This window comes from Saccoglossus kowalevskii, chromosome 4 (assembly GCF_978046115.1).
Source record: "Saccoglossus kowalevskii chromosome 4, keSacKowa6.1, whole genome shotgun sequence".
NCBI classification, from domain to species: Eukaryota; Metazoa; Hemichordata; class Enteropneusta; family Harrimaniidae; genus Saccoglossus; species Saccoglossus kowalevskii.
The window spans coordinates 39204019-39492376 of NC_140644.1; the positions used below are offsets into that span (position 1 = coordinate 39204019).

A 288358-nucleotide genomic window follows, 5' to 3' on the forward strand; every position below is an offset into this window, starting at 1 on the left:
GTTAAACATTCTTTGGTACATGTATGGGAATGGATACAATGCACGTTAAATTTAAATTCATCGAAATGAAAAATGTTATTCGAATTTGTGGATGTATTCTTTGTATCCATGTCACACGCAACGTAATATTACCGTAATTGGTATAGTACAGGTGTGATGGTTCAAATACCAAAATGGCAACAGTAACAGAAAGACTTCCCTGGCAGCGATGATAAAATACGAACACGGAGCCAACAGATGAGGTTTCAACTGGTACTGGTATTATTATACTCTGCAAACATCAAGTACAATAACGCGGTAAAACTCCACTACTCCAATAACTAGATACTTAAACTCCAATACAATTCAACGAGATCTCCGATCTGAACTCAGTGCTGAACAACTCCCCTATATATATATCCCCACTGTCTATAAATAGACCATTACATCAGCATACATAATGAGTCTGGAACTTACTACAAATTTCTAGAATGTTCCATTACCTTCTATTGCCTCCTACAGTGTTCTATTACCTATTCAACCACTTTCTAAAAAAACTAGAATATTCCACCCAGACACAGTACGGTTCTAGTGACACGGAAGTGGTAAATAAGTCTTATGCGACAATCCATAAATAGAATGTTTCCGTGTTGGGGCAGGGCAATTATCACAAAATGTTTGTCACAAACAAGACATTGCTGGCAACATGTTGCAGTCCCTGGCGAATAGTTACAGAGATGAAACTTAAAAAGTAATTTCCGAAGCTCAATATTTTTAATGTCTGTGAAATATTTCTCTAAACTAAATTTATTTTTACCTTTGCCTTTTCTCCTATTGTCATCGTGTATTTCATACTGAAAATACATTTATTCTTTCATTAATATTTTTGGACCATCAGATCAATCGTTAAAATAGATTTCATTTTCTTGTACCATTTGCTTATGTGGCTGTTCATATATTTAAGTAATTACTTTTTATTGAATCACTGAATTGAATATTTACCCAATTCACTGTGAATGGCTATTTCAGAAGAAAGCAGAATTCGAATCACACCATGCGGTTGAGGGAGTTTGTTTGAGCAGTATGAAGAGGCAACGTATTAATGGACGTATTAATAGTTTATGACAGTCTACGACAATTTTTGAAGGTTGTTAGTTCAGTTTGTAAATATAATAAATAATAAGTCTCTCGAGATGGGACTGCGGCTTGCATGGTCTGTTGAGTTGCGGCTGCAGTTTGCTGGGTATTTTGGGCTGGGTTGTGGCTTGCGGCTTCAAGGGGATGTCAGTTAGGGCTGTGTCTTGCAGGGTTTGTCTGGTTTTGAAGTTGCTGGCAGGGTATAATAAGTCAGGATGTGGCTTGCAGATTTTCCGATTAGATATTTCTAAAATTGCTTCTATATGCCCTTGCCTTACTTTGCGGTTATCCCCCTCGACAATAGTGTGACGTCGCAAGTGTCGTTAAAGTGTTTTGACTTTACTGTGACCAATAAGTCGGTGTTTGCTAAGAGCAAGTTACCCTTTGCTCCCTCACTGCCCTTGTTCAAATATTGCAAATTTCAACTGGCACCACATTGGATCAATCTTGATAATTGTCAAAACAGTCACACAATGGCGCAGAGTGTTTGGGGTACATGCTCTCTGTTTTTCTTAATACAATCTGTGTTAGGGACATCATTGTACTTAGCGAAGCGCGATGAAATCCTGACACAGGAAGCTTCTCACTACTCTGGAATTGACGTGCCATTGAAGGGAAAAGAGTGGGCTGTCAACGATGTAATCATGACCTTAAAAAATTCTGAGATATCAGAAGGACGTCGGACCAGTGACTTCCCTCCCGCTGTGCACTTCTTTCACGCATTGCCTTATATAGATAAAAGTAAAGTATTTGAAATTATAAAGTTGATGCCCAAAGGTACGTCATATCACTTGCCTTGGCTGAGTTGTGTAGTATAATATAAAAAATTCCATGCGATCATACAATACTTATATCATACTTGTACATATCTGTACCGACAATCTCTATTGACAGGTAACCTGGTTATATCTCGAATTGATTTGTTCTAATGAATACATGTATATGTGTAAAAAGGAGTTGTCCGTGAAAGGTCTGCACCTATGCTGTAAATTTGAAAGGCAGTTATATGTTTTGTTTTTTTAATAAAACAAACTTTATGAACACATATGTTCTATTTAAAACTAGTAGCTTTGCGATAAGTGGCTTTCGTGGTAGGTGGATTTCGTAGCAGATAGCTTTTGCGGGCAGTAGGGTTTTGTCTCAGTGATTCGTCCTTTCATCGTTGTGAAGAATTAAAGTTTCATGTGTCTTAAACAACTGGTGCTATTCTGGGAATAGGAGCTGTTAATTTGCCCTTATGATTTGTGCAGTTGCTCTGGCAGTAGTTACTCAATTAAACTCATGCTCTGATAATCCCCTTAGATTTTTAGACCAAGAAACATTTGACCATTTATAGAATGGGCTTTGCAGCATGCATTTTTTTATAATGCTCAGTGATATAGTGTAAGTAATGTTCTTATTGATGTTGCAGAATGATATATTGTTTATTGAAATCAATAATCCCCAGAACAATTTAGATAAGAAAATATAGCGTGAAATAAATGTATAACTCAGTCTCAACAATGAAATAAAGACATGTACATATATTTCAATTATTACTAATGTATTGTAATATAACTAATTAAAATTGAGGGCGTATTTTGCAGTCAGTGTTATTTACAAAAATATTTGTTCACAATTTTATAAACTGGCTCGGCAATTCCCACCTCCAATTAAATAAAATGTGTACATATTTTAATACATCAGGTACAAAAACAATATTGTATTCACTGACATTTATTTCGCAGTTTGACTACATTGTGTGCTTGACAGTTGCCAGCACTGTATTCTCCAGCATAAATATTGAATTATTTGTAAAGCATAAGATTGTAATGTGCATTTCGTTCTTTAATGTGAGACTGTATGGGGACGCTATCATCAAGGCCTACCTGTCAGTGTCTGACTGGTATATACAAAATGCGACCAAGAACATGTCAGAATAGTAACAAAAAAAAGCTAAAAGTCAGTTGCCTGTGCCAAGAGAGCCACAGAATCAGAACAATCTGTCAGCCGTCGCCGTCACACTTTCGATAAGAGTTTACATTGCATAGAAATGAACACTAAATACAGCTATCCTGGCCAGCAATCGAATCACCAATCTTCATGAGTGATGTAACTGCTATTTCCATCTATTTGCTCAGTGGTCTGAAAGTGAATGTTGTCAAGTTCGAGAGTGTGTTTTTACGTACAGTCACATGAACATTATTGCTGCTATGAGGGGAAATTCTTCTCCTCTGGGGATCTCCAACACATGTCAGGGGGAAATCTCATCTGGTCTCTATATCTCGTCTGCTCGAGGTACCGGAACGGGAAAGTCACTTAAGCCTTACAGTCAAATAGACGCACGCACACAGCAAAATACGTTTTTCAACTCTCGTCTTTAGTCGGTCAGTCAAGTACCCTATAAGACACAGCACCTTGGGGAAAAGTCCCCAAGACTATCGCAAGGCTGACCCAAGACTTGTGGTGTTCTCGCCAAGACAAACTAAAACTCCAGTATTCACTTTCAAAACCTTAACCAATTACAAAGAAGTTAAAAGACTCTAAGGCGTGGCCTTCACACATTCAAATTGCACATAGCCAATCAAACTAAGTACTGGACACGTCCTATCTTTTTATTAATCGTTCACTATATTACTAACTGTGAATACCCAACTTTCAGAAACGGTTATATCGTAATTAGTTCCAAATCACTGAGTCAAGTTCCGTCCAGGACCTAACACAGCCATTCACTCGCAACCAGCTAACCAAGTCTGTCAACAGATACACGAAAAGTAATTCATGACACTACAATCAAAAATGCGTTGAACAGGTTCACTTTGGACTAATGCCATTATCAAATTTTAGAGGCACCCGGGTAACCAAAATTTGGGACATGAATCACTCCGGCGATGAAAAAAATCAGTGATAATAACCAAGAGGAGCAAGACTATTTACCTCGATGATGGTTATATTAATTTGACCTTATCGATATTGGCAAGACTCCGGGAAACTGTGGTGACCAGTGAGGACTAAAAAACGACACAAACGTTGTAAATTGTTAAGTCAAGGATAATAAAAAATGGTGACAAAGGTCAAAAACATTGCTATGCTAATTACTTTTGTTGATATAAACAACGACGACATTTTTTGAATTTCCTCTGCATAGCTGCATAAATTGGAACCACAATGTTATCGGTAAGATTCCAGGAACAGCAGTGACAACCACCAAAACGTAATTAAAGGAAAATAAATACGTAAAGCATAAACAACTGTCTCAAATCGTAGCATAAAGTACAGGACTGACTCATTGTTCATCTCTGAGGAGAATGGGAATTACTCGCTTTTGAGTGTGTCATAATAAACGAGGGTGAAAACCGTGTTTATGCTATGAACAAGTGAAGACCTTGAACGTACATTATGTACTTTAGTAAAAAAAGTCATTTTTTATTTGATTGCACATATAGTCCAGTCAATTTATGGTTTGACCCATCACAAATTGCAACAGAAATAATTTCTTCACAATACATTGTGAAAAGGAAAATTTAGGCTTCCGAAATATACCTAATTTGCATATATTCAAAATGGCAGTTTGGTGCATTTGTACAACATGGAAAATATAATTATTAGGACATATCTTTAATTCTAGATGACATTTTTTAGATATTCAAGTTGCTGCAATATGGTTTGGTGTGTGTGAATGTATGTGATTGTGAAACATTTGATTGAATAACAATCCGTTTGCATAAATCCAATATGGCCGTCAAAATAGTATCATTTAAATGTGCAACCTCGGGCGACCCACCTCGAAGTATGTTCTTCATAATGACTCCATGAGCCGATGTTCAACCCTCACCCACCCGGAGTCTGGAGTCAAATATCACGCCCCGATCGAATCCTTTGGTTCCCCCTGACCCCGGTACCACAATTTTTAGTCCCCGCTCGGACGCAGTCCGAAAACGGAGACTTATGTTTTGACCTCTGTGTGTCCGTGTGTGCGTGCGTGTGTCTGTGCGTGCGTCCGGACCTGTATCTTCGTAATGCCTGGACCAATCACAATCAAACTTCACACTTACATCATACATGATATTATACATATGCACGTCAATTTGTTTCACGATCTGATTCAAGATGGCAGAATGGCGGCCATTTTGTATTAATGAATATGGTTCTTGTGCCATATCTCTGACTTGCTTTCACTGATTATGTTCAAACTTTAAATATTCATTATACATCATGTCATTGATAGACAGATATACTGGTTTGACGATCCTATTCAAAATTGCCAAATGGTGGCCTTTTTTGTGCTAAACAATCATCAAATATCAAGCATTTCTGGCATTTATGGATGGATTTCGTTCAAACTTGGTACATATATTAGACATTACAGGTTCCTGATGCACATCATTTATTTTTCAGATCGGATTCAAAATGGCTGTCTGGCGGCCATTTTGTTTTAATGAATGGGCTTCTAGACCCATATATCCAACTTGTTTTGACTGATAATATTTTCAAATTTTAAATATTCATTATACATCATGTCATAGATAAACAGATATATTGGTTTGACTATCCTATTCAATGGCCGAATGGTGGTCATTTTTGTGTTAAAAAATCATCAAATATCAAGCATTTATGGGTGGATGTCGTTCAAACTTGTTACATACATTAGACATTACGGGTTCCTGATGCTCGTCATTTTATTTTTCAGATTGGATTCAAAATGGCTGACTGGCGGCCATTTTGTTTTAATGATTGGGCTTCTAGAGCCATATCTCTTAAATGCTCTGACTTATTATATTTAAATTTTATATATTCGCTATACATCATGTTATATATATACATGTATTCAAAATGGCTGATTTTGAATGCTGTTCCAGAGCAATATCTCTCAATATGGACATGTACTTGTTTGACGATCAGATACAACTGTCAATCATTTTAATGTTAAAAAAATCATATTCCTGTCATGGTTATATTCCCCAGCTATATTACTATAAACAAAACTATATATCTTAAATGTGATAACTAACGGGGACTGTGCCATGCATGGCTTGGTTTTTTTGGTTTGGTGGGAAGGGGACGTGTTCATGGAATATTTTGACTGGTTATTCGGAAACAATCCACGCACTGAGAGCAGAGTGGCGACCCTTAACCTTTGAGTTGTGGCCAGCCCACTGGAACGAATTGTTTTGCGTTTCCAGCACTCAGCCATTGGTGGGACACCACACGGCTAAGCGGGATATCTTGCAGTGTCATCTGGCTCTCGTGGCAGGGGCTGCCGCTGTACAGCGGAATGCAGTTTTCACTGGGCGCACCATCGCCTCAGTTACGCAGGCTGGACCTCCCCCACCCTCTTCATTTTTGAGGATGGAAGGAGCAGTCTCGGTGCTTTGGGATTCGACTGACCAGTTGGTACAGGTGAGACCTGCGAGCCAGTTTGGCTTCTGCCAAAGGCAAGCGGTAAGGACACCAAGCTGAGAAAACGTAACGACCAAAGTCGGCATCTACTGGCCAGAAGTAGCAGAAAGGCAAGCATCCTGCCTCTTCCGGGGGAGGGAAGAGTGGCGACACGCCCCCCAGGAAGAAGGGGGATGGGCATATGTTCGGCGGGAGGTATCAAACCTATCGACTTCTACAGGCCACGCGGGGCCTCCCCTCGATGGAGGAGAGATCACCTCGATGTGGAACTGCCAAACCCACACATCACTGATTGTGCCGGTATATTCCAGTTCAGAGGCAGCACGTAACAGATCCTTGTTCGAGGCACTGCCAAGGGACCCCCGCAAAGCGGGAGCAATCCAATAGGATGTGGATAGTTTGCCTTTAAAGGGTGCTATACACAGTATAGGGGACCCGGCGTTAAGTCCGGGCTTCTACTCGAAAGTATTGGTGGTTCCAAAGACTACAACTGTGACTACAGGTGGCTGTGCCCGTTCTGGACTTAAGCAGACTAAATCAGTATGAGCTTTCTGGAAACGCCAAGCACCATATTATTCTCCGTGCTCTGTTTCTACTGGTTAGCCTCATACAGATACACCCAGTGAGTCAGCGACTCCCTCGATTCGCCCAGTTGGACCAAGTAGTCGAGTGCATGGTGCTCCCCTTCAGGTTTTGCATGACTCCATACGTATTCACCAGAGTGTGGAAACAGGTGGTGCTACTGCTGCGCCGGTACACATTACATCGGTACACATCAACATGTACCTGGCTGGTAGATTGTAGATGACTAGCTGCTACACAACCCAACAAGGGATGGTTAGTCAAACAGTAAGGCTAATTTCTCTAGACCAGTTGTGCTTCCTTGTAAATCGAGCAAGTCCCACCCTCAGCCAACACAACAGTTGGTGTTCCTGGCCAGGGAGTTTGACATGGAGGTGGGCTTGGTATGGTCGCCAAAGGCCCGCTGCCTAAACGATCTAGCCAAATGCCTATTCAGCATTTTCTCTGTGTCCCTCCAAGAACTAATGCGGATCATCAGAATGTTAGCGGGTAGTTCCCCCATGCCACGTTACGCAGCTGCCAGTTACAGCGCACTTTTGTTGCAACACCGGGCTCTCTTACGGGAACTACAGAGGTGAGTAACACTCTTGGACCAAGTGCTGGTGGTCGGCAATTGCCAACAGGCAGGGGCTTCTTTTGGACCCACTTGCCACAGTTATTACTCTGGAAACGGATGCCTCCCTCACATGTTGGGGAGTGCACCTATTGGACGAACAAGCCCAATGGCAAATATGGCCCCTGTGAGATTCACGACTGCCATATCAACTGGCTCGAACTGAAAGAAGTGCACTTAGCACTACTTCACTTTCTACCCATAGCTGCTTCGCATGGACAACATAACGGTGGTCTCCTATAGCTACAAGGAGGGGGGACAAGATCCCCCATCATTGTCAGTCGTAGCAGAGCAAATTCTCCTTTGGTACCTGTAATACAATGTGAAGCTAGCCGCACACAACCTTCCAGGAGAAAGAACCATATTGTGGTGGCGCCGTCTCCAGAATGCGGAGTGGTGGATACCCCAATGGGTAACCTCCAGACTGTTTTGGCGGTGGGACGGTCCAAGGTTAGACCTATTCACCACACCCCAAAACGCCAAGTGGGCCAAGCAAGGTCTGGTTTCCACTACTGTTGGGAATGTTAGTCGAAACACCAGGGGTACTTTCAGATCTGCTGTCTCAACCGGACGACGCACTGCCTTTGAGGCCAATGGTGTACCACTTACACGCATCAAGGCTCTCAGTTGACTCACTCAGTGGGCTGCTAACGCCCAGGGCGAACATGGATCCCACCAACACAGCCTACGCCTCGAAATTACGTGCGTACACTGATTGGTGAAGTGGAAGGGAGATCCATGTCATCCTTTGTTGGCCAGACAACTGACTTTTTGTCCATTGTCCTTTCAGCGATTGTTGGCTATAGGTCAGCCTTATAACCCATCATTGGCATGGGATTCTCTGGAGACGAGACTAGCCGGTTGTCCTATTATTAGGAGACAACCGATCGTAATTCCTGTAATGACTGACAAGAAGGCAGCACCAGAATTTCTCTTGAGGATACTGAGATGCAACTGCTCCACAGACTGTTGCAGTCAGATGTACCTGCAGAAAGCACAACCTTGAATGTTCTGCAGTTTGTGGTCAATGTTGAGGATCTGGATGCACAAATGTAGTTCAGATATCTGATGAAGATAGTGCTTCGTCAAGTGCTAGAAACTTAGGTGTCTTGTTTGATTCGCAGCTATCTATGGAAACACACATTTCTACTATTTGTAGATCTGGATATTCCCATCTAAGAAATATTAATCGTATTCGTAAATCATTATCCCAATCTGATACTGAAAAGTTGGTACATGCTTTCATATCTTCTCGCTTAGACAGCTGTAATTCATTATTGTCTGGTCTCCCTGTAACTAAGATAAAACCTCTTATTCGTGTACAAAATGCAGCAGCCCGCCTTGTCACTCGTGCTCGAAAATATGACCACATTACAGACATTTTTATTAAACTTCATTGGTTACCAGTTGTACAAAGAATCAATTTCAAATTACTTTTACTAGTGTATAAATCTTTGTATGGTTTTGCCCCAAATTATCTATGTGAATTAATCGAATTTTATGTACCGAGTCGTAGTTTAAGATCTGAATCGAAGTTTCTTATTAAAACTCGTCAGATGTGTAGTAAAAAGTCCAAGGTGTTATACAAAGACCGTGCTTTTGAAAATTTAGGTCCTAAACTTTTTAATGAATTACCTCTGTCTGTTCGTTCTAGTCCTTCAGTAGACATTTTTAAATCCAGATTGAAAACGCACTTATTTAAATGTGCTTTTAATATTTGACTGATTGTTTATTGTATCAGCACCTTTGATCTTCATATGTTGGAATTGTTGCGCTTAATTAAATAGAGTTATTATTATTATTATTATGACGATTAGCAATTACATCAATCAAACAATAAACTTTTGGACAGAAATATAACTATATAATACAGTTTGTTAAATAAAAACTATAGTTTATAGAGTTGAAAATTTACGTTTAAATGGTCTATTATGTATATAGTAAAGCAGATTTGTAAATCCAACCAAGGTGTTTCATTTTTAGATATGACGGCCATGTTGGATGTATGCAGATGAAGCATCCGTCTACCCAGGAAACCATTTATTTACATCTTTTTTGTACTGCACGATTCTGTTTAAAATTGTATTCTACATCTTAAACTTATTACTTACGTCACATAGAAGAGAAGCCGGAAGAGAAGTTAATTAAATAATTATATTATCACGGCCATATTGGATTTATGCAAATTCTCATCTACCCAACCAACACATTTGGCACTCTTGTACCTTCTCCGACTCAAAACAGTACCATGGCATCATGAATTTCCATAATACCTCATCTAAATTAAAGATATGTCCAAATAGTTTTTGTAAAAATGTGCAAAACGGCCATTTTGAATATATGCAAATTAGGTATATTTCGGAAGCCTAGATTTCCCTAGACTTTTAGTATGACAATCTAGATACCTTTCCGAAAAGCACTGAAAAGAAATTATTTCTGTTGAAATTTGTGACGGGTTGGCCCCCTTTTTTTGCTAGAATGACTGGATTAATAGTTAGAAGTTAGAATGCACATACCTAAGCGGCAATCCTTCAACAATTGATTTAACTCAGGCATTTTCTGTGTCAAAACCATGAAACTATCCTTTTCTACGCAATCTGGGAAGTCAGAATTACTAAACGAAATACAAGATGACGAGGCTGAAATATAAAAGAACCAACACACCCAAATATATCTCAAAAGTAAATATTTCAGGTATATTTTCAGTCCAAGCGGACCTGAAGTAAGAATTGGTTACTACTTCAAATATCCCAACATATTTTAGTATGAGTAAACAAGTATTTTAGGGAGAATTTTCACTAACAATTGTACTGGGATATAAATACTTCATTCGAGTGTTTATGGCTGGGATATTTATGGATTTATGCTACCAGCAGATTTAACACATCGAGTAAATCAAACTCAGTTTGTATTATCCTTTGAAACAGTTTTTTGTAAATTGAAAAAGGACTGAAAATGTGTCTATTGTTCTTGAGACATTTGTGGTGAATCTGTTTGTGGTGAATCTGCGCTTTATGTGTTGACATGAAAACTAGTGTACTCATTAACACGTCTACCAACCAAACCCAGCTGTTTACTCATTGTTAGGGAAGTCGTGGTATACATATAAATGGTTACGTCCAGCGAAACCCGCTCGCATAATTTAACATATACGAGGTGTTTTTTTTTATTAACAGGAGCTGCACTTCACATTCACGATAATGCCATAACCGATATCAATTGGCTGATAAAGAACGCCACCTACCGGCCTCACTGTTACGTCTGTTTTACTCATGCCCGTGGTAATATTTTATTTCATTACTATGACAACCAGCCAACTGATAATAATACGTGTGAGTGGAAGCTTGTGGAAACTGAGCGAGCTAATTCTGGCGATGCCGAAGCCTATGATCAAATGTAGGTATACTTATACATATTACACAAATAATGTTTGGAGCAGGAATTTATAGATATTAGGTCTACTTTATCATGTTATCATTTTGCAGTTTAATTCGGATAAAAAATGTTTAATCCATGGCAAAAAATAAATCAAAAAATGTATGTATTCGAGACAGTACGTTAGAGGATCACGTAGTTTGGTAATAGTAGAGTCTGTATTCGACTCAGTACATTAGTAAATCACGAAGTATGGTAATAGTAGAGTGTGTATTCGACACAGTGCGTTAGAAGATTACGTAGTTTGTTAGTAGTATAGTGTGTATTCGACTCAGTACATTAGAAAATCACGAAGTATGGTAATAGTAGAGTGTGTATTCGACACAGTGCGTTAGAAAATCACGTAGTATGGTAATAGTAGAGTGTGTATTCGACTCAGTACATTATAAAATCACGAAGTATGGTAATAGTAGAGTGTGTATTCAACACAGTGCGTTAGAAGATCACGTAGTTTGATAGTAGTATAGTGTGTATTCGACTCAGTACATTATAAAATCACGAAGTATGGTAATAGTAGAGTGTGTATTCAACACAGTGCGTTACAAAATCACGCAGTTAGGTAGTAGTATAGTGTGTATTCGACTCAGTACATTAGAAAATCACGAAGTATGGTAATAGTAGAGAGTGTATTCGACTCAGTGCGTTAGAAAATCACGTAGTATGGCAATAGTAGAGTGTGTATTCGACTCGGTACATCAGACAATCACGAAGTATGGTAATAGTAGAGTGTGTATTCAACACAGTGCGTTAGAATATCACGTAGTTAGGTAGTAGTATAGTGTGTATTCGACTCAGTACATTAGAAAATCACGAAGTATGGTAATAGTAGAGTGTGTATTCAACACAGTGCGTTAGAAGATCACGTAGTTTGGTAGTAGTATAGTGTGTATTTGTCACACGCAACGTAATATTACCGTAATTGGTATAGTACAGGTGTGATGGTTCAAATACCAAAATGGCAACAGTAACAGAAAGACTTCCCTGGTGGCGATGATAACATACGAACACGGAGCCAAAAGATGAGGTTTCAACTGGTACTGGTACTGGTATTATTATACTCTGCAAACATCAAGTACAATAACGCGGTTAAACTCCACTACTCCAATAACTAGATACTTAAACTCCAATACAATTCAACGAGATCTCCGATCTGATCTCAGTGCTGAACAACTCCCCTATATATACCCCCCCACTGTCTATAAATAGACCATTACATCAGCATACATAATGAGTCTGGAACTTACTACAAATTTCTAGAATGTTCCATTACCTTCTATTGCCTCCTACAGTGTTATATTACCTATTCAACCAGTTTCCAAAAGAAATCTAGAATATTCCACCCAGACACAGTACGGTTCTAGAACATTCTCAGTGACACGGAAGTGGTAAATAAGTCGTATGCGACAGTATTCGACTCAGTACATTAGAAAATCACGAAGTATGGTAATAGTAGAGTGTGTATTCGACTCAGTGCGTTAGAAAATCACGTAGAATGGAAACAGTAGAGTGTGTATTCGAGACAGTGCGTTAGAAAATCACGTAGAATGGTAATAGTACAGTGTATATTGGACACAGTGCGTTAGAAAATCACGTAGTTTGATAGTAGTATAGTGTGTATTCGACTCAGTACATTATAAAATCACGAAGTATGGTAATAGTAGAGTGTGAATTCGACTCAGTGCGTTAGAAAATCATGTAGAATGGTAAGAGTGTGTATTCGACTCAGTACATTAGAAAATCACGAAGTATGGTAATAGTAGAGTGTGTATTCGACTCAGTGCGTTAGAAAATCACGTAGAATGGTAAGAGTGTGTATTCGACTCAGTACATTGGAAAATCACGAAGTATGGTAATAGTAGAGTGTGTATTCGACTCAGTGCGTTAGAACATCACGTAGTTTGGTAGTAGTATAGTGTGTATTTGACTCAGTGCGTTAGAAAATCACGAAGTATGGTAATAGTATAGTGTGTATTCGACTCAGTACATTAGAAAATCACGAAGTATGGTAATAGTAGAGAGTGTATTCGACTCAGTGCATTAGAAAATCACGTAGTATGGCAATAGTAGAGTGTGTATTCGACTCAGTACATTATAAAATCACGAAGTATGGTAATAGTAGAGTGTGTATTCAACACAGTGCGTTAGAAGATCACGTAGTTAGGTAGTAGTATAGTGTGTATTCGACTCAGTACATTATAAAATCACGAAGTATGGTAATAGTAGAGTGTGTATTCAACACAGTGCGTTAGAAAATCACGTAGTTTGGTAGTAGTATAGTGTGTATTCGACTCAGTACATTATAAAATCACGAAGTATGGTAATAGTAGAGTGTGTATTCAACACAGTGCGTTAGAAGATCACGTAGTTTGGTAGTAGTATAGTGTGTATTTGTCACACGCAACGTAATATTACCGTAATTGGTATAGTACAGGTGTGATGGTTCAAATACCAAAATGGCAACAGTAACAGAAAGACTTCCCTGGTGGCGATGATAACATACGAACACGGAGCCAAAAGATGAGGTTTCAACTGGTACTGGTACTGGTATTATTATACTCTGCAAACATCAAGTACAATAACGCGGTTAAACTCCACTACTCCAATAACTAGATACTTAAACTCCAATACAATTCAACGAGATCTCCGATCTGATCTCAGTGCTGAACAACTCCCCTATATATACCCCCCCCCCACTGTCTATAAATAGACCATTACATCAGCATACATAATGAGTCTGGAACTTACTACAAATTTCTAGAATGTTCCATTACCTTCTATTGCCTCCTACAGTGTTATATTACCTATTCAACCAGTTTCCAAAAAAAATCTAGAATATTCCACCCAGACACAGTACGGTTCTAGAACATTCTCAGTGACACGGAAGTGGTAAATAAGTCGTATGCGACAGTATTCGACTCAGTACATTAGAAAATCACGAAGTATGGTAATAGTAGAGTGTGTATTCGACTCAGTGCGTTAGAAAATCACGTAGAATGGAAACAGTAGAGTGTGTATTCGAGACAGTACGTTAGAAGATCACGTAGTTTGGTAGTAGTATAGTGTGTATTCGACACAGTGCGTTAGAAAATCACGTAGAATGGTAATAGTACAGTGTATATTGGACAGATTGCGTTAGAAAATCACGTAGTTTGATAGTAGTATAGTGTGTATTCGACTCAGTACATTATAAAATCACGAAGTATAGTAATAGTAGAGTGTGAATTCGACTCAGTGCGTTAGAAAATCATGTAGAATGGTAAGAGTGTGTATTCGACTCAGTACATTAGAAAATCACGAAGTATGGTAATAGTAGAGTGTGTATTCGACTCAGTGCGTTAGAAAATCACGTAGTATGGTAAGAGTGTGTATTTGACTCAGCGCGTTAGAAAATCACGTAGTATGGTAATAGTACAGTGTATATTGGACACAGTGCGTTAGAAAATCACGTAGTTTGATAGTAGTATAGTGTGTATTCGACTCAGTACATTATAAAATCACGAAGTATGGTAATAGTAGAGTGTGTATTCAACACAGTGCGTTAGAAGATCACGTAGTTTGGTAGTAGTATAGTGTGTATTCGATTCAGTACATCAGAAAATCACGAAGTATGGTAATAGTAGAGTGTGTATTCAACACAGTGAGTTAGAAGATCACGTAGTTAGGTAGTAGTATAGTGTGTATTCGACTCAGTACATTAGAAAATCACTAAGTATGGTAATAGTAGAGAGTGTATTCGACTCAGTGCGTTAGAAAATCACGTAGTATGGCAATAGTAGAGTGTGTATTCGACTCAGTACATCAGACAATCACGAAGTATGGTAATAGTAGAGTGTGTATTCAACACAGTGCGTTAGAATATCACGTAGTTAGGTAGTAGTATAGTGTGTATTCGACTCAGTACATTAGAAAATCACGAAGTATGGTAATAGTAGAGTGTGTATTCAACACAGTGCGTTAGAAGATCACGTAGTTTGGTAGTAGTATAGTGTGTATTTGTCACACGCAACGTAATATTACCGTAATTGGTATAGTACAGGTGTGATGGTTCAAATACCAAAATAGCAACAGTAACAGAAAGACTTCCCTGACGGCGATGATAACATACGAACACGGAGCCAAAAGATGAGGTTTCAACTGGTACTGGTATTATTATACTCTGCAAACATCAAGTACAATAACGCGGTTAAACTCCACTACTCCAATAACTAGATACTTAAACTCCAATACAATTCAACGAGATCTCCGATCTGATCTCAGTGCTGAACAACTCCCCTATATATACCCCCCCCCCACTGTCTATAAATAGACCATTACATCAGCATACATAATGAGTCTGGAACTTTCTACAAATTTCTAGAATGTTCCATTACCTTCTATTGCCTCCTACAGTGTTATATTACCTATTCAACCAGTTTCCAAAAAAAATCTAGAATATTCCACCCAGACACAGTACGGTTCTAGAACATTCTCAGTGACACGGAAGTGGTAAATAAGTCGTATGCGACAGTATTCGACTCAGTACATTAGAAAATCACGAAGTATGGTAATAGTAGAGTGTTTATTCGACTCAGTGCGTAAGAAAATCACGAACTATGGTAATAGTAGATTGTGAATTCGACTCAGTGCGTTAGAAAATCACGAACTATGGTAATAGTTGAGTGTGTATTGGACTCAGTACATAAGAAAATCACGAAGTATGGTAATAGTAGAGTGTGAATTCGACTCAGTGCGTTAGAAAATCACGTAGAATGGTAAGAGTGTGTATTCGACCATGGAGCTAAAAAAAGAAGGAGATCGAACTGCCTTTGAAGCTATTGTTTAAATGACCGTTGCCGCTGTTTACTCAGCAAACACGGCGTTCCGATAATTTTAAGCCAATAAACAACCATGAATATTTAATGAGGGGCGTTCGGGTTCCATTCGGACAGTTTCGGCAATTTCCGAGCATGCAACAAATAAACACAATTTCAAAATGGCGGCGATGTCAACACGTTATACCGAGTGCGGCGAATAGGAAACCCCGGGGATGTTAGCACTCGACATAAACAAACACGATGGCGAATTCGTGTACAAATACATCGAAGTAAAAAGAGAATTGCAGACTTGGCCATATAATAGTAATCGTGTAACCTACCTAGAAATGATGTACAGCAGAAATCCTTTCGTTTGAACTGTTTTTTACCGACCGGAGTTAAGATTATCACGAGAAATTACAGATTGACAAGAGCTCAAGTTTAACGTGTTGCTCAGCTGAGTGCAGCAATAACTATGAGGACCCACGGGAGACATAAACAGGAAACGAACCAACAAGCGGAAATGGAAAGTGTGACGCTGCGTTTGGCCACTCGAAGTAACAAGTCATCTACACATTGTCAACAAGTATGCGAAATCTACTCTCTTTTTATCCAAGAATTATTTTCCGGGACCTAATATCACGCTAGAAAATCGATTTTTTTCGAACGATGTTTTCGCAGTAAGAAAATAACGAAAATTATTGTAACTGACGCATTAATCGTGCGATTTCCATGATTCGAACGTCACCATCCAACATGGTTGCTGAAAAACTTAAAATTGGAAATCGCGCATGTTTGGTGAACTTCGGCACCAACTGCGCAGCTCTCAAAGTTCAGGTCACTGATGCGAGGAGGACGCTCATTAATTATTCATTGTTTAACGCCGGCCGCGATCACGGAGATGAAAGGCAAACGCGAACAATAAACTAATCAGCTTAAAACAAAGGACTCAAGTAGGATTACAATCTGTTCGATCTCCTTCTTTTTTTAGCTCCATGATTCGACTCAGTACATTAGAAAATCACGAAGTATGGTAATAGTAGAGTGTGTATTCGACTCAGTACATCAGAAAATCACGAAGTATCACTATGGTAATAGTAGAGTGTGTATTCAACACAGTGCGTTAGAAGATCACGTAGTTAGGTAGTAGTATAGTGTGTATTCGACTCAGTACATTAGAAAATCACGAAGTATGGTAATAGTAGAGAGTGTATTCGACTCAGTGCGTTAGAAAATCACGTAGTATGGCAATAGTAGAGTGTGTACTCGACTCAGTACATCAGACAATCACGAAGTATGGTAATAGTAGAGTGTGTATTCAACACAGTGCGTTAGAAGATCACGTAGTTAGGTAGTAGTATAGTGTGTATTCGACTCAGTACATTATAAAATCACGAAGTATGGTAATAGTAGAGTGTGTATTCAACATAGTGCGTTAGAAGATCACGTAGTTAGGTAGTAGTATAGTGTGTATTCGACTCAGTACATCAGAAAATCACGAAGTATGGTAATAGTAGAGTGTGTATTCAACACAGTGCGTTAGAAGATCACGTAGTTAGGTAGTAGTATAGTGTGTATTCGACTCAGTACATTAGAAAATCACGAAGTATGGTAATAGTAGAGTGTGTATTCGACTCAGTGCGTTAGAAAATCACGTAGAATGGAAACAGTAGAGTGTGTATTCGAGACAGTACGTTAGAAGATCACGTAGTTTGGTAGTAGTATAGTGTGTATTCGACACAGTACATTAGAAAATCACAGAGTATGGTAATAGTAGAGTGTGTATTCGACACAGTGCGTTAGAAGATTACGTAGTTTGTTAGTATTATAGTGTGTATTCGACTCAGTACATTAGAACATCACGAAGTATAATAGTAGAGTGTGTATTCGACACAGTGCGTTAGAAGATCACGTAGTTTGGTAGTAGTGTAGTGTGTATTCGACACAGTACATTAGAAAATCACGGAGTATGGTAATAGTAGAGTGTGTATTCAACACAGTGCGTTAGAAGATCACGTAGATTGGTAGTAGTATAGTGTGCATTCGACACAGTACATTAGAAAATCACGGAGTATGGTAATAGTAGTGTGTATTCGACACAGTGCGTTAGAAGATTACGTAGTTTGTTAGTAGTATAGTGTGTATTCGACTCAGTACATTAGAACATCACGAAGTATGGTAATAGTAGAGTGTGTATCCGATTCAGTGCGTTAGAAAATCATGTAGAATGGTAATAGTAGAGTGTGTATTCGACTCAGTACGTTAGTAAATCACGTAGAATGGTAATAGTAGAGTGTATTCGACAGAGTGCGTTAGAAAATCGCGTAGTATGGTAATAGTAGAGTGTGTATTCGACACAGTGCGTTAGAAAATCACGTAGAATGGTAATAGTAGAGTGTATATTCGACTCGGTACATTAGAAAATCACGAAGTATGGTAATAGTAGAGTGTGTATTCGACTCAGTACATTAGAAAATCACGTAGTATGGTAATAGTAGAGTGTGTATTCGACTCAGTACATTAGAAAATCGCGTAGTATGGTAATAGTAGAGTGTGTATTCGACACAGTGCGTTAGAAAATCACGAAGTATGGTAATAGTAGAGTGTTTATTCGACACATTGCGTTAGAAAATCACGTAGAATGGTAATAGTAGAGTGTGTATTCGACTCAGTACATTAGAAAATCACGTAGTATGGTAATAGTAGAGTGTGTATCGACTCAGTGCGTTAGAAAATCACGTAGAATGGAAACAGTAGAGTGTGTATTCGAGACAGTACGTTAGAAGATCACGTAGTTTGGTAGTAGTATAGTGTGTATTCGACACAGTACATTAGAAAATCACGGAGTATGGTAATAGTAGAGTGTGTATTCGACACAGTGCGTTAGAAGATTACGTAGTTTGTTAGTAGTATAGTGTGTATTCGACTCAGTACATTAGAAAATCACGTAGTATGGTAATAGTAGAGTGTGTATCGACTCAGTGCGTTAGAAAATCACGTAGAATGGAAACAGTAGAGTGTGTATTCGAGACAGTACGTTAGAAGATCACGTAGTTTGGTAGTAGTATAGTGTGTATTCGACACAGTACATTAGAAAATCACGGAGTATGGTAATAGTAGAGTGTGTATTCGACACAGTGCGTTAGAAGATTACGTAGTTTGTTAGTAGTATAGTGTGTATTCGACTCAGTACATTAGAACATCACGAAGTATAATAGTAGAGTGTGTATTCGACACAGTGCGTTAGAAGATCACGTAGTTTGGTAGTAGTTGTCGTGGCCTGTGGTAAGGCAGAGATGAAACAAACCAAAGTTTGCAGGAACAATCGATAGACTTAACTTTATTCAAAACATGGCTTCACCAACCGACAGGTACAATGCGCATGTGTGAACTACAAGCGCGGGAAATATGCTAATAAGACCAATATACTACATTCCTCTACCCTTAGCTAAAAATTACATTTTGTTTCACAAAACTAATTTTTATAACACCATACAGAAGTAAATGCTTAACGCTAAATTTTAACAAGACTGTATGTATAACAAGCACATACAAAACAAGTACATCAACATTTGTTTAAATGCAACTACTTTTAGTATCTGTCAATACAAAATCTTTAAATTACAAAAAAAAAATTATTGACCAAATGTTTTGACATGAAATTGCAGGAAAGACTGTAGTATTTCATACACAGGTGTGAGATAATAGAATGCAGGCATGTATAGAGTAATAGCTTTCAAGCTCTTCACAAGATTGTAGCTGATTGGCTACCCAACCCTAACACTCACACCAATCAGAGTACAGCTGGTTTGTTGACAGTATCAAATTCTGCCAAGTATACATGCTTCCACTCAGGCAGCTCTCAGGATTTGTCATCACAAGTTGTGATTGGCTGTGATTGGCTGCTGATCCCTTGAGACTTTACTTGGGTGTATAATGGCCTATTATAGGTACAGGAGACGTGCATCTAGTGACAAGAACCAATCAATGCCTCAGCATCAGATTGTACAATTACCTACACAGCCCAGACAATATCAAAACACATTGTGCTTTTCTACAATATATTCACTTAACTGGTGCACTCAATTATATATACTGTGAACTTGTACAACAAATATTGGCATGACAAATGTTACAATCTGTATAGTCCCAAATCTGTTTGTATTATTATATTCGGTGGGGGGCGGAAACTATTGAAATAAAAAAGCAGCTCACAACACATTGAAAAAACAAAAAAAATTGAATCCGTATTTGGCATCTGTGAAGAAAAATATTAATACTTGATGCTTAATTTGCATATCATTAACATATAGCATATGAAACTGATGCATGAAGAATTACACCACTATTCTAAGGTAAGTCAGTTCATAAACATGTGCATATGAAAAGAGACGTTAGCTTCTTGAAAGACAATGTATACAGTAAGACTCGTCTTTTTCGCTCACGTTACAATTTTAGCTAATTTGTAATTTCGCTAATTCAAAATATATTCAAAGTATATTCTCACAATAAAGATTGTTTTTTAGGTAAAATAAGATTCTGTTCATTCATGCATTGAGTCAAATTTTTTAAAATAGTGCTTCACAAACAAGTACTTCCAGATCTTCCTGAACTTAAAACTGTCAGTTTCAACAAAATTGTCATGAAATTAAATACTGTGGAATACCGGTACTTTATTTTCGCTGGAATTAATTTTTGCTGAAAAGGCTTTTGGGGCGTTTTGCATGGAACTTATTTTCACCGATTTTTGATGAGTTTAATGTGAAATATAGAAAAAAAAGTATATTCGCTGGATTTTATTTTCACGAAATCATCCCTTCAGCGAAAATAAATTCCAAGCTAAAATAAAGTATTCTACAGTAATTGTAGTTTAGCCATGTAAGCTTAGATGACCTCTGGAGCCTGAATCTTTTTGTTATTATGGTAATATTATTATTCTTAAATGTTAAGCTTTCCTTTATAGTCTATGAGAATATACAGCCACAGGTTTTTTTCAAAGAATAGGTATGTACCCATGTGCTTATCACTTATAGTAGTGAGTATAGTTGTAGTAGTGATTATAGCAGAAATCTTTTTGTTTTTGTACAAAGGCTACGGATCTGGGTTTACAGAATTTAGGTTGGACAGTTTTGTCAACATGAATTTTGGCTCCAAAACCACGCAACTTTCCCAGAGAATCATCAAACAAATTTTCATGCTTATCTAGAACTACTCGCAAATAATTACATGTGGTAGTATCACTATCATTAGAACTTAAGCTTGAAGTACACACCTTTGTTAAATTAATTGGCACTTGTTCAATCCAATTTCTGCCAACAAGGTTGGGACCCTTTCCCTCAACTACATCAAGAGGTAAATTCTTAACACTCTTATTGTCAAACTGAACAGTCACATATTTACGACCTATAATGTTCACACGTTCACCAGTGTAGGTTTTCAGACGAATAGGACTGTCCTGCAACTGTGAATCTTGTAACTTGTGAAACGATGACTGATTCAGCAAGGTAAATGGACATCCAGTATCCACTTCAAAATTAGTGTTCACTCCATCAATCCCTAAATTAACTGTATACTGTAAAGGGGTTAATTATTCACTGGGTTTTAATTTAGCTTATTTCGCTGAGTGGAAAATGCGCTAAATTAAAACTCAGTGAATATGTAAAATTGGGCATAGAACACATTATCTAAATGACAAAACCGTGAATTTAAAACCCACTGAATATGCCTGAAATGGTAAATCAGTGAAATTTAAACCCAGTGAAAATTAGTCATTTTACAGTATCCACCAGACTTGGAATTGCTACACTTCCCAAGTAGTTCATCGGACTGACAGTGACCAAAAACATTGTCATATGGGTATGTTTGGGTATCACTGCTTTCCCCATCTGATTCAGTCATGTGATTAGCAGCCTTAACTCGCTTTAGCTTTTTACATGCGACTTTAATGTGTCCACCTTTTTTACAATAGTGACAAATTTCTTTTCGAAATTTGCAAACACGTGGTAGGTGATTGATTTCCTAGACAACGATAACATTGTTCTGCTACTTGCCCTTGATTAGTGCATTTTCCAAAGACAAAGTTGTTTCCATCAGTAATTTACGTTGTGTAGTCTGATCATTAATACCACAAACTAAGCGATCACGTAACATAGTTTCAAGGGTCGTACCAAAATTGCAGTGTTCTGAAAGTCTACGTAATTCAGCCATGTATGATTGTACACTTTCACCGGGTTTACGGACACGCGAGTTAAACTTATAACGTTCAACAATTTCACTTGGTTTCGGCGTGTAGTGAGCTTTCACAAGCTTTACTAAATCTGCATAGCTGCTTTTGGTTGGTCCGTCTGGCTGGCACAAATTTTTAATCAACGCGTACGTTTTGGGACCCACGGAAGACAATAACACGGCACGTTTTCGATCATTGTCATCAATAGAATTTGCGTGAAAGAACTGGTCCATCACTTCACAGTAGTCTTCCCAAGTCTGTTCCTGTGGGTTAAATTGACTCACCGTTCCCATCAGTGAACTCGCCATTTCAAATACTAGTAATTAACGTACGGACGTGTAAAATAGACGTACAGCGCCAACAGTTCAGTTCTGGATGAGTTTTCTATCGACAAGTTTTACCACTTTACGGACTTGCAGAATGTCAAAAACAGTCGTGCCGGTTCTCCAAATACACAATCCCATCCTCGTCGCCAAATATGTCGTGGCCTGTGGTAAGGCAGAGATGAAACAAACCAAAGTTTGCAGGAACAATCGATAGACTTTACTTTATTCAAAACATGGCTTCACCAACCGACAGGTACAATGCGCATGTGTGAACTACAAGCGCGGGAAATATGCTAATAAGACCAATATACTACAGTAGTATAGTGTGTATTCGACACAGTACATTAGAAAATCACGGAGTATGGTAATAGTAGAGTGTGTATTCAACACAGTGCGTTAGAAGATCACGTAGTTTGTTAGTAGTATAGTGTGCATTCGACTCAGTACATTTCAACATCGCGAAGTATGGTAATAGTAGAGTGTGTATCCGATTCATTGCGTTAGAAAATCACGTACAATGGTAATAGTAGATTGTGTATTCGACTCAGTACGTTAGTAAATCACGTAGAATGGTAATAGTAGAGTGTGTATTCGACACAGTGCGTTAGAAAATCGCGTAGTATGGTAATAGTAGAGTGTGTATTCGACACAGTGAGTTAGAAAATCACGTAGAATGGTAATAGTAGAGTGTGTATTCGACTCAGTACATCAGAAAATCACGTAGTATGGTAATAGTAGAGTGTGTATTCGACTCAGTGCATTAGAAAATCACGCAGTATTGTAATAGTAGAGTGTGTATTCGACTCAGTACATCAGAAAATCACGTAGTATGGTAATAGTAGAGTGTGTATTCGACTCAGTGCATTAGAAAATCACGCAGTATGGTAATAGTAGAGTGTGTATTCGACTCAGTACATTAGAAAATCACGAAGTATGGTAATAGTAGAGTGTGTATTCGACTCAGTACATCAGAAAATCACGTAGTATGGTAATAGTAGAGTGTGTATTCGACTCAGTGCATTAGAAAATCACGCAGTATGGTAATAGTAGAGTGTGTATTCGACTCAGTACATTAGAAAATCACGAAGTATGGTAATAGTAGTGTGTATTCGACTCAGTACATTAGAAAATCACGTAGTATGGTAATAGTAGAGGGTGTATTCGACTCAGTACATTAGAAAATCACGCAGTATGGTAATAGTAGATTCTGTATTCGACACAGTACGTTAGTAAATCACGTAGAATGGTAATAGTAGAGTGTGTATTCGACACAGTGCGTTAGAAAATCGCGTATATGGTAATAGTAGAGTGTGTATTCGACACAGTGCGTTAGAAAATCACAAAATATGGTAATAGTAGAGTGTGTATTCGACACAGTGGGTTAGAAAATCACGTAGAATGGTAATAGTAGAGTGTGTATTCGACTCAGTACATTAGAAAATCACGTAGTGTGGTAATAGTAGAGTGTGTATCGACTCAGTGCGTTAGAAGATCACGTAGTTTGGTAGTAGTATAGTGTGTATTCGACACAGTACATTAGAAAATCACGGAGTATGGTAATAGTAGAGTGTGTATTCAACACAGTGCGTTAGAAGATCACGTAGTTTGGTAGTAGTATAGTGTGTATTCGACACAGTACATTAGAAAATCACGTAGTATGGTAATAGTAGAGTGTGTATTCGACACAATGCGTTAGAAGATTACGTAGTTTGTTAGTAGTATAGTGTGTATTCGACTCAGTACATTAGAACATCACGAAGTATAATAGTAGAGTGTGTATTCGACACAGTGCGTTAGAAGATCACGTAGTTTGTTAGTACAATGTAGTATAGTGTGTATTCGACTCAGTACATTTGAACATCACGAAGTATGGTAATAGTAGAGTGTGTATCCGATTCAGTGCGTTAGAAAATCACGTAGAATGGTAATAGTAGAGTGTGTACTCGACACAGTGCGTTAGAAAATCACGTACAATGGTAATAGTAGAGTGTGTATTCGACTCAGTACGTTAGTAAATCACGAAGTATGGTAATAGTAGAGTGTGTATTCGACTCAGTACATTAGTAAATCACGTAGAATGGTAATAGTAGAGTGTGTACTCGACACAGTGCGTTAGAAAATCACGTACAATGGTAATAGTAGAGTGTGTATTCGACTCAGTACGTTAGTAAATCACGAAGTATGGTAATAGTAGAGTGTGTATTCGACACAGTGCGTTAGAAGATTACGTAGTTTGTTAGTAGTATAGTGTGTATTCGACTCAGTACATTAGAACATCACGAAGTATGGTAATAGTAGAGTGTGTATCCGATTCAGTGCGTTAGAAAATCACGTAGAATGGTAATAGTAGAATGTGTATTCGACACAGTGCGTTAGAAAATCGCGTAGTATGGTAATAGTAGAGTGTGTATTCGACACAGTACATTAGAAAATCACGTAGTATGGTAATAGTAGAGTGTGTATTTGACACAGTGCGTTAGAAAATCGCGTAGTATGGTAATAGTAGAGTGTGTATTCGACACAGTGCGTTAGAAAATCACGAAGTATGGTAATAGTAGAGTGTTTATTCGACACAGTGCGTTAGAAAATCACGTAGAATGGTAATAGTAGAGTGTGTATTCGACTCAGTACGTTAGAAAATCACGTAGAATGGTAATAGTAGAGTGTGTATTGACTCAGTACGTTAGAAAATCACGCAGTATGGTAATAGTAGAGTCTGTATTCGACTCAGTACGTTAGTAAATCGCGTAGAATGGTAATAGTAGAGTGTGTATTCGACACAGTGCGTTAGAAAATCGCGTAGTATGGTGATAATAATAATTTTATTAACACTTACACATTCCCCGGAGGGATTGGCAATGGTATACTTAGCAAACAAAATGAAAAACCTAAAGAGTGAAAGGAGATTGTCACGGGGGTTGCTGTTAGTTCAAAACACTTCTTTAGGTACCTTGCTACAGAGAGTGTTAAGCCACTGTTGTTTAGCAAGGCTATGAATTGTGTCTTTGGTGAAAAATATTTTGGATTTTGGCTTTTGCCATTTCGAATAGGACATTTCTTTCGGGGTATATCTTTTACATGACATCATGAGGTGATATTCATCTTCTATTTCATTTTGATCACAAAGGTTGCATAATCTATTAGCAAGGTGTATTCCTTTGTGTCTGCCAGTCTCAATTATGGTCACTCAGGCGAAGTTTAGTTAAATTTTCGCGCATCTCAATGTTTTTCAGGGTAACAAGGTAGGTTTCAAAAGCAAAATTGTTTTTTAATTTTTCATTTTGTTTTGATCGATTATCATTATGTCATTCACTTTTCTAAGTTGATATGATTGATGTTTGTATATTTTTGTTAATTTGTCCTAATTGCCTTGCTGTTAGAATTTCATCGCTGTCGACCAGGTTAGACTGGTTGATATTATTCTAAAGGGAATCTATATTGGTGTACCATTTACTATTAAATTCTTTATTTTCTTGGAAAGCTAGTTTTAGTAATGGATTTGACGAGTTCTTTACACAATTAAACTATTTTATCATTTGTTTTTCGATAAAAGTCTCCAATGGGTAACGTCCAAGTTCACCGTATAACCCCATTGCTGTGGTGTTTTGGGATGTCCCCAAGAAAAAAACGAAGATAATTTATATGTACATCTTGAATTGGTGATTTTTTTGCTTTTTAGGCCTTCCATGAATTTACCATTAGCGCTTACTATTAATCCTTGGTAATTAGTGCATAAGCCAAGACTACAAAATAGAGGTCATCGGTACTGCACAGGGGCATCATATTTATATGATAGCCCCCTGGAATGAGTAGCTTTTTTCGTGTTACCATGCCAAATATATACCCAGCCCATAGATGCTCGAATCTGCTGTAATCGTTTATTTTCAAACAGATACAGAATATATTTAATTATATAGCAATATATTTTGGATAAATTATGTCACATTTTGTGAATGCTAATATGCGGACACACATTTGTGCATATATATTCCGTATTTGTATGTCAATACTGTTACCATGGCAACTTTATACCCAAATTACAATAAACATCTTTTTCATTTCATTGCATTAATTGCGTTTTGGGGAAAATTGATTATTGACTACATATTTAGTTTTTGTTACTGTTTCATAACGAACAGCATTCGCTGTTTTCTTGTGCATTAAAAAAAAATATTTACATACGCGCACAGTGTAATATAACAATCACTCTTTGGCAGAGCTCGGCACTTTTTATTTTTAAGATTTCGTATTAAATATCCTTATTTGAAACTAATTGGGTGAGTTAAGATTTTTTCAATATAACCATAACTGTAATTTTATACGTACTGTTGATATTAATATTTGACGATTTCAAATGTACATGACTTGAAACGTATAGTGGAACGCTTTTCTCATGTAGTGCTTCGAACACTCAATTTGACTGCATTTTCTATATAATATTTTTACAGTACTAAGCCAATAACTCTAAAGACGTGGAGAATTTATATGTTATTGTTTTCATTATGAGCACATATCAGCCAGATTATCAAATAATATCATGTGATATTACATACAAATAGATGTAGTTTGGTGACAGAAACACAATGTCATTAGATAATCAAAATACATGATTATTGTGTAATGCTAGGGAACTTTCATAGAAACTTATGATATCATAATAATATATTACGTGGAATGTTTTGTACATTTTCAGGCCGATACTGGTTTTTGAGAAAGAAATCGATTAAGACTGATAAAAATGGAAGAAGGTCAAAAATATGCCCCTCAAAGGTGCATCATCCACACTAAGTCATCACGTTTTAACCCACAGGAACAATTGACTAGTCCCCAGAACTTGCATTCCTGGTTGACATTACTTGCCGCTGCCACAGTAAGGAATTACACTGCTATTTGACAGTTGGCAGATCCACTTCAAGATGAAGAAGAGGTTCCACATATATTCTACCACAGTCACTGTCGAAGTATTTTCACTATGAAGAAGGATCTAGAGTCACGGAAGCGAAAAGCCCTAAATAGTGTGTCAAGTGATGATGGTAGTATCATCCATATGAGGAGACCAACCAGGGGACCATCTTCAGAGTCGAGAGTTTATACAAAAGAGTGTGTCTTTTGTAAAAAGCAAAAGTACCAACAAGGAAAACGAACAAGGGAGCCACTGGTAAAAGCTGACCATATACTTCGTAAAACAGCAATTAAAAAGAATGACAAAAATATATATTACTCGTAGAGATATAGTTGCCGCAGAAGTACATTACCACCATACATGTAGTTGCTACGGAGATTACACAAGAGATCCAAGTCGCCCACATTCATCACATAGTCAATTATCGGATGAAGTAGCAGATGAAGATATACATTACTTAACTGTAGAACGAGAATCATATGTTGAACTGTTCAGTCATGTGAGGGAAGAACTAATGGTAGAACTGAATTGACAACCTTGAACAGTTTGACAACAATGCTCATAAATATTTTGAAGTCCAAGAGAATCTCTAACATAAAAGAGTCAACAACAAAAATGTCCATCGTAAACTGGAGCTGAATTTAAAAACACACTACACATTTTTTCTGATGAGAAAGGTAAATTACTGATGTTTCCTGATAACCTTAGCATCTATAACCTTGCACAGCAATGCCACTCAGTTAAGCAAGAGATGTTGTTATGGGAATCCAAATCATCAGAAATTAGAAAATACATTGACATCTTCACATATAAGAACACCCATTAGAAGTATGAAGAGGACAGAGCCATGGCCTTGCCACCCATCTGATGTTATAGAAGAGTCACTGGTTATACTTACAGAGCTTGGGCGTTTATATCTTGGTCTCCTTACTGGTACCCAGAACAGAAATGTCCATCACAAAGGGTTGAAATGTTGATAAATTCATTTAGCCAAGATATTATATATGCTGTAACTTGTGGTCAAGTGAACCTATCTAAACATGTTATGCTGTCTTATGGAGTGAAAACCCTCACTGGGAATCTCGAACTTGTACAAACTCTTAACAGGTACGCAGGTTGAAGAAAATGACACAGGTATCTGTCTGCAGAAACTAGCCGCTGCTTCAAACCAAACAGTTGTGCTTCCACATAGCATTCGGTAATATATATACACAACACTTGCCTGTGATAACATAGACCGACTCGAAGAAACTCTGACAGGGGCTGATACAACACACCGTGTGAATGGCATTGCTGTACAGCCTAGAGTATATGGTCCTCATCTACCTATGGTCTCTCTACCAGATGTTGGGAAATTTAAGCAACGTACAATTTGTGCTGAGAAGCCAATATATGTAGCTGGGGAGCGTTTTGGATCTCATCCATTGCACACTAGAGAGGACGACAGAGAGGTACAAAAACAGGCAGCACATTTATCCAAATGCAAGAATTTTATCTGGCAACTTGCAAGACAGAAAAACAGTACTGATCAAACAGTTCCAAGCTGAACAGGTTTTTTCAACATCACTACACGCAACATGGCCATTGTATCTCAAGATGTTATAGATTATCTGCCAACGATTAATGCAGCTGCAACTGAAATGTCTACAGTATTGGAAATACTGAACCAATCTGACCTCATGAGAAATGAACTACACCTGGAAAACATGGTTATAGTATTTGATCAGGCATTGTATGCTGAAGCTTCAGAAATTGTATGGAAACTTAGTGAGAGATATGCAAAAAATATACTCCGGCTAGGTACATTTCATGCCAGCCTGGCCCTACTAGCTATACTAGGCAAACGATTCCAGGATGCTGGATTACGTGATCTTTGTATAGAGTGTATTCAGTGACCGGTGTGCTTGATGGAAAGATGTACATACAATAGAGCAGTCAGAATGCACAAATATATATATGAAGCATTACTCCGTATTGTATTGTATGGAAAGGTTTCATTCCTTGGATTGAAATAACCAACCCAGACACGATACATCATGTCCATTTGCTACTTCAGCAAGTTGATGTTCTACATAATGATGTCTGTCAAAATAATTTTGAAGCACTGCTAGAGCAAGAAGATCTGAAACAGACCATGCTACTCTGGAATCAACACGGCCAATATCTGCGATGTCATAATGGAAGCATGTCAGCTTTTTTGGCTCTCATACATTGACATAGTTGGTGATATCTTACTAGGATTGCTGAGAGCATCAAGAGAAGGCAATTGGAAATTACACCTCTACTCCATTTGAGAAATGATTCCATGGTGTTTTGCTTATCATCGACACAATTATGCCAGGTATATATCAGTATACTATGCACAAATAACAAACCTTCCTGTAACGCATCCAGATGTTTACCAGCATTTTATAGATGGTGGTTTTTCTGTACAACTTGCTGCTGAAAATCCTTTTGGTCGAATCCCTGTCGATCAGACAACTGAAGTCATAGTTAACAAAGACACAGAAACGACAGGTGGCACAACTAAGTTCAGCCAAAAAGCAGGAGCTGTAAATAGGTTTTACCTAACAGCTGAATATCGTGTTTTTTTTTCATTTTTGAGTCAACTGAGGGAGATGACCCAGGTGAACAGATCTGATTTCCATCACGGTGAACTACATAAACCCCGAATAGATAAAGATGAGAAAGCTGTTTCTGCAGTTGTTGAAGTACTGGAGAATTGGATAAACCCCTTTGATGAAAATCAAGATCTTGTCAGCATCTCGACAGCAAAGAAGTCTCCAGAAGATTTGGAATATGACATAAATCATGTTCATGCCATAGGAGGGCTTCAAACAGAAAGGCTTGATTCAGACAAAAAAGTCCCATGATCCAATGAAAAGAAACAAGTTGAGCAAAAAGAGTAGAGTACAAAGCTTGGAAAATCCATAATGCTCAAAACAGATAGATCACTATTTGACCGAATGATCGTCATTGCTTAAAGTCGAAGTTTACATATGAGAGAGGCATTTTCACATGAACTTGGACCCCTACCATGGGCACTGGCTACAACAGAATGTTTATTGAGAAAGACCTCTAAATTCACCTTAGCCTTACATCTGCAAAAAACAGTAGCACCTGCAGAAAATATGCCAGAGAATTCAGCTACAGTGATTGATGGAATGAGCTTGGTACAGAAGGTTAGGAATGATCTAGGCACATTTGGAGATATCGCAGCCTCTATTCATTCCATGGTTCTGAAAGAAGGATCTTATAGCACAAGAATCGATGTTCTTTTTGATACTGATCGTTAAATTTCAATAAAAAAACATCGAAAGGAGTTATAGAGGAGAAGAACAATGATTATTTTTGCAACACATCAGCGAAAATCAAATGGTAAAGCAGTGGAGACGATTCCTAAAACAAGTAAACAATAAGACTAGCCTCATAGAATTCCCCGTAAATGAGTGGAAAAAGGCAAAGTACACTTATAAGTTGAAGGAAAAGACACTTTACATCACACATTTGGAAAAGTGTTGGAAGATATCTAGCTAGAAGTGGGTGTTTAGAGGTTCCAACCCTCTTTAGTCAACACGAAGAAGCAGATAGGCGTTTATTACTGCATGCTGCCCATGCTTCCGAAGAAGGATTTTCAGCAGTGACAATCTGCTCTGAAGACACTGATGTCTTTATATTATGTCTAGCATTTAAAAAACGAATTCGTGCTCCCCTGTTTAATAATTGTGGCACTGCAATTCGTACACGTTTAAATGATATTGATAAAGTAGCTACATCAATTGGATTGGATATGTGCAAGACACTTATTGGCCTGCATTCATACACTGGGTGTGAAACAGTCAGCGCATTTGCTGGAAAGGGCAAGCTAAGAGCAATTCAAATTATAAAAACAAATACCGAAGCGAGAAAAGCTTTAGAGAAACTTGGTGATAGCTAGGAATTAATCCACAGCTCCATGATGGCTTGGACAAATTTGTTTGCCTATTGTATGCTGCTAAACCCTCAATTGATGACATTAATAAGCTAAGGTATAATAAGTTTTGCTCCAGAAATGGGGAAATTGAATCCCAACAGTTACCACCAAGCAAAGACTGTCTTCAAAAACATTCTCTTCGAGCAAATTACCAAGTAACCATTTGGAAGAGAAGACTCCTGACCCAGTGCAAAATGGATGGAAAATGGAAAGCCATGAAGATCGACGTGATCTTACCATTGATTGGATGAGCCAGGCCCCAGCTCCGGATGCAGTGTTTAGTCTGAAAGGCACAGATATGTGCAGACTGAGAGACTGTGCCAATCAAATATCTGATGAGGCCAATGATTTAGACATTGATATACACGCAGAAGAAGATACATATGATGGGGATGATGACATTTATTAATGTGACTAACTGGATCATAATTAGATATTTACTGAATTTTAGAAGTTTTATTTGTGTTAAAAACCATGTATCTTATGTACACTATTTTAACATGAATGTCTTAAGCTAAGCCACATTTGTTACATTTATTCACATTGCATGAGCTGAAGTTGAGAAATAATATGCAAGCAAATAAATAAATATACAAATGTTATTTAATCTGATTTTTGTTCAGTCATTCATTTACTTAGTATACAATATGTTTGGTGTCATTATATAGACACACTGGTCTATAACACCTCAATGACAATATTTATGGAACAAACAACCTACCAGAATACACACCAAATGTTACATCATCACTTATGCTATTAATATTGGTTGTCATGGCAACATAACACTGTCTGTAATCATGCTAATTTTTTTAAACAAATATGAAAACTTAATTATATTGTAACTTGGCACATAATTGAATGCAAGTGATTAAGACAATTGTCATATAGAGCATTGTATATACTGCATTGCTTTCATATCAATTATTACAGCTGATTTGAGCATCTATTTTTCCGTGTCAACAGTTAGATGCCATTTTTTAGTGTATATCGATAAATTATCAAGGCAAGTTTGTAATCCTGTTTTTGATTCAGAAAGTATTACAAGATGTGATGTTTCAAAATTCTGTTTTGCCTGGTTATCCCATATATATTTAGATGGCAGGGGGTCTAATATATTTTTTTTGGAAGTTTTATTTATTTTGAGAAGATTATCTGTTATTACTTGTATGGACAATGTTATTAAACAATGGTCTGAGATTAATGAGAAACCATGTACTTTAAATTAATTAATTTTATCAAATAATATATTAGAAGTAATAGCAAAGTCAATGGTACTGCTACCTCTTGGTGTGTGGCATGTGTATTTACCCATTGAATCACCCATACTTCAAATTATCAAGGCAAGTTTGTAATCCTGTTTTTGATTCAGAAAGTATTACAAGATGTGATGTTTCAAAATTCTGTTTTGCCTGGTTATCCCATATATATTTAGATGGCAGGGGGTCTAATATATATTTTTTTGGAAGTTTTATTTATTTTGAGAAGATTATCTGTTATTACTTGTATGGACAATGTTATTAAACAATGGTCTGAGATTAATGAGAAACCATGTACTTTAAATTAATTAATTTTATCAAATAATATATTAGAAGTAATAGCAAAGTCAATGGTACTGCTACCTCTTGGTGTGTGGCATGTGTATTTACCCATTGAATCACCCATACTTCTACCGTTTAAAATAATTAGGTTGCAGTCAATGCATAATTGAATCAGTTTCCTGCCGAATTTGTTTACACTGTATAATGAGTGGACATCCATGTTATTACGTTTCCGAAAATTGTCATTTATATAATGAGTTGGTAAGGGGAGATGCTGGTTTTTACTGTCATCCACTACATCATCCAAGTTGCCAATTCTACTATTAAAATCTCCTAATAGGATGATGTCACCTTCAGATGAGAATTTTATGATGTCTTTTTCTAAGAGACTAAATAGGTCAAGATCGTTGTTTTATAAATAAAAGAATTTTCAGGGGGAATGTAAATACAACCAACAAATAGATGTTTGTCAGAATTGGGTATTGCTTTGTTGATTTTGCACCAAATAAAGTTATTTATACAGCCTTTAATTTCAGTCAGGTGTTTTTTTATATCTATTTCTAAATAAAACAGCAGCCCCTCCCCTATGTTTTTTAGGGTTTTTAATACAATTATTTCTGTCATGGCGAATCATGTCAAAATCATACCTGGTATACTAAAACTACCATGGTAAAACTGAGCCATGGTAATGGTATAATGTGTATTCGACACAGTGCTTTAGAAAATCACGTAGTATGGTAATAGTAGAATGTGTATTCGACTCAGTGCGTTCGAAAATCACGTAGTATGGTAATAGTAGAGTGTGTATTGGACACAGTACGTTAGAAAATCAAGTAGTATGGTAATAGTAGAGTGTGTATTCGACACAGTGCGTTAGAAAATCACGTAGTATGGTAATAGTAGAATGTGTATTCGACTCAGTGCGTTCGAAAATCACTTCGTATGGTAATAGTAGAGTGTGTATTGGACACAGTACGTTAGAAAATCACGTAATATGGTAATAGTAGAGTGTGTATTCGACACAGTGCGTTAGAAAATCACGTAGTATGGTAAGAGTGTGTATTGGACACAGTGCGTTAGAAAATCACGTAGTATGGTAAGAGTGTGTATTCGACACAGCGCGTTAAAATATCACATAGTATGGTAAGAGTGTGTATTCGACGCAGCGCGTTAAAATATCACGTTATCACGTAGTATGGTAATAGTAGAGTGTGTATTCGACACACTGCGTTAGAAAATTACGTAGTATGGTAAGAGTGTGTATTCGACACAGTACGTTAAAATATCACGTAGAATGGTAATAGAGTGTGTATGCGACACAGTGCGTCAGAAAATCCCGTAGTAAGGTAATAGTAGAGTGTGTATTCAACACAGTGCGTTAGAAGATCACGTAGTTAGGTAGTAGTATAGTGTGTATTCGACTCAGTACACTAGAAAATCACGAAGTATGGTAATAGTAGAGAATGTATTCGACTCAGTGCGTTAGAAAATCACGTAGTATGGCAATATTAGAGTGTGTATTCGACTCAATACATCAGAAAATCACGAAGTATGGTAATAGTAGAGTGTGTATTCAACACAGTGCGTTAGAATATCACGTAGTTAGGTAGTAGTAAGTATAGTGTGTATTCGACTCAGTACATTAGAAAATCACGAAGTATGGTAATAGTAGAGTGTGTATTCAACACAGTGCGTTAGAAGATCACGTAGTTTGGTAGTAGTATAGTGTGTATTCGACTCAGTACATTAGAAAATCACGAAGTATGGTAATAGTAGAGTGTGTATTCAACACAGTGCGTTAGAAGATCACGTAGTTAGGTAGTAGTATAGTGTGTATTCGACTCAGTACACTAGAAAATCACGAAGTATGGTAATAGTAGAGAATGTATTCGACTCAGTGCGTTAGAAAATCACGTAGTATGGCAATATTAGAGTGTGTATTCGACTCAATACATCAGAAAATCACGAAGTATGGTAATAGTAGAGTGTGTATTCAACACAGTGCGTTAGAAGATCACGTAGTTAGGTAGTAGTAAGTATAGTGTGTATTCGACTCAGTACATTAGAAAATCACGAAGTATGGTAATAGTAGAGTGTGTATTCAACACAGTGCGTTAGAAGATCACGTAGTTTGGTAGTAGTATAGTGTGTATTCGACTCAGTACATTAGAAAATCACGAAGTATGGTAATAGTAGAGTGTGTATTCAACACAGTGCGTTAGAAGATCACGTAGTTAGGTAGTAGTATAGTGTGTATTCGACTCAGTACATTAGAAAATCACGAAGTATGGTAATAGTAGAGTGTGTATTCGACACAGTGCGTTAGAAAATCACGTAGTGTGGTAAGTATGTGTATTCGACACAGTGCGTTAAAATATCACGTAGTATGGTAATAGTAGAGTGTGTATGCGACACAGTGCGTTAGAAAATCCCGTAGTAAGGTAATATTAGAATGTATATTCAACTCAGTACGTTAGTAAATCACGTAGAATGGTAATAGTAGAGTGTGTATCGACACACTGCGTTAGAAAATCACGTAGTATGGTAAGAGTTTGTATTCGACACAGTACGTTAAAATATCACGTAGTATGGTAATAGTAGAGTGTGTATTCGACACAGTGCGTCAAAATATTACGTAGTATGATAATAGTTGAGTGTGTATTCGACACAGTATGTTAGAAATCACGTAGTATGGTAACAGTAGAATGTGTATTCAACACAGTACGTTAGAAAATCACGTAGTATGGTAATTGTAGAGTGTGTATTCGACACAGTGCGTTAAAATATTACGTAGTGTGATAATAGTAGAGTGTGTATTCGACACAGTACGTTCGAAAATAACATAGTATGGTAATAGTAGAGTATGTATTCGACACAGTACGTTAGTAAATCACGTAGAATGGTAATAGTAGAGTGTGTATCGACACAGTGAGTTAGAAAATCACGTAGTATGGTAAGAGTGTGTGTTCGACACAGTACGTTAAAATATCACGTAGAATGGTAATAGAGTGTGTATCGACACAGTGTGTTAGAAAATCATGTAGTACGGTAAGAGTGTGTATTCGACACAGTACGTTAGGAAATCACGTGGTATGGTAATAGTAGAGTGTGCATTCAACACAGTACGTTAGAAGATCACGTAGTTAGGTAGTAGTAAGTATAGTGTGTATTCGACTCAGTACATTAGAAAATCACGAAGTATGGTAATAGTAGAGTGTGTATTCAACACAGTGCGTTAGAAGATCACGTAGTTTGGTAGTAGTATAGTGTGTATTCGACTCAGTACATTAGAAAATCACGAAGTATGGTAATAGTAGAGTGTGTATTCAACACAGTGCGTTAGAAGATCACGTAGTTAGGTAGTAGTATAGTGTGTATTCGACTCAGTACATTAGAAAATCACGAAGTATGGTAATAGTAGAGTGTGTATTCGACACAGTGCGTTAGAAAATCACGTAGTGTGGTAAGTATGTGTATTCGACACAGTGCGTTAAAATATCACGTAGTATGGTAATAGTAGAGTGTGTATGCGACACAGTGCGTTAGAAAATCCCGTAGTAAGGTAATATTAGAATGTATATTCAACTCAGTACGTTAGTAAATCACGTAGAATGGTAATAGTAGAGTGTGTATCGACACACTGCGTTAGAAAATCACGTAGTATGGTAAGAGTTTGTATTCGACACAGTACGTTAAAATATCACGTAGTATGGTAATAGTAGAGTGTGTATTCGACACAGTGCGTCAAAATATTACGTAGTATGATAATAGTTGAGTGTGTATTCGACACAGTATGTTAGAAATCACGTAGTATGGTAACAGTAGAATGTGTATTCAACACAGTACGTTAGAAAATCACGTAGTATGGTAATTGTAGAGTGTGTATTCGACACAGTGCGTTAAAATATTACGTAGTGTGATAATAGTAGAGTGTGTATTCGACACAGTACGTTCGAAAATAACATAGTATGGTAATAGTAGAGTATGTATTCGACACAGTACGTTAGTAAATCACGTAGAATGGTAATAGTAGAGTGTGTATCGACACAGTGAGTTAGAAAATCACGTAGTATGGTAAGAGTGTGTGTTCGACACAGTACGTTAAAATATCACGTAGAATGTTAATAGAGTGTGTGTCGACACAGTGCGTTAGAAAATCATGTATTACGGTAAGAGTGTGTATTCGACACAGTACGTTAGGAAATCACGTGGTATGGTAATAGTAGAGTGTGCATTCAACACAGTACGTTAGAAAATCACGTAGTATGGTAATAGTGTGTATTCGACACAGTACGTTAAAATATCACGTAGAATGGTAATAGAGTTTGTATGCGACACAGTGCGTTAGAAAATCCCGTAGTAAGGTAATATTAGAGTGTATATTCAACTCAGTACGTTAGTAAATCACGTAGAATGGTAATAGTAGAGTGTGTATCGACACAGTGCGTTAGAAAATCACGTAGTATGGTAAGAGTGTGTATTCGACACAGTACGTTAAAATATCACGTAGAATGGTAATAGAGTGTGTATGTGACACAGTGCGTCAGAAAATCCCGTAGTAAGGTAATAGTAGAGTGTGTATTCAACACAGTGCGTTAGAAGATCACGTAGTTAGGTAGTAGTATAGTGTGTATTCGACTCAGTACACTAGAAAATCACGAAGTATGGTAATAGTAGAGAATGTATTCGACTCAGTGCGTTAGAAAATCACGTAGTATGGCAATATTAGAGTGTGTATTCGACTCAATACATCAGAAAATCACGAAGTATGGTAATAGTAGAGTGTGTATTCAACACAGTGCGTTAGAAGATCACGTAGTTAGGTAGTAGTAAGTATAGTGTGTATTCGACTCAGTACATTAGAAAATCACGAAGTATGGTAATAGTAGAGTGTGTATTCAACACAGTGCGTTAGAAGATCACGTAGTTTGGTAGTAGTATAGTGTGTATTCGACTCAGTACATTAGAAAATCACGAAGTATGGTAATAGTAGAGTGTGTATTCAACACAGTGCGTTAGAAGATCACGTAGTTAGGTAGTAGTATAGTGTGTATTCGACTCAGTACACTAGAAAATCACGAAGTATGGTAATAGTAGAGAATGTATTCGACTCAGTGCGTTAGAAAATCACGTAGTATGGCAATATTAGAGTGTGTATTCGACTCAGTACATTAGAAAATCACGAAGTATGGTAATAGTAGAGTGTGTATTCAACACAGTGCGTTAGAAGATCACGTAGTTTGGTAGTAGTATAGTGTGTATTCGACTCAGTACATTAGAAAATCACGAAGTATGGTAATAGTAGAGTGTGTATTCAACACAGTGCGTGAGAAGATCACGTAGTTAGGTAGTAGTATAGTGTGTATTCGACTCAGTACATTAGAAAATCACGAAGTATGGTAATAGTAGAGTGTGTATTCGACACAGTGCGTTAGAAAATCACGTAGTGTGGTAAGTATGTGTATTCGACACAGTGCGTTAAAATATCACGTAGTATGGTAATAGTAGAGTGTGTATGCGACACAGTGCGTTAGAAAATCCCGTAGTAAGGTAATATTAGAATGTATATTCAACTCAGTACGTTAGTAAATCACGTAGAATGGTAATAGTAGAGTGTGTATCGACACACTGCGTTAGAAAATCACGTAGTATGGTAAGAGTTTGTATTCGACACAGTACGTTAAAATATCACGTAGTATGGTAATAGTAGAGTGTGTATTCGACACAGTGCGTCAAAATATTACGTAGTATGATAATAGTTGAGTGTGTATTCGACACAGTATGTTAGAAATCACGTAGTATGGTAACAGTAGAATGTGTATTCAACACAGTACGTTAGAAAATCATGTAGTATGGTAATTGTAGAGTGTGTATTCGACACAGTGCGTTAAAATATTACGTAGTGTGATAATAGTAGAGTGTGTATTCGACACAGTACGTTCGAAAATAACATAGTATGGTAATAGTAGAGTATGTATTCGACACAGTACGTTAGTAAATCACGTAGAATGGTAATAGTAGAGTGTGTATCGACACAGTGAGTTAGAAAATCACGTAGTATGGTAAGAGTGTGTGTTCGACACAGTACGTTAAAATATCACGTAGAATGGTAATAGAGTGTGTATCGATACAGTGTGTTAGAAAATTATGTAGTACGGTAAGAGTGTGTATTCGACACAGTACGTTAGGAAATCACGTGGTATGGTAATAGTAGAGTGTGCATTCAACACAGTACGTTAGAAGATCACGTAGTTAGGTAGTAGTAAGTATAGTGTGTATTCGACTCAGTACATTAGAAAATCACGAAGTATGGTAATAGTAGAGTGTGTATTCAACACAGTGCGTTAGAAGATCACGTAGTTTGGTAGTAGTATAGTGTGTATTCGACTCAGTACATTAGAAAATCACGAAGTATGGTAATAGTAGAGTGTGTATTCAACACAGTGCGTTAGAAGATCACGTAGTTAGGTAGTAGTATAGTGTGTATTCGACTCAGTACATTAGAAAATCACGAAGTATGGTAATAGTAGAGTGTGTATTCGACACAGTGCGTTAGAAAATCACGTAGTGTGGTAAGTATGTGTATTCGACACAGTGCGTTAAAATATCACGTAGTATGGTAATAGTAGAGTGTGTATGCGACACAGTGCGTTAGAAAATCCCGTAGTAAGGTAATATTAGAATGTATATTCAACTCAGTACGTTAGTAAATCACGTAGAATGGTAATAGTAGAGTGTGTATCGACACACTGCGTTAGAAAATCACGTAGTATGGTAAGAGTTTGTATTCGACACAGTACGTTAAAATATCACGTAGTATGGTAATAGTAGAGTGTGTATTCGACACAGTGCGTCAAAATATTACGTAGTATGATAATAGTTGAGTGTGTATTCGACACAGTATGTTAGAAATCACGTAGTATGGTAACAGTAGAATGTGTATTCAACACAGTACGTTAGAAAATCACGTAGTATGGTAATTGTAGAGTGTGTATTCGACACAGTGCGTTAAAATATTACGTAGTGTGATAATAGTAGAGTGTGTATTCGACACAGTACGTTCGAAAATAACATAGTATGGTAATAGTAGAGTATGTATTCGACACAGTACGTTAGTAAATCACGTAGAATGGTAATAGTAGAGTGTGTATCGACACAGTGAGTTAGAAAATCACGTAGTATGGTAAGAGTGTGTGTTCGACACAGTACGTTAAAATATCACGTAGAATGTTAATAGAGTGTGTATCAACACAGTGCGTTAGAAAATCATGTAGTACGGTAAGAGTGTGTATTCGACACAGTACGTTAGGAAATCACGTGGTATGGTAATAGTAGAGTGTGCATTCAACACAGTACGTTAGAAAATCACGTAGTATGGTAATAGTAGAGTGTGTATCGACACAGTGCGTTAGAAAATCACGTAGTATGGTAAGAGTGTGTATTCGACACAGTACGTTAAAATATCACGTAGAATGGTAATAGAGTTTGTATGCGACACAGTGCGTTAGAAAATCCCGTAGTAAGGTAATATTAGAGTGTATATTCAACTCAGTACGTTAGTAAATCACGTAGAATGGTAATAGTAGAGTGTGTATCGACACACTGCGTTAGAAAATCACGTAGTATGGTAAGAGTTTGTATTCGACTCAGTACATTAGAAAATCACGAAGTATGGTAATAGTAGAGTGTGTATTCAACACAGTGCGTTAGAAGATCACGTAGTTAGGTAGTAGTATAGTGTGTATTCGACACAGTACGTTCGAAAATAACGTGGTATGGTAATAGTAGAGTATGTATTCGACACAATACGTTAGTAAATCACGTAGAATGGTAAAAGTAGAGTGTGTATCGACACAGTGAGTTAGAAAATCACGTAGTATGGTAAGAGTGTGTATTCGACACAGTACGTTAAAATATCACGTAGAATGGTAATAGAGTGTGTATCGACACAGTGCGTTAGAAAATCACGTAGTACGGTAAGAGTGTGTATTCGACACAGTACGTTAGGAAATCACGTGGTATGGTAATAGTAGAATGTGTATTCGACACAGTTCGTTAGACATTCACGTAGTATGGTAATAGTAGAGTGTGTATCGACACAGTGTGTTAGAAAATCACGTAGTATGGTAAGAGTGTGTATTCGACACAGTACGTTAAAATATCACGTAGAATGGTAATAGTAGAGTGTGTATTCGACACAGTGCGTCAAAATATTACGTAGTATGATAATAGTCGAGTGTGTATTCGACACAGTATTTTAGAAATCACGTAGTATGGTAATAGAGTGTGTATCGACACAGTGCGTTAGAAAATCACGTAGTACGGTAAGAGTGTGTATTCGACACAGTACGTTAAAATATCACGTAGTATGGTAATAGTAGAGTGTGTATTCGACACAGTGCGTTAAAATATTACGTAGTATGATAATAGTAGAGTGTGTCTTCGACACAGTACGTTAGAAAATCACGTAGTATGGTAATAGTAGAGTGTGTATTCGACGCAGTACGTTAGAAAATCACATAGTATGGTAATAGTAGAGTGTGTATTCGACACAGTACGTTAGAAAATCACGTAGTATGGTAATATTAGAGTGTGTATTCGACACAGTACGTTAGAAATTACGTAGTATGGTAATAGTAGAGTGTGTATTCGACACAGTACGTTAGAAATCACGTAGTATGGTAATAGTAGAGTGTGTATTCGACGCAGTACGTTAGAAAATCACATAGTATGGTAATAGTAGAGTGTGTATTCGACACAGTACGTTAGAAATCACGTTGTATGGTAATAGTAGAGTGTGTATTCGACGTAGTACGTTAGAAAATCACATAGTATGGTAATAGTAGAGTGTGTATTCGACACAGTACGTTAGAAAATCACGTAGTATGGTAATATTAGAGTGTGTATTCGACACAGTACGTTAGGAAATCACGTGGTATGGTAATAGTAGAGTGTGCATTCGACACAGTACGTTAGAAAATCACGTAGTATGGTAATAGTAGAGTGTGTATCGACACAGTGCGTTAGAAAATCACGTAGTGTGGTAAGAGTGTGTATTCGACACAGTACGTTAAAATATCACGTAGTATGGTAATAGTAGAGTGTGTATTCGACACAGTGCGTTAAAATATTACGTATTATGATAATAGTAGAGTGTGTCTTCTACACAGTACGTTAGAAAACCACGTAGTATGATAATAGTAGATTGTGTATTCGACACAGTACGTTAGAAAATCGCGTAGTATGGTAATAGTAGAGTGTGTATTCGACGCAGTACGTTAGCAAACCACGTAGTATGGTAATAGTAGAGTGAGTAGAGTGTGTATTCCACACAGTACATTAGAAAATCACGTAGTATGGTAATAGTAGAGTGTGTATTCAACACAGTACGTTAGAAAATCACGAAGTATGGTAATAGTAGAGTGCGTATTCGACACAGTGCGTTAAAATATTACGTAGTATGATAATAGTAGAGTGTGTTATCGACACATTACGTTGGAAAATCACGTAGTATGGTAATAGTAGAGTATGTATTCGACACAGTACGTTAGAAATCACGTTGTATGGTAATAGTAGAGTGTGCATTCGACACAGTACGTTAGAAATCACGTAGTATGGTAATAGTAGAGTGTGTATTCGACACAGTCCGTTAGAAAATCGCGTAGTATGGTAATAGTAGAGTGTGTATTCGACACAGTACGTTAGAAAATCGCGTAGTATGGTAATAGTAGAGTGTGTATTCGACACAGTACGTTAGAAATCACGTAGTATGGTAATAGTAGAGTGTGTATTCGACACAGTCCGTTAGAAAATCGCGTAGTATGGTAATAGTAGAGTGTGTATTCGACACAGTACGTTAGAAAATCACGTAGTATGGCAATAGTAGAGTGTGTATTCGACACTGCGTTAGAATATCACACAGACTATTATGTAATGATTGCTATAAACTAAGAAATGACGGCTGTTAAAATTCAATGCAAATATTGCAAAATGATAAATACGCGCATGTGTGTTCGTTTTACAAATACCGAATTCAACAGCATATGTTCATGAGAATAGTGGACCGGGAACATCTTATCAAAGTTTAAATATATATACAATAACTCATTCAAGTAGTATAGATATTAATCTTATTAATAACAACAATAGTCAGTACAGTTCCTGCTATTCACAGCAAATAAAGGAAAGCCAAATGTTTTCACAGGTTATACGATAAAATTAGTATGATAACGGACGACCCCCATACTGCATACCCCAACCAGCAAATCGTGTGGGATTATTTCAATGCTTACTTTGCTGCTGTAGATGGACTTGTGTTCTACGCAGATGTATTTAAGGATTACTTCCGTCAAGGTCTGCAACAATTTTATGACGATGGAATACAGTTTATGGAAGTGAGGGCGCTATTGCAACCTGTGAGTTTATATTCCACTCGCTATTAAACTTTCCCACTTTACATATACCAGTATGCGAACAAGCCAAAACATTAAATGTGTTCAAATTACGTTATTATAGCTAAAGCATATGACATATTAATAGCAGAATAAACACACCTATAGTGTATGTGATCTTTAATAACAGTGACAGTATCCTATCGTTTGCAGAACTAGCCTGGCTTAAGAGACAAGCTTAAATTATTTGTTTCCATTACCTAACCACAATCTTAACATTTGATGGTGTATATATTGGTCAGTAGATAGTAGGTATGCAAAGTTAAGAGTCTGTCACAGGTCCACCCAATCTGATTAAAATATATGTATATTTATTTTATTTTTGAAGTTTTGGTAATTGCGAAAGCCAACAAGGATCTGACCCAATGCCTAAATGCTATGTAAATCCCATTCAAATCTCGCGTAAGTAAATAACAGCCCCCTTTTATACAGGCTGTCGGTTGCTTAGTTTTCAGTGTATTCATTAATAGAAAATTACCAGTATAGTTTTATTTACAAAAGAGATTCCACAGCATTTTACATGCATCTTCGCCAGCCAAGGTTCGTTTATTCAGTCATCGCTTTAATCAAACAGTATTTTTACACTGAGCATAATTATCTAGAATGAAAGCAAAAATAAGTAAATCGTAATTATTAGAACACTGTTAACAGCTATAGTAAACAATGCAAACTGATTTTAAATTGTATAACGGTCACCGGCCCACGGCTTCTACACAGAAAATTGGAGCAACAAAATATTTCCTGATCAATTGCGTGTTTCAAATAAAAAAATATTTTATTCCAGTCTAAAACAGCTCAATTACTTTAATACAGAGTTATTGTATAATGTACAAAATGTTGACACATTTTGATGAATATTTACAGTTACGGTTTCAATACCGTAGACAATTTTGGGCCGATTGTCAACAAAACATCACCCGTCTCCAGGGCAAGGAAAAAGATTCTTGTGTTCGGTCGAACCGGTGGAAAAAATCGTCACTCCCGGAATAACTACGCAAAATAACGAGCTAAACCGGAACCATTCAAGCCACAATATAAACATAAAAAATAAAAGATGCTTTCGTGGCATTTGACAATGATCAACTTACCAAAACGCCGTGTTTTCTCGATCGTTCCGTCGCTACCGTCGGTATAATCCGACATTTTATTTGAGTGTGTTGGCGACTGACTCTGCCTGGTGACGTCATCAGGTGCGCTATAGACCTCCTGTCTGTGATTCGTTGACTAAATTCGTCGATAGTGGGTCTCGTTGAAATCTCGTTAGATAGGCAGGTGCTCAGACGTATGTAGGGCGGAATTAAAAAAATCACAAAATCAAAATCAAAGTAAAATAATGAAATAAAAAGGCATTAATAACAAAAGTAATAACAAATAAAATAAAAATAAGTTTATAGCCCAAATAATTAAAACCTGTACACTACATTTTAATCAGATTGAGGTCCACCATTAAAAAGACATTTTAGAAGTGCACGCACACAAAAACAAAACAAAACATTGGGCCACTCAGACTAAAAGAAAATGCAATAAAACAACATGTTTCCAATGAAGTTGTGTAGAATTTTATAGAAGAGATTCGGGTGTATAGAGATAACGGAGGCGAGATAACATTGGCTTGAGGAAGTAACGAGGTTTATTATACTAACATAACACAGCATCTGACAAGTACAAGGACAATTTTTCAATTTATAAGGGAATGGTGCATTCTTGAATTTAGGCGGGAAGAGGATATATTACATGTGTGTAATAGGCCAATAAGGAGGGGATTTGATTGGCTAAAATATATACGTTGTGATAGGCTGAATCTTTGAATTTCGTAGGTAGAATCCAAAAGCTGCATTAAGCTAGAGTGCTTATAATGATTCCCGATAGAAGTCAACAATTGACCATAGCTCCAATAAATGTGTTTTACACAACGTCAGCATATTCCGTGCAAAATTCAAGCATCCGTGTTACCCAAGTACGTAGTGTGATGGAATACGGTTCTGTTATTCGGCGTAAATCTGATTGTCTGCTATGATGTAAAATAGTATGAATTTATTGACCTATAACGCATACTGTCGATAAAAAGCATAATAAAACACCAAACAATATTTGTCTTATCTCTCTAAACTGAGCTGTACCGCCAACCGGATAACATCCAAGATACCATTCAATATCTTTACAATTATTGTTTTTTCCAGACATATGAATTGGATGGTACAACATATAACAGTGAACATACGTTATTAGAATATGAGGCTGTCAACACTGAGTGGTTAAACGATCATCAACACGACTCAATGGGATCTAGAATTATATTCACTTCTATTAGGTACATACAATGTGTTTATCTCAAACAATAATACGTACGATTGTATGTGTTTTAGTATGAGTCTAGTATTATTGCTTGTGTGTAGTTCTATATGTAAAATACAATTTGGTGGGTGACACATTCATTCCACACACTGACTCGGAGAATGCAATAATGCCAATGACATCTTGAGTATTACCAAGCTTGTTTTAGCAATGTGTATAGTTAAACCATTGCTCAGTTCGTTCAATGTTCGCGTCCTATGACTGGTGTTCCCTATGTATCCCAGTTTGCACCATTACATACTGAAGGTTGGAATCACACACTAGGCAAATTATTTCACTAACCATTTATATATGTTCTAGCAAGTTTATAGATATGAATATCTCACGAAACACAATACTCTATGGGTACTAGTGCAATATTAACTATTTTTCACAAACACCGCCACCTAGATATGGTTCCATAGCTCTTCTTGTGTACATCTTTAGTGATTGTGATGATATTTTAGTCATGTCTATTGTATTTTGTGTCATTATATTTATTATTTCAGATATTAGGATTTTTATCGACACAGAACAGCTATGGTTTCTCTCATAGATCTGCGTAACACAAACGTGAGACGCCAAATATATTTTGTTCGGTCACGGGGTTTGAATGACAACTTTGATCATATAGTTAGACGATATTGAGCAGCATATGTTTCTGCTTTAAAAATAAATGAATTTCTGCGCAGAAGGAAAATCAAACAAAACTCATGGGGAGTTGCGAAATTCGATGTCAGAAAGGCATGCTATGGACTGCTTTCAAATTCCAATCTCTAGTCGAAATTTTATATATAAATTTGTAAATATATTTTGTCATTAAAAAAAAACATTTTTATGAGGAGCATCCTAAAATGTTTTTATATTTTCACTCAGGGTATCTGGCAATAAAGAAACATAGAGATTCACATTGCAAGCACAATCAAAATCAAACAAGCAACAATTACTTATTTCCTGCCACTTTACATTCCATACAAAATTAGCAGCACTGTGCCATCTACAGAATCACTTTCTTGTCACTGTACATGCCATCTACAGAATCACTTTCTTGTCACAGTACATGCCATCTACAGAATAACTTTTTTGTCACTGTATATATGCCATCTACAGAATCAATTTCTTGTCACTGTACATGCCAATACAGAATAACTTTCTTGTCACTGTACATGCCATCTACAGAATCACTTTCTTGTCACTACATGCCATCAACAGAATAACTTTCTTGTTACTACATGCCATCTATAGAATCACCCTTTTGTCACTGCATATGCCATCTACAGAATAACTTTCTTGTCACAGTACATGCCATCTACAGAATCACTTTCTTGTCACTGCACATGCCATCTACAGAAACACTTTTTGGTCACAGTAAATGCCATCTACAGAATCACTTTCTTGTCACTGCACATGCCATCTACAGAAACACTTTTTGGTCACAGTAAATGCCATCTACAGAATCACTTTCTTGTCACTGTATATGTCATATATAGAATCAGGTTCTTGTCACTGTACATGCCATCTACAGAATCATTTTCTTGTCACTGTATATGTCATATATAGAATCAGGTTCTTGTCACTGTACATGCCATCTACAGAATCACTTTCTTGTCACTGTATATGCCATCCACAGAATCACTTTCTTGTCACTGTACATGTCATCTACAGAATGACTTTCTTGTCACTGTTTATGTCTTCTATAGAATCACTTTCTTGTCACTGTACATGCCATCTACTGAATCACTTTCTTGTCACTGTATATGCCATCCACAGAATCACTTTCTTGTCTCTGTACATGTCATCTATAGAATCACTTTCTTGTCACAGTAAATGCCATCTACAGAATCACTTTCGTGTCACTGTATATGTCTTCTATAGAATCACTTTATTGTCACTGTACATGCCATCTATAGAATCACTTTCTTGTCACTGTACATGCCATCTATAGAATCAGGTTCTTGTCACTGTATATGCCATCTACAGAATCACTTTCTTGTCACTGTACATGCCATTTACAGACTCACATTCTTGTCACTGTATCTGCCATCTACAGAATCATTTTTTGTCACTGCACATGCCATCTACTGAATCACCTTCTTCACATTGTGTATGCCGTCTATAGAATCGCCTTCGCCTCGCTGTACATGTCATCTATAGAATCACTTTCTTGTCACTGTACATGCCATTTATGGAATCACTTTCTTGTCACTGTATATGCCATCTATGGATTTACTTTCTTGTCCCTGTATACGTCATCAATAGAATCACTTTCTTGTTACTGTAAATACCATCTTCAGAATCACTTTCTTGTCACTGTATATGCCATCTACAGAATCACTTTCTTGTCACTGTACATGCCATCTACAGAATCACTTTCTTGTCACAGTACATGCCATCTACAGAATAACTTTCTTGTCACTGTATATGCCATCTACAGAATCAATTTCTTGTCACTGTACATGCCAATACAGAATAACTTTCTTGTCACTGTACATGCCATCTACAGAATCACTTTCTTGTCACTACATGCCATCAACAGAATAACTTTCTTGTTACTATATGCCATCTATAGAATCACCCTTTTGTCACTGCATATGCCATCTACAGAATAACTTTCTTGTCACAGTACATGCCATCTACAGAATCACTTTCTTGTCACTGCACATGCCATCTACAGAAACACTTTTTGGTCACAGTAAATGCCATCTACAGAATCACTTTCTTGTCACTGTATATGTCATATATAGAATCAGGTTCTTGTCACTGTACATGCCATCTACAGAATCATTTTCTTGTCACTGTATATGTCATATATAGAATCAGGTTCTTGTCACTGTACATGCCATCTACAGAATCACTTTCTTGTCACTGTATATGCCATCCACAGAATCACTTTCTTGTCACTGTACATGTCATCTACAGAAACACTTTCTTGTCACTGTTTATGTCTTCTATAGAATCACTTTCTTGTCACTGTACATGCCATCTACTGAATCACTTTCTTGTCACTGTATATGCCATCCACAGAATCACTTTCTTGTCTCTGTACATGTCATCTATAGAATCACTTTCTTGTCACAGTAAATGCCATCTACAGAATCACTTTCGTGTCACTGTATATGTCTTCTATAGAATCACTTTATTGTCACTGTACATGCCATCTATAGAATCACTTTCTTGTCACTGTACATGCCATCTATAGAATCAGGTTCTTGTCACTGTATATGCCATCCACAGAATCACTTTCTTGTCAGTGTACATGTCATCTACAGAATCATTTTCTTGTCACTATACGTCTTCTATAGAATCACTTTCTTGTCACTGTACATGCCATCTACAGAATCACTTTCTTGTCACTGTATATGCCATCCACAGAATCACTTTCTTGTCTCTGTACATGTCATCTATAGAATCACTTTCTTGTCACAGTAAATGCCATCTACAGAATCACTTTCTTGTCACTGTATATGTCTTCTATAGAATCACTTTCTTGTCACTGTACATGCCATCTACAGAATCACTTTCTTGTCACTGTATATGCCATCCACAGAATCACTTTCTTGTCTCTGTACATGTCATCTATAGAATCACTTTCTTGTCACAGTAAATGCCATCTACAGAATCACTTTCTTGTCACTGTATATGTCTTCTATAGAATCACTTTCTTGTCACCGTACATGCCATCTACAGAATCACTTTCTTGTCACTGTATATGCCATCCTCAGAATCACTTTCTTGTCTCTGTACATGTCATCTATAGAATCACTTTCTTGTCACTGTAAACTCCATCTATAGAATCACGTTCTTGTCACTGCACATGCCATCTATAGAATCACTTTCTTGTTACTGTAAATGCCATCTACAGAATCACTTTCTTGTCACTGTATATGCCATCCACAGAATCACTTTCTTGTCTCTGTACATGTCATCTATAGAATCACTTTCTTGTCACAGTAAATGCCATCTACAGAATCACTTTCTTGTCACTGTATATGTCTTCTATAGAATCACTTTCTTGTCACTGTACATGCCATCTACAGAATCACTTTCTTGTCACTGTATATGCCATCCACAGAATCACTTTCTTGTCTCTGTACATGTCATCTATAGAATCACTTTCTTGTCACAGTAAATGCCATCTACAGAATCACTTTCTTGTCACTGTATATGTCTTCTATAGAATCACTTTCTTGTCACCGTACATGCCATCTACAGAATCACTTTCTTGTCACTGTATATGCCATCCTCAGAATCACTTTCTTGTCTCTGTACATGTCATCTATAGAATCACTTTCTTGTCACTGTAAACTCCATCTATAGAATCACGTTCTTGTCACTGCACATGCCATCTATAGAATCACTTTCTTGTTACTGTAAATGCCATCTACAGAATCACTTTCTTGTCACTGTATATGCCATCTACAGAATCACTTTCTTGTCACTGTACATGCCATCTACAGACTCACATTCTTGTCACTGTATCTGCCATCTACAGAATCATTTTTTGTCACTGCACATGTCATCTACTGAATCACCTTCTTCACATTGTGTATGCCGTCTATGGAATCGCCTTCGCCTCGCTGTACATGTCATCTATAGAATCACTTTCTTGTCACTGTACATGCCATTTATGGAATCACTTTCTTGTCACTGTATATGCCATTTATGGAATGGCTTTCTTGTCACTGTATATGCCATCTATGGATTTACTTTCTTGTCCCTGTATACGTCATCAATAGAATCACTTTCTTGTTACTGTAAATACCATCTTCAGAATCACTTTCTTGTCACTGTACATGCCATCTACAGAATCACTTTCTTGTCACTGTACATGCCATCTACAGAATCACTTTCTTGTCACAGTACATGCCATCTACAGAATAACTTTCTTGTCACTGTATATGCCATCTACAGAATCAATTTCTTGTCACTGTACATGCCAATACAGAATAACTTTCTTGTCACTGTACATGCCATCTACAGAATCACTTTCTTGTCACTACATGCCATCTACAGAATCACTTTCTTGTCACTATACATGCAATCTGTATAATCACTTTCTTGTCACAGTAAATGCCATCTACATAATCACTTTCTGGTCACTGTACATGCCATCTACAGAATCACTTTCTTGTCCCAGTACACGTCATCAATAGAATCACTTTCTTGTTACTGTCAATACCATCTTCAGAATCACTTTCTTGTTACGGTACATGTCATCTACAGAATCACTTTCTTGTCACTGTATATGCCATCTACAGAATCACTTTCTTGTCACTGTACATGTCATCTATATAATCACTTTCTTGTCACAGTAAACTCCATCTATAGAATCACGTTCTTTTCACGGCACATGCCATCTATAGAATCACTTTCTTGTCACTGTATATGCCATCTACAGAATCACTTTCTTGTCACTGTACGTGCCATCCACAGAATCACTTTCTTGTCACAGTAAATGCCATCTACAGAATCACTTTCTTGTCACTGCATATGTCATCTATAGAATCAATTTCTTGTCACTGTACATGCCATCTGCAGAATTACTTTCTTGTCACTGTACAGGCCATATACAGAATCACTTTCTTGTCACTGTACATGTAATCTGTATAATCACTTTTTTGTTACTGTACATGCCATCTACAGAATCACTTTCTTGTTACCGTACACGCCATCTACAAAATCACTTTCTTGTTACCGTACATTCCATCTATAGAATCACCTTTTTGTCACTGTATGTGCCGTCTACAGAATCTCTTTCTTGTCACTGTACATGTCATCTATATAATCACTTTCTTGTTATTGTACATGCCATCTACAGAATCACTTTCTTGTTACTGTACATGGCATTTATTCAATCACTTTCTTGTCGCTGTGTATGTCATCTACAGAATCACTTTTTGTCGCTGTATATGCCATCTACAGAATCACTTTCTTGTCACAGTAAATGCCATCTACAGAATCACTTTCTTGTCACTGTATATGTCTTCTATAGAATCACGTTTTTGTCACTGTACATGCCATCTACAGAATCACTTTCTTGTCACTGTATATGCCATCCACAGAATCACTTTCTTGTCCCAGTACACGTCATCAATAGAATCACTTTCTTGTTACTGTCAATACCATCTTCAGAATCACTTTCTTTTTACGGTACATGTCATCTACAGAATCACTTTCTTGTCACTGTATATGCCTTCTACAGAATCACTTTCTTGTCACTGTACATGTCATCTATATAATCACTTTCTTGTCACAGTAAACTCCATCTATTGAATCACGTTCTTTTCACGGCACATGCCATCTATAGAATCACTTTCTTGTCACTGTATATGCCATCTACAGAATCACTTTCTTGTCACTGTACGTGCCATCCACAGAATCACTTTCTTGTCACAGTAAATGCCATCTACAGAATCACTTTCTTGTCACTGCATATGTCATCTATAGAATCAATTTCTTGTCACTGTACATGCCATCTGCAGAATTACTTTCTTGTCACTGTACAGGCCATATACAGAATCACTTTCTTGTCACTGTACATGTAATCTGTATAATCACTTTTTTGTTACTGTACATGCCATCTACAGAATCACTTTCTTGTTACCGTACACGCCATCTACAAAATCACTTTCTTGTTACCGTACATTCCATCTATAGAATCACCTTTTTGTCACTGTATGTGCCGTCTACAGAATCTCTTTCTTGTCACTGTACATGTCATCTATATAATCACTTTCTTGTTATTGTACATGCCATCTACAGAATCACTTTCTTGTTACTGTACATGGCATTTATTCAATCACTTTCTTGTCGCTGTGTATGTCATCTACAGAATCACTTTTTGTCGCTGTATATGCCATCTACAGAATCACTTTCTTGTCACAGTAAATGCCATCTACAGAATCACTTTCTTGTCACTGTATATGTCTTCTATAGAATCACGTTTTTGTCACTGTACATGCCATCTACAGAATCACTTTCTTGTCACTGTATATGCCATCCACAGAATCACTTTCTTGTCTCTGTGCATGTCATCTATAGAATCACTTTCTTGTCACTGTAAACTCCATCTATAGAATCACTTTTTTGTCACTGTGTATGCCATCTACAGAATCACTTTCTTGTCACAGTACATGCCATCTACAGACTCACATTCTTGTCACTGTACCTGCCATCTACAGAATCATTTTTTGTCACTGCACATGCCATCTACTGAATCACCTTCTTCACATTGTGTATGCCGTCTATAGAATCGCCTTCGACTCACTGTACATGTCATCTATAGAATCACTTTCTTGTCACTGTACATGCCATTTATGGAATCACTTTCTTGTCACTGTATATGCCATTTATGGAATGGCTTTCTTGTCACTGTATATGCCATCTATGGATTTACTTTCTTGTCCCTGTATACGTCATCAATAGAATCACTTTCTTGTTACTGTAAATACCATCTTCATAATCACTTTCTTGTTACGGTACATGTCATCTACAGAATCACTTTCTTGTCACTATACATGTAATCTATATAATCACTTTCTTGTCACAGTATATGCCATCTACATAATCACTTTCTGGTCACTGTACATGCAATCTATAATCACTTTCTTGTCACTGTATATGCCATCTATGGATTTACTTTCTTGTCCCTGTACACGTCAATAGAATCACTTTCTTGTTACTGTAAATGCCATCTTCAGAATCACTTTCTTGTTACGGTACATGTCATCTACAGAATCACTTTCTTGTCACTATACATGCAATCTATATAATCACGTTCTTGTCACTGTATATGCCATCTATGGATTTACTTTCTTGTCCCTGTACACGTGAATAGAATCACTTTCTTGTTACTGTAAATGCCATCTTCAGAAACACTTCCTTGTTAATGTACATGTCATCTACAGAATCACTTTCTTGTCACTGTATATGCCATCTACGGAATCACTTTCTTGTCACTGTATATGCCATTTATGGAATCGCTTTCTTGTCACTGTATATGCCATTTATGGAATGGCTTTCTTGTCACTGTATATGCCATCTATGGGTTTACTTCCTCGTCACTGTACATGCAATCTCTATAATCACTTTTTTGTCACTGTATATGCCATCTATATAGTCACTTTCTTGTTACTGTACATGCCATCTACAGAATCACTTTCTTGTCACCGTACATGCCATCTACAGAATCACTTTCTTGTTACTGTACATGCCATCTATAGAAACAGCTTTTTGTCACTGTACATATCATCTATAGAATCACTTTCTTGTCACTGTACATGGCATTTATTCAATCACTTTCTTGTCACTGTATATGTCATCTACAGAATCACTTTTTGTCGCTGTATATGCCATCTACAGAATCACTTTCTTGTCACTGTACATGTCATGCATATAATCACTTTCTTGATACTGTACATGCCATCTACAGAATCTCTTTCTTGTCACTGTACATGTCATCTATATAATCACTTACTTGTTACTGTACATGCCATCTACAGAATCACTTTCTTGTTACTGTACATGCCATCTATAGAAACACCTTTTTGTCACTGCATATGTCATCTACAGAATAACTTTTTTGACATAGTACATGTCATCTACAGAATCAGCTTCTTCTCACTGTATATGCCATCTATAGAATCACATTTTTGTCACTGTACATGTCATCTATAGAATCAATTTCTTGTCACTGTACATGGAATTTATTCAATCACTTTCTTGTCACTGTATATGCCATCAATAGAATCACCTTTTTGTTACTGTATATGTCATCTACAGAATTACTTTCTTGTCTCTGTACATGCCATCAATAGAATCATTTTCTTGTCGCTGTATATGCCATAAACAGAATCACTTTCATGTCACTGTACATGTCATCTATGCAACCACTTTCTTGTCACTGCACATGCCATCTACAGAATCACTTTCTAGTCACTGTACGTGCCATCCACAGAATCACTTTCTTGTCACTGTATATGTCATCTATAGAATGAGATTCTTGTCGCTGTATATGCCATCTACAGAATCACTTTTTGTCACTGTATATGTCATCTACAGAATCACTTTCTTGTCACTGTATGTGCCTTCCACAGAATCACTTTCTTGTCACAGTAAATGCCATCCACAGAATCACTTTCTTGTCACTGTATATGTCATCTATAGAATCAATTTCTTGTCACTGTACATGCCATCTACAGAATCACTTTCTTGTCACTGTAAATGCCATTTGCGGAATCGCTTTCTTGTCACTGTATATGCCATTTATGGAATGGCTTTCTTGTCACTGTATATGCCATCTATGGATTTACTTTCTTGTCCCTGTACACATCAATAAAATCCCTTTCTTGTTACTGTAAACTCCATCTTCAGAAATACTTTCTTGTTGCTGTACATGTCATCTACAGAATCACTTTCTTGTCACTGTACATGTCATCTACAGAATCTCTTTCTTGTCACTGTATAAGCCATCTACATAATCACTTTCTTGTCACTGTACATGCCATCTACAGAATGTCTTTCTTGTCACTGTACATGCCATTTATGGAATCGCTTTCTTGTCACTGTATATGCCATTTATGGAATGGCTTTCTTGTCACTGTATATGCCATCTATGGGTTTACTTACTCGTCACTGTACATGCAATCTATATAATCACTTTTTTGTCACTGTACATGTCATCTATAGAATCACTTTCTTGTCACTGTACATGGCATTTAATCAATCTCTTTCATGTCACTGTATATGCCATCTATAGAAACACCTTATTGTCACTGTATATGTCATCTACAGAATCACTTTTTTGACATTGTACATGTCATCTACAGAATCAGCTTCTTCTCACTGTATATGCCATCTATAGAATCACATTTTTGTCACTGTACATGTCATCTATAGAATCAATTTCTTGTCACTGTACATGGCATTTATTCAATCACTTTCTTGTCACTGCATATGCCATCTACAGAATTACTTTCTTGTCACTGCATATGCCATCTGTCGAATCACTTTCTTGTCTCTGTACATGCCATCTATAGAATCATTTTCTTGTCACTGTACATGCCATCTACAGAATGTCTTTCTTGTCACTGTACATGCCATTTATGGAATCGCTTTCTTGTCACTGTATATGCCATTTATGGAATGGCTTTCTTGTCACTGTACATGCCATCTACAGAATCACTTTCTTGTCACTGTACATGCCATTTACGGAATCGCTTTCTTGTCACTGTATATGCCATTTATGGAATGGCTTTCTTGTCACTGTATATGCCATCTATGGATTTACTTTCTTGTTTCTGTACACGTCAATAGAATCACTTTCTTGTTACTGTACATGCCATCTTCAGAAACACTTTCTTGTTAATATACATGTCATCTACAGAATCACTTTCTTGTCACTATACATGCAATCTACAGAATCACTTTCTTGTCACTGTATATGCCATCTACGGAATCACTTTCTTGTTACTGTATATGCCATCTACAGAATCACTTTCTTGTCTCTGTACGTGCCATCCACAGAATCACTTTCTTGTCACAGTAAATGACATCTACAGAATCACTTTCTTGTCACTGTATATGTCATCTATAGAATCACTTTCTTGTCACTGTAAATGTCATCTGCTGAATCATTTTCTTGTCACTGTATATGTCATCTATAGAATCACTTTCTTGTCTCCGTAAATGCCATCTACAGAATCACTTTCTTGTCACTGTATATGTCATCTATAGAACGAATTTCTTGTCGCTGTATATGCCATCTACAGAATCACTTTCTTGTCACTGTATATGTCATCTACAGAATCACTTTCTTGTCACTGTACATGCCATTTATGGAATGGCTTTCTTGTCACTGTATATGTCATCTATGGATTTACTTTCTTGTCCCTGTACACGTCAAATTAATCACTTTCTTATTACTGTAAATGCCATCTACAGAATCACTTTCTTGTCACTATACATGCAATCTACAGAATCACTTTCTTGTCACTGTATATGCCATCTACGGAATCACTTTCTTGTTACTGTATATGCCATCTACACAATCACTTTCTTGCCACTGTATATGTCATCTATAGAATCACTTTCTTGTCACTGTAAATGCCATCTGCAGAATCACTTTCTTGTCACTGTATATGTCATCTATAGAACGAAGTTCTTGTCGCTGTATATGCCATCTACAGAATCACTTTCTTGTCACTGTATATGTCATCTACAGAATCACTTTCTTGTCACTGTACATGCCATCTACAGAATCACTTTATTGTCACTGTATATGCCATCTACAGAATCACTTTCTTGTCACTGTATGTGCCATCCACACAATCACTTTCTTGTCCCAGTAAATGTCATCTACAGAATCGCTTTCTTGTCACTGTATATGCCATTTATGGAATGGCTTTCTTGTCACTGTATATGCCATCTATGGATTTACTTTCTTGTTTCTGTACACGTCAATAGAATCACTTTCTTGTTACTGTAAATGCCATCTTCAGAAACACTTTCTTGTTAATGTACATGTCATCTACAGAATCACTTTCTTGTCACTATACATGCAATCTACAGAATCACTTTCTTGTCACTGTATATGCCATCTACGGAATCACTTTCTTGTTACTGTATATGCCATCTACAGAATCACTTTCTTGTCACTGTACGTGCCATCCACAGAATCACTTTTTTGTCACAGTAAATGTCATCTATATAATCACTTTCTTGTCACTGTATATGTCATCTATAGAATCAATTTCTTGTCGCTGTATATGCCATCTACAGAATCACTTTCTTGTCACTGTACTTGTCATCTATATAATCACTTTCTTGTACTTGCCATCTACAGAATCACTTTCTTGTCACTGTACATGCCATTTACGGAATCGCTTTCTTGTCACTGTATATGCCATTTATGGAATGGCTTTCTTGTCACTGTATATGCCATCTATGGATTTACTTTCTTGTCACTGTACACGTCAATAAAATCACTTTCTTGTTACTGTAAATGCCATCTACAGAATCACTTTCTTGTCACTATACATGTCATCTACAGAATCACTTTCTTGTCACTGTATATGCCATCTACGGAATCACTTTCTTGTTACTGTATATGCCATCTACAGAATCACTTTCTTGTCACTGTACGTGCCATCCACAGAATCACTTTCTTGTCACAGTAAATGTCATCTATATAATCACTTTCTTGTCACTGTATATGTCATCTATAGAATCAATTTCTTGTCGCTGTATATGCCATCTACAGAATCACTTTCTTGTCACTGTACTTGTCATCTATATAATCACTTTCTTGTACTTGCCATCTACAGAATCACTTTCTTGTCACTGTACATGCCATTTACGGAATCGCTTTCTTGTCACTGTATATGCCATTTATGGAATGGCTTTCTTGTCACTGTATATGCCATCTATGGATTTACTTTCTTGTCACTGTACACGTCAATAAAATCACTTTCTTGTTACTGTAAATGCCATCTTCAGAAACACTTTCTTGTTGCTGTACATGTCATCTACAGAATCACTTTCTTGTCACTGTATATGTCATCTACAAAATCACTTTCTTGTCACTGTATAAGCCATCTACATAATCACTTTCTTGTCACTGTACATGCCATCTACAGAATCTCTTTCTTGTCACTGTATATGCCATTTATGGAATGGCTTTCTTGTCACTGTATATGCCATCTACAGAATCTCTTTCTTGTCACTGTACTTGTCATCTATATAATCACTCTCTTGTATATGCCATCTACAGAGTCACTTTCTTGTCACTGTACTTGTCATCTATATAATCACTCTCTTGTACATGCCATCTACAGAATCACTTTCTTGTCACTGTACTTGTCATCTATATAATCACTCTCTTGTATATGCCATCTACAGAGTCACTTTCTTGTCACTGTACTTGTCATCTATATAATCACTCTCTTGTACATGCCATCTACAGAATCACTTTCTTGTCACCGTACATGCCATCTACAGAATCACTTTCTTGTCACTGTATATGTCATCTATAGAATCACTTTCTTGTCACTGTAAATGCCATCTACAGAATCAATTTCTTGTCACTGTATATGTCATCTATAGAATCAATTTCTTGTCGCTGTATATGCCATCTACAGAATCACTTTCTTGTCACTGTATATGTCATCTACAGAATCACTTTCTTGTCACTGTACATGCCATCTACAGAATCACTTTCTTGTCACTGTATATGCCATCTACAGAATCACTTTCTTGTCACTGTATGTCCCATCCACAGAATCACTTTATTGTCACTGTACATGCCATTTACGGAATCGATTTCTTGTCACTGTATATGCCATTTATGGAATGGCTTTCTTGTCGCTGTATATGCCATCTATGGATTTACTTTCTTGTCCCTGTACACGTCAATACAATCACTTTCTTGTTACTGTAAATGCCATCTTCAGAAACACTTTCTTGTTACTGTGCATGTCATCTACAGAATCATTTTCTTGTCACTATACATGTAATCTACAGAATCACTTTCTTGTCACTGTATATGCCATCTACGGAATCACTTTCTTGTTACTGTAAATGCCATCTACATAATCACTTTCTTCTCACTGTACGTGCCATCCACAGAATCACTTTCTTGTCACAATAAATGCCATCTACAGAATCACGTTCTTGTCACTGTATATGTCATCTATAGAGTAAATTTCTTGTCGCTGTATATGCCATCGACAGAATCACTTTCTTATCACTGTATATGTCATATATAGAATCACTTTCTTGTCACTGTAAATGCCATCTACAGAATCACTTTCTTGTCACTGTATATGTCATCTATAGAACGAATTTCTTGTCGCTGTATATGTCATCTACAGAATGACTTTCTTGTCACTGTATATGTCATCTACAAAATCACTTTCTTGTCACTGTATGTGCCATCTATAGAATCACTTTCTTGTCACTGTACATGCCATTTACGGTATCGCTTTCTTGCCACTGTATATGCCATTTACGGAATGGCTTTCTTGTCACTGTATATGCCATCTATGGATTTACTTTCTTTTCCCTGTACACGTCAATAGAATCACTTTCTTGTCACTGTACATGTCATCTATATAATCACTTTCTTGTCACAGTAAATGTCATCTTCAGAAACACTTTCTTGTTACTGTACACGTCATCTACAGAATCTCTTTCTTGTCACTATACATGTTATCTACAGAATCACTTTCTTGTCACTATATAAGCCATCTATATAATCACTCTCTTGTCACTGTACATGCCATCTACAGAATCTCTTTCTTGTCACTGTATATGCCATTTATGGAATGGCTTTCTTGTCACTGTATATGCCATATATGGATTTACTTCCTTGTCACTGTACATGCAATCTGTATAATCACTTTTTTGTTACTGTACATACCATCTACAGAATCACTTTCTTGCCACAGTAAATGCCATCTTCAGAAACACTTTCTTGTTACTGTACATGTCATCTACAGAATCACTTTCTTGTCACTGTACATGCCATCTGCAGAATCACTTTCTTGTTACTGTATATGCCATCGATAGAATCATCTTTTTGCCACTGCACATGCCATCTGCAGAATTACCTTCTTCTCACTGTATATGCCATCTATAAAATAACCTTTTTGTCACTGTATATGTCATCTACAGAATCATTTGTTTGACATTGTACATGGCATTTATTCAATCACTTTCTTGTCACTGTATATGCCATCTTTAGAATCACCCTTTTGTCACTGTATATGCCATCTACAGAATAACTTTCTTGTCACTGTATATGCAATCTATAGAAATACCTTTTTGTCACTGTATAAGTCATCTTCAGAATCACTTTTTGTCAATGTATATGCCATCTACAGAATCACTTTCTTGTCACTGTACATGCCACCTACATAATTACTTTCTTGTCACTGTACATGCCATATATAGAATCACATTATTGTCATTGTACATTCCATCTACAGAATCACTTTCTTGTCACTGTACATGCCACCTACATAATTACTTTCTTGTCACTGTACATGCCATATATAGAATCACATTATTGTCATTGTACATTCCATCTACAGAATCACTTTCTTGTCACTGTACATGCCACCTACATAATTACTTTCATGTCACTGTATATGCCATCTATAGAAACACCTTTTTGTCACTGTATATGTCATCTACAGAATCACGTTTTTGACAATGTACATGACATCTACAGAATCACCTTCTTCTCACTGTATATGCCATCTAAAGAATAACTTTCTTGTCACTGTATATGCGATCCATAGAAATACCTTTTTGTCACTGTATAAGTCATCATCAGAATCACTTTTTGTCAATGTACATGCCACCTACATAATTACTTTCTTGTCACTGTACATGCCATATATAGAATCACATTATTGTCATTGTACATTCCATCTGCAGAATCACTTTCTTGTCACTGTACATGCCACCTACATAATTACTTTCTTGTCACTGTACATGCCATATATAGAATCACATTATTGTCATTGTATATGCCATCTATGGAATCACTTTCTTGTCACAGTACATGGCATTTATTCAATCTCTTTCATGTCACTGTATATGCCATCTATAGAAATACCTTTTTGTCACTGTATAAGTCATCTTCAGAATCACTTTTTGTCAATGTATATGTCATCTACAGAATCACTTTCTTGTCACTGTACATGTCATGTATATGATCACTTTCTTGTTTCTGTACATGCCATCTACAGAATCACTTTCTTGTCACTGTACATGCCACCTACATAATTACTTTCTTGTCACTGTACATGCCATATATAGAATCACATTATTGTCATTGTATATGCCATCTACAGAATCACTTTCTTGTCACTGTACATGCCATCTACAGAATCACTTTCTTGTCACTGTACATGCCACCTACATAATTACTTTCTTGTCACTGTACATGCCATATATAGAATCACATTATTGTCATTGTATATGCCATCTACAGAATCACTTTCTTGTCACTGTACATGTCACCTACATAATTACTTTCTTGTCACTGTACATGCCATATATAGAATCACATTATTGTCATTGTACATTCCATCTACAGAATCACTTTCTTGTCACTGTACATGCCACCTGCATAATTACTTTCTTGTCACTGTACATACCATATATAGAATCACATTATTGTCATTGTATATGCCATCTATGGAATCACTTTCTTGTCACAGTACATGGCATTTATTCAATCTCTTTCATGTCACTGTATATGCCATCTATAGAAACACCTTTTTGTCACTGTATATGTCATCTACAGAATCACTTTTTTGACAATGTACATGACATCTACAGAATCACCTTCTTCTCACTGTATATGCCATCTAAAGAATAACTTTCTTGTCACTGTATATGCGATCCATAGAAATACCTTTTTGTCACTGTATAAGTCATCATCAGAATCACTTTTTGTCAATGTACATGCCACCTACATAATTAGGGGCCCAAGCCCGAAGGGCGAGGCCCCTATTCTTATTGTCCGGTTTTTTCTTCTTCTTCATCATCTTCTTTCTTCCGTAACTTTTTTCGTCAAGCCGTTTGAGAAAACCGCTGAACAGAATGGTCTGATAATGCTCTATACTGATAGTCCATAATGTGAACTGGTGCAACACGCTTTCAGAATTTCGATTGGACAATTAGTTTGGCAGCCATATTGGATTGAAATAAAACCGGAAGTGGCTGTTTGACCACTTTCTGAGGGTCTAGGCGTCTAGATTTTTTTATGGTATATAGTACAACTCATGTGTAATAAATATCAGCAATAAAAACTTTAGCGGTCATGTGACTTTTCCCGCCATTTTGTTTTTCCTAAAAACGGCAAAAAACACTTGAAAATCTTCTTCTTCAGAACCACCAAGCAGAATGCTCTCATATGTAGTATTTAGCTTCTATATATGAATGCAATTTATGTTTGAAAAAATGTTTACGATTGGTCACGTGGTTTGGCCACCATTTTGGATTTCTTCTAAACAGGAAGTAGTTTTTTACTCTGGCAACACTTGAGGGAATATTTTCAATTTTGCTTCATGGCATCTGTGTATCAAGCCCTTTCAGAAACCTAAAAAAAATTTCAGATCAGTCACATGGTTTGGCTGCCATTTTGGATTTTAAGCAAAATTGACCAAAAGTTTGGGTATTTGTTTCTCAGAGACGATTCAACCAATCTACTAGATGTTTTTATATTTACCATGCCTGGCCTTAGCTGCATACGAGAAAAATAATATTATTTTAGTCAGTCACGTGGTTTGGCCGCCATCTTGGATTTTGTGAAAATAGAAATTATGCAACTACATGTTTTGTATTAGTCTGATTTCTTTCAAATTTTGTATGTGCATTTGTGTCATCAGATGCATCATTTTGCCCCAATAGCACACTGTTAGGCCACGTGGCTGGGCACCCATGGGGTGGGGGGCTTCTAACCTCATTAATATGCATAACTGTTATAACTCAAGCACTGTTGTAGTTAGGATGATGAATCCTGTGTTATTATGACAACGTTAAACAAGAGATACGATTAAAATAACAAATGACCATATATGGTCATGTGAGCTCATTAATATGCATAACTGTCATATCTCAAACACTGTTGCAGTTAGGAAGTGGAATCCTGTGTTATTATGACAACATTGAACAAAAGATTTGATTAAAATAACAGATGACCATATATAGTCACGTGAGCTCATTAATATGCGTAATCGTTATATCTCAAACACTGTTGCAGTTAGGAAGATGAATCCTGTGTCATTATGACAACAGTTAACAAGAGATTTGATTAAAATAACAGATAACCATATATGGTCATGTGAACTCATTAATATGCATAACCATTATATCTTAAACACTGTCGCAGTTAAGAAGATAAATCCTGTGTCATTATAACAACAGTGAACAAGAGATTTGATTAAAATAACAGATAACCATATATGGTCATGTGAACTCATTAATATGCATAGCAGTCATATCTAAAACACTGTCGCAGTTAGGAAGATGAATCCTGTGTTATTATGACAACAGTGAACAAGAGATTTGATTAAAATAACAGATGACCATATATGGTCATGTGAACTCATTAATATGCATAACCATTATATCTTAAACACTGTTGCAGTTAGGAAGATGAATTCTGTGTTATGACAACAGTGAACAAGAGATTTGATTAAAATAACAGATAACCATATATGGTCATGTGAACTCATTAATATGCATAACCATTATATCTTAAACACTGTTGCAGTTAGGAAGATGAATCCTGTGTTATTATGACAACAGTGAACAAGAGATTTGATTAAAAATAACAGATGACCATATATGGTAATGTGAACTCATTAATATGCAAAGCAGTCATATCTAAAACACTGTCGCAGAGCAGGACGTGTAACAAGTGTCATTATGAAGACATTGAATGAAAGATGTAACGGACATTAGAAATGGCTATATATGATTATGTAATCTCATTATTAAGAACATGGCTCATTATATATCCTGAAAACCATATTTCGATAACCAAACCAGGTAAATACATGGTACCAACTTCATTTTGACCTCATGTTACTGATAATTCAAGCTACCCGATTGTCTAACATGTGACCACATTAATTATGAAACAGAATCTTGTCAGCTTGGGCCCCGGTGATGCCGCTTGCGGCTTTAATTACTTTCTTGTCACTGTACATGCCATATATAGAATCACATTATTGTCATTGTACATTCCATCTACAGAATCACTTTCCTGTCACTGTACATGCCACCTACATAATTACTTTCTTGTCACTGTACATGCCATATATAGAATCACATTATTGTCATTGTATATGCCATCTATGGAATCACTTTCTTGTCACAGTACATGGCATTTATTAAATCTCTTTCATGTCACTGTATATGCCATCTATAGAAATACCTTTTTGTCACTGTATAAGTCATCTTCAGAATCACTTTTTGTCAATGTATATGTCATCTACAGAATCACTTTCTTGTCACTGTACATGTCATGTATATGATCACTTTCTTGTTTCTGTACATGCCATCTGCAGAATCACTTTCTTGTCACTGTACATGCCACCTACATAATTACTTTCTTGTCACTGTACATGCCATATATAGAATCACATTATTGTCATTGTATATGCCATCTACAGAATCACTTTCTTGTCACTGTACATGCCACCTACATAATTACTTTCTTGTCACTTTACATGCCATATATAGAATCACATTATTGTCATTGTACATTCCATCTACAGAATCACTTTCTTGTCACTGTACATGCCACCTACATAATTACTTTCTTGTCACTGTACATGCCATATATAGAATCACATTATTGTCATTGTATATGCCATCTATGGAATCACTTTCTTGTCACAGTACATGGCATTTATTCAATCTCTTTCATGTCACTGTATATGCCATCTATAGAAACACCTTTTTGTCACTGTACATGCCATCTACAGAAACACTTTCTTGTCACTGTACATGCCATATATAGAATCACATTATTGTCATTGTATATGCCATCTATAGAATCACTTTCTTGTTACTGCACATGCCATCTATGGAATCACTTTCTTGTCACTGTACATGGCATTTATTGTCATTGTATATGCCATCTATAGATTCACTTTCTTGTTACTGCACATGCCATCTATATAATCACTTTCTTGTCACTGTATATGCCATCTACAGAATCACTTTCCTGTCACTGTACATGCCATCTATAGAATCACTTTCTTGTCACAGTAAACTCCATCTATAGAATGACGTTCTTTTCACTGCATATGCCATCTATAGAATCACTTTCTTGTCACTGTATATGCCATCTACAGAATCACTTTCTTGTCGCTGTATATGTCATCTATAGGATCATCTTTTTGTCACTGTACATGCCATCTACAGAATCACCTTCTTCTCACTGTATATGCCATCTATAAAATCACCTTTTTGTCACTGTATGTGCCATCCACAGAATCACTTTCTTGTCGCAGTAAATGCCATCTACAGAATCACTTTCTTTTCACTGTACATGTCATCTATAGAATCACCTTCTTATCACTATACATGCAATCTACAGAATCACTTTCTTGTCACTGTATATGCCATCTACGGAATCACTTTCTTGTTACTGTATATGCCATCTACAGAATCACTTTCTTGTCACTGTACGTGCCATCCACGGAATCACTTTCTTGTCACTGTATATGCCATCTACAGAATCAATTTCTTGTCGCAGTATATGCCATCTACAGAATCACTTTCTGGTCACTGTATATGTCATCTATAGAATCAATTTCTTGTCGCAGTATATGCCATCTACAGAATCAATTTCTGGTCACTGTATATGTCATCTGTAGAACGAATTTCTTGTCGCTGTATATGCCATCTACAGAATCACTTTCTTGTCACTGTACATGCCATCTACAGAATCACTTTCTTGTCACTGTATATGCCATCTACAGAATCACTTTCTTGTCACTGTATATGCCATCTACAGAATCACTTTCTTGTCTCTGTACATGTCATCTATAGAATCACTTTCTTGTCACTGTACATGCCATTTACGGAATCGCTTTCTTGTCACTGTATATGCCATTTATGGAATGGCTTTCTTGTCACTGTATATGCCATCTATGGATTTACTTTCTTGTCCCTATACACGTCAATAGAATCACTTTCTTGTCACTGTACATGTCATCTATATAATCACTTTCTTGTCACAGTAAATGCCATCTTCAGAAACACCTTCTTGATACTGTACATGTCATCTACAGAATCACTTTCTTGTCACTGTATAAGCCATCTACAGAATCTCATTCTTGTCACTGTACATGCCATTTATGGAATCGCTTTCTTGTCACAGTATATGCTATTTATGGAATGGCTTTCTTGTCACTGTAAATGCCATCTACAGAATCACTTTCTTGTCACTGTATATGTCATCTACATAATCACTTTCTTGTCACTGTATATGTCATCTACATAATCACTTTCTTGTACATGCCATCTACAGAATCACTTTCTTGTCACTGTACATGCCATCTACAGAATCACTTTCTTGTTACTGTACATGCCATCTATAGAATCATCTTTTTGTCACTGTACATGCCATCTACAGAATCACCTTCTTCTCACTCTATATGCCATCTATAAAATCACCGTTTTGTCACTGTATATGTCATATACAGAATCACTTTTTTGACATTGTACATGGCATTTATTCAATCAATTTCTTGTTACTGTATATGCCATCTTTAGAATCACCTTTTTGTCACTGTATATGCCATCTACAGAATCACTTTCTTGTCACTGTACATGTCATGTATATAATAACTTTCTTGTCACTGTACATGCCATATATAGAATCACATTATTGTCATTGTATATGCCATCTATAGAATCACCCTTTTGTCATTGCATATGCCATCTACAGAATCACTTTCTTGTTACTGCACATGCCATCTATGGAATCGCCTTTTTGTCACTGTACATGTCATCTATAGAATCACTTTCTTGTCACTGTACATGGCATTTATTCAATCACTTTCTTGTCACTACATATGCCATCTGTAGAATCACTTTCTTGTCTCTGTACATGCCATCTATAGAAACATTTTCTTGTCTCTGTATATGCCATCTACAGAATCACTTTCTTGTCACTGTACATGTCATCTATATAATCACTTTTTTGTTACTGTACATGCCATCTACAGAATCACTTTCTTGTCACTGTACTTGTCATCTATATAATCACTTTCTTGTACATGCCATCTGCAGAATCACTTTCTTGTTACTGTACATGCCATCGATAGAATCATCTTTTTGCCACTGCACATGCCATCTACAGAATTACCTTCTTCTCACTGTATATGCCATCTATAAAATCACCTTTTTGTCACTGTATATGTCATCTACAGAATCATTTGTTTGACATTGTACATGGCATTTATTCAATCACTTTCTTGTCACTGTACATGCCATCTATAGAATCATCTTTTTGTCACTGTACATGCCATCTACAGAATCACCTTCTTCTCACTGTATATGCCATCTATAAAATCACCTTTTTGTCACTGTATATGTCATCTACAGAATCACTTTTTTGACATTGTACATGGCATTTATTCAATCAATTTCTTGTTACTGTATATGCCATCTTTAGAATCACCTTGTTGTCACTGTATATGCCATCTACAGAATCACTTTCTTGTCACTGTACATGTCATGTATATAATAACTTTCTTGTCACTGTACATGCCATATATAGAATCACATTATTGTCATTGTATATGCCATCTATAGAATGACCCTTTTGTCATTGCATATGCCATCTACAGAATCACTTTCTTGTTACTGCACATGCCATCTATGGAATCGCCTTTTTGTCACTGTACATGTCATCTATAGAATCACTTTCTTGTCACTGTACATGGCATTTATTCAATCACTTTCTTGTCACTACATATGCCATCTGTAGAATCACTTTCTTGTCTCTGTACATGCCATCTATAGAAACATTTTCTTGTCTCTGTATATGCCATCTACAGAATCACTTTCTTGTCACTGTACATGTCATCTATATAATCACTTTTTTGTTACTGTACATGCCATCTACAGAATCACTTTCTTGTCACTGTACTTGTCATCTATATAATCACTTTCTTGTACATGCCATCTACAGAATCACTTTCTTGTCACCGTACATGCCATCTGCAGAATCACTTTCTTGTTACTGTACATGCCATCGATAGAATCATCTTTTTGCCACTACACATGCCATCTACAGAATTACCTTCTTCTCACTGTATATGCCATCTATAAAATCACCTTTATGTCACTGTATATGTCATCTACAGAATCATTTGTTTGACATTGTACATGGCATTTATTCAATCACTTTCTTGTCACTGTACATGCCATCTATAGAATCATCTTTTTGTCACTGTATATGTCATCTACGGAATCACTTTTTTGACATTGTACATGGCATTTATTCAATCAATTTCTTGTTACTGTATATGCCATCTTTAGAATAACCTTGTTGTCACTGTATATGCCATCTACAGAATCACTTTCTTGTCACTGTACATGTCATGTATATAATAACTTTCTTGTCACTGTACATGCCATATATAGAATCACATTATTGTCATTGTATATGCCATCTATAGAATGACCCCTTTGTCATTGCATATGCCATCTACAGAATCACTTTCTCGTTACTGAACATGCCATCTATGGAATCGCCTTTTTGTCACTGTACATGTCATCTATAGAATCACTTTCTTGTCACTGTACATGGCATTTATTCAATCACTTTCTTGTCACTACATATGCCATCTGTAGAATCACTTTCTTGTCTCTGTACATGCCATCTATAGAAACATTTTCTTGTCTCTGTATATGCCATCTACAGAATCACTTTCTTGTCACTGTACATGTCATCTATATAATCACTTTTTTGTTACTGTACAAGCCATCTACAGAATCACTTTCTTGCCACCGTACGTGCCATTTATATAATCTCTTTCTTGTTACTGTACATGTCATCTACAGAATTACTTGATTGTCACTGTACATGCCATCTGCAGAATTACTTTCTTGTCACTGTACATGCCATCTACAGAATCACTTTCTTGTCACTGTATATGTCATCTATAGAATGAGATTCTTGTCGCTGTATATGCCATCTACAGAATCACTTTTTGTCACTGTATATGTCATCTACAGAATCACTTTCTTGTCACTGTATGTGCCTTCCACAGAATCACTTTCTTGTCACAGTAAATGCCATCCACAGAATCACTTTCTTGTCACTGTATATGTCATCTTTAGAATCACCTTTTTGTCACTGTATATGCCATCTACAGAATCACTTTCTTGTCACTGTACATGTCATGTATATAATAACTTTCTTGTCACTGTACATGCCATATATAGAATCACATTATTGTCATTGTATATGCCATCTATAGAATCACCCTTTTGTCATTGCATATGCCATCTACAGAATCACTTTCTTGTTACTGCACATGCCATCTATGGAATCGCCTTTTTGTCACTGTACATGTCATCTATAGAATCACTTTCTTGTCACTGTACATGGCATTTATTCAATCACTTTCTTGTCACTACATATGCCATCTGTAGAATCACTTTCTTGTCTCTGTACATGCCATCTATAGAAACATTTTCTTGTCTCTGTATATGCCATCTACAGAATCACTTTCTTGTCACTGTACATGTCATCTATATAATCACTTTTTTGTTACTGTACATGCCATCTACAGAATCACTTTCTTGTCACTGTACTTGTCATCTATATAATCACTTTCTTGTACATGCCATCTGCAGAATCACTTTCTTGTTACTGTACATGCCATCGATAGAATCATCTTTTTGCCACTGCACATGCCATCTACAGAATTACCTTCTTCTCACTGTATATGCCATCTATAAAATCACCTTTTTGTCACTGTATATGTCATCTACAGAATCATTTGTTTGACATTGTACATGGCATTTATTCAATCACTTTCTTGTCACTGTACATGCCATCTATAGAATCATCTTTTTGTCACTGTACATGCCATCTACAGAATCACCTTCTTCTCACTGTATATGCCATCTATAAAATCACCTTTTTGTCACTGTATATGTCATCTACAGAATCACTTTTTTGACATTGTACATGGCATTTATTCAATCAATTTCTTGTTACTGTATATGCCATCTTTAGAATCACCTTGTTGTCACTGTATATGCCATCTACAGAATCACTTTCTTGTCACTGTACATGTCATGTATATAATAACTTTCTTGTCACTGTACATGCCATATATAGAATCACATTATTGTCATTGTATATGCCATCTATAGAATGACCCTTTTGTCATTGCATATGCCATCTACAGAATCACTTTCTTGTTACTGCACATGCCATCTATGGAATCGCCTTTTTGTCACTGTACATGTCATCTATAGAATCACTTTCTTGTCACTGTACATGGCATTTATTCAATCACTTTCTTGTCACTACATATGCCATCTGTAGAATCACTTTCTTGTCTCTGTACATGCCATCTATAGAAACATTTTCTTGTCTCTGTATATGCCATCTACAGAATCACTTTCTTGTCACTGTACATGTCATCTATATAATCACTTTTTTGTTACTGTACATGCCATCTACAGAATCACTTTCTTGTCACTGTACTTGTCATCTATATAATCACTTTCTTGTACATGCCATCTACAGAATCACTTTCTTGTCACCGTACATGCCATCTGCAGAATCACTTTCTTGTTACTGTACATGCCATCGATAGAATCATCTTTTTGCCACTACACATGCCATCTACAGAATTACCTTCTTCTCACTGTATATGCCATCTATAAAATCACCTTTATGTCACTGTATATGTCATCTACAGAATCATTTGTTTGACATTGTACATGGCATTTATTCAATCACTTTCTTGTCACTGTACATGCCATCTATAGAATCATCTTTTTGTCACTGTATATGTCATCTACGGAATCACTTTTTTGACATTGTACATGGCATTTATTCAATCAATTTCTTGTTACTGTATATGCCATCTTTAGAATAACCTTGTTGTCACTGTATATGCCATCTACAGAATCACTTTCTTGTCACTGTACATGTCATGTATATAATAACTTTCTTGTCACTGTACATGCCATATATAGAATCACATTATTGTCATTGTATATGCCATCTATAGAATGACCCCTTTGTCATTGCATATGCCATCTACAGAATCACTTTCTCGTTACTGAACATGCCATCTATGGAATCGCCTTTTTGTCACTGTACATGTCATCTATAGAATCACTTTCTTGTCACTGTACATGGCATTTATTCAATCACTTTCTTGTCACTACATATGCCATCTGTAGAATCACTTTCTTGTCTCTGTACATGCCATCTATAGAAACATTTTCTTGTCTCTGTATATGCCATCTACAGAATCACTTTCTTGTCACTGTACATGTCATCTATATAATCACTTTTTTGTTACTGTACAAGCCATCTACAGAATCACTTTCTTGCCACCGTACGTGCCATTTATATAATCTCTTTCTTGTTACTGTACATGTCATCTACAGAATTACTTGATTGTCACTGTACATGCCATCTGCAGAATTACTTTCTTGTCACTGTACATGCCATCTACAGAATCACTTTCTTGTCACTGTATATGTCATCTATAGAATGAGATTCTTGTCGCTGTATATGCCATCTACAGAATCACTTTTTGTCACTGTATATGTCATCTACAGAATCACTTTCTTGTCACTGTATGTGCCTTCCACAGAATCACTTTCTTGTCACAGTAAATGCCATCCACAGAATCACTTTCTTGTCACTGTATATGTCATCTATAGAATCAATTTCTTGTCACTGTACATGCCATCTACAGAATCACTTACTTGTCTCTGTACATGTCGTCTATAGAATCACTTTCTTGTCACTGAAAATGCCATTTACTGAATCGCTTTCTTGTCACTGTATATGCCATTTATGGAATGGCTTTCTTGTCACTGTATATGCCATTTATGGAATCGCTTTCTTGTCACTGTATATGCCATTTATGGAATGGCTTTCTTGTCACTGTATATGCCATCTATGGGTTTACTTACTCGTCACTGTACATGCAATCTATATAATCACTTTCTTGTTACTGTACATGCCATCTACAGAATTACTTTCTTGTTGCTGCACATGCCATCTATGGAATCACCTTTTTGTCACTGTACATGTCATCTATAGAATCACTTTCTTGTCACTGTACATGGCATTTATTCAATCTCTTTCATGTCACTGTATATGCCATCTATAGAAACACCTTATTGTCACTGTATATGTCATCTACAGAATCACTTTTTTGACATTGTACATGTCATCTACAGAATCAGCTTCTTCTCACTGTATATGCCATCTATAGAATCACATTTTTGTCACTGTACATGTCATCTATAGAATCAATTTCTTGTCACTGTACATGGCATTTATTCAATCACTTTCTTGTCACTGCATATGCCATCTACAGAATTACTTTCTTGTCACTGCATATGCCATCTGTAGAATCACTTTCTTGTCTCTGTACATGCCATCTATAGAATCATTTTCTTGTCGCTGTACATGTCATTTATATAATCTCTTTCTTGTTACTGTACATGCCATCTACATAATTACTTTCTTGTCACTGTATATGTCATCTATAGAACTACTTTTTTGTCGCTGTACATGCTATCTTAAGAATCACTTTCTTGTCACGGTATATGCCATCTACAGAATCACTTTCTTGTCCCAGTACACGTCATCAATATAATCACTTTCTTGTTACTGTAAATACCATCTTCATATTCAATTTCTTGTTACGGTACATGTCATCTACAGAATCACTTTTTTGTCACTGTATATGCCATCTACATAATCACTCTCTTGTCACTGTGCATGCCATTTATGGAATGGCTTTCTTGTCACTGTATATGCCATTTATGGAATGGCTTTCTTGTCACTGTATATGCTATCTACAGAATCTCTTTCTTGTCACTGTATATGCCATTTATGGAATCGCTTTCCTGTCACTGTATATGCCATTTATGGAATGGCTTTCTTGTCACTGTATATGCCATCTATGGATTTACTTCCTTGTCACTGTACATGCAATCTGTATAATCACTTTCTTGTCACTGTATACGTCATCTATAGAATCACTTTCTTGTCACTGTAAATGCCATCTACAGAATCACTTTCTTGTCACTGTATATGTCATCTACAGAATCACTTTCTTGTCACTGTACATGCCATCTACAGAATCACTTTCTTGTCACTGTATATGCCATCTACAGAATCACTTTCTTGTCACTGTATGTGCCATCCACAGAATCACTTTCTTGTCACTGTACATGCCATTTACGGAATCGATTTCTTGTCACTGTATATGCCATTTATGGAATGGCTTTCTTGTCGCTGTATATGCCATCTATGGATTTACTTTCTTGTCCCTGTACACGTCAATACAATCACTTTCTTGTTACTGTAAATGCCATCTTCAGAAACACTTTCTTGTTACTGTACATGTCATCTACAGAATCACTTTCTTGTCACTATACATGTAATCTACATAATCACTTTCTTGTCACTGTATATGCCATCTACGGAATCACTTTCTTGTTACTGTAAATGCCATCTACAGAATCACTTTCTTCTCACTGTACGTGCCATCCACAGAATCACTTTCTTGTCACAATAAATGCCATCTACAGAATCACGTTCTTGTCACTGTATATGTCATCTATAGAATCAATTTCTTGTCGCTGTATATGCCATCTACAGAATCACTTTCTTATCACTGTATATGTCATATATAGAATCACTTTCTTGTCACTGAAAATTCCATCTACAGAATCACTTTCTTGTCACTGTATATGTCATCTATAGAACGAATTTCTTGTCGCTGTATATGCCATCTACAGAATCACTTTCTTGTCACTGTATATGTCATCTACAGAATCACTTTCTTGTCACTGTACATGCCATCTACAGTATCACTTTCTTGTCACTGTATATGCCATCTACAGAATCACTTTCTTGTCACTGTATATGCCATCTACAGAATCACTTTCTTGTCTCTGTACATGCCATATATAGAATCACATTATTGTCATTGTACATTCCATCTACAGAATCACTTTCTTGTCACTGTACATGCCACCTACATAATTACTTTCTTGTCACTGTACATGCCATATATAGAATCACATTATTGTCATTGTATATGCCATCTATGGAATCACTTTCTTGTCACAGTACATGGCATTTATTCAATCTCTTTCATGTCACTGTATATGCCATCTATAGAAACACCTTTTTGTCACTGTATATGTCATCTACAGAATCACTTTTTTGACAATGTACATGTCATGTATATGATCAATTTCTTGTTACTGTACATGCCATCTACAGAATCACTTTCTTGTCACTGTACATGCCATATATAGAATCACATTATTGTCATTGTATATGCCATCTATAGAATCACTTTCTTGTTACTGCACATGCCATCTATGGAATCACTTTCTTGTCACTGTACATGGCATTTATTGTCATTGTATATGCCATCTATAGATTCACTTTCTTGTTACTGCACATGCCATCTATATAATCACTTTCTTGTCACTGCATATGCCATCTACAGAAACACTTTCCTGTCACTGTACATGTCATCTATAGAATCACTTTCTTGTCACAGTAAACTCCATCTATAGAATGACGTTCTTTTCACTGCACATGCCATCTATAGAATCACTTTCTTGTCACTGTATATGCCATCTACAGAATCACTTTCTTGTCGCTGTATATGTCATCTATAGAATCATCTTTTTGTCACTGTACATGCCATCTACAGAATCACCTTCTTCTCACTGTATATGCCATCTATAAAATCACCTTTTTGTCACTGTATGTGCCATCCACAGATTCACTTTCTTGTCACAGTAAATGCCATCTACAGAATCACTTTCTTTTCACTGTACATGTCATCTATAGAATCACCTTCTTATCACTATACATGCAATCTACAGAATAACTTTCTTGTCACTGTATATGCCATCTACGGAATCACTTTCTTGTTACTGTATATGCCATCCACGGAATCACTTTCTTGTCACAGTAAATGCCATCTACAAATCACTTTCTTGTCACTGTATATGTCATCTATAGAATCAATTTCTTGTCGCAGTATATGCCATCTACAGAATCACTTTCTTGTCACTGTGTATGTCATCTACAGAATCACTTTCTTGTCACTGTACATGCCATCTACAGTATCACTTTCTTGTCACTGTATATGCCATCTACAGAATCACTTTCTTGTCACTGTATATGCCATCTACAGAATCACTTTCTTGTCTCTGTACATGTCATCTATAGAATCACTTTCTTGTCACTGTACATGCCATTTACGGAATCGCTTTCTTGTCACTGTATATGCCATTTATGGAATGGCTTTCTTGTCACTGTATATGCCATCTATGGATTTACTTTCCTGTCCCTATACACGTCAATAGAATCTCATTCTTGTCACTGTACATGCCATTTATGGAATCGCTTTCTTGTCACAGTATATGCTATTTATGGAATGGCTTTCTTGTCACTGTAAATGCCATCTACAGAATCACTTTCTTGTCACTGTATATGTCATCTACATAATCACTTTCTTGTCACTGTATATGTCATCTATATAATCACGTTCATGTACATGCCATCTACAGAATTACTTTCTTGTCACTGTACATGCCATCCACAGAATCACTTTCTTGTCACCGTACATGCCATCTACAGAATCACTTTCTTGTTACTGTACATGCCATCTATAGAATCATCTTTTTGTCACTGTACATGCCATCTACAGAATCACCTTCTTCTCACTGTATATGCCATCTATAAAATCACCTTTTTGTCACTGTATATGTCATCTACAGAATCACTTTTTTGAATTGTACATGGCATTTATTCAATCAATTTCTTGTTACTGTATATGCCATCTTTAGAATCACCTTTTTGTCACTGTATATGCCATCTACAGAATCACTTTCTTGTCACTGTACATGTCATGTATATAATAACTTTCTTGTCACTGTACATGCCATATATAGAATCACATTATTGTCATTGTATATGCCATCTATAGAATGACCCTTTTGTCATTGCATATGCCATCTACAGAATCACTTTCTTGTTACTGCACATGCCATCTATGGAATCGCCTTTTTGTTACTGTACATGTCATCTATAGAATCACTTTCTTGTCACTGTACATGGCATTTATTCAATCACTTTCTTGTCACTACATATGCCATCTGTAGAATCACTTTCTTGTCTCTGTACATGCCATCTATAGAATCATTTTCTTGTCTCTGTATATGCCATCTACAGAATCACTTTCTTGTCACTGTACATGTCATCTATATAATCACTTTTTTGTTACTGTACAAGCCATCTACAGAATCACTTTCTTGCCGCTGTACGTGCCATTTATATAATCTCTTTCTTGTTACTGTACATGTCATCTACAGAATTACTTGATTGTCACTGTACAAGCCATCTACAGAATCACTTTCTTGCCGCTGTACGTGCCATTTATATAATCACTTTCTTGTCACTGTACATGTCATCTATATAATCACTTTCTTGTTACTGTAAATACCATCTTCAGAATCACTTTCTTGTCACTGTATATGTCATCTACAGAATCACTTTCTTGTCACTGTACATGTCATCTACAGAATCACTTTCTTGTCACTGTACATGCCATCTACAGAATCACTTTCTTGTTACTGAACATGCCATCTACAGAATCACTTTCTTGACACTGTACATGCCATCTACAGAATTACTTTCTTGTCACTGTTCATGCCATTTACATAATCATTTTCTTGTCGCTGTGTATGCCATCTACAAAATCATTTTCTTGTCACTGTACATGCCATCTACAGAACCACTTTCTTGTCATTGTACATGCCATCTACAGAATCACTTTCTTGTCACTATAAATGTCATCATTGTTGCAATGTGTTTTTTTGCGTTCAGAAAATAAAAAAGGGCATTTCCAAATAATAGGTCGGCAGTGAATTTTATAATGGTTAATTGCAGGTCATCCACTAATGAAGTAATAAACAACGTTATTAATTTAGCAATGGAACTTCATAGTAAGTACCCTAATTTTATGAAAGGATTTGACCTTGTATCTCAAGAAGATGACGGCCATCCCCTGATATATTTTTTGGAAGAGCTATTGATACCGACGCAAGCAGGAAAAGATTTGCCTTATTACTTCCACGCAGGAGAGACAAGTAAGCTGATTATATTTAAAATAATTTTTAAAATCTCGAATGCACGTTTAGCGCAGTACGCATCGATTTTACTATCCCATAGACACATGGATCTCCCACTTCTAAGGAATAAACTGCAAAATACTTTATTTTCTCTGAAGGGATGTTCACAAGTTAACTAGGGGTCACAGGTTATAACCTAGGACACAGGTTATGAACTAGGGCACAGGTTATAAACTTGGGCACAGGCTGTAAACTAGGGAACAGGTCATGAACTAGGGCGCGAGTTATAAACTACTTATGGCACAGGTTGTAAACTAGGGCTGAGGTTATAAACTAGGGAACAAGTACTAAACTAGGGCACATGTTATTAAACATGGCACAGGTTATAAACTAGAACACAGGTTATAATCTAGGGCACAGGTTATAAACTATGGCACAGGTTATAATCTTGGGCACAGGTTATAAACTAGGGCGCAAGTTATAAACTATGGCACACGTTATAGACCACGGCACAGGTTATAAATTAGGGCGTAGGTTATAAACTAGGGCACAGGTTATGAACTAGGGCGCAGGTTATAAACTAGGGCACAGGTTATAAACTATGGCACAGGTTATAAACTAGCGCACAGGTTATAAACTAGGGCACAGGTTATGACCTAGGGGACAGGTTATATACTAGGGCACGGGTTATAAAAAATGGCACAGGTTATGAACTATGGCACAGGTGATAAACTAAGGCACAGCTTATAAACTATGGCACAGGTTATAGTCTAGGGCACAGATTATAAACTAGGGCACAAGTTATAGACCAGGGCACAGTTTATAAACTAGGGCATAGGTTATGAACTGGGACATATGTTATAAACTAGGGCACAGGTTATAACTGGGGCACAGGTTCTAAACTAGGGCACATGTTATTAACCAGCGCACAGGTTATGACCTATGTAACAGGTTATGAACTAGGGCACAAGCTCTGAATTAGGGCGCAGGTTATGAACTGGGGCACAGGTTATTAACTAGGGCACAGGTTATAAATTATGACACAGGTTCTAAACTAGGGCGCAGTTTATAAACTGGGGCACAGGCTCTAAACTATGGCACAGGTTATTAACCAGGGCACAGGTTATAAACTAGGGCACATGTTTTAAACTAGGGCACAGGTTATAACTGGGGCATATGTTCTAAACTAGGGCACATGTTATTAACCAGGGCACAGGTTATGACCTATGTAACAGGTTATGAACTAGGGCACAAGCTCTGAATTAGGACGCAGGTTATAAACTGGGGCACAGGTTATTAACTAGGGCACACGTTATAAACTATGACACAGGTTCTAAACTACGGCGCAGGTTATAAACTGGGGCACAGGCTCTAAACTATGGCACAGGTTATTAACCAAGGCACAGGTTATGACCTAGGTCACAGGTTATGAACTAGGGCACAAGCTCTGAATTAGGGCGCAGGTTAAAAACTAGGGCACAGGTTGTAGACTAGGGCACAGGTTATAAACTAGGGCACAGGTTATAAACTAGGCCACATGTTATGAACTAGGACACAGGTTATAAACTAGAGCACGGGTTATGAACTAGGGCACAGGTTATAAACTAGGGCACATGTTATGAACTAGGGCACAGGTTATAAACTAGGGCACAGGTTGTAGACTGGGGTACAGGTTATAAACTAGGGCACATGTTATAATCTAGGGCACAGGTTATAAACTAAGGCACATCTTATAAACAAGGGCACAGATTATAAACTAGGGCACAGGTTATAGACTAGGGCATAGGTTATGAACTGGGACACGTGTTATAAACTAGGGCACAGGTTATGACCTATGCCACAGGTTATGAACTAGGGCACAAGCTCTGAATTAGGGGGCAGGTTATGAACTAGGGCACATGTTATTAACTAGGGCACAGGTTATAAACAAGGGGACAGGTTATAAACTGGGGCACAGGTTATAAAATATGGCACTTGTTATGAACTATGGCGCAGGTTATAAACTATGGCACACGTTATAGACCACGGCACAGTTTATAAACTAGGACACATGTTATAGACTAGGGCACAGGTTATAAATTGGGGTACAGGTAATAAATTGGGGCACAGGTTATGAACTAAGGCGCAGGTTATAAACTAGGGCACAGGTTATAAACTAGGGCATAGGTTATAAACTAGCGCACAGGTTGTAAACTAGGGCACATGTTATACACTAGGGCACAGGTTATAGACTAGGGCACAGGTTATAAACTAGGGCACAGGCTATAAACTAGGGCACAGGTTATAAACTGGGGCACAGGTTATAAACCAGGTCACAGGTTATAATCTAGGGCACATGTTATAAGCTAGGGCACATGTTATAAACTAGGACACAGGTTATAAACTAGGGAACAGGTTATAAACTTTGGCCCAGGATATAAACTAGGGCACAGGTTATGAACTAGGGCGCAGGTTATAAACTAAGGCATAGGTTATAAACTAGGGCACAGGTTATAAACTCGGGCACAAGTTATAGACTAGGGCATTGTTTATAAACTAGGGCATAGGTTATGAACTGGGACACATGTTATAAACTAGGGCATAGGTTATTAACTAGGGCACAGGTTATAAACTAGGGCACAGGTTTTAAACTAGGGCACATGTTATTTCTGGGGCACAGGTTCGTTGAGTGGAAACCCCGGAAAACACTAAACCAGTTGAAAAACACTAAACCTATTGAAAAAGACTAAACCTGTTGAAAAAGACTAAACCGTCGTGGGTTCTGTTTCATGTTTTCGCATTCTTTTAATCAAATATTCACTGGACGATTATGGTACACCCATAATACACCCTTTACCTCGGGTTTAGTGTTTTTATTGTCAGGTTTAGTGTTTTTCAACAGGTTTAGTGTTTTTCGACAGGTTTAGTGTTTTGCGGGGTTTCCACTCAACGGCACAGGTTCTAAACTAGGGCACAGGTTATTAACCAGGGCACAGGTTATGACCTATGCCACAGGTTATGAACTAGGGTCCAAGCTCTGAATTAGGGGGCAGGTTATGAACTAGGGCACATGTTATTAACTAGGGCACAGGTTATAAAATATGGCACAGGTTATGAACTATGGCGCAGGTTATAAACTATGGCACACGTCATAGACCACGGCACAGTTTATAAACTAGGACACATTTTATAGACTAGGGCACAGGTTATAAACTTGGACACAGGTTATATATTGGGGCACAGGTTATGAAGTAGGGCGCAGGTTATAAACTGGGGCACAGGTTATAAACGAGGGCATATGTTATAAACTAGCGCACAGGTTATAAACTAGGGCACATGTTATACACTAGGGCACAGGTTATAGACTAGGGCACAGGTTATAAACTAATGCACAGGTTATAAACTGGGGCACAGGTTATAAACTAGTTCGTAGGTTATAAACTAGGGCACACGTTATGAACTAGGGCGCAGGTTATGAACTAGAGCACAGATTATAAACTAGGGCACAGATTATAAACTAGGGCACATTTTATAGACTAGGGCACAGGTTATAAACTAGGGAACAGGTTATAAACTGGGGCATAGGTTATAAACTAGGGCACAGGTTATCAACTAGTGCACAGGTTATAAACTAAGGCACAGCTTATAAACTATGGCACAGGTTATAGACTAGGGCACAGATTATAAACTAGGGCACAAGTTATAGACTAGAGCATTGTTTATAGACTATGGCATAGGTTATGAACTGGGACACATGTTATAAACTAGGGCATAGGTTATAAACTAGGGCACAGGTTATAAACTAGGGCACACGTTATAAACTCGGGCACCGGTTATGAACTAGGGCACAAGCTCTGAATTTGGGCGCAGGTTATGAAGTAGCGCACAGGTTATTAACTAGGGCACAGGTTATAAACTAGGGCACAGGTTCTAAACTAGGGAGCAGGTTATAAACTGGGGCACAGGCTCTAAACTATGGAACAGGTTATTAACCATGCCACAGGTTATTACCTAGGTCACAGGTTATGAACTTGGGCACAGGTTATAAACTAGAACACAGGTTATAAACTAGAGCACAGTTTATAAACTAGGGCACAGGTTATAAACTAGGGCACAGGTTATGAACTAGGGCACAGGTTTTAAACTAGGGCACACGTTGTAGACTAGGACACAGGTTATAAACTAGGGCACAGGTTATAAACTAGGGCACAGGTTATAGTCTAGGGCACAGGTTATAAACTAGGGCACAGATTATAAACTAGGGCACATTTTATAGACTAGGGCACAGGTTATAAACTTGGACACAGGTTATAAACCTGTTCATAGGTTATAAACTAGGGCACACGTTATGAACTAGGGCGCAGGTTATAACTAGAGCACAGGTTATAAACTAGGACACAGGTTATAAACTAGGGAACAGGTTATAAACTGGGGCATAGGTTATAAACTAGGGCACAGGTTATAAACTAGGGCACAGCTTATAAACTATGGCACAGGTTATAGACTAGGGCACAGATTATAAACTAGGGCACAAGTTATAGACTAGAGCATTGTTTATAAACTAGGGCACAGGTTATAAACTAGGGCACACGTTATGAACTAGGGCACAAGCTCTGAATTTGGGCGCAGGTTTTGAACTAGCGCACAGGTTATTAACTAGGGCACAGGTTATAAACTAGGGCACAGGTTCTAAACTAGGGCGCAGGTTATAAACTGGGGCACAGGCTCTAAACTATGGAACAGGTTATTAACCATGGCACAGGTTATGACCTAGGTCACAGGTTATGAACTTGGGCACAAGCTCTGAATTAGGGCGCAGGTTATGATCTAGGGCACAGGTTATTAACTAGGTCACAGATTATAAACTATGGCACATGTTGTGAACTAGGGCACAGGTCATAAACTAGGGCACAGATTATAATCTGGGGCACAGGTTATAAAATATGGCACAGGTTATAAAATATGGCACAGGTTATGAACTATGGCACAGGTTATAAACTAGAACACAGGTTATAAACTAGAGCACATGTTATAAACTAGGGCACAGGTTATGAACTAGGGCACAGGTTATAAACTAGGGCACACGTTGTAGACTAGGACACAGGTTATTAACTAGGGCACAGGTTATAAACTAGGGCACAGGTTATAAACTAAGGCACAGCTTATAAACTATGGCACAGGTTATAGACTAGGGCACAGATTATAAACTAGGGCACAAGTTATACACTAGGGCACAGGATATAGACTAGGGCACAGGTTATAAACTAGGGCACATGTTATAAACTGGGTCACAGGTTATAAACCAGGTCACAGGTTATAAACTAGGGCACACGTTATGAACTAGGGCGCAGGTTATGAACTAGAGCATAGGTTATAAACTAGGACACAGGTTATAAACTAGGGAACAGGTTATAAACTATGGCACAGGTTATAAACTAGGGCACAGGTTATGAACTAGGGCGCAGGTTATAAACTAGGGCATAGGTTATAAACTAGGGCACAGGTTATAAACTAGGGCACAGGTTATAAACTAAGGCACAGCTTATAAACTTTGGCATAGGTTATGAACTGGGACACATGCTATAAAATAGGGCACAGGTTATTAAATAGGGCACAGGTTATAAACTAGGGCACATGTTTTAAACTAGGGCACAGGTTATAACTGGGGCACAGGTTCTAAACTAGGGCACAGGTTATGAACTAGGGCACAAGCTCTGAATTAGGGCGCATGTTATGAACTAGGGCACATGTTATTAACCAGAGCACAGATTATAAACTATAAACTGGGGCACAGGTTATAAAATATGGCACAGGTTATGAACTATGGCACAGGTTATAAACTAGTGCACAGGTTATAAACTAGGGCGCAGGTTATAAACTAGAGCGCAGGTTATGAACTATGGCGCAGGTTATAAACTATGGCACACGTTATAGACCACGGCACAGTTTATAAACTAGGACACATGTTATAGACTTGGGCACAGGTTAAAAACTGGGACACAGGTTATAAATTGGGGCACAGATTATAAACTAGGGCGCAGGTTATAAACTAGGGCACAGGTTATAAACTAGCGCACAGGTTATAAACTAGGGCACAGGTTATAGACTAGGGCACAGGTTATAAACTAGGGCACAGGTTATAAACTGGGGCACAGGATATAAACCAGGTCACAGGTTATATACTAGGGCACACGTTATGAACTAGGGCGCAGGTTATGAACTAGAGCACAGGTTATAAACTAGGACACAGGTTATAAACTAGGGCACATGTTGTGAACTAGGGCACAGGTCATAAATTAGGGCACAGGTTATAAAATATGGCACAGAAAATGAACTATGGCACAGGTTATAAACTACTGCACAGGTTATAAACTAGGGCGCAGGTTATAAACTAGAGCGCAGGTTATGAACTATGGCGCAGGTTATAAACTATGGCACACGTTATAGACCACGGCACAGTTTATAAACTAGGACACATGTTATAGACTTGGGCACAGGTTAAAAACTGGGACACAGGTTATCAATTGGGGCACAGGTTATAAACTAGGGCGCAGGTTATAAACTAGGGCACAGGTTATAAACTAGCGCACAGGTTATAAACTAGGGCACATGTTATACACTAGGGCACAGGTTATAGACTAGGGCACAGGTTATAAACTAGGGCACAGGTTATAAACTAAGGCACAGCTTATAAACTATGGCACAGGTTATAGACTAGGGCACAGATTATAAACTAGGGCACAAGTTATACACTAGGGCACAGGATATAGACTAGGGCACAGGTTATAAACTAGGGCACATGTTATAAACTGGGTCACAGGTTATAAACCAGGTCACAGGTTATAAACTAGGGCACACGTTATGAACTAGGGCGCAGGTTATGAACTAGAGCATAGGTTATAAACTAGGACACAGGTTATAAACTAGGGAACAGGTTATAAACTATGGCACAGGTTATAAACTAGGGCACAGGTTATGAACTAGGGCGCAGGTTATAAACTAGGGCATAGGTTATAAACTAGGGCACAGGTTATAAACTAGGGCACAGGTTATAAACTAAGGCACAGCTTATAAACTTTGGCATAGGTTATGAACTGGGACACATGCTATAAAATAGGGCACAGGTTATTAAATAGGGCACAGGTTATAAACTAGGGCACATGTTTTAAACTAGGGCACAGGTTATAACTGGGGCACAGGTTCTAAACTAGGGCACAGGTTATGAACTAGGGCACAAGCTCTGAATTAGGGCGCATTTTATGAACTAGGGCACATGTTATTAACCAGAGCACAGATTATAAACTATAAACTGGGGCACAGGTTATAAAATATGGCACAGGTTATGAACTATGGCACAGGTTATAAACTAGTGCACAGGTTATAAACTAGGGCGCAGGTTATAAACTAGAGCGCAGGTTATGAACTATGGCGCAGGTTATAAACTATGGCACACGTTATAGACCACGGCACAGTTTATAAACTAGGACACATGTTATAGACTTGGGCACAGGTTAAAAACTGGGACACAGGTTATAAATTGGGGCACAGATTATAAACTAGGGCGCAGGTTATAAACTAGGGCACAGGTTATAAACTAGCGCACAGGTTATAAACTAGGGCACAGGTTATAGACTAGGGCACAGGTTATAAACTAGGGCACAGGTTATAAACTGGGGCACAGGATATAAACCAGGTCACAGGTTATAAACTAGGGCACACGTTATGAACTAGGGCGCAGGTTATGAACTAGAGCACAGGTTATAAACTAGGACACAGGTTATAAACTAGGGCACATGTTGTGAACTAGGGCACAGGTCATAAATTAGGGCACAGGTTATAAAATATGGCACAGAATATGAACTATGGCACAGGTTATAAACTACTGCACAGGTTATAAACTAGGGCGCAGGTTATAAACTAGAGCGCAGGTTATGAACTATGGCGCAGGTTATAAACTATGGCACACGTTATAGACCACGGCACAGTTTATAAACTAGGACACATGTTATAGACTTGGGCACAGGTTAAAAACTGGGACACAGGTTATCAATTGGGGCACAGGTTATAAACTAGGGCGCAGGTTATAAACTAGGGCACAGGTTATAAACTAGCGCACAGGTTATAAACTAGGGCACATGTTATACACTAGGGCACAGGTTATAGACTAGGGCACAGGTTATAAACTAGGGCACAGGTTATAAACTGGGGCACAGGTTATAAACCAGGTCACAGGTTATAAACTAGGGCACACGTTATGAACTAGGGCGCAGGTTATGAACTAGAGCACAGGTTATAAACTAGGACACAGGTTATAAACTAGGGAACAGGTTATAAACTATGCCACAGGTTATAAACTAGGGCACAGGTTATGAACTAGGGCACAGGTTATAAACTAGGGCATAGGTTATAAACTAGGGCATAGGTTACAAACTAGCGCACAGGTTATAATCTAGGGCACATGTTACACACTAGGGCACAGGTTATAGACTATGGCACAGGTTATAAACTAGGGCACAGGATATAAACCAGGTCACAGGTTATAAACTAGGGCACACGTTATGAACTAGGGCGCAGGTTATGAACTAGAGCACAGGTTATAAACTAGGACACAGGTTATAAACTAGGGCACATGTTGTGAACTAGGGCACAGGTCATAAATTAGGGCACAGGTTATAAAATATGGCACAGGTTATGAACTATGGCACATGTTATAAACTAGTGCACAGGTTATAAACTAGGGCGCAGGTTATAAACTAGAGCGCAGGTTATGAACTAGAGCACAGGTTATAAACTAGGACACAGGTTATAAACTAGGGAACAGGTTATAAACTATGCCACAGGTTATAAACTAGGGCACAGGTTATGAACTAGGGCACAGGTTATAAACTAGGGCATAGGTTATAAACTAGGGCATAGGTTACAAACTAGCGCACAGGTTATAAAGTAGGGCACATGTTACACACTAGGGCACAGGTTATAGACTAGGGCACAGGTTATAAACCAGGTCACAGGTTATAAACTAGGGCACACGTTATGAACTAGGGCGCAGGTTATGAACTAGAGCACAGATTATAAACTATGGCACAGGTTATCAACTAGGGCGCAGGTTATAAACTATGACATAGGTTATAAACTAGGGCACAGGTTATAAACTAGGGCACATGTTATGCACTAGGGCACAGGTTATGACCTAGGGCACAGGTTATGACCTAGGGCACAAGCTCTGAATTAGGGCGCAGGTTATGAACTAGAGTACAGGTTATTAACTAGGGCACAGGTTATCAACTAGGGCACAAGTTATGAACTAGGGCACAGGTTATAAACTGGGGCACAGGTTATAAAATATGGCACAGTTTATGAACTATGGCACAGGTTATAAACTAGGGCACAGGTTATAATCTAGGGCACAGGTTATAAACTATGGCACAGTTTATAAACTAGGGCACGGGTTATGAACTAGGGTACAGGTTATAAACTAGGGCACAGGTTATAAACTAAGGCGCAGATTATAGAACTATGGCACAGGTTATAAACTATGGCACAGGTTATGGACTAGGGCACAGGTTGTAGACTAGGGCACAGGTTATAAACTAGGGCACAGGTTATAAACAATGACACAGCTTATAAACTATGGCACAGGTTATAGACTAGGACACATTTTATAAACTAGGGCACAGTTACAGACTAGGCCACAGGTTATAAACTATGGCACAGCTTATAAACTATGACACATGTTATGATCTAGGTAACAGGTTATGAACTAGGGCACAAGTTAAAAACTATGGCACAGGTTATAAACTAGGGCACAGGTTATGAACTTGGGGCAGGTTATAAACTAGGGCACATGTTCTAAACTATGGCACAGGTTATAACTGGGGCACAGGTTTTGAACTATGGCACAGGTTATTAACCAGAACACAGGTTATGACCTAGGTCACAGGTTATGAACTAGGGCACAAGCTCTGAATTAGGGCGCAGGTTATGAACTAGGGTACAGGTTATTAACTAGGGCACAGGTTATAAACTAGGGCACAAGTTATGAACTAGGGCACAGGTTATAAACTGGGGCACAGGTTATAAAATATGGCACAGGTTATGAACTATGGCACAGGTTATAAACTAGGGCACAGGTTATAATCTAGGGCACAGGTTATAAACTATGGCACAGTTTATAAACTAGGGCACGGGTTATGAACTAGGGTACAGGTTATAAACTAGGGCACAGGTTATAAACTATGGCACAGGTTATGGACTAGGGCACAGGTTGTAGACTAGGGCACAGGTTATAAACTAGGGCACAGGTTATAAACAATGACACAGCTTATAAACTATGGCACAGGTTATAGACTAGGACACAGTTTATAAACTAGGGCACAGTTACAGACTAGGCCACAGGTTATAAACTATGTTACAGCTTATAAACTATGACACATGTTATGATCTAGGTAACAGGTTATGAACTAGGGCACAAGCTCTGAATTAGGGCACAGGTTATAAAGTAGGGCACATGTTATGAACTGGGACACAGGTTATAAACTAGGGCTCAGGTTATGAACTCGGGCACAGTTTATAAACTATGGCACATGTTATAAACTATGGCACAGGTTATAAACTATGGCACATGTTATGATGTAGGACGCAGGTTATAAACTAGGGCACAGTTTATAAACTAGCGCACAGGTTATAGACTATGGCACAGGTTATAAAATATGGCACAGGTTATGAACTATGGCACAGGTTATAAACTAGAACACAGGTTATAAACTAGAGCACAGGTTATAAACTAGGGCACAGGTTATGAACTAGGGCACAGGTTATAAACTAGGGCACACGTTGTAGACTAGGACACAGGTTATAAACTAGGGCACAGGTTATAAACTAGGGCACACGTTATGAACTAGGGCGCAGGTTATGAACTAGAGCATAGGTTATAAACTAGGACACAGGTTATAAACTAGGGAACAGGTTATAAACTATGGCACAGGTTATAAACTAGGGCACAGGTTATGAACTAGGGCGCAGGTTATAAACTAGGGCATAGGTTATAAACTAGGGCACAGGTTATAAACTAGGGCACAGGTTATAAACTAAGGCACAGCTTATAAACTTTGGCATAGGTTATGAACTGGGACACATGCTATAAAATAGGGCACAGGTTATTAAATAGGGCACAGGTTATAAACTAGGGCACATGTTTTAAACTAGGGCACAGGTTATAACTGGGGCACAGGTTCTAAACTAGGGCACAGGTTATGAACTAGGGCACAAGCTCTGAATTAGGGCGCATGTTATGAACTAGGGCACATGTTATTAACCAGAGCACAGATTATAAACTATAAACTGGGGCACAGGTTATAAAATATGGCACAGGTTATGAACTATGGCACATGTTTTAATCTAGGGCACAGGTTATAACTGGGGCACAGGTTCTAAACTAGGGCACAGGTTATGAACTAGGGCACAAGCTCTGAATTAGGGCGCATGTTATGAACTAGGGCACATGTTATTAACCAGAGCACAGATTATAAACTATAAACTGGGGCACAGGTTATAAAATATGGCACAGGTTATGAACTATGGCACAGGTTATAAACTAGTGCACAGGTTATAAACTAGGGCGCAGGTTATAAACTAGAGCGCAGGTTATGAACTATGGCGCAGGTTATAAACTATGGCACACGTTATAGACCACGGCACAGTTTATAAACTAGGACACATGTTATAGACTTGGGCACAGGTTAAAAACTGGGACACAGGTTATAAATTGGGGCACAGGTTATAAACAAGGGCGCAGGTTATAAACTAGGGCACAGGTTATAAACTAGCGCACAGGTTATAAACTAGGGCACAGGTTATAGACTAGGGCACAGGTTATAAACTAGGGCACAGGTTATAAACTGGGGCACAGGATATAAACCAGGTCACAGGTTATAAACTAGGGCACACGTTATGAACTAGGGCGCAGGTTATGAACTAGAGCACAGGTTATAAACTAGGACACAGGTTATAAACTAGGGCACATGTTGTGAACTAGGGCACAGGTCATAAATTAGGGCACAGGTTATAAAATATGGCACAGGTTATGAACTATGGCACAGGTTATAAACTAGTGCACAGGTTATAAACTAGGGCGCAGGTTATAAACTAGAGCGCAGGTTATAAACTATGGCACACGTTATAGACCACGGCACAGTTTATAAACTAGGACACATGTTATAGACTTGGGCACAGGTTAAAAACTGGGACACAGGTTATCAATTGGGGCACAGGTTATAAACTAGGGCGCAGGTTATAAACTAGGGCACAGGTTATAAACTAGCGCACAGGTTATAAACTAGGGCACATGTTATACACTAGGGCACAGGTTATAGACTAGGGCACAGGTTATAAACTAGGGCACAGGTTATAAACTGGGGCACAGGTTATAAACCAGGTCACAGGTTATAAACTAGGGCACACGTTATGAACTAGGGCGCAGGTTATGAACTAGAGCACAGGTTATAAACTAGGACACAGGTTATAAACTAGGGAACAGGTTATAAACTATGGCACAGGTTATAAACTAGGGCACAGGTTATGAACTAGGGCACAGGTTATAAACTAGGGCATAGGTTATAAAGTAGGGCATAGGTTACAAACTAGCGCACAGGTTATAAACTAGGGCACATGTTACACACTAGGGCACAGGTTATAGACTAGGGCACAGGTTATAAACTAGGGCACAGGTTATAAACTGGGGCACAGGATATAAACCAGGTCTCAGGTTATAAACTAGGGCACACGTTATAAACTGGGGCACAGGTTATAAACCAGGTCACAGGTTATAAACTAGGGCACACGTTATGAACTAGGGCGCAGGTTATGAACTAGAGCACAGGTTATAAACTATGGCACAGGTTATTAACTAGGGCGCAGGTTATAAACTATGACATAGGTTATAAACTAGGGCACAGGTTATAAACTAGGGCACATGTTATGAACTAGGGCGCATGTTATAAACTCGGGCACAGGTTATGAACTATGGCACAAGTTATAAACTAGGGCATAGTTTATAAACTAGGGCATAGGTTATGAACAGGGACACATGCTATAAAATAGGGCACAGGTTATTAACTAGGGCACATGTTTTAAACTAGGGCACAGTTTATAACTGGGGCACAGGTTCAAAACTAGGGCACAGGTTATTAACAAGGGCACAGGTTATGACCTATGTCACAGGTTATGAACTAGGGCAAAAACTCTGAATTGGGGCGCATGTTATGAACTAGGGCACATGTTATTAACTAGGGCACAGATTATAAACTAGGGGACAGGTTATAAACTGGGGCACAGGTTATAAACTAGGGCGCAGGTTATGAAATATGGCACAGGTTACGAACTATGGCACAGGTTATAAACTAGGGCACAGGTTATAAACTAGCGCACAGGTTATAAACTAGGGCACATGTTATGCACTAGGGCACAGGTTATGACCTAGGGCACAGGTTATGACCTAGGGCACAGGTTATAGACTAGGGCACGGGTTATAAACTAGGGCACAGGTTATAAACTGGGGCACAGGTTATACACCATGTCACACGTTATAAACTAAGGCACAGGTTATGAACTAGGGCGCAGTTCATGTACTAGGGCACAGGTTATAAACTAGGGCACAAGTTAAAAACTATGGCACAGGTTATAAACTATGGCACAGGTTATAAACTATGGCACAGGTTATAAACTAGGGCACAGGTTATGAACTTGGGGCAGGTTATAAACTAGGGCACATGTTCTAAACTATGGCACAGGTTATAACTGGGGCACAGGTTTTGAACTATGGCACAGGTTATTAACCAGAACACAGGTTATGACCTAGGTCACAGGTTATGAACTAGGGCACAAGCTCTGAATTAGGGCGCAGGTTATAAACTGGGGCACAGGTTATAAAATATGGCACAGGTTATGAACTATGGCACAGGTTATAAACTAGGGCACAGGTTATAATCTAGGGCACAGGTTATAAACTATGGCACAATTTATATACTAGGGCACGGGTTATGAACTAGGGTACAGGTTATAAACTAGGGCACAGGTTATAAACTAAGGCGCAGATTATAGAACTATGGCACAGGTTATAAACTATGGCACAGGTTATGGACTAGGGCACAGGTTGTAGACTAGGGCACAGGTTATAAACTAGGGCACAGGTTATAAACTATGACACAGCTTATAAACTATGGCACAGGTTATAGACTAGGGCACAGTTACAGACTAGGCCACAGGTTATAAACTATGGCACAGCTTATAAACTATGACACATGTTATGATCTAGGTAACAGGTTATGAACTAGGGCACAAGCTCTGAATTAGGGCACAGGTTATAAAGTAGGGCACATGTTATGAACTGGGACACAGGTTATAAACTAGAGCTCAGGTTATGAACTCGGGCACAGTTTATAAACTATGGCACATGTTATCAACTATGGCACAGGTTATAAACTATGGCACATGTTATGATGTAGGACGCAGGTTATAAACTAGGGCACAGTTTATAAACTAGCGCACAGGTTATAGACTATGGCACAGGTTATAAACACGGGCACAGGTTTTATACCAGGGCACAGGTTTTGAACTATGGTCCAGGTTATAATCTAGAGCACAGGTTATAAACTAGAGCACGGGTTATGAACTATGGCACAGGTTATATAAACTAGAGCACAGGTTATAAACTATGGCACTGGTTAGAAACTACGGCACAGGTTATAAACTAGGGCGCAGGTTATAAACTAGATCGCAGGTTATGAACTATGGCACACGTTATAAACTAGGGCACATGTTATAAACTAGGGCACATGTTATGAACTAGGGCACAGGTTATGAACTATGGCACAGGTTACAAACTAGGGCGCAGGTTATAAACTATGGCACAGGTTATAAACTATGGCACAGGTTATAAACTATGGCAAAGGTTTTGAACTATGGCACAGGTTATAAACTAGGGCACAGGTTATAAACTAGGGCACATGTTATGAACTAGGGCACAGGTTATGAACTAGGGCGCAGGTTATAATCTAGGGCACAGGTTATAAAATATGGCACAGGTTATGAACTATAGCACTAGTTATAAACTAAGGCACTGGTTATAAACTATGGCACATTTTATAGACCAGGGCACAAGTTATAAAATAGGGCATAGGTTATGAACTAGGGCACAGGTTATAATCTAGGGCACAGGTTGTAAACTTAGGCACTGGTTATGAACTAGGGCGCAGGTTATGAACTATGGCACAGGTTATAAACTATGGCACAGGTTTTGAACTAAGGCACAGGTTATAAACTAGAACACAGATTATAAACTAGAGCACAGGTTATAAACTATGGCACAGGTTATAATCTATGACACAGGTTATATAGTCTAGGGCACAGGTTACAAACTAGGGCACGGGTTATAAACTACGGCACAGGTTATAAACTCGGGCACAGGTTATGAACTATGGCACACTTTATAAACAAGGGCACAGGTTATAAACTAGGGCACATGTTATGAACTAGGGCACATGTTATAAACTATGACACAGGTTATAAACTAGGGCGCAGGTTATAAACTAAGGCACATGTTATAGACAAGGGCACAGGTTATAAACAAGGGCACAGGTTATAAACTGGGGCACAGATTATAAACCAGGGCATAGGTTATGACCTAGGTCACAAGTTATGAACAAGGGCACAAGCTCTGAACTAGGGCGCAGGTTATGAACTAGGGCACAGGTTATAAAATATGGCACAGGTTATGAACTATGGCACAGGTTATAAACCAGGGCACAGGTTATAACTGGGGCACAGGTTCTAAACTAGGGCACAGGTTATGAATTAGGGCACAAGCTCTGAATTGGGGCGCATGTTATGAACTAGGGCACATGCTATTAACTAGGGCACAGATTATAAACTAGGGGACAGGTTATAAACTGGGGCACAGGTTATAAACTAGGGCGCAGGTTATAAACTAGAGCGCAGGTTATGAAATATGGCACAGGTTACGAACTATGGCACAGGTTATAAACTAGGGCACAGGTTATAAACTAGCGCACAGGTTATAAACTAGGGCACATGTAATACACTAGGGCACAGGTTATGACCTAGGGCACAGGTTATATACTAGGGCACGGGTTATAAACTAGGGCACAGGTTATAAACTGGGGCACAGGTTATACACCATGTCACACGTTATAAACTAAGGCACAGGTTATGAACTAGGGCGCAGTTCATGTACTAGGGCACAGGTTATAAACTAGGGCACAAGTTAAAAACTATGGCACAGGTTATAAACTATGGCACCGGTTATAAACTAGGGCACAGGTTATGAACTTGGGGCAGGTTATAAACTAGGGCACATGTTCTAAACTATGGCACAGGTTATAACTGGGGCCCAGGTTTTGAACTATGGCACAGGTTATTAACCAGAACACAGGTTATGACCTAGGTCACAGGTTATGAACTAGGGCACATGCTCTGAATAAGGGCGCAGGTTATGAACTAGGGTACAGGTTATTAACTAGGGCACAGGTTATAAACTAGGGCACAAGTTATGAACTAGGGCACAGGTTATAAACTGGGGCACAGGTTATAAAATATGGCACAGGTTATGAACTATGGCACAGGTTATAAACTAGGGCACAGGTTATAATCTAGGGCACAGGTTATAAACTATGGCACAGTTTATAAACTAGGGCACGGGTTATGAACTAGGGTACAGGTTATAAACTAGGGCACAGGTTATAAACTAAGGCGCAGATTATAGAACTATGGCACAGGTTATAAACTATGGCACAGGTTATGGACTAGGGCACAGGTTGTAGACTAGGGCACAGGTTATAAACTAGGGCACAGGTTATAAACTATGACACAGCTTATAAACTATGGCACATGTTATAGACTAGGGCACAGATTATAAACTAGGGCACAGTTACAGACTAGGCCACAGGTTATAAACTATGGCACAGCTTATAAACTATGACACATGTTATGATCTAGGTAACAGGTTATGAACTAGGGCACAAGCTCTGAATTAGGGCACAGGTTATAAAGTAGGGCACATGTTATGAACTGGGACACAGGTTATAAACTAGGGCTCAGGTTATGAACTCGGGCACAGTTTATAAACTATGGCACAGGTTATAAACTATGGCACATGTTATGATGTAGGACGCAGGTTATAAACTAGGGCACAGTTTATAAACTAGCGCACAGGTTATAGACTATGGCACAGGTTATAAACACGGGCACAGGTTTTATACCAGGGCACAGGTTATGAACTATGGTCCAGTTTATAATCTAGAGCACAGGTTATAAACTAGAGCACGGGTTATGAACTATGGCACAGGTTATATAAACTAGAGCACAGGTTATAAAATATGGCACTGGTTAGAAACTACGGCACAGGTTATAAACTAGGGCGCAGGTTATAAACTAGATCGCAGGTTATGAACTATGGCACACGTTATAAACTAGGGCACATGTTATAAACTAGGGCACATGTTATGAACTAGGGCACAGGTTATGAACTATGGCACAGGTTACAAACTAGGGCGCAGGTTATAAACTATGGCACAGGTTATAAACTATGGCACAGGTTATAAACTATGGCAAAGGTTTTGAACTATGGCACAGGTTATAAACTAGGGCACAGGTTATAAACTAGGGCACATGTTATGAACTAGGGCACAGGTTATGAACTAGGGCGCAGGTTATAAACTAGGGCACAGGTTATAAAATATGGCACAGGTTATGAACTATAGCACTAGTTATAAACTAAGGCACAGGTTATAAACTATGGCACATTTTATAGACCAGGGCACAGGTTATAAACTATGGCAAAGGTTTTGAACTATGGCACAGGTTATAATCTAGGGCACAGGTTGTAAACTTAGGCACTGGTTATGAACTAGGGCGCAGGTTATGAACTATGGCACAGGTTATAAACTATGGCACAGGTTTTGAACTAAGGCACAGGTTATAAACTAGAACACAGATTATAAACTAGAGCACAGGTTATAAACTATGGCACAGGTTATAATCTATGACACAGGTTATAGTCTAGGGCACAGGTTACAAACTAGGGCACGGGTTATAAACTACGGCACAGGTTATAAACTCGGGCACAGGTTATGAACTATGGCACACTTTATAAACAAGGGCACAGGTTATAAACTAGGGCACATGTTATGAACTAGGGCACATGTTATAAACTATGACACAGGTTATAAACTAGGGCGCAGGTTATAAACTAAGGCACAGGTTATAGACAAGGGCACAGGTTATAAACAAGGGCACAGGTTATAAACTGGGGCACAGATTATAAACCAGGGCATAGGTTTTGACCTAGGTCACAAGTTATGAACAAGGGCACAAGCTCTGAACTAGGGCGCAGGTTATGAACTAGGGCACAGGTTATAAAATATGGCACAGGTTATGAACTATGGCACAGGTTATAAACCAGGGCACAGGTTATAACTGGGGCACAGGTTCTAAACTAGGGCACAGGTAATAAATTAGGGCACAAGCTCTGAATTAGGGCGCATGTTATGAACTAGGGCACATGTTATTAACCAGAGCACAGATTATCAACTAGGGGACAGGTTATAAACTGGGGCACAGGTTATAAAATATGGCTCAGGTTATGAACTATGGCACAGGTTATAAACTATGGCACAGGTTATAAACTAGGGCGCAGGTTATAAACTAGGGCGCAGGTTATGAACTAGGGCGCAGGTTATAAACTAGGGCACAGGTTAGGAACTATGGCACATGTTATAAACTAGGGCACAGGTTATAAATTAGGGCACATGTTATGAAGTAGGGCACAGGTTATGAACTATGGCACAGGTTATAATCTAGGGCGCAGGTTATAAACTAGGGCACAGATTATAAAATATGGCACAGGTTATGAACTATAGCACAAGTTATAAACTAGGGCACATGTTATAAACTAGGGCACAGGTTATAAACTATGGCACATGTTATAGACCAGGGCACAAGTTATAAAATAGGGCATAGGTTATGAACTAGGGCACAGGTTATAAACTAGGGCACAGGTTATAAACTAAGGCACTGGTTATGAACTAGGGCGCAGGTTATGAACTATGGCACAGGTTGTAAACTATGGCACAGGTTTTGAACTATGGCACAGGTTATAAACTAGAACACAGATTATAAACTAGAGCACAGGTTATAAACTATGGCACAGGTTATATTCTATTGCACAGGTTATAATCTAGGGCACAGGTTATAAACTAGGGCACGGGTTATATACTAGGGCACAGGTTATAAACTAGGGCACTGGTTATAAACAATAGCACAGGTTATAAACTACGGCACAGGTTATAAACTATGGCACTGGTTATAGACCAAGGCACAGGTTATAAAATAGGGCACAGGTTATAGAGCAAGGGACAGGTTATGAACTAGAGCACAGGTTATAAACTAGGGCACAGGTTACGAACTAGGGTGCAGGTTATGAACTATGGCACAGGTTATAAACTATGGCACAGGTTCTAGACTAGGGCACAGGTTTTAAAGTAGGGCACATTTTTTGAACTAGGGCACATGATATCAACTAGGGCACAGGTTATCAACTAGGGCACAGGTTATGAACTACGGCATAGGTTATAAACTAGGGTACAGGTTATAAACTATGGCACAGGTTATAAACTAGTGAACAGGTTCTAAACTGGGGAACAAGTCATGATCTAGGGCACAGGTTATCAACTAGGGCACAGGTTATCAACTAGTGCACAGGTTATGAACTAGGGCGCAGGTTGAGAACTATGGCACCAGTTATAAACTAGAGCGCTGGTTATAAACTTGGGCGCAGGTTTTAAACTAGGGCACCGGTTATGAACTAGTGCACAGGTTGTAAACTAGGGCACAGGGTATAAACTATGGCACGGGTTATGAACTAGGGCACATGTTATGATCGAGGGCGCAGGTTATAAACTAGGGCACAGGTTATGAACTAGGTCACAGGTTATAAACTAGGGCACAGGTTATAAACTAGGGCACAGGTTATGAACTAGGGCGCAGGTTGAGAACTATGGCACCAGTAATAAACTAGAGCGCAGGTTATAAACTTGGGCGCAGGTTTTAAACTAGGGCACCGGTTATGAACTAGCGCACTGGTTGTAAACTAGGGCACAGGGTATAAACTATGGCACGGGTTATGAACTAGGGCACATGTTATGATCGAGGGCGCAGGTTATATACTAGGGCACAGGTTATGAACTAGGGGGCAGGGTGTGAACTATGGCACAGGTTATAAACTAGAGCGCAGGTTATAAACTAGGACACAGGTTATGAACTATTGCGCAGGTTGTGAACTATGGCACAGGTTATAAACTATGGCACAGGTTATAAACTAGAGCGCAGGTTATAAACTAGGGCACAGGTTATGAACTAGGGCGCAGGTTGTGAACTTATGGCACAGGTTATAAACTAGGGCGCAAGTTGTGAACTATGGCACAGGTTATAAACTATGGCACAGATTACAAACTATGGCACAGGTTATAAACTGTGGCACAGGTTAAAATCTAGACCACAGGTTATAAACTAGGGCACGCTTTATAAATTATGGTACAGGTTATAGAACAGGGCACAGGTTATAAACTAGGGCACAGGTTATGAACTAGGGCAAAGGTTATAATCTAGGGCACAGGTTTTGAACTAGGGCGCAGGTTGTGAACTATGGCACAGGTTATAAACTAGGGCACAGGTTATAAACTAGGGCACAGGTTATGAACTAGGGCAAAGGTTATAATCTAGGGCACAGGTTTTGAACTAGGGCGCAGGTTGTGAACTAGGGCACAGGTTATAAACTAGGGCACAGGTTATAAACTAGGGCACTGGTTATAAACTAGGGCACAGGTTATAAACTAGGGCACTGGTTAGAAACTAGGGCGCAGGTTATAAACTAGAGCACAGGTTATAGACTAAGGCACAGATTATAAACTATTGCGCAGGTTATAAACTATGGCACAAGTTATAAACTATGGCACAGGTTATAGACTAGGGCACAGGTTATAAACTAGGGCACAGGTTATAGACTAGGGCACTGGTTAGAAACTAGGGCGCAGGTTATAAACTAGAGCACAGGTTGTGAACTATGGCACAGGTTATAAACTAGAACACAGATTATAAACTAGAGCACAGGTTATAAACTATGGCACAGGTTATATTCTATTGCACAGGTTATAATCTAGGGCACATGTTATAAACTAGGGCACGGGTTATAAACTAGGGCACAGGTTATAAACTAGGGCACTGGTTATAAACAATGGCACAGGTTATAAACTACGGCACAGGTTATAAACTAGGGCGCAGGTTATGAACTAGGGCGCATGTTATAAACTCGGGCACAGGTTATGAACTATGGCACACTTTATAAACTAGGGCACAGGTTATAAACTAGGGCACATGATATGAACTAGGGCACAGGTTATGAACTATGGCACAGGCTATAAACTAGGTCACAGGTTATAAACTAGGGCACAGGTTATAAACTTTGGCATGGGTTATGAACTAGGGCACAGGTTATGAAATAGAGCACAGGTTATAATCTAGGGCACCGGTTACGAACTAGGGCGCAGGTTGTGAACTATGGCACAGGTTATAAACTAGGGCACAGGTTATCAACTAGGCCACAGGTTATGAAATAGGGCACTGGTTAGAAACTAGGGCGCAGGTTATAAACTAGAGCACAGGTTGTGAACTAGGGCACAGGTTATAAACTAGGGCACAGGTTATAGACTAGGGCACTGGTTAGAAACTAGGGCGCAGGTTATAAACTAGGGCACAGGTTGTGAACTAGGGCACAGGTTATATACTAGGGCACAGGTTATAGACTAGGGCACTGGTTAGAAACTAGGGCGCAGGTTATAAACTAGAGCACATGTTATAGACTAAGGCACAGATTATAAACTATGGCGCAGGTTATAAACTGTGGCACAGGTTAAAAACTAGACCACAGGTTATAAACTAGGACACGGTTTATAAATTATGGTACAGGTTATAGAACAGGGCACAGGTTATAAACTAGGGCACAGGTAATGAACTAGGGCACAGGTTATGAACTAAGGCACAGGTTATACACTAGGGCACAGGTTATGATCTAGGGCTCAGGTTATAAACTAGGGCACAGGTTGTAGACAAGGGCACAGGTTATAAACTAGGGCACAGGTTATAAACTTCGGTACAGATTCTAGGGCACAGATTCTAAACTAGGCAAAGGTAATAGACTAGGTCACAGTTTATAAACTAGGGCACATGTTATAATCTGGGGCACAGACTATAAACTAGGTCGCAGGTTATAAACCAGGGCACGGGTTATGAACTATGGCACAGGTTACAGCCTATGGCACAGGTTATGAACTATGGCACAGTTTATAAACTACGGCACTTGTTATAATCTAGCGCACAGGTAATAAACTGTGGCACAGGTAATGAACAAGGGCACAGATTATATACTAGGGCACAGGTTGTGAACTAGGGCACAGGTTGTGAACTAGGGCATAGGTTAGAAACTAGGGCGCAGGTTATAAACTAGGGCACAGTTTATAGACTAGGGCACAGATTATAAACTATGGCGCAGGTTATAAACTATGGCACTGGTTATAAACTATGGCACAGGTTGTAAACTTGGCCACAGGTTATAAACTGTGGCACAGGTAATGAACTAGGGCACAGGTTATAAACTAGGGCACAGGTTGTGAACTAGGGCACAGTTTATAAACTAGGGCACATGTTATAAACTAGGGCACAGGTTAAAATCTAGGGCACAGGTTAGAATCTAGGGCACAGGTTATAGATTAGGGCACAGATTATCAACTATGGCGCAGGTTATAAACTATGGCACAGGTTATAAACTATGGCACAGGTTATAAACTAGGGCGTAGGTTATAAACTAGGGCACGGGTTATAAAATATGGCACAGGTTATAAACTGTGGCACAGGATAAAAACTAGGGCACGGGTTATAATTTATGGTACAGGTTATAGACCGGGACACAGATTATAAACTAGGGCACAGGTTATGAACTAGGGCACAGGTTATGAACTAAGGAACAGGTTATACACTGGGGCACAGGTTATAAACTGGGGCACAGGTTATGATCTAGGGCACAGGTTATAAGCTAGGGCACAGGTTATAGACCAGGGCACAGGTTTTAAAATAGGGCGCAGGTTATGAACTATGGCACAGGTTATAAACTAGGGCACAGGTTATCAACTAGGCCACAGGTTATGAATTAGGGCACAGGTTATAAACTAGGGCACAGGTTATAAACTATGGCACTGGTTATAGACCAAGGCACAGGTTATAAAATAGGGCACAGGTTATAGAGCAAGGCACAGGTTATGAACTAGAGCACAGGTTATAAACTAGGGCACAGGTTACGAACTAGGGTGCAGGTTATGAACTATGGCACAGGTTATAAACTATGGCACAGGTTATAGACTAGGGCACAGGTTTTAAAGTAGGGCACATTTTTTGAACTAGGGCACAGGATATCAACTAGGGCACAGGTTATCAACTAGGGCACAGGTTATGAACTAGGGCGTAGGTTATAAACTAGGGTACAGGTTATAATCTATGGCACAGGTTATAAACTAGTGAACAGGTTCTAAACTGGGGAACAAGTCATGATCTAGGGCACAGGTTATCAACTAGGGCACAGGTTATCAACTAGTGCACAGGTTATGAACTAGGGTGCAGGTTGAGAACTATGGCACCAGTTATAAACTAGAGCGCTGGTTATAAACTTGGGCGCAGGTTTTAAACTAGGGCACCGGTTATGAACTAGCGCACAGGTTGTAAACTAGGGCACAGGGTATAAACTATGGCACAGGTTATGAACTAGGGCACATGTTATGATCGAGGGCGCAGGTTATAAACTAGGGCACAGGTTATGAACTAGGTCACAGGTTATAAAGTAGGGCACAGGTTATAAACTAGGGCACAGGTTATGAACTAGGGCGCAGGTTGAGAACTATGGCACCAGTTATAAACTAGAGCGCTGGTTATAAACTTGGGCGCAGGTTTTAAACTAGGGCACCGGTTATGAACTAGTGCACAGGTTGTAAACTAGGGCACAGGGTATAAACTATGGCACGGGTTATGAACTAGGGCACATGTTATGATCGAGGGCGCAGGTTATAAACTAGGGCACAGGTTATGAACTAGGGCGCAGGTTGTGAACTATGGCACAGGTTATAAACTAGGGCGCAGGATATAAACTAGGGCGCACGTTATAAAGTAGGGCACCGGCTATGAACTAGGGCACAGATTGTAAACTAGGGCACAGGTTATATACTATGGCACGGGTTATGAACTAGGGCACAGGTTGTGAACTAGGGCACAGGTTATAAACTATGGCACAGGTTATAAACTAGAGCGCAGGTTATAAACTAGGGCACAGGTTATGAACTAGGGTGCAGGTTGTGAACTATGGCACAGGTTATAAACTAGGGCGCAAGTTGTGAACTATGGCACAGGTTATAAACCAGGGCACAGGTTATCAACTAGGGCACGGGTTATAAAATTGGGCACAGGTTATGAACTGGGGCACAGGTTATTAACGAGGGCGCAGGTTATAATCTAGGGCACAGGTTATAATCTAGGGCACAGGTTAGGATCTAGGGCACAGATTATGAACTAGGCACAGGTTATGAACTAGGGCACAGGTTATAATCTAGGGCACAGGTTATAAACTAGGGCACGGGTTATGATCTAGGGCACAGGTTATAAACTAGGGCACAGGTTTTGAACTTGGGCGCAGGTTGTGAACTATGGCACAGGTTATAAACTAGGGCGCAGGTTAATATCCATGGCACAGGTTATTAATTAACTATGGCACAGGTTGCAAACTAGGGCACAGGTTATAAACTGTGGCACAGGTAATGAACTAGGGCACATGTTATCAACTAGGACACAGGTTATAATCTATGGCACTGGTTATAAACTAGGGCACAGGTTATAGACTAAGGCACAGATTATAAACTATGGCGCAGGTTATAAACTATGGCACAGATTATAAACTATGGCACAGGTTATAAACTGTGGCACAGGTTAAAATCTAGACCACAGGTTATAAACTAGGGCACGCTTTATAAATTATGGTACAGGTTATAGAACAGGGCACAGGTTATAAACTAGGGCGCAGGTTATGAACTAGGGCACAGGTTATAATCTATGGCACAGGTTTTGAACTAGGGCGCAGGTTGTGAACTATGGCACAGGTTATAAACTAGGGCGCAGGTTATTATCCATGGCACAGGTTATTAATTAACTATGGCACAGGTTGTAAACTAGGGCACAGGTAATAAACTGTGGCACAGGTAATGAACTAGGGCACAGGTTATAAACTAGGGCACAGTTTGTGAACTAGGGCACAGGTTATAAACTAGGGCACAGGTTATAAACTAGGGCACTGGTTAGAAACTAGGGCGCAGGTTATAAACTAGAGCACAGGTTATAGACTAAGGCACAGATTACAAACTATTGCGCAGGTTATAAACTATGGCACAAGTTATAAACTATGGCACAGGTTATAGACTAGGGCACAGGTTATAAACTAGGGCACAGGTCATAGACTAGGGCACTGGTTAGAAACTAGGGCGCAGGTTATAAACTAGAGCACAGGTTGTGAACTAGGGCACAGGTTATAAACTAGGGCACAGGTTATAGACTAGGGCACTGGTTAGAAACTAGGGCGCAGGTTATAAACTAGGGCACAGGTTGTGAACTAGGGCACAGGTTATATACAAGGGCACAGGTTTTAGACTAGGGCACTGGTTAGAAACTAGGGCGCAGGTTATAAACTAGAGCACATGTTATAGACTAAGGCACAGATTATAAACTATGGCGCAGGTTATAAACTGTGGCACAGGTTAAAAACTAGACCACAGGTTATAAACTAGGACACGGTTTATAAATTATGGTACAGGTTATAGAACAGGGCACAGGTTATAAACTAGGGCACAGGTTATGAACTAGGGCACAGGTTATGAACTAAGGCACAGGTTATACACTAGGGCACAGGTTATAAACTGGGGCAAAGGTTATGATCTAGGGCGCAGGTTGTAGACAAGGGCACAGGTTATAAACTAGGGCACAGGTTATAAACTTCGGTACAGGTTATAGACTAGGGCACAGATTCTAAACTAGGCAAAGGTAATAGACTAGGACACAGTTTATAAACTAGGGCACATGTTATAATCTGGGGCACAGACTATAAACTAGGTCGCAGGTTATAAACCAGGGCACGGGTTATGAACTATGGCACAGGTTACAGCCTATGGCACAGGTTATGAACTATATGGCACAGTTTATAAACTACGGCACTTGTTATAATCTAGGGCACAGGTAATAAACTGTGGCACAGGTAATGAACAAGGGCACAGATTATATACTAGGGCACAGGTTATAAACTAGGGCACAGGTTATAAACTAGGGCATAGGTTAGAAACTAGGGCGCAGGTTCTAAACTAGGGCACAGTTTATAGACTAGGGCACAGATTATAAACTATGGCGCAGGTTATAAACTATGGCACTGGTTATAAACTATGGCACAGGTAATGAACTAGGGCACAGGTTATAAACTAGGGCACAGGTTGTGAACTAGGGCACAGTTTATAAACTAGGGCACATGTTATAAACTAGGGCACAGGTTAAAATCTAAGGCACAGGTTAGAATCTAGGGCACAGGTTATAGACTAGGGCACAGATTATAAACTATGGCGCAGGTTATAAACTATGGCACAGGTTATAAACTATGGCACAGGTTATAAACTAGGGCGTAGGTTATAAACTAGGGCACGGGTTATGAACTAGGGCACAGGTTATGAACTAAGGAACAGGTTATACACTGGGGCACAGGTTATAAACTGGGGCACAGGTTATGATCTAGGGCACAGGTTATAAGCTAGGGCACAGGTTATAGACCAGGGCACAGGTTTTAAAATAGGGCGCAGGTTATGAACTATGGCACAGGTTATGAAGTAGGGCACAGGTCATAAACTATGGCACAGGTTATGAACTAGGGCACAAGCTATAAACTAGAGAACAGGTTATGAACTAGGGCACAGATTATAAACTAGGACACAGGTTATAAACTATGACACAGATTATAAACTAGGGCACAGGTTATAAGCTGGGTCACAGACTATAAACTAGGGCGCAGGTTATAAACTAGGGCGCAGGTTATAAACCAGGGCGCAGGTTATGAACTATGGCACAGGTTATAGACTAGGGCACAGGTCATGAACTATGGCACAGTTTATAAACTACGGCACATGATATAATCTAGGGCACAGCTTATAAACTGTGGCACAGATAATGAACTAGGGCACAGGTTATAAACTAGGGGACAGGTTAGAATCTAGGGCGCAGGTTATAAACTAGGGCACTGGTTAGAAACTAGGGCGCAGGTTATAAACTGTGGCACAGGTTAAAAACTAGACCACAGGTTATAAACTAGGACACGGTTTATAAATTATGGTACAGGTTATAGAACAGGGCACAGGTTATAAACTAGGGCACAGGTTATGAACTAGGGCACAGGTTATGAACTAAGGCACAGGTTATACACTAGGGCACAGGTTATAAACTGGGGCAAAGGTTATGATCTAGGGCTCAGGTTATAAACTAGGGCACAGGTTGTAGACAAGGGCACAGGTTATAAACTAGGGCACAGGTTATAAACTTCGGTACAGGTTATAGACTAGGGCACAGATTCTAAACTAGGCAAAGGTAATAGACTAGGACACAGTTTATAAACTAGGGCACATGTTATAATCTGGGGCACAGACTATAAACTAGGTCGCAGGTTATAAACCAGGGCACGGGTTATGAACTATGGCACAGGTTACAGCCTATGGCACAGGTTATGAACTATGGCACAGTTTATAAACTACGGCACTTGTTATAATCTAGGGCACAGGTAATAAACTGTGGCACAGGTAATGAACAAGGGCACAGATTATATACTAGGGCACAGGTTATAAACTAGGGCACAGGTTATAAACAAGGGCATAGGTTAGAAACTAGGGCGCAGGTTATAAACTAGGGCTCAGTTTATAGACTAGGGCACAGATTATAAACTATGGCGCAGGTTATAAACTATGGCACTGGTTATAAACTATGGCACAGGTTGTAAACTTGGGCACAGGTTATAAACTGTGGCACAGGTAATGAACTAGGGCACAGGTTATAAACTAGGGCACAGGTTGTGAACTAGGGCACAGTTTATAAACTAGGGCACATGTTATAAACTAGGGCACAGGTTAAAATCTAGGGCACAGGTTAGAATCTAGGGCACAGGTTATAGACTAGGGCACAGATTATAAACTATGGCGCAGGTTATAAACTATGGCACAGGTTATAAACTATGGCACAGGTTATAAACTAGGGCGTAGGTTATAAACTAGGGCACGGGTTATAAAATATGGCACAGGTTATAAACTGTGGCACAGGATAAAAACTAGGGCACGGGTTATAATTTATGGTACAGGTTATAGACCGGGACACAGATTATAAACTAGGGCACAGGTTATGAACTAGGGCACAGGTTATGAACTAAGGAACAGGTTATACACTGGGGCACAGGCTATAAACTGGGGCACAGGTTATGATCTAGGCACAGGTTATAAGCTAGGGCACAGGTTATAGACCAGGGCACAGGTTTTAAAATAGGGCGCAGGTTATGAACTATGGCACAGGTTATGAAGTAGGGCACAGGTCATAAACTATGGCACAGGTTATGAACTAGGGCACAAGCTATAAACTAGAGAACAGGTTATGAACTAGGGCACAGATTATAAACTAGGACACAGGTTATAAACTATGACACAGTTTATAAACTAGGGCACAGGTTATAAGCTGGGTCACAGGCTATAAACTAGGGCGCAGGTTATAAACTAGGGCGCAGGTTATAAACCAGGGCGCAGGTTATGAACTATGGCACAGGTTATAGACTAGGGCACAGGTCATGAACTATGGCACAGTTTATAAACTACGGCACATGATATAATCTAGGGCACAGCTTATAAACTGTGGCACAGATAATGAACTAGGGCACAGGTTATAAACTAGGGGACAGGTTAGAATCTAGGGCGCAGGTTATAAACTAAGGCACGGGTTATAAACTAGGGCGTAGGTTATAAACTAGGGCACGGGTTATAAACTATGGCACAGGTTATAAACTAGGGCGTAGATTATAAACTAGGGCATGGGTTATAAAATATGGCACAGGTTATAAACTGTGGCACAGTTTGAAAACTAGACCACAGGTTATAAACTAGGGCACGGCTTATAAATTATGGTACATGTTATAGACCAGGGCACAGGTTATAAACTAGGGCACAGGTTATGAACTAAGGCACAGTTTATACACTAGGGCACAGGTTGTAGACTAGGGCACATATTATAAACTATGGCGCAGGTTATAAACTATGGCACATTTTATAAACTATGGCACAGGTTATAAACTAGGGTGTAGGTTATAAACTAGGGCACGGGTTATAAAATATGGCACAGGTTATAAACTGTGGCACAGGTTAAAAACTAGACCACAGGTTATAAACTAGGGCACGGGTTATAAATTATGGTACATGTTATAGACCAGGGCACAGGTTATAAACTAGGGCACAGGTTATGAACTAGGGCACAGGTTATGAACTAAGGCACAGGTTATACACTAGGGCACAGGTTATAAACTGGGGCACAGGTTATGATCTAGGGCTTAGGTTATGAACTAGGGCACAGGTTGTGATCTAGGGCTCAGGTTATAAACTAGGACACAGGTTGTAGACAAGTGCACAGGTTATAACCTGTGCCCTAGTTTACAACCTGTGCCATATTTAATAACCTGTGCCCTCGTTTATAACCTGCGCCCTAGTTTATAACCTGTGCCATAGTTTATAACCTGTGCCCTAGTTTATAACCTGTGCACTAGTTTATAACCTGTACTCTAGTCTACAACCTGTTCCCAAGTTTATAACCTGTGCCCTAGTTCATAAACTGTGCTCTAGTTTATAACCTGTGCCCTAGTCTATAACCTTTGTCATAGTTTATAACATGAGTCATTGGTCACAACCTGTGCCCTAGTTCATTACCTGTGCCCTAGATTATGACATGTGACCTACTTCATAACCTGAGCCCTAGTTCATAACCTGTGCCCAATGTTATAACCTGTGCCCTGGTCTATAACCCGTGCCCTAGTTTATAACCTGTGCCCTTGTCTACAGCCTGTGCCCTAGTTTATAACCTGAGCCCTAGATCATAACCTGTGCCCTAGTTTATAACCCGTGCCCTAGTGTGTAACATGTGCCTTAGTTCATAACCTGTGCCCTAGTTCATAACCTGTGCCCTAGTTTATAACATGTGCCCTGGTCTATAACCTGTACCATAAAGTATAACCTGTGCCCTAGTTTATAACCTGTGGTCTAGTTTTTAACCTGTGCCACAGTTTATAACCTGCGCCATATTCTATAACCCGTGCCCTAGATCATAACCTGTGCCCTAGTTGATAATCTCCGCCCAAGTTTCTAACCTGTTCTCGAGTTTATAACCTGTGCCCTAGTTCACAACCTGTGCCCTAGTTTATAACCTGTGCACTAGTTCATAACCTGTGCCATAGTTTATAACCTGTGCCCTAGTTTACAACCTGTGCCATAGTTAATAACCTGCGCCCTTGTTTATAACCTGCGCCCTAGTTTATAACCTGTGCCATAGTTTATAACCTGTGCCCTAGTTTATAACCTGTGCCCTATTTCATAACCTGTGCCCTAGTTCCTAACCTGTGCCCTAGATTATAACCTGTGCCCTCGTTCATAACCCGTGCCCCAATTTATAACCTGTGCCCTAGTTTATAATCTGTGCCCTAGTTTATAACCTACGTTCTAGATCATGACTTGTTCCCCAGTTTACAACCTGTGCCCTAGTTTATAACCTGTGCCCTAGTTTATAACCTGTGCCCTAATTGATAACCTTTGCACTAGTTTATTACCTGTGCCCTAGTTCAAAACCTGTGCCCTAGTTTAAAACCTGTGCCCTAGTCTATAACCTGTGCCATAGTTTATAACCTGCACCATAGTTCATAGCCTGCGCCCTAGTTTGTAACATGTGCCCTAATTTATAACCTGTGCCCTTGTTTACAACCTGTGCCCTAGTTCATAACATATGCCCTATTTTATAACCTGTGCCTTGGTCTATAACCTGTGCCATAGTTTATAACCTGGGCCCAGTCTATAACCTGTGCCATAGTTTATAACCTGCGCCCTAGTTTCTAACCTGTGCCCTAGTTTATAACCTGTGCTCTAGTTAACCTGTGCCCTAGTTAACAACCTGTGCCCTAGTTCATAACATGTGACATAGTTTATAACCTGTGCCCTAGTTTTCAACCTGTGCCATAGTTAATAAACTGTGCCCTGGTTTATAACCTGCGCCCTAGTTTATAACCTGTGCCCTAGTCTATAACCTGTGCCCTAGTTTATAACCTGTGCCCTAGTTCACAACCTGTGTCCTAGTTTATAATCTGTGCCCTAGTTCATTACCTGTGCCACAGTTTAAAACCTGTACCCCAAATTATAACATGTGCCATAGTTTATAACCTGTGCCATAGTTTATAACCTGTGCCCAGTCTATAACCTGTGCCCTAGTTTATAACATGCGCCCTAGTTTCTAACCTGTGCCCTAGTTCACAACCTGTGCCGTAGTTTATAACCTGTGCCCGAGTTCATAACCTATGCCAGAGTTTATAACCTGTGCCCTAGTTTACAACCTGTGCGATAGTTAATAACCTGTGCCCTACTTCATAACCTGTGCCATAGTTCATAACTTGTGCCCTATTTTATAACCTGTGCCATGGTCTTTAACCTGTACCCTAGTTTATAACCTGTGCCCTTGTCTACAACATATAGACTAGGGCACAGGTTATAAACTAGAGCACAGGTTATGAACTATGGCACAGGTTATAGACAAGGGCTCAGATTTTAAACTGGGACAAAGGTTATAGACTAGGGCACAGTTTATAAGCTGGGGCATAGGTTTTAGACTAGGGCTCAGGTTATAAACTTGGACGCAGGTTATAAACCAGGGCACAGGTTATGAACTATGGCGCAGGTTATAGGCTAGGGCACAGGTTGTGAACTAGGGCACAGTTTATAAACTACAGCACATGTTATAATCTAGGGCACATGTTATAAACTAGGGCACAGGTTTTGAACTTGGGCGCAGTTGTAAACTATGGCACAGGTTATAAACTATGGCACAGGTTATAAACTAGGGCACAGGTTTTGAACTAGGGCACAGGTTATAAACTAGGACACAGGTTAGAAACTAGGGCGCGGGTTATTAACTATGTCGCAGGTTATATACTATGGCACAGGTTATAAACTAGTGCGTAGGTTATGAACTAGGGCACGGGTTATAGAATATGGCGCAGGTTATAAACTGTGGCACAGGTTAAAAACTAGACCACAGGTTATAAACTAGGGCACAGGTTATACATTATTGTACAGGTTATAGACCAGGGCACAGGTTATAAACTAGGGCACAGGTTATGAACTGGGGCACAGGTTATGAACTAAGGCACAGGTTACACACTATTGCACAGGTTATAAACTAGAGCGCAGTTTATAACCTGTGCCCTAGTTTACAACCTGTGCCATATTTAATAACCTGTGCCCTCGTTTATAACCTGGGCCCTAGTTTATAACCTGCGCCATAGTTTATAACCTGTGCCCTAGTTTATAACCTGTGCCCTAGTTTATAACCTGTACCCTAGTCTACAACCTGTTCCCAAGTTTATAACCTGTGCCCTAGTACATAAACTGTGCTCTAGTTTATAACCTGTGCCCTAGTCTATAATCTTTGTCGTAGTTTATAACATGAGTCATAGGTCACAACCTGTGCCCTAGTTCATTACCTGTGCCCTAGATTATGACATGTGCCCTACTTCATAACCTGAGCCCTAGTTCGTAACCTGTGCCCTATGTTATAACCTGTGCCCTGGTCTATAACCTGTGCCCTAGTTTATAACCTGTGCCCTAGTCTACAGCCTGTTCCCTAGTTTATAACCTGAGCCCTAGATCATAACCTATGCCCTAGTTTATAACCCGTGCCCTAGTGCGTAACCTGTGCCTTAGTTCATAACCTGTGCCCTTGTTCATAACCTGTGCCCTAGTTTATAACCTGTGGTCTAGTTTTTAACCTGTGCCACAGTTTATAACCTGCGCCATATTCTATAACCCGTGCCCTAGTTCATAACCTACGCCCTAGTTTATAATCTGTGCCCTAGTCTATAACCTGTGCCATAGTCAATAACCTGCGCCCTGATTTATAACCTGCACCCTAGTTTATAACCTGTGCCATAGTTTATAACCTGTGCCCTAGTTTATAACCTGTGCCCTAGTTTATAACCTGTGCCCTAGTTCATAACCTGTGCCCTAGTTCCTAACCTGTGCCCTAGATTATAACCTGTGCCCTAGATTATAACCTGTGCCCTAGTTCATAACCCGTGCCCCAATTTATAACCTGTGCCCTAGTTTATAATCTGTGCCCTAGTTTATAACCTGCGTTCTAGATCATGACTTGTTCCCCAGTTTAGAACCTGTTCCCTAGTTTATAACCTGGGCCCAGTCTATAACCTGTGCCATAGTTTATAACCTGCGCCCTAGTTTCTAACCTGTGCCCTAGTTTATAACCTGTGCTCTAGTTAACATGTGCCCTAGTTAACAACCTGTGCCCTAGTTTATAACCTGTGCCCTAGTTCATAACCTGTGCCATAGTTTATAACCTGTGCCCTAGTTTACAACCAGTGCCATAGTTAATAAACTGTGCCCTGGTTTATAACCTGCGCCCTAGTTTATAACATGTGCCCTAGTCTATAACCTGTGCCCTAGTTTATAACCTGCGCCCTAGTTTATAACCTGTGCACGAGTTTATAATCTGTGCCCTAGTTCATTACCCATGCCACAGTTTATAACCTGTACCCCAGATTATAACATGTGCCATAGTTTATAACAAGTGCCCAAGTTTCTAACCTGTGCCCTAGTTTATAACCTGTGCCCTTGTTTATAACCTGTGTTCTAGTTCACAACATGTGCCGTAGTTTATAATCTGTGCCCTAGATCATTACCTGTGCCACAGTTTAAAACCTGTACCCCAGATTATAACATGTGCCATAGTTTATAACCTGTGCCATAGTTTATAACCTGTGCCCAGTCTATAACCTGTGCCCTAGTTTATAACATGCGCCCTAGTTTCTAATCTATGCCCTAGTTTATAACCTGTGCCCTAGTTTATAACCTGTGCCCTAGTACACAACCTGTGCCCTAGTTTATAACCTGTGCCCGAGTTCATAACCTATGCCATAGTTTATAACCTGTGCCCTAGTTTACAACCTGTGCCATAGTTAATAACCTGTGCCCTACTTCATAACATGTGCCATAGTTCATAACCTGTGCCCTATTTTATAACCTGTGCCATGGTCTTTAACCTGTGCCCTAGTTTATAACCTGTGCCCTTGTCTACAACCTATAGACTAGGGCACAGGTTATAAACTAGAGTACAGGTTATGAACTATGGCACAGGTTATAGACTAGGGCACAGATTCTAAACCTGGGCAAAGATTATATAGACTAGGGCACAGTTTATAAGCTGGGGCACATGCTATAAACTAGGGCTCAGGTTATAAACTTGGGCGCAGGTTATAAACCAGGGCACAGGTTATGAACTATGGCACAGGTTATAGACTACAGCACATGTTATAATCTAGGGTACATGTTATAAACTAGGGCACAGGTTATAAACTAGGGCACAGGTTATGATCTAGGGCGCAGGTTATAAACTAGGGCACAGGTTTTGAACTTGGGCGCAGTTGTGAACTATGGCACAGGTTATAAACTAGGGCGCAGGTTATAAACCAGGGCACAGGTTATTAACTAAGGCACAGGTTGTAAACTAGGGCACAGGTTATAAACTATGGCACAGGTTATGGACTAGGGCACAGGTTATAAACTATGGTACAGGTTTTGAACTAGGGCACAGGTTATAAACTAGGACACAGGTTATAAACTAGGGCGCGGGTTATAAACTAGAGCACATGTTATAGATAGGGCACAGGATATAAACTATGGCACAGGTTATATACTATGGCACAGGTTATAAACTAGTGCGTAGGTTATAAACTAGGGCACGGTTATAAATTATGGTACAGGTTATAGGCCAGGGCACAGGTTTTAAACTAGGGCACATGTTATTAACTATTGCACAGGTTGTAAACTAGGGCACAGGTTATAAACTATGGCACAGGTTATGAACTAGGGCACAGGTTATAAACTAGGGCACAGGTTGTGAACTAGAGCACAGGTTATAAACTAGGGCACAGATTAGAAACTAGGGCGCAGGTTATCAACTAGGGCACAGGTTATAGACTAGGGCACAGGTTATAAACTATGGCACAGGTTATATACTATGGCACAGGTTATAATCCATGGCACAGGTTATAAACTAGGGCGTAGGTTATGAACTAGGGCACAGGTTATAAACTATGGCACAGGTTATGAACTAGATCACAGGTTATGAACTAAGGCACAGGTTACACACTAGGGCACGGGTTATAAACTAGGGCACAGGTTATCATCTAGGGCTCAGGTTATAAACTAGGGCACTGGCTGTAGACAAGGGCACTGGTTATAAACTAGGGCACAGGTTATAGACTAGAGCACAGTTTATAAACTAGAGCACAGGTTATGAACTAGGGCAGAGGTTGTAGATTAGGGTACAGGTTATAAACTAGAGCACAGTTTATGAACTAGGGCACAGGTTATAAACTTGGGCACAGGTTATAAACTAAGGCACTGGTAATGAACTAGGGCACAGGTTATAAACTAGGGCACAGGTTGTGAACTAGGGAACAGATTATAAATTAGGGCACAGGTTATAAAATAGGGCACAGGTTGTACACAAGGGCACAGGTTATAGACCAGGGCACAGGTTATAAAATAGGGCACAGGTTATAAAATAGGGCACAGGTCATAAACTAGGTCACAGGTTATGAACTAGGGCACAGGTTATAGACTAGAGCACAGTTTATAAACTAGAGCACAGGTTATGAACTAGGGGAGAGGTTGTAGATTAGGGTACAGGTTATAAACTATGACACAGGTTATAAACTATGGCACAGGTTATAAACTATGGCACAGGTTATAAACTAGGGCGCAGGTTGTAAACCAGGGCACAGGTTATTAACTATGGCACAGGTTGTAAACTAGAGCACTGGTTATAAACAATGGCACAGGTTATGATCTAGGGCACAGGTTATAAACTAGGTCACAGGTTGTCAACTAGGGCAGAGGTTATAAACTATGGCACAGGTTAGAAACTAGGGCGCAGGTTATAAACTAGGGCACAGGTTATAAACTAGGGCACAGGTTATAGACCAGGGCACAGGTTATAAAATAGGGCACAGGTTATGAACTAAGGCTTAGGTTATGAAGTAGGGCACAGGTCATAATGTAGGGCACAGGTTGTGACCTATGGCTCATGTTATAAACTATGACAAATGTTATAGACTAGGGCACAGGTTATAAACTAGAGCACAGTTTATGAACTAGGGCACAGGTTATAAACTTGGGCACAGGTTGTAGACTAGGGTACAGGTTAGAAACTAGGGCACAGGTTATAAACCAGGGCACAGGTTGTAAACTATGGCACAGGTTATAGACTAGGGCACAGATTCTAAACTGGGGCAAAGGTTATAGACTAGGGCACAGTTTATAAACTAGGGCACAGGTTATAAGCTGGGGCACTGGCTATAAACTAGGGCGCAGGTTATAAACTAGGGCGCAGGTTATAAACCAGGGCACAGGTTATGAACTATGGCACAGGTTATAGACTAGGGCACAGGTTATGAACTAGGGCACAGTTTATAAACTACGGCACATGTTATAATCTAGGGCACAGGTTATAAACTAGGCACAGGTTATGATCTAGGGCGCAGGTTATAAACTAGAGCACAGGTTTTCAACTAGGGCGCAGTTTGTGAACTATGGCACAGGTTATAAACTAGGGCGCAAGTTATAAACCAGGGCACAGGTTATTAACTATGGCACAGGTTATAAACTATGGCACAGGATATAAACTAGGGCACAGGTTATAAACTATAGCACAGGTTGTGAACTAGGGCACAGGTTAGAAACTAGGGCACAGGTTATAAACTAGGGCACAGGTTAGAAACTAGTGCGCAGGTTATAAACTAGGGCACAGGTCATATACTATGGCACAGGTTATAAACTAGTGCGTAGGTTATAAACTAGGGCACGGGTTATAAAATATGGCACATGTTATAAACTGTGGCACAGGTTAAAAACTAGACCACAGGTTATAAACTAGGGCACAGGTTATAAATTATGGTACAGTTTATAGACCAGGGCACAGGTTATAAACTAGGACACAGGTTATGAACTAGGGCACAGGTTATGATCTAGGGCTCGGGTTATAACTCGGGCACAGATTGTAGACAAGGGCACAGGTTATAAACTAGGGCACAAGTTATAGACCAGGGCACAGGTTATAAAATAGGGCACAGGTTATGAACTAGGGCTCAGGTTATGCACTAGGGCACACGTTATAATCTAGAACACAGGTTATAAACTTTGGCACAGGTTATGATCTAGGGCGCAGGTTATAAACTAGGGCACAGGTTTTTAACTAGGGCGCAGGTTGTGAACTATGGCACAGGTTAAAAACTAGGGCGCAGGTTATAAACCAGGGCACAGGTTATTAACTATGGCACAGGTTGTAAACTAGGGCACAGGTTATAATCTATGGCACAGGTTATGAACTAGGGCACAGGTTATAAACTATGGCACAGGTTGTGAACTAGGGCACAGTTTAGAAACTAGGGCACAGGTTATAAACTAGGGCACAGGTTAGAAACAAGGGTGCAGGTTATAAACTAGGGCATAGGTTATATACTATGGCACAGGTTATAAACTAGTGCGTAGGTTATAAACTAGGGCACTGGTTATAAAATATGACACATGTTATAAACTGTGGCACAGGTTAAAAATAGACCACAGGTTATCAACTAGGGCACAGGTTATAAATTATGGTACAGATTATAGACCAGGGCACAGGTTATAAACTAGGGCACAAGTTATAGACCAGTGCACAGGTTATAAAATAGGGCACAGGTTATGAACTAGGGCTCAGGTTATAAAGTAGGGCACAGGTCATAAACTAGGGCACAGTTTATGAACTTCCTAGTTGTAGACTATGGTACAGTTTATAAACTGGTGCACAGGCTATAAACTAGGGCACAGCTTATAAACTATGGCACAGGTTATAAACTAGGGCGCAGGTCATAAACCAGGGCACAGGTTATTAACTATGGCACAGGTTGTAAACTAGGGCAAAGGTTATAAACTATGGCACAGGTTATGAACTAGGGCAAAGGTTATAATCTAGGGTACAGGTTGTCAACTAGGGCACAGGTTAAAAACTATGACACAGGTTGTAGACTAGGGCACAGGTTATTAACTGTGGCACAGGTTGTAAACTAGGGCACAGGTTATAAACTATGGCACAGGTTATAAACTAGGGCACAGGTTATAATCTAGGGTACAGGTTGTCAACTAGGGCACAGGTTATAAACTAGGGCACAGGTTTCAAACTAGGGCGCAGATTATAAACTTGGGCACAGGTTGTAGACAAGGGCACGGGTTATAAACTAGAGCACAGGTTATAGACCATGGCACAGGTTATAAAATAGGGCACAGGTTATGAACTATGGCACAGGTCATGAAGTAGGCCACAGGTCATAAACTATGGCACAGGTTATGAACTAGGGCACATGTTATAAACTAGGGCACAGGCTGTGAACTAGGGAACAGATTATAAATTAGGGCACAGGTTATAAAATAGGGCACAGGTTGTACACAAGGGCACAGGTTATAGACCAGGGCACATGTTATAAAATAGGGCACAGGTTATGAACTAGGGCACAGGTTATAAACTAGGGCAAAGGTTGTAGACTAGGGTACAGGTTATAAACTAGGGCACAGGTTATAAACTAGGGCACATGTTATAAACTATGACACAGCTCATAAAGTATGGCACAGGTTATAGATTAGGGCACAGATTCTAAACTGGGGCAAAGGTTATAGACTATGGCACAGGGTATAAACTATGGCACAGGTTATTAACTAGGGCACGGGTTATAAAATAGGGCACATGTTGTACACAAGGGCACAGGTTATAGACCAGGGCATATGTTATAAAATAGGGCACAGGTTATGAACTAGGGCCCAGGTTATGAACAAGGGCATAGGTTATAGACTAGGGCACAGGTTATAAATTAGGGCATAGGTTCAAAACCCATTGAATATGCCTGAAATGGGAAATCAGCGAAATTTAAACCCAGTGAAAATTAGTCATTTTACAGTATAAACTAGGGCGCAGGTTATAAAATAGGGCACAGGTTATGAACTGGGGCACAGGTTATGATCTAGGGCTCAGGTTATAAACTATGGCACAGGTTATAGACTAGGGCACAGATTCTAAACTGGGTCAAAGGTTATAGAATAGGGCACAGGCTATAAACTAGGGCGCAGATTACTGTAAAGGGGTTAATTATTCACTGGGTTTTAATTTTGCTTATTTCGGTGACTGGAAAATGCGCTAAATTAAAACCCAGCGAATATGTAAAATTTAGCATAGAACACATTATCTAAATGATAAAACTGTGAATTCAAAACCCATTGAATATGCCTGAAATGGGAAATCAGCGAAATTTAAACCCAGTGAAAATTAGTCATTTTACAGTATAAACTAGGGCGCAGGTTATAAAATAGGGCACAGGTTATGAACTGGGGCACAGGTTATGATCTAGGGCTCAGGTTATAAACTATGGCACAGGTTATAGACTAGGGCACAGATTCTAAACTGGGTCAAAGGTTATAGACTAGGGCACAGGCTATAAACTAGGGCGCAGATTACTGTAAAGGGGTTAATTATTCACTGGGTTTTAATTTTGCTTATTTCGCTGACTGGAAAATGCGCTAAATTAAAACCCAGCGAATATGTAAAATTTAGCATAGAACACATTATCTAAATGATAAAACTGTGAATTCAAAACCCATTGAATATGCCTAAAATGGGAAATCAGCGAAATTTAAAGCCACTGAAAATTAGTCATTATCAGTATAAACTAGGGCGCAGGTTATAAACCAGCAGGGCACAGGTTATGAACTATGGCGCATGTTATAATCTAGGGCACAGGTTATAAACTAGGGCACAGGTTATGATCTAGGGCACAGGTTAGAAACTAGGGCACTGGTTGTGAACTAGGGCACAGGTTATAAACTAGGGCACAGGTTATAAACTAGGGCACAGGTTAGAAACTAGGACACAGGTTATAAACTAGGGCACAGGTTGTAGACAAGGGCACAGGTTATAAAATAGGTCACAGGTTATGAACTAGGGCACAGGTCATGAAGTAGGCCACAGGTCATAAACTATGGCACAGGTTATGAACTAGGGCACAGGTTATAAACTAGGGCACAGGTTGTGAACTAGAGAACAGGTTATAAACTAGGGCACAGGTTATAAAATAGGGCACAGGTCATAAACTGGGGCACAGTTTATGACCTAGGGCTAAGGTTATAAACTGGGGCACATGTTGTAGACAAGTGCACAGGTTATAGACCAGGGCACAGGTTATAAAATAGGGCACGGGTTAAAAAAAGAGGGCACATGTTATGAACTAGGGCACAGGTTATGAACTAGGGCACAGGTTACAGACTAGGGCACAGATTATAAACTAGAGCACAGGTTATGAACTAGGGCACAGGTTATAAACTAGAGCACAGGTTATAAACTATGGCACAGCTTATAAACTATGGCACAGGTTATAGACTAGGGCACAGGTTATAAGCTGGGGCACAGGCTATAAACTAGGGCGAAGGTTATAAACTAGGGCGCAGGTTATAAACCAGGGCACAGGTTATGAACTATGGCACAGGTTATAGACTAGGGCACAGGTTGTGAACTAGGGAACAGGTTATAAACTAGGGCACAGGTTATAAACTGGGATACAGGTTATGATCTAGGGCTCAGGTTATAAACTGGGGCACAGGTTGTAGACAAGGGCACAGGTTATAGACCAGGGCACAGGTTATAAAATAGGGCACAGGTTATAAAATATGGCACAGGTTATGAACTAGGACACAGGTTGTACTACTAAAAGAGAAGTAAATCAAGCATTGAATCGTTTCAGAAATTGTAGAAGTCAGGCTACCTTAGACTATTATTTGCAGTCTAAATACTCATACAGGCAACTAGTTCGTGATAAGAAAAATAATTATCAAAGAAAAAAACGTGATGAATTTTTAAAAATGGCGATACAACCTAATTCAAAACAATTTTGGAAGAGTTTGAAATCTAATAGGCCCAATGTGCCAGACAGTATATCAGAGGTTGAATGGTTTAACTATTTTAATGATTTATTTAACCCTCTAACCTTGATGGAGGACGAAAATCAAAAAGAGTTTTTCGCATCAATCAAAAACTTACATGGATGATTTAGAAGATAATGCGGTGTTAAATAACGAATTAAATGTTTCTGAATTTGATAGGCCTATTTCTTTGGATGAAATTAGGGAAAATTTAAGTAAATTAAAGACAAATAAAGCCCCAGGACCAGATGGTATACCCACAGAATTTTGGAAAAATGCTCCCATATTTGTTTTATACAACAAGGTATTTGACCAGGGAATCTTTCCTGGTGAATGGGGTAGGGGATTAATATCGCCTGTATACAAGAAGGGAAATAAGGATGACCCCGGTAATTATAGGAGTATTATGTTATTAAACGTCATAAGTAAAATTTATACAAGTATATTAAGTAATAGGTTAAATACCTGGTTAAAACATTATAATGAAATTGTAGAAGAACAAAGTGGTCTCCAGAAACATAGAAGCACATTAGATAATGTTTTCATTTTACGTACTCTTGTGGAAAAATATGTCTTTCAGTTAAAAGGTCGTTTCTATTGTGCATTTGTGGACTATGAGAAGGCCTTCGATAGGGTACATCATTGCTCATTGTTTTACAAATTATCGAAGACCGGTCTCAAAGGCAAATTATTTAATTCCTTATATTCAATGTACCAGCATGTAATGGCAGCAGTGAAAACTCCCTGGGGGGTAACTAACTACTTTAATATTAGTATGGGTTTGCAACAGGGCTCTGTGATTTCACCTCTTTTATTTTGTTTCTACATTAATGATCTTCATGGGGCTTTTCAACGAGGTCATGAAACTGTAGTTTACCTGTGTGCTTTGAAATTGTGTTACCTATTGTATGCAGATGACCTGGCTCTGTTTAGTAGTACACCCATTCGTTTACAACGATTATTGAATAATTTGGCAGACTATTGTTCAAAGTGGAGACTTACAGTGAACCTTAAGAAAACTAAAATTATTGTTTTTCGGAAAGGGGGTCGTTTAAAAAACAGTGAAAAATGGTTTTGGAAGGGTAAAAGCATTGAAACTGTTTCAAAATATAATTATTTGGGGGTTATACTTTCCAGTTCTGGAAAGTGGTACCAGGCACAAAAATATGTTTCTCAACAGGCCAGTAAAGCACTTTTTTGTTTGGAAAAAAAGATACAGAATCTGGGTGGTGTGCCGCCTGATGTTGCTTTTCGTATATTTGATTGTAAAATCTTCCCAATTCTCCTCTACGGTAGTGCTATTTGGGGCACACATTCTGATATTAATGATGTGGAGAGAGTACACAATAAATTTTGCAAATTTTTACTAAGTGTTAGTTTGGTTGCCACTAATTCCGCTGTTAGGGGAGAGTTGGGTCGGCATTATCTTAGAGTGTATGTAAATGTTGAAATTATTCGTTTTTGGTTAAAACTATTACGTGATGTTTCTCCACATATTTTAAAAGAATCGTATAAATTTCAACTTAATATGGCAGGAGCAGGTGCTATTTGCTGGGCTTTGACAGTTAAAAATCTTCTCTATAAATATGGTTTTGGACATATTTGGATTGACCAATATGTAAGTAACTCTATTGCATTCCTGGAACTATTTAAACAGAGGTGCTTTGATATTTCCAGACAAGATTGGAGCTCTGAAATTAATAGAAGTCTCAAACTAGTAACTTATTGTAAGGTGAAACATGAATTAACATGTGAGAAATATCTTACAAATATTGGTCAGTCTTATGCAATATACAGAAATGCTTTATGTAGATTAAGGATCTCGTCCCATGTACTACAAATTGAAAAGGGTAGGGCCAGTGGTACTCCACGTAACCAGAGGTTGTGTCCTTTTGGCTGTAATGTAATTGAGGACGAATACCACTTTACATTAGTTTGTCCCAAATATAGCTCCCTAAGGTTGAAGTTTATTGCACAGTATTACTACTCCCCACCTACAGAGATAAAGTTTATTTCATTATTTCAGAATCAAACCCCATATATACAATTAAACCTTGGTAAATTTATATTTTATAGTTTTCAAGTACGTCAGCTTATGCTTGAAGAGAACACTTAATTATGCAAATGTTATGTATTATGATTTTATATTTGTTTTTCTTTACTTGTTTCTGCGACCATTCCAATCTAATTTATTATGTATTTATTTGTATCTGTACATAAGGCCAATGGCCACAGTACGAAATAAAGATATATATATATATAGGACACAGGTTATGAACTAGGGCACAGGTTACAGACTAGGGCACAGGTTGTGAACTAGGGAACAGATTATAAATTAGGGCACAGGTTATAAAATAGGGCACAGGTTGTACACAAGGGCACAGGTTATAGACCAGGGCACATGTTATAAAATAGGGCACAGGTTATGAACTAGGGCACAGGTTATAAACTAGGGCAAAGGTTGTAGACTAGGGTACAGGTTATAAACTAGGGCACAGGTTATAAACTAGGGCACAGGTTAGAAACAAGGGCGCAGGTTATAAACTAGGGCACAGGTTATATACTATGGCAAAGGTTATAAACTAGAGCACAGGTTATAAACTAGGGGACGGGTTATACAATATGGCACATGTTATAAACTGTGGCACAGGTTAAAAACTAGACCACAGGTTATAAACTAGGGCACAGGTTATAAACTAGGACACAGGTTATGAACTAGGGCACGGGTTATGAAGTAGGGCACAGGTCATAAACTAGGTCACAGGTTATGAACTAGGGCACATGCTGTAGACTAGGGTACAGTTTATAAACTAGGGCACAGGTTATAAACTAGGGCACAGGTTATAAACTATGGCACAGGTTATAACCTAGGGCACAGGTTATAAACCAGGGCACAGGTTATTAACTATGGCACAGGTTGTAAACTAGGGCAAAGGTTATAAATTATGGCACATGTTATGCACTAGGGCCCAGGTTATGAACTAGGGCACAGGTTATAGACTAGGGCACAGGTTATAAACTAAGGCGTAGGTTATAAACTAGGGCACGGGTTTTATTATATTGCACAGGTTATAAACGGTGGCACAGGTTAAAAACTAGACCACTGGTTATAAACTAGGGCATGGGTTATAAAATATGGTACAGGTTATAGACCAGGGCACAGGATATAACCTAGGGCACAGGTTATGAACTAGGGCACAGTTTATGAACTATGGCACAGGTTATAGACTAGAGCACAAATTCTAAACTGGGTCAAAGGTTATAGAATAGGGCACAGGCTATAAACTAGGGCGCAGATTACTGTAAAGGGGTTAATTATTCACTGGGTTTTAATTTTGCTTATTTCGGTGACTGGAAAATGCGCTAAATTAAAACCCAGCGAATATGTAAAATTTAGCATAGAACACATTATCTAAATGATAAAACTGTGAATTCAAAACCCATTGAATATGCCTGAAATGGGAAATCAGCGAAATTTAAACCCAGTGAAAATTAGTCATTTTACAGTATAAACTAGGGCGCAGGTTATAAAATAGGGCACAGGTTATGAACTGGGGCACAGGTTATGATCTAGGGCTCAGGTTATAAACTATGGCACAGGTTATAGACTAGGGCACAGATTCTAAACTGGGTCAAAGGTTATAGACTAGGGCACAGGCTATAAACTAGGGCGCAGATTACTGTAAAGGGGTTAATTATTCACTGGGTTTTAATTTTGCTTATTTCGCTGACTGGAAAATGCGCTAAATTAAAACCCAGCGAATATGTAAAATTTAGCATAGAACACATTATCTAAATGATAAAACTGTGAATTCAAAACCCATTGAATATGCCTAAAATGGGAAATCAGCGAAATTTAAAGCCAGTGAAAATTAGTCATTATCAGTATAAACTAGGGCGCAGGTTATAAACCAGCAGGGCACAGGTTATGAACTATGGCGCATGTTATAATCTAGGGCACAGGTTATAAACTAGGGCACAGGTTATGATCTAGGGCACAGGTTAGAAACTAGGGCACTGGTTGTGAACTAGGGCACAGGTTATAAACTAGGGCACAGGTTATAAACTAGGGCACAGGTTAGAAACTAGGACACAGGTTATAAACTAGGGCACAGGTTGTAGACAAGGGCACAGGTTATAAAATAGGTCACAGGTTATGAACTAGGGCACAGGTCATGAAGTAGGCCACAGGTCATAAACTATGGCACAGGTTATGAACTAGGGCACAGGTTATAAACTAGGGCACAGGTTGTGAACTAGGGAACAGGTTATAAACTAGGGCACAGGTTATAAAATAGGGCACAGGTCATAAACTGGGGCACAGTTTATGACCTAGGGCTAAGGTTATAAACTGGGGCACATGTTGTAGACAAGTGCACAGGTTATAGACCAGGGCACAGGTTATAAAATAGGGCACGGGTTAAAAAAAGAGGGCACATGTTATGAACTAGGGCACAGGTTATGAACTAGGGCACAGGTTACAGACTAGGGCACAGATTATAAACTAGAGCACAGGTTATGAACTAGGGCACAGGTTATAAACTAGAGCACAGGTTATAAACTATGGCACAGCTTATAAACTATGGCACAGGTTATAGACTAGGGCACAGGTTATAAGCTGGGGCACAGGCTATAAACTAGGGCGAAGGTTATAAACTAGGGCGCAGGTTATAAACCAGGGCACAGGTTATGAACTATGGCACAAGTTATAGACTAGGGCACAGGTTGTGAACTAGGGAACAGGTTATAAACTAGGGCACAGGTTATAAACTGGGATACAGGTTATGATCTAGGGCTCAGGTTATAAACTGGGGCACAGGTTGTAGACAAGGGCACAGGTTATAGACCAGGGCACAGGTTATAAAATAGGGCACAGGTTATAAAATATGGCACAGGTTATGAACTAGGACACAGGTTGTACTACTAAAAGAGAAGTAAATCAAGCATTGAATCGTTTCAGAAATTGTAGAAGTCAGGCTACCTTAGACTATTATTTGCAGTCTAAATACTCATACAGGCAACTAGTTCGTGATAAGAAAAATAATTATCAAAGAAAAAAACGTGATGAATTTTTAAAAATGGCGATACAACCTAATTCAAAACAATTTTGGAAGAGTTTGAAATCTAATAGGCCCAATGTGCCAGACAGTATATCAGAGGTTGAATGGTTTAACTATTTTAATGATTTATTTAACCCTCTAACCTTGATGGAGGACGAAAATCAAAAAGAGTTTTTCGCATCAATCAAAAACTACATGGATGATTTAGAAGATATGCGGTGTTAAATAACGAATTAAATGTTTCTGAATTTGATAGGCCTATTTCTTTGGATGAAATTAGGGAAAATTTAAGTAAATTAAAGACAAATAAAGCCCCAGGACCAGATGGTATACCCACAGAATTTTGGAAAAATGCTCCCATATTTGTTTTATACAACAAGGTATTTGACCAGGGAATCTTTCCTGGTGAATGGGGTAGGGGATTAATATCGCCTGTATACAAGAAGGGAAATAAGGATGACCCCGGTAATTATAGGAGTATTATGTTATTAAACGTCATAAGTAAAATTTATACAAGTATATTAAGTAATAGGTTAAATACCTGGTTAAAACATTATAATGAAATTGTAGAAGAACAAAGTGGTCTCCAGAAACATAGAAGCACATTAGATAATGTTTTCATTTTACGTACTCTTGTGGAAAAATATGTCTTTCAGTTAAAAGGTCGTTTCTATTGTGCATTTGTGGACTATGAGAAGGCCTTCGATAGGGTACATCATTGCTCATTGTTTTACAAATTATCGAAGACCGGTCTCAAAGGCAAATTATTTAATTCCTTATATTCAATGTACCAGCATGTAATGGCAGCAGTGAAAACTCCCTGGGGGGTAACTAACTACTTTAATATTAGTATGGGTTTGCAACAGGGCTCTGTGATTTCACCTCTTTTATTTTGTTTCTACATTAATGATCTTCATGGGGCTTTTCAACGAGGTCATGAAACTGTAGTTTACCTGTGTGCTTTGAAATTGTGTTACCTATTGTATGCAGATGACCTGGCTCTGTTTAGTAGTACACCCATTCGTTTACAACGATTATTGAATAATTTGGCAGACTATTGTTCAAAGTGGAGACTTACAGTGAACCTTAAGAAAACTAAAATTATTGTTTTTCGGAAAGGGGGTCGTTTAAAAAACAGTGAAAAATGGTTTTGGAAGGGTAAAAGCATTGAAACTGTTTCAAAATATAATTATTTGGGGGTTATACTTTCCAGTTCTGGAAAGTGGTACCAGGCACAAAAATATGTTTCTCAACAGGCCAGTAAAGCACTTTTTTGTTTGGAAAAAAAGATACAGAATCTGGGTGGTGTGCCGCCTGATGTTGCTTTTCGTATATTTGATTGTAAAATCTTCCCAATTCTCCTCTACAGTAGTGCTATTTGGGGCACACATTCTGATATTAATGATGTGGAGAGAGTACACAATAAATTTTGCAAATTTTTACTAAGTGTTAGTTTGGTTGCCACTAATTCCGCTGTTAGGGGAGAGTTGGGTCGACATTATCTTAGAGTGTATGTAAATGTTGAAATTATTCGTTTTTGGTTAAAACTAATACGTGATATTTCTCCACATATTTTAAAAGAATCGTATAAATTTCAACTTAATATGGCAGGAGCAGGTGCTATTTGCTGGGCTTTGACAGTTAAAAATCTTCTCTATAAATATGGTTTTGGACATATTTGGATTGACCAATATGTAAGTAACTCTATTGCATTCCTGGAACTATTTAAACAGAGGTGCTTTGATATTTCCAGACAAGATTGGAGCTCTGAAATTAATAGAAGTCTCAAACTAGTAACTTATTGTAAGGTGAAACATGAATTAACATGTGAGAAATATCTTACAAATATTGGTCAGTCTTATGCAATATACAGAAATGCTTTATGTAGATTAAGGATCTCGTCCCATGTACTACAAATTGAAAAGGGTAGGGCCAGTGGTACTCCACGTAACCAGAGGTTGTGTCCTTTTGGCTGTAATGTAATTGAGGACGAATACCACTTTACATTAGTTTGTCCCAAATATAGCTCCCTAAGGTTGAAGTTTATTGCACAGTATTACTACTCCCCACCTACAGAGATAAAGTTTATTTCATTATTTCAGAATCAAACCCCATATATACAATTAAACCTTGGTAAATTTATATTTTATAGTTTTCAAGTACGTCAGCTTATGCTTGAAGAGAACACTTAATTATGCAAATGTTATGTATTATGATTTTATATTTGTTTTTCTTTACTTGTTTCTGCGACCATTCCAATCTAATTTATTATGTATTTAATTGTATCTGTACATAAGGCCAATGGCCACAGTACGAAATAAAGATATATATATATATAGGACACAGGTTATGAACTAGGGCACAGGTTACAGACTAGGGCACAGGTTGTGAACTAGGGAACAGATTATAAATTAGGGCACAGGTTATAAAATAGGGCACAGGTTGTACACAAGGGCACAGGTTATAGACCAGGGCACATGTTATAAAATAGGGCACAGGTTATGAACTAGGGCACAGGTTATAAACTAGGGCAAAGGTTGTAGACTAGGGTACAGGTTATAAACTAGGGCACAGGTTATAAACTAGGGCACATGTTATAAACTATGACACAGCTCATAAATTATGGCACAGGTTATAGATTAGGGCACAGATTCTAAACTGGGGCAAAGGTTATAGACGATGGCACAGGGTATAAACTATGGCACAGGTTATTAACTAGGGCACGGGTTATAAAATAGGGCACAGGTTGTACACAAGGGCACAGGTTATAGACCAGGGCATATGTTATAAAATAGGGCACAGGTTATGAACTAGGGCCCAGGTTATGAACAAGGGCATAGGTTATAGACTAGGGCACAGGTTATAAACTAGGGCAAAGGTTATAGACTATGGCACAGGGTATAAACTATGGCACAGGTTATTAACTAGGGCACGGTTTATAAACTATGACGAAGGTTATAAACTATGGCACAGGTTATAAATTATCACACATGTTGTGATCTAGGGCGCAGGTTGTGAACTATGGTACAGATTATAAACTAGGGCGCAGGTTATAAACCAGGGCACAGGTTATTAACTATGGCACAGGTTGTAAACTAGGGCACAGGTTATAAACTAGGGCACAGGTTATGAACTAGGGCACAGGTTGTGAACTAGGGCACAGGTTATAAACTAGGGCACAGGTTATAAACTAGGGCACAGGATAGAAACAAGGGCGCAGGTTATAAACTAGGGCACAGGTTATATACTATGGCAAAGGTTATAAACTAGTGCGTAGGTTATAAACTAGGGGACGGGTTATAAAATATGGCACATGTTATAAACTGTGGCACAGTTTATAAACTAGGACACAGGTTATGAACTAGGGCACGGGTTATGAACTAAGGAACAGGTTATACTCTAGTGCACAGGTTATAAACTACGGCACAGGTTGTAGACAAGGGCACAGGTTATAAACTAGGGCACAAGTTATAGACCAGGGCACAGGTTATAAAATAGGGCACAGGTTATGAACTAGGGCTCAGGTTATGAAGTAGGGCACAGGTCATAAACTAGGTCACAGGTTATGAACTAGGGCACATGCTGTAGACTAGGGTACAGTTTATAAACTAGGGCACAGGTTATAAACTAGGGCACAGGTTATAAACTATGGCACAGGTTATAACCTAGGGCACAGGTTATAAACCAGGGCACAGGTTATTAACTATGGCACAGGTTGTAAACTAGGGCAAAGGTTATAAATTATGGCACATTTTATGAACTAGGGCACAGGTTATAGACCAGGGCACATGTTATGAACTAGGGCCCAGGTTATGAACTAGGGCACAGGTTATAGACTAGGGCACAGGTTATAAACTAGAGCACAGGTTATGAACTAGGGCACAGGTTATAAACTAGGGCAAAGGTTGTAGACTAGGGTACAGGTTATAAACTAGGGCACAGGTTATAAACTAGGGCACAGGTTATAAACTATGACACAGCTTACAAAGTATGGCACAGGTTTTAGATTAGGGCACAGATTCTAAACTGGGGCAAAGGTTATAGACGATGGCACAGGGTATAAACTATGGCACAGGTTGTAGACTAGGGTACAGTTTATAAACTAGGGCACAACTTATAAACTATGACACAGGTTGTATACAGGGGCACAGCTTATACACTATGGCACAGGTTATAGACTAAGGCACAGATTCTAAACTGGGGCACAGGTTATAGACTAGGGCACAGTTTATAAACTAGGGCGCAGATTATAAACCAGGGCACAGGTTATGATATATGGCACATGTTATAGACTAGGGCACAGGTTATAATCTAGGGCACAGGTTATAAACTAGGGCACATGTTATAAACTAGGGCACAGGTTGTGGTCCAGGGCGCAGGTTATAAACTAGGGCACATGTTTTGAACTAGGGCGCAGGTTGTGAACTATGGCACAGGTTGTAAACTATGGCACAGGTTATAAACTAGGGCGCATGTTATGAACTAGTGCACAGGTTATAATCTATGGCACAGGTTATATACTATGGCACAGGTTATAAACTAAGGCACAGGTTATAAACTAGGGCGTAGGTTATAAACTAGGGCACGGCTTATAATATATGGCTCAGGTTATAATCTATGACACAGGTTGTAGACTAGGGTACAGTTTATAAACTAGGGCACAGGTTATAAACTAGGACACAGGTTATAATCTAGGGCGCAGGTTATAAACCAGGGCACAGGTTATTAACTATGGCACAGGTTGTAAACTAGAGCACAGGTTATAAACTATAGCACAGGTTATGAACTAGGGCACAGGTTATAAACTAGGGCACAGGTTGTCAACTAGGGCACAGGTTATAAACTTGGGCACAGGTTAGAAACTAGGGCGCCGATTAGAAACTAGGACACAGGTTATAGACTAGGGCACAGGTTATAAACTATTGCACAGGTTATAAACTAGTGCGTAGGTTGTAAACTATGGCGTAGGTTATAAACTAGGGCACAGGTTATGAAGTAGGGCACAGGTCATAAACTATGGCACAGGTTATGAACTAGGGCACAGGTTATAGACTAGGGCACAGGTTATAAACTAGAGCACAGGTTATGAACTGGGGCACAGGTTATAAACTAGGGCACAGGTTGTACACTAGGGTACAGGTTATAAACTAGGGCACAGGTTATAAACTAGGGCACAGGTTATAAACCATGGCACAGCTTATAAACTATGGCACAGGTTATAGACTAGGGCACATATTCTAAACTGGGGCAAAGGTTATAGACTAGGGCACCGTTTATAAACTAGGGCACAGGTTATAAGCTGGGGCACAGGCTATAAACTAGAGCGCAGGTTATAAACTAGGGCGCAGGTTATAAACCAGGGCACAGGTTATGAACTAGGGCACAGGTTATAGACTAGGGCACAGGCTATGAACTGGGGCACAGTTTATAAACTATGGCACATGTTATAATGTAGGGCACAGATTATAAACTAGGGCACAGGTTATGTTCTAGGGAGCAGGTTTTAAACTAGGGCACATGTGTTGAACTAGAGCGCAGGTTGTGAACTATGAAACAGGTTATAAACTAGGGCGTAGATTATAAACTAGGTCACGGCTTATAAAATATGGCTCAGGTTATAAACAATGACACAGGTTGTAGACTAGGGTACAGTTTATAAACTAGGGCACAGGTTAAAAACTTGGGCACAGGTTATAAACTATTGCACAGGTTATAAAGTAGGGCACAGGTTATAAACCAGGGCACAAGTTATTAACTATGGCACAGGTTGTAAACTAGGGCACAGGTTATAAACTAGGGCACAGGTTGTCAACTAGGGCACAGGTTAGAAACTAGGGCGCAGATTAGAAACTAGGACACAGGTTATAGACTAGGGCACAGGTTATAAACTATTGCACAGGTTATAAACTAGTGCGTAGGTTATAAACTATGGCGTAGGTTATAAACTAGGGCACAGGTTATGAAGTAGGGCACAGGTCATAAACTATGGCACAGGTTATGAACTAGGGCACAGGTTATAGACTAGGGCACAGGTTATAAACTAGAGCACAGCTTATGAACTGGGGCACAGATTATAAACTAGGGCACAGGTTGTACACTAGGGTACAGGTTATAAACTAGGGCACAGGTTATAAACTAGGGCACAGGTTATAAACCATGGCACAGCTTATAAACTATGGCACAGGTTATAGACTAGGGCACATATTCTAAACTGGGGCAAAGGTTATAGACTAGGGCACTGTTTATAAACTAGGGCACAGGTTATAAGCTGGGGCACAGGCTATAAACTAGAGCGCAGGTTATAAACTAGGGCGCAGGTTATAAACCAGGGCACAGGTTATGAACTATGGCACAGGTTATAGACTAGGGCACATGCTATGAACTAGGGCACAGTTTATAAACTATGGCACATGTTATAATCTAGGGCACAGGTTATAAACTAGGGCACAGGTTATGTTCTAGGGAGCAGGTTTTAAACTAGGGCTTATGTGTTGAACTAGAGCGCAGGTTGTGAACTATGAAACAGGTTATAAACTAGGGCGTAGATTATAAACTAGGTCACGGCTTATAAAATATGGCTCAGGTTATAAACAATGACACAGGTTGTAGACTAGGGTACAGTTTATAAACTAGGGCACAGGTTAAAAACTTGGGCACAGGTTATAAAGTAGGGCACAGGTTATAAACTAGGGCACAAGTTATTAACTATGGCACAGGTTGTAAACTAGGGCACAGGTTATAAACTATGGCACAGGCGATGAACTAGGGCACAGGTTATAAACTAGGGCACAGGTTGTCAACTAGGGCACAGGTTATAAACTTGGGCACAAGTTATAGACTAGGGCACAGGTTATAAACTATGGCACGGGTTATAAACTATGGCACATGTTATAAACTAAGGCGTAGGTTATAAACTAGGGCACGGGTTTTATTATATTGCACAGGTTATAAACTGTGGCACAGGTTAAAAACTAGACCACTGGTTATAAACTAGGGCATGGGTTATAAAATATGGTACAGGTTATAGACCAGGGCACAGGATATAAACTAGGGCACGGGTTATGAACTAGAGCAAAGGTTATGAACTAAGGCACAGTTTATACACTAGGGCACAGGTAATAGACTAGGGCACAAGTTGTAGACAAGGGCACAGGTTATAAACTAGGGCACAGGTTATGAACTAGGGCACAGGTTATAGACTAGGGCACAGGTTATAAACTAGAGCACAGCTTATGAACTAGGGCACAGGTTGTCAACTAATGCACATGTTGTCAACTAGGGCACAGGTTATAAACTAGGGCATAGGTTAGAAACTCGGGCGTAGGTTATAAACTACGTCACGGGTTATAATGTATGGCACAGGTTATAAACAGTGGCACAGGTTAAAAACTAGACCACAGGTTATAAACTAGGGCACGGGTTATGAAATATGGTACAGGTTCTAGACCAGGGCACAGGATATAACCTAGGGCACAGGTTATGAACTAGGGCACAGTTTATGAACTATGGCACAGGTTATTCACTAGGGCACAGGTTATAAACTGGGGCACAGGTTATGATCTAGGACTCAGGTTATAAACTATGGCACAGGTTGTAGACAAGGGCACATGTTATAAACTAGGGCACAGGTTATGAACTAGGGCACAGGTTATAGACTAGGGCACAGGCTATAAACTAGAGCACAGCTTATGAACTAGGGCACAGGTTGTCAACTAGGGCACATGTTGTCAACTAGGGCACAGGTTATAAACTAGGGCACAGGTTAGAAACTATGGCACAGGTTATTCACTAGGGCACAGGTTATAAACTAAGGCACAGTTTATACACTAGGGCACAGGTAATAGATTAGGGCACAAGTTGTAGACAAGGGCACAGGTTATAAACTAGGGCACAGGTTATGAACTAGGGCACAGGTTATAGACTAGGGCACAGGTTATAAACTAGAGCACAGCTTATGAACTAGGGCACAGGTTGTCAACTAGGGCACATGTTGTCAACTAGGGCACAGGTTATAAACTAGGGCACAGGTTAGAAACTCGGGCGTAGGTTATAAACTAGGGCACGGGTTATAATGTATGGCACAGGTTATAAACTGTGGCACAGGTTAAAAACTAGACAACAGGTTATAAACTAGGGCACGGGTTATAAAATATGGTACAGGTTCTAGACCAGGGCACAGGATATAACCTAGGGCACAGGTTATGAACTAGGGCACAGTTTATGAACTATGGCACAGGTTATTCACTAGGGCACAGGTTATAAACTGGGGCACAGGTTATGATCTAGGACTCAGGTTATAAACTATGGCACAGGTTGTAGACAAGGGCACATGTTATAAACTAGGGCGCAGGTTATAGACCAGGGCACAGGTTATAAAATAGGGCACAGGTTTTGAACTAGGGCACAGGTTATGAAGTAGGGCACAGGTCATAGACTATGGCACAGGTTATGAACTAGGGCACAGGTTATACACTAGGGCACAGGTTATAAACTAGGGCACAGGTTATGATCTAGGGCTCAGGTTATAAACTTGGGCACAGGTTGTAGACAAGGGCACAGGTTATAAACTAGGGCACAGGTTATAGACCAGGGTACAGGTTATACAATAGGGCACAGGTTTTGAACTAGGGCACAGGTTATGAACTAGGGCACAGGTTATAAACTAGGGCTCAGGTCATAAACTAGAGCACAGGGTATGAACTAGGGCACAGGTTGTAGACTTGGGTACAGTTTATAAACTAGGGCACAAGTTACAATCTATGACACAGGTTGTAGACAAGGGCACAGGTTATAAACTAGGGCACAGGTTGTAGACAAGGGCACAGGTTTTAAACTAGGGCACAGGGTATAGACCAGGGCACAGGTTGTACAATAGGGCACAGGTTTTGAACTAGGGCACAGATTATGAAGTAGGGCACAGGTCATAAACTATGGCACAGGTTATGAACTAGGTCACAGGTTATAGACTAGGGCACAGGTTATATACTAGAGCACAGCATATGAACTAGGGCGCAGGTTATAAACTAGTGCACAGGTTGTAGTCTAGGGTACAGGTTATAAACTAGGGCACAGGTTATAAACTATGGCACAGCTTATAAACTATGGCACAGGTTATAGACTAGGGCACAGATTCTAAACTGGGGCACAGGATATAGACTAGGGCACAGGTTATGAACTAGGGCACAGTTTATAAACTACGGCACATGTTATAATCTAGGGCACAGGTTATAAACTAGGGCACATGTTATAAACTAGGGCACAGGTTATGATCTAGGGCGCAGGTTATAAACTAGGGCACAGGTTTTGAACTAGGGCGCAGGTTGTGAACTAGGGCACAGGTTATAAACTATGGCACAGGTTATAAACTAGGGCGCAGGTTATGAACTAGGGCACAGGTTATAAACTATGGCACAGGTTATAAACTATGGCACAGCTTATATACTATGGCATAGGTTATAAACTAAGGCACATGTTATTAACTAGGGCGTAGGTTATAAACTAGGGCACGGTTTATGAAATATGGATCAGGTTATAAACTATGACACAGGTTGTAGACTAGGGTACAGTTTATGAACTAGGGCACAGGTTATAAACTATGGCACAGGTTATAAACTAGGGCGCAGGTTATAAACCAGGGCACAGGTTATATACTAGAGCACAGCATATGAACTAGGGCACAGGTTATAAACTATGGCACAGTTTGTAAACTATGGCACAGGTTATAGACTAGGGCACAGATTCTAAACTGGGGCAAAGGTTATAGACTAGGGCACAGTTTATAAACTAGGGCACAGGTTATAAGCTGGGTCACAGGCTATAAACTAGGGCGCAGGTTATAAACTAGGACGCAGGTTATAAACCAGGGCACAGGTTATGAACTATGGCACAGGTTATAAACTAGGGCACAGGTTTTGAACTAGGGCACAGGTTATAAACTATGGCACAGGTTATAAACTATGACACAGGTTGTAGACTAGGGTACAGTTTATGAACTAGGGCACAGGTTATAAACTAGGGCACAGGTTATAAACTATGGCACAGGTTATAAACTAGGGCGCAGGTTATAGACTAGGGCACAGATTCTAAACTGGGGCAAAGGTTATAGACAAGGGCACAGTTTATAAACCAGGGCACAGGTTATATACTAGAGCACAGCATATGAACTAGGGCACAGATTATAAACTAGGGCACAGGTTGTAGACTAGGGTACAGGTTATAAACAAGGGCACAGGTTATAAACTATGGCACTGTTTATAAACTATGGCACAGGTTATAGACTAGGGCACAGATTCTAAACTGGGGCAAAGGTTATAGACTAGGGCACAGTTTATAAGCTAGGGCTCAGGTTATAAGCTGGGGCACAGGCGATAAACTAGGGAGCAGGTTATAAACTAGGGCGCAGGTTATGAACTATGGCACAGGTTATAGACTAGGGAACAGGTTATGAACTAGGGCACAGTTTATAAACTAGGGCACGGGTTATATTATATTGCACAGGTTAAAAACTAGACCACTGGTTATAAACTAGGGCGCGGGTTATAAAATATGGTACAGGTTATAGACCAGGGCACAGGATATAAACTAGGGCACGGGTTATGAACTAGAGCAAAGGTTATGAACTAAGGCACAGGTTATACACTAGGGCACAGGTTATAGACTGGGGCACAGATTATAGACTAGGGCACAGGTTGTAGAAAAGGGCACAGATTATAAACTAGGGCACAGGTTGTAGACAAGGGCACAGGTTATAAACTAGGGCACAGGTTATAGACCAGGGCACAGGTAATAAATTAGGGCACTGGTTTTGAACTAGGGCACAGGTTATGAAGTAGGGCACAGGTCATAAATTATGGCACAGGTTATGAACTAGGTCACAGGTTATAGACTAGGGCACAGGTTATAAACTAGAGCATAGCTTATGAACTAGGGCACAGGTTGTCAACTAGGGCACAGGTTATAAACTAGGGCAAAGGTTGTAGACTAGAGTACAGGTTATAAACTAGGGCACAGGTTATAAACTAGGGCACAGGTTATAAACTATGACACAGCTTACAAAGTATGGCGCAGGTTTTAGATTAGGGCACAGATTCTAAACTGGGGCAAAGGTTATAGACGATGGCACAGGGTATAAACTATGGCACAGGTTGTAGACTAGGGTACAGTTTATAAACTAGGGCACAACTTATAAACTATGACACAGGTTGTATACAGGGGCACAGCTTATACACTATGGCACAGGTTATAGACTAAGGCACAGATTCTAAACTGGGGCACAGGTTATAGACTAGGGCACAGTTTATAAACTAGGGCGCAGATTATAAACCAGGGCACAGGTTATGATATATGGCACAGGTTATAGACTAGGGCACAGGTTATAATCTAGGGCACAGGTTATAAACTAGGGCACATGTTATAAACTAGGGCACAGGTTGTGGTCCAGGGCGCAGGTTATAAACTAGGGCACATGTTTTGAACTAGGGCGCAGGTTGTGAACTATGGCACAGGTTGTAAACTATGGCACAGGTTATAAACTAGGGCGCATGTTATGAACTAGTGCACAGGTTATAATCTATGGCACAGGTTATATACTATGGCACAGGTTATAAACTAAGGCACAGGTTATAAACTAGGGCGTAGGTTATAAACTAGGGCACGGCTTATAATATATGGCTCAGGTTATAATCTATGACACAGGTTGTAGACTAGGGTACAGTTTATAAACTAGGGCACAGGTTATAAACTAGGACACAGGTTATAATCTAGGGCGCAGGTTATAAACCAGGGCACAGGTTATTAACTATGGCACAGGTTGTAAACTAGAGCACAGGTTATAAACTATAGCACAGGTTATGAACTAGGGCGCAGGTTATAAACTAGGGCACAGGTTGTCAACTAGGGCACAGGTTATAAACTTGGGCACAGGTTAGAAACTAGGGCGCAGATTAGAAACTAGGACACAGGTTATAGACTAGGGCACAGGTTATAAACTATTGCACAGGTTATAAACTAGTGCGTAGGTTATAAACTATGGCGTAGGTTATAAACTAGGGCACAGGTTATGAAGTAGGGCACAGGTCATAAACTATGGCACAGGTTATGAACTAGGGCACAGGTTATAGACTAGGGCACAGGTTATAAACTAGAGCACAGCTTATGAACTGGGGCACAGGTTATAAACTAGGGCACAGGTTGTACACTAGGGTACAGGTTATAAACTAGGGCACAGGTTATAAACTAGGGCACAGGTTATAAACCATGGCACAGCTTATAAACTATGGCACAGGTTATAGACTAGGGCACATATTCTAAACTGGGGCAAAGGTTATAGACTAGGGCACCGTTTATAAACTAGGGCACAGGTTATAAGCTGGGGCACAGGCTATAAACTAGAGCGCAGGTTATAAACTAGGGCGCAGGTTATAAACCAGGGCACAGGTTATGAACTATGGCACAGGTTATAGACTAGGGCACAGGCTATGAACTAGGGCACAGTTTATAAACTATGGCACATGTTATAATCTAGGGCACAGGTTATAAACTAGGGCACAGGTTATGTTCTAGGGAGCAGGTTTTAAACTAGGGCACATGTGTTGAACTAGAGCGCAGGTTGTGAACTATGAAACAGGTTATAAACTAGGGCGTAGATTATAAACTAGGTCACGGCTTATAAAATATGGCTCAGGTTATAAACAATGACACAGGTTGTAGACTAGGGTACAGTTTATAAACTAGGGCACAGGTTAAAAACTTGGGCACAGGTTATAAACTATGGCACAGGTTATAAAGTAGGGCACAGGTTATAAACCAGGGCACAAGTTATTAACTATGGCACAGGTTGTAAACTAGGGCACAGGTTATAAACTATGGCACAGGCGATGAACTAGGGCACAGGTTATAAACTAGGGCACAGGTTGTCAACTAGGGCACAGGTTGTCAACTAGGGCACAGGTTAGAAACTAGGGCGCAGATTAGAAACTAGGACACAGGTTATAGACTAGGGCACAGGTTATAAACTATTGCACAGGTTATAAACTAGTGCGTAGGTTATAAACTATGGCGTAGGTTATAAACTAGGGCACAGGTTATGAAGTAGGGCACAGGTCATAAACTATGGCACAGGTTATGAACTAGGGCACAGGTTATAGACTAGGGCACAGGTTATAAACTAGAGCACAGCTTATGAACTGGGGCACAGGTTATAAACTAGGGCACAGGTTGTACACTAGGGTACAGGTTATAAACTAGGGCACAGGTTATAAACTAGGGCACAGGTTATAAACCATGGCACAGCTTATAAACTATGGCACAGGTTATAGACTAGGGCACATATTCTAAACTGGGGCAAAGGTTATAGACTAGGGCACCGTTTATAAACTAGGGCACAGGTTATAAGCTGGGGCACAGGCTATAAACTAGAGCGTAGGTTATAAACTAGGGCGCAGGTTATAAACCAGGGCACAGGTTATGAACTATGGCACAGGTTATAGACTAGGGCACAGGCTATGAACTAGGGCACAGTTTATAAACTATGGCACATGTTATAATCTAGGGCACAGGTTATAAACTAGGGCACAGGTTATGTTCTAGGGAGCAGGTTTTAAACTAGGGCACATGTGTTGAACTAGAGCGCAGGTTGTGAACTATGAAACAGGTTATAAACTAGGGCGTAGATTATAAACTAGGTCACGGCTTATAAAATATGGCTCAGGTTATAAACAATGACACAGGTTGTAGACTAGGGTACAGTTTATAAACTAGGGCACAGGTTAAAAACTTGGGCACAGGTTATAAAGTAGGGCACAGGTTATAAACCAGGGCACAAGTTATTAACTATGGCACAGGTTGTAAACTAGGGCACAGGTTATAAACTATGGCACAGGCGATGAACTAGTTCACAGGTTATAAACTAGGGCACAGGTTGTCAACTAGGGCACAGGTTATAAACTTGGGCACAAGTTATAGACTAGGGCACAGGTTATAAACTATGGCACGGGTTATAAACTATGGCACATGTTATAAACTAAGGCGTAGGTTATAAACTAGGGCACGGGTTTTATTATATTGCACAGGTTATAAACTGTGGCACAGGTTAAAAACTAGACCACTGGTTATAAACTAGGGCATGGGTTATAAAATATGGTACAGGTTATAGACCAGGGCACAGGATATAAACTAGGGCACGGGTTATGAACTAGAGCAAAGGTTATGAACTAAGGCACAGTTTATACACTAGGGCACAGGTAATAGACTAGGGCACAAGTTGTAGACAAGGGCACAGGTTATAAACTAGGGCACAGGTTATGAACTAGGGCACAGGTTATAGACTAGGGCACAGGTTATAAACTAGAGCACAGCTTATGAACTAGGGCACAGGTTGTCAACTAATGCACATGTTGTCAACGAGGGCACAGGTTATAAACTAGGGCACAGGTTAGAAACTCGGGCGTAGGTTATAAACTACGGCACGGGTTATAATGTATGGCACAGGTTATAAACAGTGGCACAGGTTAAAAACTAGACCACAGGTTATAAACTAGGGCACGGGTTATGAAATATGGTACAGGTTCTAGACCAGGGCACAGGATATAACCTAGGGCACAGGTTATGAACTAGGGCACAGTTTATGAACTATGGCACAGGTTATTCACTAGGGCACAGGTTATAAACTGGGGCACAGGTTATGATCTAGGACTCAGGTTATAAACTATGGCACAGGTTGTAGACAAGGGCACATGTTATAAACTAGGGCGCAGGTTATGAACTAGGGCACAGGTTATAGACTATGGCACAGGCTATAAACTAGAGCACAGCTTATGAACTAGGGCACAGGTTGTCAACTAGGGCACATGTTGTCAACTAGGGCACAGGTTATAAACTAGGGCACAGGTTAGAAACTATGGCGCAGGTTATTCACTAGGGCACAGGTTATAAACTAAGGCACAGTTTATACACTAGGGCACAGGTAATAGATTAGGGCACAAGTTGTAGACAAGGGCACAGGTTATAAACTAGGGCACAGGTTATGAACTAGGGCACAGGTTATAGACTAGGGCACAGGTTATAAACTAGAGCACAGCTTATGAACTAGGGCACAGGTTGTCAACTAGGGCACATGTTGTCAACTAGGGCACAGGTTATAAACTAGGGCACAGGTTAGAAACTCGGGCGTAGGTTATAAACTAGGGCACGGGTTATAATGTATGGCACAGGTTATAAACTGTGGCACAGGTTAAAAACTAGACAACAGGTTATAAACTAGGGCACGGGTTATATAATATGGTACAGGTTCTAGACCAGGGCACAGGATATAACCTAGGGCACAGGTTATGAACTAGGGCACAGTTTATGAACTATGGCACAGGTTATTCACTAGGGCACAGGTTATAAACTGGGGCACAGGTTATGATCTAGGACTCAGGTTATAAACTATGGCACAGGTTGTAGACAAGGGCACATGTTATAAACTAGGGCGCAGGTTATAGACCAGGGCACAGGTTATAAAATAGGGCACAGGTTTTGAACTAGGGCACAGGTTATGAAGTAGGGCACAGGTCATAGACTATGGCACAGGTTATGAACTAGGGCACAGGTTATACACTAGGGCACAGGTTATAAACTAGGGCACAGGTTATGATCTAGGGCTCAGGTTATAAACTTGGGCACAGGTTGTAGACAAGGGCACAGGTTATAAACTAGGGCACAGGTTATAGACCAGGGTACAGGTTATACAATAGGGCACAGGTTTTGAACTAGGGCACAGGTTATGAACTAGGGCACAGGTTATAAACTAGGGCTCAGGTCATAAACTAGAGCACATGGTATGAACTAGGGCACAGGTTGTAGACTTGGGTACAGTTTATAAACTAGGGCACAAGTTACAATCTATGACACAGGTTGTAGACAAGGGCACAGGTTATAAACTAGGGCACAGGTTGTAGACAAGGGCACAGGTTTTAAACTAGGGCACAGGGAATAGACCAGGGCACAGGTTGTACAATAGGGCACAGGTTTTGAACTAGGGCACAGATTATGAAGTAGGGCACAGGTCATAAACTATGGCACAGGTTATGAACTAGGTCACAGGTTATAGACTAGGGCACAGGTTATATACTAGAGCACAGCATATGAACTAGGGCGCAGGTTATAAACTAGTGCACAGGTTGTAGTCTAGCGTACAGGTTATAAACTAGGGCACAGGTTATAAACTATGGCACAGCTTATAAACTATGGCACAGGTTATAGACTAGGGCACAGATTCTAAACTGGGGCACAGGATATAGACTAGGGCACAGGTTATGAACTAGGGCACAGTTTATAAACTACGGCACATGTTATAATCTAGGGCACAGGTTATAAACTAGGGCACATGTTATAAACTAGGGCACAGGTTATGATCTAGGGCGCAGGTTATAAACTAGGGCACAGGTTTTGAACTAGGGCGCAGGTTGTGAACTAGGGCACAGGTTATAAACTATGGCACAGGTTATAAACTATGGCACAGCTTATATACTATGGCATAGGTTATAAACTAAGGCACATGTTATTAACTAGGGCGTAGGTTATAAACTAGGGCACGGTTTATGAAATATGGATCAGGTTATAAACTATGACACAGGTTGTAGACTAGGGTACAGTTTATGAACTAGGGCACAGGTTATAAACTATGGCACAGGTTATAAACTAGGGCGCAGGTTATAAACCAGGGCACAGGTTATATACTAGAGCACAGCTTATGAACTAGGGCACAGGTTATAAACTATGGCACAGTTTGTAAACTATGGCACAGGTTATAGACTAGGGCACAGATTCTAAACTGGGGCAAAGGTTATAGACTAGGGCACAGTTTATAAACTAGGGCACAGGCTATAAGCTGGGTCACAGGCTATAAACTAGGGCGCAGGTTATAAACTAGGACGCAGGTTATAAACCAGGGCACAGGTTATGAACTATGGCACAGGTTATAAACTAGGGCACAGGTTTTGAACTAGGGCACAGGTTATAAACTATGGCACAGGTTATAAACTATGACACAGGTTGTAGACTAGGGTACAGTTTATGAACTAGGGCACAGGTTATAAACTAGGGCACAGGTTATAAACTATGGCACAGGTTATAAACTAGGGCGCAGGTTATAGACTAGGGCACAGATTCTAAACTGGGGCAAAGGTTATAGACAAGGGCACAGTTTATAAACCAGGGCACAGGTTATATACTAGAGCACAGCATATGAACTAGGGCACAGATTATAAACTAGGGCACAGGTTGTAGACTAGGGTACAGGTTATAAACAAGGGCACAGGTTATAAACTATGGCACTGTTTATAAACTATGGCACAGGTTATAGACTAGGGCACAGATTCTAAACTGGGGCAAAGGTTATAGACTAGGGCACAGTTTATAAGCTAGGGCTCAGGTTATAAGCTGGGGCACAGGCGATAAACTAGGGAGCAGGTTATAAACTAGGGCGCAGGTTATGAACTATGGCACAGGTTATAGACTAGGGAACAGGTTATGAACTAGGGCACAGTTTATAAACTAGGGCACGGGTTATATTATATTGCACAGGTTAAAAACTAGACCACTGGTTATAAACTAGGGCACGGGTTATAAAATATGGTACAGGTTATAGACCAGGGCACAGGATATAAACTAGGGCACGGGTTATGAACTAGAGCAAAGGTTATGAACTAAGGCACAGGTTATACACTAGGGCACAGGTTATAGACTGGGGCACAGATTATAGACTAGGGCACAGGTTGTAGAAAAGGGCACAGATTATAAACTAGGGCACAGGTTGTAGACAAGGGCACAGGTTATAAACTAGGGCACAGGTTATAGACCAGGGCACAGGTAATAAATTAGGGCACTGGTTTTGAACTAGGGCACAGGTTATGAAGTAGGGCACAGGTCATAAATTATGGCACAGGTTATGAACTAGGTCACAGGTTATAGACTAGGGCACAGGTTATAAACTAGAGCATAGCTTATGAACTAGGGCACAGGTTGTCAACTAGGGCACAGGTTATAAACTAGAGGACAGGTTAGAAACTCGGGCGTAGGTTATAAACTAGGGCACGGGTTATAATATATGGCACAGGTTGTAAAATGTGGCACAGGTTAAAAACTAGACCACAGGTTATAAACGAGGGCACGGCTTATAAAATATGGCTCAGGTTATAAACTATGACACAGGTTGTAGACTAGGTTACAGTTTAAGAACTAGGGCACAGGTTATAAACTAGGGAACAGGTTATAAACTATGGCACAGGTTATAAACTAGGGCGCAGGTTATAGACTAGGGCACAGATTCTAAACTGGCGCAAAGGTTATAGACTAGGGCACAGTTTATAAACCAGGGCACAGGTTATATACTAGAGCACAGCATATGAACTAGGGCACAGGTTATAAACTAGGGCACAGGTTGTAGACTAGGGTACAGGTTATAAACTTGGGCACAGGTTATAAACTATGGCACAGTTTATAAACTATGGCACAGGTTATAGACTAGGGCACAGATTCTAAACTGGGGCAAAGGTTATAGACTAGGGCACAGTTTATAAACTAGGGCACAGTTTATAAACTAGGGCACAGGTTATAAGCTGGGGCACAGGCTATAAACTAGGGCGCAGGTTATAAACTAGGGCGCAGGTTATAAACCAGGGCACAGGTTATGAACTATGGCACAGGTTATCAACTAGGGCACAGGTTATGAACTAGGGCACAGTTTATAAACTACAGCACATGTTATAATCTAGGGCACAGGTTATAAACTAGGGCACATGTTATAAACTAGGGCACAGGTTATGATCTAGGGCGCAGGTTATAAACTAGGGCACAGGTTTTGAACTAGGGCGCAGGTTGTGAACTATGGCACAGGTTATAAACTATGGCACAGGTTATAAACTAGGGTGCAGGTTGAACTAGGGCACAGGTTATAAACTATGGCACAGGTTGTATACTATGGCACAGGTTATAAAATAAGGCACATGTTATAAACTAGGGCGCAGGTTATAAACCAGGGCACAGGTTGTGAACTATGGCACAGGTTGTGAACTAGGGCACAGGTTGTAAACTAGGGCACAGGTTATAAACTATGGCACAGGTTATGAACTAGGGCACAGGTTATAAACTATGGCACGGGTTATATTATATGGCAAAGCTTATAAACTGTGGCACAGGTTAAAAACTAGACCACAGGTTTTAAACTAGGGCACGGGTTATAAAATATGGTACAGGTTATAGACCAGGGCACAGGTTATAAACTGGGGCACAGGCTATAGACTAGGGCACAGGTTGTAGACAAGGGCACAGGTTATAGACCAGGGCACAGGTTATAAAATAGGATACTGGTTTTGAACTAGGGCACAGGTTATGAAGTAGGGCACAGGTCATAAACCATGGCACAGGTTATGAACTAGGGCACAGGTTATAGACTACGGCACAGGTTATAAACTAGAGCACAGCTTATGAACTAGGGCACAGGTTATAAATTAGGGCACAGGTTGTAGACTAGGGCACAGGTCATAAACTATGGCACAGGTTATAAACTATGGCACAGGTTATAGACTAGGGCACAGATTCTAAACTGGGGCAAAGGTTATAGACTAGGGCACAGTTTATAAACTAGGGCACAGGTTATAAGCTGGGGCACAGGCTATAAACTAGGGCGCAGGTTATAAACTAGGGCGCAGGTTATAAACCAGGGCACAGGTTATGAACTATGGCACAGGTTATAGACTAGGGCACAGGTTATGAACTAGGTCACAGTTTAGAAACTATGGCACGTGTTATAATCTAGGGCACAGTTTATAATCTAGGGCACATGTTATAAACTAGGGCACAGGTTATAAACTATGGCACAAGTTATGATCTAGGGCGCAGGATATAAACTAGGGCGCAGGTTATAAACTATGGCACAGGTTATATACTATGGCACAGATTATAAACTAGGGCGTAGGTTATAAACTAGGGCACGGCTTATAAAATATGGCTCAGGTTATAAACTGTGGCACAGGTTAAAAACTAGACCATAGGTTATAAACTACGGCACAGGTTATATATTATGGTACCGGTTATAGACCAATGAACAGGTTATACACTAGGGCACAGGTTATACACTAGGGCACAGGTTATAAAATAGGGCACAGGTTATGAACTAGCGCTCAGGTTATGAAGTAGGGCACAGGTCATGTACTAGGGCACAGGTTATGAACTAGGGCAGAGGTTATGACCTATTGCACATGTTATAAACTATGACATAGGTTATAGACTAGGGCACAGGTTATAAACTAGAGCACAGGTTATGAACTAGGGCACAGGTTATAAACTAGGGCACAGGTTGTAGACTAGGGTACAGGTTATAAACTAGGGCACATGTTATAAACTATGGCACAGCTTTTAAACTATGGCACAGGTTATAGACTAGGGCACAGTTTATAAACTAGGCCACAAATTATAAGCTGAGGCACAGGATATAAACTCTGGCGCAGGTTATAAACTAGGGCGCAGTTTATAAACCAGGGCACAGGTTATAATCTATGGCACAGGTTATAGACTAGGGCACATGTTATAAACTATGGCACAGGTTATGAACTAGGGCAAAGGTTGTAGACTAGGGCACAGGTAATAAACTAGGGCACAGGTTATAAACTAGGGCACAGGTTATAAACTATTTCACAGCTTATAAACCATGGCACAGGTTATAGACTAGGGTACAGATTCTAAACTAGAGCATAGGTTATAAACTAGGGCACAGGTTTTAAACTAGGGCACAGGTTATAAACCATGGCACAGGTTATGAACTAGTGCACAGGTTATAAACAAGGACTCAGGTTATAAACAAGGGTTCAGGTTATGGACTAGGGCACATGTTATAAACTAGGGCACATGTTTTAAACTAGGGTACATGTTATGAACAAGCGTACAGGTTATAAACTAGGGCACGGGTTATGAACTAGGGCGCAGGTTATAAGCTAGGGCACAGGTTATAAACTAGGGCGAAGGTTATGATCTAGGGCAAATGTTATAATCTAGGGCACAGGTTACAAACTAGGGCACAGTTCATGGACTAGGGAACCGGATATGAACTAGGGCACAGGTTATAAACTGGGGCACACGTTATGAACAATGGCACAGGTTATAAACTAGGGTACAGGTTATAAACTAGGGCACAGGCTATAAACTGGGGCACATGTTATAAACTAGGGCGCAAGTTATAAACTAGATCACATGTTATGAACTAGGGCACAGGTTACCGGGACAGGTGATAAACTAGGGCACAGGTTATGAACTAGGTCACATGTTATGAACTAGGGCACAGGTTACCGGGACAGGTGATAAACTAGGGTACAGGCTATAAACTAGGTCACATGTTATAATCTAGGGCGCAAGTTATAAACTAGGGCACAGCTTACCGGGACAGGTGATAAACTAGGGCACAGGTTATGAACTAGGGCACATGTTATAAACTAGGGCACTGGTTATGAACTAGGGCACAGATTATAAACTAGGGCATAGCTTATATACTAGGGCACAGGTTTTGGCAATTCTTCTAAAGTATGGTAAAGCGTCGTGTTAGTGATAATTCTTGTTGCATGGTACCTCAGTGTTTGTTTTCATTTGATACATCTATCGTGGCTTTCCTGGGTAGGTGTGATTTCGTGTAGCCTGTTTGAGAAATCGGAACTTTATTTTGAACTTTGACCTGTATTCTAGATTGGCAAGGCACTGAGACAGACGAGAATCTGATTGACGCCCTCATGTTAAACTCATCCAGGATTGGTCATGGTTACGCAGCAACGAAACATCCCGAAGTGTTATTGGAATTAAAACAACGCGATATACCATTGGAAGTTAACCCCATATCCAACCAAGTAAGTTAAACATGTGGCGGTATTTTATCTTGACAATAAATCCAACCTGTTCTCGGGCCTATACAGTGTTAGGATAAGCTGAGTAGACGAGTCATCAAATTTGGCGCTTTTCCCGACTGAAACGTCAGACATTGTAATAGTTAACTTTGTTATTTTAGGTACTGAAACTCGTTGACGACTTACGAAACCATCCAGCAAGTACTCTGCTAGCAGATGGTTATCCAATCGTCGTTAGTTCCGATGACCCTGCCACTTGGGGTTCCACTCCCTTGTCACATGACTTCTATGAGATGTTCATGGGAATTGCCAGTGCTAAGGCTGATCTGCGATTATTGAAACAACTTACAACAGACTCTATCAAGTAAGTACTACATCATAATAGACATTAGTGACAGCATAGTTATGAAAACATTACAGCTAACATCCAAGTCCTTTATTGTCTAAATGTTTTAATCCATAAATTTATCTAATTTTTCGCAATTTCACTCAGAATTGAACGTTTAGTTCTTTATTTTCTTTTAATAGAAATAATATTATGATACAACAAAAATAAATAAGTGGAGGTCATGAGGAATATGCAATTTCATTTAATCTTTACAATTATATTGGTTTCTAGAGTGAAAGTAATGATCCCATATTCAAAAATGCTGCTCGGTGACTAAAGCTGCTGTGCATTGCTATGAATAGTGACAAGCTGATATTCATTATCTTAGGAATGTGACTTTGGAGAAACCTTAGTTGAAGTCCACAAGTGATAGTACTGAGATAGAGCATTGAATTGTCATTTGATAGACAGGTTATAAACTAGAACACAGGTTATAAACTAAGGCGCAGGTTATGAACTAGGGTACAGGTTATAAACTAGGGCGCAGGTTATGAACTAGGGTACAGGTTATAAACTAGGGCGCAGGTTATGAAGTAGGGCACATGTTATGAACTAGGGCACAGGTTATAAACTAGGGCACAGGTTATAAACTTGGGCACATGTCATGGACTAGGGCACAGGTTATATAGTGGGGCACAGGTTATAAACTAGGGCGCAGGTTATGAACTAGGGCACAGGTTATGAACTAGGGCGCAGGTTATAAACTAGGGCACAGGTTATGAACTAGTTTATGTATCAGAGCCCAGCCCAGCCTTATTAAAATAAGATATAATAAGGCGTTTTTTGAAAAAAATATTTCATCGGTATTGCAGTGTTCATATAAAATATATTACACTATTTCAGATATAGTACTCTGTTAGAAGAGGAGAAAGCTTCGTGCATGGATATGTGGTCGACTGAATGGGACATATTTTTAGACAAAGTGTTAGAAATGTACAACATAACTGACTGGGAGAATTATGTTCCTGCACCAACTGAGACGACAATTACAGATGGTGCAGCAAAGCTGTTGTGTCTCAACATAACACCTATTATTCTGGCAATAATAATGGTTAACACATAATGACGTCACTAATATTAGCCGCGTTGTTTATGGTGACGTCACTAAAATTCTGTCCATATAAGCCGCGTTGTTTCAATAATAATGTAATTTTAGAAAAAATATAATCCTAAGGATCGCATCATGGTTTCATACGATTCTGGTCTCTAACAGCACTGTAGATTTGAAAACAGTGTCCGGATTGCGAACATGTTCGAAGTAACTTAAGTTTTTAATAATATAATAAGAAATCACGTGAATCTAAGTTGACTTTGCATTTGGACATTCAAGCATCCCGTTCAATGAGTGGACACAAATCTTATGAAAATTATTTTGTATGAATAATTTTTAAGAGAGATTTATAAGATATGAATTTGCAACTTCCATAACTGTACACTGATAAAGATATCACGACAAGCGAACTCTCGCGCTTTTCGGACGTATTTGTATTTGTAACCATATCTCAATTCGTGTGTAATCTTCATCGCATATCAAATCATACTTGCATGCCCTCAACTTATACATCCTTAATAACACATATTTATGTTGTGCACTCTTAACTTTGTTTCTTTGCGTCAGTCGTCCCTGTAGATAAAGAGATGTGGTTTTATTTAATTGTGTTGTTTAATATTAATTTATTGTATTACATTGTATGTAGTAAATTATGTGAATATTCATGCTATATAGCAGCAATACCACTGTGTCAAGTATTTTTAATTAAAACAATGCAATCTTCGTAAAATCCTTAAAATGTATATTTGAATAGAAAGCAATCCGAACACTGTTATTAAAAACACTTTCAACACATACCTCAATTAGTATTTGTGCACTTTCTATTATTGAGGTATATTGAGAGCATGATTGATTAAGTGACAATAATATGAGAAAGGTATCTGTAAAATACATTTGCGCGTTACCATTATTGATCTTCTGGACCTTGTAATTTGATTATTGCTGGCAACGTATCACTTTAATTTGCCGCAACCCCAATGCCTGAATAAAATGATTTGTCAATAGGATTGGTCTCGTTGTCGTTTTATAAAATGGTATGTCAGATACACTGCCAGTGTAAGGTATACTGGGACAAAATAATTCATGTTTTTTTTTCTGTTCTCTTGTAAATGTATGTTCCATGACGTCACTCGTCTCAACCACGTACGAAAATAATGATGATTATTGTATAACAATATTTTGAAAAAAATGGTATTAACAGCAATCAACACGTTATTTTTAATCACTAAAGTGTTATTTTATTTACTAAAAATAAGTATTTCCATTTGCGAGTAGGCGTATTTTGTCATAACCCACTTACTAGTGGCACGAGTTTTAATTACGTGACGAACAAGGATAACAGATATTAAATATCGTCAAGCTCTATAGCGCTCGTATGGGCATATAAACATAAATGTCGCCAAGCTCTGTAGCGTTAACTTCGTATGGGCTTTGTATCGATAAATACCATTAAGCTCTGTGGCGTTCGTATGGCATATTACCAAAATATTCAACCGATGAAGAACTGTATTACAGAAGAAGAGATCCAAATGACAATACAGATTCTACCTAATATAAGGCAGTGGACTGTGACAATATTAAAGCAGAGTTTTACCAATTTTTAGATAAGCATGTAAGGAGTGTAATTCAAAAAGTCATCAATAATATATTAATGAGACAAAACATTTCGTGCAGAGTGTTTTAATACTAATTCCTAATTTTCGACCAATTAGTCTAATTAGCCATTTATACAAAATTCTACTTTATGTGATAAAAAATCGAATTGAGCCCATAATTGAAGCCAGAATTAGTAAAAATCAGTAAGGGTTTAGGAGAAGTAGAGCAACATTGGATGGCCTTTTTATACTACAATCAATTAGCGAAGGAGTGATTGAAATTCGGAAAAAATTATGCTTTATCGACTATACACCAAAGCATTTGATACAATTAATCACGAGAAATTGTTGTAGATCATGAAAGATCATGAACATCACAGATCATGATGATCATGATCATGAAGCATGATTAATTGCAAATCTATACTGGACCAAGATGTGGTAATAAGAACAAGAAGTGACAATACAGAGAAAATCAGAATCAAAAGAGGAGTAAGACAGGGATGTATACTTTCACATATACTTTTTAACTTATACAGTGAATTAAAGTCAGCTAAAAGTATAAACATCAATGGGGTTAACAAAAATAACATACGATATGTCTCTGATACTGAAGGGGAATTACAATGTATGATCAATAAATTATGTGATACTTGTGATGCCTATGATATGTATCTGAATACAAAAATCTGCTAGTAAGGTAAAAAAAGATCATTCAATTGAGGTAGAGCCTATTCATAATTTTTGACAAAATTGACCATAAATCGCATGACAATGTCCATTAGTTACTATGTACAATCATGAAGCTAATGTCTCATGGTACAATGAAATAGCATTATTTTGTGTGTTACAGTTATGCTTTTTGAGAAACGTGTCTTAAGATTTCTTGAAAATTGCTATTTTAGAACAATTCCATAGAACACAATGACAAAGAAAAATTGCATTTTTTGACATTTTGTAAATCCCAGATTATTTAAATAATTCAGAAAAACAAAAAGTACTCCATCATTAACAATATATGATTTTTTCAGCCTGTGTCACCAGGCTAGATTTTGATATATTGCATAATATGTCTGCCATAGCAACCTGTGGTAAAAGTGTTATAATAGTGTCAAAATGGCGACTTTCCACTAAAATACAACAATCAATTTCTCAAAAAAAAGGCTGGTGACCCCCAACTTTTTTAGGAGTACAATTTATTGCCAAGTGAATAAAATTATTTCTTTTTTAATTTATGAGTAGGGTTCTACCTTAAGGTAAATGCAGAAGGAACAATTCCAGAAGAAGTAGAAGAATATAAGTATTTATTTAGGGCAGTGGATGACAGCGGATGACAAATTTTTACATGTAGTGAAACGTAGAATTGGCAGAGCCAAGGGGGAATTCTGGGAGCTAAAGAAATTTCTGAGGAGAGATCTAAATATTAAAATAAGAAACAGATTCTAGATACGTATGGTTGGACGTATGGAAATAAAGTGATAAGGAACATAATGGCTTTTGAAAACTGGTGCTACAGGAGAATTTAGAAAATAAGTTGGACTGATCATTTAACAAATGAAAAGGTTGAAGAACGTGTGGGATGTCAACTGAAATTGGTCATGTGAATTTTTTAAATATTGTTTTGCATTTCATTAGCATAATTTTGATCATATCAAAATACCACTAGGTCATTTTGAAGAGCATCACACATACTTACAAAACATACTGAATAGACAATATGCACGTCTTGTGTACTACTATTACATAAACAAAAAAATGGTCTACGTATTCTGCATTTATGACCATATATGGTTATAGAACTCATTGAATATAATTATCTCAAGCTCTATATCAAGCTCTATCGCACATAGAAACATCGACCTAAAGCTATAGAACTAGAGAAATGGCTAACATATTAACAGCAATGTCAATGCTAACTCTTGATAGATCACTCTTACACAAAAATATAAATATTCAATCTATTTGTATGACGTTTGCAGGTTTATAGGCAAATATATACAATTGCCCACGCTTTGCTGAAAAAACTGAAATAACATAATTTACACAGATTTTGATAATTGTTAGAAGAATAAAGATTCGTTTCAAACAATTACACACCAAACGTGTTTAGCATAGTTTAACTCGTTTTACCCTGTTGCTACCTTAAGTTATTCAAAGCAGAAATGTTTTTCTGATCCATGTTTTTTTATTTTAATTGAATTCTACGTTGAAATAATGTTCATCTGTTCTGTGTAGTATTGTATCAAGACAACTGTCCGGGTAGTCATCCTAACATATGGTATGTTTAGCTAATAGAATGGAAGTAAGAAATCCCCATGAACGGAACAAATATCCCGTATATATTTCATACACAATATAGCATAATGTTAAGTGTGTTCGTTCGCTCAAGACTATGACAGGTACATTGTTAGCTAGGAACTATATGTGAACGAGACGAGACGACATGACACAACACGACTCAACAAAACATATGCATTGTTAGTATGATCTATGGGCATTGCGATACGTCCAGTCTTAGCCGACTCCGACTACAATTAGCAATGTAACCTCTTCCAAGTTACAAACATCGAGCTGACAGAAGGTTATCAAGTGTACTGTCACATTTAATAGATAAATAATATTGGAATTTTGTGTATAGCTATTTGTTCGCGATAACGATATATTTTTATCTAAGTGGTAGGACCTCACGACCTAGTAATTGTTTCTTTAGATTTGGTGCAAATAAAATAATTCAGTGACCCTGTTCAAGCTTTTACGTACTCAACCTCGTCATAAAGTATTTTGTTGTATTGATTCTATCTTACATTTGTATATGTTTGAATACAATATTATATTATTAATCTTATTACCCTAAACCCAACACGTAAAAACCTCCAGCACTGCTTAAATGTATAAATAGCGACTTTTCTCCGAAATGTCTTAACATGGTAGCGTGATGAGTATATTTAGAAATAAGTAGATAATGTCAATAAGTGAGATGAATAATGATTAGATTGCGTTGACACGATTGTTTGAGTAAACCATATTTAATAAGCTATTTGAAGTATAAGTAGTGGAGTGCGTGTCGTGCGTGTTTGGATCATCGTAGTCTTTTGTTATCGTGAAGATATCACACGGCAACACAATGTGGTATTATATTTTATTAATTATGTCGAAATAATTAGTTATTATTGTATTCATGTTAAATCAGATTGAGTCATAAATTTATTAATGAACAGTGTTTATTTCAGCATGTTTGTGAGTAAATTAATATGGAGTCTGTCGGGGTGGGGTGGAGACTGCAGGGTATGTCGGGTTGGGGTAGAGACTGCAGGGTATGTCGGGTTGGGGTGGAGACTGCAGGATATGTCGGGTTGGGGTGGAGACTGCAGGGTATGTCGGGTTGGAGTGGAGACTGCAGGGTATGTCGGGTTGGGGTGGAGACTGCAGGGTATATAGGGTTGGGGTGGAGACTGCAGGGTATGTCGAGTTGGGGTGGAGACTGCAGGGTATGTCGAGTTGGGTGGAGACTGCAGGGTATGTCGAGTTGAGGTGGAGACTTCAGGGTATTCGGGTTGGGGTGGAGACTGCAGGGTATGTCGGGTTGGGTGGAGACTGCAGGGTATGTCGGGTTGGGGCTGAAGTTTCAGGGTATATTGTGGCTACTGCTTGTGGGTTTTTTCCCGTTGTCTGTTACTACTTCCCTCGCCTTACTAACCAGTTATTCTCTCGATATAATGACCGAATTATAAAATAGTATGACATCACAAGTGTGGTATGAGTGTTTTGACTTTACTGTGACCAACGACGAGTAAGTGAATACATACTTTTGCATATTTGCTTTTGCATATTTGCTAAGAGCTAGTTACCCTTCGCTCCTTCGCCACCCTTGTTCAAATATTGCAAATTTCAACTGGCACCACATTGGATCAATCTTGATAATTGTCAAAACAGTCACACAATGGCGCATAGTGTTTGGGGTACGTGCTCTCTGTTTTTCTTAATACAATCTGTGTTAGGGACATCATTGTACTTAGCGAAGCGCGATGAAATCCTGACACAGGAAGCTTCTCACTACTCTGGAATTGACGTGCCACTGAAGGGAAAAGAGTGGGCTGTCAACGATGTAATCATGACCTTAAAAAATGCCGAGATATCAGAAGGACGTCGGACCAGTGACTTCCCTCCCGCTGTGCACTTCTTTCACGCATTGCCTTATATAGATAAAAGTAAAGTATTTGAAATTATAAAGCTGATGCCCAAAGGTACGTCATATCACTTGCCTTGGCTGAGTTGTGTAGTATAATATAAAAAATTCCATGCGATCATACAATACTTATATCATACTTGTACATATCTGTACCGACAATCTCTATTGACAGGTAACCTGGTTATATCTCGAATTGATTTGTTCTAATGAATATATGTGTAAAAAGGAGTTGTCCGTGAAGGGTCTGCACCTATGCTGTAAATTGGGAAGGCACTTTATGTTTATTTTTAATGTTATATTTATGTTAATAAAATACAAAGTTTACAAACACACATATTTTTTATTTAAAAACGTGTCTGTTTTTATTCTAAGCTGTTGTATTTTACTGTTTTAGGATACTTTTTTTTCGGAGTAATTAATACGCCTTTTAAGAATAAAATAAAACATGAAGTGTTTTAGGAGAATGTCTGTTTTTATTAAAAAAAATTACGGGGATGTCATATCGCTCGTACGGACACCCATCATGAGCGTTGTCAGAATTCCCACGAGTGATGCCTGTATTGAAACAATATCAAGCGTATTTTCACATTGCTATCAACAAGCGTGGTTTCTAAAACAATATCCTTGTCGCTTTTAAAACTAAAACATCGAGTAAATCAAACTATACCGAGTCATAAACTAGAGACCTGTAGGTAAAAGTGGAGGATTTAGAACAACGTCACTAATAAATTTTAGGTTCTCGTTATCCAACTAATCAACTTTCGGGTTATATTTTCCTTGAATAACGGTTTTGGAAAGGACTGAATATTTTCTATATTTTTTGAGATGTTTGGGATGAATCCAAATCTGAAGGAATTATTATGTTATACTTGATAGGAGGCTAACACGCTAACCCATACAATGTCTCACCTGGATGTTTGAACAATTTATGTGTTAAATAGTTGGCATGGAAACTAGTGTACTCATTATCACGCCTACCAACCAAACCCAGCTGTTTACTCATTGTTGTTGTCTTGGTATACATATAGATGGTTACGTCCAACACACCACGCCCGAACTATTTAACATATTCGAGATTTTTTTTTTACAAACAGGAGCTGCACTTCACATTCACGATAATTCCATAACCGATAACAATTGGTTAATAAAGAACGCCACCTACCGGTCTCACTGTTACGTCTGTTTTACTCATGCCCGTGGTAATATTTTATTTCATTACTATAACAACCAGCCAACTGATAATAGTACGTGTGAGTGGAAGCTTGTGGAAACTGAGCGAGCTAATTCTGGTGATGCCGAAGCCTATGATCAAATGTACGTACACTTTAACATGATACAGCATGAAACATTTTACACAGATGTGATAAATGTGTGAGGCAGGAAACTATTAGTTCGTTATCACAGTTAGGCACGTGTATGTACTGTTGTTTATTCTTTGTTCACACCATAATACGTATTGAGAGTGTTTACTTCTTTTATTTTTATATGAATACTAAATCTACTAAAACACATACAGTTACAGCATAAATAAGAATAACATCGAACGTCACTCATCACTTTATTGCCAAATAACATAAGCTCGAATATAAGGTGTAAAATAACGTTTTGACAAGGCTTTTTAATTATGAATATACTAGTTTGCATGTTAATGTTACTGCTGTTATTTAAATGACAATGAGGGCATTTTTACGACGTGACAAAATAAGAATATAAAAATATACATCTTTAACAATAAGAAGAATATCACCCAATCCTCCTGATATTTCTCATCAAAACAATTTAATCTATTCATTATTAAACATGATTTTTAAGTATTAGTGAACATAAAACGGTATAACTTTTCGTTACAAACACCTTTGAAATAATCTTCACTGTATTACCAATTAAATATGTATTGATGCGCGGTCGGTGTAAACAGTAAATAGCATGTCCATCAGGAAGTTTATCACTTCGACCAAAGATGTTTTTAACTCGTGGTTCGACGACTGTCAACTCCTGCTGTAAGAGTACAATGCTTCTCATCGTATTGTCATGAATTTGTTTTTGCGTATCTGTTGACCGACTTAATTAGCTGATTATTAGCGAATTGCTGTGTTATGTCTGTCATCGTTTAGGCCTATTTGAAGTTTTGGACGGAACTTGGCTCAGTGATTTGGAACTAATTACCAGATAACCGTCGCGATTCTGACAGTTGGTATTCATAGTTATTAATGTAGTGAACGATTAATCAAAAGATATGAGGTATTCAGTACTTAGTGTGATTGGCTTTATGATTGAAGGTTACGCCCTAGAGTCTTTTTACTGCTTTGTAATTGGTTAGAGTTTTGAAAATGAATAAAGAGAGTTTGAGTTGGTCTTGGCGAATACTCCACGACAGACGCAGTCGAGAGTCCAGTCCAGGGGCGAGCCTTGAGGCAGTCCAGTCTTGGGCGAGTCTTGGTTCAGCCTTGTGAGAGTCTTGGGGACTTTTCCCCAGGGCGCTGTGTCTTATAGAGTGCTCCAAAAGATCGACTAAGACGAGAGTTGAAACGTATTTCGTTGTGTGTGTCTTATTTGACAGTAAAGTATAAGTGACTTTCCCGATCCCGTACCTCGAGGGGACGAGATAGAGAGACGAGACGAGTTTCCCCCCTGACACGTGTGGAGAACCCCGAGAGAAAGAGATTTTCCCCCTGATAGTATATTTGACACAGTTAACTGTTAAGAAAATATGTGTACTCGATACAGTACATTAGAAAACCACAAACAATATTCTGTAACGTTTGCTATTAACTAAGAAATGGCGCTTACAATGATTGAGCAACTAATAATGTTTGTTTTGGAAATACCGAATCCATAGTATATGTTCATGACATATATATTGGGAACATCTTCTATGAGTTTGACAAAAAAAATCGATATTAATCGTATTAATAAATGATTATAACAATCGTAGACATATTTCAAATGTGTGTATTATTGCGGGTTATTCAATCAGTCAGTAAGGTTTCCCCTTATTCACAGACAATAAACGAAAGCCGAATGTTTTATTACAGGTTGTACGATGAAATTAGTATGATAACAGACGACCCCCATACTGCATACCCCAACCAGCAAATCGTGTGGGATTATTTCAACGATTACTTTGCTGCTGTAGATGGACTTGTGTACTACGCAGATGTATTTAAGGATTACTTCCGTCAAGGTCTGCAAGAATTTTATGACGATGGAATACAATTTATGGAAGTGAGGGCGCTATTGCAACCTGTGAGTTTATATTCCACTCGCTATTAAACTTTCCCACTTTACATATACCAGTATGTGAAACATTATTAAAAGAACAAGCTAAAACATTAAATGTGTTCAAATTACGTTGTTATAGCTAAAGCATATGACATAATAATAACAGAAAAACACACATTGTAAGTGATCTTTAATAACAAACAGTGATAGTATCCTATCGTTTACAGATCTAGCCTGGTTTAAGAGACAAGCTTAAATTATTTGTTTCCATCACCAATCTTAAAGGGCGGTGGTCGTCGCACCGCGTCCTGTTCGATATGGGACTCATAGCGACGTACACAACGCGTGTAAAATACATTGTTTATTTACATGAAATTCGAACACGCGCTGCGTGGCGACCACCGCGCTTTAACATTGGTTTAATATTGGTCAGTAGATAGTAGGTCACATGTAAAATGAGAATGCAATGTTAAGATTGTTCCCGAGTCTGTCGCTGACGGTTACAACCGCCGTTATAAAGTGCACTAGTTATTCATCATACACTTAATTGTAGGTTTGTAATTTTATTTTCCATAATCCCTTCTTAATTACTTTCCCAATTATGATATTGGTAAACAAAATAGGATTGACTGTCTGACATTTCGGTAGAGAGCACGCTCAAACAGAAATACATTGGGTCTCTGATACTAAAATAAAACGCAATAAAACAACATGTTTCAGGTGAAATTAACAATTGAATATAGCTCCAATAAACATAGTATACACAACGTCAGCATATGCCGTGCAAAATCCAAGCATCAGTATTACCCAAATACGCAGTGTGATGACCACCGTCCAGAGCGTATGGTTTTGTTATTTGGCGCCAACCTTATTGTCTGACATGGCTATGGTGTACAAAAATATGAATTAATTGACCAATAGTGTACACTTTCTGTAAATAATATACTAACAGGGCTGGACAATAATTTTATTATCTCTCTAAACTTAGCTGTAGCACCAACCTTTTGATAACATCCTTAAAAAGATATCATTCAATATCGTTGTAATGATTGATTTTTTCAGATATACGAGTTGGATGGTACAACATATAACAGTGAACATACATTATTAGAATATGAGTCTGTCAACACTGAGTGGTTAAACGATCATCAACACGACTCAATGGGCTTAAGAATTATATTCACCTCTATTAGGTACATACAATATGTTTATTTATTGCTTGTGTTTAGTACTATCTGTAAAATACAATTCATTGGGTGAAACAATCAATCCATACAGAGTGACATATGACTTATACAGAATCACTTTCTTGTTACTGTATATGCCATCTACAGAATCACTTTCTTGTCACTGTATATGTCATCTACAGAATCACTTTCTTGTCACGGTATGTGCCATCTATAGAATCACTTTCTTGTCACTGTACATGCCATCTACATAATCACCTTCTTGTCACTGTACATGCCATCTACAGAATCTCTTTCTTGTCACTGTACATGCCATCTACAGAATCTCTTTCTTGTCACTGTACATGCCATCTACATAATCACCTTCTTGTCACTGTACATGCCATCTACAGAATCTCTTTCTTGTCACTGTATATGCCATCTACAGAATCTCTTTCTTGTCACTGTACATGCCATCTACAGAATCACTTTCTTGTCACTGTATATTTCATCTACAGAATCTCTTTCTTGTCACTGTACATGCCATCTACATAATCACCTTCTTGTCACTGTACATGCCATCTACAGAATCTCTTTCTTGTCACTGTACATGCCATCTACAGAATCTCTTTCTTGTCACTGTATATTTCATCTACAGAATCACTTTCTTGTCACTGTATATGTCATCTACAGAATTACTTTCTTGTCACAGTAAATGCCATCTACAGAATCACTTTCTTGTCACTGTATATGCCATCTATAGAATCACTTTCTTGTCACTGTATATGTCATCTACAGAATTACTTTCTTGTCACTGTATATGCCATCCACAGAATCACTTTCTTGTCACAGTAAATGCCATCTACAGAATCACTTTCTTGTCACTGTATATGCCATCCACAGAATCACTTTCTTGTCACAGTAAATGCCATCTACAGAATCACTTTCTTGTCACTGTATATGCCATCTATAGAATCACTTTCTTGTCACTGTATATGCCATCTATAGAATCACTTTCTTGTCACTGTATATGCCAGCTACAGAATCACTTTCTTGTCACTGTACATGCCATATACATAATCACCTTCTTGTCACTGTACATGCCATCTACAGAATCACTTTCTTGTCTCTGTACATGCCATCTACATAATCACCTTCTTGTCACTGTACATGCCATCTACAGAATCACTTTCTTGTCACTGTATATGCCAATACAGAATCACTTTCTTGTCACTGTATATGCCATCTACAGAATCACATTCTTGTCACTATACATGCCATCTACAGAATCACATTCTTGTCACTATACATGTCATCTATAGAATCACTTTCTTGTCACTGTATATGTCATCTACAGAATCACCTTCTTGCCATTGTACATGTCATGCATATTATCACTTTCTTGTTACTGTATATGTCATCTACAGAATCATCTTCTTGTCACTGTACATGTCATGCATATAATCACTTTCTTGTTACTGTATATGTCATTTACAGAATCACCTTCTTGTCACTGTACATGCCATCTACAGAATCACCTTCTTGTCACTGTACATGCCATCTACAGAATCACTTTCTTGTCATTGTACATGTCATCTACAGAATCACTTTCTTGTCACTGTACATGCCATCTACAGAATTACTTTCTTGTCACTGTACATGTCATCCACAGAATCACTTTCTTGTCATTGTACATGTCATCTACAGAATCACTTTCTTGTCACGGTACATGTCATCTACAGAATCACCTTCTTGTCACTGTATATGTCATCTACAGAATCACTTTCTTGTCACTGTATATGTCATCTACAGAATCACTTTCTTGTCATTGTACATGTCATCTACAGAATCACCTTCTTGTCACTGTATATGTCATCTACAGAATCACTTTCTTGTCACTGTACATGTCATCTACAGAATCACCTTCTTGTCACTGTATATGTCATCTACAGAATCACTTTCTTGTCACGGTACATGTCATCTACAGAATCACCTTCTTGTCACTGTATATGTCATCTACAGAATCACTTTCTTGTCACTGTATATGTCATCTACAGAATCACTTTCTTGTCATTGTACATGTCATCTACAGAATCACCTTCTTGTCACTGTATATGTCATCTACAGAATCACTTTCTTGTCACTGTACATGTCATCTACAGAATCACTTTCTTGTCATTGTACATGTCATCTACAGAATCACTTTCTTGTCACTGTACATGCCATCTACAGAATTACTTTCTTGTCACTGTACATGTCATCCACAGAATCACTTTCTTGTCATTGTACATGTCATCTACAGAATCACTTTCTTGTCACGGTACATGTCATCTACAGAATCACCTTCTTGTCACTGTATATGTCATCTACAGAATCACTTTCTTGTCACTGTATATGTCATCTACAGAATCACTTTCTTGTCATTGTACATGTCATCTACAGAATCACCTTCTTGTCACTGTATATGTCATCTACAGAATCACTTTCTTGTCACTGTACATGTCATCTACAGAATCACCTTCTTGTCACTGTATATGTCATCTACAGAATCACTTTCTTGTCACGGTACATGTCATCTACAGAATCACCTTCTTGTCACTGTATATGTCATCTACAGAATCACTTTCTTGTCACTGTATATGTCATCTACAGAATCACTTTCTTGTCATTGTACATGTCATCTACAGAATCACCTTCTTGTCACTGTATATGTCATCTACAGAATCACTTTCTTGTCACTGTACATGTCATCTACAGAATCACCTTCTTGTCACTGTATATGTCATCTACAGAATCACTTTCTTGTCACTGTATATGCCATCTACAGAATCACTTTCTTGTCACTGTACATGCCATCTACAGAATCACTTTCTTGTCACTGTACATGCCATCTACAGAATCACATTCTTGTCGCTGTACATGTCATCTACAGAATCACTTTCTTGTCACTGTATATGCCATCTACAGAATCACATTCTTGTCACTGTACATGTCATCTACAGAATCACTTTCTTGTCACTGTATATGCCATCTACAGAATCACATTCTTGTCACTGTATATGTCATCTACAGAATCACATTCTTGTCACTGTACATGCCATCTACAGAATCACTTTCTTGTCACTGTAAATATCATCTACAGAATCACCTTCTTGTCACTGTAAATGTCATCTACAGAACCAACTTTTTGTCACTGTACATGCCATCTACAAATAATATATAGTCAATGTTTATATAAGTCAAATTGTCTCAACGTGTTTTTTTGTATTCAGAAATTCAAAAATGACATTTTCAAATAATAGGTCGCCAGTAAATTTTATAATGTTTAATTGCAGGTCATTCACTAATGAAGTAATAAACAACGTTATTAATTTAGCGATGGAACTTCATAGTAAGTACCCCCATTTCATGAAAGGGTTTGACCTTGTATCTCAAGAAGATGACGGCCATCCCCTGGTATATTTTTTGGAAGAGCTGTTGATACCGACGCAAGCAGGAAAAGATTTGCCTTATTACTTCCACGCAGGAGAGACAAGTAAGCCCGAATGCAGGTTTAGCGCAGAACGTATCGCTCCTTCTATCCCATACACATAAGTATCTCCTTCTATAAGGAATATACTGTAAAATAGTTTATTTTCATTGAAGAGATGAATCAGTGAAAATAAAATCTAATGAAAATACCCCTTTTCCAATATGTTACATCCAACTCATCAAACATTAGAAAAATAAACTTTATATTTAACTGACAGTATGTCTGTCTATGGAAAACTAACCCTGGCTAAAATAAAGTGTTTCATAGTTTGTGATTCACTTCGCGTAGTAATTGGTAGGCTGACACCAGCCACTATAGCATTCTCTCAAATAATTTATATATTTAAACTTATTTCCGGGGTAAACACGGTCACGGTATTGTCACGTTTATATTTCTTGGGGTGGATCGTATTATAAAGAAATGTACAGGTCATGGCAATTCTTTAAATTTATAGTGATTTTAATGTGGTAGAGATGTGGTGTTAGTGTTGATTCATGGTAGTTCAGTGTTTGTTTTCCTTCGAGCCATCTAACGTGGCTTTCATAGGTAAATGGTGTGGCTTCGTTTAACCTATCTGTCAAATAGGGGTTTATTTAGAGCGTTGTTTTGACCTTTGACCTGTGTTTCAGATTGGCAAGGCACTGAGACAGACGAGAATCTGATTGACGCCCTCATGTTAAACACATCAAGGATTGGTCATGGTTACGCTGCAACGAAACATCCTGAAGTGTTATTGGAATTAAAACAACGCGACATACCATTGGAAGTTAACCCCATATCCAACCAAGTAAGTTAAACATGTGGCGGTATTTTATCTTGACAATAAATCCAACCTGTTCTCGGGCCTATACAGTGTTAGGATAAACTAAGTAGACGAGTCATCAAATTTGGCGCTTTCCCCGACTGAGACGTCAGACATAGTAATAGTTAACTTTGTTGTTTTAGGTACTGAAACTCGTTGACGACTTACGAAACCATCCAGCAAGTACTCTGCTAGCAGATGGTTATCCAATCGTCGTTAGTTCCGATGACCCTGCCACTTGGGGTTCTGCTCCCTTGTCACATGACTTCTATGAGATGTTCATGGGAATTGCCAGTGCTAAGGCTGATCTGCGATTATTGAAACAACTTACAACAGACTCTATCAAGTAAGTACTACATCATAATAGACATTAGTGACGGCATAGTTATGAAAACATTACAGCTAACATCCAAGTCCTTTATTGTCTAAATGTTTTAATCCATAAATGTATCTCATTTTTCGCAATTTCACTCAGAATTGAACGTTTAGTTCTTTATTTTCTTTTAATAAAAATAATGTTATGATACAACAAAGCTCTTAAAATAAATGGAAGTCGTCAGGAGTGTGAAATTTCATTACCAAACGCTTCAGCGTGGTATTAAGAGTTTTCAGGGGTGGGTGATACCAAGGTGGAAAATGGATGCACATATGGGGGTAATTCCTGGAAAAGCAATGGAGAGGGTTCAGGCTGAAATACAATATGTAGTGTTTTCATGTTTCGTCTGATATTTCTGTGATATTCTGCTACTGTAAGTAATGCAAGATTTGTTCAGAAATTCAGTGTATTGTTTGCACTCCAGGGTTATTTGTTTTTTGCTGAAAACACCCCTATTTTTTAACGGCAGAGTCGAACCAGTTTCACTCCCACTGGGAAATCTGCATTGTTGCTTGAATGAGAGCTAATTAAACACATTTTCCAGACCGGCGGAACAGCCCATTTTAACAGCTTATCACGTGATGTTACTAAGAATGTTTACGCGGAAAGAGGCTATTCCATTTTACGCAGGAATAATTGGGAGTAGAATATGTGAGGGATTGTATCAACAGAGATGTGTATACTGAAAAGTAATATATATCCTTCTTTTGCATCGCTGAGCATTTCTGTTTCAGTATATTGGTTTGAAAATGTTTTGTTTTTTACTGAAACGCCCCTAATAGTTGAATCTCGGGTTTGAAGGAGTGTGTAACACCACGTGATTCGTTTAAATACAATAGTGAAGGATTGGCACGATGGGACGCCGTCCGATCTCGGTGGAACCACAGTCAGCTGGCGCACACGTGATAATAAAATAAATGCAAAATTTACTATTATGGGGCCGCCATCTTGAATGTGGCATAACACTAAAATAAGAGACAAATTGTGAAACTCTTTATTCAGATTCCTACAAATCAGGAAAAAATACCAAACTTCCCCAGCCAAACGATCCGTTGGGGGTAATATTAAGTAAACCGCTAACAAAATTCGACCGAATTCGCCGTTTTTGTGTGGGAAAATCCCTTAAATAAGAACACCTAATTACACGAAGAACATGGAACACTTTCCTGGGGTATTTGAAAACAAAAACTGTCAAAACTGTCAGCAGCCAATCAGCGACGGCCTTACAGTTAGATGACAATTTCGGTTTCAAATACTCCGGGAAAGTGTGTTATGTTCTTGTTGTAATTAGGTGTTGAGACTTGTTGCACAGTGAAAATTAGACTCACACGTAATGCTTGAAAACTTTTCAGCGAAAATAAATAAGTGAAATTCTATGTGACTTCATGAGAGTTGGAAATGAACAAAGTATATGAAACCCAACCCTACCACTCCATACACAATGTAAACTACACCCCAAAACACCCTTTCACCAGTGTATTCTATTTGACTTCAGAAGAAATTGAAATGAACAAATTATATAACAACGAACGTAATTATAATTTCAGCCTCTAGTTCAGCACTGATTAAATAAACTACCTCGTCTTTATGCCAACTTGAAGTTATTCATTGCCTACATCAGTGACTTCAAATCTATGTTTCAATCCCAGAAATTTCACTTTTAATTGCATTGGAGTGCTAGTCTTATTTTCTATTGTAATGCCAATTTCTTGCGATTACTCGGAACATGAAGCTGTAACTACAGACCGTCTAGGTGTTGTAACTAAATCCTGGTATAAGCACCGGTTAGGCAGGCTTGAACTATGCATGTGAAGCCAGCTGAGATGTATATGCAATCCTATAGATTTCCGATTGTTCGGTAACTATTTGCTGCAAATGCAACAAAAATCAATATAAAAATCTTACCCACACAGCATTCTACAGACTACTTGTTTAATCTTTACAATTATATTGGTTTCTAGAGGGAAAGTAATGTTCCCATATTCAAAAATGCCGCTATGCTGATATTCATTATATTAGGAATATGACATACAGACTGTAACACTGCCTAAATGATATAATTGGGCTTTTAAAAAAATTATTCCTTTTCGGTGTATGATTTTTTCAAAATGTTAAGCTTTTGTAATTTTCTGAATGCGAATGCCCCAAGGACTGAACAATCTCTATAGAATATTTCATTCAACACGAGTAAACTTCAAATAGCCAAGATAAGGCTTTACATATAGCCATGATTGGACTGTGGCGCTTGCGCACAAATGGCATATTCACTATATACAAGGCTTTCTCTGATTAGTTGACTAATCTAGTTATTTGAGTCCCATGAACCGAACGAGATATTTATGTAAGTTGTTCAGATCGTTGGGCGATCACAATCAGAAATTCAAATAATAGAATTAAGAAAAATGCGACTAAAATAAAATGAAAAAAAAATGAACAATTAATTTCAATCCGATTGAGCCTAGTCATGTAGTCTCAAACAAAATTGTGCATGATAAAATTTACCCGTATTACGGCTATTTCCTGCAATAAAACAATTTGCGAGAAACAAAAATTTAGGCATGACACGAAACTGTATATACTTGATGTTAGCGATGACGTCGATATGCGTGTGTACATGTGACATGATTATTCCCATCTTGCATCGGTATTGCAGTGTTCATATAACATATATTACACTATTTCAGATATAGTACTCTGTTAGAAGAGGAGAAAGCTTCGTGCATGGATATGTGGTCGACTGAATGGAACATATTTTTAGACAAAGTGTTAGAAATGTACAACATAACTGACTGGGAGCATTATGTTCCTGCACCAACTGAGACGACAATTACAGATGGTGCAGCAAAGCTGTTGTGTCTCAACATAACACCTATTATTCTGGCAATAATAATGGTTAACACATAATGACGTCACTAATATTAGCCGTGTTGTTTATAGTGACGTCACTGATAGTATGTCAAAATAAGATTTTCGAAAAATATAATCCTCGTGATTGCATCATAATTTCATAAGATTCTGATAACTAATAACATTTCAAAACAGTGTTCGGATTGCCAACATGTCAGAATTTACCAACATAACACGTGAATCTTATCTCAAAGCTGACACTCAAGCATTCCGTCCAATGAGTTGATAAACAATCTTATGAAAATTATTTTGTAGGTATAATTTATAGCGCCAGGGATTTATAAGATATAAATATTCAACTTTCATAACCGTAGACTGATAAAAATGTCACGACAAGCGAACTCTCACGCTTTTCGGACGTTTTACAACGATCCGATTCTGTGCGTATCAATCGAATGTAACCAATAGCGTCACAGAACGCAGTAGGCGTTGAAATGCATCAGAATGTCTGTAAATGTAGATTTGTTTTGCGAGTTTCTGATCATATCTCAATTCGTGTACCTTCTACAATTCGCGTGTAATCTTCATCGCATATCACATTATACTTGCATGCCCTCAACTTATACAGCCTTGATAACACATATTTATGTTGTGCACTCTTAACTTTGCGTCAGTCGTCCCTGTAGATAAAGAGACTAGATGTGGTTTTATTTAATTGTGTTGTTTAATTTAATGTATTACATTGTATGTACACATTCATACCATATAACAGTAATACCACTGTCACAATTCTTTTTAATTAAAACAATGCAATCTTCGTAAAATCCTTAACATGTGAATAGAAAGCAATCCGAACACTGTTATTAAAAACACTTTCAACACAGACCTCAATTAATATTTGTGCACTTTCTATTATTGAGGTATATTGAGAGCATGATTGATTAAGTGACAATAATATGAGAAAGGTATCTGTAAAATACATTTGCGCGTTACCTATATTGATCTTCTGGACCTTGTAATTTGATTATTGCTGGCAACGTATCACTTCAATTTGCCGCAACCCCAATGCCTGAATAAAATGATTTGTCAATAGGATTGGTCTCGTTGTCGTTTTATAAAATGGTATGTCAGATACACTGCCAGTGTAAGGTATACTGGGACAAAATAATTCATGTTTTTTTTTCTGTTTTCTTGTAAATGTATGTCCCATGACGTCACTCGTCTCAACCACGTACGAGAATAGTGATGATTATTGTATAACAATAATTTGAAAAAATGGTATACACTCAACACATTATTTTTAATCAATAAAGTGTTATTTTATTTACTAAAAATAAGTATTCCCATTTACGAGTATGCGTATTTTGTCATAACCCACTTACTAATGGCACGGGTTTTAATTACGTAATGAAACGATGACAGATATTCGCAAACATAAATAGAGCCAAGCTCTGTAGCGTTTGTATGGAATTATAAAGATTAATCAGAACGAGATTGTGTGTGCAATTCAAAACACATGTTCATGTGTTCGCTTCACGGGAGATCACGTGGCTTTCCGCTTGAATGCATACTGATAAATTGTAATCAGTTACTATGGTTATTGGTAGGCCATAGACAGACATAGATGCGTTTTAAGATGCTTGTTATCTTGTAATATGGTTAATGCTTTGCAATAAAGGAGTTCTAATAGTTATTGATCAGTTGCTATAGTTACTGATTTGCTGTTCATTACTAATGACAATGCACATACGACCGTTATATAGCTTGGCTATCCAATTGCTTTAGCCACGTGACCTGGCGTCCCGATACAAAACAACAATACTGGACTACAGTGGCATTTAGTTGTGAGCAATATTCAAAGAATTTGTCAACTCAATCTGTACTAGATGGTTTTATTTAAAACACAATCCATGTCTAAAATAATACTATTTCGATTGAGTACGTCCTGTTTAAACACAACCTACTCACATATTCAATTATTTACTACTCGAACCAAACCTAATTGGAATTTTGATAGTAGAAAATTTGAACACGCAAACAACACTACACTTTATGCCATTAACATATTACAATAAAAGTTTATTGACAAGAACAACAAACTCAAAAGAACAGTCCCTTATCACACGAACTGTAGCTAATTCACACAAACCATGACGTCATATCATGTGCATCACCCACGTATGTATTTTTTGGAGCATCTACTGAGTTGATCGTTGGTGGCGTGGTTGCGAAACCCAGAATCGGTTCGATTCAATTGGAGCTCTATGAATAGGTGAACGCATTGTATGATATCACCGACTTCCATGTTCATTGGAATGATTTTAAGGACATGGCTACAATGCTTGGAGACAAAATACATTCATTTGGAGTACTACGAGTATATTATTCAATAATTAATAGGGAACAATGTCGATGACGTATTCTTGACGTGTGAGGTGGTGCAGTGTGGCAACGACGACAAAACGCTGGCAAAAGGACCTTTCTGCAGCTGTTGGGAAGAGTTTGCTGTGTTTAAAGCTGTTACAGATGATGGCGTTGCAGATGACCAGGACGAAGCAGATATTGACGTCGTTGTCTTTGTCGTGTCTACAATAAAATCAACAATAGTTCACATTAGACAAGTGAAACAAGTCCACATTTGCAATATAGCACTTTTTTTATTAGTTTAAGTATTATTAGTTTAAAGAAACATGTAGGTGCTGATGTGCATATACAGTAACTTGTGTTGTTTTTGTTTAAAAATCAAAGAATAAATATATCGTATAATCGTTAGCTTTACGTTTTAAAATTCGTCTATCGAAAAGTGTAACTAATATTTTGTACGTCTTGGAATATTGGAACGTAATCTTACAGAGCGTACATTTGAACCGTTAGAGTGGTATTACCGGAAACGGAAATTGAACATGAAAACCCCGGGCACATTAACACACCACGTGATTCATAAACAGGGTACAACAATCGCGCAAGGGTTAGTCTTAATTCTCCGTCTTTCATCTTTTCAAAGTTTCTATTTCCGACATTTCACTCTACATTCGAATCATAAAAGACATTACAACAAGAATGGAACCATTTGTCTGTTTGTCTTATTGTAAAAATGTTACATAATACTATGCAAGGATTTATAGGCGTGTGTTGCCCCTATTGGGCACAAAAGAGTGTGTTTAGTAATGTCGGTAGCTGACGTAAAATAAAAGTGTGTATTACTGCGCCTGGAGATAACCGTCGTAACAAACATAAAACAATATGTATTAATTACTACATCTAAAATCGCGCGTAAAAGAAATATGTGTATTACTGCGTTTGGGAATACACGTAACAAGCACAAAATAACATGTATGTATAACTGCATCACAAATCTCGCGAAAAACAGAAAGAAATACGTATTCAAGTTGCTGTGTCTAGTAATGTGGTAACATGCGTAAAAGCAATTTACAAAATCGTATGTATTACTGCGTCGAGCCATTTCCGTAATATGAGTAAAACTATAGTATGTATTACTGTGATGTCCATACCAGGCGTCTGAAAGTGCGTCGGTAACAGAAGTAAAACAATAGGTGTATATTAACGCCAGCAGCAGTAAAGTACTAGAATGTGTGCACTGTTGTGTATATACATGTACTAGCAGCCTCAAGTGAAATACACTCTACCAATACTTTCTTTAACGCAAAGAATACTAAAACTGTACATCGCTGTCCAGAGATTGTCAAAATAGTCCCCGTTATGTCTATAAATGACAATAACGTAAAACAAAGCGCATGCAATTCTACGCCTATAGCTGAGGTCAAAGTCCGTTGTATGTATTATTTAGTATCGTTCACAGTATCTAAACATTAAGCGTCAATTCGACCGACATTCCTCCTAGTATGTATAGACAAGAACGGCTTTCAATATAAAGCATACAAAATAGGTGTATTGGGTAAATTATTCATAACAGTATTTAGTAACATCATTAATTATATTATATTATATTATATTACATGCAAATTATATGTTTTTTGCCAAATAATTATAAAACATATATGAATTCTGACCGGGGTGTTACGACCTACCTGTGCTTTCCGGTGGCGTCGTTTTCTCTTCGCTGTTGACCACGTTGTTAGATTTGATAGCTTTCTTTTTTGGTTTGGCTTGGGTAGCTTTATCACCTTTCCTGAATTTAGCTCTTCTGTTTTGAAACCAAACCTGAAACATGAAAATCTGTTATGGATGTTCATATTCACTGTGATATTTTGATTTCTCGTATTGGGGATTGTTGCTGCTCGCCAAAAACATTAATACACGCAAAATTTTGATAAAAACTTGTTGCTCAAAGCGTGAATCATGTACGGCATAGAATACGTTGCGTGGGTTTTTAGAGTGTGATGTTATGAACCAAATTTGAGCCAGGAAATGTTAGACAGGTAACGGACGACTGTGTCAGAAGAATTAAAATGAGGTCATGAGTAGTTGGACGAGAAACAGGACGTATATATACCTACAAATGATACCAGGGTACGTTAGACTGGTAACAAGTCGTATCTATACTTAAACTCATATTCAGAATTCCAAGTAACAGAAAAATATACGGATATACATAATTTCAAAAATTTTTTTCAAGATTTGATATAATGCGCGACCCGTCTGAGTGATTATTGTTACGTTGTTCGGAATGTCTGCCTCGTTCAAATTTAAAATGTGTTCTACGATTTGCTTCGTTAAACGTAGTCATGGTATTCCATCGATAGGTAAAGCGGGTTACGTACAAATGTTAGCTAAGTCTGTAGTTCTAGACAAACTATAGTAAAAAGCACCATCTGTCACGTCAGGCATACAGTATGCCGTGTTCTGATTCCCCCTGTGATTATTTGGTCAACGTGTCTCGATGCAAGTCAGTCGGCAAATTAAAATAAACCAAAATAAACCAATTAATTTTGCACACCGTTTTCTCCCAAAAGATCTATAATTCAATTAAAACTCTTATAACTGAATACGAAGTGATATTCTGTGTAGTTTGGGACTGTGTATGAAAGCAACGAGAAACAAAGAATTCACAATTTGCAGCAACGTGAATGAGATTGGGTCGGCGTTACAAGATTCTTAAAATCTGCAATTAATTTCAGAAATGCAATACATTTGATTTTAATAAAACTCTCTTGATCGTTTTAACTTGTTCGACGTTCTCCATTGTTCAGCGCCGTCTTGGTAGATATGGCGACCCAAATGTGTGGTAAACGCAACCATACATCATATTTGAAACACACAACAATAACATAACAATTATCTTATTGAAAGTATACTTTATGTTTACACTCATATAATATTGTAACAATCTTACGACGAAACATAACTGCTAGCAGAAATCAGATTTGAGACGGGCAACTCACTGGTATATGTTCATTATATCTACTTTGAGACTCTACCCACGGTAGGAAGGCGTGGAAGACGACACTGTCTATGCGTACCAATGAATGTCACGGAAACGAACATTATTGTTTATTTCCATGCGATGGAAATGATATGGAAGTCAATTTAAATACAATTGATCGACGAAATTGAAACAAATAAACATTTGTTGATGGCTGTACCTGTACTCTGGCCTCTGTCAAGTCGGTCTTCAGGGCCAATTCTTCTCTTTTATATATATCTGGATAATGGGTCTCTTGAAAAGCTCTCTCCAACTCTTTCAACTGCGCACTCGTAAATGTTGTTCTAATTCGTCGCTGTTTTCTCTTTTCGCCAGGTCCTCCGCTGCCAATTGTGCCCGTACTATCGTGTAATACGCGGTGCATATACGGAACACCTGGAATATAAACAATAATGCTTGTGTTCAAGAGCCTATTCCAATATTTTTATTTACTATGACAATATGAAAATGTACTATAATATTTTCTAAGAAATGTGAAGACATTTACACAAGAATTTACTGCAGATCGAGAATATGTGTTGGCGTATTGAGTCTGGAAATACAGATATGTTTGTCAATGCGTCATTCGCTCCTAGTGGTTTGACTATACGTTAGCATCACGACACATTTATGGCGCTGAGTTGGGGCTAGATTTGAAATATATTCTCGAATTGTTAACGACAACATATGTTTTTCGCGAAATATCAGATTAGATTGTTGAATAAATGTGATAATAAACATCCTTTATTAAGCAAGTTCTTTTAAAAATAAATTAGGCACTTCAAATTCAAAAGTATGTTTTTCTCTTCACATTGACCGCCGTCAAGCACATGTTAATATTAATCAACGCAAGCAAACTCGCTCACGCAATGCTGTAACACGTCCTGTTTGAACATCGCCGAGTGGAATACACGACTCGTATTTCAGTGATCAGAGAAATACTCACAGCCGCGCTCCCACTTGCCTATAGAGCTGTTAACGAGAATGTTAGTTGATACCACAATGCCCGTCCATGTTATTAGGTTGACTGTTTGCATTGATAATTAAAATTTGGTTTTTCGTCTGCTGACTGAAGCCACTATTGTTTTACAAAGCAAACTCGACTACCCATGTGCACAATAAACTGTCGCTAATTCACAAATACTTGCAGTTTAATTTCACTAAGCGGGCAATCGTATAACTCCCTTACTTCAGTTCTTTTATACAACATTTGCTAAAGCAAGCGTACACACCGCCAGATGCAGACAGCCCAGATTATCGACACTGTGGTGGAATAATCGTCATCCGATCGGCATGGACAAGCAACATCACGATTATGCAATGTTGGTCATGAAAAATCGTCATGTTTTATATACGTGAATCGCAACGTTTCGTTATTTGTGGTTTATTTCTCACATGGCGCAGTGATCATCTCGTCACCAATCTATGGTCACGTGGGCCTACCCTCTAGTGTATGTTTCCTCTTTTCTTGATACTAACAATAGAATCATATTTGATAAAGTTTCCCACGGTAAAACCAACTTCATATTTTGTGACTTTGAGCTATAGGCATTGTTGTTAGTCATTCAACTTCATCGTTGTAAAAGGGTAGCATGATAATAATTTCATAACCCATGATATTGACACATTTATCAACCCGTCCCTTGTATGTCAGTCGACACGTGTCTAACACAGCGTTCATACACATGGGTGTTAGTGCGACTAGGGGGGATTTAGATTGTACACTAGAATGAAAGCACGCGTTGAGCGGCGTACCAGCCCAAAGAACAAAACCAACACGCCTCGGTCTAATTAAACTCTCCTCATATTTTCGTTGATGATGTTAGTTTTCCGAGTTTAAAAAGATTTACATTCTCTCTTCTTGGGTAACTCTTTTACAACAAAGCGGGTGGATTAGCCTCATGAATACCAAATAGGGCACAGATGAATGCCAAATAAAGATCAATAAAACAGAATGAAAAGTAAATCATCTTTAATCTCATCAACGTGGAAAAAGGCTTGAATCGTAATTGGATGGGACAAATAGGGCAGTCTGTCAGGCATGTAAGACACCAACTAAAAATCACAGTGAAGTGAATTGAAATAGTTATTCAATGTTTTTTTTTATTATTTATTTACCAATTAGTTTAACGCAATGAGTATGGTAAACTGTATAACTAATACCAAAGAGCAAATCTCTGCCCAGTGCCCGGTTAGAATACTACACTGCCTACACGATGCCGGGCTGCCGTCCATGTCGGCTACACGATGTCGGGCTGCCATCCAGGCCGGCTACACGATGTCGGGCTACCGTCCAGGTCGGCTACACGATGTCGGGCTGCCGTCCAGGTCGGCTACACGATGCCTGGCTGCCGTACAAAGCGTCCGGCTACAGTGCTCGCTGGTTACAAGGTGTCGACACCGTCCCTTTATCCCGGGATAGAGGGACTGTGGTGTCGGGCTGCAGTTATTATCAGTGATTTGGGGTTTGGTTTATGAGTTTATGTAAATATAAAATTCGTAATAAAAAGCGATAAAGCTTTTATGCGGTACTGTTTTATGTTCTTTTCGATAGCTGATACGAGAATGCTGGAGTTGACGTGAATAACTTGCACAATCTGTAAATAAAAATGTAATGTACTGACAACAGTGAATTACAATTACACGTAGAAGCGAATAGCGGTAAATATAGTATGTATTATTGGGTAGTAGGTAGTTCACTATCCGGCTATCTGAAAAGAGTTATTTTCTCTTTGCTGGGGTGTTCAATTCGTACCAACATTCCAACGTGTCCACGTATGAATCGGATCGTATGGTGCACCTGTAACTGGCCGAATGCCTCGGTTTCAGAACGGAACTGTTAAACTGATTTTACTCGAAAGATTGCTGCCACTAATTATTATTTTAGTAATTACTTATGCTAGAGCTATTTTTTGTTACGTCGGTTTGGTAAATGTTCACTTGATGTTCAGTGTCTGCTATTTCGTTATCTATTGCTCGAATGTTTATTGTAGACAACAGTTTTACTAGAATAGACTTTCATCGAGTAGCTTACAATAATGCATTCAGAATGTTATGTAACATATCATGTAACACTATTAATAGTCAATCTTTTGTAATATTCTATGTCGATGACTTCAATATTAGGTACGCGAGACGAGTTTTAGCTTTTTTCAAGGCACTATGCAGAGTACTAATTATGTTCTAAAGAATTTGTTAGGAAGTGATGTATATTTTAAATCACTTATGCGGAGTATGTTCTTAAGTAAGTGTAGGTTTAAAAAAATAATAATAATAATAATGATTAATTTCGAAGTTTCACCGATTGAACGTTCGTTGTCACTGTGCCTACTATCTATATAACACAAAATACTGCATCTAATGAAATGAGATGAACTAGTACATTCCGTATTACTAGGGGTCCTAGTAATAACATTTATAAAATAGAGCAGGTTACAAAGCTTTAATATTTTGTTCTTGCATACAAATTTTTAAACATTCGTTGCTGCTCAATGAACTGTTACGATGTATTTTAAGTGTGCTCTGCTTAGAGTCATGGTGGTGTAAGCAAGATGGTTCATATGTGTGCCGTAATACCATTGATATATCAACATTTGGCGACTTTTCTCTAAGCGACTTATATTTCAAAATAACCTGGTTATAAATAGCACGAATCGCCTGAAATATTGCAAAATGTTGAGTATTTTCATATGCGGTATACCAATATAAAAGAGAAATAGTGCTTTCGTAACGTATTTCCCTTTCAAAAATACAGATTATAATGCAGGATAAGCCGTTTTACAGTGCATGCTGTGAAAACAAATCTGCTTCTCCGGGTTGTTTCGAGCTGGCAACTGTCGTACTAGTAGTACTACTGTGATCATGCCTATGCTACAGTAAGCGCTCGGATAGTTTAACAAGTTACGGTGTTTCTTCATATAGTGCTGGTAACCGCTGCACCACAACGCCTATGCAACCTCATTTGAAGAAATAAAGCAAGTTAATACGCTCTTGTCCAACCCGTATCGACTAGAATACAGGAACAGCGATTGCTTTCAACGCTTTGTTCACCAACTTCCCTTCAGTATAAAACATGACAAATTGAACAAAGAAAGTGTCAATAAGGCGCACTTGACACGGAAAATTAACCACAAAAAGGATGTTTATTATTCTTTAAATTATCCAATTTTCACCAAATTCAACTTGCCCGTAAAGTGTAAACAATTTATATTGAAAGGGGATTTCCGACCATAGTATTAACAATTGACGTCAAAATAAACTAGTCTTCCGTTCGTCAACTATCTATATTGTCCCTTCGCGTTTGCACCTTTCATTGGAATTAACAAATATGTTTGGGTTATCTTAATTTAGATATTTCACGATCACCGCTCTCAATGTTGTTCCATCGATGTACGATGTCTGATAGAGGAGGGAACATGGAGTCATAATCACCGCTAATGGACTAGTAAGTCACAATATACATCTTTAAACGCTGGTAAATACCGCCCTGTTCCTGGAACTACGAGCTTTTATCATTTCATAAAGTTAGTCACCTATCTAATAAAACCGATATTACACGATTAATATGTACAGTCGTATCCTAATAGTAATCGCAGCTAACGGGTGAAATGATTCCTGTCTGTAAAATGCAAATTTGGGTGATTTGACAGCAACAGTCATTCATTTTATGTAGCAAAACAGTCGTAGCTTTTTAAGAAGCACGTTACGCACATACTTCTCATTGTATATTGACTAAAAATACTGACGTGTTCGTTTCTATATCTCAACACATAGCCACCCTTTCATGCAGGAACGCAACCGCAAACTTCTTTGTGTTACCCTATATCAATGTATTGATCTGGGTGATCAATGATATCGGGTAAAACACGTAGTTGTGAAAGCAATTTCAACAAACCCATTAAAGTACATTTCGCAGTTATGATTAGCATATGCAGGAATTGCATCTAACTTTTTAGAAATATAACTTTTTAAATGTGTGGAACTGGTATCACTGAAATGTGCGCATATACGTGGTGTTTGTCGTGGTAAATATCGTTCATTCCCCATCTCTCCACGTTAATGATGTAGTGTACTCAAGCAATCATAGCGCGCACATATACTTTTACCTGTATGCTAGTGTTTCATTCTACCATCGCCAAGTCCATCGCCATAGTATATCCGAACCGTGACCCGGAAAGGTACCCAGGTTGGCAAAGGACTGTTAAGTCCATAGCATTCAGTTTAATGTCCGATGCAGTCACAACCCAAGAAAAAGGAATTTATGCCCGATACCATCATAACACAGGAAGGAACTGTGCCTCCGATGTCGACATGCACGACAGAGCCAATTGCTTTATAACGTATTTTATTTTATTTGCAAAGTGCGAATAATCAGCAATTGAGTTAGTTTTCATGTGTATTTTTAGAAGTTATATTCACCTCGAAAAATGACACGTTTGTCAAACGTAAATAGAACTGCTAATTTTGTTATAAAAGCTAACAAGAAAGAAATTGGTTGTTATGAATCTCAAGAAATATATTAGTTTGCAAGTGACATGCTAACGTTACACGCTATGCTTACATTGCAGTACATAATTCAGTATAATAAGAAAATCATATAGGAAATAGGCACTAGGTATAACGAAATTATGGACAAACTCGACTAATAAATCAAATCAACTTAGAACAATGATCGAATAAAATAATTATAGACTTAGTTTAGAAATTGTAATAAATGAACCCAGAAACAAAAACTACAGAAAATTTGATTAGTTGGTTTGATAAATGTGTTTTTGGTGCAAGTTAGCGGTAGACTACCGCCGTTACATGGTGAAGTTATAATTACGGACGAGATTTAATAGCTACGCAACTCACCTGTGCTGTACGGCGAACATTGTGTCACGGGTTGGTGGTCCATCACACCGGCTATGCTGCAGGTTCCCGTCATACTAGCGGTGCCGCTAGCGTAGTTTACGGACGATCTAATACTACCGTACGGATAACCAGTGGATTGGTTAACTTGATTACACGACCCGTAGTCGCCATACGACATACCCAGCCCGCTGGTGTCAACGGGCAAGCACGACTCGTACGAATTCTGTCCTAAATATGAATAGTCCATTTTAACTTTTTTATTCACAACTTCAGTTTCTGAGTAGAGTCAGATGGGTCTTTACGGTTAGTAGTTTTCAATACTGATGTCAGAAAAATTCTTTGACGTTTTGTAGTCAGATAGAAGTCTTTCTTTTTTTCCGAGAACCAATCGATTCCCTGTGATTGGTTAGTTTGACCGACAATTCAACCAATCATAATCACCCACTTCCAGTCCGTAGCAATTGGTAGTGCGGAAAAAGCCATTTGTTTGCATGTATTAATGTGGAAGCCAGTTCTTTATCCATCGCTTTGGCTTCGTCTATTGACTCGTGGCCCCTTTCAGCAATGACAATTTACATGACACACACACTTAACACGATTGGCAACTTGTTCGGTCGCATAGCAAGCTATGGTTTTAATCATTGTAAAAAAGCTTGCCTACGGTTATTGCATTGACAATAGAGCTGTATAACATTGATTTCTTTATACTCGCTGTGTTTGTCTTCAATCAGCTAGGCGCTGTCAAGAAATGTACACACACGAGCTGATTAGAGAACGCTTGGAGTATACCCAGGGGAAACACCCTCCCCTTATTGACCTCTTTAAAATGTTTAGTTTCACTTGTAAATAATGTACCTATCATCTGGTGTATTTCATCATCACTCATGTCCCTCGTAAATCAGTGTATTCGATAGACCGTCATATTTGTTATTCGAAATTCTTATAAAATTATGTCGGTTATGAGAAAAGAGTGTTTTATATTGTTATTATCTTCTTCATTATTAAAAGTCATTTTTAAATAGAACGCAGTATACTGCGCGGAACTGATAAACACAGAACACAGTGAATGTACGGAATGGAAAACAATGTCAGTTTCATCAGTCGTGTTTCGTCTTAGTTATTGTATTCAACTAATTCCCCAGTCGGCTCAACCTTTACAAATACAAAGTGACCAAATCAGCAAACTGTCACGGTTACAAATGCAAAATACTTCAAAAATGGAACAATATACATTATTAAATTAATATCCATGTGGGAGAAAATAAATTTAACTTTGAAAAACACAAAGATATTATCGTTAAGTGGATCATATTGTACTTGGATATCGCGCATACATTGAATTTACGTTCTTCGTATAACGCAAATGTCGCACTCGATTTTTCCAACGAAAACACTTAATCGATAAGTTATTAATTCAATAATTAATTAGGTATCTATTCTCACGCTCGTCTCAAACAAATGTATTTCATACTTGTCAGTTGGGATTGAATATACATATATCTTATATGCTGTATGTACACTGTGCATTATTTCGCGATTTCGTTGAATAATTACAATACAATAGCCCCTACTTTAGATGAGCCTGTTTCTCCGCCATGAAACATGAAAAAGTCAAGAAAGTCTCATAAAAGTTTGAGCTTCGGATAATAAATATCACGCGACCATCAACTTACATCATGTTTATCACGATGGCAACATCAGACCACCACCGAACACTGATGAATTGGACATTTTCAGATCAAAGCGAAAATATTACGCCATTTCTACTTATGATGGCTCATTGTTCAAATGTGCCGTTCTCAATCACCGGACACTCTGTCAATCAGCCTTCCACCTACAACGGGATACACGCAAGTCAAGGATATATCTAAGTCATCTCTGGAGTGACACATACGTAATCTAGGTGCACGATTGAAACGATAGCGTTTATCTTGTAGTGTTCAGGTTTTGAAAAACATTTTAACTACACTATGCCCAACTGTTCACCTAACTATATTAGCATTCCATTATGAAGCAATACAAACTAAATTTTCCGTTTCCGGTGTTTTGATGACATATCGCCATGTCTGGTGTCGCGGCATTCAATTTGATATATTTTTATCAGTTCAAAAACAAGCGACGGTGAGTTCGACCATGGTCCACGGCCCGAGGAGAACCACAATATCTTGTTTATGTGGCCATACAGTCAAAACTCTGACGTGTAGAGATCTGTATAATTACATTATACCTTAATTTGATGGTGAGTCAGAGTAACTTTATTGTATACATGGCGGTACCCACTTAATACCTATCATTGATCCCGGAATGCTCGAAGGAAACAATTTACAAAGACTGACATGTTTAGCTATTGGCATTCCCATGACTGTAAACTACTCGTACTGTTGCACGTGACACCAACATCACGGAGGAACTTTAAAAGGAATCAGGTTTTAGAAGGGAATATCAGTGTGTTTATTGATTGTCAGTCAAAAAGGCATCGATTAAATTTAATTGATCTTCTCTCCCCGAAAGTACTTCATACGGTGATGTGAATTGATATATTCTCGGGGCGAGACACTTTCGAATAAAATAAATTATCAAGAGTCGAGTATATTTAAACCTTACAATGCTCTAAAGTTTTCTTCTGTTTTCTGTTGAGATTTCCATAGTAACACACTCAGTCCCTCTATCGTGATAGAGAGACTGGGATAGTAAGTAACACAATTACCAATCAAACTACGATATCACACTAGAATAAACATGTAAGAGGATTATTTCCCCTGAAATGTGTATGATATTACTAGGAACAAAACAGATTGTTATCACTGAGGTGTTTTCAAGAAATCTAGTTGTTGTAGACTCAACATGTAGCCAATATTTTCGGGGATGTCTGAGAAATCCGAGTAATTTTCTGGTCAACAAGAAAAAATACATTGATGGATGTGACAACGGATCAATAATTTGAAAAGACATTTACGATATACTGTGGTGTTTAATTGGTTACTGCTATGTTCCAAGGCAATTCATTCCGACTATATCATAATGGGCCACGTGCTGCAATAGCTAAGTATAAATCAACTAAAGCAAGTCATACCAAAGTGGTATAGTGTTTGCAGTATCCGATCTTACTTTTTGTAAAGCATGGCACGAATTAAAAGTAAAATTTGATATGATGATTTATAAACGACAATTTGCCAAGTGGATTACTAAAAAATGAATTTATGTTTGCATCAAATTTTATATTTTACAATGTCATATACTTAATAATTCGCCGTCACAAAACCTAACAGATTGTGCTGTTTATACAACGTTCGATGTTTATAGAGTGCTGCTGCGTTAGTGAAACACAAAGCCCATCGATGAACACCAATATTCCGACTAGCGCATCGCACAGTCAATAGAGAGTTACAAAACGCCGGACGACCTTCACCACTCTATCATCACAGCGTCTACTCAGTTACCACATGACGGCTGTGACCATTACCACACCACCATCACAGCAAACAATGCGTGGCAACACAACAACAGTGATTATCAACATTCTTGCTTTAGCAGTTTTAGCGCAAATAGTAGGTTACAACACAACACCGTGAATAGTGGGTTACAACACAACACGACAGCGGCGACCTTCACCACTATAATTCACTACAAATACTGCGTTAAAAGACAACGATGATGACATCACCACTTCAGCCGTAACGCAAATCACGTGATCCAAATACTGACTGTTTTTCGTCAATTCTATATTGTCACGTGATACGAATATTGACCACGGGGATAAAATTCGTCTACCTTAGTTTTGTACTTGTTATAGCAAACTGACTAATTCTATATTGTCACGTAAAATACACATTGACTACTAATTTCATAATAAAATGTGATACAAATATTGATCACTAACTATAAGGTCATGTGACGAATTATTCCATGGGCATGGTGTGTATTTTTATGAGATAATCAAAATCGATATCTAAAATGATATCGATGAGTATTTCGTTTTAGTATGATGTTTGATTAGTATCGGCCGCAACTTGAAAAAGTGTCTTTGGCTATAAATTTAACCGTTAATACGATGCCATACATTCACCGGCAGATGGGAGCTTCGAGAGTTGGAATTGTGTAATCACGACAGTTCGTCATTTAAAGGCAATTTAAACAATCACTCTCGTGGGATTTGAGAAAAACAGACGACCAGTTGCTGTAGTAGACTTCTAAAGGCTTTGGTCACAATAGGAAAGCCTGAAAGCCACTCACAATAGAGTTGTAGATTCGTTACTGATGCTCATAGGAATCTCTTTATTCAAAATAATAAAAGCCCATTAAAGTGATATGAGTGGGCGATAAATACTCAAGAGTTAGACCGCAAATTTACTGAAAAAGTCGAAATTTTCACTATCAAATCTGAATCTAACAATCGACTTTGTTTCTAGTTATATTTTCTTTATATGCAATCAGTACGGTCATATTACCACCAACATTTCGGCCAAATCTCAATTAATTGACATTTTTCATCAATTTTGTTGATCATTAGATGTGGCAAGATGTAATTCATGGAGTCAATAAAAGTAATGCATATAATCATAGGCGGGTGTGAATAGATTTATTAGAACGAAAACAAAAACAGCGGAAAACGGATTTAAACAAATTAATTTATTATAATTGCAGCCTGGTCACTTTCATTGTCATTACTGTGAGTGGTCATTGCCATGGTCGTATTAAATTTAATTATTATTGTCGGTCACAGATATTTGATCTATAAACACATGAGCACAATTTTGGTTACAACTTGAATACATTGTTTAAAATTTTGATTTTAAAGGCAATGCCATTTTAAAGTCATTCACATCCCAACTGACTTTCCACCAAAGAACACAGCATTTTATTCACGTACCAGCAAGGTTCACGGATAAGTAACACTCCTTTAAAACAGCGAGTTATCTGAAACATTTTGTGTCACTGCCCGTCCTTCTCAGGTTAAGCTAAAACATAAACAAAATTTCCACTTTAACAGTGACAGAAACCAAAAATAGTCTTCAAACACACCCACGCTACAGCATTTTACATTATAAATTGTTGTAGAATTTGTATCTTGAAAGGTCGGTGGAAGGGGATTTTAAAGTGGCTTACTCACTCATCATTTTGGAGGTAACTAGAAAATACATATGATGCTCTGCTTCCTTTTATATTTTGCTATTTTCGGTATTATGAACGCTATAATGAGAATATTTTTAATGTAGAATATCTGTGGGCGTATTCCCCCACTACTGCATGTGTACAGAACGGTGTTGGTTGGTTGACATGACAGTCACGGTGACTTGTTTATTTGTTCATGGTATTTATAATATTGGTCATTGTCTTTAATTGTTTATTGAGACACGAATTAGCGTTTCCAAATAGGGAAATAGAATGCTTTCTGAGCATATTTTAAGATATATAGCAGTGACATTATTCGTGTCAAAATCTATCTGCAATTAATCGTTTTAGTATTAGTCAACGGTATGTTGACATTGTTGATTCACTTTCAATCTTGATTTTGAGAAAAACGGTAAAATAATAGGAATGGAATGCCATTTTAGCAGTAATTTCTTATATACCACAATGACAAGAACTCACTTCCTTGTTAAAAAAATCTAAAAACATTGTCAATTTTTCAATAATTCTATACATCAACGCTGTTTTTTTTTCTCACTGTATGTCACCCGTGACATTTTGAGATATATTCTTGCCATGGAAACATGGTAAAACCCATTGTAAAACATAATGATGCTATTTTCACTGTATTTTATTGATTGAACTGAGTGCGGTGACCGTATCTCATGATATATCAAAAATGTAAAAATAAAGCATTCTACCCTAAGATAGTTGGAGTGCATTGAGTAAACAAAACATGTTACAAATACTATTTTTACTATTTTTAATAGTTATTTAGGACTACGATTACCAAATATTATCTTCTATATATCTTACAAATAATACAGTAGTCTATCTCAATCATGCCTATGGTAACATTGTTGGTCGTATCATTAAATTTCTCGATAATCACAACATTCTGTTTTTTGATAATTATAAACAACAGTATGAAATTATGCTATTCCATGTGTTCAAATTTAATAGTAGTTAACTAGAGCTAGAAGTATTACTATATATGAGTATAACGGTGTGAACGTTGTTTCTATGCTCCTGGAAACTGAGTTGATATCGATGACGTCAATGTGTTTGTGAACAATGTGTAATCAGAATTCAGAAGTAGAGGAGGACATTAACAAATCAAATCCAAGTTGAATCATAAATGAAAATACCAACAATTTGTCCAAACTGCATTATACTATATAATAATAATGGCGTATTTTATTTTGCATTTAACGTAGTGTGAAGCATTCATATATCGCGACTGTCATGATGTTTGAAATATATTTAAAATATCAGTTTTATAAGTTGCTTAAAGACAATTTTGAAATCTTAATTTTGGCATCATATTGACACACACAGTTTTGTACGAAATAACATAATGTTATTTACTCCTCAATATATGTTAATTTGAACATAAAATACTCTCAAACCCATTTTCATATTTTTGTTCACGATTTATGCGTAGATTCTGCCACAATATAAAGCAGTAATATTCACCAGAGTGTGATTGGGGTTTGTCAAATTTCAGTCGATGTACGTTCCTGGCCATTCTAATTTTGAAAATTAAAACATAATTGAATTAGCTAGTTTGGACAAAATTAAAAAAAAAACGAATAGTAATTTATGTATCCTAACGTTTCCATGCTACATAATTCTAAATCCAATTTATAATTTAGTGATTATTGGCTGTACACACGACGGCTTATTTTATGTTTTATTACAAATATTATTTTAGATATTTGTACGAATAAAATCACGTTTCTATGATATTTTACACTGAAAATGGTTTATTATATTGCATGTATTAGTTTACACAACGTCACCAATATTCTAGCACGAAACTATATTTTGTTATGCAATATATTTTATTATGTGAAGCATTTTTCCAGACACTACCGCAAAACAACAAATGTCTCGACAATGACGTTACAGATACATACTGTAAAAGGATAAATTATTCACTGGGTTTTAATTTTGTTTCAAGTTATTTCGCTGACTGGAAAATGCGCTAAATTAAAACCCAGTGAATATGTCAAATTTAACATACGTAGAACACATTATCTAACTGACAAAACCGTGAATTTAAAACCCACTGAATATGCCTGAAATGATGGTAAATCAGCAACATTTAAACCCAGTGAAAATGAGTCATTTTACAGTACCCAAATATGCAAATAGTATTACAGCACGTGACCACAGGCTTTACAGCACGTGACCGATTGTCTGACAGTAGTTGAAAAAATAATGTTGACATATAACATGGCTGTGCTGTGCCCGCATAAACAAACGATATGAGAAAAACAGCATCACAGGGCGCCATTATAATAAACTATTTAGTTGTGTACATGTGATTGTTGCAATATGTGAGTATGGGCAGATTCATGACGTCACTTCTCTTTGCATTGTATTTTCGTATTGCATACACTGATGGGTTCGACGCACCATGGGTTAATCATCTCTCTCGCCATGGCATTATCCCGCACACTCCAAACATACTCGGCGGCGACAAGGCCTGTATCGGCAATATGATTTACATATTCTCAAGATATACGTCATGAAAGAACATGACCAATCAGAGCTTGTTTGACAAGTAGATTCATTGGTCCGCTTTAATGGAAGGAATCCACGCTGATTGGTGCATCTGTAAGCTACTCAATTTAGGTGTTTTTACAACAGCTTTCTTGTGGTCGCTATCAGGTACAGCGAAGAAAGTGACGATATGATAAAATGTTCGATTACTGAAACGTATTAAAGTGATCTCAGAAAGCATTGAACCGACGACTGCAAAAATTGTTGACGCATGGATCCGCCGTCATTAGTCCATGTACACTGTACTCACTCGTTTATATATTCACAACTGTTGCCATGGTGTTTATCTGATTGACATGTACACGAATATCCATACCGCGTATCTTGGCAATATGACAGATGCTGACATGGGTTGGTGGCGCACTTTCTTATAGGGCACGTCTGTAATATTTCAACGAAATCTTCCCATTCAAAGCCTCGAGACAATCGATCCTAGTAAAACAGAGAATAAGTGTTGATATACACAATGTAATATGAGCTTATTACGAGATACCACAAAGTAAGCAGTATGGTGATCGATGCGATCCCGTGCAGTCGGAGAGCATATTTTGCAGCATTCATATGAAGTCTTATTAATATACAATTAATATCTTTCACTGTGTGTATTTATATTGTTGTGAGATATAGTAGCCCAAAATGCCAGCGAAAATATTCGTCACGTGATTATATATGTCATGCGCTACATTGTTGCAGTGTCCGTAAACAAAACAACTTATTCGAATGTTACGTAAACATGACGTATATTTATGAATAAGGAAGACAACCGACACATTCGAACACGTCCGTACAGCGTTTAAAAGACAGATGAATTCAATTGTTTACGGTGCCAGTTATATAATAATATTATTTATGTTTTGCAGTGAACAAACTAATATTCATTCGACGGAACAATGAACAATGCCACAGTTAATGCAATCTGATTAAAATCTGATGTAGTGTACGGGCTTTAATTATTTTGGCTATAAACTGATTTTTATTATATTTGTTATTAATGCCCTTTTATTTTATTATTTAACTTTGATTTTTTTTTTAATTCCGCCCTACCTACATCTGATCCGACGCCTATGTAAGTCCCGTTCAAATCTCGCGTAAGTAACAGCCAATCACAGCCCCCCTTTTATACAGGCTGTCGGTTGCTTACTTTTCAGTGTATACGGGCAATCTTTCTGTACATTATATTTTGCCCACTTGAATAAAGCATTAATAGAAAATTGCTAGTATATTTTTATTTACAAAAGAAATTCCACTGCATTTTACAATTTTTGTCATTACATTGAATATTTCTAGATACATCTTCGCCAGCCAAAGTTCGTTCATTCAGTCATCGCTTCAATTTTACATCACTGAGCATAATTATCTAGAATGGAAGCAAAAAAATAAGTAAATCGTAATGATTAGAACACTGTAAACAGCTATAGTAAACAATGCAAACTGATTTTAAATTGTATAACGGTCACCGGCCAACGGCATCGACGCAGAAAATTGGAGCAAACAAATATTTCCTGATCAATTGCGATGTGTTCCAAATAAAAAATATTTTATTCCAGCCCAAATCAGCTCAATTACTTTAATAAAGAGTTATCGTATAATGTACAAAATGTTGATAAAATTTGATGAATATTTACAGCTTCAATACCGTAGACGATTTTGGCCCGATCGTCAACAAAACATCAGCCGTCTCCAGGGCAGGCGACTGGAAAAAGACACTGGTGTTCGGTCGAACCGGTGGAAACAAAATCGTCACTCCGAGAATAACTATGCGAAATAACGATCTAAAGTCGAACCATTCGAGCCACAATATTAACATAAAAACGACTTTCGTTTGACAATGATAAACTTACCGAAAAGCCGTGTTATTCACGGTCGCTAACGTCGGTATAATCCGCCATTTTATTTGAGTGTTTGCCACCTGACTCTGCCCGGTGACGTCATCATGTGCGCTATAGAAGGAGGTCTATGATTCGTTGACTAAAATCGTCGATAGTGGGTCTCGTTGAAATCTCGTTACATAGGCATCGGGTCAGATGTAGGTAGGGCGGAATTAAAAAAAATCACAAAATCAAAATCAAAGTAAAATAATGAAATAAAAGGGCATCAATAACAAAAGTAATAAAAAATTAAATTAAAATAAGTTTATAGCCAAAATAATTAAAGCCCGTACACTACATCAGATTTTAATCAGATTGCAGTTAATGGTCCCATGGAATTCCAAAACGATGGGTATTCTTCCGCTAAGGTGTGATTTGTACGGGATGTTGATCTGAACTGACCTCGTTTGCACAAGGAATGTTCATGAGGACTCACATGCATTGTTCATGAGTACCTGTACTGTACAGAACATTGATGTGGGCTGACTTGTATTGGGAAAGATTTCCCTTTGTACCCCCATCACCCCTAACACCAAACCTACCACTACCCACCAGCACTCCCCAATGTAATTGTATATGTAGCTCCTAAGGACGCCTATAGTTATCTTGAGGGGGCATATACTATTGAATTGGAGGGCTTGGGGAAGGATACAAAGGAACTGCATTGTACAGGACGCTCAAGACGATCTTGGTTGACTTTAATTGCGAAGGATGTTGATTGGGCGTAGACTAACATGTGTTGCACAGGACGTTGACGTGGACTGATTTTTACATCTGTTTTTTTGAATGTTTGAAAAGAGTACACAAATTTAAAAGTTCTGTGACAGAATGAAACTACGATACCCAAACTACCTGAAATGTATTAGTTGAAATGGTTTCATTGAGGAAGTAGCATAGTTGCATGTTTCCCTGTATGTAAACTCGTCCACCCACGTGACCCAATCTCATTAATGCATCAATGTGTTGTAGCTGTTCATTGTAAAGGAGTAGAATATTTCCTCCAATAAATTCGAGATTGTCAAGTCCCGATAGATGGAGCAATTCCTGTAATAAAGCGATATATATCAGTGAAAACAATTTTAATGATGATCATTCTCAAATGTTCTAATTATCAATATTAGCGCAATCCCGATTCCCGAATCGATAGCGTAAGTTAGTGCGTTTATTGTTTTTGCACTTGTCTACAAACCAGAAGATAGAACAGATTTCGAATGTTCCACACGTCACAGTACACCGCTTATCAGTGTTTCCAACTCGTAGCGCAAAAAATCCCCTCAAATAAAAGTACCATAATCTTTAAACTCGTCAGCCTCTGAAAATGTGCACAGTATTCTGTCTAAGCAAGAAAAATAAATATGCAATATATCTTTGGCTATAACGTAATATTTCATAGGGTACTTGAAATCTGAAAAACACGTCATATTTACTCAGCGAAACAAACACGTACTATCTTCTTTCCAGTACATTTTCTCTGCAAAAATCATTTGTTCAACTGGTAATCCACGTTTCTCAACATTCTTATTATTTATATAAGTCTTTTTGTACCGACCCATTCCCACTCCGCCATTTATTAAAAACCGTTTCAATTATGCTACTGACTTCTTTCGGGGTTGCATGTCTATTGTTTCTCTTGATATTTTATATTTTTGTTTTACCCTCGCCTGCTGCTTTTTGGGTTACGCATGCGCAAAACGAATTGGTGTTTGCATTGGTGCTTTATTATGATGCACTAATGCTTAATCAAACTTAATGACATTGATGAAATATCAGGTGATACATACCTTATTACCGACAATGTAAAGAGAGCCGCCAATAACTCGTAAACTTGACATATCGTCCAACGTTTGAACGAGCATTGATAACAGGTACACGTCTCCATCAACTCGAGTGAGATTACGGAACTCTGTTAAATTTCTCAATTTTATATTCCGTTCCACACGAAGATTACCTAGAATGAACAATTAAATGTGTGGACGTAGTATAAATAATGTGTACATGCTGTATAAATAATACATTGCATAAATATGTGCGTGTTGTGTAAACAATGGTTATTTAATTACCTTTAATATGCGTAACATCACGTAAAATAGCAACATCTAGCAAAGAGGGATTGTTTCTGATATCAATACTTTCTATCCATCTCAAATTCTCATCTCCATGGCGACCACCAAGACTAACAGTTGTTGCCAGATTTTCATTTCTCCAAATGCGTAGATTACCGATATGGTGAATGTTTTGTAATCCCTGCAGACTCCTTAGTGTGGGCACTTTGACTATTGATAATTCATTGCGTACTACCTGAATATGTTGGGAACAGATTTCTGTGATTAGCATATTTTATCTTACATTACGTCACTATAGTTTATAGCCTATCACGTTAGTGTAACTTGAGATTGCCCGCAAGAATGTAAACTTGTCTCACGTGTGAGTCAACGCTAACATGGGGCAGTAGTGTTTAGACCACACAATAAAGTAGTCGTCCTTTTCAACATGTAGTAACTGACTTGTTATCTGATTCTGTAAAAGAACCTATACCCCACATTTTTTGGTGCCGGGACCAGGATGACCGATTCGGAAGAACAAGTTATTCAGCAGACAATTACGATGGATGCACGGACTGCTCATCGCGGAAGGATGACGACACTGCTCGCCCGAGCTCAAAATATTATGACTACGTTCAATGCCAAAGACCCAAATCAGTTCTAGGAACTCATCATGCTAAAGAAACGAATTCTTGAAAAGTTTGACACGATAAAAGGACTCGACGCCCTGATTGCTGATAAAGCAGATAGAAGCGAAATACATGCAGTCATAGCTGAAACTGAAGATTATACCGACGATATATTTGCCAAGAAATTCCAAATTTGCAGATTCGTCGAGAGAAATACGCCAGATATCGCCCGCCAACGAAATACTCGAGAACATGTTGCGTGACAACAAATTCTTCCTCCGTTAACCTACCGAAACTCGAACTTCCGATGTTCAGCGGCGATGTTATGAAATGGAAGAATTTTGACAACAATATACATCTTGGTGCGGTTCAGAAGTTCCAATATCTTTGCGCCAAACTGTCCGGTGAAGCCGCACTGACAATTGAAAGATTACAGTTAAGTAATGATAATTATACGCATGCACTCGAACTTTTACGTAAACGATACGGCCAAGAACACAAAATTACCTCTGCGTATATGAAGTCATCATTGTGCGAGTTACCAAAACCGATAAATACCCGAGATAGTCTTCGTACCTTTTACGACAATTTAGAGAGTAGTATACGAGGACTGGAAGCGTTAGGGAAAGCGGAGAACTCCTTTGGTGATTTGCTTACGCCTCTCATTATGGAGAAACTTTCTGGGAACGTTCGTAAACAAATGGCACGGGACCATGGTGATAATGAATGGACACTTCCCGGCCTACGCAAAGCTTTGTTAAAAGAAATCGTAGCAATACAAGCCGGGTACGCAATCGACGAAAGCCAGGACGAAATTCCACTTGTAAGCACCGCCGCCGCATTCTACACGGGTACCAAGACAAACGTTAAGCCATTCACACGTTAATCACAGCGCCCGAGCCTCAGTAAAACGAGAAATTGTGCCTACTGTAAAGGACCGCATTATCATAACGATTGCATTGTAGTTACGGATAAAAACAAACGACTTGGAACAGTCTAACGTTTAATATGTGTACGTAAACACCATACTTCGCTTTGCACTATCAACAATTGGACACCAGGCAAAACCCAACCCGCTGCTGTGCAAAATCAACCTCCTACTCCAACACACGTGAACTTCGCAAAGACGAAAGATATTCCGGCGCTGAGCCAGTCTTATTAAAAACTGCAGTAGCACCTATTTCCGCGGATACCGACATAGTCGCTATATACATATATATATATACCGCGCACGTTGTGGCGTACACTCTGAGTGTACTTCGTGGGGCTATGCAACTTATCTCTGGAACTCCACAGCACTGACACCTAACCAATATACGGGTAACCAGTGGGAAAACAGTCGGCAAATATGAGGACGTCTATATTATAACATTTATAGTTTGATATGAACATAACCAGGGGTAGTAGCTATATGTAAGCTTAGATACCTTACATGCCTAACATGAGATGTTTTTTAAGCGAAAGCGCGGTGGTCGTCGCGCAGCGCGTGTTCGAATTTCATGTAAATAAACAATGTATTTTACACGCGTTGTGTACGTCGCTATGAGTCCCATATCGAACAGGACGCGGTGCGACGACCACCGCCTTTTAATTTCAAAGATAACACGTGACTCAATATTCTAACAGTATTGTTACCAGCATAACTGTGCACTCATCGGAAAGAGCCTCACACTGACCACACACACAGTCTTGAAATCATGGAATCAAACACAATACCTGAATATTTGCAAGCGATTTTAATGACATGACGTCACAACTTGCTGGGTGTCCATCACACGTGACCTCTAGGCCGCCACTCGACAGTATTTGGCTACAGATTCCAGCATCGGTGAGGGCGTTGTTACTTCTGATGCTGATATCTCCTTTACAGGTGGCCTCCAGATTAATAAGAATAGTCGCAGTGCGTGTTTGCTTTTCTCCGTTTGCATTACCATGGTAACGCACATCAATTCGTCTACAAACAGAAAAGTGAATTACCCGATAAAACACATAAATATTGGATGTATATTGTTCTATGATATCTTCTCAATGGCTATTTTAACTTTAGCATTAAAGCCATAACAAATGCATATTGTCCGTCGGTAACTATCCTTCAGTATTTATTATTAGTCGGTACTCACCTTGTTTTCAAGTTTGGTTGGTATTTATAAATATTTTTCATTTTGTAATTGAAGTAACGTACATTATTGATCGCGTTCAGTATTTCGAGTGTATTCATAGTTTTTCCATCTCGTTTTTTCATCAATAAAGATGACGTGTTATTGTCCGAACAAATAGTCTCATTGTTACAAATGAGAAACTCTCTGGTTCCGTCGAATCTTTCCCGAATAAATAATTCTAATGACGTCATGGAGTCAATATCTAAAAATAATGTAAACAAATTAATGGAGGAAACGTTCAACTTGACAGCTGGGTAATTAGTTTCGGTGAGTGTTTGAATTTGAATGATGTTTTCCGATGATATTTCAAAGACGCTGTAAACTGGAGAACTTGTGTGTACGCCATCAACGATCACGAATTTGAAAATTATCCTGACATCTATGACGTCGGTAATAAATACAAGTTTATGTAATTCATTTTGCAATGCGTCGATTCGCACCAACCCAGACAAACTGTACTTCCCGTCGCCCGTGTAACTCTCACGAAATTCAGCTGATAGATTGCGTATGCATAAATAGCCAATCACAGGCCTCGACTCATTTAAAAATTCATGCGGATCACGTTCTGTTTCCATTGTAACTTCTAAAGTGTATGGCCAAACTCCACCATCTTCATCCGTTAATGTCATTCCTGTGGTATTCACCACGTACACATTGTCATATTTATTGTAATGCGTAGCAGTAAACAGCGCCCGCTCATGACCATTCACTAGCAACACTGGAACAAAGTCGTTCATCAGTAAAAACTCAATTCTCACCAAGTTTTGTTGGGATATATTATGGGATGTAATAGTGGTACTAATTTCCCGGCACCTAAATGGAATCATCGTATCTACATTTATATAAACAAGTGAATGTAATATATCTCTGTACAGACCATCGCTGCCAGCGCCCGTAAGACTTAGATCGCCAGTGACTTGATTGAATGTTACGTCAATCTCGCCAGTTGTCATGTGATCTACGCGCAGCCAATCCCTGCACGCTAACACGCATCTAAGATGCTCTGAAATTAGTGGTCCTTCACTCAGAATCAAAGTGTCAATACTACCCTTGAAGTAACTCTTCATATCAGTGGTAGGTGTTGCTGCCATATAGAAGAACCCGTTGACATTTTGAATTAATGGCTGTTCGATCACTTGTACACCGTGATATCGCCTATTTATGTATATTTCCACTGAAAAATTGCTACCACGATTCAAAATAAAAGTTAACTGATTTGGCTTTTCAAAATTCAGACCGATTTTTCCAAAAACAACCCTTTTCAACCCGGACTGTGTTCTGTAATGAAAACATAACGTTTGGTTGTAGCCAATTTGCAAACTATAAAGAAGACTTGCAGTGAATGAAATTTTGGAGAATAGCGTACTGGTTTCGTTTTCCTGTGGATTCGATGTTCTAGGCGTGAACCACAAGAACGCCACCAACGACGAATGTTTGTGAGATGGCAATCTCGGGACGTCACCTTTGTAAATGGCGTATTGATTGACGCCATTGAACGTCAATCTGTCTCTACCATCGATGGACTTTATGGAAACGTCGCTCACTGATACCCGATTCTTGTCAGAAACCAGAATTGGAGATGTAAATCCGCAAGTAGCAACCTTTCCCAGTTTATCTATTTCGCTTGAACAAATTGCACTTTCCCCACCATCAATTATATAATCATGAATGACGCCATAGCCTCGACACGGTACAATGCTCACTGTTGCTGAATCCACGTGATCTGGGTAGCGCATGTCAACATTTAACGCTAGCTTGTGTTGACCCTCTAAAAAGTTATATGTCCCCGTGGCAATGTCGTCACCCACCGTGCAATTGTTAGATGAGTTTGTTTCTATAATCACAGTGAACACACCAATTGTAGAGAGCGGGGGTTTCCCGTTATCCTCTGCAACAATTTCTAGTCTGAATATCGCTGATTGGTCCAGGGCAAGAACAGAATCTTGTGTCAAAATTAGGGCGTTTTCATACGATATGCCGAATATGTTGTAATCGTTTCTCAAACGTAAGTGGACAATAGCGTTATGACCGCTATCTAAGTCGGTTACGTTCAATCTGCATAACGGTTGGAGTTTTGGAAACTCAGAATCGATTGTAATCGTGTGTTTGTCCATGGCAAATGTTGGAGCGTTGTCATTGACGTCAGAAACCAGGGCAACAAATTTCACAACAGACTTTCTTGATATACTCCCATGATCCTTTGCGTATATATTGAACTTTAATGGGTTACTTGTTAAAGTGTCGAAATCAACCGCTGATAATAAAGAAACAACCCCAGATGTTGAGTCGATGCCAAAATAATTATTCGGCTCCATATAGTATGACACTGATCCATTTTCTCCAATATCCAAATCCGTTGCTGTTATTTGAATAACAGTTGAACTTGGTGTAAAATCTTCGCCGAACGATACCATGTATTGCCTATTTTCAAAATATGGAGAGTTATCATTGATATCAAGTAATACAATACGGACATTGGTTATCGATGTACATTCCCGCTCAGCATCATTTGCTATCACAGTAATGTCGTACGCAGCATTTTCTTCTCTATCCAAAATGGCGGCGGTTTTTACTACACCTGTTGTGAATCCGACGTCAAAAAGGTCTGAGTTGCTGGAATATTGCAGGATATACTGGATCTTATTGTTGTGTGAGTCGGGATCATCAGTTCGCATCGAGAGGATTTCGGTTCCTATCGGTGATTCTTCTATGACAGATACAGAGATATTTTTACGAGAGAATAAGAGGCAGTTATTATTCAATGTTGCATTCGATATGTCCTGCAAGAAATGATGACATGGAATATTATTTAGGAATACCGCGTGACTATAAATAATGTCACATGCAATACGCGATTGTGTAATCTGTATTAAATGACTCCTATGTGCCTAACGCACTATATGTGTGTGTGTGTGGGGGGGGGGTGTGGATGTGTGTGTGTGTGTGTGTGTGTGTGTGTGTGTGTTTACTAATATATCACACGTCCACTGTAATAATGGGCTCATACATTCAGTGCAATAATGAATATTGAAACAAGATAATACTAATGTATGAGCATAACTGTAATATTTCAAACACTGTTACAGAAATAAAGATCCAATCAATTCCATCGCAATGCTGTCAAATAAAGTATACAAAGTATTGCCAAAATATAAATTCATCATATATTCATGCCTCAAATACTCTAAGGCAGAAGAAGTTTTTTCTTATAAGGTTTCTTCACTCGTAAAATTGTTGCAATGTATGTACTTGCAAAACACAGTTCTTGGCTTGGCGTGCGGCCATATCATTTCCTCGATTAGTGAATCAAGAGAATAACCATTGTGTGACGTCACAATGACACCGTGGAGTGACGACTTACCTCCAATGGTATTGCTGTAGACATAACCTTATTTGCATTAATAGTCAGATTACACACATACTGCTCCGCTGAGTGTTGGCCACTATATAAACATATCACAATCCTGAAATGCAATCATAGTCAATCTTAAGGTGGACTCGACTAGAAAAGATTTGTTCAATACATAGCACTGCATGTAGACGTATAGTCAACCGAATATATACACATGCCATCACGTAGAAGATAAAATAATATATTATTGATTATAATGCAAAAATAAGGATAGGTTGATCAATCATCCATTGGAACACATACTATTGTCACAAACTTAGGATGAACTAAGGGGCGGAGGTGGGCCAACAAATCTGTACGAGATTGTACAAAATATAATTAACCCCATCTAATTGAGTGATCCATCATAGTGATGCATTCCAATGGAAGAAGGAGCAAATAGATCCCCACCACCACGATCTATTACCCGGAATATTGTAACAATTACTATTATTAAATGAAAATTAGTTTGCTAGTAGATTTTATTAGAAACGTTATGTTTTTTTTTATACGAATCTACATAAATATGTTAATATTGCTAACAAATACGTCATGTACATCCGTGTTCGCGGATAATTTGCAAACCTGATAAGTCTTTGGCTAAATCCTTATTTACCATAACTTATTTACATGAATTAGTAATTAAACAGATATATTAATGTAATTCACATACACCATTAGTTTAGAGTTGAAACCCATGCATATTACTTATTTAAGTTTGTATTAGGTCATTCTCTGATATCTCAATAACACTGTCTAATTAAATTAAACCTGGTGCATTGGTGCTCTGGTGTATTAAACTAACCACAGACTGAAAACCACAGATGCACACCATCGAATTGATTTTTCTTCGTGGATCGCATCAAAGAGCTATATTAGTCGAAATGCTCCTTGCTTAAATGGGTAGCTCTATAATAATTATTAATCCTCATATTCTACTTCATACACAATAATACAACAATACAACATTGTATCTAAAAAATAAAATCAATGTGCCCATTATTAAATGTCATTCTCGTGTAGATAAACGATACACTATAATCGAGTAAGGTTGCTCGTATTTAACACTAGTGACAGACGAATTTATGTTTTTTTGAAGTTATGCTCTGTGAAAAAAACTAAACTAAACTGATACCTAAACTAAATTTATGCTATTAAGGACATCACTTGTAATCATTTTGAGAAATTCAAAATCGCCACAATAAAGAAGAACGTTATTGGAAATCACCATTAATCATTTTCATTGAATCATTTACGGCACCAGAATTTTATTTAGCTGTGTAAATTTCTACCTCGAAATACACTCATATATATACGATGACGTTGTAGTATATATACGCATGCATGCATAAAACCTTCTTATGATATATAATAAGCGATATTTTGTAATCGTTTTTTTAAATAACAATTCAGAATGAAAGGTCATTGGCCGAAATACCAAACTACTTTCAATTGACTCTTATAACAACAATTGCGAAATACCACCCACTATATATATTTATCCGTTTTAACAGCTTGTATCTATTCACTAACCTTCTTGTCGTTAAACTAGGCTGGTCAGCTGTATTGTTGTACCGTACACGTTGTAATATGTGACTGTATACGGAAGATGACGCCTGTCCTGAAATTATTAAATCTAAAAACGAAAGGGAACTTCATTCATTAACTTCATTCATTAAATTCTTGTATTTGAATTGCATATATATATTATAGACTCAACAATTTGATTTACTTTCGTCCCACACGTGTCTGAAACTACATAACCTGTCTGCATATCCATGTTAATTGATTACGCTGTGAGTGATTCAATAGTCAGAATAGTCAGTAATAGAGAAATTGACCGCCATGTAATTCCTTAGACAAACATTCATACACCATATGTACTAATATATTTTCCTATATCTAAGTTTTCAGATGAGGTATAGGTTGCTATAGTAACATGCTTAGTAACTTTTATAAAATATCTAAATCGCACATCAATTTTTAACTAGTTTTCCCGCTTTTGTATGTGTTCATGTTGAGGCATAATAAATGTATCGTCTGCGTGGCTTCTGAGGCAAACGCATAAAACTATATAGCATATTCTTTATAAGCAGGCCGTTGTTGATTGATGTGTTTTGAATACTTACTTGAAGTTTGTGAATTATAGCCTATTGATAGATTCTCATACTGACTGTGGCGTTCTGGGGATAATGCCACTTCCAATGATTGATGTAAACTGTCCGATGTGTCGGGAGTGATTTCAATCCTGGCAAACTGTAGTGGATTAACAATGACAGGCAAAAATACAATGGAAAAAAATTACTCATTGGTAAGTGGTTATTGCAGCACAATGAACTAATGTTGTTGCATTGGGATAAGACAATTAAAATATTGCACAATAACCACGTAGGCATGAGTGGCATCAATTATGAGATGCACATACAATTGACCCACTTATTTTAACAGTTTATGACTTTTGTTATTGTGAACAAACCAACTGTGTTGAATCAAAATAAATAGATACAAGTCAACATACATTTATAAAATCTTATACAGCACTAGCGTTAGGTTAAAATAGTGGAAATGCGAATATTATAATACAAAAAGTGAAATAACTATTCACCGTGTAACTCGATGACTGGAGATTATATAACCACTCTGATGAATTTACATCAATAAGTAGAGTAGATCCCCCATTCACTGTATATGAATTACATCTTATATCATTGCAGTAAACAACATGTATGGTACTGAATATATGTACTTCAATCAGCAATATTATTAGACGTCTGTTAAGAAAAACAACATGTATGGTACTGAATATATGTACTTCAATCAGCAATATTATTAGACGTCTGTTAATAAATAAATACAACATGTATGGTACTGAATATATGTACTTCAATCAGCAATATTATTAGACGGCTGTTAAGAAAAACAACATGTATGGTACTGAATATATGTACTTCAATCAGCAATATTATTAGACGTCTGTTAATAAATAAAACATGTATGGTACTGAATATATGTACTTCAATCAGCAATATTATTAGACGTCTGTTAAGAAAAACAACATGTATAGTACTGAATATATGTACTTCAATCAGCAATATTATTAGACGGCTGTTAATAAATAAAACATGTATGGTACTGAATATATGTACTTCAATCAGCAATATTATTAGACGTCTGTTAATAAATAAATAAAACATGTATGGTACTGAATATATGTACTTCAATCAGCAATATTATTAGACGTCTGTTAAGAAATACAACATGTATGGTACTGAATATATGTACTTCAATCAGCAATATTATTAGACGTCTGTTAAGAAATACAACATGTATGGTACTGAATACATGTCCTTCAATCAGCAATATTATTAGACGTCTGTTAAGAAAAACAACATGTATGGTACTGAATATATGTACTTCAATCAGCAATATTATTAGACGTCTGTTAAGAAAAACAACATGTATGGTACTGAATATATGTACTTCAATCAGCAATGTTATTAGACGTCTGTTAAGTAATACAACATGTATGGTACTGAATATATGTACTTCAATCAGCAATATTATTAGACGTCTGTTAATAAAAACAACATGTATGGTACTGAATATATGTACTTCAATCAGCAATATTATTAGACGTCTGTTAATAAAAACAACATGTATGGTACTGAATACATGTACTTCAATCAGCAATATTATTAGACGTCTGTTAATAAAAACAACATGTATGGTACTAAATATATGTACTTCAATCAGCAATATTATTAGACGGCTGTTAAGAAAAACAACATGTATGGTACTGAATATATGTACTTCAATCAGCAATATTATTAGACGTCTGTTAAGAAAAACAACATGTATGGTACTGAATATATGTACTTCAATCAGCAATATTATTAGACGTCTGTTAAGAAAAACAACATGTATGGTACTGAATATATGTACTTCAATCAGCAATATTATTAGACGTCTGTTAAGAAAAACAACATGTATGGTACTGAATATATGTACTTCAATCAGCAATGTTATTAGACGTCTGTTAAGTAATACAACATGTATGGTACTGAATATATGTACTTCAATCAGCAATATTATTAGACGTCTGTTAATAAAAACAACATGTATGGTACTGAATATATGTACTTCAATCAGCAATATTATTAGACGTCTGTTAATAAAAACAACATGTATGGTACTGAATACATGTACTTCAATCAGCAATATTATTAGACGTCTGTTAATAAAAACAACATGTATGGTACTAAATATATGTACTTCAATCAGCAATATTATTAGACGGCTGTTAAGAAAAACAACATGTATGGTACTGAATATATGTACTTCAATCAGCAATATTATTAGACGTCTGTTAAGAAAAACAACATGTATGGTACTGAATATATGTACTTCAATCAGCAATATTATTAGACGTCTGTTAAGAAAAACAACATGTATGGTACTGAATATATGTACTTCAATCAGCAATATTATTAGACGTCTGTTAAGAAAAACAACATGTATGGTACTGAATATATGTACTTCAATCAGCAATGTTATTAGACGTCTGTTAAGTAATACAACATGTATGGTACTGAATAGATGTACTTCAATCAGCAATATTATTAGACGTCTGTTAAGTAATACAACATGTATGGTACTGAATATATTTACTTCAATCAGCAATATTATATGTCTATTAAGAATTCATTTTTTGAAAGGCGATAGCGATTTTTCTTGACAAGGGCTCGTTCAGTATAATTACAGATTATAGTTGGATGACAAATATATATCACTTTCTGCCACGCTTCTTGATTTGTTGTTAGCCAAGTGCTAGGCCATGATAGTTTAAGTTGCTCAATGTTTATTTATATAATGTTGTTTTTATTCATTATTGAAGTAGGTACAACATTATTGCCAACACTGCGAGAGTGGGCAGCATCAATGGTAAAGTGCATATTTAGCGATTGCTTGTGTATTACCGATTTTTTAACACACTTTTTTTTCAAAATATTTGTTGTTGCGCAGTTGATCTATTTGTAAACCATTTGTGCAATTAAATTTTGTAGAATTTTGAAACGTAGTGACTAACATGAATGGTTACAACTAAAAATGGATATGTATTGTATGAGAATGTGCACGTCGTAGTAGAATCATTTACTCGGAGCAACACATTATGTGTAGTAAATAGGGGTAGAAAACTCGTAACATCGTTGCCTCAAACTTCAGACACGCTCGCCACGATCAACACCATCACTGCAACTGATTGAATGTGCATCAACGCATGCACATTTACATAATCATATTATTTGATCGACTCTATTATACATTCTGCCAGTGAAACATCTACGTCCTGGTACACATACAAATTTAAAAAATTAAAAAATCTTGACAATATTCCGCTGAGTTCGCAAGATGAATGTATTAGATATATGAGACGTCTGTCGTAATTAGTTCTAACTCTAAAATTGGTTTCGTCTGAGCCGAATGAAATCATACAGCTGTCGTTAATACAATTTTTTCTCTTCGGAATGTGGAAAGGTCAGCGAATTCACTCATTGATATGCTATGATATCTGAATGGCAACTATGTGCCTCCCAATGAACACGACATATGTTTGTTGTGTTAGATGATTTTCAATTTATTATCTTCGACATGTGTATTTAGGCGTGTCCACCAAACTTGAGTAATTTTCAGAAAAAAGTTCGAGGCAAGCATACCCTAGAACAATTGATCTCAGTGCGTTGATTTTAACGTCTGGTATTCTCTTTTAAAAAAATACATGAGATTACAAGCACAGAGGCCTTGATACAATAAAACAAATCTGCATGAAAGACATTTTGGCTGCTTGTCCCTTGCCCCACCCAATCTATTTTTCTCTCTCCTGACCATTCCCTCCCTATTCTCTACCTAACGCACCACTTCTACATGTGTCTGCATGTAGTGATGGTCAATACATTTTGTGTGAGCTACAAGCAAGACATAATGATCACAGGGTCTTACAAGGTTGCCTGTTGTAAAATTCCACAGACGAGAACTATTTACGGTAATTTAACTAGCTATGTTATTGACCGTGCAGTATCACCTTACGCCAGTGCGACGAATACCAGTCCCTGTATTGTTTTCAATTACTGACTGCATACAAAGGCTATGTATCTTAGAGTGTCCTATTCAGCCTTACGTCACCCTGATATAAAAACTTACTCCTTCCTCATAAAGTGATGCAACTATCAATAGTAACTTACCTGATGTTATTGACACTGTTTCCTTCCATCGCTAATGTATATGATGTGTTGTAAGTTATATTAGCGTAAATGCCGCGTCGTCACTACAGCCCGATCATATCTCACTCTACTGATAAATAAGTTTAGCTGAAGCTTTGACAAATTGTTTGATTCTGAGTAAATTACGTCTTGGCAGGGTGTCAAATGATCGCATTGCGGGATACGATATGATGAAATTAACATCACTTGTCAATATACTCCATGACGTATCATTATGACGTGAGCGAAGTTGACGTCACTTTTGCATATAAATGAATTATGGCATTACAGCAACAAACTTTATAAACATACATTCGGAAGGCCTCAAAGACGGAAACTCTTGACCAACCCTTTTGCCATTTAGCGAATGAGGGAGGGGTCGAATCTGGACCGCACGATTTCCATAATCAAGTTTGGCCCTTGTTATATATCGCTGTCACATAATACTGCATCGTGATATGGACTACGTAATCAACATTGCTGAACAATCACGACTCATTACTTCATGGTGCATGACGTTTGTAGTAATCAAACATTACTTGCTACTGTGTGGTGCGTAATTCTACGACCATGAAATATCACAATATCGTGTTCCGTGTAACTAGTATAATAGTGTAATTAAACATTACTTGATCCTGCGTGGTGTGTAACTCTACCATCATGACGTATCACCACATCGTGTTCCGTGTAACTAGTAGGAATGTATAGTGTAATTAAACATTACTTGTTACTGTGTGGGGCGTAATTATAACATCATGAAGTATCACCATATCGTGTTCCGTGTAACAAGTATATATAGTGTAATTAAACATTACTTGTTACTGTGTGGGGCGTAATTATAACATCATGACGTATCACAATATCGTGTTCAATGTAACTAGTATAGTTTAATTAAACATTATTTGCTACTGTGTGGTGCGTAGTTCTAAAATCATGACGTATCAACATATCGTGTTCCGTGTAACTAGTATATATAGTGTAATTAAACATTACTTGCTACTGTGTGATGCGTAATTCTACCATCGTGACATATCACCACATCGTGTTCCGTGTAACTAGTATAGTGTAATTTAAACATTATTTGTTACTGTGTGGTGCGTAGTTCTACCATCATGACATATCACCATATCGTGTTCCGTGTAACTAGTACAAATTATAGTGTAATTCAACATTACTTGTTACCTTGTGGTGCGTAATTATACGATCATGACGTATCACCAAATCGTGTTCCGTGTAACTAGTATAGTGTAATTAAACATTACTTGTTACCGTGTGGTGCGTAATTCTACCATCATGACGTATCACCATATCGTGTTCCGTGTCACTAGTATAGTGTAATTAATCATTACTTGCTATTGTGTGATGTGTAATTCTACCACCATGACATATCACCACATCGTGTTCCGTGTAACTAGTATAGTACAATTAAACATCACTTGCTACTGTGTGGTGCGTAATTGTACGATCATGATGTATCACCAAATCGTGTTCCCTGTAACTAGTATAGTGTAATTAAACATTACTTGCTACTGTGTGGTGCGTAATTCTACCATCATGACGTATCACCATATCGTGTTCGGTGTGACTAGTATAGTGTAATTATTCATTACTTGTTACTGTGTGGTGCGTAATTATACGATCATGATGTATCACCAAATCGTGTTCCCTGTAACTAGTATAGTGTAATTAATCATTACTTGCTACTGTGTGGTGCGTAATTCTACCATCATGACGTATCACCATATCGGGTTACGTGTAACTTGTACAAATGTATAGTGTAATTAAACATTTCTTGCTAGTGTGTGGTGCGTAATTCTACCATCATGACGTATCACCACATCGTGTTCCGTGTCACTAGTACAAGTGTAATTAAGCATTACTTGCTACTGTGTGGTGCGTAATTATACGATCATGATGCATCACCACATCGTGTTCCGTATCACTAGTGTAGTGTAATTAAACAATACTAGCTACTGTGTGGTGCGTAATTCTAAAATCATGACGTAACACCACATTGTGTTCCATGTAACTAGTACAAATGTATAGTGTAATTAAACATTACTTGTTACTTTGTGGTGCGTAATAACACGATCATGACGTATCACCAAATGGTGTTCCGTGTAACTTGTATAGTGTAATTAAACATTACTTGCTATTGTGTGGTGCGTAATTCTACCATCATGACGTATCACCATATCGTGTTCGGTGTGACTAGTATAGTGTAATTAAACATTACTTGCTCCTGTGTGGTGCGTAATTTTACAATCATGACATATCACCACATTGTGTTCCGTGTAACTAGTATAGTGTAATTAAACTTTACTTGCTACTGTGTGGTGCGTATTTATACGATCTTGACGTATCACCACATCGTGTTCCGTCTAACTAGTACAGTGTAATTAAACATTACTTGCTACTGTGTGGTGCTTAATTCTACCATCACGACGTATCACCATATCGGGTTGCGTGTAACTAGTACACATGTATAGTATAATTAATCATTACTTTTTACTGCGTGGTGCGTAATTATACGATCATGACGTATCACCAAATCGTGTTGCGGGTCACTATTATAGTATAATTAAGCATTACTTGCTACTGTGTGATGCGTAATTCTACCATCATGAGGTATCACCATATCGTGTTCGGTGTGACTAGTATAGTATAATTAAACATTACTTGTTACTGTGTGGTGCGTAATTGTACGATCATGATGTATCATCAAATCGTGTTCCCTGTAACTAGTATAGTGTAATTAAACATTACTTGCTACTGTGTGGTGCGTAATTCTACTATTATGATGTATCACCAAATCGTGTTCCCTGTAACTAGTATAGTGTAATTAATCATTACTTGCTACTGTGTGGTGCGTAATTCTACCACCATGACGTATCACCACATCGTGTTCCGTGTAACTAGTACAGTGTAATTAAACATTTCATGCTAGTGTGTGGTGCGTAATTCTAAGATCATGACGTATCACCACATCGTGTTCCGAGTCACTAGTATAGTGTAATTAATCATTACTTGCTACTGTGTGGTGCGTAATTCTACAATGATGACGGACCACCACATCGTGTTCCGTGTCACTAGTGTAGTGTAATTAAACATTACTAGCTACTGTGTGGTGCGTAATTATACAATCATGACGTAACACCACATCGTGTTCCATGTAACTAGTACAAATGTATAGTGTGATTAAACATTACTTGTTACTGTGTGGTGCGTAATAACACGGTCATGACGTATCATCAAATGGTGTTCCGTGTAACTAGTACAGTGTAATTAAACATTACTTGTTACTGCGTGATGTGTAACTCTACCATCATGACGTATCACCACATCGTGTTCCGTGTAACTAGTAGGAATGCATAGTGTAATTAAACATTACTTGTTACTGTGTGGGGCGTAATTATAACATCATGACGTATCACCATATCGTGTTCCGTGTAACTAGTATATATAGTGTAATTAAACATTACTTGCTACTGTGTGATGCGTAATTCTACCATCGTGACATATCACTACATCGTGTTCCGTGTAACTACTATAGTGTAATTTAAACATTATTTGCTACTGTGTGGTGCGTAGTTCTACTATCTTGACATATCACCATATCGTGTTCCGTGTAACTAGTACAAATGTATAGTGTAATTAAACATTACTTGTTTATCATGACGTATCATCATATCGTGTTCGGTGTGACTAGTATAGTGTAATTAAACATTACTTGCTATTGTGTGATGTGTAATTCTACCACCATGACATATCACCACATCGTGTTCGGTGTGACTAGTATAGTGTAATTATTCATTACTTGTTACTGTGTGGTGCGTAATTGTACGATCATGATGTATCACCAAATCGTGTTCCCTGTAGCTAGTATAGTGTAATTAAACATTACTTGCTACTGTGTGGTGCGTAATTCTACCATCATGACGTATCACCATATCGTGATCGGTGTGACTAGTATAGTGTAATTATTCATTACTTGTTACTGTGTGGTGCGTAATTATACGATCATGATGTATCATCAAATCGTGTTCCCTGTAACTAGTATAGTGTAATTAATCATTACTTGCTACTGTGTGGTGCGTAATTCTACAATCATGATGTATCACCACATCGTGTTCCGTATCACTAGTGTAGTGTAATTAAACATAACTAGCTACTGTGTGGTGCGTAATTCTAAAATCATGACGTAACACCACATTGTGTTCCATGTAACTAGTACAAATGTATAGTGTAATTAAACATTACTTGTTACTGTGTGGTGCGTAATAACACGATCATGAATTATCACCAAATGGTGTTCCGTGTAACTTGTATAGTGTAATTAAACTTTACTTGCTATTGTGTGGTGCGTAATTCTACCATCATGACGTATCACCATATCGTGTTCGGTGTGACTAGTATAGTGTATTTAAACATTACTTGCTCCTGTGTGGTGCGTAATTTTACAATCATGACATATCACCACATTGTGTTCCGTGTAACTAGTATAGTGTAATTAAACTTTACTTGCTACTGTGTAGTGCGTATTTATACGATCTTGACGTATCACCATATCGGGTTCCGTGTAACTAGTACAAATATATAGTGTAATTAAACATTACATGTTACTGTGTGGTGCGTAATTCTAAGATCATGACGTATCACCACATCGTGTTCCGAGTCACTAGTATAGTGTAATTAATCATTACTTGCTACTGTGTGGTGCGTAATTCTACAATCATGACGTATCACCACATCGTGTTCCGTGTCACCAGTGTAGTGTAATTAAACATTACTAGCTACTGTGTGGTGCGTAATTATACAATCAGACGTAACACCACATCCTGTTCAATGTAACTAGTACAAATATATAGTGTGATTAAACATTAATGGTTACTGTGTGGTGCGTAATAACACGATCATGACGTATCACCAAATGGTGTTCCGTGTAACTTGTATAGTGTAATTAAACATTACTTGCTATTGTGTGGTGCGTAATTCTACCATCATGACGTATCACCATACCGTGTTCGGTGTGACTAGTATAGTGGAATTAATCATTACTTGCTACCGTGTGATGCGTAATTCTATCATCATGACGTATCACCATATCGTGTTCGGTGTGACTAGTATAGTGTAATTAAACATTACTTGCTCCTGTGTGGTGCGTAATTTTACAATCATGACTTATCACCACATTGTGTTCCGTGTCACTAGTGCAGTGTAATTAAACATTACTTGCTACTGTGTGGTGCGTAATTCTACAATCACGATGTAACACCACATCGTGTTCCATGAAACTAGTACAAATGTATAGTGTAATTAAACATTACTTGTTACTGTGTCGTGCGTAATTATACGATCATGATGTATCACCAAATCGTGTTCCCCGTAACAAGTATAGTGTACTTAAAAGTACTTGCTTGCTTCTGTGTGGTGCGTAATTCTACCATCATGATGTATCACCATACCGTGTTCGGAGTGACTAGTATAGTGGAATTAATCATTACTTGCTACCATGTGATGCGTAATTATATCATCATGACGTATCACCATATCGTGTTCGGTGTGACTTGTATAGTGTAATTAAACATTACTTGCTACTGTGTGGTGCGTATTTATTTATACGATCTTGACGTATCACCACATCGTGTTACGTCTAACTAGTACAGTGTAATTAAACATTACTTGCTACTCTGTGGTGCTTAATTCTACCATCATGACGTATCTCCATATCGGGTTGCGTGTAACTAGTACACATGTATAGTATAATTAATCATTACATGTTACTGTGTGGTGCGTAATTATACGATCATGATGTATCACCAAATCGTGTTCCCTGTAACTAGTATAGTGTAATTAATCATTACTTGCTACTGTGTGGTGCGTAATTCTACCATCATGACATATCACCATATCGTGTTCCGTGTGACTAGCACAGTGTAATTAAACATTACTTGCTACTGTCTGGTGTGTAATACTACCATTATGACGTATCACCACATCGTGTTCCGTGTAACTAGTATAGTGTAATTAAACATTACTTGCTACTGTGTCGTGCGTAATTCTACCATCATGACGTATCTCCATATCGGGTTGCGTGCCACTAGTACAAATGTATAGTATAATTAATCATTATTTGTTACTGTGTGGTGCGTAATTATACGATCATGAAATATCACCAAATCGTGTTCCGGGTCACTATTATAGTGTAATTAATCATTACTTGCTACTGTGTGGTGCGTAATTATACAATCATGACGTATCACCACATCTTGTTCCGTGTAACTAGTACAGTGTAATTAAACATTTCTTGCTAGTGTGTGGTGCGTAATTCCAAGATCATGACGTATCACCACATCGTGTTCCGAGTCACTAGTATAGTGTAATTAAGCATTACTTGCTACTGTGTGGTGCGTAATTCTACAATCATGACGTATCACAACATCGTGTTCCGTGTCACCAGTGTAGTGTAATTAAACATTACTAGCTACTGTGTGGTGCGTAATTATACAATCATGACGTAACACCACATCGTGTTCCATGTAACTAGTACAAATGTATAGTGTGATTAAACATTATTTGTTACTGTGTGGTGCGTAATAACACGATCATGACGTATCACCAAATGGTGTTCCCTGTAACAAGTATAGTGTAATTAAAAAGTACTTGCTACTGTGTGGTGCGTAATTCTACCATCATGATGTATCACCATACCGTGTTTGGAGTGACTAGTATAGTGGAATTAATCATTACTTGCTACCGTGTGATGCGTAATTATATCATCATGACGTATCACCATATCGTGTTCGGTGTGACTAGTATAGTGTAATTTAACATTACTTGCTACTGTGTGGTGCGTATTTATTAATACGATCTTGACGTATCACCACATCGTGTTACGTCTAACTAGTACAGTGTAATTAAACATTACTTGCTACTCTGTGGTGCTTAATTCTACCATCATGACGTATCTCCATATCGGGTTGCGTGTAACTAGTACACATGTATAATTAGTATAATTAATCATTTCTTGCTAGTGTGCGGTGCGTAATTCTAAGATCATGACGTATCACCACTTCGTGTTCCGAGTCACTATTATAGTGTAATTAATCATTACTTGCTACTGTGTGGTGCGTAATTCTACAATCATGACGTATCACCACATCGTGTTCCGTGTCACCAGTGTAGTGTAATTAAACATTACTAGCTACTGTGTGGTGCGTAATTATACAATCATGACGTAACACCACATCGTGTTCCATGTAACTAGTACAAATGTATAGTGTGATTAAACATTATTTGTTACTGTGTGGTGCGTAATAACACGATCATGACGTATCACCAAATGGTGTTCCGTGTAACTTGTATAGTGTAAATAAACATTACTTGCTATTGTGTGGTGCGTAATTCTACCACCATGACGTATCACCATACCGTGTTCGGTGTGACTAGTATAGTGGAATTAATCATTACTTGCTACCGTGTGATGCGTAATTCTATCATCATGACGTATCACCATATTTCGGTGTGACTAGTATAGTGTAATTAAACATTACTTGCTACTGTGTGGTGCGTAATTCTACAATCACGACGTAACACCACATCGTGTTCCATGTAACTAGTACAAATGTATAGTGTAATTAAACATTACTTGTTACTGTGTCGTGCGTAATTCTACCATCATGACATATTACCATATCGCGTTCCGTGTGACTAGCACAGTGTAATTAAACATTACTTGCTACTGTCTGGTGTGTAATACTACCATTATGACGTATCACCACATCGTGTTCCGTGTAACTAGTATAGTGTAATTAAACATTACTTGCTACTGTGTGGAGCGTAATTCTACCATCATGACGTATCTCCATATCGGGTTGCGTGCCACTAGTACAAATGTATAGTATAATTAATCATTATTTGTTACTGTGTGGTGCGTAATTATACGATCATGAAATATCACCAAATCGTGTTCCGGGTCACTATTATAGTGTAATTAATCATTACTTGCTACTGTGTGGTGCGTAATTATACAATCATGACGTATCACCACATCTTGTTCCGTGTAACTAGTACAGTGTAATTAAACATTTCTTGCTAGTGTGTGGTGCGTAATTCCAAGATCATGACGTATCACCACATCGTGTTCCGAGTCACTAGTATAGTGTAATTAAGCATTACTTGCTACTGTGTGGTGCGTAATTCTACAATCATGACGTATCACAACATCGTGTTCGGTGTGACTAGTATAGTGGAATTAATCATTACTTGCTACCGCGTGATGCGTAATTCTATCATCACGACGTATCACCATATCGTGTTCGGTGTGACTAGTATAGTGTAATTAAACATTACTTGCTCCTGTGTGGTGCGTAATTTTTCAATCATGACTTATCACCACATTCTGTTCCATGTCACTAGTGCAGTGTAATTAAACATTACTTGCTACTGTGTGGTGCGTAATTCTACAATCACGACGTAACACCACATCGTGTTCCATGTAACTAGTACAAATGTATAGTGTAATTAAACATTACTTGTTACTGTGTCGTGCGTAATTATACGATCATGATGTATCACCAAATCGTGTTCCCTGTAACAAGTATAGTGTAATTAAAAAGTACTTGCTACTGTGTGGTGCGTAATTCTACCATCATGATGTATCACCATACCGTGTTCGGTGTGACTAGTATAGTGGAATTAATCATTACTTGCTACCGTGTGATGCGTAATTATATCATCATGACGTATCACCATATCGTGTTCGGTGTGACTAGTATAGTGTAATTAAACATTACTTGCTACTGTGTGGTGCGTATTTATTTATACGATCTTGACGTATCACCACATCGTGTTCCGTCTAACTAGTACAGTGTAATTAAACATTACTTGCTACTGTGTGGTACGTAATTCTACAATCATGACGTATAACCATATCGCGTTCCGTGTAACTAGTACAAATGTATAGAGTAATTAAACATTACTTACTACTTTGTGGTGCGTAATTCTACCATCATGACATATTACCATATCGTGTTCCGTGTATCTAGTTTAGTGAAATTAAACATTATTTGCTACTGTGGGATGCGTAATTTTAGCATCATGACATATCACAATATCGTGTTCCGTGTAACTAGTATAGCATAATTAAACATTACTTGCTACTGTGTGGTGCGTAATTCTACCATCAATACGTATACCATATCGGGTTCCGTGTAACTAGTACAGATGTCTAGTGTAATTATACATTACTTGCTGCTGTGTGGTGCGTAATTATACGATCATGACTTATCATCATATCGTGTTCGGTGTGACTAGTATATTGTAATTAATCATTACTTGCTACTGTGTGATGAGTAATTCTACCATCATGACGTATCACCACATCGTATTCCGTATAACTAGTATAGGATAATTAAACATTACTTGATACTGTGTAGTGCGTAATTCTACAACCATGACGTATCACCACATAGTGTTCCGTGTCACTAGTATAGTGTAATTAAACATTACTTGCTACTGTGTGGTGCGTAATTCTACCATCATGACGAATCACCATGTCGAGTTCGGTGTGACTAGCATAGTGTAATTAATCACTACTTGCTGCTGCGTGATGCGTAATTCTACCATCATGACGTATCACTACATTGTGTTCCATGTAACTAGTATAGTGTAATTAAACATTACTTGCTACTGTGTGGTGCGTAATTCTACCATCATGACGTATCACCATATCTGGTTCCGTGTAACTAGTACAATTGCATAGTGTAATTAAACATTACTTGTTACTGTGTGGTGCGTAATTATACGATCACGACGTATCACCACATCGTGTTTCGTGTATCTAGTACAAATGTATAGTGTAATTAAACATTACTTGCTACTGTGTTATACGATTATACGATCATGACGTATCACCAAATCGTGTTCCGTGTAACTAGTATAGTGTAATTAAACATTACTTGCTACTGTGTGGTGGGTAATTCTACCATCATGACGTATCACCATATCGTGTTCGGTGTGACTAGTATAGTGTAATTAATCATTACATCCTACTGTGTGATGCGTAATTCTACCATCATGACGTATCATCACCTCGTGTTCCGTGTAACTAGTATAGCATAATTAATCATTACTTGCTACTGTGTGGTGCGTAATTCTACCATCAAGACGTATACAATATCGTGTTCCGTGTAACTAGTACAAATGTATAGTGTAATTAATCATTACTTGTTACTGGGTGGTGCGTAATTCTACCATCATGAGGTATCACCATATCATGTTCGGTGTGACTAGTATAGTGTAATTAAAGATTACTTGTTACTGTGTGGTGCGTAATTATACGATCACGACGTATCACCACATCGTGTTTCGTGTAACTAGTACAAATGTATAGTTAATTAAACATTACTTGCTACTGTGTTATACGATTATACGATCATGACGTATCACCAAATCGTGTTCCGTGTAACTAGTATAGTGTAATTAAACATTACTTGCTGCTGTGTGGTGCGTAATTATACGATCATGACTTATCATCATATCGTGTTCGGTGTGACTAGTATATTGTAATTAATCATTACTTGCTACTGTGTGATGAGTAATTCTACCATCATGACGTATCACCACATAGTATTCCGTATAACTAGTATAGGATAATTAAACATTACTTGATACTGTGTAGTGCGTAATTCTACAACCATGACGTATCACCACATAGTGTTCCGTGTCACTAGTATAGTGTAATTAAACATTACTTGTTACTGTGTGGTGCGTAATTATACGATCATGACTTATCACCACATCGTGCTCCGTGTAACTAGTATAGTGTAATTAATCATTACTTGCTACTGTGTGGTGGGTAATTCTACCATCATGACGTATCACCACAACATGTTCCGTGTAACTAGTATAGTGTAATTAAACATTACTTGCTACTGTGTGGTGCGTAATTATACGATCATGACGTATCACAACATCGTGTTCCGTGTAACTAGTACAGTGTAATTAAACATTACTTGCTACTGTGCGGTGCGTAATTGTACGATCATGACGTATCACCACATCGTGTTTCGTGTAACTAGTACAGTGTAATTAAACATTACTTGCTACTGTGTGGTGGGTAATTCTACCATCATGACGTATCACCATATCGTGTTCGGTGTGACTAGTATAGTGTAATTAATCATTACATCCTACTGTGTGATGCGTAATTCTACCATCATGACGTATCATCACATCGTGTTCCGTGTAACTAGTATAGCATAATTAAACATTACTTGCTACTGTGTGGTGCGTAATTCTACCATCAAGACGTATACCATATCGGGTTCCATGTAACTAGTACAAATGTATAGTGTAATTAATCATTACTTGTTACTGGGTGGTGCGTAATTCTACCATCATGAGGTATCACCATATCATGTTCGGTGTGACTAGTATAGTGTAATTAAACATTACTTGCTACTGTGTGAAGCGTAATTCTACCATCATGAGGTATCACCATATCATGTTCGGTGTGACTAGTATAGTGTAATTAAAGATTACTTGCTACTGTGTGGTGCGTAACTCTACAAACATGATGAATCACCATATCGGGTTCTGTGTAACTAGTACAAATATATAGTGTAATTATACATTACTTGTTACTGTGTGGTGCGTAATTATACGATCATGACTTATCACCACATCGTGCTCCGTGTAACTAGTATAGTGTAATTAAACATTACTTGCTACTGTGTGGTTGGTAATTCTACCATCATGACGTATCACCACAACATGTTCCGTGTAACTAGTATAGTGTAATTAAACATTACTTGCTACTGTGTGGTGCGTAATTGTTCGATCATGACGTATCACAACATCGTGTTCCGTGTAACTAGTACAGTGTAATTAAACATTACTTGCTACTGAGTGGTGCGTAATTCTACCATCATGACGTATCACCATACCTGGTTCCGTATAACTAGTACTATTGTATAGTGTAATTAAACATTACTTGTTACTGTGTGGTGCGTAATTATACGATCATGACGTATCACAACATCGTGTTTCGTGTAACTAGTACAGTGTAATTAAACATTACTTGCTACTGTGTGAAGCGTAATTCTACCATCATGACGTATCACCATATCGTGTTCGGTGTGACTAGCATGGTGTAATTAAAGATTACTTGCTACCGTGTGGTGCGTAACTCTACAAACATGATGTATCACCATATCGGGCTCCGTGTAACTAGTACAAATGTATAGTATAATTAAACATTACTTGTTACTGTGTGGTGCCTAATTATACGATCATGACTTATCACCACATCGTGCTCCGTGTAACTAGTATAGTGTAATTAAACATTACTTGCTACTGTGTGGTGGGTAATTCTACCGTTATGACGTATCACCATATCGTGTTCGGTGTGACTAGCATAGCATAATTAAACATTACTTGCTACTGTGTGGTGCTTATTTCTACCATCTTGACGTATCGCCATATCAGGTTCCGTGTAACTAGTACAAATGTATATTGCAATTAATCATTACTTGTTACTGTGTGGTGCGTAATTATACGATCATGACATATCACCACATCGTTCTCCGTGTAACTGGTATAGTGTAATTAAACATTACTTGCTACTGTTTGGTGCGTATTTATACGATCATGACGTATCACCACATCGTGTTCCGTCTAACTAGTACAGTGTAATTAAACATTACTTGCTACTGTGTGGAGCGTGATTCTACCATCATGACGTATCACCATATCGTGTTCGGTGTGACTAGCATAGTGTAATTAAACATTACTTGTTACTGTGTGTTGCGTAATTATACGATCATGGCGTATCACCACATCATGTTCCGTGTAACTAGTATAGTGTAATTAAACATTACTTGTTACTGTGTGATGCGTAATTTTACAATCATGACGTATCACCATATCGGGTTCCGTGTAACTAGTACAAATGCATAGTGTAATTAATCATTACTTGTTACTGTATTGTGCGTAATTATATGATCATGACGTATCACCAAATCGTGTTCCGTGTCAGTAGTATAGTGTAATTAATCATTACTTGCTACTGTATGGTGCGTAATTCTACCATCATGACGTATCACCATATCGTGTTCCGTGTCACGAGTATAGTGTAATTAATCATTACTTGCTATTGTGTGATGTGTAATTCTACCACCATGACATATCACCACATCGTGTTCCGTGTAACTAGTATAGTATAATTAAACATCACTTGCTACTGTGTGGTGCGTAATTGTACGATCATGATGTATCACCAAATCGTGTTCCCTGTAACTAGTATAGTGTATTTAAACATTATTTGCTACTGTGTAGTGTGTAATTCTACCATCATGACGTATCACCATATCGTGTTCGGTGTGACTAGTATAGTGTAATTATTCATTACTTGTTACTGTGTGGTGCGTAATTATACGATCATGATGTATCACCAAATCGTGTTCCCTGTAACTAGTGTAGTGTAATTAATCATTACTTGCTACTGTGTGGTGCGTAATTCTACCATCATGACGTATCACCATATCGGGTTACGTGTAACTTGCACAAATGTATAGTGTAATTAAACTTTTCTTGCTTGTGTGTGGTGCGTAATTCTACCATCATGACGTATCACCACATCGTGTTCCGTGTCACTAGTACAAGTGTAATTAAGCATTACTTGCTACTGTGTGGTGCGTAATTATACGATCATGATGCATCACCATATCGTGTTCCGTGTCACTAGTATAGTGTAATTAATCATTACTTGCTACTGTGTGGTGCGTAATTCTACAATCATGATGTATCACCACATCGTGTTCCGTATCACTAGTGTAGTGTAATTAAACATTACTAGCTACTGTGTGGTGCGTAATTCTAAAATCATGACGTAACACCACATTGTGTTCCATGTAACTAGTACAAATGTATAGTGTAATTAAACATTACTTGTTACTGTGTGGTGCGTAATAACACGATCATGACGTATCACCAAATGGTGTTCCGTGTAACTTGTATAGTGTAATTAAACATTACTTGCTATTGTGTGGTGCGTAATTCTACCATCATGACGTATCACCATATCGTGTTCGGTGTGACTAGTATAGTGTAATTAAACATTACTTGCTCCTGTGTGGTGCGTAATTTTACAATCATGACATATCACCACATTGTGTTCCGTGTAACTAGTATAGTGTAATTAAACTTTACTTGCTACTGTGTGGTGCGTATTTATACGATCTTGACGTATCACCAAATCGTGTTCCCTGTAACTAGTATAGTGTAATTAAACATTACTTGCTACTGTGTGGTGTGTAATTCTACCATCATGACGTATCACCATATCGTGTTCGGTGTGACTAGTATAGTGTAATTATTCATTACTTGTTACTGTGTGGTGCGTAATTATACAATCATGATGTATCACCAAATCGTGTTCCCTGTAACTAGTGTAGTGTAATTAATCATTACTTGCTACTGTGTGGTGCGTAATTCTACCATCATGACGTATCACCATATCGGGTTACGTGTAACTTGTACAAATGTATAGTGTAATTAAACATTTCTTGCTAGTGTGTGGTGCGTAATTCTACCATCATGACGTATCACCACATCGTATTCCGTGTCACTAGTGCAAGTGTAATTTAGCATTACTTGCTACTGTGTGGTGCGTAATTCTACAATCATGATGTATCACCACATCGTGTTCCGTATCACTAGTGTAGTGTAATTAAACATTACTAGCTACTGTGTGGTGCGTAATTCTAAAATCATGACGTAACACCACATTGTGTTCCATGTAACTAGTACAAATGTATAGTGTAATTAAACATTACTTGTTACTGTGTGGTGCGTAATAACACGATCATGACATATCACCACATTGTGTTCCGTGTAACTAGTATAGTGTAATTAAACTTTACTTGCTACTGTGTGGTGCGTATTTATACAATCTTGACGTATCACCACATCGTGTTCCGTCTAACTAGTACAGTGTAATTAAACATTACTTGCTACTGTGTGGTGCTAAATTCTACCATCATGACGTATCACCATATCTGGTTCCGTGTAACTAGTACAATTGCATAGTGTAATGAAACATTACTTGTTACTGTGTGGTGCGTAATTATACGATCACGACGTATCACCACATCGTGTTTCGTGTAACTAGTACAGTGTAATTAAACATTACTTGCTACTGTGTGGTGGGTAATTCTACCATCATGACGTATCGCCATATCGTGTTCGGTGTGACTAGTATAGTGTAATTAATCATTACATCCAACTGTGTGATGCGTAATTCTAACATCATGACGTATCATCACATCGTGTTCCGTGTAACTAGTATAGCATAATTAAACATTACTTGCTACTGTGTGGTGCGTAATTCTACCATCAAGACGTATACAATATCGGGTTCCGTGTAACTAGTACAAATGTATAGTGTAGTTAATCATTACATGTTACTGGGTGGTGCGTAAATCTACCATCATGAGGTATCACCATATCATGTTCGGTGTGACTAGTATAGTGTAATTAAAGATTACTTGCTACTGTGTGGTGCGTAACTCTACAAACATGATGTATCACCATATCGGGTTCCGTGTAACTAGTACAAATGTATAGTGTAATTAAACATTACTTGTTACTGTGTGGTGCGTAATTATACGATCATGACTTATCACCACAACATGTTCCGTGTAACTAGTATAGTGTAATTAAACATTACTTGCTACTGTGTGGTGCGTAATTGTACGATCATGACGTATCACAACATCGTGTTCCGTGTAACTAGTACAGTGTAATTAAACATTACTTGCTACTGAGTGGTGCGTAATTCTACCATCATGACGTATCACCATACCTGGATCCGTATAACTAGTACTATTGTATAGTGTAATTAAACATTACTTGTTACTGTGTGGTGCGTAATTATACGATCATGACGTATCACAACATCGTGTTTCGTGTAACTAGTACAGTGTAATTAAACATTACTTGCTACTGTGTGAAGCGTAATTCTACCATCATGACGTATCACCATATCGTGTTCGGTGTGACTAGCATAGTGTAATTAAAGATTACTTGCTACCGTGTGGTGCGTAACTCTACAAACATGATGTATCACCATATCGGGCTCCGTGTAACTAGTACAAATGTATAGTATAATTAAACATTACTTGTTACTGTGTGGTGCCTAATTATACGATCATGACTTATCACCACATCGTGCTCCGTGTAACTAGTATAGTGTAATTAAACATTACTTGCTACTGTGTGGTGGGTAATTCTACCATCATGACGTATCACCATATCGTGTTCGGTGTGACTAGCATAGCATAATTAAACATTACTTGCTACTGTGTGGTGCTTATTTCTACCATCTTGACGTATCGCCATATCAGGTTCCGTGTAACTAGTACAAATGTATATTGCAATTAATCATTACTTGTTACTGTGTGGTGCGTAATTATACGATCATGACATATCACCACATCGTTCTCCGTGTAACTGGTATAGTGTAATTAAACATTACTTGCTACTGTTTGGTGCGTATTTATACGATCATGACGTATCACCACATCGTGTTCCGTCTAACTAGTACAGTGTAATTAAACATTACTTGCTACTGTGTGGAGCGTAATTCTACCATCATGACGTATCACCATATCGTGTTCGGTGTGACTAGCATAGTGTAATTAAACATTACTTGTTACTGTGTGTTGCGTAATTATACGATCATGGCGTATCACCACATCATGTTCCGTGTAACTAGTATAGTGTAATTAAACATTACTTGTTACTGTGTGATGCGTAATTTTACAATCATGACGTATCACCATATCGGGTTCCGTGTAACTAGTACAAATGCATAGTGTAATTAATCATTACTTGTTACTGTATTGTGCGTAATTATATGATCATGACGTATCACCAAATCGTGTTCCGTGTCAGTAGTATAGTGTAATTAATCATTACTTGCTACTGTATGGTGCGTAATTCTACCATCATGACGTATCACCATATCGTGTTCCTAGTCACGAGTATAGTGTAATTAATCATTACTTGCTATTGTGTGATGTGTAATTCTACCACCATGACATATCACCACATCGTGTTCCGTGTAACTAGTATAGTATAATTAAACATCACTTGCTACTGTGTGGTGCGTAATTGTACGATCATGATGTATCACCAAATCGTGTTCCCTGTAACTAGTATAGTGTATTTAAACATTATTTGCTACTGTGTAGTGTGTAATTCTACCATCATGACGTATCACCATATCGTGTTCGGTGTGACTAGTATAGTGTAATTATTCATTACTTGTTACTGTGTGGTGCGTAATTATACGATCATGATGTATCACCAAATCGTGTTCCCTGTAACTAGTGTAGTGTAATTAATCATTACTTGCTACTGTGTGGTGCGTAATTCTACCATCATGACGTATCACCATATCGGGTTACGTGTAACTTGCACAAATGTATAGTGTAATTAAACATTTCTTGCTTGTGTGTGGTGCGTAATTCTACCATCATGACGTATCACCACATCGTGTTCCGTGTCACTAGTACAAGTGTAATTAAGCATTACTTGCTACTGTGTGGTGCGTAATTATACGATCATGATGCATCACCATATCGTGTTCCGTGTCACTAGTATAGTGTAATTAATCATTACTTGCTACTGTGTGGTGCGTAATTCTACAATCATGATGTATCACCACATCGTGTTCCGTATCACTAGTGTAGTGTAATTAAACATTACTAGCTACTGTGTGGTGCGTAATTCTAAAATCATGACGTAACACCACATTGTGTTCCATGTAGCTAGTACAAATGTATAGTGTAATTAAACATTACTTGTTACTGTGTGGTGCGTAATAACACGATCATGACGTATCACCAAATGGTGTTCCGTGTAACTTGTATAGTGTAATTAAACATTACTTGCTATTGTGTGGTGCGTAATTCTACCATCATGACGTATCACCATATCGTGTTCGGTGTGACTAGTATAGTGTAATTAAACATTACTTGCTCCTGTGTGGTGCGTAATTTTACAATCATGACATATCACCACATTGTGTTCCGTGTAACTAGTATAGTGTAATTAAACTTTACTTGCTACTGTGTGGTGCGTATTTATACGATCTTGACGTATCACCAAATCGTGTTCCCTGTAACTAGTATAGTGTAATTAAACATTACTTGCTACTGTGTGGTGTGTAATTCTACCATCATGACGTATCACCATATCGTGTTCGGTGTGACTAGTATAGTGTAATTATTCATTACTTGTTACTGTGTGGTGCGTAATTATACAATCATGATGTATCACCAAATCGTGTTCCCTGTAACTAGTGTAGTGTAATTAATCATTACTTGCTACTGTGTGGTGCGTAATTCTACCATCATGACGTATCACCATATTGGGTTACGTGTAACTTGTACAAATGTATAGTGTAATTAAACATTTCTTGCTAGTGTGTGGTGCGTAATTCTACCATCATGACGTATCACCACATCGTATTCCGTGTCACTAGTGCAAGTGTAATTTAGCATTACTTGCTACTGTGTGGTGCGTAATTCTACAATCATGATGTATCACCACATCGTGTTCCGTATCACTAGTGTAGTGTAATTAAACATTACTAGCTACTGTGTGGTGCGTAATTCTAAAATCATGACGTAACACCACATTGTGTTCCATGTAACTAGTACAAATGTATAGTGTAATTAAACATTACTTGTTACTGTGTGGTGCGTAATAACACGATCATGACATATCACCACATTGTGTTCCGTGTAACTAGTATAGTGTAATTAAACTTTACTTGCTACTGTGTGGTGCGTATTTATACAATCTTGACGTATCACCACATCGTGTTCCGTCTAACTAGTACAGTGTAATTAAACATTACTTGCTACTGTTTGGTGCTAAATTCTACCATCATGACGTATCACCATATCTGGTTCCGTGTAACTAGTACAATTGCATAGTGTAATGAAACATTACTTGTTACTGTGTGGTGCGTAATTATACGATCACGACGTATCACCACATCGTGTTTCGTGTAACTAGTACAGTGTAATTAAACATTACTTGCTACTGTGTGGTGGGTAATTCTACCATCATGACGTATCACCATATCGTGTTCGGTGTGACTAGTATAGTGTAATTAATCATTACATCCTACTGTGTGATGCGTAATTCTAACATCATGACGTATCATCACATCGTGTTCCGTGTAACTAGTATAGCATAATTAAACATTACTTGCTACTGTGTGGTGCGTAATTCTACCATCAAGACGTATACCATATCGGGTTCCGTGTAACTAGTACAAATGTATAGTGTAATTAATCATTACATGTTACTGGGTGGTGCGTAAATCTACCATCATGAGGTATCACCATATCATGTTCGGTGTGACTAGTATAGTGTAATTAAAGATTACTTGCTACTGTGTGGTGCGTAACTCTACAAACATGATGTATCACCATATCGGGTTCCGTGTAACTAGTACAAATGTATAGTGTAATTAAACATTACTTGTTACTGTGTGGTGCGTAATTATACGATCATGACTTATCACCACAACATGTTCCGTGTAACTAGTATAGTGTAATTAAACATTACTTGCTACTGTGTGGTGCGTAATTGTATGATCATGACGTATCACAACATCGTGTTCCGTGTAACTAGTACAGTGTAATTAAACATTACTTGCTACTGAGTGGTGCGTAATTCTACCATCATGACGTATCACCATACCTGGATCCGTATAACTAGTACTATTGTATAGTGTAATTAAACATTACTTGTTACTGTGTGGTGCGTAATTATACGATCATGACGTATCACAACATCGTGTTTCGTGTAACTAGTACAGTGTAATTAAACATTACTTGCTACTGTGTGAAGCGTAATTCTACCATCATGACGTAGCACCATATCGTGTTCGGTGTGACTAGCATAGTGTAATTAAAGATTACTTGCTACCGTGTGGTGCGTAACTCTACAAACATGATGTATCACCATATCGGGCTCCGTGTAACTAGTACAAATGTATAGTATAATTAAACATTACTTGTTACTGTGTGGTGCCTAATTATACGATCATGACTTATCACCACATCGTGCTCCGTGTAACTAGTATAGTGTAATTCAACATTACTTGCTACTGTGTGGTGGGTAATTCTACCATCATGACGTATCACCACAACATGTTCCGTGTAACTAGTATAGTGTAATTAAACATTACTTGCTACTGTGTGGTGCGTAATTATACGATCATGACGTATCACAACATCGTGTTCCGTGTAACTAGTACAGTGTAATTAAACATTACTTGCTACTGAGTGGTGCGTAATTCTACCATCATGACGTATCACCACACCTGGTTCCGTATAACTAGTACTATTGTATAGTGTAATTAAACATTACTTGTTACTGTGTGGTGCGTAATTATACGATCATGACGTATCACAACATCGTGTTTCGTGTAACTAGTACAGTGTAATTAAACATTACTTGCTACTGTGTGGTGGGTAATTCTACCATCATGACGTATCACCATATCGTGTTCGGTGTGACTAGTATAGTGTAATTAATCATTACATCCTACTGTGTGATGCGTAATTCTACCATCGTGACGTATCATCACATCGTGTTCCGTGTAACTAGTATAGCATAATTAAACATTACTTGCTACTGTGTGGTGCGTAATTCTACCATCAAGACGTATACCATATCGGGTTCCGTGTAACTAGTACAAATGTATAGTGTAATTAATCATTACTTGTTACTGCGTGGTGCGTAATTCTACCATCATGAGGTATCACCATATCATGTTCGGTGTGACTAGTATAGTGTAATTAAAGATTACTTGCTACTGTGTGGTGCGTAACTCTACAAACATAATGTATCACCATATCGGGTTCCGTGTAACTCGTACAAATGTACAGTGTAATTAAACATTACTTGCTACTGAGTGGTGCGTAATTCTACCATCATGACGTATCACCATACCTGGTTCCGTATAACTAGTACTATTGTATAGTGTAATTAAACATTACTTGTTACTGTGTGGTGCGTAATTATACGATCATGACGTATCACAACATCGTGTTTCGTGTAACTAGTACAGTGTAATTAAACATTACTTGCTACTGTGTGAAGCGTAATTCTACCATCATGACGTATCTCCATATCGTGTTCGGTGTGACTAGCATAGTGTAATTAAAGATTACTTGCTACCGTGTGGTGCGTAACTCTACAAACATGATGTATCACCATATCGGGCTCCGTGTAACTAGTACAAATGTATAGTATAATTAAACATTACTTGTTACTGTGTGGTGCCTAATTATACGATCATGACTTATCACCACATCGTGCTCCGTGTAACTAGTATAGTGTAATTAAACATTACTTGCTACTGTGTGGTGGGTAATTCTACCATTATGACGTATCACAATATCGTGTTCGGTGTGACTAGCATAGCATAATTAAACATTACTTGCTACTGTGTGGTGCTTATTTCTACCATCTTGACGTATCGCCATATCGGGTTCCGTGTAACTAGTACAAATGTATATTGCAATTAATCATTACTTGTTACTGTATTGTGCGTAATTATATGATCATGACGTATCACCAAATCGTGTTCCGTGTCAGTAGTATAGTGTAATTAATCATTATTTGCTACTGTATGGTGCGTAATTATACGATCATGACGTATCACCACATCGTGTTCCGTGTAACTAGTATAGTGTAATTAATCATTACTTGTTACCGTGTGGTGCGTAATTCTACCATCATGACGTATCACCATATCGTGTTCCGTGTCACTAGTATAGTGTAATTAATCATTACTTGCTATTGTGTGATGTGTAATTCTACCACCATGACATATCACCACATCGTGTTCCGTGTAACTAGTATAGTATAATTAAACATCACTTGCTACTGTGTGGTGCGTAATTGTACGATCATGATGTATCACCAAATCGTGTTCCCTGTAACTAGTATAGTGTAATTAAACATTACTTGCTACTGTGTGGTGTGTAATTCTACCATCATGACGTATCACCATATCGTGTTCGGTGTGACTAGTATAGTGTAATTATTCATTACTTGTTACTGTGTGGTGCGTAATTATACGATCATGATGTATCACCAAATCGTTTTCCCTGTAACTAGTGTAGTGTAATTAATCATTACTTGCTACTGTGTGGTGCGTAATTCTACCATCATGACGTATCACCATATCGGGTTACGTGTAACTTGTACAAATGTATAGTGTAATTAAACATTTCTTGCTAGTGTGTGGTGCGTAATTCTACCATCATGACGTATCACCACATGGTGTTCCGTGTCACTAGTACAAGTGTAATTAAGCATTACTTGCTACTGTGTGGTGCGTAATTATACGATCATGATGCATCATCATATCGTGTTCCGTGTCACTAGTATAGTGTAATTAATCATTACTTGCTACTGTGTGGTGCGTAATTCTACAATCATGATGTATCACCACATCGTGTTCCGTATCACTAGTGTAGTGTAATTAAACATTACTAGCTACTGTGTGGTGCGTAATTCTAAAATCATGACGTAACACCACATTGTGTTCCATGTAACTAGTACAAATGTATAGTGTAATTAAACATTACTTGTTACTGTGTGGTGCGTAATAACACGATCATGACGTATCACCAAATGGTGTTCCGTGTAACTTGTATAGTGTAATTAAACATTACTTGCTATTGTGTGGTGCGTAATTCTACCATCATGACGTATCACCATATCGTGTTCGTTGTGACTAGTATAGTGTAATTAAACATTACTTGCTCCTGTGTGGTGCGTAATTTTACAATCATGACATATCACCACATTGTGTTCCGTGTAACTAGTATAGTGTAATTAAACTTTACTTGCTACTGTGTGGTGCGTATTTATACGATCTTGACGTATCACCAAATCGTGTTCCCTGTAACTAGTATAGTGTAATTAAACATTACTTGCTACTGTGTGGTGTGTAATTCTACCATCATGACGTATCACCACATCGTGTTCGGTGTGACTAGTATAGTGTAATTATTCATTACTTGTTACTGTGTGGTGCGTAATTATACGATCATGATGTATCACCAAATCGTGTTCCCTGTAACTAGTGTAGTGTAATTAATCATTACTTGCTACTGTGTGGTGCGTAATTCTACCATCATGACGTATCACCATATCGGGTTACGTGTAACTTGTACAAATGTATAGTGTAATTAAACATTTCTTGCTAGTGTGTGGTGCGTAATTCTACCATCATGACGTATAACCACATCGTGTTCCGTGTCACTAGTACAAGTGTAATTAAGCATTACTTGCTACTGTGTGGTGCGTAATTATACGATCATGATGCATCACCATATCGTGTTCCGTGTCACTAGTATAGTGTAATTAATCATTACTTGCTACTGTGTGGTGCGTAATTCTACAATCATGATGTATCACCACATCGTGTTCCGTATCACTAGTGTAGTGTAATTAAACATTACTTGCTACTGTGTGGTGCTTAATTCTACCATCACGACGTATCACCACATCGTGTTCCGTGTCACTAGTACAAGTGTAATTAAACATTACTTGCTACTGTGTGGTGCGTAATTTTACAATCATGACTTATCACCACATTCTGTTCCGTGTAACTAGTATAGTGTAATTAAACATTACGTGCTACTGTGTGGTGCGTAATTCTACCATCATGACGTATCACCATATCGTGTTCCGTGTCACTAGTATAGTGTAATTAATCATTACTTGCTATTGTGTGATGTGTAATTCTACCACCATGACATATCACCACATCGTGTTCCGTGTAACTAGTATAGTATAATTAAACATCACTTGCTACTGTGTGGTGCGTAATTGTACGATCATGATGTATCACCAAATCGTGTTCCCTGTAACTAGTATAGTGTAATTAAACATTACTTGCTACTGTGTGGTGTGTAATTCTACCATCATGACGTATCACCATATCGTGTTCGGTGTGACTAGTATAGTGTAATTATTCATTACTTGTTACTGTGTGGTGCGTAATTATACGATCATGATGTATCACCAAATCGTTTTCCCTGTAACTAGTGTAGTGTAATTAATCATTACTTGCTACTGTGTGGTGCGTAATTCTACCATCATGACGTATCACCATATCGGGTTACGTGTAACTTGTACAAATGTATAGTGTAATTAAACATTTCTTGCTAGTGTGTGGTGCGTAATTCTACCATCATGACGTATCACCACATGGTGTTCCGTGTCACTAGTACAAGTGTAATTAAGCATTACTTGCTACTGTGTGGTGCGTAATTATACGATCATGATGCATCACCATATCGTGTTCCGTGTCACTAGTATAGTGTAATTAATCATTACTTGCTACTGTGTGGTGCGTAATTCTACAATCATGATGTATCACCACATCGTGTTCCGTATCACTAGTGTAGTGTAATTAAACATTACTAGCTACTGTGTGGTGCGTAATTCTAAAATCATGACGTAACACCACATTGTGTTCCATGTAACTAGTACAAATGTATAGTGTAATTAAACATTACTTGTTACTGTGTGGTGCGTAATAACACGATCATGACGTATCACCAAATGGTGTTCCGTGTAACTTGTATAGTGTAATTAAACATTACTTGCTATTGTGTGGTGCGTAATTCTACCATCATGACGTATCACCATATCGTGTTCGTTGTGACTAGTATAGTGTAATTAAACATTACTTGCTCCTGTGTGGTGCGTAATTTTACAATCATGACATATCACCACATTGTGTTCCGTGTAACTAGTATAGTGTAATTAAACTTTACTTGCTACTGTGTGGTGCGTATTTATACGATCTTGACGTATCACCAAATCGTGTTCCCTGTAACTAGTATAGTGTAATTAAACATTACTTGCTACTGTGTGGTGTGTAATTCTACCATCATGACGTATCACCACATCGTGTTCGGTGTGACTAGTATAGTGTAATTATTCATTACTTGTTACTGTGTGGTGCGTAATTATACGATCATGATGTATCACCAAATCGTGTTCCCTGTAACTAGTGTAGTGTAATTAATCATTACTTGCTACTGTGTGGTGCGTAATTCTACCATCATGACGTATCACCATATCGGGTTACGTGTAACTTGTACAAATGTATAGTGTAATTAAACATTTCTTGCTAGTGTGTGGTGCGTAATTCTACCATCATGACGTATAACCACATCGTGTTCCGTGTCACTAGTACAAGTGTAATTAAGCATTACTTGCTACTGTGTGGTGCGTAATTATACGATCATGATGCATCACCATATCGTGTTCCGTGTCACTAGTATAGTGTAATTAATCATTACTTGCTACTGTGTGGTGCGTAATTCTACAATCATGATGTATCACCACATCGTGTTCCGTATCACTAGTGTAGTGTAATTAAACATTACTTGCTACTGTGTGGTGCTTAATTCTACCATCACGACGTATCACCACATCGTGTTCCGTGTCACTAGTACAAGTGTAATTAAACATTACTTGCTACTGTGTGGTGCGTAATTTTACAATCATGACTTATCACCACATTCTGTTCCGTGTAACTAGTATAGTGTAATTAAACATTACGTGCTACTGTGTGGTGCGTAATTCTACCATCATGACGTATCACCATATCGTGTTCCGTGTCACTAGTATAGTGTAATTAATCATTACTTGCTATTGTGTGATGTGTAATTCTACCACCATGACATATCACCACATCGTGTTCCGTGTAACTAGTATAGTATAATTAAACATCACTTGCTACTGTGTGGTGCGTAATTGTACGATCATGATGTATCACCAAATCGTGTTCCCTGTAACTAGTATAGTGTAATTAAACATTACTTGCTACTGTGTGGTGTGTAATTCTACCATCATGACGTATCACCATATCGTGTTCGGTGTGACTAGTATAGTGTAATTATTCATTACTTGTTACTGTGTGGTGCGTAATTATACGATCATGATGTATCACCAAATCGTTTTCCCTGTAACTAGTGTAGTGTAATTAATCATTACTTGCTACTGTGTGGTGCGTAATTCTACCATCATGACGTATCACCATATCGGGTTACGTGTAACTTGTACAAATGTATAGTGTAATTAAACATTTCTTGCTAGTGTGTGGTGCGTAATTCTACCATCATGACGTATCACCACATGGTGTTCCGTGTCACTAGTACAAGTGTAATTAAGCATTACTTGCTACTGTGTGGTGCGTAATTATACGATCATGATGCATCACCATATCGTGTTCCGTGTCACTAGTATAGTGTAATTAATCATTACTTGCTACTGTGTGGTGCGTAATTCTACAATCATGATGTATCACCACATCGTGTTCCGTATCACTAGTGTAGTGTAATTAAACATTACTAGCTACTGTGTGGTGCGTAATTCTAAAATCATGACGTAACACCACATTGTGTTCCATGTAACTAGTACAAATGTATAGTGTAATTAAACATTACTTGTTACTGTGTGGTGCGTAATAACACGATCATGACGTATCACCAAATGGTGTTCCGTGTAACTTGTATAGTGTAATTAAACATTACTTGCTATTGTGTGGTGCGTAATTCTACCATCATGACGTATCACCATATCGTGTTCGTTGTGACTAGTATAGTGTAATTAAACATTACTTGCTCCTGTGTGGTGCGTAATTTTACAATCATGACATATCACCACATTGTGTTCCGTGTAACTAGTATAGTGTAATTAAACTTTACTTGCTACTGTGTGGTGCGTATTTATACGATCTTGACGTATCACCAAATCGTGTTCCCTGTAACTAGTATAGTGTAATTAAACATTACTTGCTACTGTGTGGTGTGTAATTCTACCATCATGACGTATCACCACATCGTGTTCGGTGTGACTAGTATAGTGTAATTATTCATTACTTGTTACTGTGTGGTGCGTAATTATACGATCATGATGTATCACCAAATCGTGTTCCCTGTAACTAGTGTAGTGTAATTAATCATTACTTGCTACTGTGTGGTGCGTAATTCTACCATCATGACGTATCACCATATCGGGTTACGTGTAACTTGTACAAATGTATAGTGTAATTAAACATTTCTTGCTAGTGTGTGGTGCGTAATTCTACCATCATGACGTATAACCACATCGTGTTCCGTGTCACTAGTACAAGTGTAATTAAGCATTACTTGCTACTGTGTGGTGCGTAATTATACGATCATGATGCATCACCATATCGTGTTCCGTGTCACTAGTATAGTGTAATTAATCATTACTTGCTACTGTGTGGTGCGTAATTCTACAATCATGATGTATCACCACATCGTGTTCCGTATCACTAGTGTAGTGTAATTAAACATTACTTGCTACTGTGTGGTGCTTAATTCTACCATCACGACGTATCACCACATCGTGTTCCGTGTCACTAGTACAAGTGTAATTAAACATTACTTGCTACTGTGTGGTGCGTAATTTTACAATCATGACTTATCACCACATTCTGTTCCGTGTAACTAGTATAGTGTAATTAAACATTACGTGCTACTGTGTGGTGCGTATTTATACGATCTTGATGTATCACCTCATCGTGTTCCGTCTAACTAGTACAGTGTAATAAAACATTACTTGCTACTGTGTGGTGCTTAATTCTACCATCACGACGTATCACCATATCGGGTTGCGTGTAACTAGTACACATGTGTAGTATAATTAATCATTACTTGTTACTGTGTGGTGCGTAATTATACGATCATGACGTATCACCAAATCGTGTTGCGGGTCACTATTATAGTATAATTAAGCATTACTTGCTACTATGTGATGCGTAATTCTACCATCATGACGTATCACCATATCGTGTTCGGTGTGACTAGTATAGTATAATTAAACATTACTTGTTACTGTGTGGTGCGTAATTGTACGATCATGATGTATCATCAAATCGTGTTCCCTGTAACTAGTATAGTGTAATTAAACATTACTTGCTACTGTGTGGTGCGTAATTCTACTATTATGATGTATCACCAAATCGTGTTCCCTGTAACTAGTATAGTGTAATTAATCATTACTTGCTACTGTGTGGTGCGTAATTCTACCATCATGACGTATCACCACATCGTGTTCCGTGTAACTAGTACAGTGTAATTAAACATTTCATGCTAGTGTGTGGTGCGTAATTCTAAGATCATGACGTATCACCACATCGTGTTCCGAGTCACTAGTATAGTGTAATTAAACATTTCATGCTAGTGTGTGGTGCGTAATTCTAAGATGATGACGTATCACCACATCGTGTTCCGAGTCACTAGTATAGTGTAATTAATCATTACTTGCTACTGTGTGGTGCGTAATTCTACAATGATGACGTACCACCACATCGTGTACCGTGTCACTAGTGTAGTGTAATTAGACATTACTAGCTACTGTGTGGTGCGTAATTATACAATCATGACGTAACACCACATCGTGTTCCATGTAACTAGTACAAATGTATAGTGTGATTAAACATTACTTGTTACTGTGTCGTGCGTAATAACACGGTCATGACGTATCACCAAATGGTGTTCCGTGTAACTTGTATAGTGTAATTAAACATTACTTGCTATTGTGTGGTGCGTAATTCTACCATCATGACGTATCACCATATCGTGTTCGGTGTGACTAATATAGTGTAATTAAACATTACTTGCTACTGTGTGGTGCTTAATTCTACCATCACGACGTATCACCATATCGGGTTGCCTGTAACTAGTACACATGTATAGCATAATTAATCATTACTTGTTACTGTGTGGTGCGTAATTATACGATCATGACGTATCACCAAATCGTGTTGCGAGTCACTATTATAGTATAATTAAGCATTACTTGCTACTATGTGATGCGTAATTCTACCATCATGACGTATCACCATATCGTGTTCGGTGTGACTAGTATAGTATAATTAAACATTACTTGTTACTGTGTGGTGCGTAATTGTACGATCATGATGCATCATCAAATCGTGTTCCCTGTAACTAGTATAGTGTATCTAAACATTACTTGCTACTGTGTGGTGCGTAATTCTACTATTATGATGTATCACCAAATCGTGTTCCCTGTAACTAGTATAGTGTAATTAATCATTACTTGCTACTGTGTGGTGCGTAATTCTACCATCATGACGTATCACCACATCGTGTTCCGTGTAACTAGTACAGTGTAATTAAACATTTCATGCTAGTGTGTGGTGCGTAATTCTAAGATCATGACGTATCACCACATCGTGTTCCGAGTCACTAGTATAGTGTAATTAATCATTACTTGCTACTGTGTGGTGCGTAATTCTACAATGATGACGTACCACCACATCGTGTTCCGTGTCACTAGTGTAGTGTAATTAGACATTACTAGCTACTGTGTGGTGCGTAATTATACAATCATGACGTAACACCACATCGTGTTCCATGTAACTAGTACAAATGTATAGTGTGATTAAACATTACTTGTTACTGTGTGGTGCGTAATAACACGGTCATGACGTATCACCAAATGGTGTTCCGTGTAACTTGTATAGTGTAATTAAACATTACTTGCTATTGTGTGGTGCGTAATTCTACCATCATGACGTATCACCATATCGTGTTCGGTGTGACTAGTATAGTGTAATTAAACATTACTTGCTACTGTGTGGTGCGTAATTTTACAATCATGACTTATCACCACATTCTGTTCCGTGTAACTAGTATATTGTAATTAAACATTACTTGCTACTGTGTGGTGCGTATTTATACGATCTTGACGTATCACCTCATCGTGTTCCGTCTAACTAGTACAGTGTAATTAAACATTTCTTGCTACTGTGTGGTGCATAATTCTACCATCACGACGTATCACCATATCGGGTTGCGTGTAACTAGTACACATGTATAGTATAATTAATCATTACTTGTTACTGTGTGGTGCGTAATTATACGATCATGACGTATCACCAAATCGTGTTGCGGGTCACTATTATAGTATAATTAAGCATTACTTGCTACTATGTGGTGCGTAATTGTACGATCATGATGTATCATCAAATCGTGTTCCCTGTAACTAGTATAGTGTAATTAAACATTACTTGCTACTGTGTGGTGCGTAATTCTACTATTATGATGTATCACCAAATGGTGTTCCGTGTAACTTGTATAGTGTAATTAAACATTACTTGTTACTGTGTGGTGCGTAATTGTACGATCATGATGTATCATCAAATCGTGTTCCCTGTAACTAGTATAGTGTAATTAAACATTACTTGCTACTGTGTGGTGCGTAATTCTACTATTATGATGTATCACCAAATGGTGTTCCGTGTAACTTGTATAGTGTAATTAATCATTACTTGCTACTGTGTGGTGCGTAATTCTACCATCATGACGTATCACCACATCGTGTTCCGTGTAACTAGTACAGTGTAATTAAACATTTCATGCTAGTGTGTGGTGCGTAATTCTAAGATCATGACGTATCACCACATCGTGTTCCGAGTCACTAGTATAGAGTAATTAAACATTTCATGCTAGTGTGTGGTGCGTAATTCTAAGATTATGACGTATCACCACATCGTGTTCCGAGTCACTAGTATAGTGTAATTAATCATTACTTGCTACTGTGTGGTGCGTAATTATACAATCATGACGTAACACCACATCGTGTTCCATGTAACTAGTACAAATGTATAGTGTGATTAAACATTACTTGTTACTGTGTGGTGCGTAATAACACGGTCATGACGTATCACCAAATGGTGTTCCGTGTAACTTGTATAGTGTAATTAAACATTACTTGCTATTGTGTGGTCCGTAATTCTACCATCATGACGTATCACCATATCGTGTTCGGTGTGACTAGTATAGTGTAATTAAACATTACTTGCTACTGTGTGGTGCGTAATTTTACAATCATGACTTATCACCACATTCTGTTCCGTGTAACTAGTATAGTGTAATTAAACATTACGTGCTGCTGTGTGGTGCGTATTTATACGATCTTGACGTATCACCTCATCGTGTTCCGTCTAACTAGTACAGTGTAATTAAACATTACTTGCTACTGTGTGGTGCTTAATTCTACCATCACGACGTATCACCATATCAGGTTGCGTGTAACTAGTACACATGTATAGTATAATTAATCATTACTTGTTACTGTGTGGTGCGTAATTATACGATCATGACGTATCACAAAATCGTGTTGCGGGTCACTATTATAGTATAATTAAGCATTACTTGCTACTATGTGGTGCGTAATTGTACGATCATGATGTATCATCAAATCGTGTTCCCTGTAAGTAGTATAGTGTAATTAAACATTACTTGCTACTGTGTGGTGCGTTATTCTACTATTATGATGTATCACCAAATGGTGTTCCGTGTAACTTGTATAGTGTAATTAAACATTACTTGATACTGTGTGGTGCGTAATTGTACGATCATGATGTATCATCAAATCGTGTTCCCTGTAACTAGTATAGTGTAATTAAACATTACTTGCTACTGTGTGGTGCGTAATTCTACTATTATGATGTATCACCAAATGGTGTTCCGTGTAACTTGTATAGTGTAATTAATCATTACTTGCTACTGTGTGGTGCGTAATTCTACCATCATGACGTATCACCACATCGTGTTCCGTGTAACTAGTACAGTGTAATTAAACATTTCATGCTAGTGTGTGGTGCGTAATTCTAAGATCATGACGTATCACCACATCGTGTTCCGAGTCACTAGTATAGAGTAATTAAACATTTCATGCTAGTGTGTGGTGCGTAATTCTAAGATCATGACGTATCACCACATCGTGTTCCGAGTCACTAGTATAGTGTAATTAATCATTACTTGCTACTGTGTGGTGCGTAATTATACAATCATGACGTAACACCACATCGTGTTCCATGTAACTAGTACAAATGTATAGTGTGATTAAACATTACTTGTTACTGTGTGGTGCGTAATAACACGGTCATGACGTATCACCAAATGGTGTTCCGTGTAACTTGTATAGTGTAATTAAACATTACTTGCTATTGTGTGGTCCGTAATTCTACCATCATGACGTATCACCATATCGTGTTCGGTGTGACTAGTATAGTGTAATTAAACATTACTTGCTACTGTGTGATGCGTAATTTTACAATCATGACTTATCACCACATTCTGTTCCGTGTAACTAGTATAGTGTAATTAAACATTACGTGCTATTGTGTGGTGCGTATTTATACGATCTTGACGTATCACCTCATCGTGTTCCGTCTAACTAGTACAGTGTAACTAAACATTACTTGCTACTGTGTGGTGCTTAATTCTACCATCACGACGTATCACCATATCGCGCTGCGTGTAACTAGTACACATGTATAGTATAATTAATCATTACTTGTTACTGTGTGGTGCGTAATTATACGGTCATGACGTATCACCAAATCGTGTTCCGGGTCACTATTATAGTGTAATTAATCATTACTTGCTACTGTGTGGTGCGTAATTCTACCATCATTACGTATCACCATATCGGGTTCCGTGTAACTAGTACAAATGTATAGTGTAATTATTAAACATTACTTGTTACTGTGTTGTGCGTAATTATACAATCATGACGTATCACCACATCTTGTTCCGTGTAACTAGTATAGTGTAATTAATCATTACTTGCTACTGTGTGGTGCGTAATTATACAATCATGACGTAACACCACATCCTGTTCCATGTAACTAGTACAAATGTATAGAGTGATTAAACATTATTTGTTACTGTGTGGTGCGTAATAACACGATCATGACGTATCAACAAATGGTGTTCCGTGTAACTTGTATAGTGTAATTAAACATTACTTGCTATTGTGTGGTGCGTAATTCTACCATAATGACGTATCACCATACCGTGTCCGGTGTGACTAGTATAGTGGAATTAATCATTACTTGCTACCGTGTGATGCGTAATTCTATCATCATGACGTATCACAATATCGTGTTCGGTGTGACTAGTATAGTGTAATTAAACATTACTTGCTCCTGTGTGGTGCGTAATTTTACAATCATGACTTATCACCACATTGTGTTCCGTGTCACTAGTGCAGTGTAATTAAACATTACTTGCTACTGTGTGGTGCGTAATTCTACAATCACGACGTAACACCACATCGTGTTCCATGAAACTAGTACAAATGTATAGTGTAATTAAACATTACTTGTTACTGTGTCGTGCGTAATTATACGATCATGATGTATCACCAAATCGTGTTCCCTGTAACAAGTATAGTGTAATTAAAAAGTACTTGCTACTGTGTGGTGCGTAATTCTACCATAATGATGTATCACCATACCGTATTCGGAGTGACTAGTATAGTGGAATTAATCATTACTTGCTACCGTGTGATGCGTAATTATATCATCATGACGTATCACCATATCGTGTTCGGTGTGACTAGTATAGTGTAATTAAACATTACTTGCTACTGTGTGGAGCGTATTTATTTATACGATCTTGACGTATCACCACATCGTGTTACGTCTAACTAGTACAGTGTAATTAAACATTACTTGCTACTCTGTGGTGCTTAATTCTACCATCATGACGTATCTCCATATCGGGTTGCGTGTAACTAGTACACATATATAGTATAATTAATCATTACTTGTTACTGTGTGGTGCGTAATTATACGATCATGAAATATCACCAAATCGTGTTCCGGGTCACTATTATAGTGTAATTAATCATTACTTGCTACTGTGTGGTGCGTAATTATACAATCATGACGTATCACCACACCTTGTTCCGTGTAACTAGTACAGTGTAATTAAACATTTCTTGCTAGTGTGTGGTGCGTAATTCTGAGATCATGACGTATCACCACATCGTGTTCCGAGTCACTAGTATAGTGTAATTAATCATTACTTGCTACTGTGTGGTGCGTAATTCTACAATTATGACGTATCACCACATCGTGTTCCGTGTCACCAGTGTAGTGTAATTAAACATTACTAGCTACTGTGTGGTGCGTAATTATACAATCATGACGTAACACCACATCGTGTTCCATGTAACTAGTACAAATGTATAGTGTGATTAAACATTATTTGTTACTGTGTGGTGCGTAATAACACGATCATGACGTATCAACAAATGGTGTTCCGTGTAACTTGTATAGTGTAATTAAACATTACTTGCTATTGTGTGGTGCGTAATTCTACCATAATGACGTATCACCATACCGTGTCCGGTGTGACTAGTATAGTGGAATTAATCATTACTTGCTACCGTGTGATGCGTAATTCTATCATCATGACGTATCACAATATCGTGTTCGGTGTGACTAGTATAGTGTAATTAAACATTACTTGCTCCTGTGTGGTGCGTAATTTTACAATCATGACTTATCACCACATTGTGTTCCGTGTCACTAGTGCAGTGTAATTAAACATTACTTGCTACTGTGTGGTGCGTAATTCTACAATCACGACGTAACACCACATCGTGTTCCATGAAACTAGTACAAATGTATAGTGTAATTAAACATTACTTGTTACTGTGTCGTGCGTAATTATACGATCATGATGTATCACCAAATCGTGTTCCCTGTAACAAGTATAGTGTAATTAAAAAGTACTTGCTACTGTGTGGTGCGTAATTCTACCATAATGATGTATCACCATACCGTATTCGGAGTGACTAGTATAGTGGAATTAATCATTACTTGCTACCGTGTGATGCGTAATTATATCATCATGACGTATCACCATTCCGTGTTCGGTGTGACTAGTATAGTGTAATTAAACATTACTTGCTACTGTGTGGAGCGTATTTATTTATACGATCTTGACGTATCACCACATCGTGTTACGTCTAACTAGTACAGTGTAATTAAACATTACTTGCTACTCTGTGGTGCTTAATTCTACCATCATGACGTATCTCCATATCGGGTTGCGTGTAACTAGTACACATGTATAGTATAATTAATCATTACTTGTTACTGTGTGGTGCGTAATTATACGATCATGAAATATCACCAAATCGTGTTCCGGGTCACTATTATAGTGTAATTAATCATTACTTGCTACTGTGTGGTGCGTAATTATACAATCATGACGTATCACCACATCTTGTTCCGTGTAACTAGTACAGTGTAATTAAACATTTCTTGCTAGTGTGTGGTGCGTAATTCTAAGATCATGACGTATCACCACATCGTGTTCCGAGTCACTAGTATAGTGTAATTAATCATTACTTGCTACTGTGTGGTGCGTAATTCTACAATTATGACGTATCACCACATCGTGTTCCGTGTCACCAGTGTAGTGTAATTAAACATTACTAGCTACTGTGTGGTGCGTAATTATACAATCATGACGTAACACCACATCGTGTTCCATGTAACTAGTACAAATGTATAGTGTGATTAAACATTATTTGTTACTGTGTGGTGCGTAATAACACGATCATGACGTATCACCATACCGTGTTCGGTGTGACTAGTATAGTGGAATTAATCATTACTTGCTACCGTGTGATGCGTAATTCTATCATCATTACGTATCACCATATCGTGTTCGGTGTGATTAGTATAGTGTAATTAAACATTACTTGCTACTGTGTGGTGCGTAATTCTACAATCACGACGTAACACCACATCGTGTTCCATGTAACTAGTACAAATGTATAGTGTAATTATACATTACTTGTTACTGTGTCGTGCGTAATTCTACCATCATGACATATTACCATATCGCGTTCCGTGTGACTAGCATAGTGTAATTAAACATTACTTGCTACTGTCTGGTGTGTAATACTACCATTATGACGTATCACCACATCGTGTTCCGTGTAACTAGTATAGTGTAATTAAACATTACTTGCTACTGTGTGGAGCGTAATTCTACCATCATGACGTATCTCCATATCGGGTTGCGTGCAACTAGTACAAATGTATAGTATAATTAATCATTACTTGTTACTGTGTGGTGCGTAATTATACGATCATGGAATATCACCAAATCGTGTTCCGGGTCACTATTATAGTGTAATTAATCATTACTTGCTACTGTGTGGTGCGTAATTATACAATCATGACGTATCACCACATCTTGTTCCGTGTAACTAGTACAGTGTAATTAAACATTTCTTGCTAGTGTGTGGTGCGTAATTCTAAGATCATGACGTATCACCACATCGTGTTCCGAGTCACTAGTATAGTGTAATTAATCATTACTTGCTACTGTGTGGTGCGTAATTCTACAATCATGACGTAACACCACATCGTGTTCCATGTAACTAGTACAAATGTATAGTGTGATTAAACATTATTTGTTACTGTGTGGTGCGTAATAACACGATCATGACGTATCACCAAATGGTGTTCCGTGTAACTTGTATAGTGTAATTAAACATTACTTGCTATTGTGTGGTGCGTAATTCTACCATCATGACGTATCACCATACCGTGTTCGGTGTGACTAGTATAGTGGAATTAATCATTACTTGCTACCGTGTGATGCGTAATTCTATCATCATGACGTATCACCATATCTTGTTCGGTGTGACTAGTATAGTGTAATTAAACATTACTTGCTCCTGTGTGGTGCGTAATTTTACAATCATGACTTATCACCACATTGTGTTCCGTGTCACTAGTGCAGTGTAATTAAACATTACTTGCTACTGTGTGGTGCGTAATTCTACAATCACGACGTAACACCACATCGTGTTCCATGTAACTAGTAGAAATGTATAGTGAAATTAAACATTACTTGTTACTGTGTCGTGCGTAATTATACGATCATGATGTATCACCAAATCGTGTTCCCTGTAACAAGTATAGTGTAATTAAAAAGTACTTGCTACTGTGTGGTGCGTAATTCTACCATCATGATGTATCACCATACCGTGTTCGGTGTGACTAGTATAGTGGAATTAATCATTACTTGCTACCGTGTGATGCGTAATTATATCATCATGACGTATCACCATATTGTGTTCGGTGTGACTAGTATAGTGTAATTAAACATTACTTGCTACTGTGTGGTGCGTATTTATTTATACGATCTTGACGTATCACCACATCGTGTTCCGTCTAACTAGTACAGTGTAATTAAACATTACTTGCTATTCTGTGGTGCTTAATTCTACCATCATGACGTATCTCCTTATCGGGTTGCGTGTAACTAGTAAAAATGTATAGTATAATTAAACATTACTTGTTACTGTGTGGTGCGTAATTCTAAGATCATGACGTATCACCACATCGTGTTCCGAGTCACTAGTATAGTGTAATTAATCATTACTTGCTACTGTGTGGTGCGTAATTCTACAATCATGACGTATCACCACATCGTGTTCCGTGTCACCAGTGTAGTGTAATTAAACATTACTAGCTACTGTGTGGTGCGTAATTATACAATCATGACGTAACACCACATCGTGTTCCATGTAACTAGTACAAATGTATAGTGTAATTAAACATTACTTGTTACTGTGTCGTGCGTAATTATACGATCATGATGTGTCACCAAATCGTGTTCCCTGTAACTAGTATAGTGTAATTAAAAAGTACTTGCTACTGTGTGGTTCGTAATTCTACCATCACGATGTATCACCATATCGTGTTCGGTGTGACTCGGATAGTGTAATTATTCATTACTTGTTACTGTGTGGTGCCTAATTATACGATCATTATGTATCACCAAGTCGTGTTCCGTGTCACTCGTATAGTGTAATTAATCATTACGTGCTACTGTGTGGTGCGTAACAGTACCAACAAGATGTATGACGGTGTCGGGTTCCGTGTAACTAGTACAAATGTATAGTGTAATTAAACATTACTTGTTCCTGTGTGATGCGTAATTCTACCATCATGACATATTACCATATCGCGTTCCGTGTGACTAGTATAGTGTAATTAAACATTACTTGCTACTGTCTGGTGTGTAATACTACCATTATGACGTATCACCACATCGTGTTCCGTGTAACTAGTATGGTGTAATTAAATATTACTTGCTACTGTGTGGAGCGTAATTCTACCATCATGACGAATCACCATATTGTGTTCGGTGTGACTAGCATAGTGTAATTAAACATTACGTGCTACTGTGTGGTACGTAATTCTACAATCATGACGTATAACCATATCGCGTTCCGTGTAACTAGTACAAATGTATAGAGTAATTAAACATTACTTACTACTTTGTGGTGCGTAATTCTACCATCATGACATATTACCATATCGTATTCCGTGTAACTAGTATAGTGTAATTAAACATTACTTGCTACTGTGTGGTGCGTAATTCTACCAGCATTACGTATCACCATATCGGGTTCCGTGTAACTAGTACAGATGTCTAGTGTAATTATACATTACTTGCTGCTGTGTGGTGCGTAATTATACGATCATGACGTATCACCATACCGTGTTCGGTGTGACTAGTATAGTGGAATTAATCATTACTTGCTACCGTGTGATGCGTAATTCTATCATCATGACGTATCACCATATCTTGTTCGGTGTGACTAGTATAGTGTAATTAAACATTACTTGCTCCTGTGTGGTGCGTAATTTTACAATCATGACTTATCACCACATTGTGTTCCGTGTCACTAGTGCAGTGTAATTAAACATTACTTGCTACTGTGTGGTGCGTAATTTTACAATCACGACGTAACACCACATCGTGTTCCATGTAACTAGTGCAAATGTATAGTGAAATTAAACATTACTTGTTACTGTGTCGTGCGTAATTATACGATCATGATGTATCACCAAATCGTGTTCCCTGTAACAAGTATAGTGTAATTAAAAAGTACTTGCTACTGTGTGGTGCGTAATTCCACCATCATGATGTATCACCATACCGTGTTCGGTGTGACTAGTATAGTGGAATTAATCATTACTTGCTACCGTGTGATGCGTAATTATATCATCATGACGTATCACCATATTGTGTTCGGTGTGACTAGTATAGTGTAATTAAACATTACTTGCTACTGTGTGGTGCGTATTTATTTTTACGATCTTGACGTATCACCACATCGTGTTCCGTCTAACTAGTACAGTGTAATTAAACATTACTTGCTATTCTGTGGTGCTTAATTCTACCATCATGACGTATCTCCTTATCGGGTTGCGTGTAACTAGTACAAATGTATAGTATAATTAAACATTACTTGTTACTGTGTGGTGCGTAATTCTAAGATCATGACGTATCACCACATCGTGTTCCGAGTCACTAGTATAGTGTAATTAATCATTACTTGCTACTGTGTGGTGCGTAATTCTACAATCATGACGTATCACCACATCGTGTTCCGTGTCACCAGTGTAGTGTAATTAAACATTACTAGCTACTGTGTGGTGCATAATTATACAATCATGACGTAACACCACATCGTGTTCCATGTAATTAGTACAAATGTATAGTGTAATTAAACATTACTTGTTACTGTGTCGTGCGTAATTATACGATCATGATGTGTCACCAAATCGTGTTCCCTGTAACTAGTATAGTGTAATTAAAAAGTACTTGCTACTGTGTGGTGCGTAATTCTACCATCACGATGTATCACCATATCGTGTTCGGTGTGACTCGTATAGTGTAATTATTCATTACTTGTTACTGTGTGGTGCCTAATTATACGATCATTATGTATCACCAAGTCGTGTTCCGTGTCACTAGTATAGTGTAATTAATCATTACGTGCTACTGTGTGGTGCGTAACAGTACCAACAAGATGTATGACGGTGTCGGGTTCCGTGTAACTAGTACAAATGTATAGTGTAATCAAACATTACTTGCTACTGTGTGGTACGTAATTCTACAATCATGACGTATAACCATATCGCGTTCCGTGTAACTAGTAAAAATGTATAGAGTAATTAAACATTACTTACTACTTTGTGGTGCGTAATTCTACCATCATGACATATTACCATATCGTATTCCGTGTAACTAGTATAGTGTAATTAAACATTACTTGCTACTGTGTGGTGCGTAATTCTACCAGCATTACGTATCACCATATCGGGTTCCGTGTAACTAGTACAGATGTCTAGTGTAATTATACATTACTTGCTGCTGTGTGGTGCGTAATTACACGATCATGACTTATCATCATATCGTGTTCGGTGTGACTAGTATATTGTAATTAATCATTACTTGCTACTGTGTGATGAGTAATTCTACCATCATGACGTATCACCACATCGTATTCCGTGTAACTAGTATAGGATAATTAAAAATTACTTTATACTGTGTAGTGCGTAATTCTACAACCATGACGTATCACCTCATAGAGTTCCGTGTCACTAGTATAGTGTAATTAAACATTACTTGCTACTGTGTGGTGCGTAATTCTACCATCATGACGAATCACCATATCGAGTTCGGTGAGACTAGCATAGTGTAATTAATCACTACTTGCTGCTGTGTGATGCGTAATTCTACCATCATGACGTATCACCACATTGTGTTCCATGTAACTAGAATAGTGTAATTAAACATTACTTGCTACTGTGCGGTGCGTAATTGTACGATCATGACGTATCACCTTATCGTGTTCTGTTTAACTAGTACAGTGTAATTAAACATTACTTGCTAGTGTGTGGTGCGTAATTCTACCATCATGACGTATCACCATATCTGGTTCCGTGTAACTAGTACAATTGCATAGTGTAATTAAACATTACTTGTTACTGTGTGGTGCGTAATTATACGATCACGACGTATCACCACATCGTATTTCGTGTAACTAGTACAAATGTATAGTGTAATTAAACATTACTTGCTACTGTGTGGTGCGTAATTATACGATCATGACGTATCACCAAATCGTGTTCCGTGTAACTAGTATAGTGTAATTAAACATTACTTGCTACTGTGTGGTGGGTAATTATACCATCATGACGTATCACCATATCGTGTTCGGTGTGACTAGTATAGTGTAATTAATCATTACATCCTACTGTGTGATGCGTAATTCTACCATCATGACGTATCATCACATCGTGTTCCGTGTAACTAGTATAGCATAATTAAACATTACTTGCTATTGTGTGGTGCGTAATTCTACCATCAAGACGTATACCATATCGGGTTCCGTGTAACTAGTACAAATGTATAGTGTAATTAAACATTACTTGTTACTGTGTGGTGCGTAATTATACGACCATGACTTATCACCACATCGTGCTCCGTGTAACTAGTATAGTGTAATTAAACATTACTTGCTACTGTGTGGTGGGTAATTCTACCATCATGACGTATCACCACAACATGTTCCGTGTAACTAGTATAGTGTAATTAAACATTACTTGCTACTGTGTGGTGCGTAATTGTACGATCATGACGTATCAAAACATCGTGTTCCGTGTAACTAGTACAGTGTAATTAAACATTACTTGCTACTGAGTGGTGCGTAATTCTACCATCATGACGGTATCACCATACCTGGTTACGTATAACTAGTACTATTGTATAGTGTAATTAAACATTACTTGTTACTGTGTGGTGCGTAATTATACGATCATGACGTATCACAACATCGTGTTTCGTGTAACTAGTACAGTGTAATTGAACATTACTTGCTACTGTGTGAAGCGTAATTCTACCATCATGACATATCACCATATCGTGTTCGGTGTGACTAGCATAGTGTAATTAAAGATTACTTGCTACCGTGTGGTGCGTAACTCTACAAACATGATGTATCACCATATCGGGCTCCGTGTAACTAGTACAAATGTATAGTATAATTAAACATTACTTGTTACTGTGTGGTGCCTAATTATACGATCATGATTTATCACCACATCGTGCTCCGTGTAACTAGTATAGTGAAATTAAACATTACTTGCTACTGTGTGGTGGGTAATTCTACCATCATGACGTATCACCATATCGTGTTCGGTGTGACTAGCATAGCATAATTAAACATTACTTGCTACTGTGTGGTGCTTATTTCTACCATCTTGACGTATCACCATATCGTGTTCCGTGTAACTAGTACAGTGTAATTAAACATTACTTGCTACTAAGTGGTGCGTAATTCTACCATCATGACGGTATCACCATACCTGGTTACGTATAACTAGTACTATTGTATAGTGTAATTAAACATTACTTGTTACTGTGTGGTGCGTAATTATACGATCATGACGTATCACAACATCGTGTTTCGTGTAACTAGTACAGTGTAATTAAACATTACTTGCTACTGTGTGAAGCGTAATTCTACCATCGTGACGTATCACCATATCGTGTTCGGTGTGACTAGCATAGTGTAATTAAAGATTACTTGCTACCGTGTGGTGCGTAACTCTACAAACATGATGTATCACCATATCGGGCTCCGTGTAACTAGTACAAATGTATAATATAATTAAACATTACTTGTTACTGTGTGGTGCCTATTTATACGATCATGACTTATCACCACATCGTGCTCCGTGTAACTAGTATAGTGTAATTAAACATTACTTGCTACTGTGTGGTGCGTAATTCTACCATCATGACGAATCACCATATCGAGTTCGGTGTGACTAGCATAGTGTAATTAATCACTACTTGCTGCTGTGTGATGCGTAATTCTACCATCATGACGTATCACCACATTGTGTTCCATGTAACTAGTATAGTGTAATTAAACATTACTTGCTACTGTGCGGTGCGTAATTGTACGATCATGACGTATCACCTTATCGTGTTCTGTTTAACTAGTACAGTGTAATTAAACATTACTTGCTAGTGTGTGGTGCGTAATTCTACCATCATGACGTATCACCATATCTGGTTCCGTGTAACTAGTACAATTGCATAGTGTAATTAAACATTACTTGTTACTGTGTGGTGCGTAATTATACGATCACGACGTATCACCACATCGTGTTTCGTGTAACTAGTACAAATGTATAGTGTAATTAAACATTACTTGCTACTGTGTGGTGCGTAATTATACGATCATGACGTATCACCAAATCGTGTTCCGTGTAACTAGTATAGTGTAATTAAACATTACTTGCTACTGTGTGGTGGGTAATTATACCATCATGACGTATCACCATATCGTGTTCGGTGTGACTAGTATAGTGTAATTAATCATTACATCCTACTGTGTGATGCGTAATTCTACCATCATGACGTATCATCACATCGTGTTCCGTGTAACTAGTATAGCATAATTAAACATTACTTGCTACTGTGTGGTGCGTAATTCTACCATCAAGACGTATACCATATCGGGTTCCGTGTAACTAGTACAAATGTATAGTGTAATTAAACATTACTTGTTACTGTGTGGTGCGTAATTATACGATCATGACGTATCACCACTTCGTGTTCCGTCTAACTAGTACATTGTAATTAAACATTACATGCTACTGTGGGGAGCGTAATTCTACCATCATGACGTATCACCATATCGTGTTCGGTGTGACTAGCATAGTGTAAACAATCATTACTTTCTACTATGTGATGCGTAATTCTACCATCATGGCGTATCACCACATCGTGTTCCGTGTAACTAGTATAGTGTAATTAAACATTACTTGCTACTGTGTGATGCGTAATTTTACAATCATGACGTATCACCATATCGGGTTCCCAGTAACTAGTACAAATGCATAGTGTAATAAATCATTACTTGTTACTGTATTGTGCGTAATTATATGATCATGACGTATCACCAAATCGTGTTCCGTGTCAGTAGTAAAGTGTAATTAATCATTACTTGCTACTGTGTGGTGCGTAATTCTACCATTATGACGTATCACCACATCGTGTTCCGTGTAACTAGTATAGTGTAATTAAACATTACTTGCTACTGTGTGATGCGTAATTCTACCATCACGACATATTACCATATCGTGTTCCGTGTAACTAGTATAGTGAAATTATACATTATTTGCTACTGTGTGGTGCGTAATTTTACCATCATGACGTATCACCACATCGTGTTCCGTGTCACCAGTGTAGTGTAATTAAACATTACTAGCTACTGTGTGGTGCATAATTATACAATCATGACGTAACACCACATCGTGTTCCATGTAATTAGTACAAATGTATAGTGTAATTAAACATTACTTGTTACTGTGTCGTGCGTAATTATACGATCATGATGTGTCACCAAATCGTGTTCCCTGTAACTAGTATAGTGTAATTAAAAAGTACTTGCTACTGTGTGGTGCGTAATTCTACCATCACGATGTATCACCATATCGTGTTCGGTGTGACTCGTATAGTGTAATTATTCATTACTTGTTACTGTGTGGTGCCTAATTATACGATCATTATGTATCACCAAGTCGTGTTCCGTGTCACTAGTATAGTGTAATTAATCATTACGTGCTACTGTGTGGTGCGTAACAGTACCAACAAGATGTATGACGGTGTCGGGTTCCGTGTAACTAGTACAAATGTATAATGTAATCAAACATTACTTGCTACTGTGTGGTACGTAATTCTACAATCATGACGTATAACCATATCGCGTTCCGTGTAACTAGTAAAAATGTATAGAGTAATTAAACATTACTTACTACTTTGTGGTGCGTAATTCTACCATCATGACATATTACCATATCGTATTCCGTGTAACTAGTATAGTGTAATTAAACATTACTTGCTACTGTGTGGTGCGTAATTCTACCAGCATTACGTATCACCATATCGGGTTCCGTGTAACTAGTACAGATGTCTAGTGTAATTATACATTACTTGCTGCTGTGTGGTGCGTAATTACACGATCATGACTTATCATCATATCGTGTTCGGTGTGACTAGTATATTGTAATTAATCATTACTTGCTACTGTGTGATGAGTAATTCTACCATCATGACGTATCACCACATCGTATTCCGTGTAACTAGTATAGGATAATTAAAAATTACTTTATACTGTGTAGTGCGTAATTCTACAACCATGACGTATCACCTCATAGTGTTCCGTGTCACTAGTATAGTGTAATTAAACATTACTTGCTACTGTGTGGTGCGTAATTCTACCATCATGACGAATCACCATATCGAGTTCGGTGAGACTAGCATAGTGTAATTAATCACTACTTGCTGCTGTGTGATGCGTAATTCTACCATCATGACGTATCACCACATTGTGTTCCATGTAACTAGAATAGTGTAATTAAACATTACTTGCTACTGTGCGGTGCGTAATTGTACGATCATGACGTATCACCTTATCGTGTTCTGTTTAACTAGTACAGTGTAATTAAACATTACTTGCTAGTGTGTGGTGCGTAATTCTACCATCATGACGTATCACCATATCTGGTTCCGTGTAACTAGTACAATTGCATAGTGTAATTAAACATTACTTGTTACTGTGTGGTGCGTAATTATACGATCACGACGTATCACCACATCGTATTTCGTGTAACTAGTACAAATGTATAGTGTAATTAAACATTACTTCCTACTGTGTGGTGCGTAATTATACGATCATGACGTATCACCAAATCGTGTTCCGTGTAACTAGTATAGTGTAATTAAACATTACTTGCTACTGTGTGGTGGGTAATTATACCATCATGACGTATCACCATATCGTGTTCGGTGTGACTAGTATAGTGTAATTAATCATTACATCCTACTGTGTGATGCGTAATTCTACCATCATGACGTATCATCACATCGTGTTCCGTGTAACTAGTATAGCATAATTAAACATTACTTGCTATTGTGTGGTGCGTAATTCTACCATCAAGACGTATACCATATCGGGTTCCGTGTAACTAGTACAAATGTATAGTGTAATTAAACATTACTTGTTACTGTGTGGTGCGTAATTATACGACCATGACTTATCACCACATCGTGCTCCGTGTAACTAGTATAGTGTAATTAAACATTACTTGCTACTGTGTGGTGGGTAATTCTACCATCATGACGTATCACCACAACATGTTCCGTGTAACTAGTATAGTGTAATTAAACATTACTTGCTACTGTGTGGTGCGTAATTGTACGATCATGACGTATCAAAACATCGTGTTCCGTGTAACTAGTACAGTGTAATTAAACATTACTTGCTACTGAGTGGTGCGTAATTCTACCATCATGACGGTATCACCATACCTGGTTACGTATAACTAGTACTATTGTATAGTGTAATTAAACATTACTTGTTACTGTGTGGTGCGTAATTATACGATCATGACGTATCACAACATCGTGTTTCGTGTAACTAGTACAGTGTAATTGAACATTACTTGCTACTGTGTGAAGCGTAATTCTACCATCATGACATATCACCATATCGTGTTCGGTGTGACTAGCATAGTGTAATTAAAGATTACTTGCTACCGTGTGGTGCGTAACTCTACAAACATGATGTATCACCATATCGGGCTCCGTGTAACTAGTACAAATGTATAGTATAATTAAACATTACTTGTTACTGTGTGGTGCCTAATTATACGATCATGATTTATCACCACATCGTGCTCCGTGTAACTAGTATAGTGAAATTAAACATTACTTGCTACTGTGTGGTGGGTAATTCTACCATCATGACGTATCACCATATCGTGTTCGGTGTGACTAGCATAGCATAATTAAACATTACTTGCTACTGTGTGGTGCTTATTTCTACCATCTTGACGTATCACCATATCGTGTTCCGTGTAACTAGTACAGTGTAATTAAACATTACTTGCTACTAAGTGGTGCGTAATTCTACCATCATGACGGTATCACCATACCTGGTTACGTATAACTAGTACTATTGTATAGTGTAATTAAACATTACTTGTTACTGTGTGGTGCGTAATTATACGATCATGACGTATCACAACATCGTGTTTCGTGTAACTAGTACAGTGTAATTAAACATTACTTGCTACTGTGTGAAGCGTAATTCTACCATCGTGACGTATCACCATATCGTGTTCGGTGTGACTAGCATAGTGTAATTAAAGATTACTTGCTACCGTGTGGTGCGTAACTCTACAAACATGATGTATCACCATATCGGGCTCCGTGTAACTAGTACAAATGTATAGTATAATTAAACATTACTTGTTACTGTGTGGTGCCTATTTATACGATCATGACTTATCACCACATCGTGCTCCGTGTAGTATAGTGTAATTAAACATTACTTGCTACTGTGTGGTGCGTAATTCTACCATCATGACGAATCACCATATCGAGTTCGGTGTGACTAGCATAGTGTAATTAATCACTACTTGCTGCTGTGTGATGCGTAATTCTACCATCATGACGTATTACCACATTGTGTTCCATGTAACTAGTATAGTGTAATTAAACATTACTTGCTACTGTGCGGTGCGTAATTGTACGATCATGACGTATCACCTTATCGTGTTCTGTTTAACTAGTACAGTGTAATTAAACATTACTTGCTAGTGTGTGGTGCGTAATTCTACCATCATGACGTATCACCATATCTGGTTCCGTGTAACTAGTACAATTGCATAGTGTAATTAAACATTACTTGTTACTGTGTGGTGCGTAATTATACGATCACGACGTATCACCACATCGTGTTTCGTGTAACTAGTACAAATGTATAGTGTAATTAAACATTACTTGCTACTGTGTGGTGCGTAATTATACGATCATGACGTATCACCAAATCGTGTTCCGTGTAACTAGTATAGTGTAATTAAACATTACTTGCTACTGTGTGGTGGGTAATTATACCATCATGACGTATCACCATATCGTGTTCGGTGTGACTAGTATAGTGTAATTAATCATTACATCCTACTGTGTGATGCGTAATTCTACCATCATGACGTATCATCACATCGTGTTCCGTGTAACTAGTATAGCATAATTAAACATTACTTGCTACTGTGTGGTGCGTAATTCTACCATCAAGACGTATACCATATCGGGTTCCGTGTAACTAGTACAAATGTATAGTGTAATTAAACATTACTTGTTACTGTGTGGTGCGTAATTATACGATCATGACGTATCACCACTTCGTGTTCCGTCTAACTAGTACATTGTAATTAAACATTACATGCTACTGTGGGGAGCGTAATTCTACCATCATGACGTATCACCATATCGTGTTCGGTGTGACTAGCATAGTGTAAACAATCATTACTTTCTACTATGTGATGCGTAATTCTACCATCATGGCGTATCACCACATCGTGTTCCGTGTAACTAGTATAGTGTAATTAAACATTACTTGCTACTGTGTGATGCGTAATTTTACAATCATGACGTATCACCATATCGGGTTCCCAGTAACTAGTACAAATGCATAGTGTAATAAATCATTACTTGTTACTGTATTGTGCGTAATTATATGATCATGACGTATCACCAAATCGTGTTCCGTGTCAGTAGTAAAGTGTAATTAATCATTACTTGCTACTGTGTGGTGCGTAATTCTACCATTATGACGTATCACCACATCGTGTTCCGTGTAACTAGTATAGTGTAATTAAACATTACTTGCTACTGTGTGATGCGTAATTCTACCATCACGACATATTACCATATCGTGTTCCGTGTAACTAGTATAGTGAAATTATACATTATTTGCTACTGTGTGGTGCGTAATTTTACCATCATGACGTATCACCATATCGGGTTCAATGTGACTAGCATAGTGTAATTAATCATTACTTGCTACTGTGTGATGCGTAATTCTACAATCATGACGTATCACCATATCGTGTTTCGAGTCACTAGTGTAGTGAAATTAAACATTACTTGCTACTGTGTGGAGCGTAATTCTACCATCATGACGTATCACCAAATCGTGTTTCGAGTCACTAGTATAGTGTAATTAAACATTACTTGCTACTGTGTGGTGCGCAAATCTACCATCACGACATATCACCATATCGGGTTCCGTGTAACTTGTACAAATGTATAGTGTAATTAATCATTACTTGTTACTGTGTGGTGCGTAATTATACGATCATTACTTATCACTACATCGTGTTCAATGTGACTAGCATAGCATAATTACACATTACTTGCTACTGTGTAGTGCTTATTTCTACCATCTTGACGTATCACCATATCGGGTTCCGTGTAACTAGTACAAATGTATATTGCAATTAATCATTACTTGTTACTGTGTGGTGCGTAATTATACGATCATGACATATCACCACATCGTTCTCCGTGTAACTGGTATAGTGTAATTAAACATTACTTGCTACTGTGTGGTGCGTAATTATACGATCATGACGTATCACCACTTCGTGTTCCGTCTAACTAGTACATTGTAATTAAACATTACATGCTACTGTGGGGAGCGTAATTCTACCATCATGACGTATCACCATATCGTGTTCGGTGTGACTAGCATAGTGTAAACAATCATTACTTTCTACTATGTGATGCGTAATTCTACCATCATGGCGTATCACCACATCGTTTTCCGTGTAACTAGTATAGTGTAATTAAACATTACTTGCTACTGTGTGATGCGTAATTTTACAATCATGACGTATCACCATATCGGGTTCCCAGTAACTAGTACAAATGCATAGTGTAATAAATCATTACTTGTTACTGTATTGTGCGTAATTATATGATCATGACGTATCACCAAATCGTGTTCCGTGTCAGTAGTAAAGTGTAATTAATCATTACTTGCTACTGTGTGGTGCGTAATTCTACCATTATGACGTATCACCACATCGTGTTCCGTGTAACTAGTATAGTGTAATTAAACATTACTTGCTACTGTGTGATGCGTAATTCTACCATCACGACATATTACCATATCGTGTTCCGTGTAACTAGTATAGTGAAATTATACATTATTTGCTACTGTGTGGTGCGTAATTTTACCATCATGACGTATCACCATATCGGGTTCAATGTGACTAGCATAGTGTAATTAATCATTAATTGCTACTGTGTGATGCGTAATTCTACAATCATGACGTATCACCATATCGTGTTTCGAGTCACTAGTGTAGTGAAATTAAACATTACTTGCTACTGTGTGGAGCGTAATTCTACCATCATGACGTATCACCAAATCGTGTTTCGAGTCACTAGTATAGTGTAATTAAACATTACTTGCTACTATGTGGTGCGCAAATCTACCATCACGACATATCACCATATCGGGTTCCGTGTAACTTGTACAAATGTATAGTGTAATTAATCATTACTTGTTACTGTGTGGTGCGTAATTATACAATCATTACTTATCACTACATCGTGCTCCGTGTAACTGGTATAGTGTAATTAAACATTACTTGCTACTGTGTGGAGCGTAATTCTACCATCATGACGTATCACCATATCGTGTTCAATGTGACTAGCATAGTGTAATTAAACATGACTTGCTACTGTGTGGAGCGTAATTCTACCATCATGACGTATCACCATATCGTGTTTCGAGTCACTAGTGTAGTGAAATTAAACATTACTTGCTACTGTGTGGAGCGTAATTCTACCATCATGACGTATCACCAAATCGTGTTTCGAGTCACTAGTATAGCGTAATTAAACATTACTTGCTACTGTGTGGTGCGCAAATCTACCATCACGACATATCCCCATATCATGTTCCGTGTAACTTGTATAGTGAAATTAAACATTGCATGCTACTGTGTGGAGCGCAATTCTACCATCATGACGTATCACCGTATCGTGTTTCGAGTCACTAGTGTAGTGAAATTAAACATTACTTGCTACTGTGTGGAGCGTAATTCTACCATCATGACGTATCACCAAATCGTGTTTCGAGTCACTAGTATAGTGTAATTAAACATTACTTGCTACTGTGTGGTGCGCAAATCTACCATCACGACATATCCCCATATCATGTTCCGTGTAACTAGTATAGTGAAATTAAACATTACTTGCTACTGTGTGGAGCGTAATTCTACCATCATGACGTATCACCAAATCGTGTTTCGAGTCACTAGTATAGTGTAATTAAACATTACTTGCTACTGTGTGGTGCGCAAATCTACCATCACGACATATCCCCATATCATGTTCCGTGTAACTAGTATAGTGAAATTAAACATTACTTGCTACTGTGTGGAGCGTAATTCTACCATCATGACGTATCTCCATATCGTGTTTCGAGTCACTAGTATAGTGTAATTAAACATTACTTGCTACTGTGTGGAGCGTAATTCTACCATCATGACGTATCACCATATCGTGTTTCGAGTCACTAGTATAGTGTAATTAAACATTACTTGCTACTGTGTGGTGCGCAAATCTACCATCACGACATATCCCCATATCGTGTTCCGTGTAACTAGTATAGTGAAATTAAACATTACTTGCTACTGTGTGGAGCGTAATTCTACCATCATGACGTATCTCCATATCGTGTTTCGAGTCACTAGTATAGTGTAATTAAAGTGCCTGATATTGTATTGAAAAAATCTAGTATGACGTATAACGTCATCGGCTTTGTTTAAATAATTTCCTTTCTTTGTTTGTTTCAACTTGGAATGCACTGAATCGATAACCATACATTTACGTTATCATTGTTTTCGCCGTTTTATATTATTAATTATTTGGTTATAAACGCTACCGGAGAAATCGAACACACAGTTCATAACACAGCACCACAAGATTTGATATGATTATCTGGTTATCGTACAGTTAGCGCCCTCTGTAGACATTCTCCAAAGTCGACGACATCAAAGCAACTAATTCAATATCAGTCTCATTTTCACGCTTGCTGCTTTATGTTGTAAATGTACGTCAACTGTGACGTCAGCCCTATCTGTAGAATCCATTTTACTCATTTTAATTAGGTTGTCATTACCATGTTTATGCATAAACCTAAGGTATATGGTTTATGATAGACATTTGCGTAACACTCTTAATCTATTAATGTATATAAATTGTAGTCGTGTTCAGACTACTATTGAGTAGTAGGATGTAAGCTAATCATATAAGTTTGCATGTCGGCTTGACGCAATTGCGTTCACGCACTTGAGCAAACAGCGGTAATCTTAGGCTAAAATACCAACACTTTTTAAAATTGCTCAAATCGTCAGTCTTGTTTTAACTATGATTACTCAGTACAGTAACCAGGGTGGTACACATAGCACTACGATTAAGACTTTCCGTTTTCGACATTGTGAAGCTCTTTCGTTTTTTAAGAGAAAAAACCCTGAAAAACTGATTTGACAAGATAATTCAGAAATTTATATTCAGAATAATTCATAACAAAATGAATTTCCTATGCACCTATAAATAATTTTCATAATTACCGATTACACAAGAATAAAAGAATATAACAGAAAAAACGATAATTTTCTATATTCTCTGTATTTTTTATTTGTTTGAATAATGACTGAAAGAAGCTGAATAAAATTACAAAATATGAAGTGTGTTTAACTACTCATGTATGAACGATAACTTTAATAAATATGATTTTAATTGGTAGAAAACTGTATTTTTCTGCATAAAAACGAAAGAGTTCTACAATGCTGGTAATGACATAACTAAATAAATAGTTATTAATATAAAAGTAAATCTTCCAAATGAACATTCAGAATACAGTGGCGTTGTGTGTGTTTATCCCGTGCTAAGCGTTCGCGCACGTTTTCTTAGCACGGGCTAACGTTGTTTACCCCTCTTGGCCCATGTCAAGGAGCTGTGCATGAAAGCAATTAACAACTTGAAGAGTAAACAATTAACACTACGTTTAATCATGGAATTTACACCACGTGAAAACATAGTGAAAGAAATAAAATAAGTAAAACATTTAAGCCTTCGCTGAGATAGTTAAAAACAATATACAAACTTAGATTGGGAATCCAACAGAAAGCAATAAATATAATATAATAGGAACCTCGTTAAAATAGAGAATTTCAATAGTTTTTACCATGACAATAATTTAAACTAGAAACAAACCCGGAATGATGATAAATCATAAGAAACGAAATAGAATTATGGATATCGAGATATATAAATAATAATAATAAATTTATTCATAATACTGTAACATAACATGTTACAAAGGACAATGTCATTTTACAATGACTGAAAAAGAATAAGAAAATATGAAAAGAACATGTCAGACCAGAATAATTGTATTACGTTTTTTTGTGGCGGGAAAAATAAATTTAGAAATATTACGCAGAATTACTGCATTTTGTAATTGTAAATAGCGATATAAATTATTCGGGTGAGGGAAGTGTATAATAATAACTTGGGATGTATTTAGATCTCAACTCTTGCTAAAACGGACAGATAATGCAAAAACGGTACTCGTCCTCTTACACAATTGGTATTACATAAAGTACAAACTCTTTCTGTGCGTGTATTATGGAATTTTCTATCAGTTTCAATACGTAGACAATGATCAGAAATTCTTAGGCGACACAATGCTTCCGTGTAACAGTCTTTTTGGACTGTTTTAAAATAATTCTCTTGACCAAATATGTATTTAAATTTTCTATAAAAGCACAGCTTCGGAAATAGCTCGAGTCCACTTTGCCAATTTTGAATATCAATGTCCAAGCATCGCTGTTTGAAAATCTTAACAAAGTATTCAAAGTTCCCCACCCCTTAGTTGTACCATGCCTCACCCAGGCCATAAGAAAGAAGTAACATTTTTAAATTCAGGGCCCAACACTTTTTACCCTTTTCTGCTTCATGATACTGAAACATGTAACATAAATATACCAGTCTGTGTCGGGGTAATGATAAAATGCGAAGCCAGTACTTAATAATCCTAATAAGTCTAAAAGTTTTAATAGTAAACCTACCTAACTCCCCCTTATAGCCAAATTTGGTGCATTATGATAATCTTTCAATATAAATCGACAGAATTTGTTTTGTCTAATTTCAACTTGATTGCCATTGTGAGAGCCCCAGACTTCGCTAGCGTACATTAAAATTGGTAGGATTTTACCATCAAAGATTTTAAATGCAATATTTACATCAATACCGTCAAATTGCGAAATACTTTTCTTAATCACAAACAACGATCCTGACGCTTTTTTGGCCAAACTAGACTGGACATAGTTCCACAGCCCAGAACTCGACAATACTATACCCAAATAATTATAATAAGAAACAACTTCTAGTTCATGTCCTACAAGCCACCATTGCTCAGTTGATTTCAATCTGCCCCCACGCCTAAATACCATTACTTTAGATTTATCAATATTAACTTTTAGTCTCCATTTATTTGCATATAGATCCAAATTATTCAGAAGACGTTGTAAACCCATAATGGAAGAGCTAAAAACTGCCAAATCGTCTGCAAATAACAAATAAAATAATTTTATAGGCTTTATATAAACTCCGGCGTGGCTATTTGTATTGATTCGCAAAGATCATTTACAAAGAGAGAGAAAAGGAGTGGCGATAAAATACTGCCTTGTTGGACTCCTACTTCACCTTTGAACAATTAAGAAATTACTAACCGGGGGGCGAACACATGCCCTGATATCTTGGTACATGGTCTTCAATACTTTAAATAGTTTGCCACCCATTCCCGATTTTGTTAGTTTATAAAAGAGTAAGGTGTGGTTAATCCTATCAAATGCCTTTTCAAAATCTATAAATGCGCAGTATAATTTACTTCCTAGTGACAAATAACGACCAATAATGGTTGATAAAACGAATAGATTGTCAACTGATCAATATTTTTTACGGAAACCAGCCTGTTCTTCCACAATAGGATAGTGCAAGTTTACCCAATTAAGCAGACGATGATATATAATATCACTGAAAACTTTTGTAATCGATGGCAATAATGTAATACCTCTATAGTTATTAACTGAATCTCCTTCAACTTTCTTATAGACAAGAATAATTAAATCATTCATCCATTGTGGAGGGGATATACCAGTATTAAGTATTGTATTGAAAAGTTTAACAAGTAACTGTTTAAAAATCATAGGAATATGCTTAAATATTTCCGGCGATAAACCATCAATACCAGCTGTCTTATTTGCATTTAACCGACTAAGGGCATGTTCCAATTCCACAATTGTAATGGCTTGATCTAAAATTTGATAGTCAATAACTGAATTTGAATCTGGCAAAATTAATAAATTATCAAGATAGTCTTGAACTTCTTCTAAAAATATGTTACTTTCATTCCCATAATTCAAATCTCTACTCGCAAAGAGTTGAGAAAAATAAACATGCCATGCGCTTGGTTGGATTTTTGTAGATGGGCCACTTTTCTTACTATTTAATAAATTCGCAGAGATGTAAAGTTCACGTTTTTTGAGATTGTCAAATAATTTCTTTTTTGTCCCTTAGCAATATACGATAATTATTTCTGTGAGTGATATAGTTTTCAAGATTAACAACAGTTCTACAATTTCGAAACTGATTTAGGGCTTTCCTGGTCTCTTGCTTCATATAGTTGCAGTCATCGTCGAACCAATTATTATCCTTACCAAACTTTCTTATAGTCTGTGGAAATTTACATTTACGTTTCATGACATCAGCCGCGTTAAATAACAAATCAGATAAAATATTAGCAGCTTCAATAGTATTTCCCATATTTGCTAAAGTGTGAAATCTTTCTACCAAGAGTTTTGCAGTTTCTCCTTTCCAAAATGTATGGAATTGATCCTGTTTTGATACATTCCAATTATATTTAGTAAAAATACTGCTCTCAATTTTCAGTGAAAATGTTATTGGTAAGTGGTCAGAATCGGGTCTATTAACTATAGAACAATCACTACACAGTTCAAAATTGTCATAACATGTTAGGACGTAATCAATTACACTGGCACCTGTAGGTTTAATACATGTAAAATGGCCTAGTCCTTTATCTTCAAATAACCGGCCATTAAGAATTCTTAAATTAGAGTTTTTACATAAATCTAGTAATAAATGGCCAAATGGATTAATTGCACGATCCTGGGAAAACCTTTTTGGTAACTCGAGTTCTGGTATATTTACTTGATCAGCGAAAAAATCTCTGTTATCATGTTTAGTAAAGTCTGGTTTCGTTGCTGTTCTGGCGTTAAAGTCGCCACAACAAAATAATTTATAATCCGAATATTTAGATATATTATTTGCCAATTCATCCTCCAAAATTTGAAAATTTATTTCATTAGAATAACTGCTAGAATACTGGGATGAAAAATAAACAATGTCAAAACAATATTTCGAATCACCAGTGCTGCAAAGAAACCAGACAATACTGTCAGTCGCTTCACTGTTTAAAAATTTCACCTCATTAAAATACCCTGTTTTATACAAGATACTAATGCCACCAGAAGTACGACCATAGCGCATGCGCTTGATACGTGAATTGTGATAGCTTTTATAACAATTAATTTCAAATTTGCTTTCAGGTGTGCTCCATGTTTCAGTAAGAAAAATAATGTCATATTTAGATAAGAATAACAGAAAGTCAGTATTGGTCCATTTAGTTTTCAGACCGTTCACATTCCACACAATACATGACAAAGTAGATGAGTGAATATAATTATTAGTAACATTATTTGGGTACATATACTGGCCTTGGCCATACCTCTATGTGTTCTTAATTTGCTTAATTTCATCAGTTTCGTCGTCATACACATAAATATCATTATCAATTACTATATCGATGATCTATATAAGATGCTTGATAGAAGGGACGACACAAAGTTTTAACGTGTTTAGACTTCATCTTCTTCCGTCCAAGAAATGTGATTGTCAATTGTTAAGAATAGATTAGTAAAACTATATAATTCATACTAGTTTTTGATATAAATTTATATGATCAAATAACCACCATTTGCACATCAATATGTTTATTGATTCCTGGCTTGATTCTCAGTGTTTAACAATGTCTTGTTAAGTATAGAAACAATTAATTCAAAAAATATATGTACTGAGTATTAGTTTATCGTTATGGAAACAACTCCGCAATGCTTGACTGAATGGCATGACCGCAAAGCTACTTTGTCGCTTCACAATTCTATCTTTTTAAAATTATCGATAAAATGTGTACTAGCGCCCCCAATCGCGATTTTACGTTAATCAGAGGTTACGTACAGAGGTTATCATTGATTGCAACCTAGTCAATAAAAATAAATATTTTTTGTTTTCGTCATATCATATGTGGTCGCAAAAGAGATGTGTATTTCAAATAACACATATATGATGTTTAAATCTATCGCTCGAAAATAGAACATGAGGAAATACTTATTACGTTTTAAATAACTACTGTCAAGTGAGGCAATATTCCCCAACATATACCACGCAAAGGATCACGTTACTCTATTCTCATTGAGAGTGCCTTCTTTTTAACTTTATTTTCAAAAAAATTGTCAGTAGTGTAGTAATGACGACAGCTACGTCAGTAGTGTAGTAATGACGACAGCTATGTCAGTAGTGTAGTAATGACGACAGCTATGTCAGTAAGTGTAGTAATGACGACAGCTACGTCAGTAGTGTAGTAATGACGACAGCTACGTCAGTAGTGTAGTAATGACGACAGCTTTGTCAGTAGCGTAGTAATGACGACAGCTATGTCAGTAGTGTAGTAATGACGACAGCTATGTCAGTAGTGTAGTAATGACGAAAGCTATGTCAGTAGTGTAGTATCGACGACAGCTACGTCAGTAGAGTAGTAATGACGAAAGCTGTGTCAGTAGTGTAGTAGTGACGACAGCTATGTCAGTAGTGTAGTAATGACGACAGCTATGTCCGTAGTGTAGTATCGACGACAGCTATGTCAGTAGTGTAGTGATGACAACATCTATGTCAGTAGTGTAGTAATAACGACAGCTATGTCAGTAGTGTAGTAATGACAACAGCTATGTCAGTAAGTGTAGTAATGACGACATCTATGTCAGTAGTGTAGTAATGACGACAGCTATGTCAGTAGTGTAGTAATGACGACAGCTATGTCAGTGGTGTAGTAATGACGACAGCTATGTCAGTGGTGTAGTAGTGACGACAGCTATGCCAGTAGTGTAGTAATGATGACAGCTATGTCAGTAGTGAAGTAATGACGGCAGCTATGTCAGTAGTGTAGTAATGACGACAGCTATGTCAGTAGTGTAGTATCGACGACAGCTATGTCAGTAGTGTAGTAATGACGATAGCTATGTCAGTAAGTGTAGTAATAACGACAGCTATGTCAGTAGTGTAGTAATGACGACAGCTATGTCAGTAGTGTAGTATCGACGACAGCTATGTCAGTAGTGTAGTAATGACGACAGCTATGTCAGTAGAGTAGTAATGACGACAGCTATGCCAGTAGTGTAGTAATAACGACCGCTATGTCAGTAGTGTAGTAATGACAACAGCTATGTCAGTAAGTATAGTAATGACGACAGCTATGTCAGTAGTGTAGTATCGACGACAGCTATATCACTAGTGTAGTATCGACGACAGCTATGTCAGTAGTGTAGTGATGACGACAGCTATGTCAGTGATGTAGAAATGACGACAGCTATGTCAGTAGTGTAGTAATGACGACAGCTATGTCAGTGATGTAGAAATGACGACAGCTATGTCAGTAGTGTAGTAGTGACGACAGCTATGTCAGTAGTGTAGTATCGACGACAGCTATGTCAGTAGCGTAGTAATGACGACAGCTATGTCAGTAGTGTAGTAATGACGACAGCTATGTCAGTAGTGTAGTAATGACGACTGCTATGTCAGTAGTGTAGTATCGACGACAGCTATGTTAGTAGTGTAGTAATTACGACAGCTATATAGTAGTGTAGTAATGACGACAGCTATGTCAGTAGTGTAGTGATGACGACAGCTATGTCAGTAGTGTAGTAATGACGACAGCTATGTCAGTAGTGTAGTAATAACGACAGCTATGTCAGTGGAGTAGTAGTGACGACAGCTATGCCAGTAGTGTAGTAATAACGACAGTAATGTCAGTAGTGTAGTAATGACAACAGCTATGTCAGTAAGTGTAGTAATGACGACAGCTATGTCAGTAGTGTAGTAATGACGACAGCTATGTCAGTAGTTTAGTATCGACGACAGCTATGTCAGTAGTGTAGTGATGACAACATCTATGTCAGTAGTGTAGTAATAACGACAGCTATGTCAGTAGTGTAGTAATGACAACAGCTATGTCAGTAAGTGTAGTAATGACGACAGCTATGTCAGTAGTGTAGTAATGACGACAGCTATGCCAGTAGTGTAGTAATAACGACCGCTATGTCAGTAGTGTAGTAATGACAACAGCTATGTCAGTAAGTATAGTAATGACGACAGCTATGTCAGTAGTGTAGTATCGACGACAGCTATATCAGTAGTGTAGTATCGACGACAGCTATGTCAGTAGTGTAGTAATGACGACAGCTATGTCAGTAGTGTAGTAATGACGACAGCTATGTCAGTATGTGTAGTAATGACGACAGCTACGTCAGTAGTGTAGTAATGACGACAGCTATGTCAGTAGTGTAGTAATGACGACAGCTATGTCAGTAAGTGTAGTAATGACGACAGCTACGTCAGTAGTGTAGTAATGACGACAGCTACGTCAGTAGCGTAGTAATGACGACAGCTATGTCAGTAGCGTAGTAATGACGACAGCTATGTCAGTAGTGTAGTAATGACGACAGCTATGTCAGTAGTGTAGTATCGACGACAGCTACGTCAGTAGAGTAGTAATGACGAAAGCTGTGTCAGTAGTGTAGTAGTGACGACAGCTATGTCAGTAGTGTAGTAATGACGACAGCTATGTCAGTAGTGTAGTATCGACGACAGCTATGTCAGTAGTGTAGTGATGACAACATCTATGTCAGTAGTGTAGTAATAACGACAGCTATGTCAGTAGTGTAGTAATGACAACAGCTATGTCAGTAAGTGTAGTAATGACGACATCTATGTCAGTAGTGTAGTAATGACGACAGCTATGTCAGTAGTGTAGTAATGACGACAGCTATGTCAGTGGTGTAGTAATGACGGCAGCTATGTCAGTGGTGTAGTAGTGACGACAGCTATGCCAGTAGTGTAGTAATGATGACAGCTATGTCAGTAGTGAAGTAATGACGGCAGCTATGTCAGTAGTGTAGTAATGACGACAGCTATGCCAGTAGTGTAGTATCGACGACAGCTATGACAGTTGTGTAGTAATGGCGATAGTTATGTCAGTAAGTGTAGTAATGACGACAGCTATGTCAGTAGTGTAGTAATGACGACAGCTATGTCAGTAGTGTAGTATCGACGACAGCTATGTCAGTAGTGTAGTAATGACGACAGCTATGTCAGTAGTGTAGTAATGACGACAGCTATGCCATTAGTGTAGTAATAACGACAGCTATGTCAGTAGTGTAGTAATGACAACAGCAATGTCAGTAAGTATAGTAATGACGACAGCTATGTCAGTAGTGTAGTATCGACGACAGCTATATCAGTAGTGTAGTATCGACGACAGCTATGTCAGTAGTGTAGTAATGACGACAGCTATGTCAGTAGTGTAGTAGTGACGACAGCTATGTCAGTAGTGTAGTATCGACGACAGCTATGTCAGTAGCGTAGTAATGACGACAGCTATGTCAGTAGTGTAGTAATGACGACAGCTATGTCAGTAGTGTAGTATCGACGACAGCTATGTTAGTAGTGTAGTAATTACGACAGCTATGTCAGTAGTGTAGTAATGACGACAGCTATGTCAGTAGTGTAGTGATGACGACAGCTATGTCAGTAGTGTAGTAATGACGACAGCTATGTCAGTAGTGTAGTAATAACGACAGCTATGTCAGTGGAGTAGTAGTGACGACAGCTATGCCAGTAGTGTAGTAATAACGACAGCAATGTCAGTAGTGTAGTAATGACAACAGCTATGTCAGTAAGTGTAGTAATGACGACAGCTATGTCAGTAGTGTAGTAATGACGACAGCTATGTCAGTAGTGTAGTATCGACGACAGCTATGTCAGTAGTGTAGTGATGACAACATCTATGTCAGTAGTGTAGTAATAACGACAGCTATGTCAGTAGTGTAGTAATGACAACAGCTATGTCAGTAAGTGTAGTAATGACGACATCTATGTCAGTAGTGTAGTAATGACGACAGCTATGTCAGTAGTGTAGTAATGACGACAGCTATGTCAGTGGTGTAGTAATGACGACAGCTATGTCAGTGGTGTAGTAGTGACGACAGCTATGCCAGTAGTGTAGTAATGATGACAGCTATGTCAGTAGTGAAGTAATGACGGCAGCTATGTCAGTAGTGTAGTAATAACGACAGCTATGCCAGTAGTGTAGTATCGACGACAGCTATGACAGTAGTGTAGTAATGATGACAGCTATGTCAGTAGTGTAGTAATGACGACAGCTATGTCAGTAGTGTAGTAATGACGACAGCTATGCCAGTAGTGTAGTAATAACGACCGCTATGTCAGTAGTGTAGTAATGACAACAGCTATGTCAGTAAGTATAGTAATGACGACAGCTATGTCAGTAGTGTAGTATCGACGACAGCTATATCAGTAGTGTAGTATCGACGACAGCTATGTCAGTAGTGTAGTAATGACGACAGCTATGTCAGTGATGTAGAAATGACGACAGCTATGTCAGTAGTGTAGTAGTGACGACAGCTATGTCAGTAGTGTAGTATCGACGACAGCTATGTCAGTAGCGTAGTAATGACGACAGCTATGTCAGTAGTGTAGTAATGACGACAGCTATGTCAGTAGTGTAGTAATGACGACAGCTATGTCAGTAGTGTAGTATCGACGACAGCTATGTTAGTAGTGTAGTAATTACGACAGCTATGTCAGTAGTGTAGTAATGACGACAGCTATGTCAGTAGTGTAGTGATGACGACAGCTATGTCAGTAGTGTAGTAATGACGACAGCTATGTCAGTAGTGTAGTAATAACGACAGCTATGTCAGTGGAGTAGTAGTGACGACAGCTATGCCAGTAGTGTAGTAATAACGACAGCAATGTCAGTAGTGTAGTAATGACAACAGCTATGTCAGTAAGTGTAGTAATGACGACAGCTATGTCAGTAGTGTAGTAATGACGACAGCTATGTCAGTAGTGTAGTATCGACGACAGCTATGTCAGTAGTGTAGTGATGACAACATCTATGTCAGTAGTGTAGTAATAACGACAGCTATGTCAGTAGTGTAGTAATGACAACAGCTATGTCAGTAAGTGTAGTAATGACGACATCTATGTCAGTAGTGTAGTAATGACGACAGCTATGTCAGTAGTGTAGTAATGATGACAGCTATGTCAGTGGTGTAGTAATGACGACAGCTATGTCAGTGGTGTAGTAGTGACGACAGCTATGCCAGTAGTGTAGTAATGATGACAGCTATGTCAGTAGTGAAGTAATGACGGCAGCTATGTCAGTAGTGTAGTAATGACGACAGCTATGCCAGTAGTGTAGTATCGACACCAGCTATGACAGTAGTGTAGTAATGATGACAGCTATGTCAGTAGTGTAGTAATGACAACAGCTATGTCAGTAAGTATAGTAATGACGACAGCTATGTCAGTAGTGTAGTATCGACGACAGCTATATCAGTAGTGTAGTATCGACGACAGCTATGTCAGTAGTGTAGTAATGACGACAGCTATGTCAGTGATGTAGAAATGACGACAGCTATGTCAGTAGTGTAGTAGTGACGACAGCTATGCCAGTAGTGTAGTAATGACGACAGCTATGTCAGTAGTGTAGTATCGACGACAGCTATGTCAGTAGCGTAGTAATGACGACAGCTATGTCAGTAGTGTAGTAATGACGACAGCTATGTCAGTAGTGTAGTATTGACGACAGCTATGTCAGTAGTGTAGTATCGACGACAGCTATGTTAGTAGTGTAGTAATTACGACAGCTATGTCAGTAGTGTAGTAATGACGACAGCTATGTCAGTAGTGTAGTGATGACGACAGCTATGTCAGTAGTGTAGTAATGACGACAGCTATGTCAGTAGTGTAGTAATAACGACAGCTATGTCAGTGGAGTAGTAGTGACGACAGCTATGCCAGTAGTGTAGTAATAACGACAGCAATGTCAGTAGTGTAGTAATGACAACAGCTATGTCAGTAAGTGTAGTAATGACGACAGCTATGTCAGTAGTGTAGTAATGACGACAGCTATGTCAGTAGTGTAGTATCGACGACAGCTATGTCAGTAGTGTAGTGATGACAACATCTATGTCAGTAGTGTAGTAATAACGACAGCTATGTCAGTAGTGTAGTAATGACAACAGCTATGTCAGTAAGTGTAGTAATGACGACATCTATGTCAGTAGTGTAGTAATGACGACAGCTATGTCAGTAGTGTAGTAATAACGACAGCTATGTCAGTGGTGTAGTAATGACGACAGCTATGTCAGTGGTGTAGTAGTGACGACAGCTATGCCAGTAGTGTAGTAATGATGACAGCTATGTCAGTAGTGAAGTAATGACGGCAGCTATGTCAGTAGTGTTGTAATGACGACAGCTATGCCAGTAGTGTAGTATCGACGACAGCTATGACAGTAGTGTAGTAATGGCGATAGTTATGTCAGTAAGTGTAGTAATGACGACAGCTATGTCAGTAGTGTAGTAATGACGACAGCTATGTCAGTAGTGTAGTAATGACGACAGCTATGCCATTAGTGTAGTAATAACGACAGCTATGTCAGTAGTGTAGTAATGACAACAGCAATGTCAGTAAGTATAGTAATGACGACAGCTATGTCAGTAGTGTAGTATCGACGACAGTTATATCAGTAGTGTAGTATCGACGACAGCTATGTCATTAGTGTAGTAATGACGACAGCTATGTCAGTAGTGCAGTAATGACGACAGCTATGTCAGTAGTGTAGTAATGACGACAGCTATATCAGTAGTGTAGTAATGACGACAGCTATGTCAGTAGTGTAGTAATGACGACAGCTATGTCAGTATGTGTAGTAATGACGACAGCTACGTCAGTAGTGTAGTAATGACGACAGCTATGTCAGTAGTGTAGTAATGACGACAGCTATGTCAGTAAGTGTAGTAATGACGACAGCTACGTCAGTAGTGTAGTAATGACGACAGCTACGTCAGTAGCGTAGTAATGACGACAGCTATGTCAGTAGCGTAGTAATGACGACAGCTATGTCAGTAGTGTAGTAATGACGACAGCTATGTCAGTAGTGTAGTATCGACGACAGCTACGTCAGTAGAGTAGTAATGACGAAAGCTGTGTCAGTAGTGTAGTAGTGACGACAGCTATGTCAGTAGTGTAGTAATGACGACAGCTATGTCAGTAGTGTAGTATCGACGACAGCTATGTCAGTAGTGTAGTGATGACAACATCTATGTCAGTAGTGTAGTAATAACGACAGCTATGTCAGTAGTGTAGTAATGACAACAGCTATGTCAGTAAGTGTAGTAATGACGACATCAATGTCAGTAGTGTAGTAATGACGACAGCTATGTCAGTAGTGTAGTAATGACGACAGCTATGTCAGTGGTGTAGTAATGACGGCAGCTATGTCAGTGGTGTAGTAGTGACGACAGCTATGCCAGTAGTGTAGTAATGATGACAGCTATGTCAGTAGTGAAGTAATGACGGCAGCTATGTCAGTAGTGTAGTAATGACGACAGCTATGCCAGTAGTGTAGTATCGACGACAGCTATGACAGTAGTGTAGTAATGGCGATAGTTATGTCAGTAAGTGTAGTAATGACGACAGCTATGTCAGTAGTGTAGTAATGACGACAGCTATGTCAGTAGTGTAGTATCGACGACAGCTATGTCAGTAGTGTAGTAATGACGACAGCTATGTCAGTAGTGTAGTAATGACGACAGCTATGCCATTAGTGTAGTAATAACGACAGCTATGTCAGTAGTGTAGTAATGACAACAGCAATGTCAGTAAGTATAGTAATGACGACAGCTATGTCAGTAGTGTAGTATCGACGACAGCTATATCAGTAGTGTAGTATCGACGACAGCTATGTCAGTAGTGTAGTAATGACGACAGCTATGTCAGTAGTGCAGTAATGACGACAGCTATGTCAGTAGTGTAGTATCGACGACAGCTATGTCAGTAGTGTAGTAATGACGACAGCTATGTCAGTAGTGTAGTAATGACGACAGCTATGCCAGTAGTGTAGTAATAACGATCGCTATGTCAGTAGTGTAGTAATGACAACAGCTATGTCAGTAAGTATAGTAATGACGACAGCTATGTCAGTAGTGTAGTATCGACGACAGCTATATCAGTAGTGTAGTAATGACGACAGCTATGTCAGTAGTGTAGTAATGACAACAGCTATGTCAGTAAGTGTAGTAATGACGACTTCTATATCAGTAGTGTAGTAATTACGACAGCTATGTCAGTAGTGTAGTAATGACGACAGCTATGTCAGTAGTGTAGTGATGACGACAGCTATGTCAGTAGTGTAGTAATGACGACAGCTATGTCAGTAGTGTAGTAATAACGACAGCTATGTCAGTGGAGTAGTAGTGACGACAGCTATGCCAGTAGTGTAGTAATAACGACAGCAATGTCAGTAGTGTAGTAATGACAACAGCTATGTCAGTAAGTGTAGTAATGACGACAGCTATGTCAGTAGTGTAGTAATGACGACAGCTATGTCAGTAGTGTAGTATCGACGACAGCTATGTCAGTAGTGTAGTGATGACAACATCTATGTCAGTAGTGTAGTAATAACGACAGCTATGTCAGTAGTGTAGTAATGACAACAGCTATGTCAGTAAGTGTAGTAATGACGACATCTATGTCAGTAGTGTAGTAATGACGACAGCTATGTCAGTAGTGTAGTAATGACGACAGCTATGTCAGTGGTGTAGTAATGACGACAGCTATGTCAGTGGTGTAGTAGTGACGACAGCTATGTCAGTAGTGTAGTAATGACGACAGCTATGTCAGTAGTGTAGTAATGACGACAGCTATGTCAGTAGTGTAGTATCGACGACAGCTATGTCAGTAGTGTAGTAATGACGACAGCTATGTCAGTAGTGTAGTAATGACGACAGCTATGCCATTAGTGTAGTAATAACGACAGCTATGTCAGTAGTGTAGTAATGACAACAGCAATGTCAGTAAGTATAGTAATGACGACAGCTATGTCAGTAGTGTAGTATCGACGACAGCTATATCAGTAGTGTAGTATCGACGACAGCTATGTCAGTAGTGTAGTAATGACGACAGCTATGTCAGTAGTGCAGTAATGACGACAGCTATGTCAGTAGTGTAGTAATGACGACAGCTATGTCAGTAGTGTAGTAATGACGACAGCTATGTCAGTAGTGTAGTAATGACGACAGCTATGTCAGTATGTGTAGTAATGACGACAGCTACGTCAGTACTGTAGTAATGACGACAGCTATGTCAGTAGTGTAGTAATGACGACAGCTATGTCAGTAAGTGTAGTAATGACGACAGCTACGTCAGTAGTGTAGTAATGACGACAGCTACGTCAGTAGCGTAGTAATGACGACAGCTATGTCAGTAGCATAGTAATGACGACAGCTATGTCAGTAGTGTAGTAATGACGACAGCTATGTCAGTAGTGTAGTATCGACGACAGCTACGTCAGTAGAGTAGTAATGACGAAAGCTGTGTCAGTAGTGTAGTAGTGACGACAGCTATGTCAGTAGTGTAGTAATGACGACAGCTATGTCAGTAGTGTAGTATCGACGACAGCTATGTCAGTAGTGTAGTGATGACAACATCTATGTCAGTAGTGTAGTAATAACGACAGCTATGTCAGTAGTGTAGTAATGACAACAGCTATGTCAGTAAGTGTAGTAATGACGACATCTATGTCAGTAGTGTAGTAATGACGACAGCTATGTCAGTAGTGTAGTAATGACGACAGCTTTGTCAGTGGTGTAGTAGTGACGACAGCTATGCCAGTAGTGTAGTAATGATGACAGCTATGTCAGTAGCGAAGTAATGACGGCAGCTATGTCAGTAGTGTAGTAATGACGACAGCTATGTCAGTAGTGTAGTATCGACGACAGCTATGTCAGTAGTGTAGTAATGACGATAGCTATGACAGTAAGTGTAGTAATGACGACAGCTATGTCAGTAGTGTAGTAATGACGACAGCTATGTCAGTAGTGTAGTATCGACGACAGCTATGTCAGTAGTGTAGTAATGACGACAGCTATGTCAGTAGTGTAGTAATGACGACAGCTATGCCAGTAGTGTAGTAATAACGACCGCTATGTCAGTAGTGTAGTAATGACAACAGCTATGTCAGTAAGTATAGTAATGACGACAGCTATGTCAGTAGTGTAGTATCGACGACAGCTATATCAGTAGTGTAGTATCGACGACAGCTATGTCAGTAGTGTAGTAATGACGACAGCTATGTCAGTGGTGTAGAAATGACGACAGCTATGTCAGTAGTGTAGTAGTAACGACAGCTATGCCAGTAGTGTAGTAATGACGACAGCTATGTCAGTAGTGTAGTATCGACGACAGCTATGTCAGTAGCGTAGTAATGACGACAGCTATGTCAGTAGTGTAGTAATGACGACAGCTATGTCAGTAGTGTAGTAATGACGACAGCTATGTCAGTAGTGTAGTATCGACGACAGCTATGTTAGTAGTGTAGTAATTACGACAGCTATGTCAGTAGTGTAGTAATGATGACAGCTATGTCAGTAGTGTAGTGATGACGACAGCTATGTCAGTAGTGTAGTAATGACGACAGCTATGTCAGTAGTGTAGTAATAACGACAGCTATGTCAGTGGAGTAGTAGTGACGACAGCTATGCCAGTAGTGTAGTAATAACGACAGCAATGTCAGTAGTGTAGTAATGACAACAGCTATGTCAGTAAGTGTAGTAATGACGACAGCTATGTCAGTAGTGTAGTAATGACGACAGCTATGTCAGTAGTGTAGTATCGACGACAGCTATGTCAGTAGTGTAGTGATGACAACATCTATGTCAGTAGTGTAGTAATAACGACAGCTATGTCAGTAGTGTAGTAATGACAACAGCTATGTCAGTAAGTGTAGTAATGACGACATCTATGTCAGTAGTGTAGTAATGACGACAGCTATGTCAGTAGTGTAGTAATGACGACAGCTATGTCAGTGGTGTAGTAATGACGACAGCTATGTCAGTGGTGTAGTAGTGACGACAGCTATGCCAGTAGTGTAGTAATGATGACAGCTATGTCAGTAGTGAAGTAATGACGGCAGCTATGTCAGTAGTGTAGTAATGACGACAGCTATGCCAGTAGTGTAGTATCGACGACAGCTATGACAGTAGTGTAGTAATGGCGATAGTTATGTCAGTAAGTGTAGTAATGACGACAGCTATGTCAGTAGTGTAGTAATGACGACAGCTATGTCAGTAGTGTAGTATCAACGACAGCTATGTCAGTAGTGTAGTAATGACGACAGCTATGTCAGTAGTGTAGTAATGACGACAGCTATGCCATTAGTGTAGTAATAACGACAGCTATGTCAGTAGTGTAGTAATGACAACAGCAATGTCAGTAAGTATAGTAATGACGACAGCTATGTCAGTAGTGTAGTATCGACGACAGCTATATCAGTAGTGTAGTATCGACGACAGCTATGTCAGTAGTGTAGTAATGACGACAGCTATGTCAGTGGTGTAGTAGTGACGACAGCTATGTCAGTAGTGTAGTAGTGACGACAGCTATGCCAGTAGTGTAGTAATGACGACAGCTATGTCAGTAGTGTAGTATCGATGACAGCTATGTCAGTAGCGTAGTGATGACGACAGCTATGTCAGTAGTGTAGTAATGACGACAGCTATGTCAGTAGTGTAGTAATGACGACAGCTATGTCAGTAGTGTAGTATCGACGACAGCTTCGCCAGTAGTGTAGTAATGACGACAGCTATGTCAGTAGTGTAGTAATGACGACAGCTATGCTAGTAGTGTAGTAATGACAACAGCTATGTCAGTAAGTGTAGTAATGACGACAGCTATGTCAGTAGTGTAGTATCGACGACAGCTATGTCAGTAGTGTAGTGTAGTGATGACAACATCTATGTCAGTATTGTAGTAATAACGACAGCTATGACTGCAGTGTAGTAATGACAACAGCTATGTCAGTACGTGTAGTAATGACGACATCTATGTCAGTAGTGTAGTAATGACGACAGCTATGCCAGTAGTGTAGTAATAACGACAGCTAGGTCAGTAGTGTAGTAATGACAACAGCTATGTCAGTAAGTATAGTAATGACGACAGCTATGTCAGTAGTGTAGTAGTGACGACAGCTATGTCAGTAGTGTAGTATCGACGACAGCTATGTTAGTAGTGTAGTAATTACGACAGCTATGTCAGTAGTGTAGTAATGACGACAGCTATGTCAGTAGTGTAGTGATGACGACAGCTATGTCAGTAGTGTAGTAATGACGACAGCTATGTCAGTAGTGTAGTAATAACGACAGCTATGTCAGTGGTGTAGTAGTGACGACAGCTATGCCAGTAGTGTAGTAATAACGACAGCAATGTCAGTAGTGTAGTAATGACAACAGCTATGTCAGTAAGTGTAGTAATGACGACAGCTATGTCAGTAGTGTAGTAATGACGACAGCTATGTCAGTAGTGTAGTATCGACGACAGCTATGTCAGTAGTGTAGTGATGACAACATCTATGTCAGTAGTGTAGTAATAACGACAGCTATGTCAGTAGTGTAGTAATGACAACAGCTATGTCAGTAAGTGTAGTAATGACGACATCTATGTCAGTAGTGTAGTAATGACGACAGCTATGTCAGTAGTCTAGTAATGACGACAGCTATGTCAGTGGTGTAGTAATGACGACAGCTATGTCAGTGGTGTAGTAGTGACGACAGCTATGCCAGTAGTGTAGTAATGATGACAGCTATGTCAGTAGTGAAGTAATGACGGCAGCTATGTCAGTAGTGTAGTAATGACGACAGCTATGCCAGTAGTGTAGTATCGACGACAGCTATGACAGTAGTGTAGTAATGGCGATAGTTATGTCAGTAAGTGTAGTAATGACGACAGCTATGTCAGTAGTGTAGTAATGACGACAGCTATGTCAGTAGTGTAGTATCGACGACAGCTATGTCAGTAGTGTAGTAATGACGACAGCTATGTCAGTAGTGTAGTAATGACGACAGCTATGCCATTAGTGTAGTAATAACGACAGCTATGTCAGTAGTGTATTAATGACAACAGCAATGTCAGTAAGTATAGTAATGACGACAGCTATGTCAGTAGTGTAGTATCGACGACAGCTATATCAGTAGTGTAGTATCGACGACAGCTATGTCAGTAGTGTAGTAATGACGACAGCTATGTCAGTGGTGTAGTAGTGACGACAGCTATGTCAGTAGTGTAGTAGTGACGACAGCTATGCCAGTAGTGTAGTAATGACGACAGCTATGTCAGTAGTGTAGTATCGATGACAGCTATGTCAGTAGCGTAGTGATGACGACAGCTATGTCAGTAGTGTAGTAATGACGACAGCTATGTCAGTAGTGTAGTAATGACGACAGCTATGTCAGTAGTGTAGTATCGACGACAGCTTCGCCAGTAGTGTAGTAATGACGACAGCTATGTCAGTAGTGTAGTAATGACGACAGCTATGCTAGTAGTGTAGTAATGACAACAGCTATGTCAGTAAGTGTAGTAATGACGACAGCTATGTCAGTAGTGTAGTATCGACGACAGCTATGTCAGTAGTGTAGTGTAGTGATGACAACATCTATGTCAGTAGTGTAGTAATAACGACAGCTATGACTGCAGTGTAGTAATGATAACAGCTATGTCAGTACGTGTAGTAATGACGACATCTATGTCAGTAGTGTAGTAATGACGACAGCTATGCCAGTAGTGTTGTAATAACGACAGCTAGGTCAGTAGTGTAGTAATGACAACAGCTATGTCAGTAAGTATAGTAATGACGACAGCTATATCAGTAGTGTAGTAGTGACGATAGCTATGTCAGTAGTGTAGTATCGACGACAGCTATGTTAGTAGTGTAGTAATTACGACAGCTATGTCAGTAGTGTAGTAATGACGACAGCTATGTCAGTAGTGTAGTGATGACGACAGCTATGTCAGTAGTGTAGTAATGACGACAGCTATGTCAGTAGTGTAGTAATAACGACAGCTATGTCAGTGGTGTAGTAGTGACGACAGCTATGCCAGTAGTGTAGTAATAACGACAGCAATGTCAGTAGTGTAGTAATGACAACAGCTATGTCAGTAAGTGTAGTAATGACGACAGCTATGTCAGTAGTGTAGTAATGACGACAGCTATGTCAGTAGTGTAGTATCGACGACAGCTATGTCAGTAGTGTAGTGATGACAACATCTATGTCAGTAGTGTAGTAATAACGACAGCTATGTAAGTAGTGTAGTAATGACAACAGCTATGTCAGTAAGTGTAGTAATGACGACATCTATGTCAGTAGTGTAGTAATGACGACAGCTATGTCAGTAGTGTAGTAATGACGACAGCTATGTCAGTGGTGTAGTAATGACGACAGCTATGTCAGTGGTGTAGTAGTGACGACAGCTATGCCAGTAGTGTAGTAATGATGACAGCTATGTCAGTAGTGAAGTAATGACGGCAGCTATGTCAGTAGTGTAGTAATGACGACAGCTATGTCAGTAGTGTAGTATCGACGACATCTATGACAGTAGTGTAGTAATGACGATAGTTATGTCAGTAAGTGTAGTAATGACGACAGCTATGTCAGTAGTGTAGTAATGACGACAGCTATGTCAGTAGTGTAGTATCGACGACAGCTATGTCAGTAGTGTAGTAATGACGACAGCTATGTCAGTAGTGTAGTAATGACGACAGCTATGCCAGTAGTGTAGTAATAACGACAGCTATGTCAGTAGTGTAGTAATGACGACAGCTATGTCAGTAGTGTAGTATCGACGACTGCTATGTCAGTAGTGTAGTAATGACGACAGCTATGTCAGTAGTGTAGTAATGACGACAGCTATGCCAGTAGTGTAGTAATAACGACAGCTATGTCAGTAGTGTAGTAATGACGACAGCTATGTCAGTAGTGTAGTATCGACGACAGCTATGTCAGTAGTGTAGTAATGACGACAGCTATGTCAGTAGTGTAGTAATGACGACAGCTATGCCAGTAGTGTAGTAATAACGACAGCTATGTCAGTAGTATAGTAATGACGACAGCTATGTCAGTAGTGTAGTATCGACGACAGCTATATCAGTAGTGTAGTATCGACAACAGCTATGTCAGTAGTGTAGTGATGACAAAATCTATGTCAGTAGTGTAGTAATAACGACAGCTATGTCAGTAGTGTAGTAATGACAACAGCTATGTCAGTAGTGTAGTAATGACGACAGCTATGCTAGTAGTGTAGTAATGACAACAGCTATGTCAGTAAGTGTAGTAATGACGACAGCTATGTCAGTAGTGTAGTAATGACGACAGCTATGTCAGTAGTGTAGTATCGACGACAGCTATGTCAGTAGTGTAGTGTAGTGATGACAACATCTATGTCAGTAGTGTAGTAATAACGACAGCTATGACTGCAGTGTAGTAATGACAACAGCTATGTCAGTACGTGTAGTAATGACGACAGCTATGTCAGTAGTGTAGTATCGACGACAGCTATGTCAGTAGTGTAGTGATGACAACATCTATGTCAGTAGTGTAGTAATAACGACAGCTATGTCAGTAGTGTAGTAATGACAACAGCTATGTCAGTAAGTGTAGTAATGACGACATCTATGTCAGTAGTGTAGTAATGACGACAGCTATGTCAGTAGTGTAGTAATGACGACAGCTATGTCAGTAGTGTAGTAATGACGACAGCTATGTCAGTGGTGTAGTAATGACGACAGCTATGTCAGTGGTGTAGTAGTGACGACAGCTATGCCAGTAGTGTAGTAATGATGACAGCTATGTCAGTAGTGTAGTAATGACGACAGCTATGTCAGTAGTGTAGTAATGACGACAGCTATGTCAGTAGTGTAGTAATGACGACAGCTATGTCAGTAGTGTAGTATCGACGACAGCTTCGTCAGTAGTGTAGTAATGACGACAGCTATGTCAGTAGTGTAGTAATGACGACAGCTATGCTAGTAGTGTAGTAATGACAACAGCTATGTCAGTAAGTGTAGTAATGACGACAGCTATGTCAGTAGTGTAGTAATGACGACAGCTATGTCAGTAGTGTAGTATCGACGACAGCTATGTCAGTAGTGTAGTGTAGTGATGACAACATCTATGTCAGTAGTGTAGTAATAACGACAGCTATGACTGCAGTGTAGTAATGACAACAGCTATGTCAGTACGTGTAGTAATGACGACATCTATGTCAGTAGTGTAGTAATGACGACAGCTATGTCAGTAGTGTAGTATCGACGACAGCTATGTCAGTAGTGTAGTAACGACGACAGCTATGTCAGTGGTGTAGTAATGACGACAGCTATGTCAGTGGTGTAGTAGTGACGACAGCTATGCCAGTAGTGTAGTAATGATGACAGCTATGTCAGTGGTGTAGTAGTGACGACAGCTATGTCAGTAGTGTAGTAGTGACGACAGCTATGCCAGTAATGTAGTAATGACGACAGCTATGTCAGTAGTGTAGTATCGACGACAGCTATGTCAGTAGCGTAGTGATGACGACAGCTATGTCAGTAGTGTAGTATCGACGACAGCTATGTCAGTAGTGTAGTAATGACGACAGCTATGTCAGTAGTGTAGTAATGACGACAGCTATGCCAGTAGTGTAGTAATAACGACAGCTATGTCAGTAGTGTAGTAATGACGACAGCTATGTCAGTAGTGTAGTATCGACGACAGCTATGTCAGTAGTGTAGTAATGACGACAGCTATGTCAGTAGTGTAGTAATGACGACAGCTATGCCAGTAGTGTAGTAATAACGACAGCTATGTCAGTAGTATAGTAATGACGACATCTATGTCAGTAGTGTAGTATCGACGACAGCTATATCAGTAGTGTAGTATCGACAACAGCTATGTCAGTAGTGTAGTGATGACAACATCTATGTCAGTAGTGTAGTAATAACGACAGCTATGTCAGTAGTGTAGTAATGACAACAGCTATGTCAGTAGTGTAGTAATGACGACAGCTATGCTAGTAGTGTAGTAATGACAACAGCTATGTCAGTAAGTGTAGTAATGACGACAGCTATGTCAGTAGTGTAGTAATGACGACAGCTATGTCAGTAGTGTAGTATCGACGACAGCTATGTCAGTAGTGTAGTGTAGTGATGACAACATCTATGTCAGTAGTGTAGTAATAACGACAGCTATGACTGCAGTGTAGTAATGACAACAGCTATGTCAGTACGTGTAGTAATGACGACAGCTATGTCAGTAGTGTAGTATCGACGACAGCTATGTCAGTAGTGTAGTGATGACAACATCTATGTCAGTAGTGTAGTAATAACGACAGCTATGTCAGTAGTGTAGTAATGACAACAGCTATGTCAGTAAGTGTAGTAATGACGACATCTATGTCAGTAGTTTAGTAATGACGACAGCTATGTCAGTAGTGTAGTAATGACGACAGCTATGTCAGTGGTGTAGTAATGACGACAGCTATGTCAGTGGTGTAGTAGTGACGACAGCTATGCCAGTAGTGTAGTAATGATGACAGCTATGTCAGTAGTGAAGTAATTACGACAGCTATGTCAGTAGTGTAGTAATGACGACAGCTATGTCAGTAGTGTAGTAATGACGACAGCTATGTCAGTAGTGTAGTATCGACGACAGCTTCGTCAGTAGTGTAGTAATGACGACAGCTATGTCAGTAGTGTAGTAATGACGACAGCTATGCTAGTAGTGTAGTAATGACAACAGCTATGTCAGTAAGTGTAGTAATGACGACAGCTATGTCAGTAGTGTAGTAATGACGACAGCTATGTCAGTAGTGTAGTATCGACGACAGCTATGTCAGTAGTGTAGTGTAGTGATGACAACATCTATGTCAGTAGTGTAGTAATAACGACAGCTATGACTGCAGTGTAGTAGTGACAACAGCTATGTCAGTACGTGTAGTAATGACGACATCTATGTCAGTAGTGTAGTAATGACGACAGCTATGTCAGTAGTGTAGTATCGACGACAGCTATGTCAGTAGTGTAGTAACGACGACAGCTATGTCAGTGGTGTAGTAATGACGACAGCTATGTCAGTGGTGTAGTAGTGACGACAGCTATGCCAGTAGTGTAGTAATGATGACAGCTATGTCAGTGGTGTAGTAGTGACGACAGCTATGTCAGTAGTGTAGTAGTGACGACAGCTATGCCAGTAATGTAGTAAGACGACAGCTATGTCAGTAGTGTAGTATCGACGACAGCTATGTCAGTAGCGTAGTGATGACGACAGCTATGTCAGTAGTGTAGTAATGACGACAGCTATGTCAGTAGTGTAGTAATGACGACAGCTATGTCAGTAGTGTAGTATCGACGACAGCTTCGTCAGTAGTGTAGTAATGACGACAGCTATGTCAGTAGTGTAGTAATGACGACAGCTATGCTAGTAGTGTAGTAATGACAACAGCTATGTCAGTAAGTGTAGTAATGACGACAGCTATGTCAGTAGTGTAGTAATGACGACAGCTATGTCAGTAGTGTAGTATCGACGACAGCTATGTCAGTAGTGTAGTGTAGTGATGACAACATCTATGTCAGTAGTGTAGTAATAACGACAGCTATGACTGCAGTGTAGTAATGACAACAGCTATGTCAGTACGTGTAGTAATGACGACATCTATGTCAGTAGTGTAGTAATGACGACAGCTATGTCAGTAGTGTAGTATCGACGACAGCTATGTCAGTAGTGTAGTAACGACGACAGCTATGTCAGTGGTGTAGTAATGACGACAGCTATGTCAGTGGTGTAGTAGTGACGACAGCTATGCCAGTAGTGTAGTAATGATGACAGCTATGTCAGAAGTGAAGTAATGACGACAGCTATGTCAGTAGTGTTGTAATGACGACAGCTATGTCAGTAGTGTAGTATCGACGACAGCTATGTCAGTAGTGTAGTAATGACGATAGCTATGTCAGTAAGTGTAGTTATGACGACCGCTATGTCAGTAGTGTAGTAATGACGACAGCTATGTCAGTAGTGTAGTATCGACGACAGCTATGTCAGTAGTGTAGTAATGACGACAGCTATGTCAGTAGTGTAGTAATGACGACAGCTATGTCAGTAGTGTAGTGATGACGACAGCTATGTCAGTAGTGTAGTAATGACGACAGCTATGTCAGTAGTGTAGTAATAACGACAGCTATGTCAGTGGAGTAGTAGTGACGACAGCTATGCCAGTAGTGTAGTAATAACGACAGCAATGTCAGTAGTGTAGTAATGACAACAGCTATGTCAGTAAGTGTAGTAATGACGACAGCTATGTCTGTAGCGTAGTAATGACGACAGCTATGTCAGTAGTGTAGTATCGACGACAGCTATGTCAGTAGTGTAGTGATGACAACATCTATGTCAGTAGTGTAGTAATAACGACAGCTATGTCAGTAGTGTAGTAATGACAACAGCTATGTCAGTAAGTGTAGTAATGACGACATCTATGTCAGTAGTGTAGTAATGACGACAGCTATGCCAGTAGTGTAGTATCGACGACAGCTATGACAGTAGTGTAGTAATGGCGATAGTTATGTCAGTAAGTGTAGTAATGACGACAGCTATGTCAGTAGTGTAGTAATGACGACAGCTATGTCAGTAGTGTAGTATCGACGACAGCTATGTCAGTAGTGTAGTAATGACGACAGCTATGTCAGTAGTGTAGTAATGACGACAGCTATGCCATTAGTGTAGTAATAACGACAGCTATGTCAGTAGTGTAGTAATGACAACAGCAATGTCAGTAAGTATAGTAATGACGACAGCTATGTCAGTAGTGTAGTATCGACGACAGCTATATCAGTAGTGTAGTATCGACGACAGCTATGTCAGTAGTGTAGTAATGACGACAGCTATGTCAGTGGTGTAGTAGTGACGAGAGCTATGTCAGTAGTGTAGTAGTGACGACAGCTATGCCAGTAGTGTAGTAATGACGACAGCTATGTCAGTAGTGTAGTATCGATGACAGCTATGTCAGTAGCGTAGTGATGACGACAGCTATGTCAGTAGTGTAGTAATGACGACAGCTATGTCAGTAGTGTAGTAATGACGACAGCTATGTCAGTAGTGTAGTATCGACGACAGCTTCGCCAGTAGTGTAGTAATGACGACAGCTATGTCAGTAGTGTTGTAATGACGACAGCTATGCTAGTAGTGTAGTAATGACAACAGCTATGTCAGTAAGTGTAGTAATGACGACAGCTATGTCAGTAGTGTAGTAATGACGACAGCTATGTCAGTAAGTGTAGTAATGACGACAGCTATGTCAGTAGTGTAGTATCGACGACAGCTATGTCAGTAGTGTAGTGTAGTGATGACAACATCTATGTCAGTAGTGTAGTAATAACAAACAGCTATGACTGCAGTGTAGTAATGACAACAGCTATGTCAGTAAGTGTTGTAATGACGACAGCTATGCTAGTAGTGTAGTAATGACAACAGCTATGTCAGTAAGTGTAGTAATGACGACAGCTATGTCAGTAGTGTAGTATCGACGACAGCTATGTCAGTAGTGTAGTGTAGTGATGACAACATCTATGTCAGTAGTGTAGTAATAACAAACAGCTATGACTGCAGTGTAGTAATGACAACAGCTATGTCAGTACGTGTAGCAATGACGACATCTATGTCAGTAGTGTAGTAATGACGACAGCTATGCCAGTAGTGTAGTAATAACGACAGCTAGGTCAGTAGTGTAGTAATGACAACAGTTATGTCAGTAAGTATAGTAATGACGACAGCTATGTCAGTAGTGTAGTATCGACGACAGCTATATCAGTGGTGTAGTAATGACGACAGCTATGTCAGTGGTGTAGTAATGACGACAGCTATGTCAGTGGTGTAGTAATGACGACAGCTATGTCAGTAGTGTAGTAATGACGACAGCTATGTCAGTAGTGTAGTATCGACGACAGCTATGTCAGTAGTGTAGTAATGACGACAGCTATGTCAGTGGTGTAGTAATGACGACAGCTATGTCAGTAGTGTAGTAGTGACGACAGCTATGCCAGTAGTGTAGTAATGACGACAGCTATGTCAGTAGTGTAGTATCGACGACAGCTATGTCAGTAGCGTAGTAATGACGACAGCTATGTCAGTAGTGTAGTAATGACGACAGCTATGTCAGTAGTGTAGTAATAACGACAGCTATGTCAGTGGTGTAGTAGTGACGACAGCTATGCCAGTAGTGTAGTAATAACGACAGCAATGTCAGTACTGTAGTAATGACAACAGCTATGTCAGTAAGTGTAGTAATGACGACAGCTATGTCAGTAGTGTAGTAATGACGACAGCTATGTCAGTAGTGTAGTATCGACGACAGCTATGTCAGTAGTGTAGTGATGACAACATCTATGTCAGTAGTGTAGTAATAACGACAGCTATGTCAGTAGTGTAGTAATGACAACAGCTATGTCAGTAAGTGTAGTAATGACGACATCTATGTCAGTAGTGTAGTAATGACGACAGCTACGTCAGTAGTGTAGTAATGACGACAGCTATGTCAGTGGTGTAGTAATGACGACAGCTATGTCAGTGGTGTAGTAGTGACGACAGCTATGCCAGTAGTGTAGTAATGATGACAGCTATGTCAGTAGTGAAGTAATGACGGCAGCTATGTCAGTAGTGTAGTAATGACGACAGCTATGTCAGTAGTGTAGTATCGACGACAGCTATGCCAGTAGTGTAGTAATGACAACAGCAATGTCAGTAAGTATAGTAATGACGACAGCTATGTCAGTAGTGTAGTATCGACGACAGCTATATCAGTAGTGTAGTATCGACGACAGCTATGTCAGTAGTGTAGTAATGACGACAGCTATGTCAGTGGTGTAGTAGTGACGACAGCTATGTCAGTAGTGTAGTAGTGACGACAGCTATGCCAGTAGTGTAGTAATGACGACAGCTATGTCAGTAGTGTAGTATCGATGACAGCTATGTCAGTAGCGTAGTGATGACGACAGCTATGTCAGTAGTGTAGTAATGACGACAGCTATGTCAGTAGTGTAGTAATGACGACAGCTATGTCAGTAGTGTAGTATCGACGACATCTTCGCCAGTAGTGTAGTAATGACGACAGCTATGTCAGTAGTGTAGTAATGACGACAGCTATGCTAGTAGTGTAGTAATGACAACAGCTATGTCAGTAAGTGTAGTAATGACGACAGCTATGTCATTAGTGTAGTAATGACGACAGCTATGTCAGTAGTGTAGTATCGACGACAGCTATGTCAGTAGTGTAGTGTAGTGATGACAACATCTATGTCAGTAGTGTAGTAATAACGACAGCTATGACTGCAGTGTAGTAATGACAACAGCTATGTCAGTACGTGTAGTAATGACGACATCTATGTCAGTAGTGTAGTAATGACGACAGCTATGCCAGTAGTGTAGTAATAACGACAGCTAGGTCAGTAGTGTAGTAATGACAACAGTTATGTCAGTAAGTATAGTAATGACGACAGCTATGTCAGTAGTGTAGTATCGACGACAGCTATATCAGTGGTGTAGTAATGACGACAGCTATGTCAGTGGTGTAGTAATGACGACAGCTATGTCAGTGGTGTAGTAATGACGACAGCTATGTCAGTAGTGTAGTAATGACGACAGCTATGTCAGTAGTGTAGTATCGACGACAGCTATGTCAGTAGTGTAGTAATGACGACAGCTATGTCAGTGGTGTAGTAATGACGACAGCTATGTCAGTAGTGTAGTAGTGACGACAGCTATGCCAGTAGTGTAGTAATGACGACAGCTATGTCAGTAGTGTAGTATCGACGACAGCTATGTCAGTAGCGTAGTAATGACGACAGCTATGTCAGTAGTGTAGTAATGACGACAGCTATGTCAGTAGTGTAGTATCGACGACAGCTATGTTAGTAGTGTAGTAATTACGACAGCTATGTCAGTAGTGTAGTAATGACGACAGCTATGTCAGTAGTGTAGTGATGACGACAGCTATGTCAGTAGTGTAGTAATGACGACAGCTATGTCAGTAGTGTAGTAATAACGACAGCTATGTCAGTGGTGTAGTAGTGACGACAGCTATGCCAGTAGTGTAGTAATAACGACAGCAATGTCAGTACTGTAGTAATGACAACAGCTATGTCAGTAAGTGTAGTAATGACGACAGCTATGTCAGTAGTGTAGTAATGACGACAGCTATGTCAGTAGTGTAGTATCGACGACAGCTATGTCAGTAGTGTAGTGATGACAACATCTATGTCAGTAGTGTAGTAATAACGACAGCTATGTCAGTAGTGTAGTAATGACAACAGCTATGTCAGTAAGTGTAGTAATGACGACATCTATGTCAGTAGTGTAGTAATGACGACAGCTACGTCAGTAGTGTAGTAATGACGACAGCTATGTCAGTGGTGTAGTAATGACGACAGCTATGTCAGTGGTGTAGTAGTGACGACAGCTATGCCAGTAGTGTAGTAATGATGACAGCTATGTCAGTAGTGAAGTAATGACGGCAGCTATGTCAGTAGTGTAGTAATGACGACAGCTATGTCAGTAGTGTAGTATCGACGACAGCTATGACAGTAGTGTAGTAATGACGATAGTTATGTCAGTAAGTGTAGTAATGACGACAGCTATGTCAGTAGTGTAGTAATGACGACAGCTATGTCAGTAGTGTAGTATCGACGACAGCTATGTCAGTAGTGTAGTATCGACGACAGCTATGTCAGTAGTGTAGTAATGACGACAGCTATGTCAGTGGTGTAGTAATGACGACAGCTATGTCAGTAGTGTAGTAGTGACGACAGCTATGCCAGTAGTGTAGTAATGACGACAGCTATGTCAGTAGTGTAGTATCGACGACAGCTATGTCAGTAGCGTAGTAATGACGACAGCTATGTCAGTAGTGTAGTAATGACGACAGCTATGTCAGTAGTGTAGTATCGACGACAGCTATGTTAGTAGTGTAGTAATTACGACAGCTATGTCAGTAGTGTAGTAATGACGACAGCTATGTCAGTAGTGTAGTGATGACGACAGCTATGTCAGTAGTGTAGTAATGACGACAGCTATGTCAGTAGTGTAGTAATAACGACAGCTATGTCAGTGGTGTAGTAGTGACGACAGCTATGCCAGTAGTGTAGTAATAACGACAGCAATGTCAGTACTGTAGTAATGACAACAGCTATGTCAGTAAGTGTAGTAATGACGACAGCTATGTCAGTAGTGTAGTAATGACGACAGCTATGTCAGTAGTGTAGTATCGACGACAGCTATGTCAGTAGTGTAGTGATGACAACATCTATGTCAGTAGTGTAGTAATAACGACAGCTATGTCAGTAGTGTAGTAATGACAACAGCTATGTCAGTAAGTGTAGTAATGACGACATCTATGTCAGTAGTGTAGTAATGACGACAGCTACGTCAGTAGTGTAGTAATGACGACAGCTATGTCAGTGGTGTAGTAATGACGACAGCTATGTCAGTGGTGTAGTAGTGACGACAGCTATGCCAGTAGTGTAGTAATGATGACAGCTATGTCAGTAGTGAAGTAATGACGGCAGCTATGTCAGTAGTGTAGTAATGACGACAGCTATGTCAGTAGTGTAGTATCGACGACAGCTATGACAGTAGTGTAGTAATGACGATAGTTATGTCAGTAAGTGTAGTAATGACGACAGCTATGTCAGTAGTGTAGTAATGACGACAGCTATGTCAGTAGTGTAGTATCGACGACAGCTATGTCAGTAGTGTAGTAATGACGACAGCTATGTCAGTAGTGTAGTAATGACGACAGCTATGCCAGTAGTGTAGTAATAACGACAGCTATGTCAGTAGTGTAGTAATGACAACAGCAATGTCAGTAAGTATAGTAATGACGACAGCTATGTCAGTAGTGTAGTATCGACGACAGCTTCGTCAGTAGTGTAGTAATGACGACAGCTATGTCAGTAGTGTAGTAATGACGACAGCTATGCTAGTAGTGTAGTATCGACGACAGCTATGTCAGTAGTGTAGTGTAGTGATGACAAAATCTATGTCAGTAGTGTAGTAATAACGACAGCTATGACTGCAGTGTAGTAATGACAACAGCTATGTCAGTACGTGTAGTAATGACGACATCTATGTCAGTAGTGTAGTAATGACGACAGCTATGTCAGTAGTGTAGTATCGACGACAGCTATGTCAGTAGTGTAGTAACGACGACAGCTATGTCAGTGGTGTAGTAGTGACGACAGCTATGCCAGTAGTGTAGTAATGATGACAGCTATGTCAGAAGTGAAGTAATGACGACAGCTATGTCAGTAGTGTTGTAATGACGACAGCTATGTCAGTAGTGTAGTATCGACGACAGCTATGTCAGTAGTGTAGTAATGACGATAGCTATGTCAGTAAGTGTAGTTATGACGACCGCTATGTCAGTAGTGTAGTATCGACGACAGCTATGTCAGTAGTGTAGTAATGACGACAGCTATGTCAGTAGTGTAGTAATGACGACAGCTATGTCAGTAAGTATAGTAATGACGACAACTATGTCAGTAGTGTAGTAATGACGACAGCTCGGCCAGTAGTGTAGTAATGACACCAGCTATGTCAGTAAGTATAGTAATGACGACAGCTATGTCAGTAAAGTAGTATCGACGACAGCTATATCAGTAGTGTAGTAATGACGATAGCTATGTCAGTAAGTGTAGAAATGACGACAGCTATGTCAGTAGTGTAGTAATGACGTCAGGTATGTCAGTAGTGTAGTATCGACGACAGCTATGTCAGTAGTGTAGTAATGACGACAGCTATGTCAGTAGTGTAGTAATGACGACAGCTATGCCAGTAGTGTAGTAATAACGACAGCTACGTCAGTAGTGTAGTAATGACAACAGCTATGTCAGTAAGTATAGTAATGACGACAGCTATGTCAGTAGAGTAGTATCGACGACAGCTATATCAGTAGTGTAGTAACGACGACAGCTATGTCAGTAGTGTAGTAATCACGACAGCTATGTCAGTGGTGTAGTAATGACGACAGCTATGTCAGTATTGTAGTAATGACAATAGCTATGTCAGTAAGTATAGTAATGACGACAGCTATGTCAGTAGTGTACTATCGACGACAGCTATGTCAGTAGTGTAGTATCGACGACAGCTATGTTAGTAGTGTAGTAATGACGACAGCTATGTCAGTGGTGTAGTAATGACGACAGCTATGTCAGTAGTGTAGTAGTGACGACAGCTATGGCAGTGGTGTAGTAATGACGACAGCTATGTCAGCTTTGTAGTATCGACGACAGCTATGTCAGTAGTGTATTAATGACGACAGCTATGTCAGTAGTGTAGTAATGGCGACAGCTATGTCAGTAGTGTAGCAATAACGACAGCTATGACTGCAGTGTAGTAATGATTACAGCTATGTCAGTAAGTGTAGTAATGACGACATCTATGTCAGTAGTGTAGTAATGACGACAGCTATATAAGTAGTATAGTATCGACGACAGCTATGTCAGTAGTGTAGTAATGACGACAGCTGTCAGTGGTGTAGTAATGACGACAGCTATGTCAGTGGTGTAGTAGTGACGACAGCTATGCCAGTAGTGTAGTAGTGATGACAGCTATGTCAGTAGTGAAGTAATGACGACAGCTATGTCAGTAGTGTAGTAATGACGACAGCTATGTCAGTAGTGTAGTATCGACGACAGCTATGTCAGTAGTGTAGTAATGACGATAGCTACGTCAGTAAGTGTAGTTATGACGACAGCTATGTCAGAAGTGTAGTAATGACGACAGCTATGTCAGTAGTGTAGTATCGACGACAGCTATGTCAGTAGTGTAGTAATGACGACAGCTATGTCAGTAGTGTAGTAATGACGACTGCTATGCCAGTAGTGTAGTAATAACGACAGCTATGTCAGTAGTGTAGTAATGACAACAGTTATGTCAGTAAGTATAGTAATGACGACAGCTATGTCAGTAGTGTATTATCGACGACAGCTATGTCAGTAGTGTAGTATCGACGACAGCTATGTCAGTAGGGTAGTAATGACGACAGCTATGTCAGTAGTGTATTATCGACGACAGCTATGTCAGTAGTGTAGTATCGACGACAGCTATGTCAGTAGGGTAGTAATGACGACAGCTATGTCAGTGGTGTAGTAATGACGACAGCTATGTCAGTAGTGTAGTAGTGACGACAGCTATGGCAGTGGTGTAGTAATGACGACAGCTATGTCAGTGGTGTAGTAGTGACGACAGCTATGCCAGTAGTGTAGTATCGACGACAGCTATGTTAGTAGTGACGACAGCTATGTCAGTAGTGTAGTATCGACGACAGCTATGTTAGTAGTGTAGTAATTACGACAGCTATGTCAGTAGTGTAGTAATGACGACAGCTATGTCAGTAGTGTAGTGATGACGACAGCTATGTCAGTAGTGTAGTAATGACGACAGCTATGTCAGTAGTGTAGTAATAACGACAGCTATGTCAGTGGAGTAGTAGTGACGACAGCTATGCCAGTAGTGTAGTAATAACGACAGCAATGTCAGTAGTGTAGTAATGACAACAGCTATGTCAGTAAGTGTAGTAATGACGACAGCTATGTCAGTAGTGTAGTAATGACGACAGCTATGTCAGTAGTGTAGTATCGACGACAGCTATGTCAGTAGTGTAGTGATGACAACATCTATGTCAGTAGTGTAGTAATAACGACAGCTATGTCAGTAGTGTAGTAATGACAACAGCTATGTCAGTAAGTGTAGTAATGACGACATCTATGTCAGTAGTGTAGTAATGACGACAGCTATGTCAGTAGTGTAGTAATGACGACAGCTATGTCAGTGGTGTAGTAATGACGACAGCTATGTCAGTGGTGTAGTAGTGACGACAGCTATGCCAGTAGTGTAGTAATGATGACAGCTATGTCAGTAGTGAAGTAATGACGGCAGCTATGTCAGTAGTGCAGTAATGACGACAGCTATGTCAGTAGTGTAGTAATGACGACAGCTATATCAGTAGTGTAGTAATGACGACAGCTATGTCAGTAGTGTAGTAATGACGACAGCTATGTCAGTATGTGTAGTAATGACGACAGCTACGTCAGTAGTGTAGTAATGACGACAGCTACGTCAGTAAGTGTAGTTATGACGACAGCTATGTCAGAAGTGTAGTAATGACGACAGCTATGTCAGTAGTGTAGTATCGACGACAGCTACGTCAGTAGTGTAGTAATGACGACAGCTATGTCAGTAGTGTAGTAATGACGACTGCTATGCCAGTAGTGTAGTAATAACGACAGCTATGTCAGTAGTGTAGTAATGACAACAGTTATGTCAGTAAGTATAGTAATGACGACAGCTATGTCAGTAGTGTATTATCGACGACAGCTATGTCAGTAGTGTAGTATCGACGACAGCTATGTCAGTAGGGTAGTAATGACGACAGCTATGTCAGTAGTGTATTATCGACGACAGCTATGTCAGTAGTGTAGTATCGACGACAGCTATGTCAGTAGGGTAGTAATGACGACAGCTATGTCAGTGGTGTAGTAATGACGACAGCTATGTCAGTAGTGTAGTAGTGACGACAGCTATGGCAGTGGTGTAGTAATGACGACAGCTATGTCAGTGGTGTAGTAGTGACGACAGCTATGCCAGTAGTGTAGTATCGACGACAGCTATGTTAGTAGTGACGACAGCTATGTCAGTAGTGTAGTATCGACGACAGCTATGTTAGTAGTGTAGTAATTACGACAGCTATGTCAGTAGTGTAGTAATGACGACAGCTATGTCAGTAGTGTAGTGATGACGACAGCTATGTCAGTAGTGTAGTAATGACGACAGCTATGTCAGTAGTGTAGTAATAACGACAGCTATGTCAGTGGAGTAGTAGTGACGACAGCTATGCCAGTAGTGTAGTAATAACGACAGCAATGTCAGTAGTGTAGTAATGACAACAGCTATGTCAGTAAGTGTAGTAATGACGACAGCTATGTCAGTAGTGTATTAATGACGACAGCTATGTCAGTAGTGTAGTATCGACGACAGCTATGTCAGTAGTGTAGTGATGACAACATCTATGTCAGTAGTGTAGTAATAACGACAGCTATGTCAGTAGTGTAGTAATGACAACAGCTATGTCAGTAAGTGTAGTAATGACGACATCTATGTCAGTAGTGTAGTAATGACGACAGCTATGTCAGTAGTGTAGTAATGACGACAGCTATGTCAGTGGTGTAGTAATGACGACAGCTATGTCAGTGGTGTAGTAGTGACGACAGCTATGCCAGTAGTGTAGTAATGATGACAGCTATGTCAGTAGTGAAGTAATGACGGCAGCTATGTCAGTAGTGTAGTAATGACGACAGCTATGCCAGTAGTGTAGTATCGACGACAGCTATGACAGTAGTGTAGTAATGGCGATAGTTATGTCAGTAAGTGTAGTAATGACGACAGCTATGTCAGTAGTGTAGTAATGACGACAGCTATGTCAGTAGTGTAGTAATGACGACAGCTATGCCATTAGTGTAGTAATAACGACAGCTATGTCAGTAGTGTAGTAATGACAACAGCAATGTCAGTAAGTATAGTAATGACGACAGCTATGTCAGTAGTGTAGTAATGACGACAGCTATGTCAGTATGTGTAGTAATGACGACAGCTACGTCAGTAGTGTAGTAATGACGACAGCTATGTCAGTAGTGTAGTAATGACGACAGCTATGTCAGTAAGTGTAGTAATGACGACAGCTACGTCAGTAGTGTAGTAATGACGACAGCTACGTCAGTAGCGTAGTAATGACGACAGCTATGTCAGTAGCGTAGTAATGACGACAGCTATGTCAGTAGTGTAGTAATGACGACAGCTATGTCAGTAGTGTAGTATCGACGACAGCTACGTCAGTAGAGTAGTAATGACGAAAGCTGTGTCAGTAGTGTAGTAGTGACGACAGCTATGTCAGTAGTGTAGTAATGACGACAGCTATGTCAGTAGTGTAGTATCGACGACAGCTATGTCAGTAGTGTAGTGATGACAACATCTATGTCAGTAGTGTAGTAATAACGACAGCTATGTCAGTAGTGTAGTAATGACAACAGCTATGTCAGTAAGTGTAGTAATGACGACATCTATGTCAGTAGTGTAGTAATGACGACAGCTATGTCAGTAGTGTAGTAATGACGACAGCTATGTCAGTGGTGTAGTAATGACGACAGCTATGTCAGTGGTGTAGTAGTGACGACAGCTATGCCAGTAGTGTAGTAATGATGACAGCCATGTCAGTAGTGAAGTAATGACGGCAGCTATGTCAGTAGTGTAGTAATGACGACAGCTATGTCAGTAGTGTAGTATCGACGACAGCTATGTCAGTAGTGTAGTAATGACGATAGCTATGTCAGTAAGTGTAGTAATGACGACAGCTATGTCAGTAGTGTAGTAATGACGACAGCTATGTCAGTAGTGTAGTATCGACGACAGCTATGTCAGTAGTGTAGTAATGACGACAGCTATGTCAGTAGTGTAGTAATGACGACAGCTATGCCAGTAGTGTAGTAATAACGACCGCTATGTCAGTAGTGTAGTAATGACAACAGCTATGTCAGTAAGTATAGTAATGACGACAGCTATGTCAGTAGTGTAGTATCGACGACAGCTATATCAGTAGTGTAGTATCGACGACAGCTATGTCAGTAGTGTAGTAATGACGACAGCTATGTCAGTAGTGTAGTAATGACAACAGCTATGTCAGTAAGTGTAGTAATGACGACATCTATGTCAGTAGTGTAGTAATGACAACAGCTATGTCAGTAGTGTAGTAATGACGACAGCTATGTCAGTAGTGTAGTGATGATGACAGCTATGTCAGTAGTGTAGTAATGACGACAGCTATGTCAGTAGTGTAGTAATAACGACAGCTATG

General features: G+C 38.3%; 4 protein-coding genes and 1 long non-coding RNA gene across 5 annotated transcripts; 2 read left to right on the top strand and 3 right to left on the bottom strand.

The window, feature by feature from the left end:
* The first annotated feature begins 1589 nt into the window (after positions 1-1589).
* LOC100370825 (adenosine deaminase 2-like) lies at positions 1590-147532 on the top strand. Its single transcript, XM_002739003.3, has 8 exons — positions 1590-1893; positions 10867-11086; positions 43092-43302; positions 45519-45649; positions 77405-77604; positions 145823-145980; positions 146139-146341; positions 147209-147532. Exons 1-8 carry the CDS (start codon positions 1590-1592, stop codon positions 147426-147428), a joined length of 1647 nt encoding a protein of 548 aa, XP_002739049.2. The 3' UTR covers positions 147429-147532.
* Positions 147533-152327: 4795 nt separating this feature from the next.
* Positions 152328-165202, top strand: LOC100370977 (adenosine deaminase 2-like). Its single transcript, XM_085498425.1, has 9 exons — positions 152328-152661; positions 153010-153255; positions 154295-154514; positions 156236-156446; positions 157485-157615; positions 160924-161123; positions 161750-161907; positions 162066-162268; positions 164983-165202. Exons 1-9 carry the CDS (start codon positions 152328-152330, stop codon positions 165200-165202), a joined length of 1923 nt encoding a protein of 640 aa, XP_085354551.1.
* Positions 165203-167198: 1996 nt separating this feature from the next.
* PHox2 (paired-like homeobox 2) lies at positions 167199-176675 on the bottom strand. The gene is given in 4 exon segments (NM_001171210.1): positions 167199-167731; positions 169195-169327; positions 170710-170924; positions 176382-176675. Coding segments are annotated over 4 exon segments (795 nt in total). The 5' UTR covers positions 176629-176675; the 3' UTR covers positions 167199-167531.
* Positions 176676-180943: 4268 nt separating this feature from the next.
* LOC102808653 (uncharacterized) lies at positions 180944-200436 on the bottom strand. Its single transcript, XM_006821820.3, has 11 exons — positions 200408-200436; positions 196774-196939; positions 196298-196424; positions 195702-195804; positions 194139-194241; positions 190739-193557; positions 190335-190572; positions 188008-188245; positions 187729-187895; positions 186800-186991; positions 180944-184511 (listed from the first exon to the last, which is right to left on the bottom strand). The coding sequence occupies exons 1-11, from the start codon at positions 200434-200436 to the stop codon at positions 184326-184328; spliced, it is 4368 nt and encodes a 1455-aa protein (XP_006821883.2). The 3' UTR covers positions 180944-184325.
* On the bottom strand, positions 185291-186411 carry LOC146747402 (uncharacterized). The gene is made up of 2 exons (XR_014929112.1): positions 185921-186411; positions 185291-185436 (listed from the first exon to the last, which is right to left on the bottom strand). It is a non-coding gene; the product is annotated as an uncharacterized LOC146747402 (long non-coding RNA).
* Positions 200437-288358: the final 87922 nt, after the last annotated feature.

Coding starts and splice junctions, on each gene's coding strand:
- LOC100370825 (XM_002739003.3), top strand. CDS start 1,590: ATGGCGCAGAGTGTTTGGGGTACATGCTCTCTGTTTTTCTTAATACAA. Junction 1,894..10,866: donor TATAAAGTTGATGCCCAAAG/GTACGTCATATC, acceptor TTTTATTAACAG/GAGCTGCACTTCACATTCAC. Junction 146,342..147,208: donor CTTACAACAGACTCTATCAA/GTAAGTACTACA, acceptor ACACTATTTCAG/ATATAGTACTCTGTTAGAAG.
- LOC102808653 (XM_006821820.3), bottom strand. CDS start 200,436: ATGGAAGGAAACAGTGTCAATAACATCAG. Junction 193,558..194,138: donor CTACAGCAATACCATTGGAG/GTAAGTCGTCAC, acceptor CATTTCTTGCAG/GACATATCGAATGCAACATT. Junction 184,512..186,799: donor TTTCAACTAATACATTTCAG/GTAGTTTGGGTA, acceptor CTGTTTTACTAG/GATCGATTGTCTCGAGGCTT.
- LOC100370977 (XM_085498425.1), top strand. CDS start 152,328: ATGTCGGGTTGGGGTGGAGACTGCAGGATATGTCGGGTTGGGGTGGAG. Junction 154,515..156,235: donor GCCGAAGCCTATGATCAAAT/GTACGTACACTT, acceptor GTTTTATTACAG/GTTGTACGATGAAATTAGTA. Junction 161,124..161,749: donor CTTCCACGCAGGAGAGACAA/GTAAGCCCGAAT, acceptor CCTGTGTTTCAG/ATTGGCAAGGCACTGAGACA.